This window comes from Sorghum bicolor, chromosome 1 (assembly GCF_000003195.3).
Source record: "Sorghum bicolor cultivar BTx623 chromosome 1, Sorghum_bicolor_NCBIv3, whole genome shotgun sequence".
NCBI lineage: Eukaryota > Viridiplantae > Streptophyta > Magnoliopsida > Poales > Poaceae > Sorghum > Sorghum bicolor.
The window spans coordinates 4,317,261-4,591,386 of record NC_012870.2 but is presented as its reverse complement, the minus strand read 5'-3'; the positions used below and the strand labels follow the sequence as shown (position 1 = coordinate 4,591,386).

The following is a 274,126-nucleotide window of genomic DNA, read 5'->3' as shown; positions in this document are numbered from 1 at the left end:
GCATTGCTCCCGGCGACCGCGTCCAAGAAGACTTTCACGGTCGGCGACGACTCCGGCTGGGACGTCGGCGTCGACTACAACGCCTGGAAAAGCGGCAAGAAGTTCAAGGTCGGCGACACGCTCGGTACGTAACTGTGGTTGGCACCACACTTGCCTTTGCCTGATGCGGCAAAGAAGTTGGCACGACGCCGCCACGATGAGCTATAGCGACGCGGGTCGCGTGGTGAGTGACTAACTTGCCTGGCTCTGGCTGCCTCGCAGTGTTCAGACCCAACAACGCGGGGCAGGACGTGGTGTTGGTGGACGAGCAGAGCTTCCAGGACTGCGTGTCGCCGGACAACGCGCAGGTGCTGAGCACCGGCGGCGCAGTCGCTGTGAAGCTGGGGCAGTCCGGCCAGTTCTTTTTCATCTGCGACGCCGAAGGGCTGTGCGACGCCGGGATGAAGCTCGCCATCAACGTCAAATGATCGGATTGCTCTCCAGCGTCGGCCACGCACCGGCGACCGCATCCGCATGCAATAGTAGCTGTTCGAGAGGGGTTTTTAATTGGTTCCATGGGTCTTCAGTTCAGAGCATGCATGCATTTTCAGTACAGCACCAGCTTATACGAATAAGCAGAGTGATGTATGTATATGCTCTGGTCGTCTGGTCCGGTTCTTCAGTCAAGTTTGCTCTTATTATAATTCCAATTTTCCTAGTTCTACACTTCTACTAGATGTCTGGAGTATACAACCTTTGCTCTTGCGTGAGCTATAATTAATGTTTAAGATATAATATAAGTACTCCTTTTTGCTAGAAAAGGTTCCTGCTTCATCCGTCCAAAAATAAGTATTATTATGATGTTCGTGTCGGTTCATCCATCACTTGCCCGAGTCTCTCTCTCTCTCTCTCTCTCTCTCTCTCTCTCTCTCTCTCTCTCTCTCTCAAGCCACTCGAGATGGCCTAATTAATCTGCATCCCCTGCACATGGAGACTTTTATTGTGTTGGAATCAAGTTTTATCTCCTTTAGCCCCGTGCTCGATCGGCCGGATCGCGCCATGCATGCAGCCCCACCTTGTAACACTTGGATCGATCAAATTCTACTTCCAACAAACGAACCCAGCCTGAGATTCTATATAAGATACTCTATCTAGTAAAAATAAGATTCTTGGAATCGGTCATCAGTCCAGGCGAAGAGACCCCCACGCATCCTGCCAATGAGACAACGAATTCATTTCAGATCCCTGCACTGTGTAGCTGTGGCCTGCTGGGTGGTATGTCACCATTTCCATCGAATACCCCGCAAAACACATCTCTTCTCGCAAACGTTGCCAACGCATGCAGCCGGTGGTCGGCGGTCGCACCAACACAGCAAGCGGCTCCGTCATTCGTTCTCTGAATATAATTGTACACATACGTGCACAATGCGCTCAACATTGATAGCGATACCAAAGCCATATGTATATAAGCGCTACACTCTGCGCCTCTGCGGCATCGATCCGGACATCCAGTGAACGAGTGATCAAACGCCTGCTGCCTGCACTCACTCACTCACACAGCTGTGTTAATTAGTAGCTGCTCTGTGCTATCATCTCTGCAGATCGGAATAATGGCTTCGCGTAAGGTGCTGCTCATCACCGCCGCCATGGCCGCCGTCGTCGTGGGCGCCCTGCTCCCGGCGACCTCTTCGGCGGCGAACTACATGGTCGGGGACGACTCCGGCTGGGACCTCGACGTGGACTACGACGCCTGGGCCAGCGGCAAGCACTTCAAGGTCGGCGACACGCTCGGTACGTGATTGATCACCTGTCGCTACATCTGCAGTCCTGCGTCATCTGCAAAGCATGACGTGCGCTCGCGATTCACCGATCGATGGACCGACCGACGCGTACGGGTCGCGACGATTATTCTTGGCAGAGTTCCTGTACTCTTCGGAGGCCACCCACAACGTGGTGATGGTGGACGCGCAGAACTACAAGGCGTGCACCGTGCCGAGCAACGCGCCGACGCTGACCTCCGGGGACGACCGCGTGGCGCTGGACCAGGCCGGGCGGTGGCTCTTCATCTGCGGCGTCGAAGACCACTGCCAGTCCGGCATGAAGCTCGCCGTCGACGTCCAGTGATGTGATCAGATGGATAGCTAGCCGCGCGCCTCGCTGGTCAGTTGTCACCTCGAGCGCGCTGTATTGCTTGCTCTCAGTTGTCATCTAAGCACATCTGGAAGCCTCGAGAGTCAGTCCAGGACCTTCAGTTTACAGCGTGGATATTCAATTTCGATACGAATAAACGGAGTGTTGTTTTACGATGACCACGACGTCTGCAATATAAGTTAACTTTGAAAATAATAGAATACTGGAGTAATGTTCTACTAAGATTATATCAAAATTAAATATGTTGGGCTCAAAGAAGACTCGGAGGCGGAGGACTCCCGAGCCCCTGGCCCCTCCCCTGCCACCGCCGCCAGCGGCGCCGGCCGCCGTCTCGGCGCCGGTGCCCGCGCTTGCACACCGCTCCACCTCTCTTCCTCTCGCCACCCCTCCCTCCTCTCCACGCCCATGCGCAGAGGCTCACGTGCAGGCCGCTCGGGAGCTGCCGCCGCCCTCGACGTCCGCGGATGCGCCACCGCCGCCGCTGGGCGCATCCTCCGCCGGCGGGCCGCCACCGCCACCGCTCGTGGAGCTGGGATCTGACGCCCCATGGTCGCCGGCCCCTCCTTGCGTTGTTGGAGCGCCCCTCTCGCCGGGTCCGGCCGCGCCCGCCGTGGCGCCCCCGTCACCCCCGCCGCCGTCGGCCGCCGACCACCTCCCATCTCCCTCTGGCGCGGTGCGCTCGCCGGGTGTCGTCACCGACCATGGCAGGCCCCCTACGTCCGCGCAGCTGCCAGCCAGGGGGGCTTCTCGCAAGGATGAGGATTTGGGCACGGACGTGAGCCCCCTCAGTCCGTCCGGTCCCTCTTCGAGCCTGACATCCACCTTGTCCCCAAATGCCGCGCCTTTCCATCCGGGGACGGGTCGGTCTAAGGCCCGTCGTTGGGCGGACGCGGACATTGTTGACACCCCCGACTCAGACACGGCGCCAATCTCCTACCTGGATGCGCTTTGTCGCGCGTCGTTGCCGCCGAGGCTTTCGCCACGGCCCGAGCCGTCCTTGCCACACACCAGGCATTCGTCTTCGGGCTATGCTGGCGTGGTGCCGGGCCGAAGTGGTGGGAGGCGGCGTCGGCACCATCCACAGGTGGTGCACGGCATGCCCATTCAGCCATTGGAGGGCCGTATCCCGGCACGTCAGCGCCTCGGGCGTCGCGGGCGGAGGTGGTGCGATAGGCCGCGTCCGCAGTTAATGGGCATTGGGGTTACCCGATTTTTTCGGGTCGGGTAATTCGGGTAATGAAAATTGTTATCCGATATTAGTTCCGAAAAAACACTACCCGCAATTTCGGATACCCGCTAATTCGGGTTCGGGTTCAGGTATTTCCGATTTACCCGAATTTTCAAAAAACAACACACTATACAAAATTTCAACTTTAATTTATATATAATTTCAGCAGCAATTTGTATAGAATTTCAATAGCATTTTGTAGAGAATAATATATTACTATCACTTGTTCAAACAAAGAGAATTATGTTCTAATAAATTGATAAGTTCTAATATTTAACTATCAACACATGATAAATACAAAGATATAGACAAATATTTGGGTAATTCGGGTACGGGGGATATTACCTGAATTACCCAAACTAATTTCGGGTAATCAAAATCGCTATCCGAATTTAGGATCGGTTACCTCGGGTTCGGGTAATTCGGGTTCGGATCCGGGTAATTCGGGTACGGGTAATGGGTATCGGGTAATTTGCCCAGGCCTATCCGCAGTTGGTGTGTGGCTTATCAGTGCGGCCTGTGGAGGGTCGCACCCCTCGCCAGCGCCGCCGAGGTAGGATCTCCGCCCCTGACGCCGACGGATGATAGGAGGTACTCCAACGACAGCAGACGGGGTCGGCTACCACCTCGATTGTGTCTCGTACCGGCCAGTTGCAGCGCCAACAGCCTCGAAAGATCCCCGTGGAGCTTTTTGGGAGATGCTTCAATTGTCTGTCCGCTACTCACCAAGTAGCGACTTGCCGGTTACCGCGGCGTTGCCTACGTTATCGCGATCTCCACCACCTTGCCAGGGATTGCAAATGCCCTAGACAAGCTGTGGCGCCTCAGCGCGTGTCCCACGGCTCGACTTGCGTGGGGAGGCCTGTGCAGGTCGCCGTGGATGAAGGGTCGCGATGGCGGACTAGAGGGGGGTGAATAGTCTTTTCTAAAAATTATTACGCCGACTAACCGAAACAAATGCGGAATTAAAACTATCGGTCTAGCCAAGACTACACCCCTCTATCTAAGTTCTCTAACACCTTGTAAAAGATCCTAAACAAGCAAACAAGGTGCAACCTTAGCAAGAGCTCGCCTAACCAATTCTAGAAGCAAGGTCACATAAACCTATGCCACTAGTACTTTGCAAACTGGAGAGCTCCTACACAACTAGTAAGCAAAAGCACAAAGCTCCTAAGCTCACTAGCAATGCTCAACAACAAGACAACTAATGCCAAATTAGAGAGCGCAAAATTACTTAGCTACACAAACTAAGCAATGTGACTAACAAGGTTACACAAACCAAATTAGTCACGCAAGGGAACTACTTCTAGCTACATAAGCAAGAAAGTAACTAGCAAGCTACACAAGCTAACTAATTACAAGAGCAACTACACAAGCACAAGTATATGAAAGTAAGAACAAGCTTGTGTTAGGGACATGCAAACCAACGGGAAGAACAAAGTTGACACGATGATTTTCTTCTGAGGTTCACTTGGTTGCCACCAAGCTACGTCCCCGTTGAGACAAGCTCCAAGGTTGCCGCCGGTCCTCTTGCTAGTGGTGACCCGCAAGTCACACTCTCTCACGTGGAGTGCTTACCACAAGCTCTAGCACTTGACTCAGCCGGACCACTTGTTGCTCTTCACGTCTCGCTCAACTAGAGTTGCTCTTCGCGATCCCCGCGGGGTGAGCACCGTACCCCTCACAATCTCTTCTCCGGAGCACCGCACAATCTCCTTGCGTGCTTCGACGGAGTCACAAGCCACCAAGCCGTCTAGGAGGTGGCAACCTTCAAGATTAACAAGCACCACCGGCTTGCAACACGAACACCTAGTGCCACTCGATGCAATCTCTCAATGCAACGCACTAGAATCGCTCACTCACACAATCGGATGATCACTATCAAGCATATGTGAGTTATAGGCTTCACTAGCACTCCCCAAGCATGGACACTAAGTCCTAAGGGTGCTCAGCACCCACCAAGGCCGGCCACCACTTCTATTTATGCCCCAAGGGCTAAACTAGTCGTTGCCCCTTCATTGGGTAAAAAGTCATGAGCACCGGACTCACTGCAAGTAGCACCGGACGTTGGAAGAGTGCGTCCGGTGTTCTAGAAACAGCCACATGTCACTAGCCGTTTGAACTCGACCGTTGCCGCCAACGGCTAGCACACGCACGCGCGTCTGGACAGTAGCACCGGACGCTCTGCACCGGACGTTGGAAGAGTGCGTCCGGTGTTCTAGAAACAGCCACGTGTCACTAGCCGTTTGAACTCGACCGTTGCCGCCAACGGCTAACACACGCACGCGCGTCTGGAACAGTAGCACCGGACGCTCTACTGCTTCACACCGGACGCGTCCTGTGCGCACCGGACGCATACACAGAGAGCAACGCAAACTTGCAGCAGCACCGGACTCTCAGCGTCCTGTGACACCGGACTCGTCCTGTGCACACCAGACTCGTACGCAGAGAGCAACGCAAACTTGCAGCAGTACCGGACTCTCAGCGTCCTGTGCACACCGGACTCTTCCTGTGCGCACCGGACTCACAGCGTCCTGTGCCTACAGTTCAACTTGTTAGGTTGCTAACTTCTAGCTCCGAACTCCGAATTCGACCGGATTCGCCCGCGCCAAGAGGGATACTCGACGCCCTGCGTACTGGAACCTTGTCGTCGAGCGAGGTGGAGGGCCTGGACGCGCTGTTCCCAGCGTTTAACGGGCGCGCGCGCGAGCTCTTCCGGGAGGACTCGTAGGACGCGCCGTTGAGCTTATTATGGTTGATCCATTTATGTAATATCGGCTCACAGAACTCTTTGCTAGGTCGGTCCAGCTAATGATCACCTAGCGCGTTTGTTGCGCGTTGGTTGTATTTAAACTCTTTCTTCTTAATATAATGATACGCAGATCTCATGCGTATTCGAGAAAAAAAATTAAATATGATTTTCATAGATCCTTTCTCTTGTGCAAAAAACACAAAAATATTTACTCATAATATATTATTAACTTTAATTTTCATACTATTATGTGTGGTTACATTTAAACATCTACTTTTGTGACTTTCTTTGATCACGCATAAAAATATATGATTCAAGTCAATAAGAAGTTGGTTGTCGATGTATCAAGTAGTGATTTGTTTGACAATGATTATGATGACAGACCTCTCTTTATTTTCCATATTGGAGAACCACTAAGTGTTAGGGCAGTTCCAATGTTAGAAATTGCATGTAGTTTCTATGCCTATTAATTTCTATAGACTTTATATATAGAAATCATGGTCTCAATGGATTGTTTCTATGAAATATTTTTTTTATCCAATTATATTCATTCTATCTCCATTCTCAGATACAAACGAAAGTGCTATAATAGCTAAAGCCAAAAATTTTCACGAACTAAACAAGGCCTAAACCTTAAACCTTAAAGGGATTCAAGAGAGGTCGAGAGCCGAAGAATACACACGTATATAGGTGCATGAAACGGCATCCATCCGCTGCACTGCAAACGAGCTGTCAAAGAGGCACCACCGGATGATAGTTTATTCTACTACTTTATTACGTGTTTCTTTGAGCTTTATTTAACAGAAAGTATTAAAAAATATCAACATCTATATATACCATCATATAGTCTTATTAAATCAAACATAAAATGAATTTTATAATAGTAAATTTGTTTAATATCATAGAAAATAGTGTGCCTGTCTTACATGCTTGCAAGTAATTTAGACCCAGTGCTTTGTTCCTCTTGAGACTTCAGAAACGAGATTTTTCTTTTTTTTTTTTGACAAGATTCAGAAACGAGATAGGACCGGCCGGGAACAAAGCACTCTGCACCCGCGGCTGCGGGAAACGGGAGCCCGGAGGCATGCGCATCTAGCACTGGATCGCAATGTCTGCTTGGGCTCATGACCATCGCCGCTCCTGTCCAACGGGCTCGGCTCCAATGGGCTGCAGAGGCCCGAGGCCTGCCTGGGCTGGGTGACTCCTGGGCGAGTGCCGAGTGGGTTGTTCTGGAACGGAACCGAATAATCGACGAGACTTGGACCCGCTCAACTGTTACTGTTAGAAATCCACGGAAAAGAAGAAAACCGGGACAAAATTTCTCGTCTCCATGTGGTTCTGGTAATGGTTTATTTGTCGCTTGTTCACTTCACCGGCGTATGGAAGTTAGGACCTCACCTACTTGCAACTTACGACGGGAGAAAAATGTTGTGCATCTACTAGACCATGTGTCCATGTTATGCCGGTGCTGGATCTCGACGCCATGTGACGTGCATCTCCTTGGCATCTCGGGCTTCGATTCAGATCATGTGGACAGCACTAGTATAGAGGTTCGAGACCAAGCAAGCCTGGATCGCCTTCAGCCTTGCGTCGTAAACGGGAATAATTGATAGGCCTTGTTTAGATGCGAAAAGATTTTGGATTTCGCTACTGTAGCACTTTTGTTTGTTTGCGGTAAATATTGTCTAATTATAGACTAACTAAGATCAAAAGATTCGTCTTACGATTTACAGTTAAATTGTGTAATTAGTTTTTATTTTCGTCTATATTTAATGCTTCATGCATATGCCGAAAGATTCGATGTGACGGAAAATCTTGAAAACTTTTTGGTTTTTTGGGTGAACTAAACAAGGCCTAAATGTGACCATGAACCATGATGGGGACATATGGGCATATATGGCACGCATGGAACTGAACGAGCTGCAGTCGCCAGTCATCTGCTGTTGTCGAATACAGTATGAATCTGTCTCTATAATCCTGAACCTGAAGTATACATGTATCTCCAGTACAACACTCTCTCTACCGGTCCAATTATTTCTCACCCAAAGGGAAAAAAAAAACCAACAAACTAATGGAACGTAGCCCAGCCAGCCCAGCCAGGCAGCCAGCTCAAGTGCAGCAGTGCACCAGTCCTACTCCTATCCAATGCCAACCAAACATCATCCCTAATCAATGCAGCAGGAGCAGGAGCAGGTTCAGGACCAGCTGGGCCAGGACGAACAAGGCGACTCCCAGCGGCCGCCGGTGGGCCGCCGAGGTGGTGGCGATTTGTATGGTGAAGTTGCAGGTGGCGGTGGACGGGTCCGTCTGCGTGGGCACGGCGAGGCCCTGGAATCCGCAGGCCTCGTCCTTCTGGTTCTGCACCTGGAAGAAGGCGTTGAACGCGTAGGATGCGTTGCCGTTGCTGTCCATGCCACCGCACGTCGACCCGTATCCCAGCGCGGTGCAGTCGGCGAACGTGCACGCGTAGTTGATGTTGTCGGCGAGCTTCTCCATGGCGTCGCTGCCGGCGTTGGTGTTGACGACGCACCACGTCCGGGGCAGGTACTCCACGCCGCTCGCCGGCACCAGCATCGTGTTCTGCCCTTGCCCGCTCAGGTCCATCGGGTACTTGGGCTGCCCGTCGTACCGGAGGATGCCCCAGTGCCGCTCGAAGTTGCCGGGAGCCACGCTCTTGACGTCCTCGTCCAGGAGACCGAACAGGTACACCTCGATGTACTGGTTCGGCCGCGCCGGGGTGCCGGCGTTCGCCGCCAGACGCTTGAGCAGGCCGTTGTAGAACCGCTGCGCGTACGCGCTGGTGGCGTGCTTGTCGCCGTCGGTGGGCCAGCCGACCTCGCCAACGACGATGGGCATGTCGCCGTGCCCGACCGACTTGAGCGCCGCAACCAGGGTGTCGAAGTTGGCGTCGAACACGTTGGTGTAGGACACGCCGGTGCCCGGGTCCACCAGCGGCGTCGCGTCGCCGTCGAAGAAGGCGAAGTTCACGGGGAAGTCGTCGTTGAGGAACAGGCTGATGAACGGGTAGATGTTCACCGTGAAGGGCGCGCTGTTGTTGCTCAGGAACTGCACCATCTGCGTCATCAGGTCCGTGATGTCGGTGCGCCACCGCCCCGCCGACGGCACCGGGTTGTCCTTCGGGGACATGTACACGTCGGCGTTCAGCGGCACCGTGGCCTTGATGGTGTCCCCGAGCCCGGCCTCGTTCAGTGCGTTCTGAATGTTCTGCAGCGCCGGGAACGTCACCTTGTCGAACGTGCCGTTGTAGGCCGCTAGGAACGGCTCGTTGCCGACGGCAACGTACCTGCACGAACGACGGGCATGACCACGAGCACGGTAAGCAAATCTTCGTTAATGAGCCAACCATCACAGAAGAAACATGAGCGAGCAGCAACTAGAAGAGGAAGAAGAGAGCGCAGAAGCGTCTATCTCACTTGATTGTGACGCCGCCGTCGAAGTTGTAGCGGGAAACGTTCCGGCGCACCCACTCCTTGGCGGTGTCGTAGTCCGTCATGGTGTCGAGCATGACGTTGGGGATGGCGACCATGACCTCGATCCCGGTGCCGGCGAGCGCGCTGAGCGTTTCCTGGTCGGCGTCGAACAGCTTCACCTTCTTGATGCCGTTGTCCCTGAGGAGCTGCGCCACGATCTTGGGCGGCAGCGGGTGCGTGGCCTGCGTGCCCCAGTTCATCCCCAGCGCATCCGCCGGCGACCACGGCGCCGACACGGCCGCCATTGCCGCCAGCAAGCAGAGCCACGGGCGCAGCATCGGCAGAAGATTCGCCATCCGGTTTCCCACGCCGCCGGCCGATCAGAGCCTGCCGAGAGAGATCTCGACTCCCAGCTCCCAGGACAGGAGCCAATCGATCGGAGTACGGGAACGGCCAACGGGGCAGGTAACGCAGGCGGCCGGTGCCTGCTGGATGCAATGGCTTTGGCTTGTGTACCGCCGCAACACAAACAAGGAAGCTCCAAGGTCGAAAAAGGAAAGCTTTAGATTTTTTGGCGGAGAAGCGAGATCAAATAAGAACCGATTGAGACGAGGGCGGGGCTTCTTGAAAGAAGCGGAGGGAAGGAAGATGAATGTGGAGGTGGGAAGGAAAGCTGTACACGAAACGCGGTTTCGTGGTTCCGTCCCACCCGATCCTTGTGACAGAAACAGGGAGGCGGACCGGAAGAGAGAGGTTTCACATGCGAGTGACGGGAAACCACAAGAAGCAGACGAGGAAAGGAAGAGGAGGGGGATCGAGATCGACGGCTGGGCAATTATAAGACGCGGAGGGAGGGAAACGGTGGAAGACAGGGACGGATCCGAAAAGCGTAGGAGCTTTTGAATGGTTGCAGACTTGCAGTGCTCGTAATCCAGAGAGAGATGTGTGGAGGTAGAGGAGGCGGACGGCAAGAACTCCGCGGCCGGGGGAGGGACCGCCAGCAGCAGGAGGAATCGGCGGTGGGAGTTACGGCGACATGAGAGCTGCTGCCACGGGTGGACGGTGCATGGATAGCGCCGCCGCCGTATCGCGAAGCAGAGGCGGAGGAGGAGGGGGAGGTGGAGGTGGGGAGTGGAGTGGACTGGAGTGGGAGTGGTGGAACCGTGGAAGTGGGCGGCGGGGGCGGCGTGCGAGCGTTTCGGTGAGGTGGCACGCGGTTCCCGGGTTGACTCGTGGAGCCCACGTGGGGCGGGGGCCGGGGGCCGGGGCGCGTCTCCTGGACGAGGCAGGCAGCTAGTGGCTGGACTGGGCTGGGCTGGACGATGCACGCGGTTGGGTAGTCACCTCCCAGTCTCAGTCACCACTCACCAGTCCCCGAGAGACACTTGCTGGACGCTGGACGGCTGAAGTACAAAGAAACAAAATGGCACGTATTGCATGCTATGGTTACGAAACATCATCGTGGCAATACCAATATAGAAATTATCAGTATTTTCTATATAATTTCTTTAATCTAAGCAATTTTTATAATCTAGAATATTATAGAAAAAACTATTCTTCTTTATGCAGTTTTTCTATCGAGAGCCTAAATAAAAATCAAATAATCTCACGTATCATATCTTCTGCCATGAACCCGCTGGGAGACACGCAACAATGAGCGGACGGATGGTGAGGAAGACGCACACTCTCGGTGATCGGACAAGTAGGGAGACGCGCATGGCGGGTGTTGGTGTGAGAGGCCACGCTAGGTCAGCAAGGGCGGTGCGCATGGTGGGCAGCCACGCTAGAAGTTTGCAAGGTATGGATGGCGATGCCGGACAACCACGTTGGAGGTCCGCAAGGGTGCCGCGGTCCTCCCCTCCCCGGCTCCCCCTCCCCTCCTGTGATGGAGGATGGACACTAGAAAGAAAACCATGATATCTCCAAACACGGTCCAAACTCGTTTCTTTGGTAGTTTTCTCTCTCTTCATCAATAAATAGTCTTTCACAATGACAAACTGTCTACGTGTGGTGTAATTAATGTGTATAGAAACTACGAAGGTTTCTATGTTGAAAGTGTCTAGTATTGTAGTAGTTCAATCCGCTCGATCGTTTTAGGATTCAGGACTGCTTAGAGTGTAGGAAATTTTATAAGAATCGCTGAGAATTTTATGAAAATCAGCCCAATTTTACAAGAAAAAAAAAACGTACTGGAGTAGGAACGTAGTATAAAATTTTCCACGTTGGTAACAAATGCATTAAATTCTATCAATGCAACTCAATAATTGGAAAACGAGAGGGGACAAGCGTACGAGGGAATAGCCCGAGGCCCCAAGTGGCCGGCGACTTGCCGGATTCGTGATTCCTGATTCGTCCTTCTCGTTCAGGCTCCAGCTCCGACCAATTCGTCCGTTGCGCTACCCGAATTACGGAAACACCCTCCGATTCAAAATCGCGGAGCACGTCCGGACAAAAAGAGTGCCACGGTTTCGAGTCCAGCGAGTGCATGTTGCACGTGCCCTCCACGCCGCCGCATCGTGTCATGCTGCCCCCCACTGGGAGCAGAGCCAGAGCAGACGCTAGGGACCGGCAGCAAATCCATGGCCGATCCAGGCATCACTGTAGCACCCGCTGCTGTGAAGATGCTGGTGCCCACGGGGCTTGTTGATGCGTGGGCGTGGCGTGGCAGCTCCAGCAGCAAAGTTGCAACGCCGGTGGAGTCGTTGGGATCGGGGCCCGACGGCGACGGAGTTGTGCTTTCGGCGGATTGATTTGCACTTCACCGCCGTTGCAGGTTACCAGGTGGAAGTCAATCAGGCATACGCTCCTGGATTGGAAAATGATGTCTCCGTGTGTTTCGTTCCAACGCGATTGCTTTGCTCAGGCACGCTCCTCCCCTGTCTTTTTGCTTCGTCGCGACGTGTCGTCTTCAATTTAACAGAAGCGGCAAAAGCTTTCTTGTCCTTTTACATACATCTGGCCCCATGCTCCCGTCATGTGATGTGATTTGTGACGGACACTACAAATGCTATATTATATCGGTTCGATTTCGAAATTACCAAGCCCCGTTTGTGAGTAGTGAGTTCACCAGCGCGTAGACAAATCTTTCAAAAACGGAAGACAAAAAAATTGCACCAGCCGGGAATCGAACCCGGGTCTGTACCGTGGCAGGGTACTATTCTACCACTAGACCAATGGTGCTTTGCTGATGAGCGCGCCATCTAATTTTTTTTCTTAGACTAGGGTTATTTTGTTTTGCTGCGGTCGCTGATTTGTTGGTCACATCTTGGATCTGCCTTAATGCTGCCGCTAAATTTGCTGTTGGCAAAACGGCAGCAACAGCTTCTGCGCCAGATCGACATTGCTACACACTCACAAAAGGTAGTCCGTACAAAGATGGAGCCTATCCGGCACACAGAGCATTTGTTTGTGCGATTTGTGCGCAAGTATCCCGAGTGCAGCTAAACTGGTTTTAGCTCCAAGTAGGTCATTCTATTATCGCATCATTCATGCGCGCGTTTGTTTAATTTATCGATGGCTCCAACATGCTTGTTCATACACTGCTAATGGCCCCAACTTGAACACCGTTGCCCTGGAGCTAATAAACATCCATGCCATGCCAGGAAGGCTTGAAGCTAAGTTAATTTATGGCCACCATTTACATATCAGTGGCTTACTAAAATTATAGCTAAGACCCTGTTGAATCTATTAGCTGTGAAACTAGTTAGCTAGCGAATTGCTCGTAGCTAATATTAGTCAGTAACTTTTACTAGTTAGCTAGCTAATTGCGCGTAGCTAGTAGTAGTTAGTAACTTTTACTAGTTAGCTCGTACTCCCTCCGTCCATTTTTAATTGTCGCTTGCGTTTTCCGAAAAACAACTACCGGCAATTATATATTAAAAAGTATTAATATTTATAATACATAATTAGTATCATTAGAAAGGTCTTTGAATCTAGTTTTTTTAACAAATTTATTTAGAGATACAAATGTTGCACGTATTTTCTACAAATCGAGACAAACTTGTGGCACGTACACCAACGGCGACAATTAAAAAGGGAAAGAGGGAGTAGCTTATAGTAGTTGTTATTAGCTGGTTTGGCTAAACTAGAAAGATAGTTGTTAGTTAGGTATTAGCTAACAATTATCTAGAATCACTTAGATCTAAAGAAGCTAATTATTAGCAACTAACTTATTAGCTCGGCCTAAGTTGACCAGGTCCCCCATGGCAAACCATATTTGACAAATTTTGATGATCTACATAAGTGCTTATATTCATGACTAATTATTACTCTCTCCAATCTAAACTATGAGACTTTTTGTTTTTTAATACATAATTTTTAATATGCAGTTAGATATACATTATGTCTAGATTAGTAAAAGTAATGTATATAGGAACCAAATCGAATCTGTAACTGAGAGTATTTAAGTAGTAGACGATGTACCATCATTATCAGTGAGGTTAGACATGCCCCGTACAGTTGGAATGTGCGTAACTAAGTGCTTAGGACGAGTGTGCTTGTATATTTATACACGCATCACGTCTTTATCGTGTTTAGAGCATCTCCAAGAGACTTTGTATATTCTTCCTAAATGCTAGGAATAGCAATTTTGGTGGAAAACTATCCTCCAACAGATTCTCTAAATGGTCATCCAAATATTAGACATTGTCTATTCCGGGTTTTTCGCTAGCCAAATATAGAAGACGAGAATGACTCTCTAGAGTGCGCATAAGATTTAGCAAAACTATTGGAAAGTACAAACATATAGAAAGTGATTTTTATGTCTCTCTAAATAATGATTTAGAAAGTGAGATTTAGAAAGACTCTTGGAGATGCTCTTACAGCGAAATAACATTACAAATGAGTAGCCTAAAAAAACATTACAAATCAGTGCATGGCAAGAATACTACAACAGGAACTTGCAAAACTGTTTTTTTTTTCTGAACCAAGCCCACGGCCCACCTCACTTTGTTGGTACGGGCCCGGCATCAGAGTTTACTGACATATGGACCACACCTGTCAGAAAAGATAGCCGAGAAGGCCGCAAAAACCCTGGTCTTCTGTCTTCGCAGCGGCGGAGTGCGCGCCCATCAGTCCCGAGTTCCCGCCACACCCCTCCATTCCCCTCCCAATCCTTTCCCCAAATCTCTTCTCTCTAGGGCGAGGCGAGGCGGGGAAGACGAGCGCGGCGGCGAGGATGTTGTGGGTAGACAAGTACCGGCCAAAAACCCTAGACAAGGTCACCGTCCACGACCAGGTGGCGCAGAACCTCAGGAAGCTCGTAAGTGCCCGCGATCTGCGCTTATTCTGTTAATCTAGGGTTTTCCTTACTTTTTGTGCCGTTCTAATCACGTGTGGTTTTGTTTGGTCAGGTGTCGGAGCAGGATTGCCCGCACCTGCTGTTCTATGGGCCGTCGGGGTCCGGGAAGAAAACCCTAATCCTCGCGCTCATCAAGCAGATGTTTGGCGCTGGTGCGGAGAAGGTACATATTTTTTCTTTATATGTATAAATAAATTTGTTGGTTCTCCTATTTATTGTATTGATTTTTCCATGTTGAGGCCATGCTTCGGTGTTAACATTTTTGTTGGTGTTTTTTTTAACCTCTGCTGCAGGTTAAGCTGGAAAACAAGACATGGAAAATCGATGTAAGTCCACTTATTTGTTCTCTTCCTTATTAGTGACACTAGCAAATTCAGATGATGTGTAATGTGTTGAATACTTACAGAAATGCTATTGTACATTAATACTATTTACTTCTCAGGGAAGGTACTAGTGTCAGGTAGGATGTAGTTGAGAAATCCCCTTTTGTGTAATCTTGACTGTCACAACATCACGATAGAGAAGTACCACAGTTTAGATGTTTCTCTTGCAGTATGTGGTAGTTGTTTCAACATCTTCTGATTTATTGAATTTGGGTTTTCCATGTATTTGTCTGGAGCCTTGAGTTGCTATTTTTGCTCTTCAGACTGGAACAAGGACACTTGAGATAGAATTGGCAATGTTGTCAAGTGCTCACCATGTGGAGATGAACCCCAGTGATGCTGGCTTTCAGGACAGGTATGTTGTCCAGGAGGTCATCAAAGAGATGGCGAAGAACAGGCCAATTGATGCCAAAGGCAAGAGAGCGTTTAAAGGTTAGTGCTTCATCAGTACCTTGTTTGTGTTCCTACAGTTCATTGTTGGCTACTACTACTGCTAGTTGAATGCCCCTCCTGTTGTGGAGGCGCAAAAGCAAATAATTACACGCGTGTGCACAGTTCATTCAAATATGATATATAGATGGTACACAAATAGTATGAATGTTGATAACTAATGTAAAGTGCTGAGGAAGGTTTATATTCAGTGGTATAGGTGGGTAAATAAATCAAACTATAGGGGTAAAATGATGGTGACAGCAGGCACACCATCATCACTAACTAAAATGTTTTAAGTAGTAGAGATTGAAGTGCTGCTACCTTTTTTCTTCATGATACTTGATGTTATGCATGATTTGATAAAGAAATGTCTCACATGATGCTAGTATGTTTACTTATTAGGTATCAACTAATAATTTTCCATAATCTGACAACTGAGACATGAGCATGCATCTTATTTAGGCTGAATGCATACCTCCTGTTGAGAGGAACTTAACATATTCATCTGAATTTTCAGTCCTTGTGTTAAATGAAGTTGACAAGCTCTCACGAGAAGCCCAGCATTCCCTCCGCAGAACTATGGAAAAGTATAGCTCATCGTGCAGGCTGATCCTATGCTGTAACAGCTCCTCAAAAGTGACAGAGGCTGTAAGATCCCGTTGCTTAAATGTGCGAGTAAATGCACCCAGCGAAGATCAGGTTGGTGATTGATGCCCCAAACTTTCATTTAACATTTGATCTTACTTTGCCCCATTGTCTTGGCTGTTGATTGACACCATGCCATGCCATATGGGTGTTGAAAAACACTGTTGACATTTCCTAATGATTTCATTCGTCAAGTCCAAAATATTAATGAGGAATTGGGGACAGACTATGCAAATACTTAAAGTCTGACACCAGATTTCACTTCCCAGATTGTCCAAGTTCTAGAGTTCATTGGGAAGAAAGAAAACCTGCGTCTTCCAGCTGGATTTGCAGCTCGTATCGCAGCACAATCAAACCGTAATCTTAGACGGGCAATACTGTTTTTTGAGACTTGCAAAGTGCAACAGTAAGCTTTTGTGCTTATTTGTTATCCAGTGCTTTAATGATTTGGCACACCTCCACTTACAGTTTCTTTACCTCCGTCCGACACTGACTACTACTGTCATATTCTTTTTTCTTTGGCTTTCAGATATCCATTTACATCAAATCAAGCGGCGCCTCCTCTTGACTGGGAGCAATATGTGTCTGAAATAGCAACTGATATACTGACAGAACAAAGCCCTAAAAGGTTCAGACTCTGTTGTATGAAGTACAGTACTTAAGCCTTGTAATTCTTGTTGCATGCTTTTATTCATCTCAAAGTTTAAACTTGGGTCCAGCTGCAGTATTGCTTTTCTTGTACTAGATTTTCGTATTCCTATGCTTGCTGAAAATAAAAGACATGTCAATGACTGGAATGCAGTGAGTGCATGCCTAGCCTGGCTACAGTGCATGTTTCTCCAAACAGATAGGAAAGCTCGAATTGGTATTTGTTTTTGGCAAATTCTGTTTGGAATTTCTAACTGATATTTCATATAATTCAGTATCAGTGTTAAAAGCACCGAGCTTTTCTATATTTGTTCTATATGTAATCATTTTTGTCTATAGTTTTTTTTTCTTTTCCTTTTTCCCTCTAAAAGGGACCAAACTAAGAGGAACTAGGTGGTTTTATGTTAAGAAGAAACTAGGCACCCAAATTTGTGTCAGTGAGGACATGAACTTGTGTGGTCTAGACATACATCCACACCCTCAACCAACTGAACTAGGTTTAGATCCTTTTTTGGTTTATAGTTTCTTTAGTTACTTCATTAGCTTTCCATGCTTCCTGATTCCTTTCAGTATTTGTCATGTAGCCTGCAACTACATTGGAAGATGTCTGTTTAAAATCTAATCTAGTATTATGATGTTTCTACTACTGATTGAAAGCAGCTGAACATGATTTTTTTACTGGTATTTTATGTTCTTATTTTTACAAATTTGAATGTCTTGTGACACAGAATATAGATTTGAGAAAATTTGTCCTTTCCAATGCGTGCACCTTCAGCTCTGGATTTGTTGAAATTTTGTTTTTGTATCATGATTTATGCAAATGACTTATTGATTTTCTTTGATTTTGGCTCTAAACATTTCAGGCTATTTGCTGTACGTCAGAAATTCTATGAATTACTTGTCAATTGTATCCCGCCTGAAAGTATTTTGAAGGTGACTTGATGCTTCTTCAGTGCTTTATTTCATTCCTTAATTCCCATTCTTGCCATGCATGCTGAACTTTCTCTCTTGACTACTGCAGAAATTGTTGGCAGAATTACTGAGGAAGTTAGATGCTGATCTGAAACATGAAATCTGTCACTGGGCTGCACACTATGTGAGTAAACAAATCAAAACACGGTTTCATTGTTCGGTCGTGAAAAATACTATTTCACTGTTAATTACTTCATTACACCCTGGGATTGTCAATAACAGAGCTCACAGGTGCACTGCATATTTAAGCAGATTAAACGTGCAGTGCTATTCTTTACATCTCATAGTTCTAACTTGCTAGGCCTTATGTTTGCAGGAGCACAAGATGCGCCTTGGATCAAAGGCCATTTTTCATCTAGAAGGTACTTTCCCCGTCTCGTTAATAATGCTTGTTAGTCTGCATGTGTATCCTGTGCAATCTTATCATTGTTTTGGAACAAAATAATTTGGTGCCTGAATATGAATGCGGCACTCTGCTACATAACCAAAGCATGCTTTAATAATTATGGATTGGTTTAGTTTGGTATGACCTCAGCTTGAGATTGTTCTTGTTTCCTTTTATTAGTATGTGTCCGTCACAGATTTGCCTTGCATGGTCTTAGCGTAATGATTATTACTAGTATACAGAAGCCATACTTAGCTTATATATCTGCCCCTTAACTTATGCAGCTTTCGTGGCCAAGTTCATGAGCATTTACAAGGAGTTTCTGGTGGCTACATTTGGTTGAGCAGAACCCCTTAACTTCTGCAGCTTTCGTGGCCAAGTTCATGAGCATTTACAAGTAGTTCCTGGTGGCTACATTTGGTTGGGCAGAACCTCAAGCATAGGGTTGGCTATCACATTGTATCAGGGAGTATCTTTGGCGGTGTAGTCTTGTACTAAACTCGTGAACGACTAGACTAGCTTCATTCTGTCTGTTTAAACCATCGTCAACTCTGGTTACCCTCTTGTGATTCCATCGCGTTGACTGCACGTGGACGTTGGTGAAGTTATTATTACATCCTATGTGCGGCATACTCGGAAGTTAGGCCTTGGTAATTTTTTTGATACTGTAGCATTTTCATTTATATTTGATAAATATTATCTAATCATAAATTAACTAGGTTTAAAAGATTCTTCTCTCTCAAACAATAGTCAAATTGTATAATTAGTTTTTATTTTTCATCTATATTTAATATTTTATGCATGTGTTGATAGGAAATCTTAAAAAGTTTAGGTTTTTGAGAGGAACTAAACAAGGCCTTAGAAACAATAGCATGTCAACAGAACCAAGGAATGTATTTCTATGAACAGCACAAGCATGAGAGCCGTAGCAAAGATCACGAAACAAGCAGATTCATGTTATTGCAATTTGCAAACGTGTTCTCAAATTCAACTTAAAATAGCTGTCCCCATTTACACTACATCAGCTTTTGATTACAAAGGTCAGTGCTTTGCGGGGTTGGAGTCGAGTCTCAGACCCTTGGCCTCACCCTGCGCCCGCTGGTGTCACCGCCGTCAGAGAGCTGCGCCCACACGCTCTGGCTTTTCACACCGCTGCTACATGGCTCCTCACACCCGGCAACTGTCCGTAGTATCTCTGACTGCAGAGATATGCAGTTGTCTTTGAGATAGTCGAACCCCTCGGTCCGGATCACCGCTGCAGATACATAAGGGCATCTGGAATGTTATACAGTTCAACAGACTTGTTTTGGCACCACCAAGCAACAAACGGGCAAAAGGCAGAAAACACTTAAATTCGGAGAGTTATCATCACTCATAATTCAGTAACCATAACCATCAGTACTATTTTGGCACAATACTATTTATCAAGTTTTACAGATGCTAAGAATAACAAAGGAGTCATATCTTATGTGCAACGATGAGAACACACTGCAGACACTTCACCAGCATGCAAGCCCCTTGCCATGCCCAGCCTAGGTAAATCATCCATCAAAGTGGAATTGCCTAATGTCTAACGAGTCTTCTTGGCAACTTGGCCCATGAAAAAAGCAAAACATGTTTATAGAATAAAAACTATGCATCCCAGAGCCTTCTCTTTATTGTCTAATAAAGCTAGTAAGTTATAAATCACAGATCAAAATTATGCCAAAAGATGTCAACCCAGAGGATATCTACAAACGACATGTGAAGGTTAAACAAATTTCATGTCAAGTCCTATTACCTGAAAGGTTTTCAGCAGCAAATTTTAGGCAAACAGATTTAAGCTCCACAGCATGGTGCCGATCAGCCAATGCTAGAGTAGTTGCCACGGAGTTTACAGAAATATGCTTGCACAAGTAAGATTCACACAATAATCTTAGCCTTGGCAACTCATATTTGTCTGCTGCAGCCATTAATTTCCCAGCTAAACTATCAAAGATAGAGCAGTCAGAGCTTGATGCAGACAACTCATCATCATCAACAAGATTGTCCCTGTAGATAAAATGAAGCACAGCCTGCAACATGGAATATTTGCACGGATGAAAATAAAATCCCAAGTTTGTGAACAGGGAAATGGATGATGAGATTGACACCAAAATATACCTTGAACACTACAGGATCCATGTCATCAATGACGATCTCTTTGATTTCATCCTTCGTATCAGTTTCATTCTTCTCTTCACCCGATTCATGATCAAAAAATTCAGATCTAAAAAAGGGAGATCGGGCAGCCAATACCAACTTATGGGCATGAAACTTCTCTCCTGCTACACTAAAAATAACATCTACACCTTCCTGAGTGTCCAAAAGCGTTCCAAAATGATAGCCTATGTCAGACTCTGGAACCTCTATTGAATGTGGCCTTGAATAATCCATAGTTGATACTACAACACCCACAGTGCAGTTTATCTTCAAGCAATCATCTTTAAGAAAATCTGATAGCTCAAGAGCATTACGCCGAAAGAACCTTTTATAGCCCCTGAAAATTTAAATCAGGACAATCAAATATGGGTACTTTTTAGAAACAAACTTGGTCAAATGCAGGGAGTAAAAATCTAAGCAAAATCAAACAGGCAGAAACATTTTATAAAAAAACTAATCAATCTAGAAGAGATATGTATCTGTACTATTTATCAATTACTTGGGCAAATATGAGCTGCCAGAGAGGGAAGATATTAATGTACTTGCACAGCTGCACCTTTGTGAGGGGCTGATGGTCTGATGGACAACTGGTTATCATAGGATGAGAGAACCCAGATAACCAACATAAAGTTATTATTCTAATAGAGAGCAGGCGCACAAAGTTCACACTTTTCAAGCCCACATGTAAGCATATAGGTTACACATTCTCTAGTCCCTACCACCTTCCCATCAATTCATTGGCTCCGAGATACAACGTTTACGTTTAGCTTATCTAGAAATTCTAAGTAATGTGGAAACTGAAACTGATGCACTACTTTAAGAGATCTCATTTCTACACTAATCAACCATCCGAAGCAAATATAGAGAAACAGCTAGATATTTCCAAAAAATTTAGCAAGTACTCCCTTGTAACTAGAAACCTGAAAACTGAACTAAATATCCACACTGGATAAATACTATTTGCATTGAGCAGAAATAAATAAATAACGACAGGTCTGTCAGAAACATGGTACTGTTTCTTCATGTGAACATTAATTTTATTAATACTATCTCTGGTCACATCATTCATTAATGACAGGAAAGAGTATAAGACAAGAATTCAAACAAATGCCACTCCAAAACGGATTTTGAATTCTTGATTGATGCAGTGGTGTCACATGACTAATTTTTGGATGACCTTATGAAGCAGTTACAGCTCAATGGTTTGAGCAAAGGAAATATTAATTATTAATGCCAACAGGGAAGCAACCAAATTAGACTGTAATAAACACATCATCACAGGCATCTGCGTGATCACAGCTGTAGCACAATAGGACCCACAGGCCCACAGCACAACTGAATCACACCTAGGTATTTTAGATCACCGATTTTGTGACGGTGTTTATTGTCAAACTCACAAGCCACATAAAAGGCTGGAGAAATACAAACACATCCAATCCAAATCAACAAAACTCAAATCAGGCACCGAGTTATGATGAAACAAGAACATGCACTACCATGTAGACGAATCACTAAAAATATCTCCCAACAGCCACCAACTACTTTCAAATCAAAGTAATTCTGCAGGTACCCGATAACCAATCTAGCAAACTCTTTCTAAACCTAAACAGAGCCCATTACAAAGGAAGCTACTTAAGGCGGCAAGAGATAAGGAGACAAAGCCCTAGGTCATTACCACATGGATCCGCGGTACTTGAGGGTGTATGGCCCGGACTCAAGGGAGCGGTCGAAGTGCGAGTGCACCTTGTGCTTGCCCTTGCCGCTCTGGTCGAGGAGCGTGAGCTCGAAGAGCGCGCGCACGTCGGTGCCGTCGGACGCGAGCGCGATGAAGACGGAGACGTAGTTGGAGTTGTCCTCGGGGTTCTTCCCGTCGGGGTAGAAGTAGATCGCCCACTGGTATCCGCCCACGGTGAAGGTCTCGCTGGCGATGTGCTTCCCGACGCCCATGCCCTTGGCGAGCGAGTAGCCCTGGATCACGAAGCGGTGGGATCCGTTCACCGTCTGCGTCACGGAGCGCGACCTCGTCGGGGACGCCGCCATGTCCCGCGCCCGGTCGCCCGACGCCGCCGCGGCGTGGTGCGGCGGGGAGGCCTCGCCCCCGCCGCCAGGGCCGGCGTCCTCGTCCTCCATGGGGAGCGGAGCGGAGCGGAAGGGAGGGGCGAGGGGAAGAGAGGCTAGGGTTTGGGAGCGGGAGGCTCCTCGGCGAGGTCGGGGACGGGGAGCGAAGCCGACGGGATTGGGGATTGGGGGTTGTGAGGTGGGTACACGGGCTGCTGTATTGTACAGCCGAGCCGATGGAGGTGGAACGAAGAGAAGTGGAAACGGAGAGACCTGCCAGGGTGGAATGGTATGGAGTCGCGGGAGGTGACAACGCCAGTTTGCAATGGTCTATCTGTCTTGTGGACCCACTTTGTGTTGGCTAGTTTTTAGGTTCGTGTGAATTGTGAAAACCATATATTACTACAATTTACAAAGACCTCAGCATGTCTCAGCGTCCTAGAGTAAACTGGGAAACATTATGTATTGGTTATAAAATTTGATCAAGTGGCACGTCTGATTCAAAATAAACCTACCTAGCCAAATTTAATCCTAGACTTGACATGGCTATTCACATTTTTGTATATTCATATCCTGAGATTCAACATTTTTTTCTTGTGATAGGAGGCAAGACGCTTCTAGTAACTTCGTGCTTGCTTCTACTTTGATGATGCTCATAGAATGCTATATTGTTAAACGTGTAATCGTCAGCGTCTATACTTCGATTCACAACAAAGCCAAAATGGGCTATCTTAGCACAATTTCATTACACTCACATTGTGATATCATTGCTCACCTAATCCGGAAATTCCACATGCCTTTACAACAGCTCCACTATGGGACGCTACCTTCCAATACAAAATTGCGCTACATCACGGCCTAATTCTATCGGTAAGCACCGTATCTGTCTCAGAACGAAGTAACAAGCCCTACACCTAGTTCCTCCGCGAGTTCATCCCATAACGGAATGAGAGTCAAAACAACAAGAAACACTGAAGCTATCAAGGCTGCCCTCCTCCAACTTCCAACATCGCTTACGTCGTTCAAGCATGGTTTCTCAGGTGTTCTCTGACACAAATAAGAAGGCACGAATGAAGTCATTACATTTCTGTAAAAATAATAATAATAATAATTTTTGTCTTAGTGGATATCTGAAGCGTCCATTTGCTGTCCATTTTACCTGACATATTAGCACGTACAAACCCCAAGGAAGAGACAGTGGTCCTCCAAGCTAGAACAACCAAAAAAGGGGGAAAAAGAAAGAACATTAGAGTTAGGTGTAACATTACTGAAGCATAGTCACACAGCAGACAGTGGTAAAGGATAAAAGTGAAATATCATAGATAAAAAAATGGGAAAAGAATTATACTATTAAGAAAGACTCAACTTCCTATATAAGATATAACACAATATTTGAGATAAAAGTAGGTATTCATCAACCATATCATCAAGTTAATATGTGCACGGCATATGGATGGAATCACTTCTGAAAAGGTTAGAAACCAAAGCTGTCTATGACTGCAATAGAAACACAAAGCACAAGATGGAGCAACCTACCACTCCTAGTCCAAGCAACGAATATGTTGTGAGGCCAAATCCAAACAAAGCATCCTTGCCAAAAGCACCCTGTTGAATATGTAAGTGGACTTAAAATACACTGTTTCATGAAAAGTTCAATGTTTTGCTGCTAAATACTCATGGAATTGAGGAGTTATACACAAGCCATGGTTTGGGTAAAAAATTTCAATGGAGGCTGCAAAAATTTAATCCTCACATTGAATATATTTTTACAGAATCAGATGAGATTTTTTACAGCACACTTGTTCTCATGGAACTACAATCCAAATAACTACCAGTGCCTATCATGATACGCTGCAATGGAGTGGCACAGGAAAAGCATCTGCAATACCTTGCTAGTCTAAACATGTCCAGACTCCTGGACCATAGTAATATAATTAAAATGTTTGGTGATAACTAACAATATCCTATGAAAACAATATGTATTCTAGAGAAATAGTAATATTTCAGGTGACAATTTCTTGGATACACAAGCAGTCAAAAGTTACAAAACACATTTTGTGAAAGGTAAATATAATTACTTAATCATCAGGAATTAGTCTAAACTTGTTTATGGGATCACAAGGCATGTTACATAGCATAACAGGTGAAAGAAAAGCATGTCCAGAAAACAGTGTTAGGCGTTGAGGACCATCTCAAGATCTGGTAGCGTAATTGTCTGATATCTTTTAATTACTTAATCATCAGGAATTAGTCTAAACTTGTTTATGGAATCACAAGGCATGTTACATAGCATAACAGGTGAAAGAAAAGCATGTCCAGAAAACAGTGTTAGGCATTGAGGACCATCTTAAGATCTGGTAGCGTGGTTGTCTGATACCCTGACTTTATTAATCAGAACTTAACAGGAATTTTTACCTGTAATGCTCTTCCACCATCAAGACATCCAACAGGAAGCATATTAAATGCAGTAGTAGTTAAACCACACCTAAAAATTTGCAAGAATTAGAAAAGTAACACTTGTTTGGTTGCAAGGGCTTCAGGGTTTAGGGAACGATACTTTACCAGCCTGCAATCACAAGAGGGTGGATCGAAACTGTAGCAGCGTGCATAGCACTGGAAATAAATATAAGTTCATTAGAAACAACCAAGTAGATTATTTCAAATCATGCCACATACCATGGTCGGCTAATGTGCTCAGAAACTATACAAACTGGAGTTGCTATAGAATAAGTGACATTTGTATCTAAGTTGGTGTATAATCCACAATGATGGTCCATAAGCATAAGACGAACAGAACTGGGGGAAAAAATAATTGATTGGTCCAAGTTAAAATGATTGATTGGTTTCCTCCGGTGAGTGCGTTGTGACTGGTAAGGGAAGTGGTGAATATATGACAAACAGAACTGGGGAAAAAATAAAGCCTAATGATTAGTACAGATTCAAAATGAACCGAGTTCGAAATATCAAGTATCAGATACCTGTATCCAAGTGTTGCTCTACTAATAAGTCCAAGCAACAATGAACCCTGGAACAGTTGGCTAGGTACTTCCACTAAATCACTTGCCCCAACAGGATTTGAAGAGAGTAATAAGCCTACAAAGAACATTGAAAAGGAAAGTGCAGCTCCAGCCACAGGACCAGCCATTGATATGTCAAACATTGTCTTTCGATCCGGAAGAATGGACTTGAACTACATGAGTCAATATAAAAAGTAAGAAAATATCCAGGAAAAAAGTATGCATCATGTATCAGTATTTTGTTCAATGCACGGCCAGAAATGTGCACAAACTGGATCTGTTAAGGCCAAAAAATATTGATTGCTATCTTGGCAGTGAAACCACAGAGCATATACCTCTGACAATTGATGACAGTAAGCACCATTCAAATTATTTAATATACGGTGACCTATGTAAAGTCAACCAGAGACATTTTGAAAAAAGAGGTATGCTACCGTTTATGTTGTAGGATGTACGTTCATAGCTTTTAAATCAGCTAATATAGAAGAAAACGTTAAAGTACACGGCCTTATCAAGATGCAATCACAGCATGCTACTGATCAATATCTATCTAGAAATAAGAAGGCAGCAGCAGGTACATTCAAGTCTGGCTGTCCAAGAAACTCCCATAGGTTTGACTTCCTTTAAGAAAATACTAACCTGAGTAATTGCACCAAAAGTTCCAAGGGTGAAGTTCGGAATGAAGAAAGGAATGCCTAGTTTCACATTGTTTGGAAATGCTGCCAAAAAGTGTCCAATTTCCTGCATGCGCAATGGCGACATATTAGGTAGAATAAAACATACCAAAGAAGAGGGCACATAAAAAAGCAGTTATAACAGCCATGGAAATTTTCATAAGATTAAAGGATCCTTGGCCAAAGCACAGTTTGTTTACATGCAGGTTATTGTTTTTATAGTGTGCTTCAAAATAATCCTTCTTAAGACTATAAGCAATACAAAGTCCTTTCGGAAGAAAAACACTATCAAATTTGAGTTTGATATAAAGACCTCCATGAAAGAATGCTTTAAACATTGGAACTAGTTGAAAAATAATTCTGAATAAGGCATTTCACTAGTCCAAGACAAATAAAACCTGTAAAGTCAATTTCACTAAAAACACTGTTGATGGCAAATCGGAGCAAACATGGTACATTGAACTGATAAAAAAGGTCTTATGATTTCACATAACTTCTTTACAGATTAAAAATAACTAATAAACAAATAGAAACAATAGACAAACAGATGCTCAACATATTTAAGGTACAAATTACATGAAATAGTTGGATAGCCAAGACACCATAAGCCACTGGCAAAGCCGATTCCACAAATGGGAGCAGAAGTTGCATATCAGGAGGGGGTCCGGTAGCATTTGGATCAGTGAAATATGAAACAATTTCTGGTGGAAGACTGCTAATCTGCACAAAACTAAAGTGCATAAGCAACTTGATGCTGATGTGTATTAAGATGAACTAACATACAATAGACGAAGAGTAAGATAAGCATACCTTTGACGCAATTCCTAGCTCAACGCAGGAGAACATAGTGAGAAGGAAAAGTAACAGAGAAATGACATACTGCCATAGGGTAGTAGGTCCAGGCTCAGAAACTTCCTTCCTAAGCAAACCAAAACTAACACGTGGTCCCCCACGTGGGTCATCCCCTTCTGAATTAGGTTCCTCCACCATAAAAAGATTGTATTTATCACCAGTAAGTTCACGTACTTGCCGTTGGAGTTTTGCAAAGATTTCCTCCCTCTTCCCACGGAGATTCCCAATGAAAAGAACTCCTTCACCAAGATCACCAAAGGGTTCTTCTTTTGTCAACCAGAATGTCGTATACCCAAAGAGTTTTTCCTTAATTGCCTTGACATCAATTGGATCGACCTTTTCCGGGCCTAGAAGTTCCAACAGCTTAACTGTATCGATATTATCAACACTAAAACTCAATAGTGGTGGCTCGCTTGATACACCAGGAGTCTGGTCAAAGTAAAATGTAGCAGAACAGGTTTAGAGAAAAGGAGGACCCATGTGCATAGTATTAACACAAATATTATCTAAAGATAATAAGGAATGTGTAATTTGAAGACAAAACCAAAGAGACAAAGAGTTAGCCTAATCATTTCAAAAGAAAAAAATGAGCTAAGACAGGTTTATAACTACATAAAAGCACAATTGTACCATGCATCAAGTAAAGGATAAAACACAGGTAGTCATACAGTCATGTCAGATAACAAAGAGACACGGCAAGATCCAATGTTTGGGTACAATTTAATACAACCCAACGTGAAGTGCCAGAACCATTTTCACTAGACACATTAGCACTTTACTGTGATCATTAACCATGGGAACATGCACATTGTGGTTCCTTCCCACCCATATGTCAAAACTGAATGCTAAACATGCAATATCAAGTGAAAGCAACAGAGTGTTGAAACTACAAGGATGCATTGAACTCGGCAGCATACTAGGGCCCAAAATTAACTCAAGACCAACCCCTTGAGGGATGGTGCCTGTGCGCAAGTACACACCTAGCGACTCAGTTTGGGCCATCCCCAGGGGTTAACTTGGATTAACTATGTCTGGAATGTCACATGTTATGGGCACGTTTGGATGCTGTAGCGTGCAGGCCATGCCAAACCATTGGCTGGCCAAAAATTGGTGGAGGAATCCACAACTCTTGGGCTAAAAATTAATGCGGCAAAGGCACGGGAACCAGGGCAAGCCAAATCTCAGCTGCCATCCAAATGATATCCTTGCCTACGGTCAACCACCAAAATGAGGTTGAGTTTCTGCGGGCAACAATTCAAATGTGCCCTATATGCCAGTACTATTATTCACTCTAAATCTCTAATATACAGCTTACCAGCAACTAGTACACAGTATATAAGAATTCTGTTTGAAAATCAACAATGAGGAGATGACCAATAAGTTAGCCACGAGCTCTAGTTATAAAAAATTAGCTCATTCCACAAAAGCTCTGGCCAGTGAATGGTCAAACATACCATTGAGCTCAATAGTCAATACAAAGCTACACCCACACAAAACTCTCTAGGCAACGCCCATAGCTACCCCCCTCACTACATTACTCCATCGATGGAACACTGTCTCACACATGAACAAGCAAAAGGAAGTGACTATTCCTTGATTGCAAAGGTTGATCAATCGTGCATTTGAGTCAATTGAGTGTTACCCCGGACGACGAGGATGAGGACGAAAAGCTCCCCGACCGGCTCCGCTCGGACGCCTGCTCCTCCACGGCGCCCACCTGTGTCTCCGCCGGGGCCGGGGCCGGGGCCGCCGCCGCCGAGGCCTCCTCCTCGCCATGCTTCTCCCCCTCCTCCCCGCCTCCTCCATCGTTGGAGAAGCATCGAAGCCGGTCGCACCGCCTCGCGGGCCTCCACCCAACCGTCAGCCTCCATCCCAGGCACACGCCGCTCGAGCAGCCTGGTCCTGGAGCGGAGTTCGAAGCGGAGGCCCGGGGCCTGGGGAGGCGGAGGCGGGAGGTGGTTAGGTGAACAAGCGGCGAGCTCGCGAGCGCAGCGGCCATCCCCGGCTTGGCGTGCAGCCCCGAGCGGCCCGCCGAGGTTCGCCGGTGCGGTGGTCGGAGGCGGGAGGCGGGGTGAGGGTGGTGGACTGGGGAGGATAGGGTGCGATGCAGAGGTGCGAGACGAGGGGTGCTGGATTTGGGTTGGATCGACGTGGCAGGGGCCAGCGATGGCAGCGAGCCGGCGACGCTTTTCCACTTTCCAAAGCTCCCAGTCCAACGCAGAAATATCCAGAGTTTCAAGTTAGGCCTTATTTACTTCCACCCAAAATCTAAAATTTTTTCAAGATTTCTCGTCACATCGAATCTTTAGACGTATGCATGGAGTATTAAATATAAACAAAATTAAAAACTAATTGCACAGTTTAGTTGAAATTTACGAGACGAATCTTTTGAGTCTAGTTAGTCCATGATTAGACAATAATTATCATAAACAAACGAAAATACTACAGCGTCCCGAAAAAATTTCGGCAAGGAACTAAACAAGGCCTTAGCTGTATTGTGGCAGCGGGCTGTTTGCCGGCCTGGCCCAAGGATTCATATGGCCCAGACCATTTGCTCAAAAAAAAAAAGGCCCAGACCATCAATCCAAAAAAATTGAATGGAAAAAACAATCCTCTGATAAAGCAATGCGTTTGGATTTCGTCTTCTGTTCGTGGGGACATCTGCTACGCTTCGTGTTTGCTTGGTTCGGTGCGACTGGAACGAGCCATGTTCCACGCTATTCAGAACATTTTTCTTTCTGCTAGAGTATTTTTATCCTTAGCCGTGGAACGTTTTTTTCCTCTGAGATGAACAAAATTTGTTGTTCCGTCGAGCTAGGGAAACAAACATAATGGATATATTGTAAGCATAAAGAAGAAAAAGAGCCTGTTTGGATTGTAATGATAGATTGATAGTTAGCTCATCGGCTAGGCGTTTAAAATAAACAACAACTGGTAAGCTATCTGGCTAGGCTATGTTGTTTAGCCACTGGACCAAACAAGCTTGAAGTGCATTCTCTATGAAACTGTTTCGAAACTAGATACACCGTCTCCGTGACACATTTCGAGTTGCATATACAACATATTTTCTGTCTAGATGGTACATTGCTAAAAGAAAGAAATGTCCGCGAACACATGATGAATTCCCACTTTCCCAGAGAAATAGATGAGAAGAACGCTTGCCGCTTTTGAGCATGTCCTGTCATGTCAAGAGAAGCTGTCATGAATATGACTAAAGGTATTTAGTTCCTCTTTCATCTAAAAAAAATTAGATTTTGATCTATTATTTTGTATAATAAAATAAAACTCTATATAAAAGTTTAATGAAAAAAATAGTTATTCTTTATCTCGGATTTTGGCTTTAAGGGACCAAACAAAGTCTAAAAACTCCTAGGACGAGTCCGAGCTTATCCCCACTAGCACCATTTTTTTCATTTTTAGATAAAATTAAACATATCCATAAAAGTTTTAGTATTTTATATTTTATTATTCCAAATACTTATTGTATTTTGTATTCTATGCGAATATCCAACAACGATTAGGGGGAAGCCATTAGCCATGGGCGATGAGAGGTTCGTGAGTCAGAGCCCGTGGACCAGCTGTGGGCTCCACCAGGTACCTTTGGCACCGTCCACGTCCAATTTGCGGTACCCGAGCCCCCACCGGCCCCGGCCGGGCCGACTGCACCGTCATGCGGGCCCAGGGAACCTACTTTCCTCGGTGGCCCACGAGTGCTGGTCAGCTTGCCTCGCGTACGAACAAAGCAGCTTTTGCCGTACACACTGCCAATTTGGCCCCACATACTGGGGTCCAGCTCACCGCTCGGCTCGGGCAGGCACGAAATCGGTGAGCGCAGCAGCGGTGCTGGCGCATACCAATGGCAGGACCCACAGCATCAGTGACTCAGGAGGCGAGGCGCGCGTGGGCTAACGCGGGCTCGGCCGCTCGAGGGGAGGGGGCCACGTCACGTCACGTCACGTCACGCTGCTAGCGCTCCGCGTCGGTTATAGCCTGACGACTCCTTTTCGCACCCGGCTCCTCCCTCCCCCACCTGCCCGCCTCTCGCTCCGAAGCTTCTCTCCTCTCGCGTCTCGTACCAGGAGGAAGGGGGACGGGAGAGACCCAGGGAGCGGAGGCGTGCGAAGCTCGCTTCGCGTGCGCGTGCTGCGGTCTGCGGGGAGCGGGAGATTGGGCCCTGAGCTAGGGTCTGGGACTGGGAGGCGGAGATGTCGACGCCGGCGAGGAAGCGCCTGATGCGGGACTTCAAGCGGCTGCAGCAGGACCCGCCCGCCGGCATCAGCGGCGCGCCGCACGACAACAACATCATGCTCTGGAACGCCGTCATATTCGGGTAATCAGGCCGCCCCCTATTTCTGTGCTGTTATGTTTGCTAGCCTAAAGGATCTAGTGAGGTGTGAGGCCGCGATACATTTGGTGGATTTTGGTGCTGACTGTGCTTTTGCTCTTGTTTTTTGTTGCGATTCTGCAGGCCGGATGACACGCCGTGGGATGGAGGTGAGACCCATCCGATTTAGTTTGCCTCGATCTGTAATTTGCTCAATAGCTGGTGTCTGCACTCTGGGTACTGCCAATTTCGTTAGTTGGTGATTAGTTGACTGAAATACTGAATTCTACGTTATCCCGATTGTTCAATAATTGTGCACGATGGGTTCCATATATCTCGTTTGATTTGGCTCTCGAAGCATAGATGCAAACAATCCGCGATCTGCGGATATTAACCTGCACGAGCTTAAGAACAAGCTGCCTACTTAGGATCCATGCTTAGTTTGCATGCTTTCCTGATGTAGGAATCTTGCAGTTGTGTCATCTCTTACGTACCGTTTAGCAAAAAAGGAAAGAGCTTGATCTGTAACGCCTTTTTCTGTTCTTTAATGCTAATGGTCATCACAAACTACCAAAGGGAAGGCATGTCTGATTGGCATGAATGTTATTAATTGTCCTGAGTATGTGTGTTTTGGCCAAGCATATTGCTACATCCTTATCTTTCTTATACAGCCAATGAAGAGCAAGCATAGTAGCACTTGGGAAGTTGGAATTGTAAACTGAGCCACTCCATCTGGTTCCATAAGTCTTGTCGTTTTCGACATTAACGCGGTCTGTCGGTATTCAATAATTGCATGGAATAGGTGCCATATTTCTCGTTTGATTTGGAATCTCAAGATTGCTTGTTGTCTTATTACTCTTTTTGTTGGCCTTGTGGAGCTTTGGGAAGTGTAGATGCAAACAAATGGAGACGTGTGCGAATATTTACCCCTAAGAACAAGCTGCCTACTTAGGATTTGTGCGTTTATTTGCATGCTTTCCTGATGTAGGAACCTTAGAATTGTGTCATCTCTTGTATATCGTTGACCAAAAAAATAAAGAACTTGATCTGTAACGCCTTTATTTTTCTCTTCAAATGTTAATGGTTGTGACAAGCTACCAAAGGGAAGCGTGTCTGATTGGCATGGAAATTATTTTCTCTCTTGGTATGTGCATTTTAGCCAAGCATATTGGTACATCTCTGTCCTTATTCCTTAATTATACTGCAATAAAAGAACATGCATTATAGCACTTGGGAAGTTGGGATTGTAAATTGAGTCACTGAGCTCCTCCCTCTGGTTCCATAGTTCCTGTTGTTTTGGACAACGACAGTTTTGAATAATTGAGTGTGATAGATTCCATAATTGAGTGTGATAACATGCAAACAAATGTAACTGGAAATATTTACCCCCTTTAAGCTGCCTATTTGGGGTCCGTGCTTCATTTGCATACTTCCCTGATGTTGAAATTCTACAGTCATGTCACCGTACCATTTACCAAAAAAGTAAAGAGATTGATCTTAATGGTTGTGTTTCCTTCTTTATTGGTAAGGGTTGTCACATGCTACTAAAGGGAAGGGCTGTACGATTGGCGTGAAAATTATATAGTCAACATGGATATGTACATTTTGGCCAAGCATATCGGTACAACTTGTGCCCTTAATTATTCAGCCAATGAAAGAACAGGCATCATACCACTTGGAATTATGTATGTCTCTGTCCTTCATTATGTATCCAATAACAGAGCAAGCATCATAGCACTTGGGATTGTAAATTGAATCACTGAGATATTGACTTCCACAATAGCTAATGAGGACAACCTGCACCCTTCAGCCCTGCACCTACTGTAAAAGTGTAAATCATTACTAGCCTAGTCAATAGCAATGGCCCATGGCTTCAGTTTTCCAGTACATAGTACCAGGATGTTCCACATTGGTATTGCATGAGCATGAATGTGTGAAGTGTTAACCTCTATTTGGTCAATATTTCTGTTGATGTTGGAGTAGAAAACAGTTGATTCCACTCATTAGAGTTATGTGATATCACAATGCAAGCAATGTCAGTATAGAAGTTAGATAAACCATTTGCCAGGAATATAAAAGCACCTAAGTGATTGGACCTTTCCCCAGTGGAAGTTTATATGGACCTTTCCCCATCTGTCAGTCTACCGACCTTCCGTTGCCTGAAGGACTAAGACAGTTTTAGGAACTTCTCATAGAGCTAAGCCCCAAGGGTGGGAGCTGGCCAGCCAGGGCTCGATCCCCTGTTCCTACAATGGCCTCCAAAGAAGGCCGGGTCAAGTAGCCTTTTTTCAACAAAAAACAAACAAACTAAGACTCAGTTTTTCTCTTGTGTGATTTGGATTGTCATTTCTTGACTACATCTTTCAGCATATTCCTTCCACTGTACATATATTTTGATCTCGGTTTTATCAAGGCCACAATTGACTGGTTTAGTTCAATCACTTATTTGGGGCTTTTATAGGTGATCATCAATCATAATGTAGTTTGTAGTATGCTATAACAGTAGACATGGTTCACCTCATATCTTTTTTTGGCAGCAGAACAAACTGGCTGCTTTCTGATTTTAACTGCCAGTTCGCTAACATATGTGAACTTTACACTTGTAGGCACGTTCAAGCTGACTCTGCAATTTACAGAAGATTACCCCAACAAACCTCCAACTGTTCGGTTTGTTTCGAGGATGTTTCACCCAAACAGTATGTTCTCTTTAGATGTTATTTTTGGTCCATATTTGTTGCCTTGTAAGAACTAAAATATCCTCATATGTTGAAACCTGAATACATGGCAATAAGTGGTTTAATAGTTAACACCATTTTTTTCCAGTCTACGCGGATGGAAGCATCTGTTTGGACATCCTACAAAATCAGTGGAGCCCTATATATGATGTTGCGGCAATACTGACCTCTATTCAGGTATCGCTCATTTTGTCACTCAACCTATCATGTTGAAGTATTCCCATTTTGTTCTATCACTGCGTATCTGTTGTATTGCTCTAATGGATTATTGTATCCAGTAGAAACTCATGCGTTGGTAACATCTAACTGAATTGACATTGCTATAATTTCAGTCTGTCATATGGTCTTGGAATAAATACTCAGTTCCATAGAAACGTGAAAGATAGAAAATGATTTCCCCCATTACCTGATGTCAGTAGAAAAAGGATGGTCCCAAGCCATGTAGATTTTATTGATTCCGAAGTTAAAATAGTTGACCAAACCACCGTTATATGTCCACATGGGTAACATGTAACATGCCTGCAGTGAGTGCAAGTGCTTTCCATTGCTCGGTTGTGGTATGGAAGTAGGACCTCTTGTCCATTCTATGGCTGTTGTGTGAATTTATATTGGTCACACCGGTTCCATAAGGTGGTTTTGGGCCATGGGTACTCTCCTGAACGTATCAAAATGCTGTACTTATTTCTTATTGTCTTTCCTTTGCAGTCCCTGCTGTGTGACCCAAACCCAAATTCTCCTGCTAACTCTGAAGCAGCCAGAATGTTCAGTGAGAACAAGCGTGAGTACAACCGCAAAGTTCGCGAGGTTGTGGAGCAGAGCTGGACAGCCGACTAAAACTTTATCCGCTCCACCAGATGGTGCAAATAAGCACCTGCCTTTCCTGCTTTGTCAGTCTGTATTATCGTCTTAAACCGTTAAATATCCTCAGCTACTGTTGTGTTCTTGTGGTTCAGTCCCCTGTTGTACTGTTGCCTGCCGGTTTCCTAATGTAGTGAATGGTTTCGTGGACTGGAGTATTGGTGCGTATGTAAAGCCAAGTTGTTGCTAGGTTTGCAGTAATAACCTCATATGCTTCTTTCTCGCTGCACGAACGACCTCTCACGAGGGTGCTCCTGTGGAGGCTGTTCATCCTGTTCCTGTCCTTGTTGTCAGCAGTAGTTACATGATGACCACAAAATTCAGAACGTAGAAGGAAATGCCTATTACATCATTATTGTGCTACCAATTGGAGACAAAATCGAAAAAAGGCACACCATTATTGTACTCTTAGATAGGGATATGATTTGATAAAAAGGAGCCAAAAAAGAACTCTACAGTGGCAGAAAGAAAGAACTTTCAGTTGAGCGGATCCTGCTTCAGCATTCAATCAGAGGCAGATGCTGTAGGCTGGCCAGCGTTTCCATCTTCAGATCATGCGACTGCTTTACTGAAGAACCACCTGATCATCTGCTCAATTGTAGCCGGCTCGACCTGGTGGCCCTGGACGACGACGACACTGGGCTTCCTCCGCTGCTGCTCCAGGCATCCAGCTCCCAGTCGTCCTGCACCTGGGCGGCGAACTGCAGGTTCCATAGCACGTCCTCCACCGACGGCCGCTGCGACGCCTCCTTGGCCAGGCACCTCTGGCAGATCTCCATGACCGTCCTCAGCGATTCGTCTGAGCACCCTTTGCTCACCGCGGGGTCTGCGAAGCTCCTCTTTCTCACCCGGTCCTCGTCGGCAATCGCCCATGCAAGCTGCAGTCGCATTGAGGGAGGGAGGCTCATTCGTGCAAATGTGCAGGTTACTAGGTTACATTGTCAGGTAGAGAGAGAGTGATGGTACCAGCTCTTTCAGGATCTCCACTTCATACATGGACGTGATGGTCTTCCCAGACACAACCTCAAGTAGGATCACCCCGAAGTCAAAGATGTCTGCCTTATCGCTCTTCATCCGACTGTAAAAAGAAAATCATGGTGTGATTAGTCCCATATCACACTGATTGAAACCAGCTGGACGTCGACGGTAGCGTAAGATGTCCATTTTGAGTGCCTATACCTGTCGGTTTGGGACTTGTTTCCAGCTCCTCCCTGCTCGGATTTCATGGCCTCTGCTAGGATCGGGATGTTGTAGCTGCCGATTTTGGCGACATGGTTCTGATCCAGAAGGATGTTCGTGATACTCAGATCGTTTCCAACTAGGCTAGGTATGATCCCTCCGTGCAGGAACTGGATACCCTTGGCGACACCTATGACGGCCGATATCCTCTGTGACCAGGTAAGTCTGCACCCTTCAGTCCCTTCTGTTGAAAGAAATTCAGTTCAGAAAGCAACATAGTAGTAACCTACTATCATTCAGTGATTGCACTGTCTGTCAGAGCAAGTGAAACGAAAGCGAGAGGAGCCGGCAGCTTACGCGAGATCCTGCTCCTCAGGTTCCCATTCTGCACGTACTCGAACACGATGTACAGCTGGGTCACAGTGGACTCATGGAGATCGTACTCAAAGCAGTGTCCCAGAGCGCTGACCAGGTTCTGATGCCTGAGCCTGGAGATCATCTCGATGTGGCGGTTGATGCTCTGGGTAGTCTGGCTCCTCTTCATCTTCAGAGTCCTGATCGTCACTGGCGTGCCATTGCCTAACCTTCCTCGGTACATCTGTCAGTAAAAACAAGAGATGTTTATGTTACATGTGCTTCCATAGTGTTCCAAATAAATCTTTTTGAAAGTTCTTCCAAAGAAAACTTAATGATCACGTTTTCGCTTTAGGTAGCTGATGAACATGATTGGAGCAGGTGACGGTAAACTGGATGCATCAGATGTCCTAGTTTTGAGCTGACAGTGAATTGAGCAACCAAGAAGACGACATCATACCTCGCCGTGAGAGTCTTGTCCCAGCAGGTGAGAGTTTTCAAAGTCATTGGTTGCAGCTTCAAGTTCGACCAAAGAGAATGATCTGTATGACGGGATTCCCAGGGCTCCTAGTTTCACCGTCTGTGATATGTATCCTTTTTTGTTTCAAATTACCAGAGAAAAACTGAAGTTATTAGCGATTGCAGCATCAGAATGAAATGTTAAAGAAGATAACCAATTTTGTGCACAAGAACTCGAGATCATACGTGCATCAGCGAGCAGCTTGGAAGGGTAACCAGTCGAAGAATTTTCCTCCTCCGAAGTTGTGGGAGCCCTCGACTCAGAACCTTTCATGGCTGCCCTCCTCACAGCGAAGAAGACGATGAGACCGACAGCAGAAATGGCGACAAGGATCGCCATCACAATGCCGGCCACGAAGCCTGCCTGGCTTGCGATCTTCTTCCTCTCCTTGCCGCCGGGCACTATCCCCACGGCCAAGGCCTGGTTCTGGCAGAACGGTGACGGGTGTTGCGAACCGTCGCTGTCATCCAGGCAGTTGGTGGACACGAGCACCACCGTGTCAGGCTTCCTGTCCGGTGACCTCAAGCAGGTCGGCACGCTCCCCATGAGGAGGTTCAGCGACAGGTCGACGAACCGGAGGTTGTCTCCGCACGGCGCCTTGTCGGACAGAGTCCCGGTGAACCTGTTGCCGGCGATGTTCAGGTACCGGATGGACGGCAGGGAGAGCAGCGCCGGCGCGAACGGCCCGACGAAGCGGTTCCACGACACGTCCAGATGCTCCAGGAGGTAAAACGAGCCCAGCTCTGGCGGGAGGCCGCCGCCGAACCTGTTCCTGCTCAGGACCACGGTGACCACCTTCCTCCCAAGCCTGGGGAACGCCGGCCCGAGCGAGTTGCCGCCGACGTCGAGCACCTGGAGGTTGCTCTGCCGGCTCATGTCCGGCAGGTTCCCGGACAGGTTGTTGGACGCGAGCACGAGCGACCGCAGCGACGGCGCGGTCCCGAGGGACTCCGGCACGGCGCCCTGGAACGTGTTGTTCCGCAGGCTCAGCACGGCCAGCGACGGCAGCGCGCCGATCCAGGCGGGTACCTCGCCGCCCAGCATGTTGTCGTCGAGGACCAGCGTCTGGAGGCCGACGAGGCGCGACATTCCCCGCGGGACCGCGCCAAAGAGGTAGTTCCCGCTCATGTTGACGATCTCCAGCGAGGCGAGCCGACCGAGCTTGCCCGGCAAGGGCCCCCAGAGGCCGAGCCCGGACAGCGTGAGCACCTTGAGGTCGGGGAACCTGGACAGCGTCGTGACGACGGCCCCGATGGAGAAGTTCCGGGGCAGAGGCGGCGCGCCCGCTGCGCCGGCGATGTGGAGCTGCGTCACAGTGTCCCCGTAGCACAGGACGGCCGCCGTGCCCGCCGGACCCATGGAGCCGCCGGCGCCGCCGCAGAAGTCGGTGCTGTGGCGCCAGTGGCTGACCATTGGAGGGTTGTTCAGGAGCTGCTGGATCTTGATCAGAGTCCATACCTGCGAAGGCTGGAGCTGCGTGGTCTCCGGGATCAATGCAAGAAACGCCGAGAAGAAGATGAGCAGGAGATGGCTCGGCGTCGCCATTGGAGAAGATTTCTCGATCAAGAAAACACTGTGTGGAGTGTGGTTACTGCTTCACTATGCTCTTGATCGAAACACGAAACACTATGCAGTGGAGCACGAAAAGCTTATCGGTGAAGCTAGGCCTGTCTTTGCCTGATCTTGGATTGGTTTCTCCTTCTGTGACCAAGAACAGTGACAGCATCAGCAGAATGAATAGCCAAACTTGGGTAAATAGGAGGAGAATAAAACATCATGTGGAAGCAAAAGTAACGATAACGAGCTCATCTCCCCCTTGGTAAGCAGCAGTAAAATTGTAGAAATGAGAGGAGCTAAAGTTCAGAGGTTTAAAGGTTAAGGAGGCAAAGAAAAAGAGAAGCCGAGCAAAGCTGCTTTGGAAGTTGAGACTTGAGACAGCTATCGGACAGCAGAAAACAGTGAGCTAAGTGGACTTATCAAATCTCTAAGGACAAGAGCACAACTGACTCGCGAGTAAACAAGCAGTTCCTCCAAATGCGTAGAACCCTCTGCTGCTACCCGTTGCAAAGAATCTCACAGAATACTCGCTAGTCGCTACCACTTGGCGCCAAGATCATCAGTAGTACTGTCACAAGAAAACCATGAAACGAAAGTGAATGTCACCTTGCAGTGCAGTCGCCGGAGCAGCGATGAAGGAGCGCCAGCCAGGGAAACCTTCTTCAGAGCTCAAATCAATGGTGAAGGCATCAGAACAACAACGGATAGATGAACCGTTCGAAGAACGGGCTTTGTGCCCCTCCTTGCTGCTGTTTATGCTCGCTTGCCGATGTTATTTGTGCTGTTGTAGACTTGTAGAGCTCGCTCACTCGGCGAGTGTCGCCTAGTAGTGGTGCGGCGCAGAGCATCACGGGGGGTGGCAGAGGAAGAGGCGCCTGGAGCAACGGACAGGTGGTGTCTCCAAAGCCTGAGCTGGACACGGGGAGAGCCGGAGAAGGGAGCAGGCAACGGACAAGGGATGGTATGGCAGTCAGGGAGTCCAGTAGTGATAGTGCTCAGTGCTTTCCCTCTCACAGACACACATGTACTATTTATCACTGTCTTTATGTTGGCAGCGAAAATTTAAGAAGAAAAAAAAAACACAAAGAAGCAGATTGTGTGATGCTTCTCTGCTTTTTTGGGATTAGATTCCCTTCTTTTAATCCCTGCTGCTTTAGCGAGGTTTCAAGTAGTATTATTGTAGCAAACTTTTACTTTGACAATGACACCGATGTCGCCCTTTGCCATGCATGCTCTCAGGAACCAGGATCGCAATGATTTACGTACTGCGTCTCACAACGTGTCCTTTTTTACTTACTGATTACTGATGAATGATGATGATAAGCCAGCTAGCTAGTCCTGAACTCCTTCCTGACTAGTAAGAACTGGGACAGTACTATTAGACGTTTGGACCGACATGACGCCATTATTGCACGGTAAGACACCATACTTTCCTGAGCTGTATGATGAGCATGGCCTGTATTTTTCTCGTGCTTTTCCCCTCTTTTCTTCGTACGCTCCGATTCAATCCGCTTCCTTGGCCGGGCGCTCTTTTTCGTCTTTACACTACACCAGGAGCTGCCGAGCTTCCAGTCTTCGCCGCTTTGCCGAAAGCGAAGAGACCAAAAGCGTGCCCATATTCACGCCGTGGGAGGATGCAGGATGCAAGGGAGAAAACAAGGGTGGGTTCCCCTGCCTCGCCACGCAACGCAGAATGCAATTCAAGAGACCACTGCAAGCACACGGGCAGAATGCAGTTGCATGGGCTGCGCTGAAACATTCATTTGTGGAGGTGAATGTGGAATGAATGCTCGTCATGACAGATGACACCATAGAAACAGAAACTCTAGCTCCTCCTTGGGCAACATAGAAACAGAAACTCTCCTCTTCAGATCAGTTCAGACAGGATGCTGCAGATCAGGAGCGAGTGTTGTTCTTGGAACTGTGGTCATCACGGAACTTGTGGGCCTTGTGGACTTGCGATGGAGCAACGTGCATGTGCACTTGTTAATATACGCCGGGACAAATCAGAGTGAAAATTGTCAGTAGCATTTACCAACATTTTTTTTGTAGCGAATATGATAGCATTATCATTTACTGTACTACGTTCGTTCGTTGTATAAAAATACTTAGCTAGTATTTACTACTAATGTGTACTATACATTTTTATCAGTAGTTCTCAATCAAAGAGTAGTGGAAAGAAAAAGCGAAATGCCAGCCAGATTGACTATCTTTTGCAGAGAAACCTGAATCAACCTTTTTCGCATGCCATGAATGTCTGCCTTTCCCAATTTTAGGAGCACCAAAACCCCAAAGGCAACGGCATCTATGGCCTACAGATACAAAGAAAAAAAGGAAGAGGAAACATCACGAATTCACCATGTACAACTACCGGATGATATAGATCTTTAATCTCAAGCATTACTATCCTGATAAATTCTCATCGACCAGACCAGCCTACCATGCTTTGTTTAATTGCTACTAGCTGCCAACGTTTCTCTCTGTTAAACCTGTTATCACTACTTTACACACATAGTAAAAGACAAGCACAACCAATGGCCTACAGCTCTGCACTACACGTCTACACCACACCACCAAAGTTTGCGATGCAAGCAAAGGCGGCCGGATCGGAGCCCTTCTGTTGTTCCATGCATGTGTGAGTGAGTGAAGACTGGTAGTGTGACTGGTGAGTGAGTGCTGGTTTGTCGAGACGTACAATTACGTGAGTGCCCTGTGCCCACCCGCGCGAGTCCATCGCCATCGGCCTCGGCCCATCCGTCAGTCGGCACACACGTAGTACACGGTACACCGTACGAGCGCCATTACTCTCGCTCGCCGCGCGCGCGCGCGCGGTTGGTGTCGATCCGCCCCCGCGCCATTACTACTCCATCCGCCGGTGATCCATGCATGCCATGGAGCCCCGCCAGGACCCGGAGGCCATGCCATGCATGCCAGCCGACCGTGAGCTAGCTTTCGTTCGTAGCATCCAATCCAAGGTGCCGCCGGCCGGGCCGTGAACGGACGACGACGCCATGCATGACCGACTAATTCCCGGGAGCGCGGAGTAAATTCGGCCGCAGCAACCGCCCTCGTACGCACACGCGCCCCGCGCCCGTGCCGCCCCGACACGGCCATCAAGCCTTCCAGGCCCGCCCCGTCGACCGGCATGCGCCGTCGCTCGCTCGATATGATGCATGGGCCGCGTGTTCCGCTCCAGATCGCCGGCGTACGTACGCTACGTACGGCGGGCGGTCACAATATGGTCGGCCTAACTAAGGGCGGCTCATTTGCCTGATGGGTTTTTAACTCTCGCATCTGTCGTACAGAATGTCGTTGCAGAATTCAGAGTGTCATCTATCTATAGTCTATAGATGTTGATGCTGTTTGGTTCATATATGTTGATGCTGTTTGGTTCGAGCATGCATGCTTCGGTGTGACCTGATCACACCGTGAGCTGATAGCGCTACTTTCTGTTTGTTTCACTTGTGTTAGTGGCGGGAGAAGATAGCCTGTCTCAACGGGGAGTTTCACCTCTCACTTTTTAACACGAGAAAATTTGACACGAAACGAGGTTTTCTTACAATACAAAGTTTCATTGCACGGTTTCATAACTTATTTTACTATTTAATGGATTCTATTTGACCCTATCTTACCTCTCATCCCTCTCTTTCTGCATGAAAGCCGAGCAAGGCGGCCGCCGCTCGAGGCCGCATGAAGGCCGAGTAGGGCGGAGCTCGTGCGGCGACCTGGCAGGGCTCGCGCGGCGTGGCTTTCTAGCAGCGCTCCCGCACGGGGCTCACCCGACAGAGGCGAGGCAAGGGAGGAGCTTCTCGCGGTGGCAAGGCAAGGGAGGAGCCCCACCCGCGGTCGGCGGCCTACTCACGGCGGCGAGGTGAGGGAGGAGCCCTGCACGCGGTCAGCTCACGACTGCAAAGACCCGCCTAATGTCAGCTGAAACATCTGAGCTCCTCAACGCGTGTTTCATTCTCATTTTGTGGTGTTGAAAACGCCGCCCCAGTCGTTTCGTGGCCATAAAACGAATTTCTTCTCTCTCTCTCATCTTCATTTCATGCACTTTGCTGATGTGACACCCTATTAAATGTGTATAAAACCTCACATCATGAAATTCCATTAAAATTGGCCTAGCTAATCTCATGCTTCAATAAATCAATAACGCCCGATTTAGACATTTATAACAATCTTATGGTTCATCGCGCAGTGAACCAAACAAAAAAACATAAGTGCTTGCATCGCATGGTTTCCGGTCCGAGAGCGCCATGCATCTATACTGCCATTGACGTTCAGATCAGGACGCAAATTTTGCTGGAACACGCACATACCGCGGATGGATTGTTTGGTTCGTCGCTGCGCTGTGTCTGCTGTTGGGAAATCACAAAGGAGACTCCTTGCACCAGAACAAATCAAGAGAAAATCGGGCAGAATGTGATGCTGTTGTGGTGCATTTACGACCAGTTTCATTATGCAGTTATATAATGCGACAGATCGAGTTTCAGCAGCATGCAGCTACAGTACACGGTATGCAATGGCTACATTATTGAGTGAAGAAAACGGTACTGTAGTACTCTACAGGCAAAGACGATGCGAAGATTAATCACATTGTAAACGTAGAGGAAACGCCAAATGTAAATAAGGATCTTTAATTAACTTTGGACATTATGGCAATCTGGCCCATGTTGGTGCCTCATCACTTCATCAGTGTAGGCCGGGCTGGCAAATACTACTTCAGCTGCTTATGGTCCATGTCGAAACTCCATATGACGATAACGATGACAACCAGATTAAAGGAGGAATAATGGACCATGCATTGAAAGTTTGAACTTCAGGCAAACATGGGCTTGAAGGCTGTGCTTTTGCCTCATCATAGTGGCATGAACTTTGGATCAAAACTAAGGCCCCACTGCCTCTCCTCATCGTTTCCTGACCAGGCGTGTTGACGCAAATCTAGTCCCATGCTCAAAGGGCTAGCATGTCCAAATCAGTGGAGGATCGCTCGAAGATCAATTTTTGTAGCCAAGCCTTGGAAAGCTAGCATGGACAAAATCCCTAACCGGTTTATCCGGTTTCGGTATATTCACCGTAGAAACCTACAAATGCTCGTCCAAGAGGAACCCCCTATCAGGGCAAGTTCACACTGGTATGGTGTGGCTTAGACTTAGTAGGCTAGTCGAATCTGTCAGACATTTAACAGTGTTTTTCTCTCGTAACAAGTCAGCCAACAATACTTTCTGCTATAACTTATCAGCCAACGAACAAGAGGCATGTTGGAAAACTAAGATAGAAGAATATAAAAAAGATATATATTTGTATTGATAAAGCTAGAACATTTCTTGTGAAACTGGGATGATTCTGGAATGATTTTATTATGAAGACATAATAATACATTCTATAGAACAAATCACGTGTATTTTGAGAATACTTTTCTCATTTAAGGTGGGACATTTTTTTCTTGTGCATTTGGAACCTAAAACATGCTTTTTATTCGGCAGCTTATTTTAAAGACTCAAATATGTATATTGAATTAGCTAAGTTAAATAAAACATTATGATACATTGAGTGTTTTGTTGATTGATTTCATAAATTAATGACATCATTCTTCCAATGTCATATGTGTCAACTACGTCATTCTCAAAATCTATGGGCTTAGTTTTTTTTGGAGGTGCTCATAGAGAGAGAGTATACATGCATGTGTGTTCATAAAGGGTGATCCTATACATATGTATGAACGTTGTGATTTGCCAAAAAAATGTTAGAAGAAATCCTCAATTTTAAATTTTGAGACGTTTTGACTTTCGTAGATACATTGTTTTTATCAAATATCTAGACATAATGTAAATCTAAATGCATAATAAAACCTATGTATTTAGAAAAGTTCAAATCTAAACTACCCCAACTACAAGCGAACTGATCATAAATCAGTTGGTTGAGTTTTTTGTGGTGGAACTTGCCCACTCGGGTTCAAGTCTTCTACTTGATATTGGTGCTCGCATTTTTCCTAGATTTATTCTAGGATTTAACGGCGTCATGCTTTTCAGTGGTAGGTGACATGCTTTCAGTGGTAGGTGACATGCCTGTCGACAACGATGCGCCTGTGGTAACTTCGTCAATCTTGAGGTTTGTCAGTTCAACTTCTTCGGAGGTGCTCATAGAAGTAAGGTGTGTGTGCGTGTGTTCATAGATTTGAGTATACGCTCGTGTTTGTGAGAGGTCTCACCGAAAAAAAACCTACTCCAACCATGAAGATTGTAAAATAACCCTACAAAAATTACACAGAAACCAGAATAAAAGAAAATTGGTTGATTCTTTCCCATGAGCTGGGCTGCTCCATTGCTTCCTGAGCCTATATGGGCCGGTCACTCTCCCGCAGGCTACAGTCCTGCTGTCTGTTGGACCGACATAGATCTCATAGTTCACGTTCACCTCCCCTCTCTTCCCGTTTACCTCCCTCTCGCTCTCTCTTGTAGCCTCTTTCCTACTGGTTATGGCAACGGTTGGGTGAGCAACCGCCTTCTTCGTCGGGCCATTCAACGGCGACGAGCATCCACGTGGTATGCACATCCCTTCCCTTATCTTCCTTGCTGCGGTGCGAAACCGTGCACCTCGATCAGGATCTGATCCGGATTACATGAATATGCGTGCGCTGACTTCAATCTTCTTGCATAAAGTTGTCGGTTGTACGTATACACACATGTCCTATACTGGATCCGCCACTGAGTTCCTAGAGGTGATGGACTATCGTAGTGGTGGAGCCAAAAATTTTTATTAAGTCTGAGCGTAATGTCATACTAATACTAACAAGATAAACATAACGTAAGATTATAAGAGGGGTTAAATGCCAAGCGAGCAGTGACTCTTTAACTAAGTTTAAGCATGCTTAAGCGTTCCTAATTCTTTAAGAGTTTTGTAATGTAGTAGACATTACAATTTTGATCGTAATAAGAGAGTGGAGAGCAATTGAAAAAGAAAAAAAATGAATACATAAGTCTTTGTCTATTTCACCTCTTTACTTTTTATAGGAAAGGTGTGAGGAAAATTTTTCATAATTTCTCCTAATAGGGTTTATATTTTAAAAAAAAATATTTTTAAAGGAATCATTATGTTATGTGATTGGGTCGTAGAGACACTACTATAATCCGTAACATATATTATTTTAAATATATAGATATTAATTATGTAGGTGCTAAATTGTCAAAAGATGTTAGAAAAAAATAGAAGTTGCTAAAAAAAAAGAAATGAAAAAGCAAAGAAAAAAAACTTGTATAGGCTTTTATTTCATCAAACCCACGCACCGCTGGCTCCCTCCAGCGCAGCGCCGCTCAGGCTCGGTCCCTCAACGCAGATCTCCTTCCCCACTCGCGCTCAGGCTCGGTCGCAGGGATTGGATCTTCCGCGCGTCGGCGGCTCCCCCTCGGCGGCGTCCAGCGACGGAGGGGCAGTCCTAGGCTCGGCGGCGCCGTCGGCGGCTCCCCCTCCCGCCTCTCGCCAGTCGCCTCGCGCCCTCGCCTCCGTCCTCCGCGCACCGGCCGGCGACCCTGCGTACGAACCTCCCTCTCCCCTCCCGCCTCTGCTGTACCGTGGGAGCCCGGCCAGCTGCCCAGGGTGGCCGGGCCTTGGCTCCGCCGGTGGGCTATGGATGAATCCCTCCCTTCTCTGCATCGCTAGAGAGGCTGGCGAGGGATGTGCATGGATCCCGATCGCAGTATGATCAATGTTAGGAAAATTGCATCCACTAGTATCGGACAGATTTGATTATGCACACAGTGTGAATCTCTTAGCTCGGAGGATTATGGATCATACTGCTGTGTTTGTCATAAGTAAATATATGATCTGGGAATGAACTGTTTTGGGTACTAAGTGGGGGAAAAAGGGAATGGGTGGTTCTGCGTTTGCATTAGATTGATGTTATCATTGGAGACATTTTGTCTCGGCAGTGAGAAATATTTAGGTGGTATTGCTGAGTCTTTTGAGCACTATGCTACATATATAGGTTGCATTTGTGCAGTTTTTAGGTATATCAGTATATTTTACAGTGACATTCTATGGTAAAAAGGTTTAGGTTCAAACAATGGGTAGTTCTTGTATGTGCAATGTTACCTGTATTATCTGAATGGGCAGTCTGTTTATGAATACAGGAGCACTTAGGATTATAGGTATGGTGTTTTGCAATGAACACATATTACTCAATGACTGTAGCATCTCTTGTAAATGACACAGTAGTTTTTTGGTGGTTTCATGTCTTTTTTTTAGCTATTGCTATTTATGCTGATGGCATGATATTGCTTAAAAATTGGCATGTGATGTGCAGTGGCATAAATAAAGTGGAACTGATTCTGAGCACCCATTTTATGTTTTTCATTGCAGCTCTGTAGGTTTTTTGTACTATACTTTCTAGTGGTTCTGGCCGTCTTGACACAATGGTGAAGCTGACAATGATAGCCCGTGTCACTGATGGCCTTCCACTGGCAGAAGGGTTGGATGATGGGCGAGATTTGAAGGATGCTGATTTCTACAAGCAGCAAGCTAAACTTCTTTTCAAGAACTTGTCAAAAGGGCATCACGAAGCTTCACGGATGTCAATTGAGACAGGGCCCTACTATTTCCAGTATCCTTGTGCCATTTATGGTCCTTTTTTATATATATTTTGAACTAGGCTTGCTTCTGCATGCCCGTGGAAGCCATATGATTTATATATGATGCATTGATGAACATCAAGGCATTGCATATTTCTATTTATATTGTTCTGATGATTGATGACCAATATATTGTATATCAGCATAAATAGAAATGGAGAACTGACTGCAGTTAAACAATAATAAAAGAACTCATGTGTCAAAGGGATTTGCATGATTTCCCTGCAATGGCTTCAGAAATGGCTATATTAACAAGACCATTTACACCATTTTTCTCATTAGTGGTTTATTTTATTATAATTATAAAAATAGTTATAAAAAGACACCAATCGGCACTCATCAATCATGCTTGTGGTTTATCCCCTCCTGTTCTAATCATTTTGTGAAAGTCTTGTTGTGCCTTGATTCAAATGTATAGCTACATCATTGAGGGCCGAGTATGTTATCTGACTATGTGTGACCGCTCTTATCCGAAGAAACTCGCATTCCAGTACCTAGAAGATTTGAAAAATGAATTTGAGAGGGTCAATGGCAACCAAATTGAAACTGCTGCAAGGCCGTATGCTTTTATCAAGTTTGGTATGGTACCTGAGTTCACTTGACAGCATTGTTTTTGTTTATCATTTCAAATTCTACTGCTTTACAACTTATGCCTCTTTCTGTTTAGATACATTCATCCAGAAGACTAAGAAACTGTATTTGGATACAAGAACTCAAAGAAACCTCGCAAAACTGAATGATGAACTCTATGAGGTGCATCAAATTATGACTCGCAATGTTCAAGAGGTTCTGGGTGTTGGTGAAAAGCTAGACCGTAAGATCTCAAATCATTTCCTGCCAGCGTTTCATTATTTGCAAGTTATTAAACTACTATACTTGTTTGTGACATGAATCCAAAGACTAAATTGTTAGTATAATATCCAAGGTGCTTTTTCTTTAAACTGACCTTCTCTTCTTTTCTTTATAAGAAGTATATTCACCCTATTGCCTTTTTCAAGTCTCAGCTTTCTTTTTTGTTTTCTTTGTTAGCCTGAATGCCTGTTGCATTTTCAACTGCCATTTTCTGATGGCCCCCATTTATATTTCATCTTTTCACCGCATTGCAACTCTTGTCTGCATTAATAACAACTTTCATTCTATTCATTTATGCAGAGGTCAGTGAAATGTCAAGTAGGTTGACTTCTGATACAAGAATATATGCAGATAAGGCAAAGGACCTCAACCGGCAGGTACCCACATGCTTAATTGCATAAAATTCATGGTTTACATTTGCCAGATGAGCCGAGTTTAGAATTCTCCCTCAATCTAGATGGAATATCAGATCCATATAGTGCTTGTTGGATAGTAGTATCGTGCTAGCCTTATTTGTAGTTTCATAACTATAGTTGGTTTTATTAGAATCTAACCTTTCAGGTAATTAAATTGTTTGGTTGCATATACTATAACTTTAATGTTGGATTAAGTTACAAGTTGTGACCTCAGTTATCATTGCTACCTGCGTGATAGAACTACAAGTTTAGAATATTTTGAATTTGAGCTAGAACTACAAGTTTCAGAATATTTTGAATTTGAGAACCGTGGGTTTTTTTTATGAATTGCATGTCCTACACGTCCAGCATTACCCTAGCTGTTCTGACCATATCATTTTTGCTGACAAAAAAATTCAAATACCAGGCGTTGATTCGGAAGTATGCTCCCGTCGCCATTGTCATTGGGGTAGTATTGATGCTGTTTTGGCTCAAGAACAAGATATGGTGATTGTACAATATGAAGGAAACTGGGCCCTGTTACAACACCGGAGAAGAACAGATGGAGAAAAAAACCAGTTCGATTCTGGAAAAAAAAGATGCTTTGGTGACTTGTATCCCGTATCTGCCCATTCAAGCGAGTACTTGAGCTGCCCTTTGCTCCTCCCTATAAGCTAGTATATTAAAGTGAATTCGTTGTAGTGCAGACCTTATAAGAAACTCAGATTTTGTGCATCCGTGGAACTCGTAAATACAAGAGCTCTGTAGAGTTGACTTTACGACAGCGGGGTTGTAATTTTTCTGGCTGAACTCAATGTAAGGATTCAGACTGATCTGATGAGTTGACTTCACTTGGGCGCGCTTATCTTGCCCAATGTACCATGTTTTACCCAAGTGTTCGTACAGTGTGTGAGCATGAGCTAGTTGCTAAAGACTTGTGCTGCCTTTACCCTTTGCGCAACTCAGCGCTGACATCTGCAGATTGTTGTTGGTTTGTCACGATGTTTGAAGTCAACAGGCGTAGGCGGTGACGTTTGTGTAAGGCCATGTTTAGTTTTTTGAAAAGTTTTTGGGTAACGTAGCAATCATGTTTAGTTTTTTGAAAAGTTTTTGGGTAACGTAGCAATTTTGTTTGTATTTGGTAACCTTGGATTAATTAGGTTTAAAAGATTTGTTTCGTACATTACAGGTAAATTATATAATTAGTTATATTTTTATCTATAATTGAATATAAATTGTGTAATTAATTATTTTTTATCTATATTGAATACTCTATACATATTGTGATGGAAAATCTTAGAAAAACGGAGAACTTTGAAAAGTTTTTAGATTTGGGTGTAACTAAACAAAGGGTGTGTTTAGTTCCTTGTGGAAAAAATTTTGCGACAATGTAGCGCTTTCGTTTGTTTGTGATAATTATTGCCCAACTATGGACTAACTAGGCTCAAAAGATTCGTTTCGTAAATTTCGACCAAACTGTGACACTGTAGCACTTTCGTTTATTTATATTTAATATTTTATATATGCGTCTAAAGATTCGATATGATAGGAAATCTTGAAAAATTTTAGATGGAAGTAATGGCCAAAGTCAAAGTGAAGATTGTTAGTTGGCTGGCGGCGTCATGGATATTCTTTCCTTGCCATTGAGGGCATGTTGCCTTTCAGCATGACCACGACTACTGTATGCGATTGTTGGACGATGCATGTGCTTTCTCACACTGTTCCGCCCAGCCTCTTTCTTCTCCGAGAGAGATTACTGACCGTGGGGAAATTTTTAGAGAAAGTTAGGATTATGCTGTCGTGACGAAATCAGTCACCAGTCAACACAGCAGGGAACGCAGAGTAGGCTGATCTTATTAATCTGCTGTGGCATTCAGAATGTTTCTAGAAACTAACTCTCAATCCAATTAGCAGCTTTCTGACGCTCTGTAGGTCAGAGACACTCGTATGTGTATATACGAGCACTACAGTACATGTAGCCAAGATGGCAAGCTAATAAGAACAGGCAATGGGGAAGAGGCGAGAAGTAGCAGCTGGCACCACCGATCATCCAACGCCAACTTTCTTGTCCCTGTCTCCCTGAACAAGACAATCGGAGGAAGGGGAAAAGTAAATTGTCAGTAGCCATTACTGTTGGATCATTCAGATGCAAACAGGGGACAAATCGAGAAAAGGAATCGGCCAGCTACTGCCGCTCGATCATCAGAGTCGGGAAGCAGTCAATCACCGCCACGAAGCGCTCATCATCTCAATTCAGTGATTCCCAGCGCGTGATGAGCAAAGCAGCAGGATCGGCAGAGTTGATGATCGATCGAGAGCCGCACGCACCTACGAGGACGAGGACGGAGTGCCGCCCGCGGGGGGCTGCTGCTGCTCCTGCTCGTGCTCCCGATCCCGGTCCTGGTCCTGGTGGTGGCGGAGGCGCGCGCGGATCTCGTGGATCCGGCCTTGGGCCTCCTCGACGAGTCGCCGGCGTTTGCCGTAGGTCTGCTCCAGGCGCCGCTGCAGCTCGGCGGCGCGCGCCCGCGCCCGCTCCAGCTCCGCCAGCGCCTCCGCCAGGCGCGCCCGCGCCGCCGCCAGCTGCGCGTCGGCCGCCGCCTCCCTCCGCCGCAGCTCCGCCGCCGCCGCCCACCTCGCCCGACTCGCGTCCGCCGGCCGCCTCCCCTCGCACATCTCCCTGCGCACGCAGAGCGCCCCCGCCAACTGCCCGCCTCCGGTCGGTCCGGCCCTGCCCTGCCCTGCCCGCGTCGCCTATACGCCTGCGCTGTGGGGGCTTCGGGATTTGGAGTTGTTGGGTTGGGTGGGCGCACGCCGCACGGGCCCGTTTCTCTCCTCTTATCATGGATCGTGATCGCAATCGTAACCGTCCTTGCCTCCTCCTCCCTTTCCTGTCCTCTGCTTTGCTTGATTGCGACGACCGACGAGACGACTCTCCTCGTTGACTCATGTCACTGCAAAATTGCGCTGCGGATCATCATGGGTTCCGGTTTTGGCCTTGGGTTGCTTTGCTGCTGCCTACTACCATGCCATCTATCAATCGCCATAAAAAAAAAAATTCTACCAATCGCAAATTCGACTAGTCTAGTACTACACTAGTACCAGCAGATCGATGGCGTGATTGGTGAAGCATCTCCTTCATATTGCGCGCAATTATTGGTTGATGAAACGATCTTTTCTTTTTCTACCGTACCACTGGCACCCCGCACGTTTTCCTAATCCTAATCATGCAAATGCTCACAGCCGGCCTGCACTTTCTCCCTGCCAAACGCCAAGGATTGGACGGCTATGATTCCCGCAGAACACGAGTCTCCGTGGCAACTGAACACGAGTGAGTGTCACGTCCTGAGACTCGGTCTCGGCGGCGGCACAAGCTAGCGCCGACATCTGGCGATGATATTGAAGCGTGCTTGTTGTTCACGCAGGCTCTGAAGTCGGACAGAGCGTCGGTGTCGTAACATTTGGCGCCACACCGGCAGCTCCATGGATGCCGCCACCGGCCTGCAGCCTGTGCTCAAGCTGCAACGCATGGCATGGCCCCGCTCTCGGAGACGGAGACGAGACGACCCTCTGTCCTGGCCATGCTACTAGTAGTACTGACTGCTTCTTGCTCAGCAGCCCTGCTCCTTGTCTATCTATATATACACACACATGCAGATGCAGCTTTTCTTGCCAGTCCAACCGGAGCCAAGAACCAGAGCACAAGCTAGCAAATTACCCGCATTCTGAAAGCTCAAAATCAAGTGGAAAGACACCTAATAATGGCTTCCAAGCAGATGCTCCTGCTCGCCGTCGCCGTCGCCGTCGCCGTCGCGTTCCTCCCGGCGCTCGACGCCGCCACGGAGCACTGGGTGGGCGACGGCAAGGGCTGGATGCTCGGCTTCAACTACACTGCATGGGCCCAGACAAAGCAGTTCAAGGTCGGCGACACGCTAGGTAACTATAAGCACTCTCAGCTCAGCATGCATCCTCATCGGCATCGATCATACTTTTGTGCCCAAAAAAAAAAAAAACTCGTTCTCCGATTCGGCGATACGAGATACCAGGACCTGAGTTCATGCATAATTGCAGTGTTCAAGTACAACAAACCCAGCCACACCGTGGTGGAGGTCAGCGGCGCCGACTTCGCGGCGTGCAGCCCGCCGGAGACCGCCAAGGTGCTGACCACCGGCCAGGACAAGGTCGCGCTCGACAGCCCCGGCCGGCGGTGGTTCGTCTGCAGCGTCGGCGCGCACTGCCTCAACGGCATGAAGGTCAGGATCGACGTCCTCGCCGCTGACGACAACGCCGTGTCTCCCGCGGCTCCGGCGCCTTCCGGCCCCGCGTCCAACGTCCAGGCGCGCCTCGCGCTGGCCGTGCTCGCCGTCGCGGCGGTCGCGGCCGTGCTCGTGCTCTAGGCTGCCTTCTTATCTTCGTCTTCTATGTATGTCAGATTGTAGGGTCAGAACTGTGTTTGGGGCCGCTCATTGTGTACTTTTCTTAATTTCTCGAGGGAAAACTTCATGTTGTATTTAAAATTTTCCAATATTCTTTTAAACTATGGCAATGATGATTAAACTAATTAAACCCACTTGGGCACTGCACCTACATGTTTAATCTCCCACTATATATGTTTACTTCTTGATGAGATGAGATGGCTCCATCTTGTATATATGTATATGGTGTACCAAATGTGTTTTGCAGTTGTTTGCGCGGCAAGTATAGTTCAAGTTTCAACATGGCAAGTCACACATCTCTGCAACCGTGTAATGTAACACATATTTCAGTTTGTAAAACTCGGTTGGAACTAGATGGTTTTAATCGTGTTTCAAAATAAACAGCGCTCAAATGCCAAAACTAGTAGCTGCAGTGTCTCTGCTCCTTGCAGCAGGGAGGTGCTCTTGCCCACGAGCATGGATGCCACCAGCTGTTTGCATGGGCTCCGTAGTTCAAAGTGAGTATTTCACGTTTAAAAAAAATAAAGTGATTTTTTTTTTGAACTGGTAGCGTCCTAGAGTAAACAGTTTTGGCGAACATATAATGCTGGTTGCAGAGAGCCAAACTTAGGGCGGCAATGAGCTCGTCCAGATTTTGCATATGTTATGTTTTTTTTTAAAAACAAACCAGGCAGATAAGCTGTCAATTACTCCCTCCATCCCAAATTGTAAGTCACTCTAAGGATCTTAAGGAGTCAAATTATCTTAAGTTTAACTAAATTCATATGATAAAATAATAATTATTATAATACCAACTAAGTATTATTAGATTCTTTCTTAATTATATTTTCATAGTATACTCGCTTTTATGTTACAAATCTTAGTATTTCTTTCTATAATTTTAATTAAACTTGAAAATATTTTAACTTTTCAAGATTCTTGAAATAACTTATAATTTGGAGGGAAGGGAGTATATATTAAAAAAATGAATCAAGACTGGGTAAAACAGCAGAAATACAACGGAGCACTGTGACCACGACAACAAAATCAACAATTAGCTAACAATTAAAAACCACAGAGACTACATCAGACGGTTAGGTTAAGACATCAACACAACCCGTACAACAATGAAGCATCACAAAAGCCTCTCTTTCCACATATTCCAAGTAACAAGAAGCACTAAAGAGTCAAATTAAATGCCGGTCGAACATCATCAGGCTATAGTTGGTCGTGTCCATGCAGCCACAAACTTTTGATTTGGCTCGTGACTCCTGCCGCCCTGAGCCTGCTTTGGAGCCCGTCGCAGCAGTGCAGCACTGACCGATTCTCCAACATCCTGGGAACCAAACAAACAAACAAGATCTCGATCGTCCTCTATATATAAGAATGCACTGAATTCGTGCTTCTGAACTGTGAACTCTAGCTCAGGCCATCGCATACGCACAGCCAAGGGGAAAAAAAGAGAGTCCGGCAAGCATCCGTCTCCATGGCTTCCAAGCAAATGCTAGCTGCAGTGGTGGCTGCCTCGATGGCCCTCGTCTTCCTGCCCACGCTCGCCTCCTCCACGGATCACATCGTGGGCGACGACCATGGCTGCACGCTCGGGACCTCGGGTTCGACTACGCCGCCTGGGCCGAGAGCAAGCAGTTCACCGTCGGCGACACACTAGGTGCTCGCAGCTGGATCGATCAAAAGCCTTATACTATATGCGACGTACAGGCCTCGCTCCCTGATCCGGCGACACTTCTACTTTGCAGCGTTCAAGTACGCCTCCAGCTCCCACAACGTGGCGGAGGTGAGCGCGCGGGCCGGACTTCAAGGCGTGCAACAACAACAAGACGGCGGCCACCTGCGTCTGGAACTCCGGCGACGACCGGCTCAGCCTCGACAAGCCGGGCCGGAGGTGGTGGTCCATCTGCACGGTGGGCAGCCACTGCAAGCTTGGCATGAAGCTCAACGTCACCATTCTTCCGGCCACCACGCCGACCCCACTGCCGGCACCGGCGCCGGCGCCGGCGCCGTCTCAGGCTCAGTTGTCTCGGCGCGCGCTCTCCAACTGGTGATCGAATTGGTGATGGTCTGATGGATGCAGGCAATGCAAGCCCTCCATGCCAGAGTAGCTGGCCGTCGTATTTTCAATTCTGCGTCGATCGAGCCCTTTGTACCGGACTCACGTCGATCGGACTTTGGCATGGTGTAATAATAAAATTTGTAGGACCCGTACGTGCGTGTGTTCGACGCATGAATTTCTGATGCTTTTCGTTTTCTCTCATACATGCATACGGATGCGGAACCGAGTCGAATTCGAAAAATCGGAGTCGGACTCGCTGTATATAAAGGCCGCCGCTACCTGGGCATGGCACGCATCCTCATCACCAACTTCCTGCCGCGCCGCGCCTCTCCCCCACCTCCCGCGATCCTGCCCCTGCCACCAGCAAGCAGTCCGCGGAATCATCCACAAGCCCTAATGGCCGCCTGCGTCGAGGCAGCAGCCACCGGCGTCCGCGACCCCGGCGCCGCGCGCAACAACAGGGCCCGGGCGCGCATCGCCGTGGGCACCACCGATGACTACGAGGAGATCTGCTGCCTCGGGATGGGCGCCTTCGGCGCCGTCGTCAAGGCGCGCCACCGCGGCACCGGCCAGACCGTCGCCATCAAGCGCCTCGCCGCCGCCGACATCTGCGGCGAGATGAAGCTGTTGCGGGAGGCGTGCTTACTCGAGGCGAGCGGCCGTGACAACCCGTTCGTCGTCGGCTTCCACGGCGTCGCCCGCAACCCGCCCACCATGGACCTCTGCCTCGTCATGGAGTGTGTCGGTCCGAGCCTCAACGACCTCCTCTACCAAAGCCGCTGCGCTGGGATGCCGCCGCCACCCGAGGCGATCGTGCGCGCCGTCATGTGGCAGCTGCTCACGGGAGCCAAGAAGATGCACGACGCCCACGTCGTCCACCGGGACATCAAGCCCGAAAACATCCTCGTCGGCGGCGAAGGCAGCACCGTCAAGATCTGCGATTTTGGGCTCGCCATACGCATGGACGAGTCGCCGCCGTACGAGCACGTCGGCACGCTCTGGTATATGGCGCCCGAGATGCTGCTGGGGAAGCCCGACTACGACGCCCTCGTCGACACCTGGTCGCTCGGCTGCGTGATGGCGGAGCTCATCAGCGGGTCACCTCTGTTCATGGCCTCCGATGATGCTGGCCAGCTCGCCGCCATCTTCGAAGTCCTCGGCGCGCCAGATCAAACGACGTGGCCATGGTTCTCGTCCACGCCGTTCGCCGCCCTGGTCCAGATGATGCCGGAGCTACACATGAAGCGGAGCAACCTACTGCGGGAGGAGTTTCCCAAGACGAAGCTGTCCGAGGAAGGATTCCAGCTACTCAGCGGTCTGCTTACTTGCAACCCCGACAAGCGGCTCACGGCAGCTGCCGCGCTCAAGCACCCATGGTTCAAGAAGATGAACGCACCGTAGCTGCTGCCAGAGAAAGAAGTGTCATCACCGGTGCTGATCTGTGCATGATTTTGATGTATGCTTCCACCACCGTTGTGTGCATGTAAAACTACCTTGGTCTTCTCAATACAGGTTCTAATGCCTGCTGTATTGTTGTTGTGGAAACTGTGATATATACTGATATAAATTGCATTATTTGAATTGGATCCTTTTTTTCCTGCTCTTTTGAATGAATTTGGTTATTCGTCTTGCCACAAGTAAGGCACTAAACTCTGAACTGATCTGTCTTGCCACAAATAAAGCACTAAACCCTGAAGTGATCTCTCTGAATATTGATATGGCAGCAATTGGAACAGTGTGTATACATGCCAGAATGGAATATGGATACATGGTTCAAAGCCCATGAGTCTCCCAACATTCTTTGTTCAGGCGTATCAAGAATTTCACTACGTGACCATCGACAGATTGCGGGCTATGGAGGAAATTGGCAAAGCAATAGAGAAATAGAAGTAAACCTAAGTCAATGCCAACGCGCTGTAACATGTATGACAGAAAAAGATCGGTGTTTCCCAAATTCAGATAACACCTAGCCCAAAAGATCAAAACCATTACCATTTGCTTCAAAATCCACAAGACCTCATTTCTATTTCCACATGTATTTGAATTGGAGCTCCAATTCAATTCATCTAATCCAATGTCATGAGCCCATGAACCAGGGCCTTCCAAATCTCCACGCCTAGGCACAACTCCAAACCACAAGACAAAGTACAAAACTGGATGGAATAAGAACAGCTAATATCTATCTAACCACCTTAGATGACAACGCAACCAACCACTGCGAAAATGGTACAATCGAACAAACCAACAGGAGTAACCTAGCAGGATACGCCTTAGACTGCACCCTTCTGCAACCAAGCAACATTGCAAAGGAAAAACAGAGGAAAAGAAACATAGCTGGATCTTGAATGACTTGAACACCAGCAGCTTCTGCGGCACAAAAGATGTCTCCCTGGACCGGGCTCGAATAGCTGATGCATGCAGTGAAAATTAATAGCCATTTGCAACAGCTGCCGCTTTATCAGGCTATCACCACTGTGACATTAGGAAATGGAAAATCAACTTCGTTCGGGAATGATGTCTGGGTTGGCGACGACGCATTAGCAGATCGTTTCCCAACCCTCTTTTCTCACTGCACTCAAAAAGAGGCTTCGGTCAGTATTGCAATCACCTCAAATTTTCATAATGCTTTTGTTAACAGAATGACGGTGCAGGCAGCTGCTGAACTCGGTCAGGTGCACATGATCATCCAACAAAAAAGACTAGTTGAAACCAGTGAGGACACGAGGCAGTCACCTTTCAGCTGTGGTCAGGGGAAAACTGACACCTCGGCAATCTATAAGCTACCAAAGGCACGAGGACAAAATTCTTACCCAGCATCAGAGTTTGTTTGGAGGAATGCTTCGCCTCCTCGGGTGCAGTTGTTCATGTAGCTAGTTGTCAAAGGCAGAATTCAGTGCAGAGGCGCAGAGCCAACCTCTTCAGGAAACACATCGTGGACTGCTGTTCTAGTGTGCAAAGGCTGCAGAATTCTGGGAAATTTTAGCTGGCCGGGTTTGCTGCACACGACATTCCCTCTAACATCAAAGATCAGAGCGGTTCCCCAGCAGCAGCATAACATGTTGGTAGCATTATGCTGTTGGCAGCTATGGAAGAGAAGAAATGGAGCTTTGTTCCGAGATGAGATGACTTCCTTAAGACAGCTACTCATCGCCTGTTCAACCGAAGCAAACAGTGGAAAGCAAGGCTGCCGAGGAGGCAAAAACCTATTGCCGACGCTTGGTGTAGTCTGTTTCATGAAGCTATGCAAAGATCTATGTAAACCGCATTGTAAATTCTAATTCCCCAATTTCCCCTCTCCTTAAGCATCCAAATGATGTAGGCTGCCAAAGCCGATTGCAATGAAATGCCAATAAAATCAGGTGGGTAACGCCCCACCCCCCGTTAAAAAAAAAAGAGGAACGCGACTGAGTTCCACGAGACAGGGAAATGTTCTTCGGTCACCAAACACACGCCTCCCTCTCAGCTCTTATACCCCAGTGCCTGGGCTCTTCTCTTACAGCCCCACTACAGCTATCCGACACCGGCACACTAGAGTCCCTAACACTGCCACAGTTGGTAAAACACTCAATTATCTAATACATGAACAAGGAATTCAATATTTATGAAATGAAACTCTGATATGCTACTTTAAAAGGCACTATGGATTTGGTTTTTACTGACAAATGACATGAAAACGGTATAAATATTAGTGGTATCCAAGACCGAAATAATTAGTGGTAATCAAGTTTCTTATTAGCAAAATTAAGCCTGCAGACAACTTGAAGCTAGTTGTGTTGGCAAAGTTGAAATTAGAGAACTGTGAAGAAAAAGTTGACGATAAATTGCAGTAATTTTTTTATTGAACAGCTTGGGGGAACCCCTCCAACTGCTGCAGTGGGTATGTTGACAGCTCTGGGAGACATAGTTCAATCTTCAGCTACATTTTTAATGCTAACATTATTTGCAGTTTCTAAGTGTTATTTTCATATATATGATATTCAGTAGGAGGCTTGCCCCTCCTGTTTGTTAAAGAAAAACACTACTTATAGTTCCAGAGTGGAAACTAAAAATAATTTGATTATGTTGGATTATAACATACTCCAACGCAACAAATAATCACCCTTTTGCAGGATTTCAGGAAATCTTGCTTCTACCGTTATCATCCCTAGTTGTTTAAATAGGTTGAAATTAAATTTTGATCTAAAAGTATTCGTGATATCTTCTTCAGCACATTCTCATACCTTTTACAGAGGCAGTCAAACACCAAGAGACAAGGATAATCTGCATCCATCCTCCTAAGATGTTGGTGACCCTGAAGGCGTGCATGGCCGGTCAATATATGCGATGGCCATGGCATGCTCTGCACTTGGAGCAGGTAGCAATTTGTGGAGTAGTAGACAGCGACAAGCAGCTGCCAACTCTGCTATGATGGTCGAGCCATCTAGTGCGTCAAATGTCTAGCATGTAAACACCTGACTGTCTCCAACAGGGAGTAGGCAAACCCAAAATCCATTCCTTCATTTGAGTCACGTACAGGGAAAGAGTCGGTCACCCAAAATATTTCCTTCTCCAACAGCCAACGGCCCAACGCAAAAAAGAGCCGGCCCCTTCGTCTTCCCCGCGTCCGGCCCCTTCGTCCGCCGACTCGCGAGAGCCGCCAGATGAGAGCTCCCCGCCGCGGGCCTGCCTAGCCGCGCCGGTGGCTCCCCGGACCCCGCGCACGGGCCTACCTAGCCGCGCCGGTGGCTCCCCGGTCCCCGCGCGCGGGCCTGCCTGCCTGTGCCGGCAGCTCCCCGCCGTGGCCTTGCCTGGCCGTGCCGGCGGCTCCCTGCACGCGGGCGGCGGGCCTGTCTGCCCGTGCCGGCGGATCCCCGCCGTGGCCACGCCGCCGGCTCCGAGCGCGTGGGCCTGCCCGTGTTGGCGGCTCCCTGCCATGGTCTTGCTTGGCCGCATCCACTGCCGAGAGGGAGGACAAGGAAGCCACCACGCACCGTCATCGCGAGCGAGGACGGCGACGCCCACAACGCCCGAAGATTTGGGTCGTGCTTACTTCTCTCTCCTCCCACCCAAAATGGGTACTCTGGTTGCCTACTCTGTTGGAGGAGTTTTTTTCACTGTTATGTATTTTGGGTTTAGGTGACCTTTTGCATCTGCTGTTGGAGACAGCGTGTAGTCAGCGGGCTGCACATTTTTCCAAATACCTTGTAGGCAGTGGAGCCAACGCTGGCGAAAGGCATTGCAGCCTTGGAGGATGGCGCCATGGCCTAGGCCGTTCAAGCCGTGGCTGGAGCCTGGAGCTTGCACTTGATCGGAGATAAAAATTATTTGGATGTCAGATCGGATATGTCGGAATGATGTTTGGAGTTATTTTTAGAAACTAATAAAAAACAAATTACATAGTTCGTAAGGAAACGGTAAGACAAATCTATTAAGCATAATTAATCTGTCATTAGCACATGTGAGTTACTGTAGCACTTAAGGCTAATCATGGACCAACTAGGCTTAAAAGATTCGTCTCGCGATTTTCAACCAAACTGTGTAATTAGTTTATTCTTTTATCTACATTTAATGTTCCATGCATGTATCCAAAGATTCGATGGGATGGATGAAAATTTTTTTAGGCCTTGTTTAGTTCCAAAATTTTTTGCAAAATAGGAATAGTAGTATTTTCGTTTATATTTGACAAATATTGTCAAATCATAAACTAACTAGACTTAAAAGATTCGTCTCGTCAATTCCGACCAAACTGTGTAATTAGTTTTTATTTTCGTCTATATTTAATACTCCATGCATACGTCTAAAAATTTGATGTGACGGAGAATTAAAAAATTTTGCAAGGCTTACGTCGGCATCATGTGGACGGTGGACCTGTAGCCACTGCACACCAGCAGCCAGCAGGAGCTAGCAGCCCAGCGGCTGGGGCTGGAAGAGCATAGGCGATCCAGTTTCCAATATATATTTATATTTTGAAAAGAAGAATTTTATTCCTATAAAACTCTTTCTACTCTCATAAAACTCTTATCATCTCTTTTTATTAATATGATGCACATCAACATATTTAGAGGTTGTTTGGTACAGCTCACAACAGCTTTATGAGCTGTTTTTTTTTTACAAACACTTATTTTCAAAACAGCTTCATGGGTGAAGCTGTTTTTCTTCTCCTCTCACAAAAACATGAGTGGTATGAAGCTGAAAAAAGTAGCTTATTGCAGCTCTCTCCCTCATTTCTTTCTCCCATCTATACAAGAAGTAGTTGGCAAACACTTTTTCCAAAATAGCCTAGCTTCATTTAGGAAGTTGCTCATGAAGCTATTCTCTAAAAAACAGCTTTCCTAGTGAAATTGAGCTATGCCAAACTCTATCAAAACTTTATTGAGACTAAGTACTCGAGTGGGTGGGTAACTACGGATCTCCTAGCTTCCTGATTCATGCATACCAAGAATCATGAAAAGAAAGGGGTTTTTTTATATTGTAGCATATTTATAACTATAATAATTAGTGTTTAATTATAAACTATTTAAACTTAAAAAATTTATCTTGTAAAATATATACAAACTGTATAATTAATTAATTTTTGATATATATTTAATGCTCTAACGGCCTAAAATGTGTCACCGTACCATCAACAATTAGTGGAGAAAATTGACAAAGGTGACGGAGAATCTTGAAAAGTTTTTTTTTGAACTAAGGCCTTGTTTAGTTTCAAACATTTTTACAAAATGAGCACTGTAGCATTTTTGTTTATATTTGACAAATATTATTTAATCATGGACTAATTATGCTCAAAAGATTCATTTCACAAATTACAAATAAACTGTGCAATTAGTTATTTCTTTTATCTATATTTAGTGTTTTATGCATATGCTGCAAGATTCAATGTGAGGAAAAATCTGAAAAATTTTGCAAAATTTTTTAGAACTATTACAAGGCCAAAACAAGAGAATTTCGGAGCCTTGGCGCGTACGATCGATTAGCTTCGCCTATACGCTTCCGCGGCTCGCCCAAGTCGGATACGATAATTCGAGTTCAACTCGTCGCTCCCAGTCTATATAATGGCGGAATGGCCGCCGCTCGCATCCTCACCACCGTCTTCCAACTGCCTCTCCCCAACCTCCCGCGATCCTCCTGCCTGCAACAAGCAGTCGCCCTAATGGCCGCCTGCGTACAGGCAGCAGCCACCGCCGTCCGCGACCCGAGCGCCGCGCGATCGACCCGCAACAACAGGGCGCGCATCATCGGCACCACCGATGACTACGAGGAGACGTGCTGCCTCGGGATGGGCTCCTTCGGCGCCGTCGTCAAGGCGCGCCACCGTGCCACCGGCCAGACCGTCGCCATCAAGCGCCTCGCCGCTGCTGCTGACATCTGCAGCGAGATGAAGCTGCTGCGGGAGGCCTGCTTGCTCGAGGTGAGCGGCCGCGACAACCCGTTCGTCGTCGGCTTCCACGGCCTCGCCCGCAACCCGGCCACCATGGACCTCTCCCTTGTCATGGAGTGCGTCGGCCCGAGCCTCCACGACCTCCTCCGCCAGCGCCACTGCGCTGGGATACCGCCGCCACCCGAGGCGATCGTGCGCGCCGTCATGTGGCAGCTGCTCACGGGAGCCAAGAAGATGCACGACGCCCACGTCGTCCACCGGGACATCAAGACGAACAACATCCTCGTCGGCGACGACGACATCACCGTCAAGATCTGCGACTTTGGGCTCGCCATGCGCATGGACGCGTCGCCGCCGCCGTACGAGCCCGTCGGCACGCTGTGGTACATGGCGCCCGAGATGCTGCTGGGGAAGCCCGACTACGACGCCCTCGTTGACACCTGGTCGCTCGGCTGCGTGATGGCGGAGCTCATCAATGGGTCACCTCTGTTCGTGCACAGCAATGCAGCAGGCCAGCTCGCCGCCATCTTCGACGTCCTCGGCGTGCCAGATGAAACGACGTGGCCGTGGTTCTCGTCCACACCGTTCGCCACCCAGGTCCAGGTGGTGACATGCGTGAAGCAACGCAGCCTACTGCGCGAGGTGTTCCCCAAGACGAAGCTGTCCGAGGAAGGATTCCAAGTACTCAGCGGGCTGCTCACATGCAACCCCGACAAGCGGCTCACGGCAGCTGCCGCGCTCAAGCACCCATGGTTCACCAAGATGTAGCTGCCAAAGAAAGAAGTGCCATCACCGTTGCCGGTGCTGTGTGCGTGACTTTGGAGTATACTTCTACCGCTGTGTGCATGTAAAACTGACTTGTTCTTCCAAACACAGGTTGTAAATTGTAATGCCTGCTGTATTCTTGCTGTGAAGTATGTTATACTGATATAAATTGCATTATTTGTATTGGATCCTTTTTGCTGCGCTTTTGAATGGATTTGATTATTCGTCTTTGCCATAAGTAAAGCACTTGGACCTGAAGTGATCTGTCTGAATATTGACATGGCACCAATTGCAACAGCCAGAATCGAATATGGATACTGGTTCGAAGCCTATTTCACTACTTGACCATCAACAGATTGCAGGCTATGGTGGACATTGGCAAAGCAATAGAGAACTGGAAGTAACCTAAACCACGGCCAATGTGCTGTACAGTAACATTTATGACAGAAAAAGATCGGTGTTTCCAAAATTCAGATAACAACTAGCCCAAAAGATCAAAACCATTACCATTCGCTTCAAAATCCACAACTGGACCTCATTTCTATTTCCACATGTGTTTGAATTGGAGCTCCAATTCAGTTCATCTAATCCAATGCCATGAGCCCACGAACCAGGGCCTTTCACATCTCCACGCCTAAGTACAACTCCAAACGACAAGACAAAGGACAGAACTCGATGGAATAAGAACAGCTAATATCCATCTAACCACCTTAAATGACAATGCATCGAGAAACCTAGCAGGATACAGAATTGCCTTAGACTGCACCCTTCTGCAACCAAGCATCATTGCAAAGGAAAAACAAAGAGAGAAAAAAACATAGCAGAATCTTGAATGACTTGAACACCAACGCTTCTGTGGCACAAAAGGTGTCTCCTTGGACCAGGCTCCAATAGCTGATGGCATGCAGTGAAAATTAACAGCCATTTGCAATGGCCGCCTCTTCAGCTGTTGGCTTAATATCTTCTGGGGGCGACACCATTAACAGCTATTGCCTCCACACCATTCTCCACCACGGCGTTTTGTTCCCCTACGGCCTCAGGTTTCTACACACTCTGCTTCCCATCAGTAGCTTGATTTTCAGCAATGTTGGTGGCTGCCAACTTTCTATTCATGACCTGCAGGGTGAAAAATGGCAGTTGAAATAGTTTCTCAACATCCAAATAAGGGAACACTACTGATGGATACCACGAAACGGGTTGAATAGTGCCAAATTGCCAATCCACGTGAGCTTATAATAGGAAAAATGCTCAAACCCATTCTAGAGAACCTCCATGGCTCCATTGCTGCATACTCCCTCCATATAGGATTTAGAAGTCGTTTAGGACAGCGACACGGTATCCAAAATACAACTTTGACCTCTTATTTTTATAAAATATTTAGGAAAAAAATGATATATGTATACTTTTATGAAAGTATTTTTAAAGACAAATCTATTCATATAATTTCCACATTTGTAAACTCAACAATTTAAAAGTTATTGATGATTTATATTCCCAATGTTTGACCGAAACCTTGTCCAAAATGACTTCTAAGGCCATCCTCAATGAGGGTTTCATGACTCAGTTTCCAACACATCTATATTTTGGAAACAGTGCACAAGAGTTTCATGGGATGAAACTCTTATCATCTCTCTCTTTATTAATACAGTGCCACATCAGCATATTTAATGTACATGAAACTCCATTTAGACTGGCCTAAATCCTATACGGAGGGAGTATAACCCACAGCAACAAGGCTATGATCTTGTACATGTTCAAAGGAAATATTAGGGAATAGAAGCTAGATTTTCGTAGTTCTCATGTTAACGAGGGAAACTACAAGTGCTAGCATTCATACAACAGCAGTAGAAGGGGGCTCATTACACAAAGTAGATTGGTAGTCACTCACACACCTCAACTGGATGCTGATGCTTTGATTTCTTCTCCTGCATTATCTTTTCACGGTCATCATAAAAGCTAAAGTCATCCAAGATGGATGTCTTGCTGGCATGATCCTTGAAAATCTTTAAAACCTGAAGGCCTTGGTCAAGCTTAACCTGCAGACACCATGAAAAAAGTATGGGAAAACTTGGCTACCTCGACATTAAAAGAGAACATAAAAATCTGAACAGCAATTTTCGATTTCTCTTAAGAGAGCGTTGGCTTCCTGATTCATGCATACCAAGAATTTCGGCTACAATGTGTTATCATCAACAATCAGTGGAGAGAACTGCCAAAACAAGAGAAAAACTCAAAGCAACTTAACTCACCTCCTGCGTATCTCTGCTGTTTGTAACTGGTTTGTTTTCATTATACTCAAGAATGATGTGCTTCAATGAGCTGTTAGGAATGTCCTTCACAATGTGCCACTTGACAGGAAAGCAACCAGCCCACTTGTCCTGCTGCCAATATTCAACTGTCTTGTTAAAATCAACCTGACCCACCATCTCAGCCAGACCAACAAACTGTCCGCTGGTGTTAACCTGAAAAATCGAGGAAGACAAGTAACATCAACATCCAAACTTACAGGTTCACAAAAGGGGGGGAAATGCTCTTTACTAGAGGATAAGGATCAGACTTACAGAAAACAACAGGAACACAGGACAACTGCTTGATTTTTCCTTAGCCTCTTGATAAGCAGCATCCAGCTTTTTATTTCCACTAGGGGTGCTTGCCCAAACATTGTACTTAATGCTCTTGTGAACATTATCCTCACTGTATGATTTAATAATAAAAAATTTGGCATCTGAGTAGGTTTCACAAAAATCAGCAAGGTTGTACTGTTCCTGCTTAACAGCATTAGAGCCATCACTGTTGGGAGGCTCCTGTCCTTTGGAATCAACAGCTGCTCCAGAACCCTGTTGTTTTTTAAACAGACTACTTCTCGGTCCACGCTTCAACTCATCCAAACTATCCAAGTTTTCATTGCCAAAACCATAAGATCCGTAGGTTTTTCCTCTTGGCCTGTACTTCCCATTCGAAAACGCATTCCACCCACCATACAACCCAGGACCATAGACATGAGAACCATACCAAAAGCTAGGTGCATAAGTGTTTGTGTTGTACATTCCACTACCAGAGTACACTGAACTCGTGAACCCAGCAGATGGTAGCCCCATCGAAGAGTTCTGCCCATGCAAGCCCTGCAAGAATGCCCATGTTCAGAAGCAGTTGGTGCCCATACAGTAAACTAAGAAAGTATGCAGGGTATGTAAATTTCACTTAAAAATGCAACTGAACATAGCTTACATTGTTCCAAAATAACACAAAACCTATCGATAAGTTGATTATAACGCAAAAAATTGTAGTGCTGGTTTATCTATATTTCTTTCCCAGATACTAATCAGAAATTTAAGTGACACATGAAATTTAAATGACACATGGGTCTTGACAGAACAGAAATTTAATAAGGATGTCCTTTGACAGGTCACAACAAACAATACAATTATGTGGTACATGGATCATTATCAACGATCAGTATTCACTATTGAGTAACACAATTTGTGGAGTAAGCTCAATAATAGATGACAAAGTCCACGTACTTTCATATTCTGATTATACCTTATTATTAGAGACCGTCGATGTAGGACTCCCACCTGAGAATTTCAGATACTTTTCTGAAGAGGTACGGCCACCAGACCCTGGGTAAGCTGTTTTGCTACCTTGATTCTGGTAATTACCAAAACAGCCATTTGGTTTCAGAGGCAAAGTTTCCTTCTTCAGACCTTTTACACCATCAATGCTTTTCAGAGTGGTTTTGGAGGAATCCAACAACACAGGCTGCTGATCAGCAGTAGTCACAGTAGAAACATCTTCTTGTATCAAAGGAGATGATTTGCCAGTTTTAGCCTTGTATACTGGTTTGCTGGCAGTAGTCTTTGGCTGGTAGTATGTGGATGGATACTGGCAATGCTGTGATCCATAAATCTGACCATCGGCAATACCATAATGAGGATAGCAGTACATGTCCCCATAAACACCCTGAGGAGAAACAAACAAGAGCAGTTAATCCAAGTACACTTTTTACAGACTAAAATTGTGAGCGTGACTTCCATTTGCTGTGTCCAATGGGTGGACAAGTATTGAACTATGGAGACGAGTGTCTGCAAGCTTAATGAGATGTGAAGAAGGGGATGAGTACTCACAGGGGAAAGTGCATCCCCTCCATCCTGGCTCACGTAGATGGAATAATCACCCCAACCTGCAAAGACAGAGTTAAAGGTAAGTACTCTGAGTTCAGCATCAACATGTAACTACGCAGTTGCAATTTCTACTACTAATCCACTAGAAACAGGCATATTAATATTAAATTATTAATAGACTAATAAACAGCTCTGCTTGACTGCTTCACCTCCACAGTAGTAAGCTCCAGGGTAGGCACCATAGTACATGGCAGCATCCTTGTAATCCTGCTGCGCCCATGGCTCTGTGGAGGACGCTAGAGGGTTCAGAGACACCACCTCACCCTTGGACACACCATTCCGCCCTCCCGACGCCTGCACAAGGGATTCCGACTATGGAGTGCTGCTGTAGCGCCAGAGCCTGATTCACTAGAATTGCACGGGGAGGCAAGCGGAACATACCTTGTCATTCGTCTTTGGGCCCTTGCCGCCTTCGCTCTTGGGATCCACCAGGGAGAGCGTCTGCAGTAAATCCGCAACATCTGGAGCAAATCAAAGTCAAGGGAAAACTCTGATCCAGGAGCTTCCAAATACAGAGACCAGAAGATCACGGATTCAGCAATCAGCAGGGAATTCCAACCCACAGAGCTAAAACTAGGATCGAGGCACAGCAGCGCAGAACAAAATTCATAACAAAAAATAGAACACGACGTACTCCACAGTCGGCACTTGTAAGCCACACGAAACCACCAAAAAAAAGTTCATAATCATGTGCTTTCACCAACAAATCGCCTGCGGCTAAGAAACCAAGCTATTCGCTGGTTTTCGCTGGTCCCAGAAAAACGCACAAAAAAACTTCGGAAAATCGCCCCAAAAAACGCAACCAAAACAGGGGAAGCGCAGAGCTGCAAGGGTTCTCAAGGATACGTACGGCAGCGGGCGCGACGAAGGCCATGGTGTCGATCCGGCGGACGCGGGGAGCGTGGCGGCACGGTCCAAAAACCCAGAGAAACCCTAACGAGGCGGAGCGGGGGCGGATGGTATGGGTGTGAGGGAGAGAACCGGAGAAGTGGAGTCGCCCACGACCGTGGGAAAAAAGAAAGAATGGAAAGAAGAGGTGGAGCCGCCCGCGACGGTAGTGAATCGCGCGGCGAGGGGTTCGGTACCATTTGGATTTTTCTTTTCGGCGACGAGGTTGTGGGCCTGGGCCGGTAGGCTGGATGGGCTTTTGCAGATGGGGGAATTGGAGTTCGAGCCCTGATAACGATCATCGCCTCCTCCGTATTGACATCCACACGACCACACCACATAGGGCGGCCGGCGTCCAGGGAGCAGCCGCAGCTACACCGCTCGATTCCGATGGCCGCGGAGGCGCCTCCTCGCTGCTACCGCCGGCTCCAGAAGGCCTCTGACGTCTCCTCCGTCAGCGCCGTCGCGCCCTCGAAACGAGTACTCCCTCGCCAGTCGCCCCCCTCTTTCTGCCCTCGTCCACGTTTTGGGTGTCTTCAACTATGGCTTTGTTTAGTTTAAAAAATTCAAGATTCTCCGTCACATCAAATCTTACGGCACATATATGGAGTATTAAATTTAAATAAAAATAAAAATTAATTATACAGTTTGTCTGTAAATCGTGAGATGAATCTTTTGATCGATCTATGATTGAATAATATTTACCACAAACAAACAAAAGTGCTACAGTAGCTAAAATCTAAAATTTTTGTCAACTAAACAAGGCCTATGTGTTCGTAGGTCATGCATGATGTTTTAGATTCACGGAATAATAATCAGCCTGCAGGCATGACACTTTTTTATTTTTTATTTCATTACTAGTTTACTACTTTGCTCGTCTGTGAACAGACACAATGTAGCTCGTGTTTATTTTTAGTTTTTTGTTTTATAAAACATTTTCTATTTAACTGCAAAGGTTGCTACTTGCTAGTGTAGTATCACTATGTGTTAAAATTGGTCAATTAGGACATCTGTTGTGCGCGACCTTGATCCTGTTATCGTTGAGAGTTTACCTGGAAACAGGAAAATATGTGACTGATGTATTGATCTGAATTTTGTACCTTGACTTTATTCCATGTTGTTCCTTGTCAAAACAAAATTTCAGGTGCGCATGGGCGACAGATGCACCAGTCATGAGGACAGGATCAGCAGTTTACCTGACGAGTTACTCATCTTGATTATTGAAAAGCTAGACTAGACACACGCACAACAATAACGACCATCATCCTTTCCAAGCGATGGCGTGATCTTCCTCGGCGTTTGCCAACATCGTATAACCTCGTTGTCGATGACATCCTCCCACCACGCTATCATCACTTGAAATGCTTTAACATGGAGGCTAGCGCAGCATGTGTGGCAGAGAAGAACATGCACAAGCTTACCGACATCTATGCCATCAAGGCTCGGCGTGAGCGTTGGATGGCCACGATCAGGCCTCTCACAGCCATCCTTGAACGCTACGAGCGCCTGCCCAAGAGGCGCTACCACGCTATGTCAAGCAGGTGAACGCATTCCTTCTGGCCCCAAAGAATGTGCGTCAGCACCGGCCTGCTGTCCATAAGCTGAGGGCCTGAGGCTACAAAAGCTGGGACATTGGCATGAAAACATTGATGAATGGGTCACTGCAGCCATTGCCAAGTGGGGGTGTTGAGGAGTTTGAGCTTATTATTGATGGCTATTGCGGATGCTATATAACCTCAAGCAGCGGGATCGGTACCAGAACATTCGTCTGGAGCGTCTTGTGCTATCCAACTGCCAGCCTCTTTGTGCATGGAACTGCCTGACAATACAGAGGCTCACCAAACTCACATTGGGTACAGGTTCATATATGGGAATCATCAGTGATATTCTTAGGAACTGCATAGAGCTAAGGGATTTCAGAATCACATCTTCTCGTGTTTGCCAGGCTGCTCTACGATTCTTTGTGCCGGCGTAGAAGATAAAGAGTCTGCAAGTGGATTGGTGCTGCTTTGGGAAAATATATCTGATGTCTCTGCCTTGTCTTGAGACCTTCGTTTGCCGTGGTCGCCCAACCAAGTTATCCTATAGTGAGGTGCCTCGCCTTAGGCATGTGAGCTTGGACTACTTACAGACTGAAGATAACGACATCGACGATGAATCTGGTACTAGCAGGACATATCCACCTAGCAAAGTCTTCAAAAGGATCCCACTGCTAGATTCCCTTGCTCTATAGTTCAAAGGGGCCGGGGTGAGTAATTATCTCTTATCTCTTATACATAAGTAATTGTATAATGACATTGCCGTGTCATGTAAAAACCTTTGTATATTTATGTATACAGATGTGGATCGAACCTTTTGTTGTTCCTAGTGGTCAGCTCAAAAAAACTGTTCATCGCAAATGTCCCAGTGAACGGGGACGTACTGTGGATTCTCCTACTGCTTGGTGCAGCAGCACCAGCCTTGGAATCGTTCCATATTCATGTAGGAGTACGTTTTTTTCTTGACCAAACTTACTGAAAACATGTGCGCATGGATGTTGGAAAATGCTAATTGTAAACCCCAACTGTTCTGAAATCTGACAGATTGACAACAAATCGGAGCAGCGAAGCTCGGGTGATCTTTGTGACAGTCTGGACGCCGATGTGCAGCAGCATCAGAACTGTCGCCTGAAGGAGCTCGTTGTGGCAGGCTTCGAAGGATTTGGGTGGCAAATAGGTTTTGCCAGGCTGATCATGAAGAGGTCGCCGTTGCTGAGGCACGTGCACCTGCTCGATGGCGAGGTCAGGAACGATGAGCAGGAGTTGGGGGCGCTGCAGATCGTCCCACGGCGCCGGGAGTGTGGCACGAGTGTGAGCGAGCTGTGAGGTGCTGGGTTTCGCTTCCCGCCTCGAATAATTCTGGAATGAGCTGCATAGCTTCTTGTTTAAATAACATCATTCCATGCCTTGTTAAACCGGTTTAAATTATTTAAAATAAGAATGTAGAGTTATACGTGTGCCTTGTCACCTTGTTAAATTTGTTTAAATTATGAAAAAATTAATGTAGAGTTGTACTGTGCCTTTTTATTTATAATAATAAGGATTATACGTGTACCTTGTCACCTTGTACTTTGTTTCGCTTGGAGATGCAAAGGATCCTCAGATTCCATGGTTCACGGCTCGGATCGTCGCAGGCTTGGCTTGGTGTGATCATCGATTCGATTATGACTATAGTTGAGTAAGTTGACCGGCCGGTTAAAAACGCTGAACTGTAAATACTCGACAACCCGAACCGAACACATGTCCAGATGTTTGCATGTATATAAATGTTTAGAACTTTAGGTCTTGTAGTCATGAAAAGAAAAGTTTTGGATACTCTAGCACATTACTAACTATAGCAATTAGCATATAATCATAGATTAGCTTTAAAAATTCGTCTCGTAAACTACATGCAAACTGTATAATTAGTTATTTTTTATCTATATTTAATGTTTCATGCATGTGTCTAAATATTCAATACGATGGGGTGAAAAGTTTTTAAGTGTGAAGCCTAGACACTTAGCTTTGACATGGCTTTCTAAGCACCGTCGTTTGTTAGAAATTCTCTTGTATTGGTACGTTATCTGAAGTTTACGCCTCGTTAACATTATTTTCCAGCAAACGAAAAATATTTTTCTCTGATGATAAATTAGCATAAGCCAAATTTTAGATGCTGCTATAGTGCTATGCGTATAGAATTTTGACTTTACTTTTTACTTATGATTTATGAAGTTTGAACAGAGTGTATAAAGCATCAAAAACTCCTGGCGGTCATTTAGAGAGAGAAGTCATTTAGAGTGAGAAAAAAAGCATTTAAAACTTTTCTCACATGCAAGCACGAAGATTTCTGCATGTTTAAAGTATCTCCAAGAGTTTTTTTTTAAATTTACTCTCTATATTATTATTCAGAGAGTTACTTGCATAAAAATCATTTTTTATATCTTTCCACTCTCCAAGATTTTTTTTTTCTATATCTTATTTGCACTTTAGAGTCATTCACGATTTTTTTCTTTGGCTAACAAGAAATCTGAAATATAATATAGATATATTTAGACATCAATTAAAGAGTCCGTTGAAGAGTATTTTTTTCATCAAAATATCTTCCTACAATTAGGAAAGCTTTAAAGATTGCTCTTAACACTTTCCAAAGGCAGAGAAAAATCCGGATCCGGAATTCCATAAAGAGCCTAAACTGTCAACTGGGACACAGAGCTTCGGCCTCATCCGGCACCACACGGTAGCTAAAATGTACTTTCCCCGTTCTATTTTTTTTTTCTTGAAAAAGTTGAAGCAATCACTACTTTTTACTTTCTCCGTTATATATCTAGAAACTACAAAACTTTTAGGCTTTTTTAGATATATTGAGTCTATTATATATCTAGCCTAGAAACGATGTATATCTAAGTATTTATACGACGTTTTGTCTTTTTATAAGACCTTGTGTTTACTTTGCATCTAGAAATACATACCTTGTATTTACTTTGCATCTAGACATAGTAAAATTTATACCTTCTCTATTTGGATCTATTTAGAGTAAAATTTAACCAAAAAAGGCAAAAGATCTTACAATTTGGAGCAAGGGAATACATAGTAAAATGATATATATTTAGAAAGAACCAAACATCTTATAATTTAGACTAGATAGATATGCATGTGTTGCAACGAGGAAAAAAAACTAAAATGTAATATGAACATGTGTTGTATTGTTGCCTAAAAAACAATATTTCAAACATGATGTTCACAACATCACTATTACATAAGTTCATAAAAAATAAACAATTATTATATAATTTAAGTTTTAATAAAAATTTAAATAATATAATCTATACCTTCTTAATAATAAAAAGGCAAAAAAAATTTGACACATGTTTTATATTTTCTTTCTTCTATATTCGTGTTGGGCCCATCTGCCTCTCTTCGTGCGAGAAATCCAGCCCACTCGTAGGCCGCACGCGCACACCGCCGCCCATTGCACGCGCGCAGCCCGTTTGTGCCTTGCTCCAATGCTCCATATTAGCTTGATGGCATCATGCTTATGTCATACCTAAATACTATGTCTGTTTTCCTTTTTTTTAAAAAAAATCAAGATATACCATCTAAATACAAATATAAATAAAGGCTTCCTTACCTATCCATCCTAAGATCTATGGCCACGATTAAAAAAACCCATAACCTTTCGAGATGGACACAATTTGTGGTGTGCGTAGCATGGTGCTTGCCCATTTCTCAATCTAGCCCCTATATTTATTCTATATACCCACGTACTAAGCTATTCTTTGAGCCTGATAGAACTAGTCAACTACCTCTCTCATTTATAGTAGTGAACTATAAATAGACCTTCATCGGATTATAGACTACTTTAAAATAATATTTTAAGTATTTCGTTTTCACAAAAAATACTACTATATTAAAATTACTTTAGATGACAATACAAATCAGTTTTCAGTACAAAAAATTTCCAGAAAGATTTAGTGTCTGATTTTTGTGAGCAGATTCTGATCTATTATGCTTCATTCAACAACAATGCCTTTTCTCTATATTATAGGTTTATCTTAGTGTATCTTTTCGACTGCACAAATGCATCAATTTTAGTTTAAAAATATATAACAAATAATTTAAATTCAAAATTTTGGGTGCATGACTAAATTAGTTTGTTTATACCTTTTTAAGAGGTTTCCTAACATATTTCTCCGGTTGACGTTTAAACACGTCGATTCCTTTGATTTATAGGAAACGAATAACCACACGAAGTTGAATCATTTGTTCTAATTGTGATGGAATTGTTCGGTAGTTGGGCTATATGTGTATGTTCTTGTAATTTGAGCGGACAGACTCACCTCTCTTCTCTATGCATCTCCACCAAACAAACTTGTAATTCGAGAGCAGCGAGTCTTAAAATTTATTTAATTCACTTAAGGTTGGATTAAACCTAATTAATAAATTCGATAAACATAGATAGTGATGTCCAAAAATCATACAATAAAACCATGTATCCCGTTGCAAAGCATGACAATTTTTGCAAGTTTATACATAAGAACCATGTTTATTGTGACTATTTATCATACCACATCCAGCTTTAAGTTAACTTCCCTTTCTCTCTCGTACTATAACCTTATTGCTTCGGTAGACCATGGATTCCTCACCTATTCACCCTATTTTTTCTATTTTAGGGGGCGACTTTTATTTCTTGGACTTGGCATTTTTTTATTTTATGTTCTAGGACCTTCTGAACTTTTCGTTTATTGTCTGATGTTCTAGATTCACTTTAGATATTATGTGGCTAAGGTCAGTCTTAATGCATAGTTTTATGGCACAATTACTAAGACTATAGACTAGGTAACCGAGCCACATGAGTTTTATGGGGATGAAACTCCTTCTTTAATGACCCTGCCAAGTCAACAATTTTGCTTATGTGGCACCCTATTTAATGTGCATGACACTCCGATAAAACATGCATTGAGACTGACCTAAGCAATAAAGGGAATAGTACATTGTATCACTAAAAAACTACGGTAGCGATTTACCTCCAAAGAATGCACACTAGGCCTTTGGATCCGTCATGCTTGTAAATTTCGGCTTATGTACATAAGTTTATGTGAGAATACTTAGGGTCTAGAAAGAACAAAATGTCCTATAATAATACTTGACTTATTGATGTAGCTGCCTCCATACTATGTGAATAAGAAGTCAAAGCTAGATAAAGAAACAAACTCGGAGTAGAAAACTAGTTTGTCTACCATTGACACCTTAAATCCACACATTCTAGCCACTGGAGTATGCCAAAAAATCAAAATATATTTCTATATATCTGAATATGTGACACTGGAGTATGCCAAAAAGTCAAAATAATCTATAATTTTAAAAATATGTTTTAGAACAGAAACTATAAATTTTAGATTTTGTATATCTCAAAAAAAAAAAAAATCAGCAACCGTAGATCTTGAGCCGTGAAGCCGATCCAACGGCCGGACACCTGCGCGCCGTATCTCACCAGTCCACCGTTCCCTTCGCCGGACAAGTTGACCCAACCCTAAGCAGCCCCCCCGCGCTAAACCCATCATCGCCACCATGCGAAGAAGCATCGGCGCTGCCGCCGCCGCCGCCGCCGCCAGGCGGCACACTCCACTCCCGTACTCCTGCGCCCCCGCCTTCTCCTCCTCCTCTGGAAGCGGGGGCGGTGATGGCGGTTTCGGGCACGGGCGCGGGCGCGGCCTGCCGGCCTCAGGGCAGCCGCGCGCTCCCGGGAGGCCCATTTCCGACGACGATGGCGCGGATCCCTTCTCCGCCACAGCATCCGTCGGCCGCGGCCGCGGGGAGCCTGCGGTTCCCTCGTCCCCCAGCATCCCGTCCTTCGCCGTGTTCTCTGGCGTCGGTCGCGGCCGCGGATCCCCACTGCCCCCGCCGCCACCCCCCGAGGACGCCCCCAAGCAGCCGACCTTGACCAAGCGCTTCGACAACGCTCCTCAGCGCCCCGATCCGGAGCCGCCGAGTCTCGATGCTTCCTCCTCCGCGCCGCCGCTGCCCCGCACGCTCCCGTTCTCCGGCGCCGGCCGCGGGGTCCCCAGGATGCAGCAGCCTGCGCCGGATAAGCCTCAGGAAGAGAACCGGTTCATCCGGCGCCGCGAGGCGGCGAAACAGGCTGCCGCAGTGCCGGCGAAACAGGCTCCCGCCGCGCAGCAACCGAAGTTGTCGCAACAGGAAGCCGTGGATCGGGCGGTTGAACTCCTGGGCGGCGGGGACCGCAGCGGCGAAGATGGCGGAGGGCGTGGTGGCAGGGGTCGCGGCTTCCGTGGCCGTGGCCCTGGCCGCGGTCGGTTCAGGGGGCGCGGGCGCAGCGACGACAGGTCCGTTGACGTGGAAGACGACCGGCAAGCGATCTACTTGGGAGACAATGCTGATGGCGATAGGCTAGAGAAGCGGCTTGGCAAGGACAAGATGGAGATTCTGGAGCAGGCGTTCATGGAGGCAGCAGATAATGCGCTGCCAGATCCAGTCGAGGATGGTTACCTCGAGGCTTTTCACACAAATAGCATGGTGTGTACGGAGCCACAGTGGATTTTGTAGTATTTTCCAATCTGGATGTGCTTGTGACTTTCCTGAAAGTTTTTGTTGCTGTGGGTTTGTTCATGCAGATCGAGTTTGAGCCAGAGTACCATGTGAATTTTGGTAATCCTGATATTGATGAGAAACCACCAATGTCCTTGGAGGAGATGCTTCAGAAGGTGAAGCCCTTTATAGTTGCATTTGAGGGCATCCAGAACCAGGAAGAATGGGAGGTAATTTCTTCAATTGGTTGCACAGTTTTATGTTTACCCTCGAAAATGTTTCTGCTCATATCATATGTATACTGTTTCTGTTGTCACTTAAATTAGGTATGTATTACAAAATCCCAAGCCTTCATACCAGTGGTAAAAATCCATTTATGTACAGCTACAATTACAATACAAAATGGGTCGATAGTTGGGTAATATTAGATGATCATTACCTGCTCTAGAAAATCTTGAGAACAGATAGAACATGTGAACAACATAAGCTGCAATCATGACATTACTCTTGTCTACAAATGTCTACATTCTACAATTTTGGTGCCCAATCTAGTCCTGCTGTCATAACTCTGCTGACTACTATACATAAATTTATCCAGATTGGCCTCTTATCTTTAGGTATATTAGTAGTTTTCTGTTCAGATATACTGACATAACTTTACGCACCATAAGCTTACTGACATAACTTTACGCACCATAAGCTTATATACAGATCAATTTTGTTAGATGCTATAATTCAGCTTTTACTGCACTTATGGAACTCCTTACAACATCACATTACATTTTGTGTCAGATCATTAAATTCATATAGCAACTAGTGCATGCATACATTAATGGTTGTATTCTAATACGATATATTTTGTGGCGGAGTATTTTAACTGACTCAATGTATTCTACTGTGTCACTATCAGGAATCTGTGAAAGATGTAATGGCTAGAGCCCCCCATATGAAAGAACTCATAGATATGTGCAGTGGACCTGATGTTGTGACTGCAAAACAACAAGAGGAAGAGCTGCAAAGAGTTGCAAACACTCTGCCAGAAAGCATCCCTTCTTCAGTAAAGCGGTTTACTGACAAAACTCTACTCTCTCTTAAGGTTTGCCTTCTTGTGAGAACTTGTGTTCTGAACATTCCTTAGTTCCATTGGATCGATTTGATATGCTTGCATTTTCAATCATTCAACTTCTGAATCTCCCTTTGGTGATGAGTAACATGATTTGTGGTTAACCTGACATACGGCAACCAGTAGCCAGGTTCCTTTTTTAAAAAATTGAGACGGCTTCTGTTGGCATATTTATTAAACTTATTAAAGTTCAACTGCAATAAACAATTAATCCCCCCGTTCCAAATTGTAAGTTGTTTTGACTTTTCTAGGTACATAGCTTTTGCTATCTTTGAATCTAAAAATGCCAAAACGACTTACAATTTGGAACGGAGGGAGTATTTACTTGGTGTTTTGTTTTGCATATAACATCTCAAATGTTTTGCCTGTTATGAGTATCATTAATGTTCATTAGTCTGGTGTGGTAGTCTTGTATAACCCTTTTCTGGAGCATACCTTATGTGGATAGAGATATTCAAATGACAATGCAAGAGGTGTTCTGTTGTATCTTCAAGTGCTGCCTTTTAGTTTCTTCCTACTTATTGCCACTCCCCTTTTTCTTCCTTTTACAATAGGGTTGCTGATGTCATAATATTATGATTGTTTTTAAAATTTCTGTTCATTGCAGAACAATCCTGGCTGGGGTTTTGACAAGAAATGCCAATTCATGGACAAGTTTACTCGCATAGTTTCAGAGCAATACAAGTAGAAAGGCCTCTTATACTCTGTTGCAGTAACCACCTTATTTATCCTCAAAGGAGATTTGAAGGGTGCTCTTTGTTTTGAGAGAAGATGTGATGCCCATATCTAATCCATGCAATGATTTTTTTTCTTGTTCACTGGGATGCTAGTTTGATAAATAAAATTGCTGATAAACATGGTTTTTTTGCGTGATTTCTCTCCCTGACAATTTGGTTCTGTGAAGCGGGAGCATTGCCGCCATTCTGTCCCATCATATGAAACTCCCATTCTTTACTCACGCTTACTGAAGTGCTTATCGAAATATGTTGTTTTGGGAAGAGCTAATCAACATATATAGATTTGTTAAGAGCTAATCAAATTATCTTTTCTCGTGCTATGGCCTTATGGTTTGGATCGATCATGTTTAATGTGTTCTCTTGTGCTTTGGGCCACATTCCCATTTCTGGACCAGTTATTTTCTGCAGTCACTTTGCAAGCCTGAGTGGACCCTGGAATGCTCTGTTATGGCCTTCTGGTTCTGGGAGTGGAAGTAAGGATACCAGAATCATATGGTGAAACACTCACATACCAGTATGACAGTATGCCAGTATCGAATTGCCCGTGCGGTTTTTCAATACCGTGCAATGTACATGTATAGCAGGCTAGCAGCCTGTGGATGCCATCTCAAAATCCGGTGTGTGTGTGTGTGTGTACTTTAAACGGCTCTTGATCCAAAAGAGAGCCGAAATGGCAACCTGTCTAAGCTCTAGAGCTCAACTCTGTGCTCCTGCTCGGTACAAACCATCATCTTTCTTTGTACGCTGTACGAACGTGAAGCAAATATATATCGTTGAAAACATGAAATCGCAGATGTTTGCTGCCAGGCATGTTCAGGCGAGCCCTTCTGGTGCCTGAAAGGCTGAAATGCATTTCAGTATCAGAATTCAGGGCCATTCGTTCGTTCGTCCTGAACTTAAGCGGCAGGGTCCAAGTTACCTCAGAGCTTCGGATTCGTGCTGCAGCAGCGGCGGCAGAGGCTGGTTCTCGTTGATCTGGCTGCCCAGCGGCACGTACTGGGACATGATCTATTCATCTCCGAGTTCGTGTACGAATACGACTACGAACAACGGCAGAGAATACGGTTCCCAGGTGGACAACCACTGCTGAACCATGTACTATCCTTTTCAGATGGACATGGACATGCTATGAACCAGCCGACTCGGCATACTCCTTACATGTTTATCTGCGTGACAGGTCCAGAAAAAGTCGGTCGCCATCGTCACCGTCGGCTTCAGATGTGCATTGGCAGTCGGGCATGAGCGCAGTGCACGCGGCAGGCCAGCTTCTCCCTGCGCAGTGGAACCACCTCCGCCTGCGTTGGGTTGCTGCGGCTTCCGACACTGCGACACACCCCAAGCGCTGCTCTGCTCCCACCACGCCACGCGACACAGAGCGAGCGAGCGCTCCGTTCCGCGGTTTCTGCCCCCGGTCGCGCCCGCCCCGCTGCACGGCTCCCGAGACTCCTCTCCACCGTCGCCATCGCCATCGCTGCGCTGCTGAGACGCTGCCGGTGATGTACTAATGTAAATCTCTCTTCGGTGCTGCTGCTTGCTGCTCCAGCGCTGCGCGCTCTCCATTTCGCGCCCCCACTGTTTCTCCGGCTGTTTTCTTTTTCCTTTTTGATCCGCGCGCGTGGCGGTGTTGGCGGCGGCGACTCCCTGGTTCCGCACGATCGAATCGTTCGCCGTGCGTCCGCTGGTACGTCGGCGCGATCTGATGGGGTTACCCCCCGGCCTGATTCGGCCTGACGCGGCGGATTCGGGCCGGGAAATGCTTCGGCGCTGATGATAAGATGCCTGTCGCGCGGTGCTTCAATGCGGATTCCGGTTTGGGTGGGATTGGCGCCTTGAGACGGCTTCCATTGACCAGTCTGGAGGTGATTTAGCTCGGGATTGGCGGTAATCTGTCTGGCTCTGTAAAAGGTGGGATTTTCCTCGGTGGACACCCCCGTGGGAGGCGGGCATCGGGTGATGGAGATGTCATCGCCTCATCGCCGGTGGCATTCGATTCCGCTCTAAAGGACCTTGGTGATTGGGAAGCAGGGCGTGTCTTTAAGGCGGTTCGCGATGGCGATGATGAAGGCCCCAGTTTTATTCCTCCGGCCGTCCTCTCCCGCTTTTGTCCACCTGAACTGGTCGTTCTTTTCTTGTCACAACGGGCCGGGCCAAGGGAGGGACACTTCTTGCGCAGTTGAGCTGAAACTCCGATGCTGCTTGCTCATTGGGTTCCTCTCATGGTTTTTCTTTGATCGGTGAATTTATTCTTGTCTGTTGGGTATTCTTGCATTGCATGTGGAGATTGGAAGGATGTAACGCCAGCCTGAGTTGCATGGAGGGATAATGCCACAGTTGCGGAGTGGTGCTCGGAGAGCTTGTCTGAGGTCTAAGAAGGTCGACAAGGCTGCAGACCCAGTTGGGAGCCCTGCAGTGCTGCCTCCTCAGGGCAGGGCTAGAAGGCGTGGAGGTGTTGTGCCTGGTAGTGGTAGAGGTAACAAGGCAGCTGCTAAGGGTAGAGGGAGGTCAGCTTCGAAACACAGAGGAAAGGGGCTCGAGGCTATTGATTTGCAGATTCATCTGCCTTACAACAACCTCCCTGAACCTGTTGTTGCCGGCGAGGCAGTTATTTGCACAGCCCACAAGGACCTTTGTTTGGGCAAGGCAGCTGACCGTGCTGCCATCTTAAGAATGGTGGGTGATATGGATAAATTTGCAGTGGCAGAGGATGATGCCACAACCTCCCCAGTGCCTGAGAGGGTATGATTTCTCTTTTCCTGATGTGTTCCTTTACATGGTGTGCAATTTTGTAGATCGATCGATCAAGTGTTGTCCTTTGACCTGTTATTACAAAGCCTTTCTTGTGCTGTTTTCTCTTTGTTTTGTTTTGTTTGGTTTGGTAGTTCCATCATGTATAGCTTGTGTTATTCATTGAATTTCACACGTGCCCTATTGTGCTTGTGTTAGATACAAAAATTTTCCACTGGGAAGTGGGAACATGCTTACAGTAGGTGTTAATCTTTTTATCGAACACGCAGAAGAGTGTCGTATCTATATATTAAGATTTAATAATGAGAAAGGGCAAAAGAACCCATGCAAGAAACCACACACTCACGCAAACTCACGGACTCAAGTTTAAGATCTTTAGAGAACAGAGATAGCAGATAGATTGTATCCCCCATTTGGGACAAACATTGTGAAGAATTTGCTGGAACGTTTAGTGCACTGCATTTACATTTTTAGGAATGGGCACTAAAGACACATTCACTTGGCAAGATAAAGTCTTTATTGTTTATTTTTTTAAGCAAAACTTTATTGTTTAAATAGGTTTCTATTTTTTTATTATAATCTTAGTTTGCCATTTCTTGCTGATTCATATTGTAACTTGCCTATATGTATAGTTCTGCAGCTATGAATTATAAGTGCCTATACGTTATCCAATCGTTGCAGGTTCAAGTAGGTAATTCCCCAGAATATTTAACTGGTAAAAAGTTAGGCAAAGGTGGCTTTGGCCAGGTTTATGTTGGAAGAAGAGTATCTGGTGGATCTTCTCGTATGGGTCCTGATGCATATGAGGTTCCTTCTTTTATCTCTTTTATTCAATCGAACGCTAAAGTTCTACTTGGTACACCGTTCGAATATCTGGGTGAATTAATGTCCTGTAGGTTGCACTAAAATTTGAGCACCGAAGCAGTAAGGGATGCAACTATGCCCCCCCATGCGAGTGGCATGTTTATCAGTACGAACCTGCATAATCCTCCTCCTGTTATTCAATTATTCTCTGTGGATAATGATCCATTATCTTGTCTGACCAGCACTCTCAATGGTTGTTATGGCATTCCATCAGTCCACTACAAGGGTCGCCAGGGAGACTACTACATTCTTGTGAGTTTAAAGTTAGTTATTAATTGCAAAATGTATCCAAACTTAACTGGATATTTAACTCAACCAGCATTCCAAATTTCAGGTAATGGATATGCTTGGTTCCAGCCTCTGGGATGTTTGGAATTCTGTAGGACAGGCGTAAGCATCTTGGGAAACTGTTTACTTTATCCGTATGCTTTTTTACTCCCTACTGATATCAACGTCTCCAATAGGATGGCTCCTCATATGGCTGCTTGCATTGCTGTTGAAGCCATATCAATTCTTGAGAAACTTCACTCAAAAGGGTAAACCAAAAGGCATTCGATAATTACAGTAATATGAATGAATTTTAGTATAATTTTGATGCTAACAATGACATGGTTTCCTATCGTTGCCAGCTTTGTACATGGTGATGTGAAACCAGAGAACCTTTTGCTTGGTCAGCCTGGTTCACTTGATGAGAAGAAGCTTTTCCTGATTGATCTTGGTTTAGGTATCTTGTTTTTTTTTTTGAGATCGGGGATATAGCCCATTTTTCATTAAGCAGACGAGAATGGTCAATAGACCTACACTACACATAGTTGAGATAAAAGGATTCGCAGGTAATCCATGGATTATCAACGAAGTCCTCAACACCAAAAATGATAAGCAAGAAACATGAGGGGCGGGGGACCCTCCACCTAACAACCCCAGCAAACCGAACCTAATACAAAATTTCAACACTATGGTAGCCAACAGTGAGAGGAGCCATAAAGATAACAGCGGCAAAGCATCCGCTAGAGCTTCAGACGGCAAAGCATCCGTTCAACCAATCTCGGCAACCTCGGCAGCATAGCATCTACCGGAAATGCCAATGACCTCGGCGGTAAACCATCTGCCTGAAACGTCAGCGACCTCAGCGGCAAAGCATCCGTCGGAAACGCGACCTAACACCTCAGCAGCAAAGCATCCGCCGAAAGCCCCTCGGCGGCAAAGCATCGCCGGAAACGCGACCTTGGCGGCAAAGCATCCGTCGGAACACCTCGGCGGCAAAGCATCCACCGGAAAACGACCACAACTGTGGCTGCAACAAACACCGGCTAGAAGCACCAAGGTGAGGAGAAACATGAAGCCCAATTAGGTGCAGCACGGCGACCCGGGAGACCACGCGGGAGAAGCGACGGGCACCAAGACACCACCCACGGTAGAGGGCAAAGGGCTGAGTAGGATTTTCATCCTCAGCCCTGCCGTAGACGAAGAAGCTTCAGCGATGCCTCCAGGAAGGTAGATGACGCGCTCTGCGCCACCGCCGCCGGCCTGGAACAAACGGGCGGGGTTTTCATCCATATTCTCGCCGCGGAAACAGGCCACTCATGGCGACCGAAGCAGCGACGACGAACGGTCAAAGCCGCGGCTCGGGCACCAAAGTTGCAGCCTTCACCACGTCACCCACACCCCGCCACAGCGCTGCCGCGGAAGCGCTGCCTGGCAGCTTAGGGTCCCTCAGGTGCGCCGTCAGTCGCCATGGACAGGGCAGGAGAGGATGGCAGGTGGCCGTGAGCTCGGCGACGGACTGGCCCCGCAGGGGGTCGGCGAGGCCAGTCCAGCGGAGCGCCGCCGAACTCGGATGCCGGCCATGGCGCCGACGGGTCTCCAAGGCGCGGCCGGGTGCCACCAACCGCCAGAGGCAAGATCCGGCCACTAGGGACGTGGATCTGCCCTGCCAGCCAGTTGGCAGGGCCCACCGCCAAGTTGTCGTAGAGTTAGGGTTGGGGAGGGGGGAAGGAGCAGGAGGCGGGCCGCCACCGCCGCCGCGTGCGGGAGGTGGCGACGGCAGCCAGGGAGGCGGCGAGGAGGTGGGGGGAGGCGGGCGGCGCCGGCGAGCCCCCCGAGTCGCTCGAAGGGAGCGCTCAGGGGTCGGGGGTCTCGTTCTGCTTTTCGGCAGAGGTAGACAGTCTTAGGTATCTTGTTCAAAATAACTTAATCTATATGTGAAGATAGTAAGATACTTTGTCTCACATTGTTGAGATACTATGGCCTTCGCTAGTTGGCGTTGGCTTCTAAGGATAAACACATGTGTTTTATGCCCCCACTGACCTTTTATACACTGTTCTGTGAATTTTAAAATTATGCAGCATCCAGGTGGAAAGAAGCAATATCTGATAAGCATGTTGAATACGATCAGAGACCAGATATCTTTAGGTTAGTTACATCTTGTGGTGCATGTTACTGTACTAGCTTCTCAGTATAAAATTGTGTCACCTCTTAACATTAACTATCTCCTCTTTACATTTTGCAGGGGAACAATTAGATATGCTAGTGTCCATGCTCATTTAGGTCGTACTGGTAGTAGGAGGGATGATCTGGAGTCACTAGCATACACCCTTATTTTTTTAATAAGAGGAAGATTGCCTTGGCAAGGCTATCAGGTAGCCTTAGACATTTTTACCTGTTTCTGTGTAACATGTTCTGTTTGGTCTTGGACCTGTTTTTGCTAATAATGACTTAATAATGTAGGGAGATAACAAGAGTTTTCTTGTTTGTAAGAAGAAAATGACCACTTCTCCAGAGATGCTTTGTTCCTCCTGTCCAGCTCCATTCAAATATTTTCTTGAGATGGTCACCAATATGAAATTTGATGAAGAGCCAAATTACTCTAAACTTATTTCTCTTTTTGATGGTTTGATTGAAGAGCCTGCTTCAAGACCCATCAGAATTGATGGAGCTCTAAAGGTCTGATCTTCCATGCACACAACATATTACCATTTCCAAAGTTCCAACTAGTTATTCATTTGGAAAAGTCCAATCGTTAGTTTATTCTGCTTCTTTTAGTTTTGGTCATGAATTTGTTGTGCATACTATAGGTTGGACAGAAACGTGGAAGAGCACATGTAAACCTTGAGGTCAGTGAACAACCGAAGAAGAAAGTTAGATTGGGGAGCCCAGTAACTCAATGGATTTCAGTGTATAATGCTAGGTGGCCCATGAAGCAGAGGTAATTGCATTCAAATATGACAGTCGCATAAATTGCTCTTCTTTTATATTTGTGTATCCAAACACAGTAAGACTCTATTGGCTATGATGTCGTATTTCCCTTGCTCTTTAAAATGACATACTCTAGAGTCAAGACTAAGCGTTTCCTTTTCTCACAGCACACGGTATCACTAGGGTTCTGAATGATGATTTGTTTGTTTGTTTATCTTTATGTGATTTCTTTGAATAGACACTTGGTATCTCATGGGGCTTCCTACCGTTTCAGCAGTATTGAAATTTAGCTACCAAAAAAAAAATCTTGTTACGACCATGGTTCTCTCTCTGAGAAAGAAGTTTTTTTGTGCCCCTGTGGTCCTTCTTTTCACTTTGTCAAATTGTAATTGTAATCAACATGCTTTCTAGACATAACATAAACACATGATAAAACAAGAGCTGGCATTTTCATTCCTGATACTAAGAACTTCTTTAGATGGTACCAAGGATATGACGGGATTCATGGAACTACATCCTTAAGCATTGGATAAATGTAGCCGAATTAAGCAGGATATCTTTTTGGTCATGCTTGGGATAGTGCCAGTGTGAACTCCCCTCTAACAGTCATACATCTTGCATGAACCTAGTTTTGCATAATGCCTTGCAAAAGCAGCAGTCGACCTAATTACGTTCAAAAAAAGGAAGCATTCAACATTGTTTTACAATTCAAAAATAAAGCATTTCATACTATTTCTAGTACTGTGAAATTTAAGCTTATGTAGCTCTGATTTCTCAGCTACTTATTCATAATTGTTTATGCTTCCCCCCTATTTAAGTATAATTTTAAAAAATTCACTGCAAAAGGCATTGCTTCTTTTGTCTTCAGATATCATTATAATGTAGCTGATTCAAGGCTGCACCAGCATATAGAAAAAGGTAATCAAGATGGTTTGTATATAAGTTGTGTGGCTTCTTCAGCAAACTTTTGGGCTGTCATCATGGATGCTGGGACTGGATTTTGTTCTCAAGTTTATGACCTCTCACAAGTGTTTCTGCACAAGGTGCACTATGATCTCTTTTTTTCCCTCTGTCACTCCCTCCATCACCCCATCTCCTGATTCTAGGTTGCGTATATTTGTAGGAGTGGATTACAGAGCAGTGGGAGAAGAATTATTACATAACAGCAATTGCTGGTGCAACCAATGGAAGTTCCTTGATTGTAATGTCTAAAGGTCTGTAGATTAGTTTTTCTCTCTACTAAACAGTTTTCTCATTAGGCCTGGTTTCTTTTGTGGAAAATGGGCAGTTACTATGAAAGAAGTGTTAAGCATAACCTATTGTGCACCAAAGTTATCTGCTTTGCATACTTGATGACTCAGTGATACAACAATGAGGCATCTGTTGTAGCCATTTAGGGGATGTTTAGATGAGGGGTCTTGAATTACATCCCAAGGAGTTCTAAAAAAAAGGGATAAGGTATCGAAGTCTTCGCTATATAAAAGCATGGTCTTGTAGGTACAATAGATCCTGTGTACATGAATCCCCTTTATTATTTTCTGGGATATTGACTGGTATTTCTTGTTAACTATGACATAACTATTTTTGTTTTGTTGCAGCAAGCGCTATGCTGAATGCCATTGATATATTTTAAAGCCATGGCTCTTGGCAAGTAATGTAGTCGTTCTCATTCTATTGTGTGGAATGCAAATAATCAGATATCTTTTCTTGTTTTTTGATGATGTTTAGGCCTAGGCTTCCAAGTAATGCAGGTTCGGGTACACTAAAATCGCTGCATGGACTCTATATTTCCACGATATATATGGTGTCATCAGCCAATGATTGTGTCAGCCAAAGCATGATGAGAAACATAATATGCCCCCATATTATCTACCTGTTCTTACTAACATTTTTATTGTGCCACCGGCCATAGTTCTGATAAACGACTTGCTAATGTTAGTTTTACTATTGGTTATAGTTCTGGTATACTAGTGATAAGTTGATGGTGTGACTCGTGAGCAGTTTTCTGTTGCTGAGCATTGACAGGATGTCTGTGTACTGTGTGTTCCTTGTGAACTGTTAAGCGTCTTTTCAAACATATAAAGTATTGTTCTGACTTTGTATGCATCATCACTACAGGAACTCCTTACACACAGCAGTCATACAAAGTCAGTGAATCATTTCCTTATAAATGGATTAATAAAAAATGGAAAGAAGGTTTTCATGTGACATCTATGGCTACAGCAGGGAATCGTTGGGGAGTGATCGTGTCAAGGAATGCAGGCTATTCTACTCAGGTTACATATCTACTTGTATCTATCAGTTTTTCTTTAGAATACAAGCTGTATTTACCATTTCTTTATTCCTTTTTTTCTGCAATACATCATATGGAACGGTGATCGTGTTTTTCATGAATTATGTGGTTTATCATGTGTCAGGTAGGTTAATTTGTGCTGTATTTTTCGTCTTTATTTACATTTGGAGTTGACTGAGCATCAATTCCTCACGTCTGATCTTTTTTTCCTCTGGAAATTAATTTGATGAGTCTTTTTGTATTATTGTTATTTCTTTTGGTCAGCAATGTCAAGTTGTCAACCTTGTCCGTGAGTCCTCTGAGGCACCTCATGAAACTACATAATAATCTGAAGTGCTTTCCTCTAGATTGTAAGAATAACTTGAACTACAAACCCTGAGTCATTTGTAGGACTAGTTCTTCTTTCAAATTTATTTCTTGTTTTTTTTTAAAAAAAAAATATGCTGCCTGCAATTCAGTTGTGGCCCTTCACACCCAACGCTCCCAAAGTTAGGCTCTGAATTCTGATAGAAATGTATCCTCTATGAAGAGAACTCCCCTTGCTCATCATTCTGAAGAGTTACTTATCCATCAGCAAGAGTTATTTGTCGTAAAAACAATCTATGCTACATTACTGCATATGAATATGCATTTTATTTTAATTCTATAATTCGGATGACAGCAAACTTCTCTTCCATTTTTAGCATTGCATGCAGAACACCCAATCCGTAAACAACGGAGCTGAATCTGCCTTGAAACATACAGGTGGTGGAGCTGGACTTCCTGTATCCTAGTGAAGGTATCCATCGGCGATGGGAGACTGGTTACAGGATAACTTCGATTGCAGCAACACCTGACCAAGCTGCTTTTATCTTGAGCATCCCAAAGAGGAAGCCCATGGACGAGACGCAAGAAATTCTCCGTACTTCCGCCTTCCCCAGCAGCCATGTAAAGGTATGTATCTATATTTGCATCCATTACATTATTCATGCAGTTTATTTAGGAACAGATTTTCTAGTGCCTTGTTTCTATTTAATCTACCAATCTGACACGGGTCAAAACAATTTCAGGAAAAATGGGTGAAGAACCTGTATATTTCCTCGGTCTGCTACGGGCGAACTGTGTGCTGACGTGTATGTTGAAGCTCCAATTAAGGTGCAAGCAATGTGCCAATATCCTACTCTGATTGTAAAGGATGACCTTGTTCATAAGTTAGGGTCATATTTGTTAGTATATATGTGTTTTGTAGAAGTGCTAAACGCTCATTTTGATGAGCTCGATCGACGGACGCCTCAACCGCTGGCGCCACACGGCGATGCTGTAGATTCACCCTTGTGCTCCCGTACGTACGTTGCTTTTGACGACGTTGCTGTAACAGGCTATGCTTTGCTATTGCTACCTCAAAAGCAAACACATTCGTTCATAAATTACACAAAACACAACACAAGTTCAGGGCTTGAGATCGACAGCCCCATGCATATGCATCTGATGGAGACAACTCCAACAATTTGCTAAAACTCACTTAGCAAATGTATAGTTTTGTCAAGTCTCAAAATCAAATGCCAAGTGAAAAAAAAAGCATTTTTCAACAATGTGCTATTTGGACTTGGCAAAAGAGCTTGGCATCCGAGGATTTTTTTTTTCAAAATCACAAAATTGAGTCTCCAACGAGTTGGCAAATTGGGATACACGTGATGTCAAGCGATGGAGGACTTGCATATTTGCCAAGTGAAGGGAGAATTTTGTCAAGCTCACAAAATTGCCAAGTAGTTTTGTCAACTTAGAGCATCTCCAACAGTTTTGCAATTTTCGTTTTGCAAAACAAGGAGTTTTGGGTGTTCTATCCTTGTTCAGTTCCCAAAATTTTTGGCCTTGTTCAGTTTCCAAAATTTTTTGGTTTGGATACTGTAGCACTTTCGTTGTTATTTGGTAATTATTATCCAATCATAGACTAATTAGGCTCAAAAGATTCATCTCGCGATTTACAGGCAAAATGTGTAATTAGTTTTTGTTTTCGTCTATATTTAATGCTCCATGCATTTGCTGCAAGATTCAATATGGCTGGGAATCTTAAAAAGTTTTTAGTTTTTTGGATAAACTAGGCCTCTGTCATCTTGCACATCATCTATTATTCCTCGTCATATTGTTGTTGTCAACGGTAGCCATTTGACGACATCCTGCACTGGCAACTCTATTATTCCCACCACTTCTTCTTCCCTGCGTCTTAATAGTATTTTGATTGTTTCTCAATTGGTGAAGAAACTTATCTCTGTTCGTGCACTAGCCCGTGACAATTCTGTGTATGTTGAATTTGATCCTCGTGGATTCACCATCAAGGATCTACGAACCAGGATGTCTATCTGAAAGGTCCTAATATGGCTAGAGGGGGGTGAATAGCCTATTTAAAAAAAATCCACAAACTCACTAGAGCAAGAGGTTAGTAAGCTCTAGCTCTAAGTGGGTGTTTGCAAGCCACCTACCCAACAATTCTAGTAGCTATGATTACTATGCACACAAGACTTAAGTCTCTACAAGTAACACTAGTGAACTAAACTACACAAGGCAAAGTGAGCAACTAAACTAATTACACTAGTTTGCGGTAAGTAAAGATAGGATGATATATTTATACCGCCGTGTAAGGGATGAACCAATCACCGATATAAACAATCAAGCACCGGAAGAATGCCAATCAAACACAATTGAGACACCAATTTTTCTCCCGAGGTTCACGTGCTTGCCGGCACGCTACGTCCCCGTTGTGTCGACCAACACTTGACTAAGAGGTGTAGCACGAACCTCGGCCTCACTAGGACACCACAAGAACCCACCCACAAGTGAGGTAACTCAATGACACGAGCACTTTACTAAAGTTACCTTTCGGCTCTCCGCCGGGGAAGGTACAAGACCCCTCACAATCACCAGGAGATGGCCACGAACAATCACCAACTCGTGCCAATGCTTCTCCGCTGCTCCAATCCGTCTAGGTGGCGGCAACCACCAAGAGTAACAAGAAAACCGCAGCTAGAACGATCCCCAAGTGCCACTAGATGTAATCACTCAAGCAAATGCACTTGGAATCACACCAATCTCACAAAGATGAATAATCTATGAAGGAGATGAGTGGGAGGTGTTTGCTTAGGCTCACAAGGATGTCAAGTATGTTAGAATGCCAAGAGTCAGTGCCCTAAGCCGGCCAACACGTATTTATAAGCCCCTCAAACAAATAAAGCCGTTGGCTCTCTCACTGGGTCGAACTCGGGGTCACCGGACGCTCTTAAAGGGGCACCGGACGCTCAACATCTGCGTCCGGTGCTCCAAAGTCAGCCACGTGTCAGAGTCTAATGGTAACCTGCAGAGCACCGGACGCTGAGCAAGTTGCCACCGGACGCGTCCGGTGCACACCGGTCTTGAACGCAGAGATGTCTGCAAAACGCGCAGGTCACCGGACGCACACCACCGGACGCTCCCTTAGCGTCCGGTGCTTCTAGACAGCTTTACTCGCAGAAGTCAGATAGCACCGGACGCACGAACAGGAGCTACCCTGCGTCCGGTGCTCACCGTCTGGTGCTTAACCCTAGCACCACAGCACACCGGACGCACAACCTCTGCGTCCGGTGCCTCAACGGCCAGCGTCCGGTGAGTGTTTCTCAGCAAGAAACACTCCCGCGACTTCTCCAAAGTTCTCACCGGTGCAATAGAAAATATGCACTTTATTTTCTCAAAAGCGCCGAATCCGAGAGGAACCCATCCTCTCTCTGCCCTTAAAATTCCACCTTCTCAAAGTGTGCCAACACCACAGTGTGTAAACCAACATGTGCACGTGTGTTAGTATTTTCACAATCATTTTCTTCGAAGAGGTTAAGTTAGCTCATTAGGTTCTAAATGCATGCACATGAACCATGACACCTAGTGTCACTTGATAACCGCTTAGCCAAAGAATTCCTCTCTTTATAGTACGGCTATCTATCCTAAATGTGATCACACCCTCTATGGTGTCTTGATCACCAAAACCAAAACTCTAAGCAATACCTTTGCCTTGATCTCCATATAGTTTTGTTTTTCTCTTTCTTCTTTTCCAAGTTGAGCACTTGATCATCTTGTGGTCATCATCATCATCACCATGATCATCTCTTGCTCCATCACTTGGCATGTACCAACCTCATTAAGTCTACACACTTGGTATAAAGGTTAGTACTGTGGTTCCATCAATTATCCAAAACCAAACTAGGACTTTCACTATCCTCCAATGTGACTCCTGTGGAGAGCTCTACTCCTTGTGCACTGCTCTGCGCACGTCATCTTCGGAATCAGCACAGGCCCTCCTTTCTTCAACAGCTGCTGACCTCTGGCACAGCTAACTAGGTCACCCCGGGGACGTGCTCCAACACCTGTCTCACTTGGCTAATTCAGAGTTGTGCAGATTCCAACTCGGCATCAGCTAGCTGACATCATGACCAAGAGATTGCCAACGCCGCTATTTACAGAGTTCAAGTTCAGCTTGTGTATTTGCACAACCGATGCTCAAACTGCGGGGGATGTAAGCAAACATGTACAGGATAGCTATAGTAGCTCTGTACCTTTCATTCTTGTAATGGTCAGTCCCTCATTTGTAGGATCTACATGTTCCTCCTTTGTAGGCCGGATTTGCATGTATTCTTGAGTGGCTGGCCTGAGCTCTCACTCTTGTACAAGTAGCCCAACGATTGTAATACAAGTTGTGGTCATTCTTCGCAAATTGCTTTCTTACAATGTGCACACGACTTTCCAAACAAGCTAGGCGTGCACACATCAATACGCCCAACAAGGCGCCCAATGACAAGGGAAATTGCACTTGGGGACGTGGTAGCACACGGACGCTCGGCTGACCATATGTATCTCCCCGGTGGCAGAGGCGGCGGCAGCGTGCGTGGCCTCCACCGCCGTCACGACGGCCTTCATGATGAAGCGCTTGTCGTTGTACGTCTCCAAAAACCTGGTCACGCAGAACCTGCCGCTGCCCAGGTACGAGAGGTAGGAGAACTCGGCGTGGTTTCCTCCGTGGGCGCCGTCGACGTTGGCCCAGACGTGACGGCACGCCGGCCGGTTTGCCGGCGGCGTTCAGGTCGGCCGCGCACAGGTCCGACGCTCGTACATCGGTGAAGCCGAATCACATGCCGTAGTCGTCGACGTACTGCGCGCGTCCACTAAAGGGCAGCGCCCATCAGTCGCCTTCCTTGCGCCACGACGCGCGCGCCGCGTCGAACGCGTACGTGCTGTTCCACGCCGAGATCCTGATTGCCGAGGCGTCCCCCGCGCCTGCTTCGCCGGCACCGGCATCCGCGAACGACTCTATGGGCACATTCGTGTACCTCTCGAACGGCGGCGAGGGTAGGAGGCTCCAGAACCAGTCCTCGCGGTGGTGGTCGTAGGTCAGGGCCTCGAAGTCGAGGCACTCCTGCACCTCGTACCCGGGGCCGCGGCCGAGGTGGAAGAGCCTGCCGCCGGCCTCGGCCCACGTGGACCCGTGGTAGTGCCACTTGACGTGCCGCACGTCGGGCCCGGCGCGCACGGCGGCCGTGCGCGTGTCGAAGATGACGGTGTGCCGGTGCCTGTCCACACCCACGATCTTGTCCACGCCGCGACCTAGCGGCAGGAACTGCCGGCCGGCGGAGCATGCAGGCGAAGCGCGCCATCGGGCTCGGCAGGGTAGCTCGCGGCGGCCCCTGTCGTACGGCGCGGTGCACCTGGGGCCGCGGGCGGGCCCGTACCTGCCACGTGGATGACCTACTCCACGCCACGTCAGAAAGAAGGAACCCGATCCATCGGAACAATAATGCAACCAACGCGCGTCGAACCACATCATGAACCACCCTAATGATCTCTAGCCCCAAGCTGGTTGATGGCCATCGAGAAGCTCTCCTGCCCCGCGATGCTTCACTTCAAGGGATCGCGGGGATGTCTCCTCTCTTCCATCCGATAACGCCGCCGGCTGGTCGCGACCTGGGATTGCTTAGATCGGCGCACCGCCGTGGCCGCCGTCTGCAGGACGAGCAAATTAAGCCCGCGACGTTCGCGTCAGCACCGTGTACCAACGACGAGGTGCCACTCCGGTAGTCCGCCAGAGTGTTCCTGCATGCGTCCGTCCAGCTGTCCACCGACGACCTGGTGCTTGTGAATCCCTGCCATCGCTAAATACTCGCGATGCTCGTCTAGAGCATGGATCAAGAAATGGTTACGGAATTCCACTAGACGTGATCCTTTGCACCCAAAATTCACCATTAATTAATTAACACTCCGATCCAATCTGGGATCAAGCAAGCAACTTGCTCCCTCAGTCCTAAAATAGAAGTCATTCTCACTTTCAATGAGAAGTCAACATTTTTTAACTTTGACTAATTACATAGGAGTATAAAAGAATATTAATATTTATAATATTAATTATAAATAGAACGACTAACAATTCGAACTAGATGGAGTAGATGAGTTCTAGCATGTCCTAACACCAGATAAATTTGGTCCAATGTATGCAATCAACTAGGATAGACTGAAATTCTTGAGAAAAAAAGCTTAAAAATCATAAAATTGCAAAAGAGCATATTGCTGCAAGGAAAAGGATCCAAATCACGCTAGGTTCAACTAAAAAATGCCATGTACTAAGTCTGAAATCATAGCTACAAGGTTTTGACTAGATATTGCCCGCCCTCATTCCCTGTAATAAGAAGTGCTCGGCAAAAATTAATGGTCTGAGACCAAGATGGTCATGTACCTTTGAGTTAGCAAAAAAAATGTCAGGCCACACTAAGACCCATCACTTATAAATTACCTAGAAAGACTTATCACTTATGAACCTGATACAAGTGATCGATGGTTTCTTTGCGAACAATAGTTACTTATGAGTCTGATATAAATGGGGGGTTTTCTCCAGAGTTGTTCATTATTAGTGACTGGCCATTGTTAGGTCGTCCCACCCAAAGTAACAGGTCATTCGTCACATTCATCTTTGTGTGTTTTCATGCAGTGAGGGAAGGAGGAACGGAAGTATTTCATTCAATGGTGGATCCATGAGGTCCCTAGGGCAGCGCAAAAAATGGAGCCCCGTCAACCCACCACACACATATAGCACCGCCACATTTCCTATATAAATATGCATGGAAGAAGAAGAAGAAGAAGAAGAAGAAGAAGAAGAAACACAATAGAAGAGGATGAAGAGAAAGAGAGAAAAGAAGAGGGGAAAGAGAAGTAACAACATGGATTTGCCACTGAAATCTATGATCACGATCAATGACTTGTCATATGCTGGAGCATTTCGGATGTGATCAAGCACTTTCGCATGTCTGAACATTTTTTTTTATGATCTGCTATGTATATTTATCTCTTTATGCATAACATTTTTTAAAAAAAATTTCGAGATGCATGATAGATGAGGAACAAATTAAGCATCATCTTCGTTCCTGCATATCAGCACCACGCCGACGATGGATATAAACACCATGCTCTAGTGGCTGATTCTGATTATTATCTGCCATCGTATAAGCCTTAATTAACACAGATCCAGTAGTCGCTTCAGGCTTACTGTATACACTTGTCAGTCAGAGAGTGACTTGCGGGGGGATGTCCTTGTCCTGTCACGAGAAATAATCCAGGCCAGGTGGGTGAACCTTCCTGTGCCTTTCTCCAGATCAGATGTGCCTGAGCATGCATGGGATGGGAATGGGATGGGATGGGATGGGGCGGTCGTGCTGGATCGGGCCGGGCCAGGACGGTGCAAATGCACGGTCCGCGAGGCTGGCCGGCCGGCCAGTGGGCAGTGGCGCTGTCAAGAGAAAGCTAGCGAATCAAGGACCCCCCGGCCTGCTGCTGCCTTTCCCAAAAGCCGTGATGATGATTGGGACGTGCCACTGCTCACTGCTTCGTTAGCAGGATAATCACCCAGCATCAGCTTCCAGCTCCAGCTTTTTTTTTCTGAGCAGATCATGTGGAAGCTAGTGCTCTGCACACGTAAAAAGAGGCTTGTTAATTAAGAACATTAGGCCTTATTTAGTTCGCAAAAATTTTCAAGATTTTCTGTCACATCGAATCTTTGACATAAATATATATTAAAAAATAATTAATTACATAGTTTGTCTGTAATTTATAAGACGAATCTTTTAAACCTAATTAGTTCCCCTTACAAACGAAAATGCTACAATAGCCGAATCTAAAAATTTTCGTGAACTAAACAAGACATTATAGTTCCCCTTCATGAACATTTTGGCATGAGAATACTACAATTCTACTGTACGTAGTACTATAGTAGAGTTCTATGTTATGTTGGTATTTTTATACATCTCGATCCATGGCGTTCTATGTTGGTATTATTATAAATCTTATTAAGGCCCTGTTTAGTTTCCCACACAAAATTTTTTCGTCCGTCCCATCGAATCTTCGAACACATGCATGGAATATTAAATATACATAAAAAAATAAACTAATTATACAGTTTGGTTGAAAATCACGAGACGAATCTTTTTTAAGCCTAGTTACTCCATGATTAGCCTTAAGTGCTACAGTAACCCACATGTGCTAATAATAGATTAATTATGCTTAATAGATTTGTCTTGCAGTTTCCTGACGAGCTATGTAATTTGTTTTTTTATTAGTTTCTAAAAACCTCTCCCGACATCCTTCCGACACATTCGATGTGACATCCAAAAACTTTTCATCTCGAATCTAAACAGGGCCTAATTATACTGGGAAAAAAACAGAAGTGTAGCACAGTATTCTTCAGAGTTCAGAGAGAGCTAGCTTGGTCTTCTTGGCCGGCTCTCTTGCACGACTGCCGATGCCGATGCCACATGGAGTCATGGACCAATGGGCGTCGTCGTTAGCTAGCTCCTCCCTCCCATCTGCAGCAGAGAGAGGAGAAAAAAACAGCAGCAAGCTTCGGGTCAGTTGAGTTGAGTTGAGTAGTTGACGAGAACCATCGGTCGCCTCGCCTCGCCCATGGCATGGCACATTATCTTACTGCTCCGATGCTAGCTCCAAAGCGCCTCAAAGCAATTAAGATCCCTCTACGACTACAGCTAGTGGATGATCATCGTGAGGCTAGCTTAGCTTAGCTAGGCGAGTGTGCATAGCATGCATGGGTTAGAGTAGCTAAACAACTACCGCTAGCTAGTCGCTTTGGGAAGCAGGCAGATAGGGTTATTAACAAAGAAGCAATCTAATTAACCCCCCCCCCCCCCCCCCCCCCCGGCCCACACAAGATTATTATCCGCCGGCCGGCCGGAGCCCACGGGGCCGGGGAGAGGCAGCGGCCATGCATGCCGCGCGTGGCCGAGGCAGGAGTGTCTCGACGACCGTGGCTGTGTCGCGGGGACATCCCTCCGGCCACCGTCTAGTAGGACGCCTCCGAGCACTCATGTGTCCGTGCATGCACGCAGCATGTGTTACTACTCTGTTTATTATACGTGTATATATGTAATTCCTTCTATATATATATAATGTCTAGGAGTATATATATACAATATACTGTCAGTAAGTATATAATAATTGGATTACACCTCTCTATGTATAGCTAGTTACGCTGTTGTGGTTAATTATTACTCTCTCTCTTTATCCCAAATTATAAGTCATTCCAACAATTTTGGATAGTCAAACAATCTAAAGTTTGACTAAATTTATATCATAAGATAGTAACATTTATAATAACAACTAAGTATCATTAGGTTCTATATTAATTATATTTTCATATTACATATATTTAATGTCATAAGTATTTGTAATTTTTTTTATAATTTTGGTCAAACTTAAAATATTTTGACTCTCAAAGATTATTAGAATGACATATAATTTAGAATAATGGAGGGAGTTTAACAAACACAGTGTCCCCGATCTCGATGCCTACGTGCCCTTCTTCTCCTTTGAAGGAATGTGTGTCCAAGTTGTTGCACGCGAAAATGGAAAATAAAAATTATTGGATCGGAGAAGACTAGCACTGCACGCGCGCGGCTAGCCTGAGCACGAATATCTGAGCATATTGAAATGAGAGGACAAGTTGAGACGTCTACTTTTTATGGATGGATCGATATATCATATATATATAGCTTGTTAGCGCAGATCCGTGGAAGTCCAAAATTACATAGATTATTAACTGTACTATAGTTACTAGTTTGGATAGGAGGCCTTTTTTGAAGTATCAGACAAATACCATTATTATTTTATGAAATACTTTATTTTCTCAAAATTGTTCGGTGTTAATTAGAGGCAAAAGTTTTTTTTAAAAAAAAATATTATATTGTCAAACACCTAGTATTTTTGGAGTTTTGGAAAACTCCATTCAAGATCTATATTTTTTCTGTAAACCATATGTTTGGCACACTTTGGTTTGTAAATTAAAGCCACATGTTTTTTTGTGAAGAGTTAGACAAATAATACGTATTGCAAAATATTTTGGTTTTCCAAAATGGTGTGTTTGGTAAAACTTTTATTTTTGTTTGTTTAAAAAAACATGGTGTTGTCAAAACCTTAGTCTTGGATTCGCGTAGTTACTTAAATTGTTTGAATCATCTTCTCACATAGCTTTGGCTCATAAAACCCACCTTTCCACAAAAAGCTAATAGTTTATTAATGACATGTTTTTTGAAATAAATGTGTAACATCTAAAGTACGTACCCTAAGAGCATCTCCAATGGTTTGGTAATTTTGGTTTGGCATTTGTTGTTGTTTGCCAACTCCCAAATATAAATGCAAAAGAAAAAATATAGTCATCTCCAAGGGTTAGGCATTTTTGACTTGGCAATTAGCCAAAGTGAACCCGACCAACTCCTTTCGCGCTTCTTTCTGTCGCGGGCGCGAGTTGGTTCGCGCCCATTCTCATTCGCATGTATGGAGGTGTCGTCGCTCGCAGGTATGTGTACGTCGCCGCCGGTTGTGCCCTCTTCTTCGTGATGCATATCCTTGATGCACCAGATTTCTCTGTTCTCTGTCTCATCTGTCCCATCTTCTCCCACCACGTTTCTCTGCAGCAGTACGGCAAGCAATAGGCAGACAACAGCAGCACACGAGGAGATTTGCCGGCGTGGGAACTATTTGGCACGAGGACTTCCAGCGACGAAGGAAACCGCAACTAAGAGACCTGCTCGCGCGCGGGATGGACGCAGGAATACCGGGCGGACGTGTTTGCCAAACCACAACCCAACTCGCAAATATGCCAAGGGGAGCCTCTCAAATGCCAAGTTTACTAAAATACCAAACCCGTTTACAAAACCATTGGAGGAGTGATTTTTCCTTTTTGGCAAATAACAGAAATGGCAAACTAGATTGTCAAACCGTTGGAGATGCTCTAATGGTAAGCACCACGGGCGGATCTATATTGACTATTGTGTGTGTGGCCAGACCCATGCAAAATCGAAAAGATAATAGAAAAAATCAAATTTTTATCATATTGCACCCTCTCTTGCACCCACAAAGCAAGGTGTATCCTTTCGGATTTACTCTAACTCCGCCCAATTAAGCACCCTAATAAAGAGCACAAATTTAAAATCATTAAGATCGGCTGTGATCGCGAGATTAGTGGACCGACGCCGGAGGTGAATGGTGATCGAGAAGTAGACGGTGCGCCGTGCGTGTGCGTGGAAGCTACAGTGGCCACTGCAAAGCGCCAGCGCGAAGAAGACAGAAACTGACGCTAGCTCCGATCCGACCCGTCCCCCGTTTTTTTTTAAAAAAAAGTCCACTAGAAACAAAATAAAAAAATTGTAGTATATACTACTAGTAGTAATTAATCCACGCCATGGCTGATTTTTCTCCCATGCATGCCTAGCAGGCTACCAGTAGCTACCTAGGCAGTGCCGGATGCATGGGGACCCCATGGACAGGAGAGGGAGAGAGAGAGTGCTGGGATCGCTGGGGTCGGAAGGGAGCAGTTGCACACACATCAACATGTAGGGGGGGTAGGAGTACAGGCACGCACGCACGCACACGCATGCGTGGCTGCTGGCTCGCGCCCGTACGTGCGTGCGTCAAGACAAGCGTGAAAAGACGAAGCGGACCTCTCTCGATCCACGGGAGAAAAGCACGAGGACGGAGCCGTGCATCGGGTGCATGGCATGGCATGGCATCGGTCTCACGCACACCCACAGGCCACAGCCCCCTGGACCCTGGTGAGCTATCGCATTCGAGTCGCATGCATGCGTTGCGTGCAAAGCAGCGACGACGAGCCAACGACGACGACGACGCCCGTTGCCCGACGGGGAAAGAGGCGCGCGTCGTGTGGCTGGCCGCCGGTCCGTCCCTTGCCTCGTTCGTCGTCGTCTCGGTCTCGGCCGGGCGGCCGGGCTAGTTTTTGCACGGGAATGGGACTCTGCGCTGAGCACAGAAGAAAGTGCGTGCTGGTCGCGCGCGCTGCTGCATCTTTCTAAGTTTTCGTGTAACCGTGCATGCAGCAATGTCGTCACGTCGTGGTCGACGACACGACGCGTCGGACTCGAATTAATCTAGTATCTCCCAGCACCACAGGATCGTCGAGCATCCAAGGCAATCGATTTCATTCTCGCCAGTCGCCACGTTTATTTGGCCTGGGACTCTTAATTAAAACCAGTTATTATTGCCCCTAGCGACGAAGTAGCCAACTATAGGTAGGTAAACCAGATCCAGCGTCTACGTACATGGCTCTACTGTGGCAAAAAGAAGAGAGCATTACGTACTGTAGAAAGGCATCGATCTCTATTGATCTACACTGCTACTCATCTGTTTTTTTTAGGTCCTCTTTTCTCGGGGCTTTAAAGTTTAAACCGAATGAGTTTCGCCATACTGATAGTCGTCTGATACAATTTGTGGGACTGTTCACATGTTTTTTTTTCCTTTTTTCCGCCTGAAATGAACTAGTAGAAGTTAGCTTCAACCGCGCGCGACTGTGTTGTACACTTTGTACAGCTAAGCTGCAGCTGCGCTGCGAGTAGTGCAACAGAAAATTCTGAAACTAAAACCGTTTCAAAGCTTCGTCAAAGATGACCTTAGCTAGTTTGTTTCTGTTTTTTTAACTTGTTACCTATTCAACTTACACTTATTCCTGTACACTACGTATGATAAAAAAAAATCGGAAAAGAACAAAATTCATGACCTCGTCCTTCAATTGCTTCAGCTACCGCACACCCTACGACAAGAGTGAAGACTGAAGAACGAAGAGTGACGTCCGGCGTAAAGCTGACCGATGACACGTAGGTCCACCTATACTCGGGCCCCACAGGCAGTGGCGTGACCGTGACACTGGGAGGGCTGCAAGTGGGGCCGGGGTAAAAACGGATAGAAGAAGCGCGGGCTCGACGCGAGCCCACCGCAAGCAGGAGAGGAAACGCGGCAAACTGACAGTTGGCTGAGAGCGGGCCCGGGGAGGAAAGGCCCAACAACCGGTCTCACCTGCACGTGGGGCCCGCTTCCCAGCGAGCTTGTTCCTTCCGCTGGCGCCATCCTCCCAGTCCCAGCCATGGCCGGCCGGCCGGCCAGTTTCTACGGTTACTGGTCTCCGGTTCCGTTTCGCTTCCGTGGCCAACTGTTTCTTACTAAGCTCCATTAATATTGTTTCTATCAGTTTCGCTTTCCAAATTTCTGGACTTGCAAAGGTATTTCTGATGCCGGCTATGGTATTTGGAGGTGACATTATACTTGATGATAGTAGGATCAAGGGAGACAGAGAATTTAAAACAAGGACCATCATACTCATACTCATACTCGTCATACCTTATACAAAAGCTGCATTTCCAGTTCGAAAAGGAATCCATCGCCTAAAAATGTGGCATGTAATTGACACTTGCCATTTTTTCATTCTCGGCGTTGCCATTTTTGTTCGCTGGCTGTGGCTGCTGCTTCACGGTTCACGCACCTTTCCTTGCTCCGAAGACCCACCCTCCCCAGCTCGTGCCATTACTGCCCATTATTAAGCTTAAGCAGCAGCGGCTTGGATTTGAGCGAGCAGGCCGAGAGCGGGGCGTGATTAGATTAGAAAACCCAAAGCACGGAGACAGAGAGATGGGCACGCAGGTTGGGGGATAAAAGAGGCAGGGGAACGGGGAACCAGAGAGAGAGAGAAAGAGAGGGCAGCAGATCAGGGGTGGGCATTGCATCTCGCTTTCGCATTGCACTTGCACGCACCACCATACGCCGCACTGCTGAGCTCTACGCCTACTCCTAGTCCTGTACAAAACCTGCTCCGGCGTCTGGCTGTACCGCTAGCCTTAACCCCTAGAGCGAGACGGAGGCCTACGGAGGAGGAGGGAGGAGGAGAGGGCGTTCAGGATTTCAGGAGCAAAGTGCAGACTGCACAGCGGTGCTGTGCCTTGCCATACCGCTACGGCCGTGCTAGGCTGTGCTGCCGCAGAGGCGCCGAGGCGGGGCATTCGTTCCTCTCCGTTACGAGGAGAGGGCGAGAGGAGGAAGATTTGGTGGGGGGTTTTTCACCGCAAGGAAAGATGGATTCTTGATCCCCGGCGCGGCTGGTTTGTTGCGGCAAGCTGAAGCATTTTGCTCGGCAGTCGATCCGGTCCAGGATTCGCGGCTCCCGGGTCAGAATCTTGCCCTGAGGGGCGAAATTTCTGCGGGATTTGAGGTTTCCTTCCTCCAGCGACGCGCCCTGCCTTGTCAGGAGTCGAGGAGGGACGGTGGGTAGGAGGAGCGCGGGGTTCTTCCATTGCTGTGGTTCGTGGTTTCTGGGAGTTATTATGAGACAATGAGAGAAGAGAGCAACAAGAAGAGCAAGGTACTCCTATTTGTTTGGTTTCAGTTCAGTCTGCGATGTGTCTTGTTGTTCCGTTTGCTGTGTTTTTTTTATTGATCGAGCTTTGTGGGATTTTTGCTTATTCATTCATATGCGCAGCTCTCCTGGTCGAAATCCCTCGTGAGGAAGTGGTTCAACATCAAGAGTAAGGCGCAGGAATTCCATGCGGATTGCGACGCCGCCCAAGGTAACGCTACCTAGGAATGTTTGCTGAATGGAATTTTCGTTACCCTGCGTTTGACGTTTCTCGCATTCTCAGATTTTCCGGTCTAGTTCCTAGGTTTCATTCATAGATAGATGCATTACCATCATCAAACATGTCTCGATCCGACACGGCTACCTTTAGTCTTTGTTCCTGGTATTGGTCCTTAGAATGTCCCAACCAGACACCTTTTCCCCAAGTGATGCAGATGTTTGTCTGTTGCTGCTTGTAATTTTTGTATCCTTCTCGTCTCATGATGTGTTTACCTGTCTTAAGTTTTCACTTTCATTTCCGAGACAGCAGCTCTGCTCAAACGGACTCAAGCAAATGGCTTTTTCCTTTGCATCTGCTGCATTTTGTTTGTTTGGGCTAAATTTGCTTAGTGGTGATTCAGGGAGGGACGGGCATGGCACTGAATGGAGGACCAGCTGCTCAGAGAGGGAGGCAGGCGCGGCCAAGAAAAGCAGAACTGGTCAGTTAAAGCATTTGGACCACGCTTCTCTCCCTTTCTCTGTCTTCAGGCATCAAAGATTGTAGCTACCTTCCTTTTATTTTGCCAGAGCTCCTCTTTTCGATAAACTGATTTCATTGGTCGTTCAAATAGTCTTTGTCTATGTGTTTTTTTTACCAGTTCATCTGATTATTCTTTGTTCTGTTGTTCCTTAATGACTTGTAGACCGGTCGTCGAAGCGGAGTAGTATGGACCGAACCCGAGGAGGAAAAAACGACGTTGTCGATGTGGCATGCCTCACAGAAGTTCAGAATTACAGGTAGAGTTTCTTTTTTTCCCACTATATTTGCTTCTTTGCCTTGTGAGATTAGAAACCAAATGGAAAGCACTGACCGACTGAACTGTTGTGTGCCAGTAGTAGTATGGTAGTGTGCATCCCAGATTTTTAGTTTTGAAAATCAGTGAGTTGTTTGTTGTCATGGAACATATTTGCTTATTGGTAGTTCTCGCAGTTTGACTTTACTGCAATAATCTGACGAAGAAATCTCTTTTGTTTCCCTGCTTTTGTAGAATCTTTGCCTCCACATGGAATGTCGGCGGTAAATCCCCACCAAGGGGATTGAATCTTGACGACTGGCTCCATTCTTCACCTCCAGCTGATATCTATGTGTTAGGGTGTGTAGCGCCCAAGGGCTTCCTTAAATTTAAATGATATTTGACTTCACATATGCTCTTGAGTTGTTCCCTTTTTAACTTCCTTTTCTTGTTGTCAGATTTCAAGAAATTGTTCCTTTGAATGCTGGAAATGTTCTTGGCACTGAAGATAATCTCCCAGCGAAAAAATGGGTATCGCTTGTCAGGAGGACACTGAACAAGAATCCTGGCTCATGCTGTTATGGTGGCTACCGCACACCATCTCCTGTCCCTGATCCAGTTGTAGAACAAGATGCTGATTTTGAGGGATCATCGAGAAGGCAGGACAGTTTATCCTATTTGCATCGTCGGTCATTCAACCTTAGCCGGAGTTTAAGAGTTGAAAGGAACCATATGCTGTCACATCCAAGGTTGGATCGTAGGTTCAGTGTCTGTGACCCAGTTAGCTTGGGAGGGAGGCCAAGTGATTTTGATGGGAACTTCCCATTCATGGGGTCACCAGATGATCATTGTATCGAGGAGGATACAAGCAATGGAGCATATTTTTCACCCTTCCCATATGGCTATGGTGCCTGCGCACCTATGGAAGAAAATGATTATCAGACAAATACATCTAGGTATTTTTTTCTCGACATGTTCCATAAAAGTTTGCACATGTGTGTTCTGGTATACTTTTTTTTAAAAAAATAATCATTTTAGCTTAGTAATGGCTATGGTACTTTGTTTCTGTGTTCCTGAAAATGACTCCAGAAATGTTTATTTATACCAGGTACTGTTTGGTTGCCAGCAAGCAGATGGTTGGTATATTTCTCACCATTTGGGTACGCAGCGAAATAAGAAATGATGTGAGAAACCTGAAAGTTTCTTGTGTGGGTAGGGGACTAATGGGTTATCTTGGAAATAAGGTAAATAATGTACATTCTGCATGGTTTTCATTTTTGTCCTGCGACGCATTTTATTTAGGATTTTGTAGCTAGATTACTAGAAAACGGTCCATTGTTCTTAGATTGATCACCTTGTATGTGGATGGTTATCTTTTGTTACCACAATATAGCCTACTGAGCATGCTTTCATTTTGCTGCAGGGGTCTATATCCATAAGCATGTCTTTGCACCACACAACCTTTTGTTTTGTCTGTTGTCATTTGACCTCCGGTGAAAAGGAGGGAGATGAACTTCGGAGGAATTCTGATGTTATGGAAATTCTAAGGAAGACTAGATTTCCACAGGTCCGTGGTGCTGCTGATGTCAAGTCACCAGAAACAATTCTTGAGCATGAGTACGTATCGATGCTCTTTTTTTCCCCTGAGGCAATGTTTCTTATATGCATAGTGATAGTGATGTAGTAGCATCAGAGAAGTGGCATTAATTGGATATTCCTTCTTTTTCTAATTGCAGTCGTATCATTTGGCTTGGGGATTTGAATTATCGGATTGCTCTTTCGTACTGCTCAGCTAAAGCTCTTGTTGAAATGCATAGTTGGAAACAACTATTGGAGAAAGATCAGGTAATTTCCTACTGCTCTGTTACAGTACATCTTTTTTCTAGTCAATGTGACTGAGGATCATGTTTGAAATTCCTTGTTTGAAAACAGCTACGGATAGAACGAAGATGTGGGCGTGTTTTCCAGGGATGGAAAGAAGGCAGGATTTATTTTCCTCCAACATATAAATACTCATTCAACTCAGATCGTTATTCTGGTGTGCGTCCCAAAGAAAAGCGGAGAACACCTGCTTGGTAATTTCTTCTGCCTTTTATCCACAAGAATTGCATCCTCCATTGAGTTACTCCGAATGAATTCCCTGATGTATCTTTTATTGTAATCTTATTGAAGGTGTGATCGCATTTTGTGGTATGGTAATGGCCTCATGCAATTGTCCTATGTTCGCGGAGAGTCTCGCTTCTCTGACCACAGGCCAGTGTACAGTATTTTCATGGCTGAGGTTGAAAGTATCCGCCACAGAAGAAGAAACGTGGGCTATTTCAGCTCTAGAATTGAGGTGGAAGAGCTTTTGCCATATCCGTACAGCTCTGGAGAAATGAAGTTCTACTAATTTGGCTGACACAGGCATATGGCTGGAGCTTGTTTTCTCTTTCAACTCAAGGTAGGCTTAGTCGATTCTCGATAAAACTGCTTGCTTTTTACATGTATTCCCTTGTATTGACACAGCTGCGCTGATGACACAGGTTGCTGGGTCCTTGAACAATAACTGGGGATGTAGATTGGTTGGATGATCAGGTGTAAACCTGCCTATTTTTTTCATCTGACTTTCATAGCTTCCAGTCAGACGGTTGACATTGCACAAAAACTAACATAAAGGTAACTTCTTTTGCTGGTGATTTGTTGCAAAAATCTAGAACTCCTCAATAGTCCAAAATCCTAATACGGTGTTCTCTGCTGGTTGGCCTGTTTTGCAGGATAGTTGGGCAATTTTGCAAGTAACCATTTGCCTGTGGACAGCCATGTTGAAACAAGGATCGGCCCACATCTGTACATTAACCACACAGCTCAGAAGAAAAAAAAAACCTTTTCCCCCATTTGGTTCTCATTTTTTAGGGATGTTAATGAACATACATTTTTTTTTCTTCTCCCTTTGCCTTCGGGAAATCTGTTAGAATGAGATTTTTGGGTGTATCAGCATGAGCATGACGTGTAAAATCATTGCAAATCGGCAAAAGGTGAAATGATGCTTGAATTGAACTGATCCTTGATCATGATCTCCAGTGCTGAGGGAACAGTTATAGATTGATGTGACTTCAGAGGTTTGCAAAGGTGTAATCATGTGCATACCCTTTTTTTATCTTTGTCCCTGTGGTGTAGTACCTGAGAAGCAAAATGATGCCTGCATTTGCCGTGCTCATTGCTGTGGCAGGGGGAGAAAAAAAATACAGTTCTGTTAAACCTTTTTCTAATTCTACAGGTCAGAGCCCTGTTTCCTGTCTGGAATGCATGGTGTTATAGTTTATCAGCTTGCTTGTCCTCTACATCAGACAAGCTGTCTGCACTGATAGCATTCATTCATGTAGCCTAAGTGTTTGGTTAGTCTTGTGATCTTCCTGATAGAAATAATCTGTGCATAGGATCGACTAGTAGTGGATCTAGACGGGTACAATCTTTAACTGGTAAACAACAAGGTACATATTCTATACAAGATCTAAAATGGAAACAGTAAATACAATTAAATGGGTCGGGATTAATAGGATTAGACCGTCGAGAGAAGGAGCAGCAGAGGCGGCGGAAGACGATCCCGAGGCCATCACGTCGGTGGTGGAGTGGATCTTCGAGGACGTCGATGGTGGCGGTGATGCGGATGTCGAGGTGGCGCAGATCCGGCGTCGGTGAGTTTTCCCGTCGCTGGCTGCGCTTCCCTGATCGGTTAGGGTTTTCTAGGGTTTGTGGATGTCGGTGGGGAGGAGTGGCAACTGTTCAACTCGTGAACAGTGCCGCCGGCCCCCACCTCTTATTTATAGCGCAGTGCGACGGGGGCCCACCAACCATATAGGGTTGGGCGCCCCCGATCAGGGCGCGAGACAAGGCCCAATAAGGCCGTTGGGCCATATTGGTGGGAGATCAAACCAACATTCTCCCCCTTGATCTCACTCTATTCTTTGTCTGTATTCTTTCTTTTCAAACTCTTTTACCTTATTTATTTCATCACAAATTAGTGCATAGAACTGCGTCATCATCACGGTCTATCGCCGATAGACTTGACAGCTACGAATACACTTCTCTGATCTGAAACAAATTCTGTTATTCTTTGGGCCTCTTTGTCCAGGAATCATAGGCTTTCCCTTAAACCCATGCCGGCTACATGTTCTCTAAACACGCTGGGTGGTAAGCCTTTGGTAAGCGGATCCGCAAGCATCTTTTCAGTGCTTATATGCTCAAGCTTTATGACATGATCCCGGATCTTATCTTTCACAACATAGTACTTTATGTCAATGTGTTTGGCAGCACCACTTGACCTATTGTTGTGTGCATATTCTACTGCTGGATTATTATCGCAGTATAACTGTAGTGGTTTAGAGATGTTATCAACCACTCTCAAACCGGGTATGAACTTCTTTAACCAGTTCACCTGCCCCGACGCCTCAAAACATGCTACAAATTCGGCATACATTGTGGACGATGTAGTGACCGTCTGTAATTTACTTTTCCACGATATGGCTCCATTTGCGAGAGTAAATACATAGCCTGACGTGGACTTTCTGTTATCTCCCGCATAATCTGAATCTGAATATCCTACTATCTGTAGGGAATCTGATCTCTTGTATGTAAGCATGAGGCTCTTTGTTCCTTGCAAATAACGCAAGACCTTCTTTACTAATTTCCAGTGTTCCACACCTGGATTACTCTGAAATCTGCCAAGCAACCCGGTAACAAAAGCTAAGTCAGGGCGAGTACATACTTGAGCGTACTGTAAACTTCCAACAGCCGAAGCATATGGAACTGATCTCATCTGGTTGAGCTCATACTCATTCTTGGGACACTGAAAATCCCCATATCTGTCGCCCTTGACTATCGGTGCAGGTGATGCACTACATTTGTGCATATTGTATCTCTCTAGAACTTTTTCTATATATGCTTTCTGTGATAATCCCAATACCCCCTTCTTTCTATCTCGGTGAATCTCTATGCCCAAAACATATGATGCTTCACCAAGATCTTTCATGTCAAATTTCGAGGACAAGAATTTCTTTGTTTCATGCAGTAGACCGACATCGCTACTTGCGAGTAGGATATCATCCACATACAAGATTAGGAAGATGTACTTCCCATTCTTAAACTTTGCATAAACACAGTTGTCCTCTACATTCTGTTTAAACCCAAAACTTCTTATGGTCTCATCAAACTTCAAATACCACTGTCTTGAAGCTTGTTTTAATCCATAAATGGATTTCTTTAGGCGGCATCCCATTCGCTCTTTTCCTTCCACGACAAAACCTTTCGGTTGTGCCATGTAAACATTTTCCTCCAAATCCCCATGTAGGAAAGCCGTCTTAACATCCATCTGATGTAATTCTAAATCATAATGTGCTACTAGAGCCATTATGATCCTGAAGGAATCCTTACATGAGACTGGAGAGAATGTCTCATTGTAATCAATCCCTTCTCTTTGCGTAAAGCCTTTTGCCACAAGTCGCGCTTTAAATCTTTCTACATTCCCTTGGGAGTCATACTTGGTTTTGTAGACCCATTTACAGCCTACTGTTTTGGCTCCTTTAGGAATTTCTTCTAAATCCCAAACTCCATTGGAGTTCATGGATTTCATCTCTTCTATCATAGCTTCTAGCCACTTCTGTGAGTTGGCGCTTCTCATGGCCTCATCATATGAGGTGGGATCACCCTCCATATGAAATTCCTCTATGTTAAAAACTTCATAGTCATCTGGGATGGCTGACCTTCTGATTCTTTGAGATCTTCTCGGTGCCTCCACAGTTGGCACTTGATCTGGTTGGGGCTGTTGTTGCTCCCCCTCGCCTGTGGCAACTGGTTCTTCTATGGGCTCCTGAAGGACAGGTTCCACATTTTCATCTGTTGTTGCCACAGGAGAGTGAGCAATTGTTTCTGGCATCACAGTGTCGGGCACTGTCGGTGCATTCATAATGGGTAATTCAAAAAATGGCTCTTGAATCATCGGAGTGGGCGCATGCACCCGCTTCTCTTCAAGATCAATCTTTCGAGCTACCATGCTCCCCCTGATCAGCTCATCCTCTAGAAATACGGCGTGTCTCGTTTCTACAAACTTTGTATATCTGTCTGGACAGTAGAAACGATAACCCTTTGATTTCTCTGGGTAGCCAATAAAATGGCAACTGACTGTTTTGGGATCTAGCTTTCCAATGTTTGGGTTAAATACTTTAGCCTCAGCTGGGCTCCCCCACACACGCAAGTGGCTTAGCGAGGGTACTCTTCCTGTCCACAACTCATACGGTGTTTTAGGCACCGATTTACTGGGAACTCTGTTTAGAATGTGAATGGCGGTTTTTAATGCCTCCATCCACAAACTTAGCGGTAATGTAGAGTAACTTATCATACTTCGCACCATATCCATCAGGGTACGGTTGCGTCTTTCAGCTACTCCATTCTGCTGAGGCTCGCCCGGTGTAGAATACTGGGCTACTATGCCATGCTCCTGTAAGAACTTTGCAAAAGGTCCAGGAACTTGGCCATAAGGGGTGTGCCGACCATAGTACTCCCCTCCACGGTCGGATCTGACTATCTTAATCTTTAAGTTGTGCTGATTTTCAACTTCAGCCTTAAATATCTTGAACTTATCTAATGCCTCTGTTCTTTCTTTAATTGGATAAATATACCCAAATCGGGAGTAATCATCTGTGAATGTTATGAACGAGTCATAGCCATCCATACTTTTCACAGGAAACGGTCCACAGATGTCCGTGTGGATTATTTCTAAAATCCCAATGCTTCTTTTGGCATTCTTTTTAATTTTCTTTGCAAATTTTCCTTTAATGCAGTCTATGCATTGATCTAATTCTGAGAACTCAAGTGGAGGAAGAATTTCATTCTTTACTAATATCTCTATTCTCCCCCTCGAAATGTGGCCTAAACGACAATGCCATAATTTCGACGATACATCTTGAGTTCGCTTTCTTTTTCTATTCTCACTCTGAGACAAGGACGTGTTTTCTGTAGCATCACATACGGAATTCACTGTTTCACGAAGTGATAATAAATAAAGATCTTGTTGTTGGAATGCAACACCAACACAGTCATTATTACAATAAATCTGGCACTTGCCATCACCAAAATGACAAGCAAAATTATCATCGTCCAATCGTGAAACACTAATCAAATTTCTCTGAAGCGAAGGAACATAAAGGACATCTCTAAGTAAAAGTGTGAAGCCACTAGCAAGCTCCAGGGAGACATCGCCAACAGCTTCAACATCTGCTCTGACTCCATTCGCCACTCTAATGTGTCTTTCTCTTCTTGCTGTCGTCCTTGTCGAACTGAACCCCTGTAAAGAATTAGCAACATGAACAGTTGCACCTGAGTCAACCCACCAAGTGGATTTAGAATAACTTATATACAGAGATTCATTTACAAAGGTAATAATATTCTCACCACATGATCTGAGTTTCATCTGTAGCCAATCAGGGCATCTTTTCTTGTAGTGTCCTTCTTTCTTGCAGTAGAGACATTGGTTTTGGTTCACTACAAACTGGTTCTGTTGAGGGAGATGTTGCATGGTAGGCTGAGACTGGTTCTGGCCCTGGTGCTGGGTGGAAGGCTTGCCCTGTTGCTGCATAGGGCCCTTTCCCTTGTTCTTTGAAGGAGAATGGTAAATCTTTTTCTTGTTGTCCCTCAAATGGTTGATTGAACCACCATTTGAGGCTTTGATTCTCTCTTCTTCTTGAGCACACATAGCAATAGTCTTTTCTAAGTCCCATGTTTCTGGTTGCATGTTGTAGTTAACAACAAAGGTTTCAAATTCTTTTGGCAACGACGCAAAAACCAAATGAACAAGGAAAGCATCAGTGATGGTGAGATCCTTGAACTTTTTGATTTTAGATGCCAAGTGACTCATTCTAAGGATGTGCTCTCTAATACCAGTGCCACCACCAGTATATTTCTGTGAGATCAGTTCTTTGATCATTTCTGTTGCATACGTTTTTGTAGAGCCAGTAAACTGCCTCTTTATAGTATCTAGGTAATCTTTAACGCTGTCTACTACTGGAATGGAATCTGATATGTGAGACTCCATCGTGTTCTGTACAAGCGTTTTACATTTCTTGTTTGCTGATTCCCACTTTTTCTTTTCAAGGTCATAAGACATCTGGATGGGAGCAAACTCTCTTTCTCTTTTCTGCCATGCATCATCTGTCTCATCTGTTGCCCGCACAGGTGGCACGGGCTGGACGGGACGCTCTGTGTCAAGGACCCAGTCCACCTCAGCAAAGGTGAAGGCCATGTCGATCTTTTTCCTCCACTCAACGTAGTTGTCCCCTTTGAGTGGTGGAATGGTGTTGATGAACGTCATCAACGAGTAAGCTCCTGAAACACAAACCTCTGGGTGAGAACATGAATAATCACAATTGTATGCCTTAGTATCAACGTTGGTCAAAATTAAAACATACAACTGTTTATGCAATAAAACTATATCACCGTTGGGCAGAAATAGAATTAATGCATAATAATCTTTTAATTACATCATAATACTGCCATTAATCAACGTTGGTCAGAATAATAACAATATTATAATAATCTGGAAAACATATCTATTTTCAAAATTAAATTCTCCCGTTGGTTCGAATTTAATAGTGAAACAAATATCTGTAAATACGCAGCGGAAACTTTAATAATTTCTTTATCTATTTTCCAGAAACATCTGAATACTTACTGTTCTCTGAATAAAATTATCGTTGGACAAAATTTATACAGAGAAAAGCAATGAAAACTGTGCAAAATTTAATTAAATATGCATAAAACTGCTTCTGGAAAAAGAAAAAGAAAAAAAAACTGTGCTATTTTACTGTGTAAAACCGGCCATTTCGGCCTAGCGTCACTCGCGGCCCACGCGGCCCAGCAGCGGCTGGCGCGCGCGCGGCCCGGCTCTGTGCGGCCCAGCGGCCGGGTTTTTTTTTTGTCATCTGGTCTCGGCCTAGTGGCCAAAACGGCCCAAGAATGGAGCCACGCGTAGGTGTCCCGCGTCCCAGGCCGCAACCTGGGCCTGGGCCGGGAAAGTGGGATGCCGCCTGGGCTCAATCTGGCCCAAGGCCGCGCGGCTGATCTGAGCCGTTGATCTGGATCGGACGGCTCTCCTTCATTCTCGCTGGAATAAAAGGGCGCAACAGCCAGCTTCCCTAAACCCTAATCCATTTCTTTCTCTCATTCTGTCACAGCAAAAGGCACGGCGGCGCCGGCCATGTGGCCAACGGCTCCTGTGCCGCCGCCGGCCGTGGCCAACAGCACCCGCTCACTCCCTTTTTTTTCTTTCTCTGTTACCCAGCCAAAAGCGGCTGCCATGGAGGCACTGGGGCACCGCCGGTGGGAGCCGGCCACCCCCTGTTTCGTCCCTGTCTGTTTCTCCTGCGCGCGCTCCGCATGGGACGCAACTGGTGGCCGGTGCTGAGGATGGCGCCGCCGCGCGCCCGTTCGCCGGTGTGCGCGTTCCCACAAGGTTGAGCGCACCACCGTCGAGAGGTCGCGCGTTGTTGCCCGGTCGCTCAAGGCCGAAGCGTTGTGCTGTTAGGGTTAGAGTTATCTGTTTTCTGATTTTTTTTTTCGAGTCGATTTTCTTTGTTTGATGGCATGCCATCTCTGTTTGCAGTTTCTGTGTGTCGATTCGAAGAAAAAAAACATTCTTTTCCTAATTTGGAAAACCGGATGGATCTAGTGATTCTTGATTTAAAATGGTCTATTTTTCTTTTATACCCCGATCTGGATCTACTAGCTAGGTAGGCGACTGATACCATTGATAGAAATAATCTGTGCATAGGATCGACTAGTAGTGGATCTAGACGGGTACAATCTTTAACTGGTAAACAACAAGGTACATATTCTATACAAGATCTAAAATGGAAACAGTAAATACAATTAAATGGGTCGGGATTAATAGGATTAGACCGTTGAGAGAAGGAGCAGCAGAGGCGGCGGAAGACGATCCCGAGGCCATCACGTCGGTGGTGGAGTGGATCTTCGAGGACGTCGATGGTGGCGGTGATGCGGATGTCGAGGTGGCGCAGATCCGGCGTCGGTGAGTTTTCCCGTCGCTGGCTGCGCTTCCCTGATCGGTTAGGGTTTTCTAGGGTTTGTGGATGTCGGTGGGGAGGAGTGGCAACTGTTCAACTCGTGAACAGTGCCGTCGGCCCCCACCTCTTATTTATAGCGCAGTGCGACGGGGGCCCACCAACCATATAGGGTTGGGCGCCCCCGATCAGGGCGCGAGACAAGGCCCAATAAGGCCGTTGGGCCATATTGGTGGGAGATCAAACCAACACTTCCTTGCTGGTGAATGAATTCTTGGAGACAAGTTGGTTACTTCTTGATGAGATAGCAAGGTTTGACTGGGCTTTTGGGCCCAGAGAGAGGGGGACGACGGAACGGGGGAGTCACGTGCTGTGATCTCATCACTCACCAACCATCTTGGCGACCTGGTACTTGAATGGTCATGGCTCGTGAGATGTGATTGAGAATTTAAGATTGGTGGCTTTGACTTCTGACCGGTTGTTGCCTGCTGATGTTCACATTTACTGGAATCCTAGGTGACGACTGAAGAACGTTGCCCTATCTACTGCTACTAGTATACTACTAGTATCATAAGCTGTCAAAAATGTCAGAGTGAAAGGTGAAATCCAACAAGGATTCAGTTGGATCTGGTCAGGCATGAACATGGATTGTGGTCCAGATTAAGCAATGCGCAGCTGGTAATCTGGCTGGTAAACGTTCCTGGGATTTCCAAGAACGAATAGCAGGAGTGTAGAAAAGCAAAAGGATGAGACGGGGAATCAATAGATGCTTGCTGCTGCTGCGCAAGAAGCAGGGACAGTGAAAGATAAAGCGGCAGTAAAAGAGAAGGGAAATTGTAGTGTACTCCCTCCGTTTCTGAAAGAATCAATTTCTAGAATTGTCCTAAGTCAAACTTTTTAAACTTTGACCAAATTTCTAGAAAAAATGCTAAGATTTATAGTATCAAATTAGTATTATTAGATTCATCATAAAATATATTTTCATATAATGTGTATTTTATATTATAGATGTTGTTACTCTTTTCTATAAAGTTAGTCAAACTTTAAAAAATTTGACTGACACGGATCCTAGAAATCGATTCTTTCAGGACGGAGGGAGTAACTCGACCCGACCCGGTGCATGTGAAGGCGGAAGGATATCTGCCTTGCCTGTTCATGCTTTTGACCGTTAGTCATGAACAATGTCTCTCCTGCAGCATGGTGCATGGATAGTACGGCCCTCTTGGTCTTGGAATCGAGGTGACAAACGCTGGCAGACGACATCTTTATGGGCGTCTTGTACCAGCGGCGCAGGGTCGTCGTCGTCCTTCTCATTAATTCGGCCGACCATATCTTCTCAAATACTGTATCCTCCATCTAACCACTTTTTCCATGGTATAGTATACTGTGATAGTAGTACTATACGCCACCGACGTTAAACGTTTTCCCTTGGCGCCGACTTGTGTGGCCTGTCCGTCCACCTGTGTACAAATACAAACAGCGATGACGACGGCAGCAAAGCGAGAGAGCGAGCGAGGTGGCCGGCCTCTGGTATTGGCTCTGTTCATGCTGCAGCTTTTAGTTACCCCTAACCAACACATTACCCACACTTTGTTGCCTCGTGCTCTGTGCATACTACGAGTACTCTGCGGTGTTCTGCAAATCTGCAGTGCTGGTTGGTTGGTCCTGGTCACCTGTGTGTGTGATTCGATAAAAGAAATACAGTAGGTCGTTACGGAGACTGTTTGGGTAGGAGTCCAAACATCATACACTCACCTAGATAGCTCTAACAACTATTATAGTAGGCTAACAATTAGTCTTAGGTGATCCAAACAGGTCATAGGGCAGGAATCTCACGCACTAAGTACATGTCATCGTTGAACAAAACAGTTTAGGTATTGTCTATAAGAATGTTTTTCTTCTCGTGAATCCAATAAAACTCGTTAAGTACACATGTATACACATCCTATCTCTACGAGCATCTACGAGAATAACGGAACTAGACTGGTAAATTTGAAGTTTGACGAAGTCACTAAAAACGTCTCGTTGTCGACACGCAAGTCATCTACCACTAAGAAAATAACTCCTTTAAATTGTGAAGAAAAATCAAAAAAATACGAGCACCAACCAAGGGAGACTGGTTTATCAATGTAGTTCACTTTGCAAGAGCTTGTTTGGCATGGTTCCTCCTCAAGTGCACATCTAAAGGATCCGGAGCAATTGAGGAGGGCTACAAAGTACATCTCCTCCTACATACTCGAAAACATCCACTCCTTTACTATTCATCAGAAAACAAGTTTTCCTCCTAAAGTGTTTGATATCGCTCCTATGCAGGAGCTAATGCCGAAGCCAGCCCCTAAGAAATGTTTTTTCGAACTAAAAGAGAAACATGAGAATTCATACTGAATGATTTGAAAACCAAACTAGAAACGGTATTAGAATTCTATGAGAATCTACTCTACAAATTAAATGGGTTATACTATTCGCATTTTTAATAACAGTATGTTTTAAAAAAAAGTTAGTTAAATAAAATAAGAAGTGTATCATTGGATTTGGTTGTAAAAGTACTCTAGGCGTATCATATAGTTGTGGCTATCTATTTACATTATACAAATTGCCGAATACCGTAAAACGGGGTTCCTATGGATCAGTCAGAGCTCGTCTTGGGTAAACATTTATTTTGATTGACAGTGGGTTGAGATCCAAACCAAACCCACACCAATCCAAAACATATATATGTGAAAGTCAAATCCAAACCAAATTAGACCATGACTTCAATCATCCACACCAAACCAAACCATTTATACGCTAGACCCATTAAAATATATTTCCAACCCACCATTTCACCGGCACCTCATGCTATTGTTTATATTTAGCCATAAACAAAAGTAAAAAATAAATAGATAGAATAAAAAATCATTATAAACTCTATTATTTACAACCAAACCAGTTCAACCCATTTTAATAGGGCCCAAACCAAACTGGTCCAACAGCCTTTTCAGCCTGTTCAATCCAAACCAATACGGCCCAAAAGTAAAACCAAACTAAAAAATTGGTTTTAACCCAAACTATTGTCAGGTTTAATTTTGAAGTGACCAAGCCCCTACATACCAAATGGATAGTACGAGCTGCAAGAAGATGCGAGGAAATTCACGTGCTAGGTGCCTACTAGTACAGTACTAGGTCACCACTAATGGAGCGGAGCGAATGTGCAAACGTGACAGAGGATGACGACACACGGGTGCGGTCCTTCCGGCGCGGCACATGCCACGGTGCGACCGGCATCCTCATGTCACGTACTCCACCCTTCGAGGAGTACTGGAAAACAAAACTCTGCACTCTGCTCTCTGCAGCCTGCTGCGTACACCCTCGTGCCATTGGCCATTGCCATCCCAGCAGATGCACTGCACGGCGCTGCAGTACGAATCTCGACGCAGCCCTTTCAACCACAAGCCAAAAAGAAAAAAAAAACAGTCGTACTACGACGTACACTGCACGTCAGCTCGTGCCCGTTGTGTGCGGTACTGGACTGGGAGTACTGGTACCGTACGCATCTATGCCACTGAAACCGATGGGTGGGTGGATGGATCTGAAATCATCTCAAAAATATTTTACAAAAATTTTCATATTTCTTATCACATCGAATCTTGTGTCACGTGCATGAATTACTAAATATAGATAAAAGAAATAACTAATTACACAACTTACCTATAATTTGCGAGATGAATCTTTTGAGCCTAGTTAGTCTGTAATCGGACAATATTTGTCAAATGCAAATGAAAATGGTACTGTTCCTATTTTGCAAAAAAAAAAATGGAAGTAAACAAGTCCCTACTAGGCCTGCCTTGTTTAAAGTTTCCAAAAAATTTGCAAAATTTTTCACGTTTCCTATCACATCCAATCTTTAGACACATGTATAGAGCATTAAATATAGACAAAAATAAAACTAATTATACAGTTCACTCGTAATTTGCGAGACGAATTTTTTGAGTATAGTTAGTCCAAGATTAAGCAATATTTGTCGAATACAAACGAAAGTGCTACAGTATCCATTTTGTAAAAATTTTGGAACTAAACAAGGCCAGTTCCAAATTTTTTGCAAAATAGACATTGTAGCACTTTAGTTTGTATTTGACAAATATTATTCAATTATGGATTAACTAGGCTCAAAAGATTTGCAAATTTTTTTGGGAACTAAACAAGGCCCTAGTTATAGTTCATGATTACATAGTTTATCTGTAATTTATGATATAAATCTTTAAGTATAATTAGATAATAATTATCAAATACAATCAAAATGGTTACGATATCCAAAATCAAAAAAAAAAATTCTCAACTAAATTAGGCCTTGTTTAGTTCACTCCGAAATTTAAAAACTTTTCAAGATTTCTCATAACATCGAATCTTGTGGCATATGCATGAAGCATTAAATATAGACAAAAATAAAACTAATTGCATAGTTTGTCTGTAATTTACGAGATGAATTTTTAAGCCTAATTAGTCTATGATTAGACAATATTTACCACAAACAAACGAAATGGCTACAGTAGCAAAATCTAAAATCTTTTCGCAACTAAACAAGACCTTAGACCTATACTGTACTAGTATATACAGTACAGTACAGTACAGTACAGTACAATGAAGAAATGAAGTAGTCCATGGACCATGGGCATGGATGATTGGATGTGAGAGCTCGAGATGGATTGACGGACAGACGACGGACGAGTAGACGGCCGGCTGGGCCGATGATGCGTGTGGTGGTACTACTAGTGGGCTAGTGGCTGCACCGGCCTGCACTGCATCTGCTTTGCATGCAGGCTACAACAACTCTAGCCATTTGCATTGCCTTGTTTAAGACCTCGGACGCGACGGTGGCCGCAGCTGTTTTTGATGCATGCATGCATGTCGCTCGTTCCGCCTCGGCCCGTACCATACTCCGCTTTATTTGCAGCTAACAGAGTGTGTACGTGCATGGACGTTATTAGGTGAGGACATGAATTGCGTTCTGATCGAGTCAAAGTTAGTTTGCGCAATTAGTACTGCGTGCATGCCAAACTAAATGCACACGACAGAGGTCATCAGGTGGCGATGACTGAATTACTGTCACATGAAGCCGTGTCGTGAATTCGTCCTTCACATCACTCCTTACGTACTACTGTTACTGTAGGCCACAAAGGCCGTGTCACCAACCCGTGACCAGGTACCTACTGGTGACAGGATGAGTATAGTAGTAGAAGGCAGAGCAAAGCGTATACGTATGTGTATACGGTAATTTTTATTTTTTTGCGACATGTATGTGTGTATACGGTATGGATGGGCTAGCAACGACTGTGTCTGCAGCACATACAAAAGGGGCCCCAGCGCCCCCAATGCGGCAATGCCCCATGGGCCATGGATAATAGACCTCAGTTGGTACTTGGTACTGTCGCCACACGGCCCACATGTACGTACACCGCGCGGCGCTCTTGGTATTGCATTGCAATCCGTGCCAGTGCCACCAGGGCCTTGTTTACTTCCAAAAAAATTTGCAAAATAGGAATAGTAGCAATTTCGTTTGTATTTGACAAATATTGTTCAATTATGGACTAACAAGGCTTAAAAGATTCGTCTCCTCAATTCCGACCAAACTGGGTAATTAGTTTTTATTTTCATCTATATTTAATACTTCATGCATACGTCTAAAGATTCGATGTGACGGGGAATCTGAAAAATTTTGCAAAATTTTTGAGGAACTAAACAAGGCCCAGAGCACGCTAGGCCCGCCCCGGGACGAAAAATTGCGGTGCAGGGCGACGTCCAGAAACTGCAGATGCCCCGCAGTACCCGCCTGCCTCCTGCCACTGCACTCTTTGCTATGGAGTGTGGAGTCCAAACCAAATGCACATCTCGCGTTAAAAAGTTAAATTTTTTAAATTTAACTAAAAATATATTAAATAATATCAATGTTTATATCTATAAATAAGTATATTCTATATTCTATCTAATAATATATATTATATATGAAAAATATTAGTATATTCCGTATGTATTTAGTTACATTTTTAAAAAAGTTTAATTCTTCGAAAAATGAGACGTGCATTCATCTGTTTGGCGGAGTGAGAGCTGCTCTCTCGTATACGTACTGGTAGCGTGGCGTCGTAGTAGTAGTACTGTACAGTACGTGCAAGCGAGCAGGAGCCCAGACGGGACAGCATTCACATGCATATGCATGTCAGCATGTGTGGCCGACAATGGGGGTGGAGCCGGTGACGGCACGTAGGTACGTGCGTGCGTTTACGCGTGCTGCATGGAACTGTGCCTGTGCGCGTGCGTACTACGTGCACGCGTACGTCGCGCAAAGTTACGTACTATGGTCAAAGTCCACACATGGCAGCGATCCAATGCATGGTTTGCCTCAAGTATACCTACACAGGTCACAAGCAGGTACACGTCGTTCTGATGCATGGCAGTACGTACGTGCGTTCCCGAATTGGGCCGCCGTGCATGCATGCGCGTGCGCTGTGCGCAACAGCACGCACTGCCGGCTCTGCTACAGTGCAAGGCCGTTGCTTGCTACTGCACACACTCTCCGATCCGTTAGGCCATGCATGGGAGCATTGCATGCATGCACACAAGCCCGCCCGCCGAGCGAGAGCATGCATTCACGGAACGCACGCGCCTGCCCCATGGACCGTCGTCAGCCCGGGCTGCATGCCCGGCGCGCGTGTGCGTATCTCGTTCATATATATATGCTCACGTCTTGTACAGTGGACTTTGTCTTCCGTGTGTCCTAGCAGAGTCGTTTTAATTTTTTGCGGATTCGAAAGTACATTATTATTGTTATTATTGGAGAGATGCGATATATTAGTACACATTTTTGTTCATTATTTTAGTATACATAACCACCAAATAAGCGTTTGTATTACTATACAAAAGAATTCTGAAAAAAGGGGCCCCGAATATTATAGATAAAAATGGAATAAAATTTATTTGTTCTGTATCTCTAACCTTCACTTAATCAATTTAACTATTAGGTTAGAAAAAATATAATTATGATAATAATAGGAATAGAGAAGATATACTCCCTCCGTGTCCGAAAAGGACACACAAATAACAACATTAACTAGAATTGGACTATTAAGTACTCCTCTATCCCTAAATGTTCGTCGCCACAACCATTTATAAAAAATATACGTGCGGCATTTTTATCTCCAAATAAATTTATTAAAAAACTAGATTCAAATATCTATCCAACAATATTAATTGTGTATCATAAATATTATTTTTTTAATATATATTTTGTCAAAAAAATTTTCTTGGGAAACGAAAATAACATACATTTAGAGACGGAGGGAGTAGCTAATAGAGAAAGTACAATGTGGGGGTATAAAAAGGCTAAGGGTGTCGGACCCTTCTCAGCCCCCTCTCCGTTCCCTCTTTTCCTAATTGCCCGCTAGAGCCACTGCCTAACACTAATCTCTTGATGTATTCTCCTTCAAGTCTGTTCCTCTCTCCTACCATCGCTACCTCCTTGTTCGGCTCTAGTGGCTCAATATCACCCACGTGATGATCATTTTCATGCTAACCGAGCTATCATCCGATGCTCTTTCTTCTTACCCCTATCCACACACATTCGTCCTCCCCCCTTGCGCGTGTCTCGGGGTGTTCAAAGGTTATTAATATAAAACTTATTGGGTGTTCCTAGCTAGAGTTGCTACGTAGTTAAATATAAAGCAGAAGTATAGTGAAAAATAATGTATATAGAGAAGTGTATAAACATCTTATAATTTGGATTTGAGAGAGTAGTAGCAAAATTTACTCCCTCTTTAGTTCAAATTATGCTAATCTAGTCAGGCTTGTGTGGCTGTTAGATTCACTAACTATGTTTTTTAGCAAAAGATCGGAGTAACTACCTTTTTTAAGGAATCGGGTTATATTTCACATGTGATAGAGTATTACATTGGCTTACTTACAAAGACACCCTTGAGAAAAGCAAAAAATGCATTCAAGTCCTTACAAGGATCTCATTATTGTCTTCTTCATCAGCAATCGGATGAGCAACACGACAGACCAAGACCACCACTGCACAAAGAAGAAGAGGAACTCGTTAAGCTTGTAGGTTGAAACTGACACTCTTATAAACGAAGAAACAATTAATGTAGTTCTTGAACGGCACAACAAAACAGCATATCAAAACTCGATATGCACTTGAAACGTTGAACGAACAGGCCTTTCAACGCCGATGGTGATGGGATCTGACACCTCAAGAGTCGCAGGCATCTTCGACCCATCTGACGAGCAAATAAACCGAAAAGGAGATAGAACCACCGAAGCGGTAACAACAACACCAATCTGATTCCTCATATACTCCCCTCTGTATCTATTTTACTTGACGTTTGCCGCATAGTCAATTACAGACGCGACTGCCCCTGCCCATTGCCTCCCGTTGCAGGGCCAAAACATGCATGCGCACAACAATAAAAAAATACCATAGCTAAGAGGAGTCGAACCGGCAACCAGTAGCCTTAGAGCACAAAGGCCTCACCAATTGAGTTATATCAAATTGTTGTATAGGAAACACCCACAACGCTATTTAATAGGTGTAAAGTAGAAAAACTAACATATAATTAATCATTTCTTGATTAACACAATATTGTTCTACACGTCAACTAATTCGGATATGGAGAAAGTAAGTATTAGACATATCTCACAGGACAGCCACCAGAGATAGTTCTGCTAGAGCAGATGTCATCCGAGATCACCTGAGGGAGAAGAGGATGGACATCTGAGTAGAATGTTAATTATCGGACAACCACTAAAACCTAAAATACTACTACCGTATTAGCTAATCTGCACCAATATATAGCCGCCGTCGAGGACCAAGGCACACCTCTCCTGCGACGTCGGAGGGACGCCGAAGGAGCAGGGGGCCGGCCAGCTCAACGGCGGATCGAGAATCGCATGGAAATAGCCTTGTGCCCTTACTGTAGCGTGGGGAACGAACGAGACTCTGGAGGCTTGACATGCCTGCGTCTTGTACTAGAATAGAGGCCCAAAATCGACGCCTAGGCTACACCCCTCCGTACAGCCCAAAACTAAAGCCCAGCGGAATACCGTGCATAGCCGAGAAGCAGCAAAGACGCACAGGCCGGGCAGCAGTGGGCAGCGGCACAGGCCGGCAGAGGCCGCAGCAACGTGGGCTAAACAATGCGGCCCATAAGCCCAGCGCAATATTTTTCTTCGTCAATCATTGCTGGCTCACGTCCAAGACCCATCTGAAATAGAGCACATTAATGACGTGGAGGCCTGACGCCTCCTCGCATGGCGTTACCTTGAGACCACTAACTTTTACTCAATTCATCTCATGATGTTTGATTTTTTTACACCAAATTTGATCATTGGATTTATTTAAAAATTTGCATAACTTCTTTTATCGTAACCTTGTTTATTAATAAAAGTTTTTCAAAAATAACTTAATTCGACTATGTTTGTATAAACTTTTTTTAATAAGATGAGTGATCAAACTTAGAATAAAAAAAGTTAAACTTTTATAATTTAAGACAGAGGAAGTAGTCATCAAACAAAAAGGGTGATGTTTATTTCTGTATAACTAGATATGTGTAATACATTCCTTTTGTGATAATTTAAAAGTTATATATGTCTATTTATTGTAATTACAAAAAAAATTATTGTATCTATCTTTCTGCTGCAAACAAATATATACGCGGTACACTCTTAGATTCCAAACTAGTGTAGGATTTTTAAGGAAAAAACAAATGTTTTTGTATATTTTATTTATGATATATATAGATTTTCTAGTAACTTAGTCTTTAATTTTCAGTAACACCCGAATCTTCGTAGAAAGTTTTAAAGTTATATCATTTCGAAAAATGTGTTGGAGGCTCTGCCCATAAATCGTACTGCAAGAATACGGTGGGATGTGGAGATAAAAGTTGTGTGGCTTCCACTTCATTCTCACTTCCGTGGGCCTAGTGCGACATTGCCCTGACAACATTGGCAAAGGTGGCGCGCTCTTGGCGGCACCATCATCGCCCGACGTGGAGCCGCCGCGGGTTAGGTTGGACACGGAGGCGCGCGTGGTCCCACAGGGCATAGGCGAAAGCGGGGCCGAGCTTGCGCCATCCCTGACACGGATGCAGCCATGCAGGTGTGAGCGCAGTCGAGCTAGGGAGGTGAGGCGGAGGGCTGCACTGCGTCTGAATAGGAGGAGATGAGCCCGTGGAGGCTTGTGGTTGCAAGACTTTATCACAGAGTTCAAGACAATTAATTACATATTATTTATGGTATTTTGCTGATGTGACAACATATTTATTGAAGAAAGAGGTAAAAAAATAAGACTCTAAGTCTCCACATTGTTCGAGGCAATAAATAACTTTAGACTCTATGATAGAGTCTGCATTGTGAGTGCACTGAGGTGTAGAGAGAAAAAGAAAACGGTAAAATACGTGAGCAAAATCAAGGAGGAAAAGAAAAAAAAGAAGGATATTATCCATATTTTACTGTTTCCGATCACCAAGAAAAGTTTTTTACCAAACTTTTTTTGACCAGAGAAACTAGAGTTAAAAAAAATTATTTCATGTTAAACTTGTTTTAACCGGAGCTAGAGCTTTATCAAAAAAGCTCGTAAATCCTTATTTGAAAGAGGTCTATCAAACGAGCCCGTACATCCATCAGGCAAGGTAACAGGATGGAATGGATGCCAGAATAAGGAGCTACGTGGCGACAGTCCCAATTCCCCAGCAGCAGGCAGCTCCATCTGCTCCGTGTTGTTCCCACCCCATTCACCGCTGTCGCTTCGCCGCAGGCAGCCCAGCTGCCCAGCAGCGCAATCACAGCTAGCATGCATCAACACACGCAAGCACACGGCTGCACGGATGCGGCAGCACAGCAGCGCGCGCGCTCCACATCACCTTCCCCTCGCCACGTACGCGCCCCCGGCCTCCACCTGGCGGCGCGCATGGCTGCGGCCCTCGCCACGCCGCCTCTTCATATACGCCGCAGCCCGCCTCGAACCCTCGCATCGAACGCACGCCCGCACTCGCACACCACAATGCCACACACGGGCGCCATGAAGACGAAGGTCCTGGTGCTCCTGCTCCTGCTCTCCGTGTGCTCCTCGCTGGCGCTCGAATGGCAAACGGACACGGGCTCCGGCTCCGGCTCCGGCTCCGGCCGGCCGTACCACTTCGGCGAGGAGAGCTTCCGGCACTGGACGCGGTCGCGGCAGGGGCGGTTCCGGGTGCTGGAGCAGTTCACCCACGAGCTGCTGGAGGACGCCGTGGGCAACTACCGCGTCGCCGAGCTGGAGGCCGCGCCGCGCGCGTTCCTGCAGCCCAGCCACTACGACGCCGACGAGGTGATGTTCGTCAAGGAAGGCGAGGGCGTCGTCGTGCTGCTCCGCGGCGAGAGGAAGGAGTCGTTCTGCGTCAGGGAGGGCGACGTCTTGGTCATCCCCGCCGGCGCCGTCGTGTACTCGGCCAACACGCACCACTCCGAGTGGTTCCGCGTCGTCATGCTCCTCAGCCCCGTCTCCACATCTGGACACTTCGAGGTTTCATTTGCTTATATATATATATATAGCTTCTCGTACGTGTTTTAATCTGGCATGCAAATAGATCGCTGGAGCTCATGGAAGTTTCTTCGTTCGTGGTCATGCTCATGCTCATCATCTCATCGGCAGGAGTTCTACCCCATCGGAGGCGAGAGCCCGGAGTCGTTCCTCAGCGTCTTCAGCGACGACGTTATCCAGGCGTCGTTCAACGTATATAATATGCCGGGCTTCTTCTTCTCTAAATCGATTTTTCTCTAGCTAGCAAACTAATAACCAGATCTGAAACATGCATGTGTCTAGACTCGCCGGGAAGAGTGGGAGAAAGTGTTCGAGAAGCAGAGCAAGGGCGAGATCACGACGGCGTCCGAGGAGCAGATCCGGGAGCTGAGCAGGTCGTGCTCACGCGGCGGAGGCCGCAGCAGCCGCGAGGAGGGTGGCGACACGGGTTCTCGTTCTTCTTCCAAGTGGGAGATCAAGCCGTCCAGCCTCACGGGCAAGAGGCCGACCCACTCCAACAGCCACGGCAAGCACTACGAGATCACCGGCGACGAGTGCCCGCACCTCCGTGTGCTCGACATGAAAGTTGGCCTGGCAAACATCTCCCGTGTAAGCTAGCTCGCATCTTTTTCAGAATTTCTGCCGAAACTAAACGAAACAGCAACTGATTTGCTTTCTGATATATACTGGCATGCGTCATGCGTGCGTGCAGGGCTCTATGATGGCGCTGAGCTACAGCACCCGTGCCCACAAGATAGCCATCGTCGTGGACGGCGGCGAAGGCTACTTCGAGATGGCGTGCCCGCACGTCTCCGGCGGCCGGTCGTCGTCGCAGCGCCGGGAGCGGGAGCACGGCAGGAGGGAGTGGGGCGGCAGAGAGGAAGAGGAGGAGGAAGGTGGCCGCGGGCACAAGTCAAGAAGCTACAGGCAGGTGAAGTCCCGCGTCAGAGAGGGCTCCGTCATCGTGATCCCGGCGGGGCACCCGACCGCGCTGGTCGCCGGCGAGAACAGCAACCTCGCCGTCCTCTGCTTCGAAGTGAACGCCAACTTCGACGAGAAGGTGTTCCTGGCTGGCAGGAACAGCGCGCTGAAGCAGATGGATGGGCCGGCGAAGCTGCTGGCGTTCGGGGCGGACGAGGAGGAGGTGGTGGACCGTGTCATCGGAGCGCAGAAGGATGCCGTCTTCCTGCGCGGGCCCCAGAGCCGCAGGGTCTCGTCGGCGTAACTGTATGCACGCGATGTAGTTAGCGGCCGCTCGTCGGCGTCGACGGTCGTGGCCACCCCGGTGGTCTGGTGAGGTTAGAGTCGAATAAAGTAGCTGGCTCGCCGGCGTCGCCTCGTGTATGTACGTCTCCAGCGGAGGGTGACGCTCGGGCCCTGTGTGCGCGCGGCGGCGCAGGCATGTCTGTACGGGAAGTCGGGAATATGTAATCGTCTATCTACCTACCTATGCTGCTATGCAGGTGAAATAATGTTGTTTGAGACATGCTATCTGCTCTTGGAAAATGCAGAGGCACTCGAGGTTCTGAAACCCTGCAAACACCCCGCGAAGAATAGGATTATCTCTGGTTTTTTTCAGAAAATATCGTTTTGGACATCGATATGATTTTTAAAAAATAACTTTAACCTAATTAAAAATTAAAATGTTGATTTAAGATAATTTTAAAATAATATTCTTTAGGAATCTCGAGGGAGTACAATTTAACAATGGTCTTTAAAATAGTTTAGAGGTGTCAACTATGGACCAAAAGTGTCCACTGACCTATTCGGTAAGGGTTTTGGTAGTTCTGGCTGCCCCTAACTAGCAGTAATGTAGCTTAGGTCTTGTTTAGTCTATCTTAAAAACTATTTTTTTTAAGATTTCATTTCTTATTACATCGAATCTTACTCTTACTCCATACATACGAAGCATTAAATACAGATAAAAACAAAAATTAATTGTACAATTTACTTATTGCGAGATGAACTTTTAAATCTAATTATTAATAATATTTACCAAATAAAAATAAAAATATTATAGTGTTAAAATAAAAAAAAATTAAAAACTTTTTAATCTAAACAAGGCCTTGCTCCGGCTTCGGCTCCTCCTGGTTAGTTCACTTGCACTTTAAAAAACAAGTGCTGATAATTATATATTAAAAAATTATTTCTTTCGCATAGTCTCAAATGAAGATAATTTTTATATAAAAATTATAAATATCACTTTTGAGTTTTTTTTAAGATCATTAAAATACTCAAAAAAATAATATAAAGTTTCAGCCGTAAATTAATCACATACCAAGATTTATCGCGTTAGAAAATCTTTCTTGTATGGTCTCAAATAAAAATATTTTATATAGAATTTTAGCTTTGAGATATACAACTTTCTAGTTTTAAATTTTATCATTTAAGGTCGTTATTCGTTAAGACCTATGATACTAATATAAAGTTTTCCCTTTGAACTCCAAAATGTTGGGGGTGAACCACTTGAATGACGTTTGGGCATGTGACTCCACCAAGTTCATAGCTGTCTGAGGTCCTGCATGACTTCACTATTTCTTGTCAAGGCACGTAGACAAGATTGAGCATAGTTGGAAGTCGAAGATGGAGAAAACACTTGAATTAAGGTTAAATCAAGGGTATATAATAAGTTACAATCCATGTCAAGAAAGATACACATGGACGATCAAGGTTTTGCCAAAAGTTATAATCAGGACATCCAAAAACGGTGATATGTTGGTCAAGTTCATGTTTGGGCTTTGAGCTTGTCAGATTATCTTACCAACGCGTTGAGAGGGAGGGAAACGTGAGAGAGGATAGGGATGCGAGAGGGTATGCATCAGGGGAGAAGATCTAAAAGTACTATTACATTACACTCTTAAAATTTAATTAGAACCAGTTTCTGACCCATATATTTTTTGTTCAGGCCAACATTTTAAGTTCCTTTATTTATATATTGATTCTTCTTATTTTTTTGACCATTAGATCTGTTTAAATAGATGACTTTTTTTTGCAAGCACTGTAAAATCCTCAAAACGAACAATTTTCTTTCTTCTTTTGACAACCAAATACAAACAATAATACAAATGCGACGCCCAATTCTCTATACTTGACAATGCTCAACCAATACGGTACAGTGACACAACACATCCTGAATGTCTGAATCCCCAAACGCCATCGGCAACAGAACTAAATGAGCCAAGATTGTCACACGGCCGAGATGGCATAGACGGCGACAGCCGCGAATGCTAGCACCAGGCTCACCGTCCCCCGGATGGACGCACCGCCGGACATAAGGTACGGCGCCGTCGGCGTCGTCTTCGATCCAGTGCCGGTTCCTGCATCAGTCCCTGTCATGTGTAAGAAATAAAGAAGAAGCCGTGGACAGCTGAACCGATGAGTGACGGTTGTTTGTCGCCTTACCTGCGGTTGCTGGTACGCCGGACGACGGCGTGGTCGGCGTCGCTGCGCCCGGAGCGCTGCCGCCGCCAGCAGCTGCCAAAGCAACAAATGCGGTCAATTAGCACCGCTTCAACAATAGGAGTATGCAAGAATCATGTCGTTCGGCACCGCCAGCAGCTCTGCTCTGCGGCGGCGGGATTCGGTGGGGGTGGAGCACTTACAGTTGCACTTGCTCGCCGGCGGGGTCTTGACGTTGCACGCCTGGGGGAGCGCCAGCGCGCGCGTCTTGTCGATGGTGACGCCGCCGAGGGACGAGGAGTCGCCGCTGAGCGCGGCGCAGAGGCACTGCGGGTTGGTCTGCACGACGCTGGCGAGCTGCGAGCAGCACGAGGACGGCGGCGCCGACACGTTGCCGCTGATGTAGTTGAGGCACGGGTACAGGCTGATGAGCGTGGTCGTGCACCCGGACGACTGCGCCGACGCCGAGGCCACCAGCGCCGCCACCACGGCGGCCGCCAGGAGCCATGCCACGGCCGACGCGCCTGCTCTTGATGCTGCTCCTGCCGCCATTTCTATCCTAGCTTCGGTAATGCGAGCTTTGAGGTCTTGGATTGGATGCTGAATTGCCGGTTTGTGTTGTTTGTATTTGGGTGCTTGAGTTGTGTTGTTTTGGATTTGTGTTGATGAGGATTTTATAGGACTGGTTCGTTTGGGAAGTTGGATGAGTTGGTTAACTTTGGTGATCTGCCGCTTCCTAATCTGTCAGGAAATCATCTTTTTTCGCGTCGATTCGTGCAGGAGTGGTTACGGAATTGGCAGCACCTAATTCGGGGAATCTGCTGAAAAATTGGTGCTTTGAATTTGAACCTGGCGCTGGCCCTTGACGTGTTAGGTGCTGCAAAGTGCAAACAACGGTAGAAGCAACAATTTTGGTCACTGTGAGCACGACGGGTGACCAGCATTTTGTAAAAAGAACCGTTTTAAATTTTCAGATCGGATCTTACTACTTCCGCTGAAGATAGAAATAAATCATGAGATTTATATTTGATTAAATTTGTAAGGCGGGGGTGCACGTGTACATCACAAAGATCAAACTATTTAACATTTAAATCCCGAGTTGTGTTCAAGCTGCACTTAAAGTAATTGCAAGTATAGAACTGTCTGTAAATATGGGAACGTCCAAATGTGCACTATTAGTCCTCCCTCCAAGACTCGGGTCCTCTCTACTATAGTTGGTAAGCGAGAGGTGACGTTCTACTGGATTATGTGTTCGTTTGTTCTAGGGGGCTGCTAACACTGACGTCTACCATCATTTGTTGTTGTTCAACTACCCTGATGGCTTTACCAAATCGTTACCACTTCATTGTCTTGTTGTTTCCTCTCAGCTAACTGCATGTGTATCGTAGTACTACACTGCAATCTCCCATGACAAACCTAATAACACGTATTTGCTATCATAGATATTAATAATTTTTAACAAACTTAATTAAATTAAAAATAATTTCGACTCGGCACTATGCTAGAATTGTAATTTTTCTAGACGAAGAGAGTATATGATAATATTAAGCTTGAAGCGTCTGCCTCAGTTGTTGTTCAAGCATCTTATCGTAAAACTTTTGGTGTATGTCACGGGCAGTAAAATGAGCTACGAGAATGTCATTCCCTTCGGTGACAAGAACATGTACAATATTTGGTTAAAATTCTAAATGTTACAAAACATTATTAGTGACTTTACAATATTTAGCTCAAAAACATGTTTATGTGTATTAGTCTGTATTCAAGAGGTGGTGAGGTAGTATCATAGGCTGAAAGATGGGCAGGCCAATGGCTTAGACCCTATTTGGATGTTGTACTTTTTGCAAAGAAAAAACATGGTATTAAGAAACTTTAGTTTTAGAATAAGGGAGGTGCAAAAATCAAAGGTTAGAAAAGAGTTTTAGAGTGGAGAATCTGAACTAAAAACTATAGTTTAGCAATAATATGGTTTACAAAACTCGAAAGGTCATTACATCCAAATAGCTTATAGATTTCAAAACGAAGTATTTTACAAAATCATGGTAGTTTTCTTACAAAATATTTTGCATCCAAAAATACCTTAGGGACAGCGAAAATCAAAATTTCATAATTGCCCTTGTGGGAGACGAATATGTGCGAGAAGGCAAGGGCGAGCAAGAGAGCATAGAGCAAGAACCCGTATGGTAGAGATTACGGGACAATTTTCTGAAGCCATTTTTCAGCTTAAACTACCTAACAACTTAACAAGTGTGGGATAAACAACTTCACACATGAATCTTCTAAAAAATCGCTCTCACAGGCCGAGGACCGCTAGTGAAGCTGAAAATAGTAGCTTCATTGAGCTTCTTGTGGTACTAGTGAGCCCAACGTGACCATGGGCACATTTGCCCCTAGGCCAGCGTGGGGAGGGCGATGTCGCCATCGACGTATGAGTGTGTGGAGTAGTGTCATCGGGCCACACAGATGAGCATGAGCGCCGAGTCATCGGAGCATGGTTGCAAGTAAGGGGCGCTCGCCTGACTGCACAAAGGGGTGTCCATAAGTAGATATGGAAGAAGAAATATAAGAGGAGAGAACAAAAAAAGATAAGTATTATGAATATTTAAAAAATCTATTATAAAGAGTTGTTTTGTTAATGGGTCATCAAAACAGTTTTAGCTCCACCGATAAAGGCGTAGAGCTATTCTTGAGTTGTATTGAATGGGTCCTAAATAAAAAGGAGAAATCAGGCGGAAGAGTGGAAGAAGATCATGCCTGCTCTGGCTGGATCGATATGTCCGTTCTAAGGCATAACATTGACTAAGTATTTCGTTTTGATTTCTCATTGTGCTATTTATGATATACTGTACAAAATTATGATCACAAGCCAACTCAAATCCCGGAAATACTAATACCCTTGTAACAGTTCCTTCTCAAACCACACAACACAACGCATGCGGCAGCATGCATCCTACACAACACCACATCCCAATCAGACGAAAATGGTCGCCACTATCGACAGTACAATGGTGACAGCCGCCACGGACGCGTGAGAACTCCTAACTGACGAGCTGGGCAGCACCACTGGCCTCTGGGAGAAGGGCGGCGAGTCCACCGCCGGAGACGTCGCCGTAGGATCCACCGGAGAGTCTGACGATTCCGGTGGAATCGGTGCTGCAAATGTGTCGATTACGTTTGTCAGTAGATTCAGTTTCAGATAAGAAACCTGACGTGACATGAGCAGAGAAGGCCAGGTCCTTACGCAGTGGAGGCAGCGCGGGAGCGAACGCGACAGGTCCTGGAGCTGGGATTTGCGTCGCCGTGTCTGCAAAAAATTACCAAGACGGAACGACAGTTTTCAGCGGTTAATCTTCGTCATTAACGGAGACGGGGTATATAAATAAAGTTTGCGGCGGCGAGCCGGCGACCGACCAACCTCGGCACTGGAGCGGGACGGAGGTGGAGCTGCAGAGCTTGGGGAGGGAGATGGCGAGCGTGCGGTTGATGGGGAGGCTGAAGGGCACGTTGCCGGTGAGGATGAGGCAGGCGCAGTCGGCGCCCGTGCGCACCATCTCAGCCAGCGAGCCGCAGCACTGCTGCGTCGGCGAGCCGCCGCCGTTGGTGCTCCCCGTCACGAAGTTGAGGCACGGCGTGAACGTCGTTATCAGCGACGCCGTGCACGACGTCGCAATCTGCCCCGTCGCCGGCGCGGCGGCCAGAAGCAGAAGCAGCAGCAGCACCGCGGTCACCGCCGGCGGCGGCTGCATCCTGTCACGCCGGCTCATCATCCGGCACGCACCACGGACGCCCTCTGGAGTCAGGAGCGTGAGAAAAAGTGACGCGAGGTTTTTGGAGGGAAACTTTTTTTGAGGCAGCAAAGCAAATCAAACTGCAAGCACTGTGCTCTCGCGGTGTATATATATCGGACAGTGTTTGAAGTGTTAGCTGAAGATTGGGTCAAGTTGGTTGCGCGAAACTGAGCTAAAATGCTGACCCATGCCAGTTGCTCGTGATCAAAATTAATCTGTTCTATTAGGTGAGGTAGGAATGGTTCGTGACCTGACCAACAAACAAAGAGCAGTACGCAACTACGCTGTGCTACCTGCGGAGTTTCTACAAACCAAGTAAGTTTATAAATAAAAACATTTATTAAAACATGAAAAGGTTTTGGCGAGAAGTTGAACAAACACAGGACACACAAAAGCCCAGAAAGCTCGATCGGGTGGCGGTGCTTCCTAACCGGCTTACGTGCAGCTAATAAAATTTCGACGCAAATAATAATGCAAATCAAACCAATCAAGATGCAATAAGAGAAACACGCATAAGCGGTGATGCAAATCAAAACAATCATGTACAAATCTAATTGTAGCGAGTGATTTTTTTCCTTTTATCTTTTAGAGAAAAGAGAAGAAAACAAAGCTTGTTAGCCTCGAAAACTACTTTCATGTCAAACCAAGCGCACGTTGAACAGATCAATTGCAGCCCACAGTCTAAACATTCCCTGTCGGCCCAATACCTGAGGCCCATGTACGTATTTATGTCTTAGGAGCCCACGAGAAGTCGAGAACTCAGCGGGATAGCGCGTTGGTTCGGTTTGGTCTGAGAGTTTAGCACCACCTCGCCAGCGGAAGGCAGACGCGCCGCGAGCTGCAGCTATAAGACGAGCGCCCCGTGCCCCGTTGCTCCATACTTACCTGGACGAGGTCGACGGGTGATCATGAAAGCCCGTGGCCTAGGTCAGTGGCCTGCATTGCACTTTGGCAGGCGCGCTGGCTTACCATCTCCCCAAGCGGGAGAGTGGACGTCATAATTTGTGGTAGAGGGGGTACGCGTTCGCGCGGCCCCTGCCAAATCTAAATTATTAAAATTTGGACTTATGCTATGGTCTCTATTAACAGTATAGAGCATGCGGGATTTTCCCTTGTAGGTCCCTGCCACTCAGAGCACTCTTGCTTTGTGATCAGAGTTGTGACCCGCTTTAGGCCTTGTTTAGATACATCCAAAAATCTAAAACTTTACAAGATTTTCAGTCACATCGAATCTTGAGTATTAAATATAGATAAAAAGAATAACTAATTGTGCAGTTTACTTGTAAATCACGAACGAATCTTTTAAGTCTAGTTACTTCATAATTAGACAATGTTTGTCAAATAAAAACGAAAATGCTACAGTGTCAAAATCCAAAAACTTTTTGCATCTAAACAAGACCTTAGCAAGTGACCTGTCGTAACTTTTTGCATCTAAACAAGACCTTAGCAAGTGACCTGTCGTCGTCAGTAGACGTGCTAGATTTGCGTTACCAATTTTATTTTATTTTTTTGCCCGCTTCTGCTCATCAGTCAACGTGCAAATTTTGTGTTACAATAGTTTTTTTTTACGACATCATCTTTTTTTTTGAAAGATTGTTTGACGCCAACCATCAGATATCAGATATACAAATAAAATGCACTGTTTCATGAAACTTTAGAGCAAAAAAGCGGAAATACAGACCAAAAAGATGCTTAAGTTTTCCTCCTTCAAAAATATGTACTTATCGACATTAACATTTAATAACACATAAAACTATAAAACACATGATACTCTATTGTGTCCATCTGACCATGTGGCATGTAAACCTTTAGATCTTATTCAGTGACACAGCGTAATTTTCCTTCAATATGGAACGTACAATACCGATCCAAATGGGGCTAATGTTAACGCATGTCATTCCATGTCTTTATTGTCCAGGTACTTGTGGATCAATAGGGGCGAGCCAGGATTCAGATATGGGGAAAGTGTTGACAAAACCTTTTTATGGTACAAATGTCAAATGTTAATCAGGTAAAAAAGATGTTGATCTTAATGTTGGCTTAAAGAAGCTATAAATCATCTTTAGTATCTTTCTTTTTCTTAGATAAAAGAGGATATTGTTCATAAAATCAACGGTTCAAATCATATTGATTGTATCTACTGGAATTATAGAATCATGAGATATAATTAACTTGAGAAAAACACAACAGAAAGATTATTTTATTTCTAATTGGACCTTTATTACCTTAGTTGAAGAGATTTTTTTCTCTCTGTAATCTCTAGAATTAGGACAATAATGTCAGGTAGGAATGGATGGAGAGCAATGTGAAACAACAATACAATTGCTTATTTCGACTGTGTAGTTTCTGCTTGTAGACGTGCGCTAAGATTTGGGGAGAAGTTGACCAAACACAACAACCAAAAAGGTCTAACCTGCTCAACTGCCCTGGCACGACAACAGGGCACCCAATTCAACAAGTTTCGACCTGCCAAGAACAGGATCGTCACTAGTACAAATCATAATAGCCACAAAACCACTTTCGATGTGAAGACACGCTCCCACCAGTCGTCAGTCGAAATCGAAGCCAGAGACAATGGTGGCAGCTTATCATCACGTGGCCACGCGCTGCCTTGCCCTGCCCCTGGCCTTCATGGCGGCCGGGGTCCTGGCGTGGCAGTGCGCGGCGCAGTCCGGCCCGGGCTGCATGCCGGAGCTCGTCAGCCTGAACCCGTGCATGGACTACATGTCCGGCAACGAGACAGCGCCAGACGGGCCGTGCTGCTCGGCCGTGTCGGGCATGCTGCGCTCCAGCCCGGGCTGCCTCTGCATGGTGGTCGGCGGCACGGCCGCGTCGCTCGGCGTCGCCGTCGACGCCGACCGCGCGCTCCGGCTGCCCGCGGCGTGCAAGGTCCAGGCCCCGCCTGCCAGCCAGTGCAACGGTAAGCGGGCCTGACAATCGAGACTTTGAGATAACCCGATCTTGGTAGTTTGGCACGGGCACGGCGGAGAATTGAGAATGGAGAACTAAAAATGTTGCGCGCTTTTGCAGCCGTGGGAGTTCCAGTGCCGTCTCCGGCGGCGGGGACGGCGTCGCCCGGGGATCCGGCGGCGGCGACGCCGTCGGACGCCAACGTCACGCCTGCAGGTACAGCACTAGGCGTACATAGTTCATGCTGTCTTGACACTGAAGACTTGAGCTCTGAATTTGTGACACTGCAGGGTCTGGATCGAAGGCTACACCGGCGTCCACCCTTCCATACTCTGACGGAAACGATAGCAAACCAGGAACGTTCTTCGTCTTCGCCGTCGTTGCACTGGCGCTGCTCCATCGTTTCTAAGATGCGACAGCTTCTTGTGTTTATCATGGACGGTCAACTTGTACAGTTGGGGATGTTTGCCTTGCCCAGAGGGACAGAACACTGTCTGTGTTGATGTGCACTTGGGCATTTTCAGTTAGCGATCACTCTAGCTTTTTGTTCACACGTTAAAGCTCGATGGAGGACGTGATTTGTAGTGTCTCAGGAATGATGTCATGGTTATGATGTGTTTGGCGGCTAATCGAACAGGTCAATCGGATTTACGTATTTCCGAGAAGTAAAGAAGTCACAGTCAAGTTGACCGTTTGACTTGCCTGTATCTGTATGCAGCCACGAGCCTCACCTCACACCTTCCTTCTCCCAGCTTCCTCGTTCCTTCCCACAAGAAGGCGATAGGCTCATACCACACGTGCGACACCAATTTGCATAAGCTAATCTAATCTACACCAAGCTTGCCGGTCAAGATTCTCCTTCTCTCTGGTCAAAGACAGACGAAGTTTCATCCACTGGAACTGAAAGTATATGAACAGAGGCGAGTAGTTGCACTGCCGCATCGAGAAATCAGCAGACCTCAAGAAAATAGCTCAGCAATGGACGCCACGGCGACGCCAACAACCCAAGAAGTCACCGGCACGGCGAAGGTAACCGTGGCCGAGGTGACGCTCCGGAAGTTCGAGCTGTCCGACGTGGACGCCATGATGGCGTGGGCGTCGGACCCGCAGGTGGCCGCCCCGTGCCGGTGGGACGCCTACGAGTCGACGGAGCCGCTGCTGGCCTTCATTCGCGACACCGTGCTCCCGCACCCGTGGTTCCGCGCCATCTGCCTCGAGTCCGGCTCCGGCCGCCCCGTCGGCGCGGTGTCCGTGTCGCCGACGGGGGACCCGTGCCGCGCCGAGCTGGGCTACGTGCTGGCGCGCGCGCACTGGGGCCGGGGCGTCGCCACGGCCGCCGTGAAGCGCGCGGTGGCCACGGTGTTCGCCGAGGTGCAGGGACTGGAGCGCGTGGAGGCGCTCGTCGACGTCGCCAACCCGGCGTCGCAGCGCGTGCTGGAGAAGGCCGGGTTCCGCCGCGAGGGCGTGCTGCGGCGGCACTACTGGCACAAGGGACGCGCCAGGGACATGGTCATGTACAGCTTCCTCTCCGACGACACCCTCCCCGAGTGATCCCCTTCGCCCTTTGGCGGGCGAATCGTCCTTGCATGCATCATCTCGATCAGCTCAGCTGCAAATCTCTTTCGCAATCCTTGTTACTACATACGGAAAAAATATGTATCGATGCAATCATGTAAAAGTGGACCGTGCTATCATGTGTTTTGGCTATGTTTGGGACCAAAGATTCGAAGAGTTAGCTGTTTGGTATCACACGTGGTGCTCTGCATCTGCTGCTCCGAGAACACCTGCTTCGCCGCTTGGCGAGTAGCGACACGAGGAAAGCCTTTCGACGCCACGTACGTGTCGATGAGCGTGATGCCATCCCAAATGCGATAGGTGGAAGGGATTGTCCAGAGAACAAACTCTGATCAATCGAACACGTCACTCTGTTCCTAATTCAGATAAACTAAGTGCTGGTGTGGAGCCTACACACTCATGCGATAGTGTGGCTGAAAGAATGAAAGCAGAGACAGGACGCAGAAGCCTCCACTAGTGAGTAGTGACTGAGCATCACCAGTCACCACCAAGCAAAAGCAACGCGCCGGACCGGAGGCTCAGAGATGGAGCAAGAAGCGGCTGCACAACAGGGGTCCGTGGCCGCGGTGACGCTCCGACGGTTCGAGCTCGCCGACGTCGACGCGATGATGGAGTGGGCGTCGGACCACGAGGTCACGGCGTTCATGACGTGGGACGCCTACACGTCCCGGGAGGCTCTCCTCGCGTTCCTGCGCGATGCCGTGCTGCCACACCCGTGGTTCCGCGCCGTCTGCCTCGGCGCCGTCGGCGGCGAGGGACACGGACCACCCCGCGCCGTGGGCGCGGTGTCCGTGACGCCCACCGACGACGCGTGCCGCGCCGAGCTGTGCGTCGTGCTGGCGCGCGCGCACTGGGGGAAGGGCGTGGCCACGGCGGCGGTGAAGCGCGCGGTCGCCGCGGCGTTCGGCGAGCTCCGGGGAGTTGAGCGCGTCGAGGCGCTCGTGGACATCGACAACGCGGCGGCGCGGCGGGTGCTGGAGAAGGCCGGGTTCCAGCGGGAGACCGTGCTGCGGAGCTACTGCGTGGTCAAGGGAAGGCTCCGGGACATGGTCGTCTACAGCTTCATCTCTACCGACCCTCTCGTTGACTGATCAAGATTCGAACTCATGGTTCCGCGCATCACACCGTGCTCCCGCACCCGTGGTTCCGCGCCATGTGCGTCTCCGGCGCGGTGGTGGGCGCGGTGTCCGTGTCCCCGGTGCCAGAGCGCTGCCGCGGGGAGCCTGGCTACGTGCTGGCCCGCGCGTACTGGGAACCGCGGCTGTGCGGCGCGCGCTGCGGGACGTGTTCGCGGACCTGGAGACGAAGGGGCAGCAGCGCGTGGCGGAGAAGGCCGGGTTCGGCCGCGAGGGCGTGCTGCGCCGGCACTACTGGCACAAGGGACGCGCGAGGGACATGCATAATAGTTTAAGTTTGATCGAATTTATAATAAATAATATTAACATTTATATCTCTAAATTAATCTATAATAAATGTATTCTATAACTAATTTAGTGGTGCTTATTTTGTATTAGAAATGTTAGTATTTTATTTTATTTTATATAACTTTAGTTAAAGTTCATATTATTTGATTTCACAATAAGCGAGGATTATATTTTTTTTTTAGATGGAGGAAGTACTTGCAAATATTCGGAACCGACATTTGTTCCGTTCGGGTTGTTCACAAAGGAGTATTTACAGTTCAGCATTTTTAACCGGTCAACTTACTCAACTATAGTAGTCGAATCGATGATCACACCAAGGCACCAAGCCAAGCCTGCAACGAAATCTGAGCAGCAAGCTGCATCCTTTGCATCTCCAAGCGAAGCAAAGTGCAAGGTGTCAAGGCACACGTATAATCCTTATTATAAATTACAAATAAATAAGGCACACGAATAACTCTACATTTTTTTTTATATATAATTTAAACCGATTTAACAAGGTGACAAGGCACACGTATAATCCTTATTACAAATAAAAAAGGCACACTTATAACTCTACATTCTTTTTTTCAATAATATAAACCGGTTTAACAAGGCATAGAATGATGTTATTTAAACAAGAAGCTATGCAGCTCATTCCAGAATTATTCGAGGCGGGAAGCGAAACCCAGCGGTTAGGTCATCTAGCACCTCAGCTCGCTCACACTCGTGCCACACCCTGCGGCGTGGCACAATCTGCAGCGCCCCAAGCTCCTGCTCGTCATCCCTGACCTCGCCGTCGAGCAGATGCACGTGCCTCAGCAACGGCGCCCTCTTCATGATCAGCCTGACAAAGCTTGTTTGCCACCCCAACCCTTCAAAGCCTGCCACAACGAGGTCTTTCAGGCGACAGTTCTGATGCTGATGCGCATTGGCGTCCAGACTGTCACAGAGATCACCTGAGCTTCGCTGCTCCGAGTTGTTGTCAATCTGCATTCAGATTTCAGAACAGTTGGGTTTACGGTTAGTATTTCCAACATCCATGCACACACGATTTCAGTATAAGTTTGGTCAAGAAAAAATGTACATGAACATGGAACGATTCCAAGGCTGGTGCTGCACCAAGCAGTAGGAGAATCCATAGTACGTCCCAGTTCACTGGGACATTTGCGATGAACAGTTTTTTGAGCTGACCACCAGGAACAACAAAAGGTTCGATCCACATCTGTATACATAAATACACAACGGTTTTTACATGACACAGCAATGTCAATACACAATTACTTAAGTATGTATAAGAGGTAAGAGATGATTACTCACCCGGGGGCCTTTGAACTGCAGAACAAGGAAATCTAGTGGTGGGATCCTTTTGAAGAATTTGCTCGGTGGATACGTCCTACTAGTACCAGATCCATCGTCGATGTCATTATCTTCAGTCTGTAAGTAGTCCAAGCTCACATGCCTAAGGCGAGGCACCTCACCATAGGATAACTTGGTTGGGCGACCACGGCAAACAAAAGTCTCAAGACAAGGCAGAGACATCAGATATATTTTCCCGAAGCAACACCTATCCACTTGCAGACTCTTTATCTTCGATGTTGGCACAAAGAAACGTAAAGCAGCCTGGCAAACACGAGAAGATGTGATACTGAAATCCCTTAGCTCTATGCAGTTTCTAAGAATTTCACTGATCATTCCCATATATGAACCTGCACCCAATGTGAGCTTAGTGAGCCTCTGCACCGTCAGGCAGTTCCATGAACAAATAGGCTGGCAGTTGGATAGCGTAAGCCGCTCCAGACGAACGTTCCGGTATCCATCCAGCTGCTTGAGGTTATAGCCCCCACAATCGCCATCAATAACAAGCTCAAAGTCCTCAACGCCCCACTTGGCAATGGCTGCAGTGACCCATTCATCAATGTTTTCATGCCAACGCCCCAGCATTTGTAGCCTGAGCTTGTGGACAGGCCGGCGCTGACGCACATTCTTTGGGGCCAAAAGGAATGCGTTCACCTGCTTGACGTAGCGCCTCATGGCCCGACGCTCGTAGCGTTCCAGGATGGCTGTGAAAGGCCTGATTTTGGCCATCCAACGCTCATGCCGAGCCTTTATGGCATAGATGTCAGTCAGCTTGTGCATGTTCTTCTCTGCCTCGTATGCTGCCATAGCCTCCATGTTAAGGCGTTTCAGGCGGTGATAGCGTGGTGGGAGGATGTCATCAACAGCGATGTTATAGGATGTCGGCAGACGTCGAGGAAGATCACGCCATCGCTTTGAAAGGATGGTGGTTGTCATTGTTGAGCGTGCATCCAGCTTGTCAAGGATCATGAGTAGTATCTCTTCAGGTAAGCTACTGATTCTGTCCTCATAAATGGTGGATTTCTCGGTTGTACGCATCTAGATTTGTTTTGATGAGAAACATGAAATTCTTGTCAGTGATGTGAAGGAAAGATATACTATAGAAACTAAGCATGTGTTTAGTTTGATGAATCACTCCGTTCATCATGAGTCAATTACCCAAATTTGGTGGAAAAAGGTTTTATTACTCTCATACTAGCACTAATTATTAGCAACGATGTATCAAACCCACTCATTCCAAAAACCAAACAAAAAAGTGAGAAGCGAGATTCCTCAAACCAAACACTCTACATAAGTGTACCACATGCAGTCCTGTCGATAATAATAAAACATAGTAGCTGAAACATTGAAGTAATCCCCCCCCCACCCCCCCCCCCCCCCACCCACACACACACATAAAAAGGAAAAACTGACGGTAAATAGTCAAAGTTCAATACTCAATTGCTTGAAGATTACATCAATTAAGGTCTAATATGATAATAAATCGTGAAAAAAAACCTAACATCGAAGAACTGCAGAGTGACGAGGGCGTACCCGTTTGGCTGGTTTGGAGTCCGGGGAGGCAGCGGTGACGGCAGACAGATCGAAGGCCTTCCGAAGCCGGCGATAGCGGCTAGGAGGCCTCTCCGAAGCCATCGGTCTCGGAAGGTGATGGTCGCCGGAGGGAACTGGCAAATCGAGCTAGGGCATAGGCTCATATAGAATAGAGGACGGCAGCGAGGCGTGGTGGTGCTTTCCGATACGGTCGTCCCAATCGAAGTAGGACGGAGAATCTATTCGTGGTCAGGTCGACTGAACGGGAGGGGACGTGGCTGCCGTATTCCTACAGAGGATCAGAGATGGAGCAAGAAGCGCCTGCCCAACAGACAGGGGGTCCGTGCCCGCGGTCACGCTCCGGCGGTTCGAGCTCACCGACGTCGACGCGATGATGGAGTGGGCGTCGGACCCCGAGGTGACGGCGTTCATGACGTCACGGACGCCTGCACATCCCGGGAGGCAGAGGCTGTCCTCGCGTTCCTGCGCGACGCCGTGCTGCGGCACCAGTGGTTCCGCGCCGTCTGCCTCGGCGTCGAACTCGAACCCCGCCCCGTGGGCGCGGTGTCCGTGACGCCCACCGACGACGCGTGCCGCGCCGAGCTCTGCGTGCTGCTGGCGCGCGCGCACTGGGGGCAAGGGCGTGGCCACGGCGGCGGTGAAGCGCGCGGTCGCCGCGGTGTTCGGCGAGTTCCCGGGCGTGGTGCGCGTCGAGGCGCTCGTGGACGTCGACAACCCGGCGGCGCGGCGGGTGCTGGAGAATGCAGGGTTCCAGCGGGAGGCCGTGCTGCGGAGCTACTGCGTGGTCAAGGGAAGCCACCCGCGCTCGTTGAGTGATCAAGCTTCGAGAGGACCGTGCTAATCTATAAGAAATTAGACCGTGCTAATCTCGAAACAAATCCTCTGCGGTACTGCAGAGAAGACTCATGCTATCGTAGGGTTGTGCTACGGGCCGGCAGGCCCATCCACCGACGTAACAAGATTCAAGAGTGTGACGAGACCATTACATATAAGGCTAACAAATGGATTTGCATATACCATATTCCATAACGTGGCTGGATGACCCAAAGTCGTGCAAGAAAACCAAATGGCATTGGCATTGCTGCTTGCAGACCACCAACAAGCATCATCTCAGGCAGCTATGGGCTACAGACTTATTACCCTTCTTCCGCTATTGGTCTCCAAGAAGACGCACTTCCTGGAATTATTAACCGAACTTGTTTTTCCCGGACCTCCGTTGATCGATCGATCGACATATAATAACCAAAGAAAAACAAGGCTCAAGAGGACACGACGCGCAGCAAACGCAGTGGGGCACGGACACGAGACGGTATCATCATCAGGCTTCCCATCCCCTGAGGACGGTGGCGCGCGCGACGCGGTTGACGCCCAGCGTGAAGGCGCCCATGCGGAGGTCGCAGTTGTGGCTCCGGCACATCTCCTTCACGTCCCCGAAGGCGCGCGTCATGTACGTCCGGAGCTCCGCGTTCACCTTCTCCTCGTCCCACATGAACCCCTGGATGTTCTGAACGATCGAAAGCACGTTCCCACGGTTCAGTTTACATCATCAAGTGTTCTGTAGTCTGTCTGTCTGTCTGGCTGGCTGTGAGAAAACACAGGAAGACTGTGCGGTGACAGATCGGCAGCTTAATAACAGAGAAGAACGACGGACCTGAACCCACTCGAAGTAGCTCACTGTGACACCGCCAGAGTTGGCGAGGATGTCGGGGAGGATGATGACGCCTTTCTTTGACAGGATCTGGGGATGAGATGGAATATTCAGTGGGGAGGGATCAGAAAACATTGCAGAGAGCAGTCGGTTTGTTCACTGTCAGTCTATCTGAAACTGTTAATGTATCAACTTGCCTCGTCTGCCTCTGGGTCTGAGGGGTGATTGGCAGCCTCGATGATGTACTTTGCTTTTATGTCGTTAGCATTATCCCTGTCAGAAAACAGTGCAAGCAAACAATTTATTCAGGACAGGCCTCAAGTCGCAGGAACAAATAGAATATAACTGAAAATAATCGGCTTTTCAGCGGGGTGAATCGACTGCAATGAGAAGAATCTTACTTATTTATGACTCCCCCAAGCGCTGCTGGGATGAGGACGTCGCACTCTTCAGTGAGCAATGAGTTTGGATCGATGGCATCTCCCCCGTTGAAGCCCTTGATCCCTCTGTTCTCCGCCGAGTGCTTCACTAGCTGGGCAATGTCAAGGCCATTGACGTTTTTGACAGCGCCTGTGACATCACTGATAGCAATCACCTTGCCACCGGCTTCATTGATCAGCTGAGCTGCCCAGGAACCAACGTTACCGAATCCCTGAAAAGGGTGAGCAAAGCGTCTATTACTTTGCAGCTAAAATGTTTAGGTGTGAGTGACTGATTTTCAATGATAAACTGACAAGGTAGACTTGATCATGAATTGTTCTCGTAATCAGAGCCGAAAGACACATATTATGCAATTGACGGAGTCTGAAAATTTCTCTGATGTGAACTTTTTAAAAGGTAAGGCTTAACCTAGACACCATTTACCTGTATGACGAAACGCTGGCCTGAAATGCCTTTGCCATGCTCTGCAAGCAAAGCTTCAGTAGCAAACAGAACCCCCCTTCCAGTAGCTGCATCTCTTCCCAATGATCCTCCAAGGTCCTGTGTATTGAGCAGGAAATTCACAATATGCAAGATAATGAGAAGGTAAGCCAGGATCCTCTGAAGAGTATACTGTCCAAATAATCATTATGCCTGCTAAACACGAAATCTTGTTGCATCCTAGATAAATTCCAATGGACTGTGCTTGATAAAATTCCTAATTTTTTGAAGAATCTGATAGAATTCCTAATTTGACCACCTTTTTAAAAATCTTCACAGTACTTTACGTTTTTGATCTGGAAACATATTGTTCAGTACATATATGTGTTGAAACCGCAATATAGATAGTTACTTACAACAGGCTTTCCTGTCACAACAGCAGGTGAGTAACCATGGAACTTTGAGTATTCATCAAGTATCCATGCCATTGTCTACATCCATAAAACAAACAAAATTGGCCATATTAAAATAAACATATACGGATAACTAACTCTTATCAAAGTCATTTATGAAATAATATGTTGGTTCAAAAAAAATTACGAAATAATATATAAAGCAAAATAACCTGTGAGTTGGTGCCCATATCTGGAGCTGGAACGTCGGTATGGATGCCAATTAAGTCATGGATTTTCTGAGTAAAAACTCGGGTAAGCCTCTCAAGCTCGGAGATGCTCAGGTCTCCAGGGCTACATCCTATTCCACCTTTAGCTCCTCCATATGGTATGTTAGCCACTGCTGTTTTCCATGTCATCAGTTGTGCCAAGGCATTGACTTCATCAGGGTCAACCTGAATTGTTAAAGGATTTTAAATGTCAGGACCAGATTTCACCAGTGGATTTCCAAGTGTCTTAAATAAAGAGGAAAACTAATTTGAAGGAAATGGATAGAATCATATACCCATGTAACTTGGATATTGTGAGTTGTCCCTAAGTAGATAGTGGAAATCCAATATTTTAGCAATACATGGGATTCCTAAAAACTAAGAATCTATGCTTAAGGACCATTTCATCTCTTTATGCTTAAGGAAATAAAGCCAGAATGTGACCCCATATTTTCTGTTGTTCCCAGTTTTCAACGTACTTATACTTGGTCTCAAGAAACAATCCAATACATTTTGGTTTTTCATTTCTTCAAGGAGATACCTCAAAATTAACATGATCCACTGAGATATGTTGTGTATGGCAGATTTATGCTTAAGGAAATAGAGCCAGAATGCAACCCCATATAGCTCAGATATTGTTTTGTTGTTCCCAGTTCACAAGAAACAATTCGATATACTTTTGTTTTCCATTTTTTTAAAAAAATTCGGCCTCAGTGGGGACCGCCCCACGGTTTTTATACTAAGAAGAAAGTCTCAGTACCGACCAAGAAAATCCTCGAACCCCGGCCTCACTCGGGAAGTAGGCCGTAGCCTGGGCTGGCGACCACTGCCACAACCCCCAGGTTGGGCCGCCACCATTGCCACAGGCCAGGCTGTCCCACACAGGGAGGCACAGCAAGGGGATCTTTTTACCCCCGACCTGAAATTCGCTCCCACGGGGATTCGAACTCAGGACCTGGGGGATGCCGCTGGAAAGATCTAACCAGAAAGTCCTTTGTTTTTCATTTCTTCAGGGAGATATCTCAAAATTAACATGATCCATTGAGATATGCTGCCTATGGCAGATTCCTGAAAAAACTAGAATTTATACTTAAGGATTGTTTGAAGCCTTTATGCTTAAGGACCATTTCAGGTCGGCAAAGGTGAGGAAAGAATCAAATGCTGACTAGTGTTACAGATAACAAAAGAATGGAGCAACATATTGCTTACCTCATGGTGGTATCTGATTCCACCCTTCATAGGTCCCCTAGCGTTGTCATGTTGAACCCTAAATCCAACATAGGATGCCAAAGTCCCATCATCTTTTGGGATTGTGCATTCAACCTGCAACCACAAATTGCTTGTTACTCAAAGGTTGAACATACTGTTTCAGATGGGGGAAATCCCAGAAAAACCTTAAATACTGATCTTGGTTAAGTAAAAAAATGTGTGTGGGGTGCGGGTGGGTTGGGGGGTCATCATCAGGAATACAGGAACCACCCTGAGCAAGTGAAACAGCGGGAAACAGTGGAACCACCCTGAGCAAGTGAAACAGCGGGAAACAGTTTACCAGATCTAAAACAACTGTGGTGGTTTTATCACCTTGATCTCCCTGAATGGAATGAGCAAGCTCTTCTCCAGCTTGGAGTCGAGGCCCAGCAGCTTAGCTGCCTGCTTGAAGTTCCTGCTGGTTGCTGCCAATGCATTCATCCTGTTCGACGAAATCTCCCTTCAGAAACAGACCTGAAATGGAATCTGGAAGCCCAATGGGATGAGCAACAGAGCAAGAACCCAGAAAGCGTAACTACAAGAGCTAGAAGCATAAACAAATCAAACCTGTTCAAGAAAACCAAGAGTATATTTTTCTATCTTCCCAAGGAACGACAAAATATAGTTACTGAGGAGAGGACGTCCAAGCTCTGGAGGAATTTCAAGGTTAGCAGGGCTACTATATATACCCGCTTGGTAAGGTTTGGTTTGGTCAAGAAAGTACAGGCAGGGTGTTAGATGATAATAGTGACAAATCGCGGTTACTTCCCTATAATACAACTTGATTAACTTTATATATACACTTATAAAGCATACGGGTGATTGGGAACTAAAATAACTGCTCGCGCTCTTTTCTGATAGAATAATCTGCTGTCAAGCTATGTGAAGGTACCAATTCTTTACCATTGCTGTGTTGGAGGCTGATCTCTTTCAAGGATCTGGTCATGAATTCGTGATTCAGACAGTCCCAAAAAGGTCAGGCACTCACTGCTTCTTTAGTTCTTTTCGTTTAAAAGGATCCAGCATTTCAGCCGTAAAACCAGTAAAAATGGGTGCTCAAGAAAGTCTCTCTCCACTTCAGCAATAGAAATATGCCTACTCGGTTAGATCTACCAAATTGTACTTGGCCTGGTACATAGGTCTTTACTGATTGTACAGCCAGTGTCACATGCTGAGTATTCAATTGCTGATTTTCAGCCCGTGAAGAAAGCACATAAGGAGATTTTCTTTTAAGTAATAAAACAAATAACTAAGGCTGCCTTTTTATTCTAATGAACTGGAACCAGATGTGCCAATTTCTATTTATAAATGAGAGGAGTTAGGTACAAGAAACCTAAAGAAACTGTACAGGCAAAGCAAAGGGAAACAGTCACAAGGCAAAGAACTACGGTTGCCATAGTATGCCACATAATTCAAAAGGTGTGCAGCTCTTCCACATGTTTGCTAGTGTACAGTTTCACATGGTTGCCATTTAGCTAGACGCAATTATGACTGATGCAGCAAAAAAAAGTTTCATTATGAATGTTACTGACAACATTATCTGTGCAGATTCAGAAATACGGAGGATATATATGCAGTTTTGAAAAGCACATGGCTGACTCAGCAATGACAGCCCGTGGAATTATTTAGGCCTTCAGTGTTGCATCTGTTAGTATAATATACCAACTAAATCACAAATTTGTCATGGATTGGAAGGTTGCTTTTGCCCTCAAATCAAGGCTTATATTCAGAGTTCAGACAATGCATTAAACATGAAATAGCCATCTGTGCTGTGCAGCATGTGTAGCATATGCCAATATAGGCCAAATGATGTGCTGGCAAGTCACATGACATGCCCTGAGTTAAGCAGGGCAGACTCATTTTAATAAACAGGCCTTTATTTGCCTAAAGAATAACATATACCTGTTAGAGTTTGCCCCCCATAATTACAGGATAAGATCATAAGATAGCATTCGTGATTAGGTTTGCCAACCCGACAGACGAGAGCATATTCTGAAAGAACAAAACAAGAAAAAGGAGATATGCTCTGTCCTAAACCACTGCTCTCAATAGTACTGGGCTGGCAGCCAAAATTCAAGCTCCTAACTTTAGGATGCCTGTATTATAATACAATTTTAGTTTTGTTCTTGTAGAGTTCTAAAAGATTATTGAAATAAGCTCTCATAACTCATAAGGCGAATTTGAGAGATATTCTTCCGAATCTTCCGATTCTCTTCTCACTATAAGCTAGGAGGGCATTCTCTTATATATGATAAAGGAAATCATTCAAACGCAAGCATGATCCTGCAGGTGCAGACATCTGAAGAAAGAGAAGGTGATGTCCTATATATTTATTACACAAGTCTATTCAAAACGATATGACAAAGTACTATAAAATCTGAAAATGCAACAAGTGAAGCCAATATATAATATATAATTTAAAGAAAAAGGAGCGACACACGTTGATCACATGATGTACGAATCATGTAAACAGAAACAGACAGTGATCAATCAATAAGAACAAATCCTCATCCTCTTCAATGAGTTGAGAAGACACGCAGCACTCCATCACTTTCGAGAGGGGAAAAAAGACTAGAGTCCCGTTTGTTAAACTAGAACCGGAAGCTTTGTTTCAACCTCTCAAATTAATCTCAGTAGCAAAAATTTTGGTTGACCTAAGTAGTTCAGCCTACCACTGCAATTTTATAATAAATTAAGACCGGAAGCTTTCAGACTGAATCAAAGACGACGACGCAGCCGCGAAACAAGCAGGCAGAGGAGAGAGAGGTCTTACACTCAGCTAGCACCTAGCACTAGCAGCGGAGGCCGGCGGAGGAAGCGGCGCGGGCGAGGAATTCCACCACCGAGTGCGCGGTGCGTCCGTGCCATCCGAGCGGGGGGTTACGCGGGGTTTTATAGGGGAAACCCGCTCCTCCTGCGACGCATCATGCATGGAAAACACTTGTGCTCGGAGGGCAGCCAAGATATGGGGGAATTTGGACCTGGTGCTAAAGCGCAAAAAGGGCTCCTCCTCCGGCAGTCCGGCCGGCGTGGGGAGGAGAACGAAGTAATTGGGAGATGACGCCAGGAGCTTTGCAATTGGCAGAATTGGATCCACCTGGGATTCCAATTCCAACTGCTTTGGGGTTCTCGGTGCGTGCGTGTCTCTCATTCCATTTCCATTTTTTCTCTTCGTCGATCTGATGATGATGAAGGGAGGGCCGCCGCACGCTTTGCTTCCTCCCCCGTTCGTGGATGATCCGACGGCTGCGCTTGACCTATTTTCCCGGCTTTTTCCGGCGCTGGAAAGGCACGCCGCAAGAGGAATGCAGTTTCGTGATGACGCGGCATTCCAATTCCAACTCTTTAATCCGTCGCCGCAACTCCTCCTTCTGTGAAGGGATAAACCATCAGTACGTATGACTATGTACCAGTACTGCTATTATTATCTACTGTCCTGTTTTCGCTGGGTGGCTGGCAATGGTGTCAATATTCAGGTTCTGGCATGATGTATCCCAGGCTTTTCAATATTTGTAGACAACACGACTGGTCTGTGGCTGAATTTCATCATATAGATTGGAGTTTTGAATTTAGAAGAAACCTGCGGCAAGACACACACGGCGATGAGTGGACAAATCTCCATCACCAACGCAAAACGGGAAACACACGGCGAACCGCAGTCGGACTCCAACTTCCTCACTGACTACAACTGTTGATTTAGAAATTTACACACAAGAATATTGTCTCTTTTTTTTAGTAAGTAGATAGAGATTACTACATCTACATCTCTTTTTTTTTTGTCATGGATGAAGCATCACACTGCATCGCACATCCCCCTCCTTTCTTGTGTCATGGATGAAGCATCATGCTGCGTCACATCCCCCTCCCCTCCTCATCAAACAAAAAAAAAGAGGAGTAGGTTCTTCTTTGGGCTAAAATGGTCAGTATCTACAACGGCGGTAAATAAAGGTTGGAACCTTGCTGCATCAACCTGCACTTGAGTCGCGTACACCACACACTGTTCACCGGATAGCAAATGTGCTAGTGCGTTGACCCCATTGTTTACCAAGACCGACCGCTTCGATTTGCTAAGCGCAAATTATTCGGCGGACTGGATGTCCATTAGGACTACACTTGCGTGCAAAAGAAAGCGCCCCCGTCGTTCCTTTCGGTTATGGTCGAGCAATACTTTACAGGGCAGTGGGCTAAAGCCAGAACTAGCCCATCTCGAGCTGCAATGCAATGCCAATCATCGTGTGCGCAGGCCACGGGCAGACGAAAAGGGGGGGCCTAGACGCGGCGAAAGTGAACTGGGGGGTCTTGGGGGACGGACGAACTGGAACTGCCCTGTAGCCAAGAATGGCCCTTCGAGAGTCGAAATTCAGTCCACAATAGCCTAGATATGGAGAGAAGATGAAACATGAATGAAAGGTCGAAAAAAAGCACATATTGTATATTGTGTAGCTGCAACCAACCAAACAATCCATGTATCAACAGAGCCAGACAATCAATCCATGGTCATAGAAAAGCGGAACTCATAGGACCTACTATTTTGCAACCGCGCACCTAAAGTTTGGGATGACGACGGATTGGTTTCGGTTAAAAATGGTATGGGTGAAAATTAAAATCCTGTCGATGTGGATTGAATGCAATGCGTACCTGTATTTGTTTTAGTATTATTACCACTTGTCCATGTTTGCTTGTGGGGCAGTATCAAGAGCTCCTAGCGTACAGAGTTTAAACTGTTTGTGGTTGCAGGTTTTATGATCAAAATCCACAGGCACAACCAGCTTAACGATGTGTTTCATATTACATGTCATGGTGAGTAGCATGACGCGTGTAGGATGACGTGAGATTATTGCATACGAACAATGTGGAAATCTGATTTGGCAAAACATTCATCAATTATATCTGCCACCAGGCAAAGCAATAAATCAGCAGCTTTCGCTGAACCAACACAGCGGAAAACAATGATTAAAAAAAACTATCCGCCACAGGCATGTGAATAACTGATCTGGGATGGTACTTCTCGAGACAATAATGAACAAGGAGCCAATCAGCAGAAGTCTCATTCAAAATAAAATTACTCTTAGAAGTTGGAAAAAACACATTGCAGGATACAATATATTAAGGTTCCATAACTGCAAGATTATCCTAGGGCAAAACATAATTTCAGGAAACTGTCTAAACAGAAACCTTTCATAAGATATGTTGGAAGGTAAGGCTTGTTCACTGCTGCTGTTGCCATAAGCCGCTGCTAGCTTATCGCTTCTTGGAGACACCAACAGTCTTTCCACGCCTGCCAGTAGTCTTAGTGTGCTGGCCACGGACACGGAGGCCCCAGTAGTGACGCAGACCACGGTGGTTCCTGCAAAACAAGTAGATGTAAGTGATGATTCAGGAAACATATATGCATAATGATAAACAGAATTCTGAATTTGCCGGCCTGAGCTACTACAATGATACAACTACATATTATATTAACAAACAAAGGTCGAATGGTCATCAACACTGACACTACAAGAGAATGCAGCTGAATGCACAATGCACAGTTGGGCACAACATGTATGCTGACACTGAAGATTGTATGCCTCGAGATAACAATGCTAAAACTGTTTCAGAAGTGACCAACAAGAAACCCAAGACTCAGGAGTCCAGACTGAGCAGATAATCTGCAATTGCGAGTTGGATACACAGTATCTACTTGGGGAATCAAACATATATACCCAGAGCTACTTCAGTCAAGTCTCAACTAGTTCTATCCGACAGTTCTGAAATCACTGTGAGCCTAACCAAACTTCTGTAACAATGAGCATAAGGCCAACCAACCATCGGATGGAGAAAGCAATTCACAATGTAAAGTAGACCTCGATCATCAATGACAGTTCAAATAACCCAGCATACTTGCTTGTGTGTAGAATGTAGATGGATGCATGATAGCACATCATTGTAGGTAACTAAAGGCACAGACATGCTCAGGGAATCATAGGTATACCGTAAATGACTAGATAGACATTTCCCAACTTCATAAGCTAATACAACTGGCTGTCAGCAACACAAATGAAATCAGCAATTCAGACTAATATAAACACAAACATGAGCTAATATTAGTGCATTATTAGGCCAGTATGACAAGTGTACAAATGTCATCTAGCAGCATCATTTCTCAGCGAATAATGTAGGCATCATTGTTAGCCATTGCATCTAGCAACCAGGGACGCAATATCATAGATGTTATACCTGATCTTCTTGAGCCTCTCAAGGTCGTCCCTGAGCTTCATGTCGAGGGCGTTGGAGACGACCTGCGAGAACCTGCCGTCCTTGTAGTCCTTCTTCCTGTTGAGGAACCAGTCCGGCACCTTGAACTGCCTGGGGTTGGCCACGACCGTCATCAGCCGCTCCAGCTCTTCAGGAGTCAGCTCGCCGGCCCTGCACACCCACCGACACGTCACAACATATCAGCCCCATCGTCACAAGGGAGATCTGATAAAGATCCTCGGAGAGAAAACAAGGCGCTTGCCTCTTGTTCATGTCGATGTCGGCCTTCTTGCAGACGATGTTGGAGAAGCGGCGCCCCACACCCTTGATGGAGGTCATGGCGAACATGATCTTCTGCTTCCCATCCACGTTAGTGTTCAGCAGACGCAGGATATGCTGGAAGTCCTCACCGGCGATCAGCGACTGCGGCCACAGCATCGTCACGGAATCAGGACACGAGACAAAACCATATGCACACCGAGAAGCAGCGGGGAGGAGTGGGAGGGGCAGTTACCATGGTGGCCGCGGCGGTGGATCGGTCGCGCGAGGCGAGGCGGCGACGGCGAGGGGGGCAGGTGCTGGTGGGCGTCGGCGCGGCTAAGGTTTTGGAGGCGGGGTTGTGGGCAGGCTTATATACGGGAGAGTGAAACCCTAGAGCTACATCGGACGGCTGCCATTTGACGGGCTTCGTGGGCCTTGATTTGCCTCACGGGAATTCTGCGCTTCTTTGGGCCCACGTAGACTGTCAACTAGGAGTACTCCCAACCCCTTTTTAACTTGTCGTTCCCAGTTCCGACATGAATGAACACTTGCACACAAAAAAAAATGACAATTAAAATAACAAAGGGATTATAGAACAAAGGGATTATACTAATACTAGTATGCTATCTAGCAGTGGTATATACATGAGAGAATTATTTATTAGTACTGAAGAAAATATCTTTCTTCTGAGGCTCCCGAAATCGAAGTTCCTTATCTAGCACCAAGTCAAAATTTCCTTCTCTATTTGGTATTATCGTCCATTTCCTTCAGCAGCCGCAATTTATGATGAGTGTAGCATCGTCTGGAATGGATTTCAAGAGATCTCTATTGAGCACTTGAGTAGAGAGGCAAACAATGTGGCGCATGCGCTAGCTAGGCAAGCTATGATTTCTAGAACAAATTGTATTTGGGACGATGATCCCCTAGTTTTATTGTCCAACTATTATCATACGATGTAACTATTTTCGATCAATAAAGTTTGCCCAAGGGCTTTATAAAAAAAAGTGACTATTAAAATATCCCTATCTATATCAAAACTATGTGATGTCAAATAAAGAAAACAAGAATGCAGTGGTTGTGAAATAAGGAAAAGATCAGTTTTGGTTTCAAAGGTGGTTTTGATTATACTAGTGCAGCACACGCGACACGCATGTGTCTATGATTATAAAAAGTATTCTCTTTATTCCAAATTACAAGTCGCTTTAAACTTTTTAATACATCCACTTTGTTCAATGGCGAAGCGTGCAAAGAAAACAAACAGGGGTAAAACTTTTTTTCAATGGCGCAGTCATAACTGCTAGCAACCATCTGATGGATTACTACTAGGCTCTCTGTATCATTTTGTATTTTTTCTCTACAGGCTGTAACCTAGGCTTTCTACTTTTCATATGCTTCATAGCTTCACGGAATAACTTTTCACAAATGAATATAGTGAGAATAGTACTATAAGCACTAATAAAACATGCAAGCAAGCGGGTGGGGGTCAAGAGCCCAGATTCGCCTCTACGACGCACCGTTCGTGACTTTGTTATGTATTTAGATATAACAATATATCAATAGATATATAACAAAATCTATGTACCAAAATAGAAAAAAACGACTTATAATTTAGAACGGAGGAGTAATATTTTATTGTTGAGGTTCTATATGAAGCATGATTAAAACTAAACATTATTACATGGCAGAAACCTAGAGTCACCAGATCAAGCACCATCATCTCGGTGAAGATGTAGTGACGCTTTAGCTTGGCTATCTTTTTTAGGGGGTGTCCTGATATCGAAGTTCATGATGTGCTAACTGCAACTCTATATATGATGCACGCATAGGCATGCATACAGCTTCCCCCTTATTAGGTTCGCTCTACTATTTTTCCCATTCAAAAGATCATCGCATGATGGGGAGGGTTCCCTATTTGCTTCGGCCAATCGGCCCAGAAACGCTGCCTGGGCAGACACATTTTTATGTCCACGAAATAAACGAGGCCTGCTACCGCTCTCTCCCACGCGGCCTATCTGAATCCAGCCCAGTCCATGAAAAGTGTCGCACAAGTAAACATATTTGTCAAATATTTAAATTCAGCCTGATTTAAACATTTCCGCTTATACTCCTGATTCAACTGGCCGAATTGAAAGGAGATCAATCCTCTGCGAAAGCCACAGCTCACACGCTACCGATGGCAGAGGAACACATGCAAATGCAAATGTAAATGTAAATGTACAATGCAAAATTGCAAATGCAACAACTGCTAGCTTACGCATAGCGCCTTTCAATATACCATACCCCGGTGCATATGACACACCGTATTACATTACATTACATTACATTAGGACTACAAGCACAACTTTGATATCACGCCTAATCCTACCTTGTTGCACACGCGCCGCTATACTTTATTCTATCTATCACATATATATCGTCTCTGATCGAGACCGGCATAATGAAATTAAAACGTCATCAGTACAACCCAATCGATAACGGTACAAGCAAACACTAGTAGTATGTCACCCTGATCCTGGCAACGTATGCTTACGTTACGTCTCACAACATGCCAGTCACTGGGAGGATCGGAGGTGTCCCTGGAGATCGATGAGCGCGCGGCGGGGCTTGCGCGCCGGGTTGTGCGAGGTCTTGATGGGGAAGGACGCCTCCATGGCGATGCCGCAGAGGCCGCCGTTGCCGGCGCCGCGCTGCATCCTGATGTAGCCGCCCTCGCCCCACGAGGGTCCCCACGAGTTCTTGACGATCCAGTAGGGCGTGCCGTCGACGTCGCTGACGCCGTAGCCGACCACCGCGACGCCGTGGTCCAGGTCCGTGCCGCAGTCGCCCGTGAACACGCCCTCCGAGTAGAACTGGAAGGCCTGGCCCCCCGCGTCGATGGCCACGGACACCGGCTGGCGCGCCACCGCCTTGGCCAGCGCGTCCTCGCTGCCCGTCGGCACCATCTGGTGGCCGTCGATCGACACATGCACCCGCCCGCGCCGGGCTCGCATGCCGTCGCAGGTGCCGTTGGAGGCGCGGTACGGGTACGCGGACTCGGTGGTGATGCCGCCGTAGGACTTGATGAAGTCGAAGGCGTTCTCCATGAGCCCGCCCTGGCAACCGTTCTCGGCCGTGTCGCAGTCGACCAGCTCCTGCTCCGACAGCGACACCAGGCTCCCCGTCCGGATCGCGTTGATGCCTTCCACGGCCACCACCGTGGAGAAGGCCCAGCAGCTGCCGCAGCGGCCCTGGTTCTTGACGGCGGTCACCGCGCCATGCTGACGCCAGTCCACGGACCGCGGCACGTCGGTGGCGTCGTCGTACATGAACCCCGGCACGGCCGTCGCCGCGGGGGAGGACTCTCGGTACCGGCGGAGGTCGTTGATGCGGGAGTCGGCGAACGTGGACCGGAACTCCTCGGGGCCCATGTCGCCGAAGCGGTTCAGGCGGAGGCGGTAGGACGGTCGGTCGCCGCGCTTGTTGTGCGCGTGGATGAAGCGCACGTTCTCCTTGAAGGTCCCGAACCGGCGGCCCTTCTCGCCGTGGTGCCGGTGCACCCGATGGTGCGTCTGCCACCGCTCGTACAGGTCCCACAGCGCCTCGTCCGACGCCAGGTCCCGCTCGTCGAACTCGATGGCGCGGCACAGCTCCACTGCCGAAACGACCGCCAGCAGGGCCACAAGGAGAAGCGTCGTCTTAGTCTTAGCGAGCTGCGCCATCCTGCAAGTGCCTGCAACCTCCTACTAGCGACTGGGGAGCTCGATCACTCGGCTGCTGGAGTGTGAGCTGATGGGTTGGGACGACGAGGGAGGAGCCGTATTTATAGCGGGGAGCCGGAGCGGGCGAGAGAGGCGCCTCGCCGTCGCCGCCGCTTGCTTTTGCGGCGGGAACGATTTGATTTGAATTGATGGCGGTAACGGAAAGCGGGGGGGAGATGGTGTCAGATTCAGCTCGGGAGTTGAGGCTGAGACCGGCCGATGGCTGCGGCCTGCGGCTGGGCGGCGGCAGACTCAGCAAGTTGGGTGGCCTCGGCTGGGCTCTTGGGCTGCTCATTGGGGCGTCGAAGATTCAGGCTAGATTCATCCGCGTCTCCTTCCATGGATCGTTCGCGTCCGCCGTCCGGTGCCTTCGTGGTGGGGGTGTCCGGGCCGGCCGTATTGATATGTGTGCAGCAGTTTTATGGATGCTACTTGGTAGCCATGGTGTGATGGCCGTCGAGGAGATCACTGGCGTTAATGGCGGTGGTCGCTAAGGCCGAGGAGCTACGATTACTAGTATGAATCTATGGTTGTGATAAGGATTCTGGACGTTGTGACTGCGGTACAGGAACAAGATTGTGTCCCCATGCTCCACAGATTCTTCAACATTTCACGTCTTCTACTAGGGCCTTGTTTAGCTCAACCCAAAACCAAAAACTTTTCAAGATGCTCCGTCAAATCAAATCTTGGAAAACATACATGAAGCACTAGATATAGACGAAAATAAAAACTAATTATACAATTTATCTGTAAATCACGAGAATAATTTTTTGAGCTTAGTTAGTTCATGATTGAATAATATTTATCAAATAAAAACGAAAATGCTACAATACTGAAATCTGAAATCTTCTCGGAACGACCCTAGTTACGGTGTAGTGTAGTTAGCCGGAGGCCTACCATGGACAAACGATTGGGAAGAAACCTTCGAGGCCGGCTAAGGGGCTGTTTGGTTGCTAGCCATACTTTGTCACACTTCACCTTAGGCAAGTTTGACCAAGTTGGCAAGTGTTTGGTTGACAACTAAGTTTAGGCATGATTCTTTTGGGCTCCACATGTCATAGAGTTAAAAAGTGTGGCAAGATTCCTTTAGGCATGGCAAAGTGTGGCAACCAATTTGCTAGCCACATTTTTTGTGGCTTGCCACACTTGCCTAAAATTAGTTGTGGTAAACTATGGCTAGCAACCAAACATCCCCTAAGTCGTTGAACTTGAACAGAAAAAAACCAACTCGTCAGAAATGTGTGTGCTGCTTCACCGGCCTCCGTACCAGCTTCCAGGGCTGCTCGGCAGAGCAGATGTTCGTTCTCCAGTGGGATCTCCAGCATGACGCTGACGCACCAGGCGGGCAATTTTAGTTGCAAGCTCAATCAAGCCCTGATAGCAACAAAGCGACGCAACATGCCCAAGCCCCAATCTGGCAGGCGGCCGGCAGCTAACAGCAGAAACAGATCTACGACAGCAAACGGACCCTTGCTATGTTGACGTGGCAACAGATAATCTTAGAATTATTAGCAAAAAAAAAACTCTGGCATCAAACAGAGGAATCTAGGTACATTGAGCTAAAATATAATTAAAGCAACAAATGGAGAAGTCTAGGTACAGAGGAGGGGCTCCCACAAATCTCTAAAGCTCAAGGAAATGTATGCGTGTACCATTGAAGGTTGTTCCATGAGTTTTGGCACAAAACTGGCGCTGTCTCTACATAAAATGAATGATAATATCTACGTTCAAAAAAAAAAAGAGTGAATGATATCTGCCCAGAGAGAAAGGCTGTTGCAGGAAGTTCTTCTCACACCGATGACCGTCCACTGAAATGCCCGTGGGAAGGCTTCAGCATGGCCATTTTTTTTGGACAACTCAGCATGGCGTTCAAGTGTGTGGCCATGGGGAGCCCTTCCCATGTACCTAGATTTCTCCATTTGCTGCTTTACTTCTATTTTAGTTCCCTTCGTACGTGAAGACAGTCGTTGTATAGTGATAGAACATCCCTCAACATCATATGGCTTCTTCATTCTTTTGAGAAGCTGGACTAGGAGCCTTTCACCTTTTCTGCTCTAGTTTCCTTTGTTTTCATCTTCACGTCTACTTTAGTCTTTTGCCTCATAGATCTTACTTTAGTCTCCTTCTTGCTTGTTTTTTTTCTAGCGCTCGGTGCCGGCCATCATTCTCGGTGCTATCTGTGTATGGTTGACGCATAAGAAAGTGTTATCCACCTGTATAAGAAAGTGTTTTTCTTAACTTGAATCCTTATAAATTGACACTTCCTTCATTTTGAATTATAATCTTTCTACTTTCTTCTAGACATACAGAATTTTTTAAGCGTACCTAGACACTAGGTGTATAGAAGAAAGCCATGTTTATAGAAAAAAAACATAACGAGTTATACTTTCAAAATAAAGAAGTGAACCGTTACTTTATTGAACAATAGTAAGATGCATTATGTGGTTATTTCAAAAAAGTGACAGTTTAATTCAACCAGTGACGCAAAAAGTCAATGAATCAGCTTCCAAATTATGGATCAAAAGATATGAAATCTGGAGAACATGGATGAATAAATGAATACATATTTATATAATATATACGTACTATATGATTCCGGTGAATAGTGTAAAAGTGGTTGCCGTTTCCCTCAGAATAAATGTAAAAGATAATGAATGCTTTTCACCCGTGGATGATTTTGTATCAATTTTACCGTGTACGTCAACAACATTGAAAGTGGTTTGATGGCTTAACCATTTCTATTCTGAATGCAAGTCCAACAACCAATCTATTCGGCTTTAATCTATCCGGCTTTAAGCTCCATGATCCAACCTCAACTCTATTGGTGTTTCTATTTCTACGTAATGCCTTTTTCATTAACAGTAGTGTGTAGCAAAACGTATTGCAAAGCCAACAATTAGGCCTTGTTTAGTTCACCCCAAAACAAAAAAACTTTTCAAGATTCTCTGTCACATTGAATATTGCGGTACATGTATGAAGCATTAAATATAGACAAAAACAAAACAATTTACATATAAATCACGAGATGAATCTTTTGAGCCTAGTGAGCCCTTGATTGGACAATAATTATAAAATAAAACAAAAGTGCTACAATATCCAAAAAAACTCAAAAAATGTTGGAACTGAACAAGGCCTTAGGAGTGATCTTTTACCCTGCAACATCGACACTATAGAGCCCTTAATCATGAAAAGTTAGAGGACAACCCTTTAGATTTAAGGTTGATATCAAGTATAATATGTCCCTTTGTCTGCACACTATTAAATTTGGATCTCAAGCTTAAACCCGACATTAATTATCACTATATATATGTGGTAGGTAAACACAACTATGTACATGAATTGCAGATCTGGCTTTGACAGTTGGCACTTCCTAGCCCGTTCGCTTGAGCTTATTTGCTAAATATGTCAGTCATTCAATAATATTTTTATTTCATAACAAATCAACGAACACTGTTTTTAGCCATGGCTTATCAGCCAAGCGAACAAGCTTTAATTACTTTATTTTCCCTTGACATTCTGTCAAACCCATGCAGCCTTTTCTTTCTTTTTTTATTCCTCTAACATCCTTTGCACCCCTCTATCATCTCCTTTGTTACTATCTCGTAGTTCGTTTCTTAATTGTGTCCTTTCTTTTTGAGTATTTTTATATCCTACCACGATCGTACTCCACCATCCCTAGTAGCGAGCTATGACCTTAGCTTTCGCTCACTACCGGCTAGTGCCACTACACTACCTTACATAAACTTTAGTTTTCGCTTACAACTCTATATATATTTGGCATCACTCCGAGTGGTTGGTAACTTGGTATAAAGATTTTGCACTTCATCATCATTTTGTTTAGGCATTTCATTATAGAAATTGTCGAGATTTTGAGAGTGCTTCGTTTAATACCTTTCTCCGACTCTGAGGTCCTGTTTAGTTCTCTTCTCATCCAAAAACTTTTCACTCAATCACATCGAATGTTTAGACACATACATCAAGCATTAAATATAAATTTAAACATAATTAATTATACAGTTTGCATGTATTTTTGCGAGATAGATTTTTTAAGGCTAGTTAATCTATGTTTGGACACTAAGACCCTGTTTTGTTTCTCTTGCTAAAATTATTTTAGCTACTCTTGGGTGACTAGTGGGATTAAACTATTCTAACTCCTTTTTAGTCAATGTATTTAGAACTTTAGCTACTAAATTGATTAAAATTTAGTTGGCTAAAATTTAGCAAGGAAAACCAAACAGAGTCTAATTGTTACAAAACGTGGTACAGTAAAAAATCTTTTTCCGAACTAAACAAGGTTTGAGCATATATTGTTTAAAAGGCGCCACGTTGCGATCCTGACCGTGGAAGATACGCATCGTACGGTCGTACTTCTTCCTCCTCCGTCCAGTCCTCTCTTGCAGATTTTGCAGGTCGTAGTTACTGCAGCCCATCATCAGCCTTCCCGGATCGGGCTAGAAGCCACACAGCTCCCCAGCCGCAGTGGCCGAGACGGAAGCCCAACCCGCCGACCCGCCGCCCGCACGCACGCGCGAGGCCGTCGCGCTCCTCCCCCCGCAGGCCTCACCCTTCCTCCGTTCCCCCAGATCGAACCAAAAAGGAGGCAGCAACCACCGCACGCCACTGCGGCGCTAGGAGCTCGCAGAAGCGCCGCCCCGCGAGAGGGAGGCCAGAGAAAGGAGGAGATCCGGCGGCAGAGCAGGTCAGTCGGAGATGGGAGTCCCCGCGTTCTACCGGTGGCTGGCGGACCGCTACCCGCTGACGGTGTCCGACGCGGAGGAGGAGGAGCCCGTGGAGCTCGAGCCCGGCGCCTTCGTCCCCGTTGACCTCCGCCGCCCCAACCCCAACGGCCTCGAGTTCGACAACCTCTACCTCGATATGAATGGCATCATCCACCCCTGCTTCCACCCCGAGGGCCGGGTACGCATTCGATCCTGCTCGCTCGATTCCGCACCCCCGGAACCCCTACCCAGTGCGTTTGCTTAGCTCTCGATCTCGCGGCCTCGGTTTTCCTCCCTGCAGCCGGCGCCCACCACCTACGACGAGGTGTTCAAGTCGATTTTTTATTACATCGACCACCTCTTCGGCCTCGTCCGCCCCAGGAAGCTCCTCTACATGGCCATTGGTGAGTCGCTGCTACAGTGCCGCTACTTTGTCACGTAGATGGTGTTGCCCTGAGTAACAAGGTCGGTTGATTTTTTTGTCATGTAGACGGTGTTGCTCCAAGGGCAAAGATGAACCAGCAGAGGTCCAGGCGATTCCGGGCTGCTAAGGACGCGGCTGATGCGGTAAGGCTACAATACTAACACAGCTGCTGTGGTTGTTTGGCTTGTGCAGGTGGTGACAGCTGTTTTCTCATGTTGCATTTAATTTGCTCAGGCAGCAGAGGAGGAGAGGCTGAGGAAGGAGTTTGAGGCAGAGGGTAGGACTCTAGCCCAGAAGGAGAAGTCGGAGGCAATCGACTCCAATGTCATTACTCCAGGGACGCAGTTCATGTTTGTACTATCTACGGCGCTTCAGTACTACATACAGTTGAGGCTGAATCACACGCTTGGATGGCAGTCTGTCAAGGTGTTACTACTTACTACTTACTATGTTGGTTTGACATTGTAAAATTGTTTTCAATCCTAGTTAGGTATTAACCAAGATGCACTGTGTGTATTTTTCAAGATAATATTGTCTGATTCCAATGTCCCTGGAGAGGGAGAGCACAAAATTATGTCATACATCCGCCTGCAGCGCAATCTTCCTGGCTTTGATCCCAATACGCGCCATTGCTTATATGGCCTGGTAAGTTTACTTCATTTTTAAACTACTAGTGGTTTCTGTTTAAGCTAAATCTGTTACATGTTATCCACTGTATTCTCCAGGATGCTGATTTGATTATGCTTGCTCTAGCAACTCATGAGGTTCACTTCTCAATTTTAAGAGAGGTAAAACTTCTTAATGTTCTTTGTTGGAAAGTATATATCCATACACATCTAGCTAGAGCCAAGTTCTGGACCCTAATTTTGTCCTCTACATGGTAAATTAGGAGTAATCCCGCAATTACAGAATTCAACTGACTTTACAGGTGATCTCCATGCCAGGGCAACAAGAAAAATGTTTTCTTTGTGGTCAAGCTGGGCATTTGGCTGCTGAATGCAGAGGTCCTAGTCAGCCTGATAATTCTGTGGAGCTACCTCCTATTCATAAAAAGAAGTACCAGGTACTCTGAAACTATATAACCATTTTAATCCAGTAATTTTGCTTCAGATATGTTGTTTGTAATTCATCTTTTACTCTTGTTGACGTTGATTCATTGTGTGAATATTTTCTTCTTGACAGTTTCTTAACATATGGGTGTTGCGTGAATACCTGGCAAAGGATTTGGAAATTGTAGATGCCCCCTTCAAGATAAACTTTGAACGTCTTATTGATGATTTTGTGTTTATGTGTTTCTTTGTTGGCAATGACTTTCTTCCTCACATGCCAACTTTGGAAATTCGTGAGGTGTGTTGATCGAAAGCATCCATTATATTTTTATGCGCTTTATTTTACTTGCAAGATGATTTGTTCATAATTCATAACTGTGATTAATTGCCAACTGTATTCTGTAGGGTGCCATTAATCTTCTCATGAGTATCTACAGGTCGGAGTTCACATCAATGGGTGGTTACCTAACTGATGGGGGTGAGGTAAGGTTTATCAGATGTAAATTCTTGTATCGTATGAACTTTGCCATGCAAGTGCAACATTTTTTTTGTGGCGGCAAATACTTATACTTACAAAATGTAGGAAACTAGTCCTGTAGTCAGCTTTATAGTAAACTATTGGCTTTCTTTAACCATGTGATACACACTATGATGTTTGATATATTAATTGTGTATATAATCATACTACTATTTAGGGAAACCAATTTACATAGGAAATCTCTCTTCATGGTTATCCTGCCATCTGTTTTGTGTCAGAATGTTAACACTACATAAGCTAAATGTTACCAATCCCATCAATTTGCAAATTTGGTATTATGTAACCACATTGGTTTAAAATGCAGCAAAATTGGTATTATGTACATATTGGTTTAAAATGCAATGCGTGGAATATGGTTGGTAGGATCTCAAGATGGCAACGGGGCCCCGATACCCGATACTCGATGGGGATTTCATCCATTAGGGGATGAAAATGGGTTGTTTTTCATCCCCGTGGGGAGCTTAACGGGCGAAATCCATCCCCCGTCGGGTGAGCCGGGTAAGAGAGCGTTCTCTGGGTCCCCGTCCCCGTCACCCGTCGGGGCTCCCCAGCAGGCCTAAAGAAGCCCATAAAAATGAAATGGCCCAACTCATAACAACCATATAAAAAGGATCTCAAACCCTAGCTCCATTCAGTCAGTCCTCAGCCGCCGCCGCTAGTTCCCACGGCTCGAGTCGCGAGTCGCGACCCCCTCCTCCCTCTCCGACTCTCCACCCAGAAGGAGCAAGGCATGACCGGCGGCGCTCCTCCCTCTCTGCTCCACGCTCGCAGTCGCAATCGCAACCCTCTTCCTTCTCCATGCGCAAACCCTGCGCTCCTCACCACCTCTACTATTGCTGCGACCCTTGGCGCCTACGGAACTTCCGATCTCCATGAGTGATGGCCGTGAGGTCGTGAAGCACCTCTTCGGCTCTTCCTCAGTTCCTCCATGAGCAACGGCCGGTACAGAAATCAAGTTATTGACGGATCTAAGAAAGGGATCCAAGGGCGGAGTTGTTGCTGCAGTGTTGTTATGTCCAATTTTTCTTTCTTTTCATGATGTATTGATGTTGGATGCCTTGTGTTTATCGGGGACAGGAACCCCATCGGGGCTGTGATACCCGTGCCGGGACGGGGATGGGGGATAATCTGTCCCCACGAGCGGGGACGGGGACGGAGAGCGGGGGATTTTCCTGCTAACGGGGACCAAAACGTTCTGGCCAAATCCGTCGGGGATAGCCCCGTTGCCATGCATAGTAGGATCCAGTGAATTACAGAAATCACAGTAACATTACTCAAGTTGACTGTAGACCAAATTGAACTTCATACCCATTTTCGCCTGATGAGTTATGGGATTGGGACCTATGGACATTTGGTATTGTACCATTGCCTGTGAAAAATAAACTGTTTCTAGAATGTAGGAAGATGGATGCGATATTTTTACTAAAGTACCTGGTGGCTTTACTGTGTTTGGCAAGTATGTTTGTTACGGTTCGTCATACATCATCTGTGGTTGAATGTTCCTTGTTTAGTCTGCCCCTCTGGATATCATGCTGCTCAATAGCATACATGTATATGATAATTCATTATGCCCACCACTTGACAATTTAAGCCATTTGGAAGAAAGCCCCTCTTCATTCTCTGATGTAATGCTCAGATCAAGTGTCCACAAGTGAAAGTTTGGTTTATGATGACTCATAAAATCATAAGTAAAACCTTTGGTCTCATCATTCAGCAGTAGTCGATGCTCTGCCGAATGCACGGATTTCCATTTTTTTGTCTTTTACATGGGGTCAAGGGAGGTCTGAAATCTTGACATTTTCTCCATTCTATGAAAAGGTTATATTGGACCGAGTGGAACATTTCATCCAGTCTGTTGCGGTCAATGAAGAACAAATTTTCCAGAAACGGGCACGCATTCAACAGGTAATTCCTAGCTGGTCTTCATCCAATGTCTTTATTGATTTCTGTATTCCTACATATACTTTATGCATGCAAATATATGATCATCGTGAAGATTGTGAAATCATTTTATAGTGAGATTATGTTACTTCAGTGATTCTAATAATCGTAGTAGGCCAATCATATTATGCTATAATGATATGTTTATTGTGCAACTTTATTTTTTAACATGATATGAGCATGTCAAGATACCATAGCGTTGATGCCTTTTAAAAAACGACTAATTTCTTTTCAGTGAACTTCTCAATAGGAATGAATTTCAACTTCCACTTGAGTATAGAATTATAGATTTCCAAATAATTTGAAAATTTATGCCATTTGAACCTTACTTTATGTGTTAATACTTAAATGTACAACCACAAAAGCTTTTAGTTAGATCTTTGCATTTGATATTGCTATCTTAGAAGACAAATTAATTTCTGATTGCTAAACTGCAGGCACGCGAGAACAATGAAGAGAAGCATAGAATACAGAGGGAGAATTCTGAGGAGAATCAATATGTGGATAAGGTCTTTTTTTTGTCCTGTGAACTGTCCGAATATGTTTGTTCAGTAATGTCCGATGTCTCTAATAACTGTAAGGAAGTGTTAAAATTGTTGGTTGTCCCTTGTTCTATTTCTTCCTTCAGGTGAAGTTAGGAGAGCCAGGGTACAGGGAGCGTTATTATGCTGAGAAGTTTAAAGAAGAGGCGGAGTCAAAACCCATTGATCAAGTTCGGAGAGATGTTGTGAGTTTTCTTGCCAGGCACCATTTTGATTTGTGTAATCGCAGCAACTTCTAACTCAATGCCTAAATGTTACTGCTGAAAAATTAACAGTGGATATATGAAAAGGTTTGCCAGATAATAAATACCCAACAACCAAGTTCTGAATGTTGCCCCTTGACAACATAAACAGCTAAAACTTACAATTAATAACTAGACTAATATTGATGGTTTTGCGTTGCAAATAGTTATGGACTGGGTCCACCATCGAGATGCCTCTTTTGGCCTGGCAACAATAGTCTACATTTCCTAACACTTCTCAGGCTGGAACAATCTACCAGCTGTTTTGACGTGTTTGTTGCATGATTAATTTGCCCAATATGCTAATAAGGTTGATCTGGCTTTGCTTAGGGCAAAAACTTGACTTGATTTAAATGCTTTTAGTTTGGTTTTGTGAGTTGGTCTCAACCTACCAAAGCGATTTTGGATTTTTTATTTCTATCTATCTTGTTTAAAAATACTGATCCCAAGTTAGGGGAAAGGAGGGTCATGACTCATGAGGCTGGATGAGCCATACTAAAAATCCAGCCACCAGATGGAACCCAAATAAAAGATTGTAGTAGCATGCAAAGTGAATTTACATGTTACAATCCACATACCAGAGCCATGGTCTACTTTTTTTTTTAAAAAAAAACCACAATCCTTTTCTTTGGTTCATGCTGGGTTAATGGGTTTAATTTCTAGCCTACTCCACCTTGTTTGGGATAAAGGCTTTGTTGTTGTTTACTTGTTTTAGTGTTTTCTTTCATTCTGTGGTAGGAATAGGTGGTACACTCATACTGGTTACTGCTATGCGGTTGCCATTTGCTGTCAACATTGGTCTCTTTTGTCTTTATTTGTATATTATCTATGCATATTTCAGGTCCAGAAATACGTGGAAGGTCTCTGTTGGGTTATGAGATACTACTATCAAGGTGTTTGTTCATGGCAGTGGTAGGTAAAGATTGACCGTCTAGTGTGAGAATTTGCTGTCACATTTCCTGTGGAGGATAAAACATCACTTGATTGAATGCTAAAGTATTATTCTCCACTATTTTTGACCTAAAACATTATGCCCACTTTAGGTAGGTCCTCTTAAAGTTTCTTAACTCCACAAACAGATACAAGATATGCATCTAAGATCTAAATTTATGGTAACCAGATGACCCAAATTTGGACCTCTAGATTTCGTCGAAACCATATGCCGTAATTCTGCACAGATCAATTGGTTCTTGTTCCACAACTCATAATTATATAAAAGTGTTAGTCCAGTATGATCATGTCAACATCCTCTTCTATTTATGAATTGCAAACAAAATTTTATGACTGAAGAACAAAAACCTCCGCCATTTGTCTGCCATGCAACAAGCTATGCTGCAGTTGTGGAATCTCCAATAGGCGGTGCAGTTAGATATGGCTCATGTCTTCAGTGACTAGTGCCTGTTCCTGATATTGTTTTCTGTTGCTTATGCCCTGATGGAAATTTACTGACATTTAAGGTTCACTGTTTTACATAAATGTATAATGTGACAAACCATTTTTACCTCTGCTATAACCAACATGCATACCTAGCAATAAGGTTGACATGCTCTTCTCAGCAGCACATGCGCTTTTCTTTAGATCAAACGTTAACTGTGGCTTTTCATCCACATGTCAGGTTCTATCCCTATCATTATGCGCCTTTTGCATCTGATCTAAAAGGCTTGGCTGAATTGGAAATAACCTTTTTCTTGGGTCAACCTTTCAAGCCATTTGATCAATTAATGGGAACGCTACCAGCTGCAAGGTCTGCTACCCCTTATGCAAATGAATCCGTTCCATGTTCAATTGGAAAGAATGTCAATACAATGAGTTCTGAGATGTCCACTATTTATTCTTCTGTAGCTCCAATGCTCTGCCGAAATACTATGGGGATTTGATGACTGATCCAGATTCACCATTGAAGTCTTTCTATCCCAAAGGTACCACCACCTATTGCATAGGGTGATTGTGTATCGATAAAATCATATTTATTCATTGCTTCTAAAGCCTTATATTGCACCTGCAGATTTTGAGATAGACATGAATGGGAAACGTTTTGCATGGCAGGTAATGCAAATGGATAAATCATTCTTCTTTCAGACTACTGATTGTGTTATGTAGAAATATTTATGTTCTCTTTTGCCCAGGGTATTGCAAAATTGCCTTTTATTGATGAAATGCGTCTGCTTGCGGAGACAAGAAAACTTGAAGATTCTTTGACAGTATGTTTATGTTACAATCCTTATTTTTTAACCATCTGGGCTTGTTACTTTCATTTTGGCTGAGCTTTATTTTGCTGTCTTTCACAGGAAGAAGAGAGATTCAGGAACAGGACTATGTTTGACATAATTTATGTTAGAGATACTCACCCATTGTCCTCTCAGATTATGTTCCTGTATCAGAACTACTACCATCTATCAAGAACAGACCCTTATGTTATTCCCATTCAGCCTGCTGTTAGGTTGGTAGAAATGGAAGATACATTGATTTGGATTTTTTTCCCTCAGCATTTGTTTACTGTGTTGCTGTATGCAGTGGTGGAATGAATGGATTCCTATGTTTATCTGAAAGGAACTGGTATATTGTCACTGTAACTTCTCCAGTTAGGGGGTTCAATGGCATTGCTCAGAACAGAGTTTTGTAAGCATCTTATCGTGTAAATGCATATTGTAAACTAAAAGCACCCTTTAAATCTACTAGCACTCTCTATATATAATTTTTTTTCTATTATTTTTCAGGAATGCTACCTATCTTAATCCTCAGTATCACAAACACATCCCAGAGCCTCCAGCGGGGGTCATCATACCTGCGAAGGTATTTTTGTTAGCCCTGCACCCAATGTGCATTTTGGTGCATATAATTCTTGGAGAGATGAAAGTGTGAACAATAATATATTTTTCCTTTTTTTTAAGAATAATGTCCCTTATGTATGTATGGTTCAGCCTTTTTGACATCACCAATACAAAAAGGATATCTTCTTTCCATTTTGGGAAAGAGTAATTGCTGGCTCATAAGTGAAAGTATTATTAGGTGAAGCGTTGTTTAGTATCTTTTTAATGTTTACTCATCTGTTTCTTTTTAACATTTCACGGTTACAAGACACAAATACCCACTGTTTAGTGTATAATGTTATTTTGCCCACTTATGTGAAGAATGCTAATGATTATATATTGATGTGGCCAACTGAACTTCTTTATAAGCTGGACAATTTTCAGTTTAATAGCAATCCAAGCACAAATGCACAATAACCTATAATGCGGAACAACAGAAGCAGTAGCAGGGCTTGACAAAAATCCCAGAGGTGGGCAAGTTTAGAAACTAAGCCCAGAACTTACTCTATTTAGTGTTTTTGTTACCAAGCACAGGGTGTGAAGTTTAGTGTTTTTCTTTTGAACCAAGAAAACAGCAGGGGGCTCCCCCACTGTTAGATTTAGTAAACCACAAAAACAACCACTGTACGAAACAAAAGGAAAACACTTCAGCTAAGCCCGAGCGAGTCTAGAATAAGAAGAAAAACAAAGAACCACTATACACATGAATCAACCCAGAAGAGAAAAACAGATCGCTTGTTTGCAGAAATCGTAAAGTTTAGTGTTCACTTAAGGTAATTTCTAATGGCAGAGGGGCCATGGCCACCTTTGGCCACAACAAAGCTCCGCCTCTGAGCAGAAGCATAATATTTTCTTTTGTGATGATGCTATCTTTTAATTACCTGGCTTTGTTATTATTCATGTTTGCACTGTTATGACCTTTATATGTATGTTATCATTATCAATTAAAGTATATGGTGGTATTTGTTTTTATCGATTTCGATGTTGGTTTGCTATAAGCTGTTTAAAGATAAATTCATGGCCCAACAAGTGTACCATTTTGTAGATACTGAAACCTAGTGATTTCAAACCCTTTCCTGTGTTGTGGCATGAAGATAATAGTCGTCGACAAACAAGAGAAAGGTATGATTGATATGTCATGATGCTTTTGCAGACTACTTCCACTTGCACTAGAGAGTATTCAGGAACTATAGGAGCCTGGGTATCCACTTTAAATGAAATACTATATAAGCTGTGCACTATTTTGCGAATTTAGATCAACACACTTCATCCTGACTAGCTTTTCACCCTGTTTTTGTAGCCTGACCAATCTGGTAATCTCTTTGCACCATCATGATTTGTTTCCATTTACAGGCCTCAGGTTTCTGGAGCCCTGTCTGGTTCTCTCTTAGGAGCAGCTGCACACCGTCTGGTGAAAAACTCCCTCCAGATCAAATCTGGCAATGCTGCTGGGTTAATTGATATGCCATACAGGGGTGCACCCTACAGCCCTGGAAACAGACCAAGGCCTGCTGGACCATTAGGGTATGAGAGGGGTTTTGTGGATAATCCATACCATGCACACATGTCTAGAAGTGTTCCAAACCCTCACCCTCAGTTCTTTGGTGATTCTCAAGCTAACAAACAGCCAATGCGGATACTAGAACGGCCAAACCCCCGAAGTCATGATGCTGGTATCCGTGCATCAATGTCAAAGTTGACAATCCGAGAAGGGCCAAGGCCTCATCAAAATAATAGGATGCAGAATTCTGGGTACTGGCCCAATCAACCACATTCTAATCACTTTGCTGGACCCCCAGCCCAGCGGCCTATGCAGAACATAAGTTTTATACCTCAGCGACCTTTCCAAACTGGAGGATTCCCGCAGCAGAGACCTGTAAATGGGGTTCCACCACCATTACCTCCCAGTAACTGGATTGGGAAGCAACCAAATGGAGGCCACACGGGTGTACCTGCAAAACACGATCCAAGGACAGCTCCAGATAGACAGCCTAAGCAGGATAACCCAAGATCACAACAGGATAAGAGACAGCAGGCTACTACCAAGGTATACCGTGTCAAAACTCAAGCTACTAATGGTAATGGTTTGTCAGAGTCAGGTAAACAGGAAGAATCTGCAGCGTAACTGGGTTGCTTAGTTGCTGGAAATCCACACGCAAAGTTTAATGTGCGTGGGCATCCTGCTATCAGGAGAGAATGCAGGCTCTTGGTGATAGCAGCAGAGGGTTTCCATGTATCCACACTCAATTTATATTCCGTTGTTGAATTGTTTGTTGTATTACTTGGAAAGGAGTTGGCTAAATTTTAGGACGGGGGATTTAGATACATCCTTATTTAGTTGCTAGGACATAGTATGGGCATCCACTGCTGTTGTAAAGCTGTTAGTGGGATAGCTGAAACTGTCTTGTGCTGGCTGACTGCTGAATAATTTCCCTAGACCCGTCGAAGGCTGGCTCACCTGCCCTGCTGTATCTCATGAAAGTTGGGGGCAGATGTGCCTGGTCTTCAACGGACCAAGGTGAATAAACTTACCATAAGTTTCTTTGTGTCAGAGGGAGGAGGAAGCATTCTGACTTCTTCCTCTCGAGCTTAACAAGGGTGAATATTAGGACAACGAATATGATCTTTTTTCTTTTCTGGGATGCAAACATGATATATTCAGTTGTTAACTAGTGATTTGTTGTGATATATTCAGTCTGCAAAACCACCAAGGCACGTGCACGTAGTAATCATACGTACGTGAATGAATTCCGAAACGCAAAAGCATCGAGGTATTTTTTCCCCTTCTTGGCCTTGTTTAGTTTCTAAAAATTTTTTTTTCGCCACATCGAATCTTGTGACACATGTATGGAGCATTAAATATAGATAAAAAATAACTAATTACCTGTAATTTATGAGATAAATCTTTTGAGCCTAGTAAGTCTAGATTGGATAATATTTGTTAAATACAAATGAAAGTATAGTGTTTATTTTGTAATTTTTTTTAGAACTAAACAAGGCCCTACCCAACCGATCCCTAATCCTGAAATCCTCCCGTAGTTCGTGGGCCGTCAGAGGCAGGGCCGCAGGGATCGGCCGTGCCAACGCCATGGACCGGACCCGGACAGCACTCGACGATAGTCAGCCTACCTCTTCATCTCACAATGCTTATCTCTCCGTTTTGATTTTTTTTTTAAAAAACCCTTTACCAGACTGCGCAGGAAATGCCATCTTCAGGAACCTTTCTTTCTTTGTAAACTATAGAGGGTTACAAGCTTGGCTAGACAAAGGACCAGGCCAGAACAACAGATTAATTCGTTCCGTATTTAGTAAACTATAATAACCAATAATCCTGTATTCTGCAGAGCCTCAGATCTCAGTGCCCATCTGCACACGTAGATGGATCCTAATGCAGGCACACATGCTCATGAGCAGCTGATTGCTTTCTGCCATGCAGATTTCGGCGAGGAGACCAGCCAACTTTCCTAGTCCAACATATATAGTTGGCTAGTTGCTCCCAGAGATGGTGAATTGGTGATGGTGTGGCGCACACAAATTTCAGGAAAGCAGCCAACTTCAATGTTCTTATTAGGCATTATTACGTTATCAGTTGCACTGCCAAAGTCAAAAGCAATCTGATGTCCATTTGTTCCGATGATTCTATGCCCTTTCATCTTGTAAAGACGCGTGGAGATATAGAAACATCAATCATTTTCTGTTTGTGCACCATTTGCATTAGGGGATTCATCTGGCAGGAGACCCAGAAGAGGCAGAGGTAGCAGGGAACTGAGATTGCAAACCGCGATCAGCAGGGCAAGGTTTTCAAAGTTGTCTCTGCTGACTCCCAGTAATTGTGTTAGACCCGCGCCCACAAGACCGCCAGCAACACCTCCGGCATTAGAAATGGACATCAAAGTGGCAAATAAAGTTGCTTCCACTCCCGGAGGGCACAACTTTGCAGCCAACACCAGGACAGGCATAAAGGAAGCCTACAACACAAGTTTATGCAAGGTGTCAAAAGCACGGTGCAGGTCCAGATGTGAGATGTCTTCATGGTTAAAATGTTTATGAAATCCACGGAATGTATTGTATCATATTTAAACCTGGACTATAGGAACGAATGCCATAATTAAATCTGGATATTCAACTCTTGTACAACTTTGGTAGCATGTTCATATTCTGCCTCAATTAATTTAGTCTTGATATTTGTGCTTTTACTATTTATTTTTCAATGTTTACACCTTTGCTGTTCTTTTAATATTAATGTCTTTTGTGCCAATCATAGAATGTGTGGTAGGCATATAAAAGAAACTAGGTTGATAGGACGATTTTCATGAACAGGAACAAAAACAGCTCTTTGCAGCATACCATCTTACAGAATTACAGTACAAGACAAAAGAAAAAGTGTAATTTTAGAGTTTGTTCACTCCAATTAGTATATCACTTCAAATACCAAGCATGCAAGCTTATTTCTTGAATCATGTAGTTGCTGAAAGTGTTTCATACCTGACCAAGGACTGTGATAATCAAAGAATCCCCAATGGAGAACCATTCGTCGCTTATGCCAAGCTTCCGATTGAGCCCAGTGACAAGAAGAACCTGAAAAATACACAAGTAAACTTGATTTTACAACATATATTGCAGGTGCAACACTAGAACAAGTAAGCACAGAAGAGGACCTGTGTCATTCCAAGAGCAGAGCCTAAAACTGTTGTCACTAGAAAGATTTTCCTCAATGGAACTTCCTTCAAAAATGAATTATACACTCCGATACCCAGTAAGGATGCAACAGATGTAACAAGCGTAACACGTCCTAGAAATTCTGGAGTAAACCCGAGCTTATTTGTGCTGAAATGCATCAGAAGATAGCAGATGAAGATTCAGACATTTCAAAGAGATGTCAATACAGAGATTTCTAATGTACATACTAGAGCAATACCAATTTTATGGTCAAGTTGTGACTTTATGTACCTAGAGTATAAGCTTCTATCTAGATGCAATATGAAGCAACATACTTAATTAGCACAAAGAAATTTGAGCTTATAGCATATTAATTCATTACAGAGATATTAATATAGAGTGAAATGTGATGAATATGATATTTTATTCACATTGCCAAGAAGCATGCAACAAATCTAATTATTTTCAGATTTTTCTATGCAGTAAACCATAATTTATATAGCCCATATCTCATAGAATTTCAATTGATCACTAATTCTGGTACCAGTAAACCAGCTTAGAATCCCAGCACTAGAGTCCGTAATTTTAGCATGGAAGGAAATAATTTCTGTTCAATCGCTGCTATCAAGATCAACACAAGCTTGATGCAGATCCAGCACTAGATTTGGGAATTTTAACATTTCTGTTCAAATTTCGGATATCCAAGATCAGAGCTAGACGCAGATCCAGCACCAGCAGTTATCAGCAAGAATTCAAACTTTTCCAGCACCAGCAGTTTCAGGTTCAGAATTAATTGCTCTATGCAAGAATTCAAACTTTCTTTTGTCACGTTTTGAATACTCAAAAACAGTTATTAGACTTTACAGATTTCAGAGATAAATCTAACACAACAGTCTAGCAGTTAAGCTGACAAAATGAGTCTGTGAACATACATGAAGAAAAACATGGCAGAGTCTGATTGCGGTGTTGCTTGCCAAAGGAATATGAACAAGGTGGGTAGGAATATGCTGGGTTGCTTTACTGAATTCCAAATCTGCATGACACGATGCTTAGAGCTCTCAATTAATTCTGAACTTGAAACTGAAAGTGAGACTGAACATTCCTCCAAACTTAAGCGATCTTCATTTACAAGAACTGCAACAGTAGATGTCATCAGTGGCAAAAGTGCCGTAACACCGAAAACAAATCTGCATTCATGGGAACACTTTATCAGTGAACTTTAGACGCCAAGAAACTTCATCAGCTGTTATCAGGTCTATTAACAACACAACCTTACGCCATAAGTATCCACTAAAGAACCACTGAAGTATGCACTCAGAACTCCTCCAAAGGCTGAGGATCCCCAACATAGCGACTGGAGAGATCCAGATGTACTCTGTGATTCACCTCGAGCTCTCTCAACCACCATAGAATCAACCACCTGAATTGTTTTTTCAGTTACATTTTGAAAGCAAACCAGAAGTTCAAATATTTGTGTCATGAAATGTGGTGAACACATATATGAATTCAGAAGGCACACATGCAAAACTTTTGGTGTTTTAGATATTAGTTGTCACACATGACACTCATACAGAGTTGAGTTGTTTTAACAAGATAATAATGGAATGAATGATGCATCTCTGATAATGGCATTTATGATGCAGTGTGGCTGACCAACCAGCAGCGTGTTGTATTTTTTTAGCTTTTCCCCTCTGATTATAGCTTCCCAGGGCTAGAATCTTGTGTTCCCCCTACTTTATTAATAGAAACTTGCACTGTCCAGTGCAGTTCATTAAGAAAAGGTTTTAAAACTAGTTGAAAATATAATTAGAACATCATGGTTGCATAATGCTCGTTCTCAGCCTATATGCTGTCTCTGCAGTGTAGCTCCATGGAATGAACAAAGCATAAAGAAAATGTTAGAGAGGTACAATCCAAAAGTTGAACCGAAATAAGCAAGCATTTTCCAACTTACAACATCAGAGACGGCAACTGCAAGCGATCCAAGGACAATAGAGAGTGCTGCACTGTATTTATCATCCACAAGGGTGGCCATCAAACTCCATGAAAGTGCTCCAAGGATGCCTGATAGAAATAGGTATGACCTTCTTCGATATCCAAAGAGAGGGATGGAATCACTGTATAGGGAAATAGCAAGAGTACAACATTGCATTTAAGTGCATATTATATACAGAAAGAAAGGGATCGTAGGAAGGATATTCAGTATTTTGGTGAAACCTGATGAAGCCATAGAGGGGCTTGACCAACCACGGCAAGGCTGAGAACCCAGATATAACTGCAGTCTAGAAAACACAAACTAAGTTAATCTCTGTACCAAGACATGATGCACATTTATTTTTCACACAACAAAAGTTCTAAGGGAATGCACTTGATGTACTCATCCTGCTTATGCTCGAGTGAAACAAACGCACATATGCCTGGAGATTGAAAACTGAAATGGACTAATATCTGGATGAAGCAAACGGAGGACTTTCACCACCATACCTCTGCTGGCTCAAGATGAAGATCGTCTTTTAAGTAGAAGCTGACAGCAAGCCTGGAAAGGCCTAAAACTCCTTGCACGAAATAAACAATAGCAACAGCCACATTATCAGGGGACAGATCAACCCCAAATACTTTGACGTATCTTGACTTGGACATGCTCTTTGAATGGCCTTCTGTACTATATTGCCACCCCTCGTGGCCTGCATTCTGTGTGTCCTCTTCTTTCAAAGTTACTTGATATCTTGGTTTTGCATTTCCTAAAATAGATAACGTGATGAAAATGAAAGCACAACCTACTTGACATCCAAACATTACAGGTAGCTTACTTTAAGGAGCAAAACAGGAAAGAAAAAAAACTAGCCCAATGTTACGGGTCACTATTCTGTGATTATCATTATGCTAGGCTTAGGAATTGCGTTATCTACAAGGCACGTGACAAGTGCCAACTATCCTATCTAAAAGGTTGGTGCCTTGGTGCTATAACTATGCAAACAAAGTAGAGAAATGTCTTCCAAATGTTTTCTGGATGTATAAGAAAGTCCTGCAACTGCAACAAGAGGTCTCGATGCTCCCCCAAACAAATTTATCAAGTTTCCGGAAGTTAGCTGTGGAAAATTGAGTCATAGTACATTAGTACTCCACTGGTGCTTGCTTCCTCAGACAACCGCATCTCTCTCTCTCTCTCTCTCTCTCTCTCTCTCTCTCTCTCTCTCTCTCTCCCGAGCACAATGCAAACCCCCACTCCAAAATTTTCTTATCCGCGGCTCCTTACCAGTTACCACACACACGAATTGCTTTACGATTACGATATAGCTAAAGCCTGCGCGGCTCACCCGTCCGACGGTCCGAGTCCGAGGAGGACCTGCTGCTGCCGTCGAGGCCGAGGGGACCTGGAGCCTCCTCCTCCTCCACCTCGTCACCGTATGAGCCGCGGCGGCCTGAGCTGCCGCCGAGCGCCGTCTCCGGCGGGCGGCCGCAGCGGCAGCCGTGCTCCAGCGGGCGGCGGCGGCGGCGATCGTGGCCGCCGAAGATTAGGTACGAGGCGGCCGTACCGGTGGCGCTCGGGAGCGGAAGGGGCGGCGGGGAGAGCAGGACGCCGAAGGCCATCCCTCTCCGTCGTGGTTGCGAGCTTCGTTCTGCTTCTCTCCTCTCCTCTCCTCTCCTCCCGTCTCCTCGGGCTAAGCAGTCTCGCACTCTCGCCGCGCCGCGCCAACGTCTCCCTCTCTCTCCCCCTCAGTAAAAGGCCCAGCCATATGTTGGGCCTGTCTCAATTGCGGCCCATTCTGTGTAACGTATGAAGCCCAACAGCTCTACGGCCCAAGACATATCAGGCCTATCTTTGAGCCCGTTCTGCCCAATGCAGTTCCAGATCAGCAAGCTGGAAATTACCACACGGTGTCACTGACATAGTGTTCTTCAGTTCCTCACACAAGATGCTGTATTTCCAATTTAGATCTCGAGATGCGATTGAACTAAGCTCTAAGTTTCTCCTAGTAGTATAAAAGCTTTACAAAAAGGTAACATATCCTGTCTGCACTAACCAGTAACCAATGCACCACTCTGAAAACCAGCTACACAAAGACCTGGCAAACTGATACAAACCTACGGCTAGGCTACGAAGCATCTATAGCGGCATGTACTGATGAGACCGGATTACACACAACAACTGATTGGGCATCTTCGGTGGAGCTCGTGGAGGTAACAACAAGACACCCTGGCCCAGTGGCCCTCCACTGGAAAGAACACATCATGGTCGATGCAAACCACCCTTTTTTTTTCCTCATCAGGATTAGCGGGATTCTTCTTGACTCATTGGATAACGCAAACACATGTTGAGATGCCGTCTCCGTCGTCAAGCAAGTCTCCGCATTCGCTGTATCGAATCACAAGAGGCACAGTGTGAGATTAGCCAACCAGCAAGGCTCCAGCAGGAAAGGTTCAGCAGTTTGCCAAGTAAGTCAAGCTAATCCATCCAAATGTGACATAACATGAACAGAAGCGTCTCTAGAGTATGGAGACGTTATTTGAGAGTGATGTGCACATGATATCCCCTGCACTAAAAAGAAGGAAAGCAATGTTCCTCTGTTGTTTGATTTTGATTGCTGCATTCAAGATAGAACTGTTGAATAGCAACATGACATATATTACTATATTAGTGTACCCTTCTATGAAAGTGATTTTGATCCTCTACATTTGTCACTTCGATAACTTTTATAGAGCAGTCAAGTCTTCAAGGTGAAGTCAAATAGCATGGTGATTGGTGGATAGTGATTTTCTTACTGGAAAGCGGTGATGACCAATAGTAATTAGTAAGGGTTTGATTGAAAAAAATTTTATCGGCCTGTCATTATTTATCTTTCTACATTTTTAGATGGCCACTCTTAGTCCTAACTAGAAACCTATGTCAAAAGACCACACCAATCACAGTTTATGCAACTAACCTGCGAGTTACTCCAATGCTTTCAAAGTAGAAATGCTGAACAAAAAAATAACAAGGATATAAAGATCAACACTGACTGACAGCACTATGAAATTATGCAGTAAAATTGAGAAATCAAGTATGCTCAGATGAAACCATGCACTCAGATTGCTTCAATGTAATTTTGCTAGTATATACAAATATGGAGCTGATAGAATATCATAGATGTGAGCATGTAAGAGCAACTCCAAGAGTTTGGCTAAAATTAGTAGCCAAATTCCATTGTTTAGCCATCTTGTAAAATAGAAAACTTCTTAAAAAAGAAGAGGTCCACAACAGTCTTGCTATTTTACAAAATCAAATAGCTAATGTCAGTGGTATGCTATATATGGCCACAAACCAGATAGCACATTTATTGGAGCCTACTTTTTGCTATGCAAATTCTAAAGCCTCCACAATAAGAATAGCTAAGTTGTTGGAGTTGCTCTAAGTGTAATTTCGTATCCGCGTTTTTCCTAAAGAGAGCTAAAAAATTCTATAATAAAACTCAATAAATCCGCAATTGTGATCTACGTACAAAATTGGAATGATCATCTGAACCAAAAAAAAAATGCAAACTTAATCTCTGCTACAAGTGTACAATCATGCACTGATGCACAGATAAATGCAGTGCTATCGACAAATATTATCTCCTTAGTTACTGGGTTTGTGCACCTACTCCTACATGGCTAAATGTTTGACTGAAACACTATAACCAAGTTTCCCAAGTTGTTTAATACAAGTAGACTTGTTCTATCCCTAGAATAGCAAGACAATGCCAGCCATCATCGGACCTAAACAAATGGAAATATCTTTGATCCTATCTGGCTGGCATATAAGCATGGTTTCACACTTACGCTCAAGTCAACACAACACAAACTAATTTAATAAGAACCATGTCTTGCAGAAAATTAGCTCGCCAAAATCCAAGCATGTGGAAAACTCATCTAGGTAGTTTGATCTAAATTCATGAGCAACAGAACAGCAGCAGCGCACGATAGCAATTCAACCATCAAGCGGACGCAACGCTAATCCAAGATCCCAAATTCATGGACAGCTGCCGCAAGTTCACCGAGAAAGATGAGATATACCTTGGCTCGTACTCCTTAATTTCTGTCAGATCTTTCCCGAGCAAATCCAGCCACTTTACATTGCCTTTGTCGGCATACTCGTCATCGCCGCAGCTGGTTTTCTTCAGGCAACTCTTACCCGGCGCCGGCGCCGGCGCCGCCGGCTTCTCACCATCCTCGCGCTTCTCAGCGTCGTCGTCCTTTCCGGCGGCTACTGGCACCTCTATCTTCTGAACCGGAGGCGCCTCCTCCTCGGCGACAGCGGCCGGATGCGGCGCCGGCGGAGAGGCAGCGTCGCGGCTCGCATCTTTGGATTGGGGGAGGCAGGGGATGAAGCGGAAGGGGCCGGCGCAGTGGCTCTCACAATTGGAGAGCCTCATCAAAGTCGGGGATGGGAGCACGGGAAGCTGGTGCCAAATTACAGCCCCTGGCTCCAAGAGCACACCACATCAATCGAAATCTGGCGACTGGCGGGGGAGCAGATCGAGGTGCTGCCGCGGAATGCAACCAGGAATCGAGCCTGCCGACAAGAGGAGCAGCGAATCTCTGTGCAGGAGAACTGCGGAAGCGAGGAGAACTGTAGCAGGTTGAATCTTGCAGAGAGCTGTGCTGCTGCTAGCTTGACAGGGAGGCAGGGAGCAGGGAGCAGGGGAGGAGGAGAGGGTGGTTGTGTGCGAGAGAGAAAGGAGGAACTGAAACTCTACAGATAATAGATGGCTGTTTTTAGTGGCTGCGCCTCCCTTCATTGATTGCCACAGTTATCCACAGACCACGGTCAAATTAAAACCAATAATAAAGTATGTGATATTATAGTATATTGCCAGTTTGTCACTATTATTATTACCTATGCAATGTAAGACCATGTTTAGTTGCTCCTGTTTTTTTAACTTTCATCACATCAAATATTTGGACACAAACATAGAGTACTAAATATAGACTATTTATACAAAACTAAAAACATAGCTAGAGAAGAATTTACGAAACGAATCTTTTGAGTCTAATTAGTCTATGATTCGACACTAATTTCAAAAAAAAATAAAAATGCTACAGTACCTATTAAATTTTAACACCCTGAACCAAATACCCCCTAAATCTGTCATTCAACTAGTACTTATATATCTATATATTCCTTGTTTGCTTGAGATTATCTATTAAATCTACCAGATATTTAGCAGTATTTTTCTCTTGCAATAAATCAACAAACAATAATTTTAGTCATGACTTATCAGCCAAACGAATAGGCTGAATTATATATATTATATTTAGACTAGTGACAATAAGTGGTTAGCTATTTCTATCATATAGTTAAAATGGTTGTTAGGTAAGGGTCTGTTGGTTCCTCTTGCTAAATTCTAACCAGTTAAACTTTCAAACACACTGACTAGTTACTTTAGCCAACTAAACTAGTTCTATCATATAGTTAAAATTGTTGTTAGGTAATTAGGTTAGTCACTTTAGCCGGCTAAACTAGTTCTATCATATAGTTAAAATGGATGTTAGGTAATTAGGTTGACTTTACATAGATAAAATCAATAACTTTTGTCAAAATTTGTCAACAAAAGCTCATGTTCCAGTATTAAAAACTAAAAAGTTCAAACAAGTTAATATATGTTCGAGTGTTTTATCAACTAATGACACTTTGGATTGCAAGTTAAGCCTTTCTATAGATTTGTAAGTCAGAGTCTAGGTCAAGGGAGGCTTATTAATATTTCTACCAAATGTATTGGCTTTATGGAAGAACTATTGATAGACCTGTCTAAAAAGTCATGGTTGAAAGTACTGTTCGCTGATTTGTTGTGAGAGAAAAACGCTACTGAATAGCTAGCAGATTCGGCAGATAAGTTCAAGCGAACAAGCTTACAATGAACCCCAAGTGGATAGGGTCTAGAATAGGTTAGGAGTTAATGATAAAAGAGAAGGCAATGATATTCATCCTAATATCCCATCCATGTCTAACTAGAGGTAGCTATGGTGCTGACAATGACAACTAGTTAAAGAAGATGAAAACTTGTTGTCGCTTGATCTCGCGATTTAGTTGTATCATAAGTCATAAGATTCAAGGGTTTAATGTCTATAATACATAGGGCATAAAAAAATATAGGAGCTCTTGTTGAGTGAACAAGCACCACATTACAAGCATTATGAAAGAGCGTGACTTTATTCAAAGGGGGTATTTTGTCATTCGTTGGTAAAAGAATAAATATGTAAAATACAATACTAATAATAAGACTAAACATGAAAGCCAAAACTATGTGTACAACAATGTAATCCCCTTCTTCAACCATTGCAACACCACATACCAATGAAGAGGAACCCATTGTCCTTGCTACTATACTAATAGGACACTGTGGCAAAAACATGTGAATAAATGTGAATTATCTCTTCGCTTAGGTCCTATTCGACAGAGCTCTAGCGTGTCACTTGTAGCCCTAGAAAATCTTAGATCTAGAGTTGTAGGCGTGTTAAGTACACTTACATGACTCATTTCATTTATATTTAGATTCAATAAAAATATTTAAACCAATTAAATTTAGTCTACAAACTATAAATTCAGCATAGCTCTTCGAACTACAGATGTACCAAACGAGCCATTAGCCTTTCATGTCAATATAGACATACACTAACGCCTTGTTTAGTTCGCAAAAAATTTCAAGATTCCCCGTTACATCGAATTTTTGGTCGCATGTATGGAGCATTAAATATAGATGAAAATAAAAACTAATTACACAGTTTGTCTGTAAATCGTGTGACGAATATTTTAAGCGTAGTTACTATATGATTAGATAATATTTGTCAAATAAAAAGGAAAGTACTACAGTATTGTTTTTCCAAAAAATTTTGGAACTAAACAAGGCCTAGATAGCCGTGGCCGTGAGCTCTGTTGTTTATTTCTCCGGGTTTATGCCCTTGTCGCCCCTCTAAAGCCTCTAGGGGTTCTATATAGTTATAAACTCTTCTTCTATGTGCAATGAATAATTAGCATATTCAAAGAAAAGAAAAAAAACTTGATTTCATCTCATATTAGTATGTTATACAAGGCCTTGTTTAGTTTCGAAATGAAAAAATTTCGGTCACTGTAGCACTTTCGTTTGTTTGTGACAAATATTGTCCAATTATAGACTAACTAGGGTCAAAAGATTCGTCTCGTGATTTACAGGCAAACTGTGTAATTAGTTTTTGTTTTCATCTATATTTAATGCTTCATGCATGTGTCTCAAAATTCGATGTGACGGGGAATCTTGAAAACTTTTTGGTTTTTGGGGTGAACTAAGGGCTTGTTTAGTTCCAAAAAATTTTGCAAAACAGGTACTGTAGCACTTTCGTTTGTTTGTGACAAAAATTGTCCAATCATGGATTAACTAGGCTCAAAAGATTCATCTCATCAATTCCGACCAAACTATGCAATTAGTTTTTATTTTTGTCTATATTTAATACTACATACATGCGTCTAAAGATTCGATGTGACGGGGAATCTGAAAAATTTTGCAAGATTTTTTGGGAAGTAAACAAGGCCTAAACAAGGCACAAGTTAGGCTTTGTTTAGATTCAAAAACTTTTTGGATTTTGACACCGTAGCATTTTCGTTTTTATTTGATAAACATTGTCCAATCATAGAGTAACTAGGCTTAAAAGATTCGTCTCGTGATTTACAAATAAACTGTGCAATTAGTTATCTTTTTTTATCTATATTTAATGTTGCATGCATGTGCCGCAAGATTCGATGTGATGAGGAATCTTGTAAAGTTTTGGGTTTTTGGGTGCATCTAAACAAGGCCTTAGTTTTCAAAAATTTTCAAGATTTTCAGTCACATCGAATCTTGCGACACATACACGAAGCATTAAATGTAGATAAAAAAGATAGCTAATTGCACAGTTTACCTGTAATTTGTGAGACGAATCTTTTGAGCCTAGTTAGTGTATAATTAAATAATAATTACTAAATAAAATAAAAAATGCTACAATAGCAAAATCTAATTTTTTTTTCGAACTCAACAAGGCCTAAAGGCCCTAGCATCCTCCTCAATCTTTTTGTTGAGTATAGAGAAGTCGGTGGAAGTTCGTGTCTATTGAAAATCTCCGCTTAACAAGCGTCACGGCGCGATCTGATCTGATTTCTTCCGAGGAATTGGAGCCACAGCCGAGCACGCACGCATGACCGCACGAGACCACGAGCCGAGCCCCGGTCTCATCATCGACCGTCGCCGACACCGTGGTGTCAGTGCCCGTGGGCCGCGTCCGGCTGGCATGTTCCACTTCCACAAGCAACTGTTGGCAAGTGTGTGTGCGATCAGAAGAAGCCGTGCCGCCGTCGCTTCCTGTTCCTGCATCCTGCCCGCAGCTTCCCATCCATACCACACTGTCCGATCTCACTCCCAGCCCATGTTCTCCTGATGTCGTCAGAGCTGTCCTGGGCGGCCATTGGCTGGTACCGTCGCGTCCTCAGGTCAAACAGGGAACAGGTTCGCTCTTTGTCGGGGCCATGGTCACGGAACCGTGGCGTGGATGCATCTGTACACGGACGCCCTGGCATGGTCACGGAACATACTTTTATTTTGTTTTTTTATATATATTTAATGCTCTATGTATCTATATTTCTATTAATAAATTGTGAAAATTTCAGTCTACCTCAAAAAATTTTTCTGCCCCCGTGTGGATCAGAATCGGTCTCTCCGTCAGTTTAAGACTTGAGAGAAAAAGGAAATATATGCCGTCCGCTCTTAAAAGAGCAAAAAGAAAATAAGTTTCTTTCAGAGGTTCCTAATGCAAAGTCTCCTATATTCTATTAATTTTCTTTTCTTTTATTATTTAATTTGGCTAAAAATTAATAAATGCATAGTAATTTATAGAAAATCTAAAAATTACAAAATAAATTTTGTTCAGCTCAACATATATAGATTCATGCAGTAAACAAAAAATAGGTGCAAAGTGTTTGTCCTATTAATTTATCTTTTCTTTTATTCTTTATATCGGCTGAAAATTAATAAATGCGTAGAAATTCATAAGAAAATCTAAAAATTACAAAACAAAATTTGTTCAGCTCCACATATGTAGATCTATGTAGTAAACAAAAAATATTACAAATTTTAGTATATTTTTTTGCTGGAGATGCATGCCTATGCTTTTTAGTGTAAAATTTAAATTGTACTCCCTCCATCCCAAATTGTAAGTCATTACAAGAATCTTGGAGAGTCAAACTTTTCAAAGTTTGACCAAATTTATATGATAAAATAATTATTATTATGATACCAACTAAATATCATTAGATTCTTCCTTAATTATATTTCCATAGTATACTCACTTTATGTTACAAATCTTAGTATTTCACTCTATAATTTTGGTCAAACGTAAAAATACTTTGACTCTCCAAGATTTTTGGAATGACTTACAATTTGGGATGGAGAGAGTAGTTATCTTGCTCCAATTATTATAAAAAATCTATGGTAGCCTATTTAATATGATGCTTGATTTGTGGTAAAAGTTTTAGCATCATTCCTGCATATCTCACTGATTTACTAATTTACCTAAATTTATGCTTGCTAAATAGTTTAGCATCAATTTAAGTGTGTAAAAATATAAAATAGATACTTCCACTACCTTGGCACGATGTGTTGTTATATCATATGAACACTTCATAATTAAGCCTATGTATTTATAATCTACATACATTTAACTGATATATCATATATTTTATAGGAATCCTAATCTAAATAAAAAATAAAGCTAGCAACAAACTTTTCATGTTTTAATATAATACTATTTTTATTATTAAATAAATATGTCTTCAAGCTACATAATATTGTAAATATTAACTATCTCATACCATAGATGTCATGGTTATCAATAAAATAAATTATGGACTTTAAATTTCATAAAAAAGATAAATATAAATAGATATGTAATATTATGTCATCATTTTTATGACTATTTGATGTTTTTCTCCCGTTGCAACGCATAGACATATTTGCTAGTGTATCTAAAGATTAGATGTAACGAATAATTTTGAAAAAATTTGAAATTTTTTTTAGAGGGCCTCTGTCTGCATTATGCAACGCCGCGCGATCGCACACCCTGTGGTACTTAATAACGGATACGGATAGTGGGTCCATTTTCTTATTATTACTACTAGTTTACTGATGACTGAAAACACCACTTTACATATTGGGCTTTGTTTAGTTCACCCTAAAAATCACAAAATTTTCAAGATTTTTCGTCACATCGAATCTTGCGGCACATGCATAAAGCACCAAATATAGACGAAAATAAAAACTAATTACACAGTTTACCTGTAAATCGCGAGATGAATCTGTTTAGTCTAGTTAGTCCATGATTGAATAACAATTACTAAATAAAAATAAAATGCTACAGTATCGAAAACTAAAAAGTTTTTGGAACTAAATAAGGCCTTGAAACTATTTTCAAATGAAAAGGATTTTCGTGGCCGCTTGTTTGCAGATTATTTGTTCCGATTCATCCTCGTGCTTCCATGGGCTGTCTGAATATTTTAAAAATAAAAATTCTTATATTTAAGAGCAACTCCAACAACTTTGCTATTCTTATTATGAAGGCCTTGTAGAACTTGTATAGCAGAAAAATAGCCTCCAACAAATGTGCTATTTGGTTTTATAAAATAGAAAGTTTGCTATTCTTTGATTTTTGTTGGCCATATATAGCCAACCACTGACACTAGCTATCTGATAACAAGGCTGTTGTGGACCTCTTTTTTTTTTAAGAAGTTTTCTATTTTACAAAATGACTAAACATTAGAATTTTGCTACTAATTTTAGCCAAGCTCTTGGAGATCTCTAGTATTTTTTCTATAAATTCGGAATTACTTATATTGAGCTCTGGCCCGATTTAATCAGATCTCGGCCCAGCCTGATCAGGCCCAGGGGCCCATCTGCAGCTTCTCAGTAGAGAGTAGAGACCCCAAAACCGTCGCTAATCTCTTCTCCGGTGATCCCCTTTGGCTCACGTCCTCCCGACGATAACGGGACGGGTGGGCGGCCATGTCGTCCGCGCCCCTAACCGCCACGCCTGCCCCTCTCCTTCCCGCCAAGCCCAAGAGCCCACCACCGCAGCAGCACCCGGTCCTCTCCCACCTCCCGCACTGCACCAGTCTCCGCACGCTTGCCCAGCTCCACGCCGCCGCCGTCAAGGCCGGCCTCGCCGCGCACCCGGCCTTGGTCACCAGGCTCCTCACGCTCTGCACGGGCCCAGACGCGGGGCCCGCCCACCTCGCATACGCCCGTCAGGTTTTCGACAGGGTGCCCCACCCGGCGGACGCCGTCTGGTACAACACCCTGCTCCGCGGCTACGCGCGCTCCTCCAACCCCTCCTCCTCGGAGGCGGCGGCGGCGGTGCGGGTGTTCGTGCGGATGCTGGAGGAGGGCGTCGCGCCGGACACGTACACGTTCGTGTCGCTGCTCAAGGCGTGCGCCGCGGCGCGCGCGGGGGAGGAAGGGCGGCAGGCGCACGCCCTGGCGGTCAAGCTCGGCGCCGCGGACCACGACTACGTCCGCCCCACGCTCATCAACATGTACGCCGAGTGCGGGGACGCGCGCGCCGCGCGCGTCATGTTTGGCGGGACGGACGGGGGCTGCGTCGTCTCGTACAACGCGATGATCGCCGCTGCTGTCAGGAGCAGCCGGCCTGGGGAGGCGCTGGTGCTGTTCCGGGAGATGCAGGGCAAGGGGCTCAAGCCGACGTCCGTCACGGTGATCAGTGTGCTCTCAGCGTGCGCGTTGCTTGGGGCGCTCGAACTGGGGAGGTGGGTCCATGATTATGTTCGGAAGATAGGGCTCGGTTCCCTCGTCAAGGTCAGCACTGCGCTGATTGACATGTATGCAAAGTGTGGGAGCTTGGAGGACGCCATTGATGTGTTCCAGGGGATGGAGTCAAAAGATAGGCAAGCTTGGTCAGTGATGATCGTGGCATATGCTAACCATGGCTATGGCAGGGAGGCCATTTCGCTGTTTGAAGAGATGAAGAAGGAAGGGATGAAGCCTGATGATATTACATTCCTTGGTGTGCTCTACGCCTGTAGCCACTCTGGTCTGGTGAGTGAAGGGCTTCAGTATTTCGACGATATGAAAGATCATGGAATTGTTCCAGGGATCAAGCACTATGGTTGTGTGACGGATTTACTAGCTCGTTCAGGGCAGCTAGAAAGAGCTTATAAGTTTATTGATGAACTGCCAATAAATCCCACCCCCATCTTATGGAGGACGTTGCTTTCTGCTTGTGGAGGCCATGGAGATTTCGAACTTGGCAAGCGCGTCTTTGAGAGGATTCTTAAGCTGGACGATTCTCATGGTGGTGACTATGTAATATTCTCGAATTTGTGTGCAAACACTGGATACTGGGAAGAGATGAATATGGTAAGAAAACTGATGAGCGAAAAAGGTGTGGTAAAGGTGCCTGGCTGCAGCTCAATCGAGATAGATAACACAGTTCATGAGTTCTTCGCAGGAGATGGAAGGCACCCCAAATCACAAGAAGCACGGAAAATGGTTGATGAAGTGATCGATCAACTAAAACTTGTTGGTTATGTCCCTAATACTTCACATGTGTTTCATGTCGAAATGGGTGAGGAGGAGAAGGCAATAAGCCTAAAATACCATAGTGAGAAGCTGGCAATTGCTTTTGGGCTTCTAAATACTGCCCCAGGAGCTACACTGCGTGTTGTGAAGAATCTCCGCGTATGCCCAGATTGCCACTCAATGGCAAAGCTTGTCTCAATGGTCTTCAATAGGCGAATTATACTCAGAGATCTGAACCGCTTCCATCACTTTGAAGAAGGGATCTGTTCTTGCGGTGACTATTGGTAGATTTTTAGGAACAAAATTCTTGTACCTCAATATCTTGTATTGCAATGCCTTCCACTCAGGTATGGTGAATCTGTATATCCATGGAAAACCTACTGACGACTGATGATTCTTTTTATGAATATTATTGGCACTGAATGATACTAGGTTATGTAACCTTGAATTTTCTGTTGAATATCCAATTATAGCCAAAGCCCATCAACTTCCTAATTTTCTGAATTGAGTGCATATCGATCAGCATTATTCACTGAGTTCTGCCTTGCCTACAGCTATTATGTGTCCCCTATTCCCGTTGGTACAATATTACTGCATAACTTCTGCTTGCTTGAGGAAAAGATCACCGTATTAACCAAGAATTGAATCTTTTTAATAAAAAAGAAGATGTTTTTATTTGAGTTTCATTGATATATGGTTCAGGATTCCCCAAAACTTTCTTTGAATCTTCCCTAAATTAATTGGAATCAGCTCTTCATTAAAGGCATCGTCTTTATGATTCTGTCGTATAACTATCTTAGGAACCAGTTATAAAGCCTAAGGAGTCCTTTTCTTTATTCAATTATGTCTGATGATAGTCATGACGGTTATTCAGAATTCAGGCCATATGTTATACTACTGGCATAGTGTAGTGTACCATATTGGTTCCATAACAGTCATCACTATTTTCTTTCACAGATAGATCAAGAAATCACATTTATTTAGCTACAATCACACAATTAAATGCTGGACGGCTGGAGCATTTGAACAGAGTTAAGTCACAGCATGGGGGCATTACTGAAAAGAGAAATAGTTCAATCAGAAATATCCACCATGTATACACATTGCGATTGTTGACGAATGTTGAAAACTTGAGATTGTATGTTGTTCGTCAGTCCGTGTCCATGAAACTTGGTTGGCCGACCCTGGCTGTGTCTTCTATGCAGCGAGAACATATTAGACCACCTGCTACCTTGCCAGACTTGATTTTCTGATGACCTGGTCCTCAACTCTATGACTTAGGAGTCTCATTAATGAGTGTAAGAATGATGCCATCAGCTTTTTGTCATTTGTTTTAGGGTAAGTAGCCGTATTACACTTGGTATAATACTGATTTAGTCACTGTCATTGTCATATTTTATTCTCCACTTGCACTATGCACCAACTTATCCTACTTTCCCTAGTTAACATCTATTCGTTTGTCATTCAGTTGATCAAACTGTGAAAAAAAGGTCAGCCATCCCATTTAGCCTGATCACTCAGTTTCACAATTGAGATTGCATTCTCCTGTGATACTTACATATGGTCATGTTCCCATCACATCCATCTTTACATAGCTCTATGGTCTCTGTCACCCATCTCCAGAAAATCGTTAGCATGCTTTACTCTTACCAGATATACTTGGATGTTGTACATCATACACTTTTCAGTTATGCAATCTTTTAGTAGGTCGATCTTGTGACAAGGACATGAAGTAGAAGTTATATGGATAAAGGTAAAGGTGTATGTTGAGTACATGCATGAAGAAATCCTGCCTGCCTGGAACCAGCCAAGATGAGAGGTAGGCGAAGTTTCTTGCCCTTTGAGTTGATCAACCATAGAGTAGAAGAAAACGCTCTTTGCAGCTGGAATCCATGAGAGCACCTTTCTATATTCCCCTTTGACCAATCCTTATCAAATGCATTATTCCACTACTGTACATCATTTGGTGTACTGAACTAGATTCTTTTTAATTTATTATCCTCTGTTTTCTTGTTCATCTGTTTTCATAGCTTCAATTCTTGAATAGGTCATATATTGTTGTCAAACATAACTTTTCAACAATGGTTGGCATCTAAATTGCCAAACTAGTATGCTGTAATGTACCAACTCTTATGAACACCCAAAGGTTGCACGATTATCCCAACATTTATATCATTTTTAACCTGTAAAAGGCAATACGATGCGGCTATCCTTATGTCGTTTTTCTTTGTTTCCTCCCACTTTAGCAGTGGTCCTAATTCTGTCTAGACATGGTCCCTCATCTAAACTACAGCTATAACTCTACTATTTATACTGATAAATGTGATGAGAAGTGAAGTATTTGCAGACCGTACTGCTAAGAGAACATTACTTAGCTATGACTTTCAGTACTACAACATTAAAAAACCAGTACAAGAAACAATAAAGGAATACATTGACAAGTCTCTCTCACCAAACTTTCAGTTGAGTTGTGCAGTGCAAATATTTTTCTTTTGAGAATAAGCGAAGCATTCCGTAATGAAAATCTATGAATCCATTATTACTCTTTTGTTGAGAAATAAAAATTACAGTATATACCATGTGTATGCATTTACCCTTCAATTTTCACACGACAAGGCAGGAAGCAATTACATGTTACCACAGATCAGTATACAGGCGGAGGAGGAGCATGCACTGGTGGAGGTGGTGGCGGCGGCGGCGATGGTGGCGCGATGCACCCATGGCCGTCGCAGTGAACCCGTGGTTGGTGTAGGAATGAGATGCACTCCTCGCCTGGCCGCTGGTCGGGGCGCCCAGCAATGCAGTTCTGCCGGTCGTCGATGCGCGGCACCTCGAGGCACCGATGCGGCTCGCCGCAGAAGAAGTTGTACGAGTAGGTGAAGTTCTTGAGGTGCGGCAGCTCGCAGATGCTCTCTGGTATCTCGCCGGCGAGCCGGTTGTGCGCGACGTCGAGCTGCTCCAGCGCGCGCATGTTGCCGATTGTATCCGGCAGCGTGCCGGCGATGTTGTTGAAACTGAGGTCGAGCACGGTGAGCTTGTCCAGCTTGCCGATCTCAGGCGGGATGCAGGAGGAGATGCCGCTGTTGAGGAGAATCAGCTCGTTGAGCGTTCCGGCCATATCGCCGATGCTGCTCGGCAGGCAGCCGCTCACCCGCGGCAGGTTCGCCAGCACGATCACCGACGCCGTCGAGTTGGTGAAGCTGTCCGGCAGCGAGAACTCGAAGTGGTTGTTGTTAATGAAAAGCGCGTCGATCTTCTTGTCGAAGATGGCCGCCGGCACCTCGCCGCAGAAGTTGTTAAACCTTCACAGTTCACACACACATGCAACACAGCACATAATTAAGTTGCACTGATATACAGCTTCTTTCGCAGGTAAACTAATCTGATGCAGTCTGCAGATGCGTGTACTGTATGCTTGCTCACCTGATGTCGACGTACTGGACATTGGGGAGGCAGAGAAGCTGCGACGGGAAGGGGCCGGACAACTGGTTGTTGCTGACATCGATCTCGTGGAGGAGGTGGAGGGAGCGGAGGGACTGGGGGAGGGAGCCGCAGAAGCGGTTGGAGTTGAGGTGGAAGACGGCGAGGTCGGACAGGAGGCCCAGCTCCTCAGGGAGCGTGCCGGCGAGGTCGCCGTGGTTGAGGTCCACGCCAGCCACCGTGCGCTGGCAGGGGTCGTCGGGCGCCGGCGCGCAGTACACGCCGAAGTAGTTGCACACGTCGGGCCCGCACCAGTTCTTGGTCAGCTTCTTGGGGTCGTCCGTGATGGCGCGCTTCAGCGCCTGCAGCGCAACGTACGCCTTCTCCAACCGGGAGTTGTTCGTGGCCGCCGCCGCAGGCGGGGACGGCGGAGGCATGCTCGGCGCTGGCTGCGCCGAGGCCAGCAGCGGCCAGGCGACCGCGAGCACCAAGAACGCCGCCGCCACCGCCCTTGAGCTCACCCTCGTCATCGCCGGGCTGCACTTGTCTGCATGCAACGGTAAGGGCAGTGGAATGTTTGGTTTCTTGCTTGCTGTGTCTACTAGTGATTCGTGTCCACTGTGTGCTGTTGCCGTGTGTTCGATTTGGTATATATAGGCGATTCCTTTGGGGCTTCTCTGACTTGTTTTTTAGGCTCTGTGCGTGCACCATTTGCTCATGGCCTCTATCTTTGTTTAATTTAATGTGCTTATTGTGCTTGGATCATTGGCACGGTTGACCACTTCGTTTTGCAACGATTTTGATCATGTTTGGGGGCATGATAAAATTTGGGCAGCAGTGACTAGATTTTTCCTACCTAATTGACCTGCCTGCTAGTGAATTCGTGATCCTTTCGTTTTCTTGCTGCTCTGTCGAAAATTTTGGCCCCTTTTGTGGCAGTAGACGTGGTAAAAAAAAAAAACCAGGACCAGGGTTTGTTGTTACTTGTTAGTGACAGACATTGTTGTCTCGTGCTACTCGCTTGGTTTAGGATTTGTACTATGTTTCAGGGTTTGTACCAATACGAGCATAGAATCATTTCCCATTTATTGTTGATTGATGAATAGACAGCTAGCTGAGTTCTTCCAGTTCTTGTCTTGAACAGTTGAGCTTGTTTATGTAGCTGCTTATCTCATCCTTTAATAAGATGATCTTGAAATCTCACCCACTCATAAGATGTGTTTACTGTTAGTACCTTTTTCACTGGACTTGATTGCTTATGTTCTTCTTTCTCTGATTTTCAAATCATACACACTAAAAGATGGATTGTATAGTGCTCAATCAAATGATTACATGAGAAAGCCAAGTATCGGTACCTTTGAAAATCGTATCAGACTATCAGTACCGGTACTTTTCATCACAACACGAAAGTAAAAGAGAGAGAAACGCTTTAGGCCTAGTTATTCCCCGTGTTTGTTGGCCGCTTGTGCTGTTCCTTTAGCTTTGTTCATGTAACCTTCTTTAATTAGCCTCTATGCTTATGCTCGCACGACCTAATCAACAGAAACTACCAAAATCATGTCGCCTGCACTGCACGAATTTTTGACAATTTGGCTGCTTCAAGGATGCTTCCTGTTTGGAATAATAGTGGAGGGGCTGCTTTTTCTCTGTATTCACTATTCAGTGTCTCAGTCTCGGTGGTCATCGATTTCAGCTAGTACTATAGTCTACTTTTGTGAGGATTTAGGCGATCAGCCATATCACTTTGCTCTACTAATAGCCTGATTTATTCTTAAAAGAACAACTAAGCCTATTTCCTAGGCCTTTTTGCTCTACTACTACAGAAAGATTCTTTTTAACTCTGGCAGTGGCACACATGACCCCTACCTTCTATTCTACCTATCTACAGAACTTTTTTGGCAAATACTTGCATTTGTTTCTGAGGCATGAACAACTAAACACGGGCTAGAATTTGATGAGTTGATGAACAAGACATATAATTGTTGTACCTTTTTTAGATGAATAGTTGGTGTACTTGAAACCGAGGGAATAGTGGACCAAATGATGAGAATGGTACCGCGTCCAGTCACGTCAGGAGGAGAGGGGCTCCTCCGTAGTTTTCCAATAGGATAAACTGAATCCGGCAGCTTATCAATTTGCCAGTACTTGTCTGACGCCTGATCAAAATCTGAACAAATAGTATTATATGTGATATCTCAAGAAAAGAATATGGACAAAGAAATACATACACTGAGATATAAATAACATCTTGTCTGTTGGTGCAGGAGTATACTAATGATAGGCCTGCACTGCATCTTTTGTTTTCAGATCTCTAATGTCTAATCGCATTCAGATGGTGGTCAATTCATCTCACTATATATTGCCAATGCCATGTAAGGTGGTGGGTCAACCATCCTCCATAATCCCTATCTTAATCCGTCTCTTTTCTCTTGACCAGTGGGATTTGGTTCATAAGCTCGTCATCACCATATGATTTGCACTTCCCAGACTGCAGCGGGAGACCTTCACATCAAGCCCCGGCACAGAACCGTTTGCATCAGATCCTGACGTGACCTGCGACTTGCTGCTGTTCATTGCAGCGGCTGCACAATGCTGGTGGCACGTCAGGTTCGTTGAGTCGCCCATTGGCGCGCGGCCGTTGGTGAGATATTGCTCTCGTTTTCGCCCATCTCATTCATGCATGTGTGTGATCATCCATCCTCTTGTGTCGCTCCGAACATGTAGTTTCAAGTTACTTTAATAAGATAATAACGTGGTTTTAGTGCATCTTTGTCATGGTACAGTAGGGATTTAAGCATCATTTGTTCAAACATCGGTTTCCCTGGTTGTTCAGGCACTATTTCGAAAGCAACACAAATGCCGCTGCAACTTGAACTTGCTGGTGGTACCGTGTCCCTTTTTATTTTCCCCCTATACAAGTTTAATTTGTCCTAACAAAATTCCTCGAAATATATTCTTGTGTTTTATGACCTTTGTACGTCTTTTTTTTTTAACGCAGTGACAGGAGCTCTGACTTTCAATCTTGTATATGTTTCTTGTGCTCCATGGATCATTAGCGTTTGCTAGTTGTTGCCACTGATGGTGATGGCCACGGCTGCTCTTTTCTTTTTATTGAGGAAAATAATGGCGGCTGCTCTAATTCCCAAACGGTTCTTAGTCCTCGGTATGCATGCATGCATACGAAGAGTATTTGACACGATCACTTCATCTAATTGGCCCCTGTTCTTATTGCTTATTACGATGACGTAGCCACGGCTGGCTGTGTCGGCTGCGTGTGTTGACCAAATAATACGTTCTGAGTTATGCAAGGGGATCTATACCATACCATTATACGCTCATTATATTGGAGATAATTTCAACACGAATGTTGGGTTGGGTGATGTGTCATACATACATGCAATAATTAATAATCTGGTTGGCTTCTGTTGCGTTTTTTTAGTAGAGAAATTCGGCAGGCGATTACCGGTCTGAACCTCGATGCCAAGGTCCAAACATACAAGATTTGTGAGCAAGAGAGATAAGAACAAAAGAAGCAAAAAAAAAAAGAAACAACCAATGGTGGCTAAGTTACATTGTCAAACAACACAATCCAATTAGGCTAGTCTCAATATAGGTTTCAAGAGAGAGTTTATTTTTATTTATTGCTACGTTACATCAGTATTTTTGATAACTTGACAGGTACCATTGCCAATACGATGAAGCTGAATGAAACCAGCGTTTAGAGCCTAGAGTCCGTGCGGCAAGAATCCAGTCAGTACTCCAGAGGTCCACAGCAACACCATAATTTCCTATGCGGCGGCTAGATGGATGCCCTGTTTCTTGAACTTGCGGTTCCCTAGCTTTTGTGTGATGGCTCAGTGTGCTTTTTTTTATTTAACATGGCTCAATGCACTTGTTTGGTTGCCTAAGAACAATATGTTACATTTAAAAGAGTTTTAGAAAAAATATTCGAGAACATTCAGCTCACTTTCAGCTTAAGGATTTACTCGAATCATGATTGACTTTGAGATATAAAATGATTGTTGAAGGTTCATGTCGAGCTTTTCTAAGAGCGAAATACAATGTACTACCTTCGTCCTAGAAAGAATATAATTTTCACCAAGAAGTTAGCACACAATAAAGACACGTGTACCCATGCTTTTTTTTCTCCATATGTGTTTTTGACCGAAGTCAGCGAGGGAAACCCAACCTATTTTTTTATTTTTTGATAATGCAGACTTGTTTAAATTCGCTTTCACATGGAGTCGAACCCAGGTCTGCAGGTGCTACTCAGGTGCTCTAACCACTAGGCTAGAGGCCCTTTCGCTGTTCTCCATATGTGTTGATGGGACATAAAGCAAATGATTACACTTATAAACTCTGTATTGCATCACATCTATAGAGCATATATTTTTAGGATACCACATCTACTTATGAAGCTAGAATTGGAATCTTTTTGGACAACACATGAGTCCTAGAATTACATCCTTTCTAGGATAAAGGGACTATATCCTAAACTTTTCTCGTATTCGCATATGGATCCATGAACTAATCATCTAGGTATTTTAGCTTTTAAAGTGGTTCATTCAAATTGTAAATTCAGGCCTATGATTGTATTTAGAGTGGACTTAGAATAAACCACTTGAAAAAGTTGAAGGACTTGGATAATCATTTTAAGAGTTCATGGGTCTAATGCATTTCACTATATTTTTGCAAATCATAGTCTGGACATAGACACTAACATATACATCCTCGCTCCTATCCTATAAAAGTATACATATATCCAATTTTATGAGCACCTCTAAAAAGATTGACAAGCAAATTTTGAGATTGATGAAGTAGTTGTTAGTTACTACAAATGTCTCGTTGATGTCATTGACAATAACTTTTTTGGTAAATGAGAAAGTAAGAACCCAACTTAATGCCACTAGCTAGCTTGAGAGAGTAGAGTTAGTCGCATCTATTCGACCTAACACATATCACTAGTGGAGGAACTTAGGATGTAGAGGACCATGAACATCCCTAAGCTTAACAAGTTCTTAGTAGAGTACTTAATTTCATTGCTTCAAGTGCTATAACAAAATACTAATCCGGCTCCTCTGCTTCCATTTCATATCACATTGGCCCTGTCTTTTCACCACTGTGGGACTAGAAGACCTACAGTCAGGAAGCGACTTTCTTCGGATTCGTCCTGTAAATTACTCTCTAGCTATGTTTTTAGTTTTGTAAATAGTCTATATTTAGATATTCAATGTGACAGGAGTTAAACTTTACCGGAAAAAACCAAACTGACCTTAATTTACCAAGTGTGTACATAGTGCGACATGCAATGTGTGTATATATGTGCAAATAGACAGTGAGACGACAGGCGACGTCTGCTCTGCTCTTGCGTCACCACGAAGACTAACGAATGCCACTTGCGCAAGGATCTCGGCGTGATCATCTTCGTACTGAGCCAAAAAAGCCAACTGGAGTCTAGAGGCGACTATTTCTATCATGGCTATGGTCATGGAGAGAGATTTGCGTGACGCACTGACGTGCGCCTCTGCACAACCACTGCGTGTTTGCGTGCATGCTCACCAACTGCACGATCAGTTACCCTTTGGTCATGCACGCGTACTGTGTCAGCTCATATGCGACGCGGCACACACTACGTACTCTGTTTTGTTTTATTTCTTGCTCACGTCATTACTGGTAACAAACCCTTTTTTTCTGCTCCTGTCAATGATGAAGCCAGCTTTAAGATAGATGAAACAAATGAGGGTCGCCTACAACTGCTGGTAGCAAACGATGGAATCATAATCTTTCTGCTGATCTTATGAAACATGTCGACAGAAGGTTAATATTGATCTGATGCAGGACTTGATATCTTTCTGCAATTAGACTTCCAAGTTGCTACACATATGTAGCCTGATGCACCATATCTTAACATCGTCGGCCAGCAAGTGAGCTATAGTATTAATTTTCCCCGGATTCACTAAACAATTAGACCTAAAGATATCAAGTCCTGCATCAGTGTAGGACGTACCATGCATCCCAGGCATGCAACAGACAGGCAACATCACAAGAAATAATCCTAATTCAGACCTTGTTTAGTTCACAATAAAAACCAAAGATTTTTCAAGATTTCTCGTCATGTCGAATCTGATGGCATATGCATAGAGCATTAAATATAGATGAAAACAAAAATAAATTGCACAATTTGTCTGTAAATCGCGAGACGAATTTTTTAAGCCTAGTTACTCCATGATTGGATAATATTTGTCAAATAAAAATAAAAACGCTACAATGTCAAAATCTAAAAACTTTTTGGATCTAAACAATGCCTATGCACGAGGTCCATGCCCCAGTTGAATACTCTGGGAGGGGGAGCTGATCGACGTGGCAGAACAGAAACATGCATATATTTTACCAGTTCAGAGAATTCTTGGACTGTTGGAGTTTTGCATTGTATGCACTTTCCAGTTCCTCCTGCAAAGTTAAATGGCAGAAAATGATTCAGACTTATGCCCCAGAAAGTGTCAGGATTATGAGATAGAAAAGAGAATGCTCGAGGGCAAGATTAAATGCTTTCAAGCACAAGATCACATGATATCAAGGACTGAAGGACCTGAGAAGAGCTTAGCTGAAAGTAAGCAATAATCCTAACAGAAACAATCGTGTGTGCCTAAGTTTCGGCATGGTTTCAAAGAAAAAAAAAGTTTCTGCTTGGTTTTAAGAAAAGTTTCTCATGTCATTTTTTGCAGGATTCCAATTATTCACATAGAGTCATACTAGATGCATATGGATTGCGGCATTCACACTTTGGCTTTGTTTAGTTTTTTTTTTTTTAGTACTGTAGCATTTTCGTTTGTCCAATCATAGACTAACTAGACTCAAAACATTCATCTCGCGATTTACAGTCAAATTGTATAATTAGTTTTTATTTTTGTCTATATTTAATGCTTTATGCATGTGTCGCAATATTCGATGTGATGGAGAATCTTGAAAAGTTTTTGGTTTTTTAGGTGAACTAAATAAGGCCTTTGCCAGAAATAGGAAAGAGTCCATACCTTGCATGCTTTCAGCAATGGTTCGAGAAAAGATGTTCTGAAGAAACTGGACGTTCTTTCCCAATCTGAAACTCAGAATAGGATTGTGAAAAACATGGCATACTAGCCTATTAGGCAATAGGATTGGGAAAAAAAAAGAGTAAACGCAGTTACAAGAGTTGGACGGAATGACATGTGTTGGATAAAAAAGATAAGTGTTACGGAGTATAATATAGAGGTTCGCTCGAATTTTTTAATGGTATAGGCCTTGTTTAGTTCGCAAAAATTTTCAAGATTTCTCGTCACATCGAATCTTTGATCGTATGCATGGAGCATTAAATATAGATGAAAATAAAAACTAATTGCACAATTTACCTGTAATTTGTGAGATGAATATTTTGAGCCTAGTTACTCCTTGTTTGGACAATGTTTGTCAAATAAAAACAAAATACTACAGTAGCCGAAAACGAAATTTTTTGCGAACTAAACAAGGTCTAGAGGAATGACCAGCTGGCACGACTAGGCATAGCGGATGGGCTCGTTGTGGCCTTGTTGTCTCCTGGTCCTAGGCTAGGCCTCGCCCTTAACGGCGCCAGGCCCAATCGTCAATCGACCCTCCTTGCTTTCGCTCCCCATCCTGTTACCTTGGACTTCGACCCCTACCGGCGGCGCTGGCGAAGGCGAGGCCAGCCAGCCAAATCGACGCCTCTCCGCCGAGCACCCGGGCGGGCTCGCGGCTGCTCTCTCCTTCGGCCGGAGCGCCACTCGGTGCTGCCTCTCCTCCTCGCATCCGTCGGTAAGGAACCCTCCCCAGCTCGACCGGGTAGATGACTCATTTTAATTTGTTCCTCGTTTTCATTTCAGTAACAAGTGGAATGGACACTTGCAGGAGGACGAAGATTCCAAAATTCAGTACAAGCTGACGGACCTATACATTCGAAGCTTGGCATGACGCTGTCACTGTCAGTGTCCATGTAGCTACGTCAATGGCGCTGAAGGTTGTGTCTCGCATACGATTTGCGAGACGGCACCTGTTATCAGGTAGACTCATGTATTGTTCGTGCCCAGATTCACCCTCCGTGCGCGCTTCTGCCGATAGAGCAAGTTCTTCTGAGTTTGATTCTGCAATCCGGTCACTCAAGGACAATCTCCGGCCAGAGAGTCTAGCTCGGGTTCTCGATTCCACATCTGACTCGAGCTTGGCACTTAGGATCTTCAGATGGGTTTTGCATCAGAGATATAACATACACACGGTTGACACCTATAGCTGTATGATCTCCAGGCTTACTGCTGTGGAAAATCGTGATGAGATGGACAGCCTCCTCAGTGAGATGGTCAGGCTGAAGGTGCCTGCGTTGGAGCAGGCCCTTAATAAATTAGTTGAGTGCCTGAGCAGTAAGAACCAATTTGATGAAGGTTTGCTGGTAATACAACGTGCTAGCTCTGCGAAGCTTAAGTTGTCAGTCTCAGCTTGCAATGGAGTGCTGCATGGTATGGTCAAGCAAGGAAGGGGATTGTCGTTGTGCATGCTTGTGTATACGGAGATTGTCAAGGCGGGAGTCCTCCCTGATGTGGATACATTGAATTTGCTGATCGAGGCCCTGTGTGAATCTGGTCGTTTAGACTTGGCACTGATTCAGTTTGGCAGGATGAGCAAGAAGAGGTGTACTCCTAATAGTCATACGTTTGAGGTACTGATCACAGCACTTTGTTCCCACAGCAGAGCAGATGAAGCGGTGAAGCTCTTTGATAAGATGCTGCAACTTAGATGCTCCCCTGATAGCAGCTTCCATGCTCAAGTGATGCCCCTGTTTTGCAAGTTCAGTAAAGTCAAGGAGGCAATCACGTTGCATCGAATGATGAAAGAAGATAACATTCAGTTGAGTATGCAGTTGTACAGTGCCTTGATTAGATGTTTATGTGAGAATCAATTATTGGATGACACTACCATTGTGTTCAAAGAGATGATAGCATCAGGTCATGCTCCAATGGCAAGTACATATGTGGACATGATACATTGCTACTGTACAAAGGGCAAGTTCCACAGCGCTGTGAGATTTCTAGAGGAAAATGATGTCACTGAATCAGAACCATATAATGCGTTGTTGTCATGGTTGTGTAGAAATGACAGGCTGCAGGATTCAGTAAGCTGTCTTGAGAAATTGCACAACAGAGGTTTTGTCGATTGTGAGTCATGGAACATTGTTATAACTCAGTTCTGCAATGAAGGAAACATCAGACGAGCATCTGAGCTCATTGGTAGAATGGTTGTTTCTTCATTTGCACCAGATGGGACTACCTATTCTGCTGTTATATCTTGTTACTGTCGATTAGGACTTTACATTGATGCCTTGAATATGTTCAGAAGGGCAAGTATTAGTAACTTGTCTTTGAATTCAGAATCTTTCTCACAGCTTGTAGAGGTTTTGTGTCATGCAAAGAGGATCGAAGAAGCTATTGAAGTTTTTAAATATCACTATAATAGAGGTTGCAGTCTGACAAACAAGTCACTTGATATGCTAATTCAAGGGAGTTGCATGTCTGGAAAGATCCACGAAGCAGTCAAATTGCGTACTTTGGCTGTTTGCACAGGCACTTCTTGTACATTCTCCACTTATGGCATAATTATCCAAGCACTGCTCCATTTGAAGAAGGGGAAAGATGTATTGACTCTCTTTGCACAAATGCTGATGGAAGGTTGTCCATTGGATGGGTATGCATACAATATTTTGTTGCGCTCTTTCCTCACCAAGGAGACAATTATTGAGGCTGCTATCTTGTTCAACAGAATGGTTAATCATTCCTTTTTTCCTGACCAAGAGACATTTGAATTGATAGTCAACGATATGGCTTTGTTTTCATTTCTTAATATGGTTGCACAAAGTTTACTGAAAGTGATAGATACAAGTGGAACAGTGAGCCCCAGAATATATAACATTATTATTTATGGACTTATTAAAGAAGGCTTCAAGAGTGAGGCATGCAAGTTTCTAGACCAAATGCTGGAAAAGGGGTGGGTGCCTGATTCAAGGACTCATCGTGTCTTGGTCGGCAGCTCTGGTCTGGTGGAGGCTAGAGAGCTTGTTGAAGCCTACCAGACAGTGGATGGTGACAATGTGACCAACATATTGTTGGAAGCACTAGATTGAGGTTTGAAACATGTTTTTGTGTACTATGATAGGGAAATGATATACCGGTGCTGACATTTCAGTGCTACAGTTTTTCCAGGTAAAATTCTCATGAAACACTGTCAATAATGAATACTGGTAGAAGAATCTAGAAAAGTAGAAAAACCTGTAGCAGAAAAGATAAGAGGGTTGTACATAGTTGATAGACCTTCAGCAAAGAAGATGAACACGGCAAATTACTTTCTGGATAACATCGTGTACTTTTCAGACATTATTGTGCCATTTCTGAGAAAAACACATTATTTGCTATTAATAATAGTCTATGTGATGACTTAATGAGTTAAATTGTACTTTAGTTCCTTGCCTGAATTCTGTGCTATTATTTGTGACTATTCTGAACCCAATGTGGAACTAAACCAACACCACAAAACAAATCCACCAGCTAGGCCTCTACTAACAGATTGGGGTGTTTAAAATCTAAAACAGTAATACATGACAACAAATTACTATGAATATTAAATTGTTGTTGTACCTGTTTGAAATGCTGGCTGGTTTGAAAATCAATTTTAATAAAAGTGAAGTTTATATGATCAATGATGAAGCAAATTTGGGAGTAAGATATGCTGAGATTTTTAACTGTCAGATGAGTCTGTTTCCTATTAAATACTTGGGGGTGCCAGTTAGCCCGAGTAGATTGAAAGTTATTGATTGGTTACCTTTAATTGAAAAAGGGTGTAAAAGGCTGGATGTTTGGAAAGGAGGGTCACTGTCGATTGCTGGCAGATCAACGCTTATTACAGCAAGTCTGAATAATTCTCCCATGTATCATATGTCGGTTTACCTTCTACCTAAAACTACTGTGAAGAATCTAGATAAAATAAGAAGAAAGTTCTTTTGGCAAGGAGGTGGGACAAAAAAGAAGTATCATCTTGTTAAATGGGAAATCATTTGTAGGAGTAAAAAGAATGGAGGGCTGGGAATTAAAGATTTGAGAAACATGAATATAAGTTTATTATGCAAATGGTGGTGGAAGTTAGAAAAAGAAGATGGGTTATGGCAGCAGATTGTTAAAATAAAATACATGAAACAGCAAACAATTCATGATGTGAATCATAGGCTGTATGACTCTCCTATGTGGAATGATTTGCTTAAAGTAAAGAACATTTATTTACAGGGGAGGGGTATATCAGTTGAGAATGGATGCTTAACTAGATTTTGGCTTGATCCCTGGTTATATAACGAACCCATTGCTGTGATTGCTCCTGTCTTGTTCGAGCTGTGTGAAAACAAGAATATAAGTGTAGCACAAGCTGTGGGGGGTGGCCAAATTTCTTTCAGAAGATGGTTATTTGGGGAGTTGAGAGTGGCTTGGGAGAATATTTGGAGAGATGCTGCTAATTTCAGGTTAAGTTCTATTGATGATTCTGTTATTTGGACTTTAGGGAAAAGAGGGACTTTTAATGTTAAATCCATATACAATGCTCTGTCTAATTTTTCTAGTGGGATATACTATAAAAAGATTTGGAAGGGAAAAATACCTGAGAAAATTAAGATTTTTCTATGGCTAATTGCTAATGATTCTATTCTGACTAAAGACAATCTAATGAAGAGAAAATGGCAGGGTGATCCCAGTTGTATTTTTTGTAATAATGTTGAGACCATTTCTCACTTGTTTTTTCAATGCCCTGTTGCTAAAATAATTTGGTCAGTTATAGCTAAGTGTTTGAACGCATCAAATGTTCCAACAAATTTTCAACAGTGCTGGTTGTGGTGTGATAAATGGTTCTTTTTTGGTGAGAAGTATCATGCCTGGGGAATAGCTGCCATTTGTTGGGCAATTTGGAAGTGTAGGAATAGAGCTGTTTTTGACAAGAAATTAATCAAAAGTCCTCTTGAGATCATATGTCATGCTTGTGCTTTGATGAAATTTTGGGCAGGATTATTTGCAGAACTGGAACAGGAACAGCTGGTGGAAGGAGCCAATACTTTACTCAGGGTTGCCAAGGAAATCTTAGCTACACAAACCGCAAGACAGGTGAATCAATTGCTGTTACAAGATGATGGAAGACCTGACCATGGTGAAGATGCAAAAACGGAAGACTGAGGAGTGTTCTTGTGTTTTCCCGTTTGTAGGTTTTGAGCTAGGGGGGTCCTTTTGGACTTGTTTTAGTCTTGCTGCAAGGTGATCTGGTGAAGATCGTTTAAAACCGGAATAGTTTTTTTTGGGAGGTCTTTTGGTAGGCTCCACTAAGACTGCTGGCGATGTTCTTTGTTTGGGTGACTTTCGTTAGCGGTCCAGTTCTGGTTTTTTTCTTCGGTTTCTGGTTATCTGCCTTATCTGTAAAACTATGCTACTTGCTTTGTATTTTCGTTCTTCATAATGGAAATGGGTAGTTCCCGTGTTGAAAAAAAAATGACAACAAATTACTCCTGAAATAAAAAGGTACTGTGTTTTCTTGACAGGCTTGATATCAGTTAATACTGAGCTGATAAAAAGGAGATGACATAGAAAAACATAAGATTCAGCAAGGCTGAATGTGAAAATGAAGACTGCCACCATAAGTTGAAACCTCTAAGCTCAACTTAGCCTCCAAGTTTGCACCTTTATACTTATAATTATCCCATCTCATTAATTTATTCTACAATTGTGCATTTTGTTTTTTGTTTGGTTCTGTCTGCATTTGTGCCCTCATATTTTTATAGCTTACATGTTATCTTTCAGTACCTTTTCAGCTCAACACGGGATGCCTGGTTTCATGATATATCGCAGAACCACTCATAATCCTCCCCGTTGGCTGCGGCAACTCTGGATGTTTAAAAAACCCTGGATGTAAGGCTGTCAATCCTCCTTTGTGAAGCCCACAGCAAAGTCATTACTAGAATCTGAGCATCAGACTTCAGTTCTAGTTAGTTGTGCTTGTGGGTTTCCCTTGATTGATGGTGGTGGTTTCAAGTGATGTCGTTCCGTACTCCCGTCTCCATGTAACTGTATGTGGCGTGTCTGTTGGTAAGTTGTACTCCCTCCATTTCAAATTAAGTCGTTTCGACTTTTCGGGTATATCTATTTTGCTATGCATCTAGATATAACATATGTCTAGATACATATCAAATTCTATGTATCAAAAAAGTCAAAACAATTTATAATTTAGAATGGAGGGAGTACATGTTAAGTTGCCATGAGACCTCGAAACTGTTGCCCATCTATGAACTATAACATCAAGATCATTGTCAAACTGTTGGATTTTGATCTATAACATCAGTATCGTTGTAAGCATTCGATTGAATCCATCGACTCTTTTGTCTTGGTATCTGTCGACGAAAGCTGGTCGGCAGTCTACCTTGGGGTATACCCACGGTAGTAGTTTATCGGTAGACGGTGCGCAAACTACGAACTCGATGGTGACGCAAGACTCGGACAAGCTTTTTATCCAGGTTCGGCCGCCGAGTTGGCGTAATACCTACGTCCTGCGTCTGGTTGTATTGATTTGTGTTGAGAGAATCGTATGTATAATCTGTCCTCTAGGGGACCCCTGCCCCTCCTTATATATCGTGAAGGGACAGAGTTACAAGTAAAGTATCCTATTTGGTACAAAATCTTGTAGCCTTGCGGTGCACGCCGACCAGTCGTGCGCCGCACGTCTTCATCCTGTGGGCCGAGCCACCTCTGATGGTGCGGCCCATATAGGCCCATGAGGGTATAGGGGTTTATACCCCCACAGCTAGTCCCCGAGCACCATGTATTGTGATGTAACACGCCGTCTTGAGCTTCTTCGATCAGTGAGGCTTGACGTCTTCAATAAGCAGGAAAGTCGCTCAAACAGTTGCAACGGTATTTTGACCAACTCAAAAGACAGTTGATCAACATTGACATCGAAGAAGCAGGTTGTTCGAAGAATACATGTTGCTCTCAATCAAAAAAGATTTCTTTCCTGGTGAAGTGTGCCCACTTTACTTTTCTGAAAAGTATAGTCTTTCAAAAAGCAAGCATATTCACCGCAAGGTGAAGTGTGCCCACTTAGTCCCCGAGCCTGGTAGTAGGTGACGTAGGCACGTGGTGCCAGGGTCAAAAGAAAAGTCCTCAAAGAAATTCTGAAACTGAGATGCATCGCCAGATGCATCGTACCGATGTAGTCCCCGAGCTTGCTGGAAGGCGAAGTATGAGCCTTGTAGCAAGGTCTAAAAAATTGAATTTACCAGTCCGTCTGCAATTGAATAGACTAATCGACCAGTCCCCGAGCATATAACGCTCGGTGGTCGGTACAGTCCCCGAATTCTCAAATTGGTGGGCTGGTCGACCAGTCCCCGAGCGTATAGTGCTCGGTGGTCGGTACAGTCCCAAAACTCTCAAATTGGTGAGCTGGTCGAACAGTCCCCGAGCGTATAGTGCTCGGTGGTCGGCACAGTCCCCGAGCACGGCGTAGAGACCGGTGGACAAGTCCCTGAGCGTGGTTGGGAACGTAAACGTGCTCGGTGGTCGGCACAATCTTCGAGCACAACATAGAGAGTAGTCGACAAGTCCCCGAGCGTGGTTGGAAACGTAAACGTGCTCGGTGGTCGGAGCAGTCCCCGGACACAGCGTAGGGAATAGTCGACGAGTCTCCAAGCGTAGCTTGTCGACTGGGCCAAACTCCTAAAAAGTAAATATAAAGAATTGGTAGTACATGATGTATAAATAACCTTTAGATAAAAAATCAGTACTAAGATAAGTTTTAGATTTTTTGTTATAAAATTAGCACGAGTAGTTAATTCATCCTAGAGCTTGTACCAGCTCTGGTCTAGCCAACAATCAGCATGAGGTGCGGAACCTAGGCACGCGTAGGATTGTCAGCCACGTCAGAGAGCTACTGCCGACCACCCGGAACGCAGAGGGCGGATCTCGTGCACGTGTAGGGAGGAGTCGGAGACAGTACCGGCTCTGGAAAGCTCGTGTAGGAGAAAAAACTAGTCGGCTAAAAAAGTTGTTTTGAAGAATAATAATCTTAAAAATATTATGCCAAAAATAAATAAAATATTAGAATTGTGCTTATCTTTGGACGAAAGTCTGGTCGGGAGAGTTGCTTGACTTGTTGTCGTGATGGTGGTCGCGGCTGTCGTAGCGCCGTTCTTCGCGGCGATTATTATTGCGACTCGTGGTCAGAGCAAGTAGGCCACACAACTTGGTCGATAGCCTGAGCAGGTCGGTGTCGTCGATCTGCCTCCCTTTGTAGCAGAGAAGCGGGTGACGCGTTGTCGGCGTGGTCGGAGACGTTGCTGGAGTAGTTGGAGTCGTAGCCAGCGTGGTTGAAGCCGCCGCCGACGTCGATGAAGAAGTGATTGGCGCAGATCGGATCTACACCTCCTCCGTGGTCGTGGCGGTGAAGCTGTTGAAGCTGACGGTGAACGTGAAGTCGCCCGCCATGGCCACAAAGTCGGGGATAATGACCATCTCGTTCGTCGGGAAAGTTGCACGCACACCCCCTACCTGGCGCGCCACTGTCGACGAAAGCTGGTCGGCAGTCTACCTTGGGGTATACCCACGGTAGTAGTTTATCGGTAGACGGTGCGCAAACTACGAACTCGATGGTGACGCAAGACTCGGACAAGCTTTTTATCCAGGTTCGGCCGCCGAGTTGGCGTAATACCTACGTCCTGCGTCTGGTTGTATTGATTTGTGTTGAGAGAATCGTATGTATGATCTGTCCTCTAGGGGACCCCTGCCCCTCCTTATATATCGTGAAGGGACAGAGTTACAAGTAAAGTATCCTATTTGGTACAAAATCTTGTAGCCTTACGGTGCACGCCGACCAGTCGTGCGCCGCACGTCTTCATCCTGTGGGCCGAGCCACCTCTGATGGTGCGGCCCATATAGGCCCATGAGGGTATAGGGGTTTATACCCCCACAGTATCAGCCTTAATTGAACATGTTTGGTTATGCTTCAAAAGGTCGGAACCAGGCAGTTTCCCAGGCCGTCAATTTCAAACGTTTGGGACCACGTAGTGTCCCTAGGTCGCCAATTCAAACGGTTGGGATCACTGTCTGGCAGTTCATGAACCAAACATGACAAAAAAAAATTATGGGAATTGCTATAATCCAAATGCCTGAATTTTGGATTTTCCGCTGCCCATCGCCGTGGCTTGCTTCGGCGAGACCCTACCGTGCTCACAGCAGCCTCTCTTTCTCTTCCCCCTCCCTCCTCTCGCTGCTTTCTTCTCCAACTCCAGTGAGAATGATCATAACGCCACTGTCTCGAGCTGACCAAGCTGCCTCTACCACCATCAGGGCTCTAAAAGCCGCTCGGACACCATTCCCACCACCTAGCTTGCCTACCTCCCCAAAACAACCTCTGCCACTTAAAGAATATAACTATGGTATTCATGTCTATTATAGTAGTTTATGTTTGATCAAGTTTAAAATGAATCGTATTCATATATGTATCTCCAAATTGATTTATTACAAAATATATCTTATAATGAATTTAATGATATTTATTTTGTAATATAAATGTCAATGTTTTTCTACTAAATTTGAAAGCATTTAATTTTTTGACAGAACAAGAATTGTATTCTTCAGTGGACCTAGGGAGTAATACAGTTTTAGCATAAGGGAGGGAGTTTTTTTTTTTTGAGTTCAAGGGAGGGAGTATTTTGGGAATAAGGGAGACAAATTTTAGCACACAGTTTTCTTGGAGTTGGAATGTGACACCGACAAGTTTTGCTTTGGACCCCGCCCTGATGTGTTCGGCTCGACCGCACCGCGCGTCATGGAAGATATCTCCCCGCTGCCGCAACTCGAGTAGCAAGTCACCTCACGAGTCACGACTCGGATTCGCTCGTTCACCTCCCGGCACGCGCGCACCGGCGCACGCAAAAGCACCTCTCGAGCCAGGACGCCAGCTCCCCTCCCTCTCCGTCTTATCAGCCTCGCCCTTCTAGAAGCTTCCGGAAGCCAACCCAAGCCATGGCTGCCGACAGCACCGCCGCCGCCGCCGCCGCCGCGGCCACCCCGGCCCCCGCCCCGGCCGCGACCGTGCAGGTGCCGCGCGGGCAGGTGGATCTGATCGACTTCATCGACTGGACCGGCGTCGAGTGCCTCAACCAGGACTCGTCCCATAGCATCGTCAACGCGCTCAAGCAGGTAGGCGCCGCGTCCTCCCGACCCAAACCCTAGCTGGACTAGCCCCCTCCTCCAACGGATTTTAGATTCTGTTCTTCGCGTGATTTTGGTGGGGGCGGATCGTTTGGTTTTCCTTTTTTTTCGGGAACTTTATCTAGGGTTTCGTCGGTGGTGACTTCCTGATCGCTCGTGGCTCTGCTGCGAACTCTAATGGCGATTGCGTTGTGGTGATTGTTTGGTGGTTGCAGAGTTTGCGGGACGACGAGGGGTTGTACCTCGCCAGCGATTCGGACGAGCAGCTGCTGATCTACATCCCCTTCATGCAGGTGATCAAACTGCATTCCGCGCTATTCAAAGGCCCCGAGGAAGAGGGTAAGATTTGCAACTCCCTGTTTGGATTATGTGCGTTGCGAGTAGATTTGGCCCAATTGACAGTTTATATGTTCAAATTAGGTAGGAGTATTGCTTTCATATAAGTTATATGCAATAGTGATAGCTAGATCTCCTGGTTGATGTTAGGTCTGTGAGGGATCCTTGTTGTGATATCATGTAACATCAGTTGTGATTTCATGAATTAAAACATCTGGTCCTGATTGGTGGCCCCTTCACATAATGCATTGTTAGTTTTGCTGCTGAAAATTATCCTTGTGTTCAGACTTACAACAAAGTTGCTTGCTTGTTTAGATTTCTGATACTTGCATTAGTGTTGCCAATGTTAATCTGTCATTTTATTGGAGACAATTTCAATTCCCTATGACACCTAAAGAAAATTCAGCCTCCCTTATTTGACATGTTCCGTGATATACAAAATAAATACATGGACACACAAGGTTTAGATGAATTTCAACAAGTTTACAAGAATGAAAGTTTTGTAGGATGAAAAAGAATGAAATTTGAATAACTTCTAGTTCAGTTCGTATGAGAGGATTTGATTTCAGATGAATAGTATTCCAACAGTCCACCAAGCCTGAGACTCACTCTGCTTTGAGGTATCCCACACGACAGGGGGTGGTGATTTTTTAGACATAGTTCTGCTTTGAGACATCCATGTTGCCACAGCTGAGCGCCTTCGAGTAGCCTCTGCACTGCAGTGCAGGGAGACAAACATGCTGTCTGGACACTCTGGCATGGCCGAGGCTGCCTGCAGCTCCACCAGCTGCTCTGCTCTAGCTCCTTCACAGTGCTGGCTGCTACCTGCTATGTTGCAGGCTAAAAGTGCAATCCCATCTTTTCACATGGCACATATCAGACTCTGGATGGAAAAGTTAACGTTAGTATTATTTAGAATAAAAGTTAGACACAACATCAAATAAGGGAGGCTGTAACTTTCATGGCCATAAAAGGAAGCACTCATATACTACTGTTAAATTGGGAATTCTCTCATTTTATTGCCGCCTTTTTTGACCTAACTGAAAACATAATATGCATTACCAACTCACCACCAAGTCTTCTTTTTGCCTGAAAGTTTGAATTTCCACAAATTATAAGGTTGTTTCTTTTAAAAATGATGTTTTCCATTGCAACACTATTTAGCATGATATTCTGGCAATTTCTTTGTTGAGAACTGCATGATGCTCTGTCACTGCAGTTTTATGGTTGCCCTTCTTTTTCATCAAACAATAATGCCCTTTTTTCATCACAGGCCCCAAAACAATAAAACTCTTCTCCAATAAAGAGCATATGGGTTTCAGGTATTCTACTCCCTGCCTGGAGTTGTTTGCAGTTTGGTCATATCAAAACACATTATCTTTTTCTATTCAGCCTGAGTGCCTGACCATAGATTTATGTATAAATGGCAGCAATGTCAATGACTATCCACCAAGTGACACCCTCGAGCTATCCTCCGATCATTTGATAGAGGTATGACTTATCATCCTACTCTTATATATGGTTGATGACCATCCAATTTTTTGTCACCCCAGCCATTATTGTTTTGCTCACAGCCTTTCTTTCCTGCAGAATAAACCTTTGCCGCTAAAGTATGTCAAGTTCCAAAATGTTCGCAGGTATGCACATTTCCACGATATATATGTGTTTTTCTTCTCACATTTTTGTTTCTTATTATCGCTGTTTTTAATGGCCTTCTGTTTTTTTTTTCAGTCTGACTATATTTATTGAGGACAACCAAAGTGGAAGTGATGTCTCAAAAATTCACAAGATTGCTCTTTATGGAACAACGTTAGTTTCTCTTTCACATGCTTATTATCATAGTGATTGTTCCTGTTTTGGTTGGTTCTACTTCTTTTTTTTAGCAAGGGCTAGAATTATAAAGGTTTGTAGTGTGAAGATAACAAAATGATGATAATGTCTAAAGTAAAAGTCACTGAAGTAGATCCAAGCTGGAATAGTAGTATAGTACTCCCTCCGTCCCAAATTATAAGTCATTCCAAGAATCTTAGAGAGTCAAAGTTTTTCAAGTTTGACCAAATTTATATAGCAAAATAATAACATTTTTGGTACCAACCAAGTATCATTAGATTCTTTGTTAGTTATATTTTCATAGTGTTCCTATTTTATGACATAAATCTTTATATTTCTCTCTATATTTTTGGTCAAACTTGAAAATGCTTTGACTCTCCAAGATTTTTGGAATGACTTATAATTTGGAACGGAGGGAGTACTAATTATTTGGGGGAGGAGAAATTGCAATTTTGGAATGTGAACAAGAATTGGAAACTTTTTTTTTTTAGCTAATAAAGTTAATCAAGTTTGCGAGGATGTCCACTTGTCCATAGAAATTCAAGCTGATCGGTGATACCTGCTTAGTGATTGATAGGATACGTCGTGATATGCAAGTGGAACCTTTTGGTTATAGATCACAGCTATGTATTTTGCTATTTCTCTGTTCATTTGCACAGGTTACGTTTACTACCTGTCTCAGAAAAAGTAGCTGAAACTTCTAGAATTTGGTAGCTGGCTAAGCCAAAATTGAAAGATGAAGGCAATCAATTTACCAAATCATATAGGAACATGCTTAAGGGGAGGGGGATCCATTGACAGGCGTTGAGAAGAAACTCTCAATTTCTCTTCAAAGGTGCATATATGATGGAAGTGTACCATTTTCCTAAATCTAAATTGCTTGGTTTATTTTGCAGTGTGGACACAACAAATATGAAAGATTTGAAGAAGATAGAAGAGCACTGAGACCATTTAAAGGTTGAGCTTATTCCAGTGGGTGTATGGCATACTAGAAACAGTTAGATGGATGTTAAATTGAGCAATTTCTAGTTGACCCTGGCAACTTCTTTTCCCCTATTTTTATACAACGAGGAGTTCAAAGAGTGCAAGTCTGGTGATGCCGAAGCTATTGCCTCATGGCATCTTGTAATCCTGCAATTTATGGCTTTGGGTGTGACAATCAGATGATCCGAATCCATTTCATGAATGAACCAAAATTACTACATGCATCCATGGTCTTGCAAACTTTGCCAGCAGAACTTAGTTCGTTCCTGGGAAGTTTGGTTTGTGTTGAACATTTCTGAGGATGATGAATGCATTGGCCTCAGTTGTGTGTTGCCTGCATGATCATTTTGCTGCCGCTGTGATATAATGAATTGGATTGGCAATATTTCGTTGGTTGTAATGTTCAATCATGGCGGTGCCGCTCGACTCTATCTATGGATTACATTACAGATTGCCCTGCAAGTTGCAGTGGTAGCTTAGATTACATATGGTACGATCCTATGTATATATGCTCAGTCATCAGCCGGCCGTCTTATCAGTCGACGCCTTCGAGTATGGCGAGTATGGCCTGGAAGAGGTTGATGATGTCGAGGTAGAGCTCGATGGCGGCGCTGACGTACTCGTCGTAGGAGTAGCGCTTGATGAGGTTGTCGGTGTCGTAGATGATGAAGCCGGAGAAGACGAGCGCGGCGATGCAGCCGTACACCATGGTCCCCGTCTTCCCCAGCGGGAAGAGGATCCGCACGAGGCCGAAGAGCATGAGGATGAGGACGGCGGCCACCAGGAATGGCCCCAGGAACTCGAAGTCGTAGCCTTGCTTGGCCGCCCAGAAGGTGTAGGCGGTGAGCCCCAGCACCACCACCATGGTGATCACCACCGCCTCCAGTATGACGGGGCCCTTCGCCGACAGGCAGCTGAGCCCCACGGCGAAGCTGATGCCGACGGTGAAGAGCGCCAGGAGCACGAGGTTCACCGGGTGCCGCTTCCGGTAAATGATCATCGGAATCATCACTGCATTTTTTTTAAAAAAAAAAAAATTGCACACCGATCGAGCAACGACGTCGACCGATGATCCATGTGAATGAACATTATGTATAGTATGTGCATACACGTACGAGAGAAAGTCGAGAAAGAAGCACGTGCGGACGTACCGAGGATGGGGAAGATGATGACGGCGATGGTGGCGGCGATGGCGCCAATGGTGCGGGAGAGGAAGAAGTCGGCGATGGGGCCGACGAGGTTGACCGCGGCGGCGACGGCCACCGTGAGCAGCAGCTGCAGGCAGACGATCGCGTACACCTTGCGGATGAAGGCCCACCGAAGCTGCGGGCTCTCCATCATGTACGGGTACATGCCGCCGTCGGCCCCCGGCGGGTAGCACGCCTCGATGTCGTGGCTGCACTTGCCGTGCTTGCCCATGGCTGGCTGCCGGCCCCTGCTGCTGCTGGCCGCCTGACGATCGGCTGGTCTCTGTCTCCCGCGCGCGCGTGCCCCCCGAGCTAGAGAGAGACGGCGAGCAGCCGGTGGTCGTCGGTTCTCGCGCCTCGTCGGCTATTGATAGCCTAGGTGGGCTGCGCTGCGCTGGGGGAGGGATGTTTAGGCGTGTCGGAACCTTTTTTTGGGTGGTGGAGAAAGATGGCGGCAACGGCAGGAGGGCTTCTATTCTTGGTGCGCTCAAACTGTAATAGCTTTTCCCGGCTGGTCATTTTATTTATCATGTGATGTAATGTAATTCAGTAGTCCCGATCTGCAGTCTTAGGCCTTGTTTAGTTCTTAAAAAAATTTGTAAAATTTTTTAATTCCCCGTCACATCGAATCTTTAGACGCATTCATAGAGTATTAAATATAGACGAAAATAAAAACTAATTGCACAGTTTGGTCGGAATTGACGAGACAAATCTTTTGAGCCTAATTAGCCTATGATTGGACAATATTTGTCAAATACAAACGATAGTGCTACAGTGTCGATTTCCTAAAATTTTTTAGAACTAAACGAGGCCTTACTGTTGGGTTACTGTAACTTCCTAATAAGAAACCAAACGTTTATTTTTCTACGGTGCCAAAAGGAAATTCTGATGCGCAAAGCTCAAGCATATATCCCTCAGAAAAGAAGAATTTGCCGGGTTTTACTCGATAACTAAAGGTGCAAGCGCATGATTTGCTAGGATTTCAGGCCTACTTGCTGAGGACACTCTTAATGTTAGAAATTACCATAGTTTTCATAGTTTTAAAACTAAACCACTAGATATCATCCTTCTCAACACAAGTTTTTAGGATCGCAATCATCATAGATCACTTCACACAAATATCATAGAAAGTCAGAGACTTCAGATGCAGTATGTAACATCCCTGATGTTACGAACACTAAAAATGGATCATGTCATCATAAGCATTGCAAAGCATATTTGTTAAGCACATTATTATGCATCAACCTAAAATAAGTTTATTTTGGTTGATTGTGCTTAGGGAATTAAAGTGTGTTTATCTGGTGAAGTGATGCTCATGATGGTTGTTTAATCCCTAGTTAAGGAGGGTGGTAAAAAAAAAAAAACCTAATTTCAAACATAGCTTTTACCCCCTTTTGTGCAATTCAAAAACCAAGCAAAATTTGAGGTTGAGTTCAAAAGAAAAGTTGTAGGTCTTGTCAAGATGTACAACTTTGGTGTTTTGAGTTTTTGGAGTTTCAATACAAAATTTAAAGTAATTTTGAAAATACAATTTTCCAGAAATTGTCCCCTTTTCCGATTTGAATCCCCAATTCAAAATCTATTTGGAATTTTGAAAAGTGGTCAACATGAAAGTTGTAGGGCTCAAAAAGTTGAACAACTTTCATGTTGGGAGTTTTTCAAGTTGTTTGGAAAAATTAAAAGTAATTTTGGAAATTCTAATTTGCTCCAATTCAAAATTTGGAATTTCCCCCAATTTGGGATTTGAAATTCAAACTGTTTTGTCAAATTCGTCATTTTCCACGCAGAATTGGCTCTGGCCACCAAAAGATGTTTTGTAGTTCACAAAATTTTGTACAACTTTTATTTTGGTGAAATTTTGGCTTTAGTTCAAACTTTGGCTGTTTTTGCTAAAGGACAGAATGGGGAGGATATGGACGTCTACAGTAACCGATATGCTCCTCGGCGCTCTGTCCAAGCGCGGCCACCGCTCGCGCAGCGCCGCCTGCGAGCGTGAGGGCACGCAGCTGCTTGCTGCCAGAGTCGCCAAGCGACGTGGACGTCATAGCCTCGCTCCTTTCTCCTTTCTGAGCATCGACGTGGGCGACGTCGTCTGTTTGCTGTCCATGACCGAAAGAAACCCGACGCCCTTCCCCTTCAAATTCGTCGTGCTCAACACCTCTCTCACCAAATTGAGCCTTCCACCACTTTCGCCGCACTCTTGCGAACCCAGAGCGCTCCCTAGCACGCCCTCTAACCCGCCCAATCGCTGGAGCTTCTTCTTCTTCCCCAACTCCGGCCGAAAGCGCCGCCGTGGGCGCTTCACGTGGCCAGCCCTCCTCCGTGCTTCTCCACCAGTTCTGAGCAGCTTGACGAAGTCGTGATGAGCCCCTGATGCTCCCCAACTCGTCCCCTCGCCTTCCCGGCGGCCGGAGCGCCAAGTTTTCCCCTAGCCCCGTCCAGAGCTCCGCCAGTGCCGCTGTTCACGTGGCCATGCCTCCACAGACCACCTCTGGCCAAGTAGAGGGAACCAGAGGGTGTGCGTGAGTCCAAGTGAACTCCCCCGCTGCTCCACTGCCGCCGACGAGCACCCCAACGTCGAAACTGCGATCTCCGGCGAGCTCCTCTGTTTTCAGTTCGTGGCCAGGGACTTCGCGCGACAATTTGATGTTCTCCAGGGGTCTAATTGCAGAGACTGTGACTCAGGTGAATAGTGCTATAAGGACTTGTTTGTAGATGTTTTGCTGAATCTTTGAAAATTCATATCTGGAGTTTGGTAACTTCAATTTTGGTGAACCAAATTTTGTTGTGCTCCTTGAGATGTCTAGTGTTTATTAAAAATATGAAACTGACCATGTTTTGTAGTAAAATAATTAGTTATGATTTATGTCTTTTAATTATGCTTAAAGGGAAGAAATTCATATCTATTGCTGTATAGCTTCTTTTAAGATGAAACTTTTATGGTAGATTAATGATTATGTGTGTGTGCTGTGGTTAAGTTTTTAGATTCATTGGATGATATATGTTGAAGTTATTAATTTATCTTGTTTAGTGCTTATTAAATAGTTTACAATTAAAATAAAAATAAATAAATGTAAAATATGGTTTCTGTACCTTTATATGTGGTTGTTATATCATATAGATACATAATTTAGTTATGTGTTTGTAGAAAATGTCGAGTTTCTTAATTATCTTGCTGTTACATGCTTTCTTGTGATGGCAATTTATCTTTTTCATGGAAATTGCTATACTTATACAAATGGCATGAAATTAATACAGTAGACTTTGGAGAACATATATGAGCTGCTGTAGTTTTCTCAGAATTTACTATATACTTTTGATACATGGTTATTACTTTGTCTATTTACCTAAATAAATTAATAAAAACATGAAAGGAATTTATTTAGGGATGACCATGATGTTTTCTAGTATCTCTTTGATATATTTCAACTATTTGTGAGCTGGGTTTTGCCCAGGTCCAAGTTTGAAACATTAATGAAATGTTATTTGTCTATAATTAAATTATTAGTGATTTCTGGACAGTTTCTGGAACATTATGAATTTCTCTAGGTAAATGATGTTGGATATGAAACTTGTCTATAGCAAAGTTGTATATAATTCATGTATCTACCTGGTGTTAAATTTTGGTGGCATTTGGCCCTATATTTTCTGAGTTATGCCTGTTTAAATTTAAGTTTCAGAAATGGTTCCTCTCTGTCAAATTCTGGATCAGTTTCTGTAGTTGTGCAATTTCAACCTACTAAAATTATGAATCATGCTTTCATGATAAAAGATGAATTGTAGTAATGTTCATAAGCTTTCCAAAATGTTATGGATCATGAATTTTGGTGATCTAGAACTCTGGTTATAGATGTATGAAGCTTAATGTCTGATTCTGTCCAAGGTCTGGACAGAATTGTTTATTCATACTGTTTGGCCATGTTATCTATTAAATCAGTTTTCGAAGATAATAACAAAGTTGTAGAAAATTATCTAAGCTTTCCAGAAAGTCTAATATCACCTTTATTGGATGTTTGGATCTCTAATTATGGTTGAATGAAGTTGTGTATATGCTGCTGTCCCGGTTATGTGTGCAAATAGAGTTGTTTGTTTTTAGCTAGCCTTTAGCTTAATTTCCAAATTAGAATTTGAGTGCTTTTGGGATTGTGTGATGACCTGAGGTCATTATCTTTTATGACCTTTGGCACTTAATTATTGTTTGATGTTAATACTTAGTTACTGCCATTAATATTTAATTAAGAATTTATTTAGATAAATAGAAAACCTAATCATTTTAGGTTTTGATTGATCTTTGGGATTGATTGACAACCAGTGGTTACTTGGCATGATATGCTCCCTGGTTATAGATTATTTCATATAAATAATCTTTGTTGTCTGATAGCTACACAACCTTACTTAATGAAGATGATAAAATTTGCTTAGAAGTAATCTATGTTTTTGGGTAGCTAAGTTAGTTGTTTCTATACCGCGAAGGTAAATTGTACTCGAGGTAGTTATGTTTGTTGTTATCATCCAAGAACTTGTAACCTGTCTTTATCATGTCATGAACATCTCATTGATCATGCATATGCAACTCTACGTGTAGACTACGCTCCGGAGGAATCTAATCCTCAGTGGGTTGCTTCCGAGTTTGTGGATCCATCTGGTTTTGCTGAGTTGTCGGACTTCCCTTCCGGCCAAGGCAAGCCCCGGACATTAAACCCTATCCTTGTATTTTCATAAAGTTATTTATATCACTTGAGTTAATATGATGCATTAGGTGAATAGGAGTTGAGTGAATCCTATTTGCTGCATTATCTACCTTGATGATTTCAATATTAACCTTGGTACTCGCTTTATGAAAATGCTTAGTATGCTTAGCCCTGCTTATGAGATAGGTTTTCAAATGAGAAAGTTTGAAGGGTTGTTGTGGAATACTTTTAAGGTCAATAATGTTCAACTTGAGACCGGTCGGTGGACTTGCTTTAAGAATGGAGTCTTAAAGTAGTGTCTCCAACTGAGTCGATTAAGGACCGTACCGTTGATTGGCCTGTTGTGATTGAGAACTTTGAGTACAGCCCACATGCGGCGGTAAGCCTTACCTATAGCTATTCCGATACTTGAGAACGGCTAACCGCGTACTGGGAGTGGAGAGATGGCGAGAGTAGCGTGTACCCACCTTACGGATCTGAGATGACCGGGAAACATCTAGATTGGCTGTAGGATGGTGGTGTACTGTACTCTCGGGTGACGCTGGACCCGTTCTTGTATGGGAGGATCTATAGAAAAGGTTGACATATGCAAGATTAAGTTCTACATATGTCGTGTGGTACTGAATCCCCAGCTGGGTTTAATCGATTCGAATCGCCGTGTTTCCTCGGATATGGAGCCTCAATCCTCACACCATCATCGTAGTAACAAGTGAATCTTTGGTATGAGAAAGATGTGGTATGCTTATGCAAGTTTGATAATAGTTTTGGTTAGTCATAAATGATAACCTTGAGTTAAAACTTGAAAGTAGGTTTAATCTTAGTAAGCTTTTATGCAAAAGAAATGCTTTATCTTGATAAAGCTTTACCTTGAATCCCTATAGCCTGCATACCTGAGTCTTCACCTCTTTTCTAGTCGGTTAAGTCTTGTTGAGTACTTTTGTACTCAGGGTTTTATAACCCCTGTTGCAGGTGCTGACTTAGTCTGCTAATGGAGGTCATGTCGGTGGGCGCGACATGATTTATCCACCTCTTCTACCTTAGAAGCTTCACCTAAGATGCTTCCGCTACTCTATACACCTTTTGGAAATTTAGTTAAGTTTATACTTCATCATATGTTGTAAATTAAGTTATAAATCTTCCGCACTCTGATGTAAGTTATTTTTGTAACAAATGTTGTAATGTTGTGGTAACTCCATGTTGATCCTGTACGAGTTAAAATGTGGATGATTCGGGGTCCTCCGAGGGCACCCGACAGACTATCCAAGTTATATGACTCTCATGTGCAGTAGTCAGAGGTCTTAAGGACAATGTCAAGTGCATGTGGGCCATATAATTAGGGTGGTTCTGCCACACAGTACAAGTGCCTTCTCCATGCCGTACCCGACAAATGCATTTGTTATATTTGGCATTGCAATTATATCACATTATTTGTCTTTCTTTTCTTCAACGAAGTAGAACTATAGGAGAGTTGTGTATCATTTCATTAAGGCATTAAGAATTTTAGATAGACCAAAAAAAAGAGCAAAGACAAAATCTGTTCCCCAAAACACAAACACAAATGACCAGAACCAGAAAGACTCAAACCAATGTAATGGAGCAATAGAAGGTGTAGCTCCTGGAGAGCAGAAGCTCCTACAAAAGCATCAAAGGGCTCTCATTATTTACCGCTTGCAGGAGAACCATTTGCGCATTTGGGCTTTACACCCTTACGCATGAATTTTAATGCTTCCATAGCTCCCAAACAACCGAGAAGACTAAAGTGTTAAATCATTTCGACATTTCTTTGTATATCCCCTTGACAACAATACACCATCAGCTGCTGAAACGTTTTGCGTTAGTACCAGGTGCAATGGTCCAAAAGTCCAAGCTCCTGCAAAACCAAGACCGAGACATGCCAACGAAAATAAAGAGATTAAAATACGTTGGATGGTTTCTTTGGCCTGGCCACACAATAGACAAGCAATAGGATGGAATAATCCACTTTGGGACAACCGATCTGCCGTCCAGCACTATAGTTGGCCATGCAGCCCGTGGCCCGGCCCGGGCACGGCCCAGCAACTACCGGGCCATGCTTGGGCCACCACCATGGCCCGTGGCATGACTCAGGCACGGCCCGATACTTAATGGCCTAATAAAAAATATAGCTTTTTAATTCTTAAAAAAAATGTAGATGTGTTGACCCATTCATTCATCCTAATTGGCATGTTAAGAAATGTAGCCTGCTAATTCTAAACAAAAAAATAAAATATAGGTCTGCTACTGACCTGACACGACCTTGGCCCGGTGGCCCGCCGTGCCTTCGGGCCGGCCCGACAGCCCGCGGGCCGTGCCTTGGGCCATACCCCTAGCACGAGGCACGGTGATGGCACAGCCCAGCCAGCACGACGGCACGGCGCGGCCCGGGGTAGGCACGGCACGGCCCGATGGGCATCTATATCCAGCACAATAGGCAAGCAAACAGTCTTGGACTATTGGCAGTTGCATGCACAAAATTATTCTTAACCGCTAAGGTAGACATAAATTTGAACTAAGGTAGCACCGATAGAATCTAATTATAAATTGGAGTATCCATGAGCATTACAGAGTTTGTGATATACACAAATGTACGTGAGAACAAGTGAAAGCTTGACGAGCTCAGCTATCAGCTGCCCTCAGCAGCTGCAGCAGAGACAGGAACAGGTTGATGACGTCGAGGTAGAGTGATACAGCAGCCCATATGTATTCATCGTAGGTGTAGCGCTTGATGATATTGTCCGTGTCATAGATGATGTATCCACAGAAGATAAGTGACGCCAATCCACCGTATATCATCACAGATACCTTACCCAGCGGGAAAAAGATCTGCACAGCAAAATCTCTATTAGTATGATGCATAATTCAGCATATAAGCAAATAATTAATTAGATGATGCATTCAAAATCCACCACAAGTTAAAAATATCTTAATAAAGATATAGAAATACTTAATGGGAATGAAGGTAGATCCATCCAACCTGGATTAGTGAAAACACCATGAGCACCATGATAGCAGCAAATAGGAAGGGACCAAGGAAGTTGAAATCATGGCCCCTCTTTGCAGCCCAGAAAGTGTAAGCAGTTAAGCTGATCACCACCACTGCTGTAAGAATGGCAGCCTCCAAAATGATTTTTCCTGCACACATAACAAACAGACAATCAACTCCTTCACAGAGAACAAAATCCTTCTTGATACAAACTTGCTCGAAATGGGAACATCAGCAAAGCACATTGCAATCAAACATGGCAGAATTCCAGTCAGTAGATGAAGTAAATTGCCACAAATGGAACTGATCGCATTGCATACTTCTGCAATATGTCATAGGGCCATTCAAAGTTTAGGACCTTACGCTCATGTGTATTTAAAGAGTTGAAGTGTCCCATGAAATTCATCTAAGCTAGTTTATAGACTGTCAAAAAGTTCGTAACCATGGCCACGTGGAGTTTTGATGCCATGCCCACAAAAGAACTATAGAGGCAGAAACAAATACAGGATATGTAACTCTAATACAAACTTGTAAAAGGGAGAAACCTAATGATGGTTTTGCTCATTGGTTTTCTTGTCACAAAAGGCAAAAAGAATAAAGGCTTCCACTAGGAACAACCTTTCAACAAGAATTACCAGTCATCAAACCCACAGATGGAGCAACGTACCAAATGCCTACGCCTAAAGTTTTCGCTATTGGATGGGCAGATTACAGAGATGCCTATGCCTAAAGTCTGGAGATTAAGCCACAAACACATGAAGGTTAATAGTTTATCATAACAAAAATGGACAGGGCAACAATAATGGACAGGGCAAACTAGTACCGTGTTTGTTCAAAATTTGTGCAGGTTGATCTAAAGCATATATTAAACACATTGGAACCTGTAATCTAAATACAGATCTATGAACTCAGATGAATCACACTTTTTGCAGGTTTTGTTGCACATCATATTATTTCGGCTGAAATCGATGTCGACAAGGTGCTAAAGGACTCCAGCAGCTCAAGACAGTATAATAGAACAGACCTTAATGCTAAGACAGGATTTGTTTACTGTCGATTGGCTTGCCAAAATTTTCTGAATGATCAAGTATACCAAAGTTTAGACCAACAATGTGGTTAAAGGAGCATTAAAAGAAGGGGAATCCTAATGCAAAAAGAAACCCCCATTCACTACAATCACCAATTAACTCAAAAACCGTTTTGAGATGCTCAATTAGACAAACCGTACAAAATCATTCACGCTATCACACCTATTATGACATAGAGCAAGCAAATTACCGCTAGTGAAAGCGCATGTCATGCCAACGGCGAAGCTGATGGCGACGGTGAAGAGGCCGAGCAGCAGAAGATTGACCGGATGCTTCTGGTGGTAGTAGTGCAGAGGGCACAGCACTGCGTCGCAAAAGGTTACCGATTTCAGCTCACGGGGAAAAATAATCCCCCAAAAGGCGGGAGAGCTGGGCTTACCGATGAAGGGCAGGATGATGAGGAAGATGTAGAGCGCGATCCCGGCGTTGGAGGAGACGAAGAAGTTGGAGACGGCGGGCACCTTGACGACGAAGCCGGAGACGGCGGCCGTCATGGCGAGCTGGACGGCGAGGATGACGTAGATCTTGCGGACGAACGCCCACCGCAGCTCGGGGCTCTCCGTCATCCCCGGGTACAGCAGCGAGGCCCCGCCGGCCTCGAGGTCCGGGTCCGCCTTCCTGAACCCGAACATGGCCGCTAGTCTCTCCCTCGCTCGCTTCGCTAGGGTTTCGTAGGCCGGCCGGCGGAGACGCGAACGACAACTGGGCAAACAGAGGACGAAGACGGAAAGCAAACGAACAGTTGGACAGGGAGTACTTGGAGAGATTGGATGGGAAGAAGACAAAACGACCTTCTCGATGCGGGGGTGCCTTCGAAGAGAAGGCAATTGCGACATGGGCCGAATGCAGCGTGTGCACCAGGCCCATCGTGCAGACATGCGGGCCGTGGCTATGGTCCAGACATGCGGTCCGTGCCAGGTGAGTGGACCCAAACAGCCATCGCTGTCTGCCCATTTGAGCCTGACGGGTGTCGCCGCGTCGTCGTCTTCGCTGTGAGCTCTCTCACCCACCAAATCTCGCAGCAGGTGCCAGGTGCGGAGGAATCCATCCCCAATTTGCGTTTCTCACTCCCACCACCGCTTCTTCCCGGATCCCTTGTCCTCCTTGTTTTCCTCTGACCAAAAGCGGGAGCCGCTTCCCGCCACTTGAGCGCGCGGCGAGCTCACCTCGGTCTCAGGCAGTGGCGCCGTGCGGTGCGGGGGGCGCCCGTGCTGCTGGTTTTGCTCCAGGGGAGAAGGGGGCAGAGGGAGCGGAGCAGGTTGGGGACTTGGGGCGTCTGCGTTTTCTTTTGCGGGGCTGTGGGTCAAAAGCGCGGCGCTTTCCGCTCCACCTTCTCACGCCGGAATCAAATCGATGCCCCTCTGATTTGGTTCGTGGTATCGGTGCATGAGCTTGCTCCAAGAGATCTCCCTTTTGGTTCGGCGTCAGGGGTTCTGTGAGGTCACGCGGTGTCTTCCTCTTGGTGCGGCTCACATGTCCGGGCGCTTTGATTTGTGCCTACTGCGCGAGTGATTCTGCTGCTGTAGCAGCTGTTAGGTGCGCGCGCGTCGTGATGGGGTGAACTGAAGCGTTCCTCACAGAGCTGGGTGGGTTTATTTCGCCGCCTGTCTGCTTCCCCGCACCTTGTTCTTGTGCCCATACTTCTTTGCTTTTGTCACGCCTGAACCGTGTCTTCTTGTAGTATCTGAGGCTTGGCAGTTGGCAAGTACATACTGACTAGCAACTTGCTTAGATATAAACCGTGTCTGGTGCAGAGCCCAAAGGGGTTGCAAATATTTGATGCATAGATCTGCTTCCTGTTGAGGCGAGGTTCTAAGTCTGCTCTGTTGATGGGGCTACCATGAACCACGGGAACGGGATGTTGAACTCTGTCAAGGTGGAGAGCCGGCCATCAGTGGTTGCTACCAATGGCCAGCCTAGGCCGATGGATGTGCTCCATGACGGCGGCCCACCACCGTTCCTTACCAAGACGTACGACATGGTTGATGACCCAACCACGGACGCCGTTGTGTCATGGAGCGCCACTAGCAATAGCTTCATAGTTTGGGATCCTCATATCTTTGGGACGGTGCTGCTGCCAAGGTATTTCAAGCACAACAACTTCTCCAGCTTCGTTCGGCAGCTCAATACTTATGTAAGTTGTTAACTCCATCGTTGTTTTGATCCCATGTTCTATGATGCGGTGTGCTGAAATCCTACTTCCTTGTTTGTGGAGTGAATTACAGTTAAGTGTTTGAGAATTGCCAGCATTCCTCAATGGTGATTTTTGAATAACAGGGAAAATTGGATGCTCCCTCTGTTGCACTCATGCAACTTGCCATGAAAAATCCTAATTGTTAGCATGATAGCATGTGTGTCGTCTTTTTCTTTAGATATGTGCTTAAGTTGCAACTTTGTGTGGAAGTAATCAAAGCAAGGTAATCAGGATCCAGTTTAATTTTGATTAAGAACTTAGTATGCCTTGGAGTAGGATGGCACCAGTTAAAAGTTGGTCAAAACCTATGAAACAAAAAATAAACTCTAATAACCAAATTATTGCGAGGGAAAAAAACTGCACAGAAGAGAGTATGTTTGATTAATTTGGTTATCGCCATTGAAGTAAACCATAGACACTGTTGATGCTTAAGAATACTAACAATCTAACCACAGACACTGCTAGTGGTTAAGAATATTAACAATCTAGAAACTACTTTTAAGATCTTCCATGGACTGCATAATAGAAAATAATGCAGAATTGTCCTTCAGGAGCAGCTGTTCACCATAAGCTTGTTGCTCCTCAGTGCATGCTTGTTGGAACACATGTGTTTCTGTAAAATCTAAGGGGTGGCGTAATTTTCCTGGAGCAATGGTCTGGTTTGAATATTGAAACTTCCATTGCCTGGAATTTGTTTTTCCGATCTTCTAAAACTTTTAAAGCTGGCGCCTGGTATAATATATGTACAGCACAATTCCATCCTGTCAGTAGTTGTTGATATAATATATGTACAGCACAGGCACCGTACTGAAGGTCTGATGACATTGATCGACTTTGTTAAAAATGATGCATTATATAAATTTTGCAGGCAGGCAGGTCATCACCTACAATTTCCAAATGAATTCTTGTCCTTCCATATTGTCTTTGATCTTCCTGTATTTTGCCTTGTGATAGTATTTTGATGAGGGATTTGTTTTCTATTCTTCGCGTGAAAATAATATAATAGGTTGAAGAAATATTGGTTCTTCACATGATTCCTCTTAATTTTGGCATTTTATCCAACCTGAAATGATTTCAGCGGTTAATTCTTCCTCAATGAAAAATGGTGATTGATATTTCTGATGACTGGATTATTGCTTTGGCAGGGCTTCAGAAAGGTGGATCCTGACAGATGGGAATTTGCTAATGAAGAGTTTCTGAGAGGTCAGAGGCACCTTCTCAAAAACATTAGGCGGCGGAAACCTCCACACTCATCTCCAAATCAGCAATCTCTTGGCTCTTACCTTGAGGTAGGGCACTTTGGGTATGAAGAAGAGATTGATCAGCTGAAGAGGGACAAACAGCTCTTGATGACTGAAGTAGTGAAGCTAAGGCAGGAGCAGCAAAATACAAAGTCAGACCTACAGGCCATGGAAGAGAAATTACAAGATACTGAGCAGAAGCAACAGCAGATGATGGCATTCATGGCTCGAGTCATGCAGAACCCTGATTTTATGCGTCAACTGATCTCCCAGCGCGAGATGAGGAAGGAGCTTGAGGATGCCATCTCAAAGAAAAGAAGGCGCCGCATTGTTCAGGGACCTGAAGCTGATAGCATGGGCACTGGTTCTAGCCTGGAGCAAGGGTCTCAGGTAGTGTTTGAACCACTGGAGCCGGTGGAATCACTTGCCAATGGTGTGCCATCTGATCTGGGAAGTTCATCTGTGGAGGCAAAGGGTTTCGAGGTCCAACAAGGTGTTTCTTCATGTGGCTCTGAGCGTCTTAATGGCAAGCCAACTGCAGAGTTAAATGATGATTTCTGGGAGGACCTTCTGCATGAGGGGGGACTCGGTGCAGGTAATGCAGTTGGTCAGGATGATATGAAGATGTAGTCTCAGAAGGTAGCCTGCCTCAACTGAAAGAACATGGATCCAGACATTAGCGGTACTTGTTTTATCACAATGGCTCCGAGTATCTTTACCATTATATGCTCGTGTATCACAGTTTTGTACCCGATTCGACCCTTCAGTCAATGAGATGCTATATCAACTGTGGTTGTTAATACAGTCTTCAGCATGCGGATGGAAGTTGGATTAAGATGTTCCTATGGTATCTCTGGATACCATAGTTTGTTTTCTTTTGGCCTACTGCCCGACCCTGTTACCGTGGACAATGTTTGTGCAAACAACATGGTTATGTTGCCTGCAGGCTATCAGTGTATCTGTTCTAACTAATCGCAGCGCTGGTACAGTGCAGTGGCCTGCCAAGCTGCACTATGAGATTGTAGGGAAAGACCAGATAGCTTGTATATATGTAAAGTGATCCTTCTATGTCTGCTGATCTATAGTAACTTATCATGTGCACCTTTGGTCTGTACATAACGTATTTATCGCCGTATTTTTTCCACATCATTGTCTTGATTTACCCACTTATGTCTCATTGCCTTCCTTCTGGTTTTCTCGTTGCTATGGGAAGCTGTGATCATGAGATGCTCTGCTTTGCTACTGATCCGAAGTGGTCGTGCCGCTGGAATTCCTCCCTCCTCCAAAGGTGATTGGAAGACGTTTTGAACTCAATCTTACACTGTTACACATGTACTAGGTTGGTCAGCGCCAGTGCCCGGAGATCTGTTTGCATGCAAAACTTGTTTTCAACTTCTGAAATGTAGAGCGTTTATCTGCCAGACCTTTACATATGGCACCGTAATTTTTTATTCTCACTCCAATTGGTAGCCAAAGGGTTAGCAAAAAGAAATCGAAACTTATTGGATTTCAGTTCTATGCTTCTTTTCTTTTTCTTAGCCAAAGATGATTGGAAGATGTTTGATGCTACTTTTTCTTGAGGGAATTGTTTCATGCTAGTAGTCCCCTGTGGGCTCTGGGCCCTCTTCTTTCATATCTGACGTTGGCCATTCAAAATTCAAACTTCAAAGTAGTACCACTCCTACAATGGGCTCATTCCCTAAATGGGCCTCCACAACTGAACACGTTTCCATCTTTCCCGGCCATCAAACCCTTTATTTTGTTTCTCAAAAAAAAAAACAGATCAAACCCTTTATTCGAGTTCGACATACTAGAGAATAGCAAATGGCATACTCCATTTCCGGTTGGTTCTTTCTTTTCCCGTTGGTGGTTACTTTTTCTAGAAGGAAAAGGGAGGCCTTGTTTAGTTCCGAAAAGTGAAAAGTTTTCGGTATTGTAGCACTTTCGTTTGTTTGTGATAAATATTATCTAATCATAAACTAACTATGATCAAAAGATTCGTCTCGTGATTTACAACTAAACTGTGTAATTAGTTTTTGTTTTTATCTATATTTAATGTTTTATACATGTGCTACAAGATTCGATGTGACGGAAAATCTTGAAAATTTTTTGGTTTTCAGGGTGAACTAAACAAGGGCGGAATTGCTATTTACCTGTTTGTCTTTATCCTCTCCGCGCCCGACGAGTGCGCGGCGGCCGGTGACTGGCCGCGACAGGTGTGCCGTGGGCCCCGCGGCGCCGTGTGGATCAGTCCTGATCCTTCTCCCGCCTTCCCCGCGCACGCACGCACCACCCCAATATAAGCCCGCCACCACTCCGCCCGTCGTCGTCATCATCATCCCCATCGAAACGCTTGTGGCGATCGGCAAGCTCGCGGCGCGTGGCAGCGGGAGCGTATACGAGGTAGAGGAGAGCGAGGGCGACGCGCGGATCGCATCGCAGCTTTGGGCGGGGGGACCTTGCCGCGGAGATGCTGGCGGTGTTCGATCGGTCGGTGGCGCCGAGCCCGGAGGGGCTGCGGCAGCCGGGCGCCGCGGGTGGCGACAGCGCGGCGTGCCTCGCTGATCGGTTCAGAGAGGCGCGCCCCGACGCGGTCACCGTCAACCTTGGCGGGTCCGGCGCCATGGCCTACTCCTCCAGCAAACAGAGCCCCCTCCTCCCCAGGTGAGTCGAGCTTGCCTCTTTTTGTATTGCCTCCGCTGTGCAGAATGTGTGCTCTCTGATCTGATCCTCGTTTTACTGATTTTCTCTCGCGTGACAAACTGGCAATCCTGCGAGATTAACAATCGCTTGTTTATCTCCCAGCATTCATCATCTGCTTCAACTAATTAGTTCCCTTGATAGCATTTTCACTATTTGGTCAGACATTTACGTCTATATATGATTGCATTCTCACGGATTCAGAAAAACTAATCAACAGGCAACAGACCTGCCGATGCTTCATCGATACATCCTCACTAACCAATCATCAGATCAGAGCCGTTTCCTTGTTAGTTTTTGCTGAACTACAGACAGGACACTGCTACGCTACCCACAACGAGCAGTTTTATTATAAACTCTGTCAGGCCCTGACTGAATTGTAGTTGCGTTAGCGGTATTTGTCGTACCTCGTTCTCAAACAAATCGTTTGTGGTTGCAGGTTATTTGGGGCGGTGGATAACATATTCTGCATGTTCCAAGGCACAATTGCGAACTTTGCGGTCCTCAAGCAGCAATATGGATTAAGTAAAGGTACTAATGAGGTCAACATCATCATTGAAGCTTACAGGACCTTGAGGGACAGGGGTCCTTATCCTGCAGATCAAGTTGTGAGAGACATTAGTGGAAAATTTGCATTTGTTCTGTACGATTGCACGACTAAGTCGGTCTTCATGGCTACTGTAAGTGAACTACTCCTATATTGTACTCAGTATATTGTACTAAGTACGTATCTTCTTTCTTTCTTTTTTTTTATCTTGGCATCATTCACATCTTAGGAGCAGACAGTTTATGAATAAATTAGTCAAATGGTGGTATTAAAAAAATGTTTTGTGCCTAGTGTATTCTGGTTGCTCTATGTGGATGAAAACTCAATTCGTCTTGGGATCCATATAGAATCGGCATCATACATATACAGTTAAAAGTTTTGCTTAAGGTTGACGTGGCAATGCCATTTTTTCAGCAGACTATTGGATCATAGCGTTAGTGTAGAATTAACAGCATCAAATCAAATTCCTGCTAATTGGGATTATGACACTTATATGTTGAATGGTGGTGTTACATTTGTTTAAAAAATGATATTTGTACTTCTTGAAAATCTAACCTAGTATTTCGTGATCATGATCATCTACGAGACATTTTATCAATGTTTGAGTTTTCAGCTTTAACAAGAACAACAACATCACTATCTATATTTCCCTAAAATGGATGTTCTTGATGCTTCTGTCTAACATCTTCATGTCAGCATCCTACATTTAAAGAACAGATAGAGCTGTGCATTGTTCATTTATTCTTGGCCTTGTTTAGTTCCGAAAAAATTTCGGATTTCGCTACTATAGCACTTTCGTTTTTATTTGACAAATATTGTCCAAACATAAACTAACTAGGATCAAAAGATTCGTCTTGCGATTTACAGACAAACTGTGTAATTAGTTTTTGTTTTCATCTATATTTAATGCTTCATACATGTGCCACAAGATTTGATGTGACGGGTGATCTTGAAAACTTTTTTGATTTCGGGGTGAACTAAACAAGGCCATGGTCAATTTGATCGTTGGCTACGATGTACAATACTAGTATTGCCGGTATTGATAGGCAACTGACGATGACCTCATCACAGGATCCCGATGGAAACGTTCCATTCTACTGGGGCGCTGATACCGATGGCCGTCTTGTGGTCTCTGACGACATCGATCTCGTGAAGAAGGCCTGTGGAAAATCCTCTGCCCCGTTTCCCAAAGGTAAAAAGAAACCCAAATTGAGCAGAAGTGTTTCTTGTCACTGTGCACCCTGTTCTGGCTGCTGACGCTTGGCTCTCGATGGCTGCACTGCATCAGGCTTCTTCTTCACGACGTCCGGGGGGCTGAAGAGCTACGAGCACCCGATGAACGAGGTTAAGCCGGTGCCGTGGGTGGACAGCAAGGGCGAGGTGTGCGGCACGACGTACACGGTCGATGCAAGCGCCAAGAAGGAGACCAAGACCAGCATTCCAAGGGTCGGCAGCGCCGCCGATTGGTCTTCACAATACTAACAATCTGTTTATGTTGGATCGGAGCAAAGGTAGCAGGCGTGGCTATGTTCATACGGAAGCCAGTCCTAGTGTTTATCTGAATAGACTGTTCTCTATAAATCAACACACGGAGTACTGGTTTGGCCTTTCTAGAGTTGTGTATATTTAACAGAGTTTATTAAAAAGATGTATATATTTTATGACATCAAATATATGTATTATGAGAATATATTTTACAGTACATCTAATGATACTAAATTAATATCATAAAATTTATACATATATAGTAAAAGTTTAAATAAATATTTGATTTAAGATAATTTTAAGAATTAATTTATTCTATTCAATGAAAAACGGAGGAAGTAAGAGTTGTAGCAGGCGGACATGGGCGCAACTGTGCGGAAATAGTGTCGAAAAACTCGGATCACGCAACCGTCTGCCGCTGCGTGTGGACATTCCCCTTGATTGGCAGATGGCACCAATAATTTGCGTGTATGTTCGGTATGGGCTGGGCTGGGCTGGGCTGGGCCACCACTGCCCACTGCCATGGACGGACCGTCGCGAGCGGATTGGTTGCGGCAGACCACCAGCCCATCCTTTTCCTTTCTACGAGACCACCAGCACCAGCACCTGCACGGCTTCTTTCACTGTTCACCGTCTCTGCCCGGGATCGACACGATGGATCACCTGCTACTCTCGCCGCCGGCCGCCGGCGACACGTGGCGTCGGATCGGAGATGGGCGCTCCAGATCTGCGTGCGTGCCGGACTTCCGGCGCGGCTAGCAGAGCAGGCCAGCAGGGAGGGTAGGGGCGACGGAGCCGGACGCCCTAGGCGAGGCGGCGTGCGCGGCGCGGCAGCTTTAGCATGCACGCATGCATGGCAGCGCACGCGGGAAGCACGCATGCGGGGAGGGCACATGCAAGGTGCAGAGACCAGAGAGGCAGCAGGCGCGCGTACCCATGGCCATGCACGATACTCCTTCCAGGTGATAAACTACTACTACTACTGTTTAGTCTGTTACTGCACGTTAGATACTGCAATTTCTAAAGCACTCGTACCTGTACGTACGTACGTAGCAATACTGTGCAAGCTAGCTAGGCGTACGTTACTACATACTCCCTCCGTTCCAAAAAGAAGCACTCTTCAGACATCTTGTTTCATCATTCGTCTTATTTAAAATTTTTACATAAATATTATATATTTTATTAAAATCTATTTTATCATTAGACATATTTTATTAATAATTTAATTATTTTAGAATTTACATAAAAATTTTAAATAAAATGAACGGTCAAACATGATTTCTAAAAGTCTTTTTAGGACAGAAGGAGTACTCCCTTTAGATTTAAACACTGACAATATGACAATATAAATCATGAATAACTTTTAAGTTGTTTTTGAAAATACACGCAAATTATATCTATATGAATATATTTGTCTTGAAAAATACTTTCATAAAAATATATCTATATCACTTTTTTATAAATATTTTTATAAAAACAAGAAGTTAAAGTTAGACTTTGAAGATTTTGTTATTGTCTAAAATGATTTATTTTAAGGTTATGAAGGAAGTACTACAGTACATGGTACTGTACTGCATTGCTTGCATGATGACTGGGCCCTGTTTAGTTCAAAAAAAAATTGTAAAATTTCTTAGATTCTCCGTCAATTGAATTTTTAGATGTATGCATCAAGTATTAAATATAGACGAAAATAAAAACTAATTACACAGTTTGGTCGTAATTGAGGAGACGAATCTTTTGAGCCTAGATAATATTTTTTAAAATACAAACGAAATTGATAATATTTATATTTTGCAAAATATTTTGTAAGTAAACAAGGCCTGGATGATCCCTACTAGTAGTAGAAGAGTTTGCTACGCACTGTACTGCATTGCTTCCATGGTTCGCGGATCATCAGACCCTCTAATAAGCAGCGCAAATTGAACAAATATTTGTTCTTTAGGGCCGGTCGAGGTGACAATTATTTTTTAGAAAAAGGATGCTTTTGTAAAGTCACGTTGTCATGGGAGGATTAAACAATTGTTGAATTATTTAGAAAGGTGACTTTTGGATGGCAAGTGTGATTTTGATCAAGTGGTCCGACAAATCCAAAATCATATAGCTCAAGGTGGTTCAGCTCAAAGCAATAAAGCGTTGAAATCCCTCCAATGGTGGAAATTGAGAAGATTGTGATATACACAACACCAATCAATTGGATTTTATTTTTGTGTATTAGGCAGGTCATGCCATGTCAGGTCATCTGTCTCGCCATCTATAAACTACATGGTTTGTCTATCTAGAGACATGGTACCATCTTGTGGAGCCTATAATTATTCCATTCAGAGAGTTGTATTGAGGTTTTGTTTTAGTTCACCCTAAAAATAAAAAAAATTAAGATTCCTCATCATATTGAATTTTGCGACGCATATATTGAGCATTAAATATAAACGAAAATAAAAATTAATTGTACAGTTTGTTTGTAAATCGTGAGATAAATCTTTTAAACTTAATTAGTCTATTGGACAATATTTACCAAATAAAAATAAAAATATTACAGTACCTAAAACCAAAAAAAAATCGGAACTAAACAAGGCCTATGTAATGTTGGTTTATTTTGTAGATCTTCAACTCCCTGGTTTTCGGATGAAGTGATTTTCGTGCGAGAGCAAGTTAAAAATGATTCTAGTAATGGGGCAGGGTTTTTTTTAGCTTTTTTGTGATCTACCTGTGTCGTCGTCGTGGTGTGATTCTCATAAGAGAATTTGGGTCACTCAAACGGCCAACTAAACATTCCAGTTGATCTAGTCCCCCCCACCTCCATATCACAGCTGTCAATTTATCTTATAATTTTTGAAGACACCAGATATACATGTATCTTTGTATTATATTAATATAAGAGGGATAAAAAAAAGTTTGGTCGAGGGCCGTGTTGCCTCCAGTGCAACTACTGATGCTAGCCAAATTCATTTAGTACTTATCTATATATTTAAGATAAAAGTATAAATTTTTCACTTCTATGTTTTTTAGACGTAGACAATAACCACCTATTTAATAGTCAATCATATCGTCAGATAATTTACATATAAGATGAATCTTTTATTGCGGCCAGCATTTATAATGTGCCATACTATGATTTAATCAAAACAAGGTTTCACGGATTCCAATTAAATCTAATGAGATATTCGCAGCTAGCTAATTATAAGTCTTATGATCATACAACATGATGCACGTCTGTTACAATATGCAGATAATATGTTTGCTAGTATTATACTACCAGTAACAAAAACGATGCACGTCTTATGATCATACAACATGATGCATTTGCGAGTTCCTTCCTCAGCAGTACTCGTATAAGGAGCGTTTGGTTGAGCATGTTAAAATTTTAAAATATTATAGTAATTCCAATTTTAGTAATTAATGTCTAATTATGGACTAACTAGACTAAAAAAATTTATCTTATAAATTACTATTTAACTATTTTTTTAATTTTATAAATAATTTATATTTAATATTTTATATACGTGGATGTGACAAGAGCGAGGAAATCAAACGGGCCTCAAAGGGACAAACACAATACTACAAGATAGTACGGCCCCTGAACTAGAGTGTGTAGTGTAAAATCTGAAGGGTGGCACAGCAGCCCAGCATCAGCATCAGCACCAGGACCAGGGCTGCGCTGCGGCCTGCTGATCTATATGCATCGCTGACACAGGCCATAGCTAGCGATCGGTGCAGGCGTTAATGCGGCCGTAGCATACAGCTGTTCGATTAGTGGTTTACCTTTAATTCTTGTCTTGCTCGCGACACCTCCACCGATCCGTCGTACACATATGCTTACAACGCTGACACCGCATGCCATGCATGCATCATGCACCGTACCATACCATACCAGTGGCATCATGCACATGCCAATTGGGTCTTAATTGGGCCATAATCATATATATATATAGATGCACAGTAAGACTACTAGTATATACATAATAAAACAGATCTCTATGCTTATTTGTGAGCGTATGTTTACTAGTGTTATCTCACGTGGTATTATTACATAAAACAGAGCCTCTACTCTTTTTTTATTTTAGAACCCTAAACTATTTTTAAATAGCTTTAAGCCTTTAATTAACCCTTCCTCAGCTGGAATACTGACACGGCAAGGGTTAGGCCCCCACACAGCTTTGGCATTAACCACGGCTCGGTCCAAGGGAGGCCGAAGAAGAAAGCGCAAGTGTGGAGACAAGATCGAGGCTCGACGGGGAGAGTGATCGGGCGAGAGAAGGCACGGTCGGGTGGGGACTCACTTGGCTTGTTAGGTAAGCGTCGACGTATGTTTTATAAAAGTGTCATACATATTAAATATAGTGTTACATAAATAAAATTATTGATTTGATAGGGTCATTAAATAAAAAAAGTTTTATTAGATGAGATAAGAGTTTCATCTCTATAGAACTTTTGTGGCTTGGTTAACTAGTTTATAGTTTTAATAAATTTGCCATAAAATTATGCATTAAGACTGGCATTTGAGTTCTTCCTCTTTCGTGCAGGATAGTCACGGACTCTTTCGAAACATTCAGATATAGAAAAAGCCAGAGCCAAAGCCAACACGTCAAAGTCAAGGCCTGTTTGCTACAGTTTATAACAACTTCATAAGCTGTTGTAAGCTGTTTTTTTTTGTCAAACACTTATTTCCAAAATAGCTTCATGAGTGAAGCTGTTTTTCTTCCCCCCTACAAAAATATGAGTGGGATGAAGCTGAAAAAAGTAGCTTATTGCAGCTCTCTCCCTCATTTCTTTCTCTCATCTATGCAAAAAAATAGTTGGTGAAGCAATTTTACCAAACACTTTTTTCAAAATAGCTTAGCTTCATTTAGAAAGTTGCTTATGAAGCTATTTTATAAAAAAAACAGTTTTACTAGTGAAGTTGACTTGTGTCAAACAGGACCATAGTCCTTCACTGTGCTCATTTATGTATTTTTTAACGACTTGAGCTAAGGCCAATCTCAGTGCGGTTTCACCAAGATGTCATGTACATTTATTAGAGCGTTATATCAGTAAAACTGTACTTTTTTTGCATAAAACGAAGAGGAAAGATCAAAAAGTAGTTTCACCATGGTGAAGCTCCGCGGGCGTTGTTTCCTACGCGGTGAAACAAGATGAAATCCCCACTGAGGGCCAGATCATTTCACCATCTTGCATGTGATTCAATCATCTTGCAGTAATTAAATGTTTGCTTAGCCTTGAAAACAACAAAGTGAAATGCTTCATTGTCGAGTGGTTTCATTTCAATCTTGATGACGTGTTATAATGTGAAACTGTACTCGAGATAAACATGTTGCTCAATTTACGAGACGAAATTTTTAAGCCTAATTATCTTTAAACCTGTTGCTCAATAGATTGATTAAGCTTAATAAGTTCATCTCATGGATAACTGAATATTTCTGTAATTTATTTTTTAATTATTATTATCTGAATACTCGATATGACACCTCCAAATTTTAACCTGAATTTAAACATCCCCAATGGTTTGTCTTTTTTTCTTGAGAAAATATGACTTATTTTGTACTCTATAATTGGTTGGTAGCTGGGCAACTCAACCCTATAAGGGTCTGTTTATATCAAAAGATTCTCAAAGGGATAAACTCTAAAGAAAAGGATTCACTTTATTGTGTTTGGACCGAAGGAATATTGAGTTCGTTTAAATTTGGAACTAATGAATGTTGAGTTTCAGTTTGGAATGAAGGAACGTTGAGTTCCTTGTTTAGTTCCCAAAAAATTTTACAAAATTTTTCAGATTCCCCGTCACGTCGAATCTTTAGACGCATGTATAGAGTATTAAATATAGACAAAAATAAAAACTAATTACACAGTTTAGTCGAAATTGACGAGACGAATCTTTTAAGCCTAATTAGTCCATAATTAAACAATATTTGTCAAATACAAACGAAAGTGCTACAGTATCAATTTTCCAATTTTTTTTGAAACTAAACAAGGCCGTTGCTAGCTCGTTATACAGCATCGATTTTTCAAACTTTTTTGAAACTAAACAAGGCCAAAATTTTCTTCTCTCTTGCAATGCTTGGTCACTTTCCTCTACCTTTTCTCCTTTCCAAACAAGGCCTTGTTTAGTTCGCAAAAATTTTCAAGATTCCCAATCACATCGAATCTTTGGTCGCATGCATGTAGCATTAAATATAGACGAAAATAAAAACTAACTGCACAGTTTACCTGTAATCTGTGAGATGAATCTTTTGAGCCTAGTTACTCCGTGATTGGACAATGTTTGTCAAATAAAAACGAAATGTTACAGTAGCCAAAAACAAAATTTTTTGCCAACTAAACAAGGCCCAAGTATACATTCCAAACTATTCACTATAATATTTTCTAGTGTTCTTCTCTTTTCTATGTTTTGTATCACTTAGTTCTAAACATGCTCTAAATTTAGGGTTACTACCACTGTACCTTATTGTAAATTTCTATGTATAATCAGTAAAGGATTACAATTGCATTATGCATGATATATGGAGTATAGAACATAGTTGTATAGTTATCACATATTATTTTTTTATATGATGTAAGACTTAAAGATTGATTGCTTATATTATTACTATTGTCACGCTTTAGAAAAATATATATAGTATATTTCGGAAAAAGAAAGATAAATACATAATATAGATTTTATTATGTATTTTTTTATATGAGACTAGCGAGCTAAATGAGTCAAAAAAGCAAGCTAAACTGAGTTATCTTATAGCTAGCTCGTTATACAGCTCCCGTGGGCATGGTGGGGCGCCGATGAAGAAAAGAAACCGCGATGGAAAAACAGAGTTGTATGTAGATTGCTATCAATACCGGCAAGCAAGTAGGCCTCCTGTAGAAAATAGCTAGCTTGTTAAATGTGGCTTCGTGGCCTTGTTTAGTTTCGGAGAAATAATTTTGCAGAATTTTACATTGAATTTTATAATACATAAACATTAAATATAAATAAAAATAACTAATTATACAGTTTACGAAACTTTTGAGTCTAGTTAGTTAACGATTAGACAATATTTGTTAAATACTACTATGTTCATTTTGAAAAAAAAAGCAACTAATCCAGGCCTATATTAGAGTAGACAGCTTTTTTTACAAGTATATTAGATAGCTTGTTTACAAGACATTGGCACACTGGACAGAAAACGGGAACCTCACACAAAGGCAGGAGCATCCGTGAAAAGTCTGAAATGTAGCGGCAGCGAATCCGTCCACTGGTACACCAGAGCGGCTGTCTCCTGCCCAGAAATTGAAGTGCCTGACTACGACTTAATCAGTGCATGCATTCAGACGTTTGGGTCACATCAGCAGCGACATTGTATATTCGCGCCTCCTCGCGTCGGTACAAGTAGTACAGCCTACCATGCTCCCCAAGACTTCACGGTTCATCTCATCACCATTTTTTCCCAACATTTACCTAATTCTTCACAACATATATCTAGACTTAATTAGCTCACCTAGCATAACAAATAATCGGTAATATGTAGATTGCTGCAAGACTTTATCCGATCGACCATGAAAGGAAAAACTGGGATATACAAATAAATGAATGAACTTTAAAGCCGAATTGGAAACAAAAAATCAGCCAGGATCTCCACCATGCGATCATGGCAGCCATGAGCAACATTGAGGTCCTATTAAGGACGAGTTCTCACATTAATATCCACGACATAAAGTTGAATTGAGAAAATAAATAAATGGTAATATTACACATGATAGATGTGAGATGTACTTCTGTTTTCTGCCGATGACTGCAAGTAAGATTAGTGAAGTAGTATAAACGTTGGTGGTAGATGTTGCCGAGGACTGCAAACATTGAAAACTCTCGTTGCGTTCTTTGCACTTGCAGGAAAAGAATATATGTTTTCACAACACAGTTTTCTTTTCTCAAGACACAGTTAGGTTAAGAGGATTTCCCTACCACATAGCATAGTAAGATCCTGCCCCTAGAGGTTGGTAAATTATGGAGATATTTGATATTAGCATTGGCTGGTACCGGTTTTGATAGGCAACTGGATTTATACAAAACAAAATAAAATGGTGTGTGGGCTCTACTAATAAAAAAATGTGCTTTTGCAATCATGGAACAAGTAGTAGAGTGGATAATAATATGCAGCTACATGCCAAAGCTAGTAGCACGTCTGCTTGCAAACAGTCGATCAAGAATCATGCAACAGAGACTGAATGCAACCGAAACAAGCAAATGATTGACCTTATCAGTGATCCACACTAAATGAAGCTTGAGAGGACCACAAGCAGTCAGAATCGATCAGAAACTTGCACAAAGAACAAGCAAGCAGCAGAAATATGGAAGGAAGGTGCATTCAACATTTTAGAATGTTACCACCGTTACCGTAGAGATTGTGTTCGTGTCCGGGCTAGCTACCACAAATCAGCAAGAAAATAGAATGATTGCTAACAGATTTGAATGAACTCCAAAATGCACATACAGCAATCTTAACCATTTAAGCTACAACTACGAACCAATCATTCAGAGCAAACACAGCAGCAACCAACTAATAAACCGATTGAGCAGTGAATCTATCAATCAGAATTAACACCAAATCAAGTGGACCAAAATCAGAAAGGAAAGGAAACTGCTCATATATCAATGAACAGGCAGTGAAGCTATCAGAATACCACTACTCGTCCCAAGAAATGCAGAAAATTAAATTTCAGAAGGTAGGAATTGTTGGTACTACCTGCTTTGCCAAGCCAACACAGCCACCGTTTTGCTATGCCCAACGACGGGAAGAAGTGAGGCTGCCGCAGCATGACCTAGCAAGGCGAGACCACCTCGAACTATTGTTCTTCTCGGGTGATCACTCAGAGCTAGATCATGCTGGCAGCTTCACTCGTTCCCTTGAGCAGTTCCAGGCTAGAGATGTTGCATAAAATACCATGGCTAGGTAGATGGATCCAGCTTCAATCTCAGATCCAGAGATCATAAGATGGGACAATCTCTACGAATCAGAAGATATCAAAGGAAGTGATGGCAGCTAGCAAACTGATTCTTCCTGGGATCTGCAAACTCGAGGAGCCGAACAAGGAATGGCATCTCAAGAACCAATGGTCTATAGAAGGAAACGGATAGATAGATAGAAAGAACATGGCAAGTTTACTAGACCTACAAGAGTGTGAGGTAGATGGGAGAGAAAGAGATACAGAGATGTGTACAACGAGAAGCAGGACAAAGCGCATGATTTATAGAGCGGGTTGTGCCGTTGTGGGGGAGATGTAACAATATTGCAAGTTATGCTCAGAATAGTGGTTGAGTGGGAGTAAAGGGCAGTGAGAAAGAGATTAGAAAGAGAGAGCAGAAGATGCCAAGGGGGCTAGGTGTAGGAGTAGGTCCTAGGGTTCTAGAGGCCTAGGGGACCTAGACAGCCACCGCTGCAGAGCTGGAGGTGAGTAGGGGTGTCAGGGCAGGGGACAGCCTAGTGCAGTAGTGCAGGCAGCAGGAGGCTCGAAAATGATATATAGAAAAAGGAAATTGGACGATGGATCGGGGGATAGGAATCAAGAGTTACAAGACAAACCCGGCCGTACCCATGCGGCCTCGGCCGTTTTAATGGTTGCTTTAGTGATGCAGCTTTTCTAACAGCAATAGTGCTTAAGAATGTGTTCCATGTACTGGTGTCATCGAACTTTCGTTATCTTTATCGACTCCCTGGATATCAGAAAGGATGGAACTCTTCAAATCAAATCAAACTAGTTTAACTTGCAAATGGAATAGATTTAGTACAGATTTAGTATTTTGAATATCAATCATTTCATCATAGACATTATCGATTGTTCAGAAAATGGTTTATTGATAAGCAACAAGGACATCAAATCACATAACTAACCTTAGACTAAACGAAGTCAAACTTCAACACAAAAGTTGATAGTGAACACTAAAATTCATATATTTAATTTTCTAAATGTGAACAGAAAAAAAGAGAGAAAGAGAAAAAAATGAGCTTCAAAGATGAATCTGTGAAACTTTCCGTAACTGAATCAAGTTTCTCAAGGAAACAGCCATCTTGGTTATAAGTTTGACAAAATGGAAAAGTTGAAGACCTAATTAATTGGCGCAGTAGCATCTTCGTCCTTAAAACTTCCAAAAGGGCTATTTCAGTCCCCCCATTTCAGTCTTCAAATTTTGAAATTTAGGCTGAATTTTATTCATGAACTATCAAAGAGTTGATATTCTTGGATGAAACAGAGCCTAAATGGTTATGTTTGAGAATTAAAATGTTTACTTTAATAGTGCTAGGATTAAACTAAAGTCAACAGTAAAGTTTCAGGATTGAGACGGCAATGTTGAAAGTTGAGAGAGAAAATTCACTATCATAAATTCATAACTGAGGGCTCAAAATGACTATTTTACCTAATTAATAAAAACAACTTAAGGGAGATGCATGGTAATAAAAGGCACCTCTCGTGCACGATTATTACGAATTATTAGGCCTTGTTTACTTCCAAAATATTTTTGTAAAATATGAATAGTAGTATATTCGTTTGTATTCGACAAATATTGTTCATCATGGACTAATTAGACTCAAAAGATTTGTCTCGCAAATTACAAGTAAATTATATAATTAGTCATTTCTTTTATGTATATTCAATGCTTCATGTATGTGACGCAAGATTTATTGTGATATAGAATATAAAAAATTTTACAAAATATTTTAGGAACTCAATATAAATTCATATTAAAACCGACTATTGATGAAGAAATGGAATTTGGAACGAATCACTAGTACTGGCAATGATGTCATCAAACTAGTGCACACAGCAACATCAACCAGGGCCTTGTTTAGTTCACCCTGAAAACCAAAAAGTTTTGAAGATTCCCCGTCACATCGAATCTTATGGCACATGCATGAAACATTAAATATAGACGAAAACAAAAACTAATTACACAGTTTAGCTGGAAATCACGAGACAAATCTTTTGATCCTAGTTACTTCATGATTGGATAATATTTGTCATAAATAAACGAAACTGCTACAGTACCAAAATCTTTTTACTTTCCGGAACTAAACAAAGCCCAGCTATACATCACCGGCTTGAGAACTTCTTTGCCCTTTGCAGTCACATGCACATCTTCGTGAATAGTGCCAGGACTGCTGACTGCGGAGCCAGGGCACTGTGTGCCGAGCCTGCAAGCATCCAGCTTGAACCTAGACAGTGTTAACTCTACCATGTTGCAACATATCATTCGAAACTCAATTTTGTTTGAATTTATCTGAGGCTTTGTTTAGTTCCAAAATTTTGCAAAATAGGAATATTATCACTTTCGTTTATATTTGACAAATATTATCTAATCATGTACTAACTAGACTCAAAAGATTCGTCTCTTCAATTCCGACTAAACTGTGCAATTAGTTTTTATTTTCGTTTATATTTAATACTTCATATATGCGTCTAAAGATTTGATGTGACGGAGAATTTGAAAAAATTTGCAAAATTTTTTGGGAACTAAACAAGGCCTGAGAAAAACTCAATTTTGTTTGTACAAGCAACATAAAGGTATGAGAAAACTCAATTTGTTTGAATTTATCTGCGACTTCAAGCATTACGCATTCCCTTCCCCAACCAAGCACTCCAAATTGTTTTAAAGACCAGCGTCACTACAGTAATTTTCATGTCATGTGGTAAAAGCAAGAAAGAGACCGGAGAAGAGTCGTAGCAGGATAAGCTATCAAGCTATCCTAATAGGACAAGCTAGACTCTTGTCTAGGACTTGTCTAGGCCTAGGCACCTAGAAGGCTACTATCCATAGAGGAGACAACAACGGCAGCAAAAGCAGCGTAGGCGCATGACGACTACAGTGCACATATCCGAGTACGCGCCCCCTGCGATGATGACTACAGTGCACGTATCCGAGTACGGGTACGCTACTGTAAGAGCAAAATACGGCCGTTCACGTTTTCTGGCGGCCTTCTCTCGGCCCATTCGGGATCGGCTCATCAGTTTTAATATATGCGGCTATCTTATCGCTATTAATATATAGGCTTTTATTAGTTACTAAAACTTTTAAGTTTTTTTATCACATCAGCATACGGAGCATTAAATATAGATAAAAAATAATTAATTACACAATTTGTGTAATTTATAAAACAAATATTTTAAGACTAGTTAATTCATATTTAGACAACAATTATTAAATTAAAAGTGCTATACTAGCCAAAACCAAAAATTTTAGCGAACTAAACAAGACCATAGTCTACTCTCCTCTCTCACGGATTTTCTTAGTTATTGTGTCTAAGGTGGCTGTAAATTTACAATCTGTTTTTTTTTCTCCACCTCAACATTTAGCCAGCTCAACTTGCTATTATACTTTTCTCTAAAGAAACAATATAGTATCAGATTGGGGTTTTTTTTTCTCTATGATATAATATTCAATTCAAACTTTAAGGTTCCTTTGTGTTTAGTTATGAGATGAGGTGGAATAGATAATCCCATATCAGTTACCTTTGTGTTTGGTTGGTAGATAAAAGAAAGGTCATAATACTGGCTCAAAAAGATAATGTCTTCATATATGATGTTTAGTTACCAAAATTTTCTAAAATTTTTCAAGATTTCTCGTCACATCGAATCTTTAGACATACGCATGAAGCATTAAATATAGATGAAAACAAAATCTAATTACATAGTTGGCCTATAATTTACGAGACAATTTTTTGAGCCTAGTTAGTATATGATTGAATAAAATTTGTAAAATACAAACAAAAAAACTATGATAGCCAAAACCAAATTTTTTCTGGAAATGAACAAAGCCTTAGAATATGGTAAAATTACCTTGACTTGAATTTCGAACAACTCTGTCTTGCATCACTTTGAGAACCAATTTAGAATATGGTAAAATTTTCTTATTCTTACGTTTTCCTGTGATATCAACAAACTCTACCAATAGTTCCAAACAGAGTCCTAGATTTTATTTAGCTGCCCTAATAGTTATCAGCTAAAAATAAGTTGTTCGTATAAAAAATATCTAATTATTAGACTAACTAACAATTATATAGCTGTTCCAACATATCTGATACCAGCTAATTCGTAACATACAGGAAAAAAACAGTTTTACTTTCTTACGTACCTCTAAAGGTTTAGGGTATTATAGACAAAATCACCAATTTATCCATCTTTATGCTCTTGAACCAAAACAGTATCTAACTAATATTAGCTATATATTATTAGACAGCTGACTCTTACTCCCCAGTCTCATAGAGAAAATCATAGTCCTATCCTATAGAATTTGTAGCACAAGGTAAGGATCAAACAAGACTTTAGGCCTTGTTTAGTTTACGAAAAGAAAATTTATGTGTCACATCAGTTATATCGGAAGAATGTAAGCAGAGATTTTCGGATACTGATAAAAAAACAAATTACATAGCTCGTCTGAAAAGTACGAGACAAATATTAATAAGTTTACTTAATCCGTTATTAGCATATGTGGAGCCTAATTAATCCGTCGTAGCATATGTTGGTTATTGTAGCAATTATGACTAGTCATAGACTAATTAAGTTTAAAAGATTTGTCTCACGATTTACAATCAAACTGTGCAATTAATTTTTTTTGTCTACATTTAATATTTAATGTATGTATTCAAAAATTCGATGTGATGGATAAAAAAATTTTGGTATGGAAACTAAAGGGGTGTTTAGTTCCCATTTTTTCCCAAAAAATTTTGGGTTTTGGTCCATCATTTTACAAAATGAAACTAAACACTATGCAAATGTTTTGGCAAAAAGGTAGTTAGTCACCATTTTGGATTTTGGCTTCAAGAGACCAAAAAACGCAAAATGAACGTCAAAAGGCTTCATGACAACAATAAATTCTGCATTTTGGATGAAACTAAACATAACTCTAAAATTTTTGGCATTTTAGATTTTATCACTCCAAAGTAGTTGATATTTTACATTTTGGATTCTACGGAGAACTGGCTGTATAGAGTGTCTGGCTGTATAGAGTGAATATTGTGCTATGATATCTTTACTTATGGGACACACCTTGAATGCTATAAGATTTTTAGGCCTTTTAGTTCGTGAAAATTTTTAGATTTGGCTACTATAACCTTTTTGTTTGTAATTGAAAATTATTGTTCAATCACATACTAAGTGGGCTAAAAAGATTTGTCCAACAAATTATAGATAAACTATAAAATTAATTATTTTTTATTTATGTTTAATACTTCAGGTATATATGTCAAAGATTTGATGTGATATATAATCTTAAAATTTTTTAAGGAGAGAGTAGCTGCGAAGTGGATGGCAGGCTTTAAACTGCAAATAATTCCCATCTGCAAAAAATAGCCGACCAGCACGCAGTCTTGCAATTTGTTTACTGTACTTTGAAACAGTTAAAGTTTAAATTTGTGTTCGTCCTGTGTGGGTGTGGCTGAGGCCTTGTTTAGTTCACCCTGAAAAACCAAAAAGTTTTCAAGATTCTTCGTCACATCGAATCTTGTGGCACATATATGAAACATTAAATATAGACAAAAACAAAAACTAATTATACAGTTTAGTTGGAAATCACGAAACGAATCTTTTGATCTTAGTTAGTCTATGATTAAATAATATTTGTCACAAACAAACGAAAGTGCCACAGTACCGAAAACTTTTCACTTTTCGGAACTAAACAAGGACCGAGGATGTGACGATACTTGGCTACTAGCTAGCTAACCTATAGTACTTGTTAGCTATAGGAGGAGCTAGACACCAGATCCTCCTAGTAAAATCAAATACTGTCGACGACGCCTTTCTTGCAGGGAGCCAGGGAGGAAAAGGAGCACGGCCGCTAGGTCGCTACTGCCTTTTGCATGCATGCGTGTAGAGCGAGGGAGACTACTCATTGCTCATTAGTCAAGCCGAGTCCTTGTTGACTGTACCTCGGCTTAGCAAAAGAGAGCTGGGCCAAAGGGAAAAGCCACAACGATGTGCCTTCACTGTGCGCTAGTTTATTTATGCCTTCCGATGTGGCTGCTTGTTAGTTTGGTAATCGAACTAGATCTTGTCTTTTCTATTCTATGGCATATACATATGCTCCGTACGTAGAGAAGATGCATGATATCACAGTGAAGCAAGCTAGCATTGCTCCTCGCAGCTCTTTACAAGAATCAGGAAAAGATATTCTTGCTGAGCCTTTTTATGATTTTGCATGTACGCTATGGGAGTTGATGGCTGTGAGTAACATACCATGTGAGCTGATGGCTGTGAGTAAGGGGATGTTTGGTTAGAGGTGTTAGAATTTAACAGATACCATAGCTCTTTTGTTTTAGTTGGCAATTAGTGTCTAATTATAGACTAATTAGTCTCAAAAAATCATCTTATAAATACTCTCTAGTTATGTTTTTAATTTCGTAAATAGTTTATATTTAATACCTCATACATATGTCCAACATTCAATGTAACGGTTTACCAACCCAACAAAACGGGGCCTAACATACCTTTGCTCGCAGGCTGGTATTAGCAGCCATAGCCGACGGCTGCCTATGATCTCTAGTCCATTTTTATTTAACATTAGCATTGAAGCATTCCTCACCATAGTTGAATAGGAAACCAGCTGCCAGTAAAAATAGCAGCATGTAAGATTAAGAAGCAATATCACGCAGTAGTAAGAACTTCACAATGCAGCAAGTGCATCCAGTAATAAACCAACTAGAACCCGAGGAGTTTGATTCAGCACAACAATGAACATCGCACTCTTTCATGCTATTGACAGTTTTGTTCGACTCAATGTGTTCATCTTTTCTTTTTTCTGAGGAATTTGATTCAATAATGTTCACCAGACGAGGAGAAATGCCAAGATTGAGAGTTGGATAATGTAGCAATACAATAGGCAATAATGGCATGCATTTACGCTAAGACAGAGGCCATAATATGGGGCATAAAACCACCATAATCGTTGTCCATATGGATCTTTAGATTAACAATGGCAAATGGTAGGTATATATGCAGCAAAGTTTATGTAACTAAAGAAAGTAGGAGATGCAAACAGAATAGGCAGTTCCTGATGCTCACCTTAGCTCAGCGAGGAACTGGTCGGATCACAATTTTGTTGGCGTGTTGTTCTTAAATTCTAATGCTAGTACAATAACAGATAAGAGGAGGCTTGATCCTATGGGCGAGTCCATGCACCCTGCTCAGCGACTTGAACGCCCCAAATTTTATCATCCTGAAAAGATCGAATAACAATATGATTGGCACGCTTGATTAGACATTTCATATTTCCATATACCCTTTGATCTAAATTTATTGTTTAGTTCACCCCAAAATACAAAAGTTTTCAAGATTTCACATTACATTAAATCTTGTGACACATGTATAAAGTATTAAATATAGATAAACAAAATAACTAATTGCATAGTTTATCCATAATTTATGAGATGAATTTTTTTAACCTAATTAATTTATGATTAGACAATGTTTATCACAAACAAAAAAATGGTAAAGTGTCTAAAAAATTTGGCAAGAGAACTGTCTATGTGGTCCACGTACACCACTGTCCATGGTCAGTAGCAATTATATAAAAATTCGGTTTAAAGCACTATACTGTATACGCAGATGGACTACGGTCTCGGATGCAGGCCTAGAGATGCTTAGCAGAGCTTAGGTGGTCGCATGCGTACTTGTGCTCCTCATCTCTCACATCCAAAGGCGCGGCAGTGTACTCTCCACTCCCGGCTCAACCCACGGGAGGTGGTGGTACTCGTACAGTATGTGAGAGCAGTGACAGCAGCTCGAGCAAGACTGTCACTGTTCCCTCAGGACCAAATAATGCAACGCAGTCTGGATCGGCACCAAAATGCACCTTTGGGTACTGTTTGGAGAATGCATTGTTTTGCCAAAATGTAACGTTTCTCTACTGTACTTTGGAGCTTTTGTACAGGCCCAGGTGAATGCTTTTGCACTGCACACATCTGGGAACAGTGCTGCATACTTTCACCAACCAGTAACCAGTTACCACAGTTTACTCGATCTCGCTTCTATGGCCTTGTTTTAGTTCATCTCTAGAATCTAAAATTTTTCAAGATTCTGTCACATTGAATCTTTAAACACATAAATAGAACACTAAATATAAACGAAAACAAAAACTAATTACAAAGTTTGCCTGTAATTTGCAAGACAAATTCTTTAAGCCTAGTTAGTTTATAATTGGATAATATTTGTCACATACAAACAAAAGTGTTACGATACCTATTTTCTAAAAAATTTTAGAACTAAACAAAGCCTATGTTTGTTCATAAAAAAAGAACACGAAGCACATATGCAACTCCAACAGAAGAATTCATGAATACAGAATCATACCCCACTAGCATGTAAGAATGTAAACAAGGCATAAAAGGTCTTGTTTAGTTCACCCAAAATCCAAAAACTTTTCAATATTTTCCGTCACATCGAATCTTGGGGCATGCATGAAGTATTAGATATAAACGAAAACAAAAACTAATTATACAGTTTGCCTGTAAATCACGAGATGAATCTTTTAAGTCTAGTTAATCCATGATTGGATAATATTTGTCAAATAATAACGAAAATACTACAGTACCAAAATCCAAAATCTTTTCGGAACTAAAAAAAAGGCCTAAAAGGTCAAAACAAATAGATTTGTCCACTTTTAGTTCCTGGTACGTTAATAATAACAACAATAATAATAATAATAATAATAATAATAATAATAATAATAATAATAATAATAATAATAATAATAATAATAATAATAATAATAATAATAATAATAATAATAATAATAATAATAATAATAATAATAACAATAATAATAATAACAATAATAACAATAACAATAATAACAATAATAATAATAATAATAATCTAATTAGATTTTTGCAATGAGAATGATTTATCATAATCTAATTTGGAAAATGTATCAAAAAGATACTTCCTCCGTTTTAAAATAAATACTCTTATATAACATTGAGACAAGGTAATCAGTTAAAATAATAAACTAATTAGATTGTCCTAATTTCTAACATTGAGACAAGGTAATCAGTTAAAATAATAAACTAATTAGAATTGTCCTAATTTCGCCAAACTTATTTTATATCGGTGTATGACCAACTGCATTTATCTTTTAACTTCAACTCCAAATCGTCTTGGCAGCCAAGCAAGAATGTACAGAACCGTTTGAGCTTATTTACTTAAGATTATCGGCCGAATTTACAAGTCATTTAACAGTGTTTTTTTCTCACAAGAAATAAGGTAAGTCAATAAATCGGAGATGAGCTTAAGTTTGGAACCTGGGCAAGCTCATATGGTCAACTCGATGCCTGCGGAGGCAAGGATTTGTTGCTGGGCGAACATACCAAGGCCTTATTTAGTTCCCAAAAAATTTTGTAAAATTTTTTAGATTTCTCGTCACATCGAATCTATAGACGAAAATAAAAACTAATTGCACAGTTTGGTCAGAATTGACGAGACAAATCTTTTGAGCCTAGTTAGTCCATGATTGGACAATATTTGTCAAATACAAATGAAAAAGCTACAGTATCCATTTTGCAAAATATTTTGAAACTAAACAAGGCCCAAACGAGGCCGGGTATTTCTACTTCCACTCGCATAGGAGTATGAACGTAGCCAGCAGCCAGCAGGCCATGAAAGTAATGCTAACCAGTCTGCCGGGCGCACTTGCAAAGCAGGAGTCTCGAAAATATCTCCAGCATGGGACACATTAGCCAAGCCAAGGTCAGAATCCTCAAAGATCAGGTTGCAGCTTGGTAGTTACCCCCCCCCCCCCCCCCCCCCCCACCCCCAACAACATCTGGCGGCTAGCAACATGGTGACATGCGTATGCGGCGTGTGCGCGGTGCCTTCCCGGCGGGTGTGCGCGCGTCCTCGCGCGTGCTGTGCCTGTGCGCGAGCGCGCCGACCGCCGGGTGGTGGACTAGTGGTGGTGGTCCTGCGCCTACTACGGTCGCCTGCATCGGCCATCAAGGAGGTGAGCAGCCGGCAGCCCTGTGCGGCGCGCGTTCGTCCATGAATGCGGCTCGTGTACCACAGTCCAAACGGCCTGTGTACGATCGCTCTGCTAACCTTTCCTGTAGCGGTAAACGTTGTTGAACTACTAGCCACGCGATGATTCAAACCCTAGAACAGCGCAAAGGGGCTAGGGCCTTGTTTAGTTCCGAAAAGATTTCGGATTTCGGTACTGTAGCACTTTCGTTTGTTTGTGACAAATATTATCTAATTATGGACTAACTAGGATCAAAAGATTTGTCTCGCGATTTCCAGCTAAACTGTATAATTAGTTTTTGCTTTCGTCTATATTTAATGCTTCATGCATATGCATGGCTAGATTGCTACTACGTAGAGTAGTTGTTTAGACGGAGGATTTATTTCAGCAATCGCACCTGTACTGACGATCACCAGGTAGTAGTAGCGTGCAGCAGCGAGATCGCCGCCGCCTCCGCCGCCGCGCCGCTGCCCCGGCCCCCGGGCGCCAGGGCGCACCAAAATTTCGAACAGCAGCCGCCACCGCCTAGGGGACTGGACAGGACGGCGGCCACGCTTTTCAACCTGCTGCGCCGACTCGCGTCGCTCGCTTGGGCGTCTCTGCCCTCTTTGCTCGGCCTCGCGGGCCTCCCCGCGTCTGGCCCACGGAAACTCCCATGCAACCGCTCGGTTCGGACGCGGGCAGAGTAATAGCCCAAAGCAAATTCTAAGCGATGGAGGCCTATAATGAGCTGCACAGTGCACTGCTGCTAATTCTAAGCCCAGGTCGGATCGGCCGAACTCGGCACAGGCCCAAGGCAAACACGACCACGAATCAAGGGCACATAGGCCTTGTTTTTTCTCTAAAAAAAAAAATTTGATTTCGCGTCGCTCGAATGTTTAGGCGTACACATAATTAATCCGTAATTTAGACATAAATCTTTTTAATCTAGTTAATTAAAATGCTGAATAAAGGCATGTCCTAGTTGAATGAATTCTTGGTCTGCCTCAGGCGCTCAGCGAGCGCCATTACCACGAGCTCATGATCACAGATCAGGCCAAGGTAAGCTACGGCACTGGCCTTATTTCTCGACTTTGGTAGCTCCTTGTTGAAACTGAAAGCAAACTTGTACAACCGTGAACATCATGCTAACTACTTTGTACACTCCTACGTGGCTCCTCCGCATGCCGCCCGCCCTGTCCACCTGCCCCGGCCGGCCGCGCCGTAGACGGACGGCGGAGGAACTACACAAAGGGAGGCAGCACCGTCGCGGCGCCAGGAGGCTGCGGGGGGACGACCTCGGGTGGCGGCCTGGGCGGGTCCACCTCAGGGGGCTGCGGCGGTGGGACGTCGGGGTTGGGCGGCACGGTCGGGATCTCCGGCGCCGGCGGCGACGGCATCGCGGGGCCAGGGAGCTCCGGCCCAGGCACTGGTAGCCCCGGCATCGGCACGTCCACGCCCGGCGGCGCGTTGAACTCCGGTGGCGTGTCGATGCTCGGGAACTCGTCCGGCGGGCGGTTCGTCCCCGGCACCTCGGACGGGGGGCGATCCGTGCCCGGCAGCTCGGCCGGCGTCGTCTGCTGGTCTGGGAACTCCGGCGGCGGCGGAGTCGCGGCGTGGCAGCGCACGCCGCTGCCGAGCCCGGTGGAGGAAGGCGACGGACGGCGCGCGAACGAACGCATGGCGCGCGCCGACGACGACGCGGCGGCGCGGCACGGCGGGAGGAGCGACGTCGTTACGTGGCTGACCGGCATCGTCGCGCCTATCCTTAATTGGCGTACACGAGGACGATAGGCTACCGAAAACAAAAAGGGGACATCGGCTGTAACACTTGCACGATCGGTGAAGAAGCCCTTATACGGCGGGCGACTTGACACGTTCGGCGACGAGCTGGAGTACGTGTCCTGATTACCGAAGGAGATGGCTTCTTGCGACACGTGCGTACGTGTCTGTCGTCCAGGTCCAGGCCCTCTTTGGTGCTTCGCATGGTCCTGCCGTGATGCGTGTTCAGCGTCACTGGACACGAAGTTCCTTTTCTCGCTCCTCTCCTCGGCAACAACTGGAAGCTGGTATTAGCTTTAGCGATGATTTCAACTTCTCCGGTTAGTATATGTAGACGCTGTTTGAATCTTTCGGCTGGTAACAGTTACCTACTGCTTCCGTTTTAAATTATAAGATCATTTTATTTTTTATATTTTTTTACTGACGTAATTTATATTTAAGTGTATATTTTCTCGATCCTAAAATAGATGATGTTAGATACGTGCTAATCATTTTTTTAATTTTAACTAGCTTTGTAGAAAACTACATGTAATATTTATATCAAAACAAATGTATTATAAAAATATATTTAATAATCTATCTAATGATATTAATTATATATTATAAATATTAATATTCTTTAATATATAACTAGTCAAAGCTAAAAAATGTTACTTTTCGAGAAGTGAGAATGACATCTATTTTGGTACGGGGAAGTAGTAAAATTCATAAATCTTGAGAAAAAAAAAGTTATACAATTTGAAACCGACATAGTTCGCTCTTACTAAACACTGCTATTAGTTGGTTTAATCACATTAGTCCCACTATTAAGAAGGTGTTTGGCTAGGGTTGTTAAAGTTTAACAGTTACTGTAGTATTTTCGTCGTATTTGATAATTAATGTTCAATCATGGACTAATTCTGTATTTTTAGTTTTATAAATAGTTCATATTTAGTACTTTATGCACATGTCAAAATATTCGATGTGATATATGATAAACTCTAACAAGGCAAATCAAATGGAGCCTGAGATAGTTGTCAGTTAGATAACAGCTTACAATTATCTACACTATTAGTGGAACCTGCTTGATGCATAGTAGCTAGATATATGTTCAAATTTGGATGAAACTCGACTAGGGAAAAAATAATAAGAGATCCTACACTTCTGACAACCGAAAGAAGCTAAAGTCACACGAAACACTAGCTCTATTCGCTTAAGTTTATCTATCGAATATGTTAATCATTTAATAATGTTTTTCTTTCATAATAAATCAACGAATATTATTTTCAACCATGACTTTTCACACAAGCGAATAGAGCCATTAGTGCTTATATTAAGGGCATGTTTAGTTTCCCGTTTGAGCCAAAAAATTTATGTTTTGTCTTACTATTTTGCAGATTGGTACTAAACATTATTTAAAATTTTTGGTAAAATGATTGTCTTTTTGTATTCTGGATTTTAGCATCAAGGAGAAAAAAAAACCTAAAAAGAGCCTTCACTACCCCTACCAATTCAGAAGATTTGGCATTTTAAATGGAATTAAACATAACTTTGAAAATTTTAATATTTTATATTTCATCATTTCAAAATAGTTGATATTTTGTATTTTTCATTCCTGGGGAACTAAACAGGGCCTAAGTAGGGCTTCCCTAAGTCATACCTTAGCTAGTTTGGGTGGTTGTTTGGTTCTTAACCATACTTTGGGCACAGAAAGTTTGGCACGTGCAACACCCTTGGTACGGAATTCTCATCAAAGATCTGACAAAGCGAATCGATTACCAACTTTGTTTGTTTGGTTGATAAGTCATGACAGAAAGCACTATTGGTTAATTTGTTATGAGAGAAAAACAATATTAAATGGCCGATAGATTCGGCTTATAAGCTCATGCGAATAAAGTCTACGCGACTACCTGTCATTGTGAGCAAAAGTGGTGCACACCAAAGACCTTCACCTTAGCTAAAACATGGTAGACCCTAGTATACTCACGGTTTTTTTATCAGCTTGCTAGCTAGACCTAAATCAATTTAAATTAGTTAAGATTGACTAGTCAGTTGGCTAACTAAGGTAGCTAAGAGCAACTTCAAAAACTTGGCTAAATTTAGTAGATAAATTCTATTGTTTAACTATTTTATAAAATAGAAAACTTCTTAAAAAAGAAGAAGTCTACAACAATCTTGCTATTTTACCAAATCAGATAGCTAGTGTTAGTGGTTGGCTATATATAGCCACCGAAAATCAAGAAATAGCCAACTATTTTACAAAAGCAGATAGCACAACCGTTAGAGTCTACCTTTTACTATATAAATTCTAAAATAACCTACAAAACAAAAATAATCAAGCTGCTGAAGTTGCTCTAAGGCGTTTGGCTTACCAATTAGTCTGCCTATTAAGGGGTAAAAAACTAGGTACTGTTGAAAAGAAAAGCTATGATACTTTTCTCATATTCTAGATGAGTTTTACATTCGCAAGTGTCATAAACTCATGATAAGTGTCTATAGATATTCCACGAACACCATTCACGCTAAACCTTTGTTTCTCTAGACAACTCTCTCATCTCCAAGCCGAACACCTTTTCTCCACAAATCACTCGTACCATAATCAAAGCTTTTACATGGAGGCTAATCCAGCGTGCACTTGCCACTGCTGACAGGTTCTCCAACCACATCGATGAACATTGCTCCACATGTGGAGCTGTGGAGGGCGATGCCCACCTTTTCTTCCACTGCAATCTTCCCCGGGCGGTATGGTTTACTTCTACACCATCTATCATAACTGAAGTTTCGTTTCGCAAAAAAATCTATCAACTGATAATCTTCCTCATGAACAAGATGGAATTCAGTTCACCCTCCAGAGTATTATAAATGACGCCACTCCTGAACCTCTCTTTATAAAAAAACTTATTTACCTTGTGGTACGTATGGAAGGCAAGAAATAACCACCATTTCCATAGGAAAATCTGGACTCCAATGCAGGTACACAATGCAGCGGCAGCCCACATCAACACCCACATTCAAGCAATACCGCCTTTAGCTTAGCCACCTCCACCAGAGCTCAGACACAGCAGTCCATACCTGCTTCCCAAGACCAAGCAAAGGCGTAATGCAACAGGATCCAGGAACCAGGAACCATAGCTATTCTGGGATTCCAATGACATCAGGTATATTACCCGTAATGCAACAGGATCCAGGAACCAGGAACCATAGCTATTCTGGGATTCCAATGACATCAGGTATATTACCCGTAATGCAACAGGATCCAGGAACCATAGCTATCATGTTGCTGTACCTGTACTGCTCCAAGAGACCAAGACTGTAGGTGCTATGTTGATGCTTCCACTGCTCCGGATCAGCCAACCCAGCAACCGAGATTAGCTGGACTTTGTGTTTTTCTCTTGCATTTGCAGGAACAATCCACCCAGGCGTTATACATCAGGGGCTCGACTTCAGGACTGCACTTCAGTCGTCATGGCGGAAGCAGCAGTCCTTGCCCTGGCTTCGGTCATTGCATCCAAGCTTGACCTGACAGGGGTCAACTTTTTGTCGAACAGTGAACAACTAGTTCACTTCCTAAGTAGCCAGGATCTCTTCAACCCTCCTGTTTGGAGAATCAAACCTTTCATTAAAGTCTTCAGCAACAATGCTACAGCCACACTGCCACAGTATCCAGGATCTACAAGGTACACCGAAGTCTTGCTCGGCAGGCACTTCAGGAAGCAGCACATCATGTTCAGATGGTAGAATTTTCTTGCTCCAATCTCAATCATGTAACCCCAATGCCACTGGCTACAACCTCTACATGATGTAGGCTTGCACGATGTAACGATCAGAGCAGCTCGTTGCAGCTGATTTATAAAGTTGTTTGTCGTAAATCTCTACTATAATTGAAATCTTCTCCAAGCAAATCCCACCTACAAGATCAACGACTTACAGCACATGTCATACAGATTAAACGGCTCAGATTAAAAGCATGATCACGACCTTACATCTCTACTCTCCGCCCTACTCTCCGTCCTCAGCCTCGCGCGTCATCTCCGTAACTCCGTATCTGTATCGCAACTCCGTATCGCAGAAAACCGACCCCGACCGTGGAGGACCGCGTCGGGCTGCCCTCCATCGGCGGGGCGGCGATAGAGGTGGGCGACCTACACAAGCTGATGTACCGGTTGGTCGGCTGCCGCGCCGCCCGCGCCCGCCGCAGGAGCGCGTCGCCGCCACCGCCCACCTCCTGCTCCTCCTCGCTCCCCACCGCGCACTGCCCCAGCGTCCCGTCGCACGGCGCCGCCCGCAGCAGCGGCGCCCCGCCGAGGTCCGTCGTCGTCGGCCCGGCGTCGTCGGCCGCCGCGCCGCAGTACAGGAGGCAGGCCGCGACGAGGGCCACGAGCGCCGCGGTGCCGAGGCGACGACGACCCATGGATCGCATGCACGACGAACGCGCAAAGGCGCCGATCGATGTGTGTTTGATGTTTCTTGCTGCCGCGTTTCCAAGGAAAATCTAGGGTTGCTGGAGTGCGTGTAGCCGGAAGGAATGGCACACCACCACCGCGTTTGGTGACCCTGGTTTTTCTAAGTATAGCTCTAAGCAGAACTTTTTTTTCTCTGCAGCATCCAAACTTAATTCAATGGGAACATCTTTGTCTCTATCAACCTATATGATTATTGCCCCACATCTATCGTAGACAGACAACTCTATTATTTTACTTCGTAATGGTTTATACATTCTGGAGATGTTGGGAGTGGAGTGGGGAGAAGAGCTTTACATGTGTTTGCCAAACAATAACGCGAAATGAGGGTATTCAAATCAGAATGGAGATGTAGTGACACTAGACTATATTTGGGGGAAAGTTGTGGCAATTGGCAAGGTCTTTGGAATGAAGTTTTACTTCTGTTGAAATCCTTACAAAAAACAAATGCAAATCCTGTTATGTTTCAGGACCACGGTTTGTATCACTAAATCGATTTTAACTCTGTATTTGGTGACGTGTAAGTTTGAGGTAGCGAAATCTGTAAAAAAAATTTATTGTACTTGAGTGAGCTTTGTTGTATATTTGTACCTTATATTTGGTAACTTTTCTACATAGCATTTGTTAAAACCAAATATATGTTCCCAAATGAAGTACCGTAATTTTTATATAGACTTTTTTTTGTTAGTGGGGTAGGTTTGTTTTTTAGTTTTATGATTTATTTTAGTTTTGTAATTTTTTTCTAAATGTCATCGTAGCGTTAGTACGGGTAATATACTAGTAAATAAAAAAAACTCCCATTTCAAGCCCGAACACCACCACTGCGGCACTGCCCACAGGAGTTGGGGGAACCCTCCCACCTAGCCCCACCGAACAAAAAAACAGACAGTAAATCACAAGTAAATTAAGAACCTGTAAATATGGTCCCTCAAAGAAAAACTTGTAAATATGTTTGCATTTACAAGCAAAGAATATATCAAGGATACACAAGGCATGACAAAGATGCAGGCGTCTCTCTCTGAGTCCCCTGTATACATCCGTATCGGAGTCGACACTGGTAAACATAGGATTCTTTCTACCTGGACTAGACAAAGACGGTGGAGAACCATGTACTGTAATAGCAAGAACAGTAAAAGCAAGAGGCTCGCCGCACAGGACGGCGCTCGGCCGGCGAAGCCGACGTGCATGGCCATGGCCGACGACGCTGGAGACGACGGAGAAGGCCAGGGACCAGAAGGGTGGCTGACAATGCCAAGTGCCAACGATCACGAGGACAGTAGGCGCCTGAGCTGGAGCAGATGCTCCTCGTTGGAGATGTTGAGCGACAGGCGCAGGTTCGTCAGCAGCGCCTCCTGCTCCCACGTCAGTGGCCCCGACGCGTACAGCGCCCGCATCGTCGACCGGTACGCCTCCAGCTCCAGCCCATGCACGCCCGCCGCGGCCTCCTCCTCCTCGTCCCCCTCCCTGGCCCCGGGCGTGCACGGACACGCGGACATGGCGTCGTCAGGGAGGCACCCTGCCGCGGCGGGGCGCCGCTTAGCATTGCCGCCATTGCCTAGGCGGTACAGGTCATTCACGCTGCAGCTGGCCACCGAGCATTCGACGTCTTCTATGGCCTGTGAAGCGCTCTGCAGGTAGCTGTCGGTCATGCCGCCGTTCAGGTTGGAGGCTGCGACGACGTTTCGGGGATGTGCTGCTGCTCTTCTCGGATGGCGAGAGGCATCTTCAGCTGTTTTCCGCTTCTTGCCACTGCTCCCCAGATCGTAGGTTGTTCGATGACCCAATTGTTGCACAGCTCTTGCGCCGGGCAAGGGGCCATCAGCAGGTTGGCGCTTACTGCGTCCGGTGGCCTGAAAGGAAGATGAGCAACGGTAAGACTGTAAGATCATCTGTTTCGACAGGATACGGCAAATGCACAATGGAGGCAAAAGATGGCCCAATGCTTCAAGCTTCAGTCATTTTGTTTAAAAATATTTCATTTTGCAGTCACAAACTGTTAATGAAAAAGCTACTTAAAAGTATCACATCTGACAGCAAACAATCGGATTGTGCAGCCAAGTCGGTGACATGGTGCTATAATCAAAATCTGTGTTTCTACAGGAATACGGCAAAGGCACAATGGTGGTAAAAGATGGCCCAATGCTTCAAGCTTCAGTAATTTTGTTTAAAAATATTTCATTCTGCAGTCACAAACTGTTAATAAAAAGGCTACTTAAAAGTATCACATCTGACAGAAAACAATCAGATTGTGCAGCTCCAGTCAGTGACATGCCGCTATAATTACCATCTGTGTTTCTACGGCTCCCAGATGTAAACATCTAGGATGCTCAAATGATGCAATGAGTTCTGAGGTGCAATGCCTCATATGAACTGCACAAAGACTAACAACTAACTTCACTTCTATTTTCGAAAGCAAGATAACAGCTAACTTAAAAGGAGAGCATGCCATGACACAACTCTGATGTTAGACAAGCTGTGACAGATTTCCTAGTTCCATCTGCTACATTATACTGAAGAAGAAGCATTTATGTGGTCCGAAAAGAGAATAAAAGATAATAAACCATGTAGACAATAGATACATTTACTGGAAACAATCCAAGTCTACAAGGCATTTCCCTTCAACAACATAAGAAATCACTCAAAAACAATATAATGGGACTCCTGACGGTTACCCGCAGTTCAGCACTGATGAAACTAAGAGGACACCAAAAATCACAAAATGCTACTGTTACTTTTTCTTGCAAGCAAAAATGCAAATGTTGCTGTAAGCCAAGCATGATGAATCAAAGATCCTAAGAGCCAATTTTACAAGAATTATGAGCTATTGATCGTGTATGACACATGGACAGGTAAATTTGAAACAGGGCAACTTTGTACTCCCAGGAAGTGACTGTTACCTTATCTGCTGCATGAAAAGGCTTGCTTTGAGGAGCATCCAGACCACGTGGGATTCTCAAGCTAGATATGTGGAACTCTTTCAGTTGGATGCAATCAGCAAGCCTGATAACAAAGTAATTGTTCTTCAGCATCTTTAAGATCTTTCCAAGCTTCCATGTGTTGCGATCCAAGACCTCCGTTACATCTCCAATTATCCATTTGCATCTTGTCTGAACATCTGCTTGGTTTGGACTAGCAACATAGTCTTCTCGCATTTTTTTAGAGTGGAAATTTCCTTCAGAAGTGAAAATCATATTGTTCTCCTTAAAAGTCTCCACTGCACTATTTTTTAGCTTCATGATTCTACCCAGGAGGCTGGCCCAAGATAAATGAAAGAGGTCAGAATATACAGTAGCACCGGAGGAATGAAAAGAAAACAAATGTAGATCACAAAGGCACCATGATAACAAAACTATCAGTTTCTCAATGTAGGATCCAAGTAGAGAAGAATGCGTGCAACTCATTGTGTTCTGGCATATATTCAAACTTATCTGAATGCACCTCCAGTCACACATAAATTTTTGGTAACAACAGGGTACTTTTTTCCAAAAATTCAAGAGAGCTGCGCTTCATTATATTAAGAAGAAAGAAACAATGGGGTACACACAGTTTCCATGTGATGTATAATTGAAACCTACCAAAAGTACTTTTGACACAAATACATGAATTTTTATTCCGTTTATTTGTCTTGACCCAGATGTTTGCACAGTATCACTTTCATATTAAGCTCTCAATGCTGATGTTACCCAAAAAAAAAAGAGCAGCATAATGACATCGATGTTGAGCTGATCCAGTACCATTCCAATGGATGCAAGCACCAACTACCAAGTAACAAACAACACGGTATTGTGCAGACATCTGAATGAAGACAAAAGACACAGAATTAAAAGAAGGCCAGGGATACAAGGGAGAATGCTAGAGTTTAACCATGAGAGTGCCAATAGATCACACCAAGCACTACTGTTTCTCTGTCAGAATCATTGGAAGAAACAAGATTTTCAACGTAGTCAGACATCTGGCGCTCTTGGCTAGAGAGGATGCAAGATCTAATTGGAGAAAATAAGTCATCCTGATGCAGCGATTCATGGCGCAACAAAACAAGCCAACCAAATCGAAAAAGGGTTGCCTCCACATTCTTCTGAAAAAAAAATAGTTTCCTCCGTTGTTCTGTCACCTAACACATTCCTAAATTTAGTCCGTGGTGTAATATCACCTTCTGATTGCGACCAACAACTGAAAAGTTTGATATAGCAGATAAATCCCACATGATACAAAAACTAGAGAGAAATTCAAGCTGGAAGGATCACACGAGATCTAATAAACAACAAAAAGCTCGATCAGCTGCATCCATATACAGTAAAAAAGACGGACTCAACAGAGAAGTCAACTCCAATTCAGAGAAAAAGATTTGAGGGCTAATAACACGGATTCAGAATAGTGGAAGTTTCAACGTAGAAACTACCAAATTAGACACCTTTAAAACAAGTCAAAAAGAAATTTTACATGGCTGGCAGGATGAACCAATCAATTCATCCATGATCCAAGGAAAGTAGGAAACATCACAGTAATGCATTCATAAAAGAGATCCAACTTGGGCCATGGTATCACGCAGGATTTTCAACGAGAGAAAGGAACACGGACGAACTACGTTTCCAAGAAAGGGGATTAGTTTTGGCAAACAAACAACATGTAACACCTACCTACTAGACTTACCTTCAGTCCGGATTCCTCGACGGGGATTTCCAGCTAGAAAACCAAACTTAAATGCAACGACAAGAATCCATCAAAACTATGAACACTCGCAGCCTGTAACAACTAAAACATTGGGCGACAAGGATCGAACAGCACGCGAGGAACGCGTATGAAGACAACACTCTGCAGAGAATCTGATTTGAGATTTCGAACTGGAAACTAAGAGCAGAAGCTCGAATTGGTTTCAGGAACATGAAGTCCAAAAGATCCATTGTTTTTACCGCACAATCTAGAAAACACAGCGGAATCGAACGCGCAAGAACCAATCCAATCCATCCCATTCCAATCAAATAGCTGTGAGTAGTCCTCAGTCCTCACCTGCAGAAACCAGTCGATTTGCCTCGCCAATCCAAGAACACGAGGGACGGGCAGCCGCGGAGTAGCAATCCCAATTAACCCCCAATTGGGTTGCGCTGCAGCCAACCCAATTGGGATTAAGCCGCGAGGTGAAAGCCTGGCTGGGACAGCAGTTCAGGTCAGAGGAAGAAAAAAAAAAGGGAAAAAAAGGAGCTGAAAAAATTTACCACCACCGGACTCCAAGAATAGCAAAGGCAAATTGCATGTGGAGAAAAAAAAAGATAAATTGGAGAGAAATCTGGAGACCAGTCGGAGACTAACCTCGGAGGAGGGACGGATTAATCAAGCGGTTACCAAGCAATCGGGACGCCACTCACCCAGGAGTTTGAGGGGGGGCAGAGCCTTGCAAGTGTTTTGGGTGCAGGGGATGTTCTTTACTTCAGTTCTTGGCTCCTGCTTCCTTTTCTTTTTCTTTTTTTTTAATTTATATTTTAAATATTGCTGCTACCTTAAAATTGGTTTACCTTAATTTATGACTGGATGGAACCCTATTGGTTGCCTCATGGATTCATCCGATGTCACCATCCTACAGATAGTATTCAGTTTGGATGGACGAACCCAGATAGATTCCCAATTCGCCAATGCTAACTCTGACGACCCCTCTGCGTCCATCTATGCCGTCCAGATCGCTCTCTCCGTGTACCAAAAGGAACAGTAGCTTGCAGAGAGTTACTATCATTCTGATGATAACACCTCACGAAATGGAACTTATCTACAGCACTTGTCCCTGTACTGAAAAATGTTTCAAATCTACAATTATATCTTTAGTTTTGAGCACCACAAAATGGTGGTCTCTGTGCTGAGAAACGTTCCACAAAATGGTGTCAGGAACAAGGCATGCTATCCTTTATGTTGCATGTTCACTGGATTCTGCTCTTGTGTTTAATTTATTTTAGAGGAGACAAGAGATGGATCTGATTTACACGGCAGCCCATCCCAAAGACCAATAATATTTTTCGCCCTTCACAAGTGAGCTTTTAGACAGCTGTGAAAATGTTAAGAATTACCAAACTCTTAGTTTAGAGCAACTCCAACACTACCCTAAACTTCACTTGACAAATCTTGGATTTTGCCAAGTGTAAAGCTCAAATACCAAGTGAAAAAAAGAGGCTTCTCCAACAGTTAGCTATTTTTTTTGGCAAATTTGGACTATCTTGTGATTCCTGAAAAAATCAGAGAGACTTTTATGCAAAAGTTACAATCTATTTAAGGCATGCGTGCATGCTGAATGTGTGGGTCCCACCACGTAGGCAGGATGCCAAGCGCTCCCAACGCTCCTAAATTTGAGCCAGTTGGCCCTCTTTTTGCCAAGCATCCTATTTTGCTAAGTGCATATAGGGTAGTGTTGGATGAGCTTTTTCTATATTTTGCCAAAAATTAGAATTTGCCAAGTGCATATAGGGTAGTGTTGGAGTTGCTCTTACGTTTCTGATGAAAGAGTTGAACAGCAAAGGTATCAGAAAAGAGGCAAGTTTGATGGGTGGAATGTGGATTGACAAGTAGCAGGGGTGAAAGTGAGGATGAGGTGAGAGCGAGACGTGCTCAAAAGCTTTCCACTTTCTGAGAGAGAATATGCAGAAAAGTGTAGCTGGATAGCGTTGCAAAGCAGCGAAATAAATTCTGAGAGTTCACTAGTTTATGCAAAGTCACAAATCAACACCTACAGAAGCGGAGGCCAATCAACTTTATTATACTAGATTGCGCGCAAAATAAGTGATGAAACTCTGATGTGCGTTTTTACAGGGGGATTCATCGACCAGTCAGAATAATCGAAATCCAAACAACTTTCAGACATGCAATTCGATCTTACCTATACTACAATCAAATTTAAGATCTTCAATTTTGACAAACTTTGGATTTGAACCGTGGTTAATCCTGCAAAATTACCACAGGCTTTGGATTTAAACCGTGGTTAAAAGGCAAACTTTGGACAAAATTACCAAAAGCTTTGGATTTGAACCGTGGTTAAAATCTTCAATTTTGACAAACTTTGGATTTGAACCGTTGTTTAAAAGGCAGGAACTGAAGAAATAGATGCTTCAAATAATGTCACTCAAATACAGTATCACGCTTCAATGAACGGAACAAGCTACACAGAACCACATCCTTAATCAGAAACCATTCTGTCAAAGCCAAAATAGACGAGAAACCGAAGCATCAAATATATACCATACACCTAAGAAACAAAGGGGCACAGAACAATGCATACGGAAATTATCCCAAATTATAAAACATTTTGGCCTTTTGAGGTACACATAGCTTTTGCTATACACTGCCTAGATACACAGTTAAAGCAATGTACCTAGAAAAGCTAAAACATCTATAATTGAGACATATGCATTCCAATCAGGGCCTTATTTAGTTTCCAGAAAATTTTGCAAAATTTTTCATATTCCTCGTCACATCGAATCTTTAGACGTATGCATGAAGTATTAAATATGGACAAAAATAAAAACTATTTGCACAGTTTGGTCGGAATTGATGAGACGAATCTTTTGAGCCTAGTTAATCTATAATTGAACAATATTTGTCAAATACAAACGAAAGTGCTACAGTGTCGATTTCCCAAAATTTTTCGGAACTAAACAAGGCCCAGATAACCAATACAGCCACAAACAAAGGCGCAGAGAGTATTGAAAATTGCATATACTTTGTTCCAATAATAGGTGTCATAGGTATCTGGAAGTAAAAGTCCAGCGGTAAAAAAACTACCAAAGCCAAAACGAGATATCATGTCTGAAGATACCAATAACAAGCGACATTTGACAATAGAAAACAAAATCATAATTTCTGACTTGACAAACTACAAAGGCTTGACCCAGACAATCACTGTGTAACACCAAGCCACTTGGTGAAGTTCTCATATTCCGTGTAGTCGCTGTCTGAGATCATGGTTTTGTACCACGCCTTTCCAGCAGCCTTAACCTTAGAAGCCTCCTCCTGTAAGGAAATTGCAAAGACATGATCAGCATCACTTGCAAATTATAAGTCTTGTTTGGCCTTTCTAGGTACAAAATTTTTTAAGCACCTAGATATACATTACATCTAGTCAGATTGAATTGGAAGATGGTATTGGAAACGGAATATATAACAGCAAACAATTTAGTGGTGAAATGCAATGCACAGTTCATCTAACCTATGTGAACAGCAATAGGCATACCAAATAACTGACAACTGAGTGTGAACAGCAATAGGCATGCAAAATAACTGACAACGGAGTGTATGTGTCTAGGACCAAGAACATCAGCAGAACGTGAAACAACCATGTGTCATTCAGTTCACATCTTGAAGATAAATCTATGGTGGAAATAATTAAGCTACTGTGAAATGTATAGCTGCTAATGAGCTTAACTGTTGCCTGCTTTAGTTTTGTCCCAAGTTTAACATCAAACTCTGACAAAATTTATACAAGAACTATATTAAAATCTATAGTTCCAGATAAAATACACTGTCAAGAAACATTTCGTGGATTTAATTTATTAGCTAGAGAAACAGTAACTTGAGGTGTTCCATATAGCAGAAAGTTACATGATTCACCGCAAACTAGAGTAAACAACTAATTCATTATCTGAACTAGCAAACTCCCAGGACATTGTGAAATAGGCCTAATCCAGCGATAAGAATTGACAGCTTGAGCAGCACGCCAAAATATGCAGCATCAATGTCAACAGTTCCTCATAAAGGTTCAGTCGCATGCATGTTGGATAACCATATTAACACAATCTAGAAACTAGGAACAAATAGTACCATTCTAAACAATCAACTTAAGCTATAACACAATACAACCTAATTCAAGAAATATACCATACCCAATACCTATAGGCAGCATAGAAAATGTCAAAATACACAATCAATGACGAAGAAATGGTACAGTACTGAAGCCATAAATGTATACAATTCTAAATAACAAACAATGTAGAATACTATGAACAGCTGTATACAGAGAAGATTATCATACTGGGCTGAGTTTGGTCCTCTTGGAGTCAAGCTTCTGCTTCCTGGCATTGACACGCGCTGCCTCTGCTAGGGCTGCCATCTTGCGTGCAGTACCAAGGTACGGGTTCAGCTTGAGCACTGCAGCCATATTCTTCAGTGGATTCTTCCTAGGCTCCCTACGCTTCACCTCCTTGTTGATGGGCTTCACCACTGACTGCACCTCGTCAGAGTTGATGAGCCTGGACAAATCAGCGTTTGCCATCTTGGCCCTCGGGAGCACGAAACCCTTCTTCTTCGCCGATGGCGTGTCGAAGGTACCGTACACCTCATCGAGCTTCTTAAACGCGGACTCAGTCCAGATGACAAACCGGCCAAGGTGGCCACCAGGAGCGAGGTCGAGCAGGTTGAGACGCTCGACATTGGCAACATCAACGCCAGGGAGGTTGCGGAAGGCCTTGACGATCTTAGAGCCCTCCGTGCCGTAGACAACGAGGGGTCCCTTGCGGTTGATGTAGCGGCGGTTGCGCATCTTCCCCTTGCCGGGGCGGATGCCAACGGAGTCCTTGGCCTTCTCAGCATCGGCGTAGGCACCGAGCTGCTTGAGGATCTTGATGGCCTGTGTAGTCTTCTCAATAGACTCGGCAGAGTCGGAAACGACGAGCGGAAGCTCGGGGACGGACTCCACGCGGTGGCCGCGGGCGAGGACGAGGGACGGGACGGTGGTGGCGGAGAGGGCGGAGGCGATGGCGACACGGCGGAGGTGGATGTTGACGCGGCGGTGCCAGCGGCGCCAGATCTTGGTGGGCGCGAACATGCGTCCGCCACGGCACATGTTGCCGAAGGCTGCCTGGCCGGCGCGGTGGGTACCACCGCCAGGAACGCGGGGGATACGGGACACCGCACGCCCCGTGCCCCAGGACTCCGCGGAGGTCTGGTGGCCGGCTCGACGCGACACCGCGTAGGGCTGGCGGCTGTTGCAGGACAGGAGCTTGTGGACGAAGCGCACGATGTCAGGGCGGAGCGGCGCGCGGAGGACGTCCGCCAACGGGATCCCGGCGGAGTCCGTGGCCATGTCGCCCTCCAGGGCCCTCACGGAGACCAGGGGGCGCGCGGCGGCGGCCATTTTTGGCGGCGGCGAGTGGTAGCGGCGCGGTGGATTCGGCGGCGGGATGGAAAGGGTGGAGGCTGGGAGGGAGTGATCGACCTTATATGAGAGCTTTGGCTGTGAGGTCTAGGGTTTGGGAGGTGAGATCTGGGCCGTTGATTTTGACTTGCGCAGGAGTTGATGGTGAGCAATTCAGATTGGGCCGTGCTGATGAGCTGGGCCTTGTAGGTTTTCCGTTTTGAGTAACCATGTTTATTACAGTAGCTAAATTTTCAGCACAATTACGAATTTATATTAAGATTATTAGGCCTATTATTGTATTCTTGGTCAAGAGTATCATCCTAATATAAGAGCATCTCCAAGAGACTAGATAAAATTATATTCTAAAGTACAAGATTTACTCATTGTGTAAAATAAAAAACTCATTCAAAACATAAAATTCCACAGTAGCATTTGTATATGATAGCTAGTGAGGACGATATGCTATATATAACAAGCAAAAGTTTATAGATAACAAACTTGCTATTTTAGCAAACCAGATAGCACACCTGTTAGACTTTAATTTTTTATTTTAAAATTAAAAAAATAGCCTAGATAGCATGGATAACATATCTGTTGGAGTTGCTCTAACCATGTTTCAACTATCTCCCATGTATTGTTTCATTTTCACGTCTAATAGGCCATCCATGGCATTAAAACTGTTGTGCAAGATTGTCATCAAGGCATCAAACGTGTCATATGGATGACACCAACCCGGCAAACCCGCTCCAAGTCCAGTTTTATTTTTAATTGTTTGGGAAATTGCGAACAAGATATTTCATATAAATGAGTACATCTTATTTTTCAAAAACAAGACACATGTTTTTTCCCGTGACAAAAGCGGAAGTCTTTTTTGCAAAAAAAAAATGAACACATCTTTTTTCAAAGCATCTCCAATTGTTCCTAACAAAAATATTCCTCAGTTGGTGATTATTTCAACTTCTAAAAAATTACCATGTTATCAAATATACTTATGTGCCTCTGATAGATCAATTAATAAGAATAAAACTAGTTTTAGAACAACCTTAGTTACAAACAACTATAAATAAAAGTTAGATTTAGTTTGATAAATTTGAATGCTACACAGAGATATTATCTTGTTAACACTCGATATCCAACGTATTTCTAGTGGTTTCCAATGAAACATATCAATTGGTCATTCCCATTTTTCATCTTTCATTTGCATCTACCACTAGTATGTTAATTGGTTCATTTTCTCCTTTGCTTCTTCCACTGACAACCCATTTCACATTCACTTCCTCTTCCAGCAAATATCCATAGATCATATTGACACTTATCCAGTATAACTATATGGATTTCAAGCGCATGTGGGCGCACCTAGGTGAAGCGGTGAACTGAAGTGCCAATATTTATGGATATGTTTATGGACTATGCCGAATATCATATGTCACAAGGTTACGATGAATAGAAAATAAAATTTTCGAAGAGCACAAATCACACAAAAATCTATTAACTATGTAAAACAGTTTCTATGTTCGACAAACTAGCTATGTCACAAACTGTGCTTCATAATCAATCTCGATTCGTGTATGGCTTGTGCGATTAAGGCAAAACAATTATTCCTGATCAAACTTGGTGCATCTATGACTTGCGCTATTAAGACACAAAAACTATCATGTACTAAATTAGTTAATGTTAGGCATGTTTGGATTATATGATCTAAAGTCAACACATGTTCATTAAGGATTTCAAGAGCAAGGCTCCTCTGTTAGTGCATATCTGTCGAGTCTATCCGTCTTGTTTAGTTGGAGAGTAAAATTTTTTAGATATTACATCGGATGTCGGAAAGAGTATCCATATATTAATAAAAAAAGTAATTATATAACTCTAATTAATATATCATTAGCACATGTGTTGCACTTAAGGCTAATTATAAACTAATTAGACTTAAAAGATCAATCTCGTGATTTCTAACTAAACTGTATAATTAATTTATTTTTTTATTTATATTTAATACTCCATCTATATGTCTAAATATTCGATGAGATGGATGAAAAATTTTTAGAGGGAGAACTAGACAAGGCCTAAATACATGTGTATATAGACCATGGACGTTGGATGAACAGTTCTATATAGGCAGTCAAAACGACTCAACGATATTTCCATTTCTTTCAAGGAGTCGTCTTGACAGTGCAAAACTGCACATGGTTTGAAAAGCCTCTTCCTTTTCCTACCTTGGGCCTTGTTTAGTTCCAAAAAATTTTGCAAAATTTTTCAGATTCCCGTCACATCGAATCTTTAGACGCATGCATGGAGTATTAAATATAGACGAAAATAAAAACTAATTACACAGTTTGGTCGAAATTAACGAGACGAATCTTTTGATTCTAATTAGTCCATGATTAGACTATATTTGTTAAATACAAACGAAAGTGCTACAGTGTCGATTTTGCAAAATTTTTTGGAACTAAACAAGGCCTTGGACTATTTTTTTTTATGCGATGAACAGGCAGGACCGTAGTAGCAGCAAAACAGCGTGAAGCCGTAAACTGGAATTGATGATGCTTTCCTTGCTTCGTCAATGCCTACCACGGCAGTACTACGAGTAGATCCGAATCTGACAAAGCGCCGTTGGCACATCCAAGCGTCCTGCTGCACCTCAATTCGTCCATAGCAGTATAGAGCTGCCGCGGGCGACACTCCCAAAGTCAAAGCCACGCCGGCCGGCACACCGCCGCCTCCCCTTGACCAGCCTCGCCGCCGGAGCGGCAGCCATGGCCACCGCTGCCCGCTCCCTCCACCACCAGGGTCCGACGCCCTCTAACCCCTCTCCGCATCGCCTCCCTGTCCCCTCCCACCTCCGTCCCCAACGCCACGGCTGCTGCAGCCGCCGCCTGGCCGCCTCGTCCTCCGACCTCACCTCCTTCCCCGAGCCGGACCCCGCCCCGAACGGCGTCCACGTGCCGTGGGCGGCGGCCTCCTCCGTGGCCACGGCCGCGGCCGCGGCCGCCTTCGACGTAGACGCCGCCACCGAGGCGGAGCTGCGGGAGAACGGGTTCCGGAGCACGCGCCGCACCAAGCTCGTCTGCACCGTGGGCCCCGCCACCTGCGGCGCCGCCGAGCTCGAGGCGCTCGCTGTCGGCGGCATGAACGTCGCGCGGGTCAACATGTGCCACGGCGACCGCGAGTGGCACCGCGGGGTCATCCGCGCCGTCCGGAGGCTCAACGACGAGAAGGGCTTCGCAGTCGCTGTGATGATGGACACCGAGGGCAGCGAGATCCACATGGGTGACCTTGGCGGCGCGTCCTCCGCGAAGGCCGAGGTCAGCGCGCGACCCTGCCTTGGCTTCATCTCGTTCCTTACCCTTCCTAGGCTCATTCCATGCTTAAAACACTGAACGAAGACTGATTCATCATCGTTTAATGTGCGGTTGATATACTGATTCATCGTTCACCATCATTGGATGAGATCTCGTGAGGACGACGGAGGTGATGTTATTCAAAATAAGGCTTAGCATGTAAAATCTGAGGAGAAATTGTCCGATGGCACTCCTGAGTTTCATTTACTGAGACGTGTCCTGAAATTCGGTTTCTCTTCTTAAATGTGTTATACAAATGACTGAAATTTTCATGTTACCTGTGATGAGAAAAAAAAAACTCTGGCTGCATAGGCTGCACTTGTTGAGGCTATATATATGTTATTTGAAAAAGCACCAGAGTTAACTACAATTGGAGTAATCTTGTTGATTAACCCTGTTTCCTCTAATTCATGTCTCCCACTATTGGTTGAGATAGTAGCGTGTAATCTCCTGGGGAACATGAGAGGGCTAATTGAGCTACCAAACTTTTCTGAATTAGAGAGTAGAGACCATATTGTAAACTGTGGAGCAATAGTCTGATGGCACTCCTTAGTTTCGTTTACTAAGATGTGTCCTGAAATTATGTTTTTCTTCTTAAATGTGTTTTACAAATGACCGAAATCATGTTGGAAATCTGAGCTACCCATGATGGTAAGAAACAAATTCAGCTGCATAGGCAGATAGGCTGCACTTGTTATGGCTACACTCCCTCCATACCTATAAGAAAGTTGTTTTGGACAAAGTTTGGGTCAAACATTGGGAATATAAATCATGAATAACTTTTAAGTTGTTGAGTTTGAAAATGTGAAAACCATATGAATAGATTTGTCTTGAAAAATACTTTCATAAAAATATACATATACCACTTTTTGATAAATACTTCTATAAAACAAGGAGTCAAAGTTAGGCTTTGGAGACCGTGTCGCTATCCTAAACGACTTTCTTTATAGGTATGGTGGGAGTATATGTTATTCAAAAGCATGAGGAGTAATCTTGTTCATTAACCCTTAATTCATGTCTCCCACTATAGGTTGAGATAGTAGTGTGTAATCTGTTGGGGAACATGAGAGGGTTGACTTGAGTATTGAACTTTTCTGAATTTGAGAGTACAGACTGTATTGTAAATTGTATTAGCATAAGAAAAAAGTTTGATTTGGAACCATGATAAAAAGTAACCACTAAATTCCGGCAAGAGAAATGACAAATGTGCTATGAGGCCATGCTTTGACAAAGACCTCTGAGTTTAGATCATGCATGCATACTGTGAGTACTTGTGTTGGGGGGGGCGGGGAGGAGGGGATGCCTTAGTGTTTTCCTAAATGCTTTCAGTCGGTCACCTACTGCTTAGCCATTATTCAGGCTAAACTGAAATTTAAACAGACAAAACATCCGTTAAAAAGGTTAAATGGCTATTTATGAGAACAGTGCATCTAGTTTGCAATGTACTGAAGTTTTAGAACCAAATCTTGTCAGTCATCACCTATCAGAATTTACTCTTCTCTTGGATTTTGCAGGATGGAGAAGTTTGGACATTTAGCGTTAGATCTTCTGACACATCGCTCCCAGATCGAATCATTCATGTGAACTATGATGGCTTTGCTGAAGGTTATCCATCAATGCTGATCTTCTTTCTTGAGTCTACTTTTTTTTTTAAAAGATATCTGTATTAAAATGACTCCGATGCATTAATGTGACTGTAATATCCTGCTTTAATAAATAATCAAAACCCTACCCAGATGTCAAAGCTGGCGATGAACTATTTGTGGATGGTGGAATGGCCAGGTTTGAGGTGATTGAAAAGTTAGGGCCAGATGTGAAGTGCCGCTGCACTGATCCTGGTTTGTTGCTGCCACGGGCTAATCTTACTATATGGCGCGATGGCAGTGTAGTGCGAGAGAGGAACGCTATGCTTCCTACAATTTCATCAAAGGTAATTATATAGTGAAAAAAATACTTGCTTTGATTTGGAATTTGCTGCTCATACTTTGTGCTCAATATTCAATGTAGATATTCAGCTCAGACCGGAATGTAAATTTATGTAATTCCATATTGGCCCCTTGGGTTATCTGATCTTTTTCCTAATGGCTAAAGTTAGTTTCAAGAATGTGAAGGGTTGTGATAAAAAAAAAGCATGTGAAGGGTTGGATCACTATGAAGCTTTTATCTTATAGACTTCTAGTCTAGAATAAGATAAGAAGTGCCTGTAAAATTGAGTGAAATATTCTTCTCTTATATAGTGCAATCAATCAGTAGCTAATAAAGGCTTGGGCACTACTTGCAGATAATAATTATACTTATGACCTCATCTTTGCAGGATTGGATTGACATAGATTTTGGAATTGCTGAAGGTGTTGATTTCGTCGCCATATCATTTGTCAAGTCTGCTGAAGTAATTAATCATTTGAAGAGTTACATTTCTGCACGGAGCCGTGGAAGGTAAGTAGCATTATGTTTTGAAAGTTGTCACCTCGTCACATGCACAATTCACATGTAGGATGTAGCTGGGTTTAATAGTAACATATTGAGGCCTTGTTTAGTTGAGGAGGTGAAAAGTTGGGTACTGTAGCACTTTCGTTTTTATTTGGCAATTATTGTCCAACCTTGGATTAACTTGTTATGACCAGAATTTCCTATACCCGCCGCAAGCCCAGCAGCGGCTGAAGGAGGGGTGCTGCGGGCGTTCAGGGGCTATAAGCCCACAGTTATCTTTATTATATAATTTTAGAGGGTGTTAATTGTTATTTGTGAGAGGGATATAAATACTTGTAAAGACTATTGAGATAGGTTTAAGCAGAAACATATTATTGTTTCCGGCTTCCTCAGGAAGTCGGGAGAATCCCTAGCGGCTGCCACAACACCTGTATGAACAGTACCCGCGGATACTGTAGCTCCGCGGGTAAACCCTAGCCACCCACCTCTCCTGCGCCAGCTCCTTCCCTCTCGCAGCGACGGTGCCGCCGCGTCGTCTTCCTCGTTCGCTCAGACCAGACAGCCCCCCTCGCACTCATACAACCTCCGTTCGTCGTCCGGTAGGGCTAGGATTCCTACCATAACTAGGCTCAAACAATTTGTCTCGTAAACTGCAGGAAAAATGTGCAATTAGTTATTTTTTTATCTATATTTAATGTTCTATGCATGTGCCACAAGATTCTATGTGACGGGGAATCTTGTAAATTTTTTGGGTTTTTGGGTGGACTAAACAAGGCCTGATTATACTTTTTTCCAAAACAGAAAGGTAGTGCTTTACTAGTCATGAGCTTGGCTTCTGGATGATAAATTGATAAGTATTGGTGCATGTATTTAACGAATTCTTGAGTTTGATTACAATGTGTAGAGTCTGCCTTTTTTTTGTTTTAAATGGTTTGATTGATAATTTGCATACTAGCAGTTTGGTTGTGGACACTGAAAGCTGTAGCAGGTCTATATGCCCTGGTTTAAATGTGCCGAGTGACCATGACACTTAATGGCTTAGAAGTTAGATACCATACACGTGATGTTTTAATTTCATTTACAAGTTATTACTTGGTTGTCTAAATTGTAATTCTTTCATTGTTGGTCCCAGTGATATAGGGGTCATTGCAAAGATTGAGAGCATTGATGCTCTGAAGAACCTGGAGGAGATTATCCGTGCATCAGATGGAATAATGGTAGCCAGAGGGGACTTGGGGGCACAAATCCCCCTGGAACAGGTCCCTTCCATACAGAAGAAAATAGTTAGAATGTGCAGACAGCTCAACAAGCCAGTCATTGTTGCTTCTCAGCTTCTGGAGTCAATGATTGAGTATCCTACACCTACTAGGGCTGAGGTTGCTGATGTTTCTGAGGCAGTCCGCCAGCGTGCAGATGCTCTCATGCTTTCTGGTGAGTCAGCCATGGGGAGGTATCCAGAGAAGGCTCTCAGCGTGCTTAGGAGTGTTAGCCTGAGGATTGAAAGGTGGTGGAGAGAGGAGAAGCGCCATGAGGCGCTGGAGCTTCAAGATGTCTCGTCTTCATTCTCTGATAAGATATCAGAGCAAATATGCAATTCAGCAGCGAAAATGGGTATACCCTGCACTACACCCCCTATCCACTGTAATTTTGTTATAAAAGCATATAAGTAACTACTGCATTTTGGTGCATCCTATTTGTGCATCTGACTCAGATTAACCTTGAAGCTAGTTTGTGTCTCATATATGCGGAACTAGTTCAGATACTTTGCATCCTGTCTTGTGCATAGTGGTTGCATCTACATAAACATTTGAACCTAACTTTTGTGCTAACTTGTGTGCTTCGCTCGCTTGCAGCCAACAACTTGGGAGTTGATGCTGTTTTCGTTTATACAAAGGATGGCTACATGGCCTCTCTGCTGTCACGATGCCGCCCCGACTGCCCGATCTTCGCGTTCACATCCTCGATGTCTGTCAGGAGACGGCTGAACCTCCAGTGGGGTCTCATCCCATTCCGGCTCAGCGAGTCCGATGACATGGAGAACAACCTCAACCGCACCTTCTCACTGCTGAAGGCCAGGGGTATGGTGCAGTCCGGAGACCTGGTGATCGCGCTCTCAGACATGCTGCAGTCCATCCAAGTGATGAATGTGCCCTAGGAATAGGATCCCATACCCAGCTGGTTCCTTGACCAGAAATGGAACGTACAATAGGAGCTTTTTTGTTTGTATAATTTTAAGTATATCGCGTCGGCAACAGTTTTTAGCATGTTTCTGCCTCATGTCGATACTCTTTGTATGTCGATATTGATTTGCATCGGTGTGGTTCAGGTGTGATTCAGGTTCGGACTTGATTATTTGAAAATTCAAACAGAACAGAGCCTTTTCTGTGTTTGTCAATCTGGATGATTTTCTTAAAGTAAAGCAATAGCTGCAGCAAAATTTGAGATCTTCTGGCGCAAGATGTGCAGAATCTTTTTTTTTCTCATTCAGTCATTCACAGTGTGAAACTTTCTCCTCTCTAACAAAATCATTAATCATGCAAACCAATATCTTTGCCTGGGTCTAGAACAGCTCGGAGCAGAGCTGCAGCGGCTGCAAAAATTGGGAAAGCAGAGTAACATACGCCATGCACAGGCGCAGTGGACAAAACCAGACGAAGGTGTGCCTATTTTTGTACAAGACAACTGCCCGAAGCACAGGCGCAGTGGACAAAACCAGATGGAGTATGTTTTTTTTGATGAAAACCAGATGGAGTATGTTATAGCTTATTTCAGTGAAGTATGATCACTGTGACAAGGTTTGCCTCAACAAAAAAACTGCGACATGACACATCTACAGAATACAAGAAAGGCCGCAAAGGCTCAAACTCCATCGCCTTGTTTAGTTCGCAATAATTTTTAAGATTTTCCGTCACATCGAATCTTTGGTCGCATGTATGGAGCATTAAATATAGACAAAAATAAAAACTAATTGCATAGTTTACCTGTAATTTGTGAGATGAATATTTTGAGCCTAGTTACTTTGTAATTGGACAATGTTTGTTAAATAAAAATAAAAATGTTACAGTAGCCAAAAAGCAAAATTTTTGTCAACTAAACAAAGCCTTAGTAGAATAGCGCTCTTCCAAGGCAGCTGTAGATCTCCGGATTCATCCGTTGCACGCCGTGGTGCCGTGTTCAGCCTGATCATTTCTGCGACTCATACTGATGGTGATTCATTTTGACAGAAAAACATTTATTAATAGTCACAGCCACTTCATGGCCCACCATTATTAACTGTCGGTACATGTAATTGATAAACAGCAGTAGTATCAGGTCATGATTAGCTCAAACCATCCTTCTCCACCAGTCCTGGCCATAAGGGTCCAATGCTAGAAACTACATATAGTTTCTATACCCATTAATTTTTATAGACACTACTATGGTCCCAATAGATAGTTTCTATAGAATATTTTTATATTCAATCACATTCATTCTCTCAATTCTTAGCCAATCATAACACTTTATGTCTTGTATTTTGTGTAGACATGGTTTCTACCTTAGACCCAGTTTCTAGGATTTTTACTCTCTCTCTTCAACAAAACATCAGCAAAATACTTAGGTGGCACTGCAATTAATGTCTATAGAAACCACAATGGTTTCTGCATTGGGAGTGCTCTAACCATGTCAAGTTTCTGTCCTTTTGCATTTGTTTATTATGGTCTATTTTCTCATGTTAAATTTAGATGTACACTTGTGGGGACCTAGCTTATTGGCATCGACATCACTGCTTCAAGTCCTGTTTGGGTTGAAGAAATATCAAAGGAATTTTGTAGGAACCGAGAACAGAGGAAAAGAAATTGAAATGCGCGTTTGGAACAGAGGAATTGCCTCTTCCCTTCCCCTAGAATCCTGTAGCTAGCTAGCCAGCGATTTTAAAGAAATGAAAAAAATCCACTTTAATCTATGATTTTTTTCTTCCTTTATTTACTGAAGCACGAAGAATAGAGGGTAAAAAATAAATAATTTTTGCCATATGAACCTAATTTGTGTGTCCGATGTAAAACCAATTTCCTGTGCTCTTGGTTCATCCACTACACCGTTTCCTTTGTTTTTCTATTCCTCTATTTTGCTAATACTCTTCTATCATATTCCTGTTTCCCCCCCCCCCTCTATTTTCTATTTCTTTGTTCCAAACAAACCTTTCTCATTACTAGTGTACGATCAAGTGCCACTTGCTAAATATTTCTTGCTGCTAATTACAACCTAAGTCACTAAAGTGATGTGTAAGGGCATATCAGTTGAAAGTATTTTTACTCTCGTTTGCAGGTGGTTATTTCGGGTGTTCGGTGTCACTAGCTTTGGGGCAGCATCTAGTGATTTTGGCTTTCCCTTTATTGCAATGAGGATTTTCAAAGTTTCATGCTTCACACATTGCTAAGATCTTACTCCTTCCATCCCAAATTATAAAACGTTTGACTTTTTTATCTCAAGTTTGACCACTTGTCTTATTCAAAAAAATTATGCAAATAGAGTCAAATTTAATTGTAGAACTTTTATTAATAAACTAAGTCATGACAAAAAAAAAGTGTT

General features: G+C 44.1%; 43 protein-coding genes, 3 long non-coding RNA genes, 1 other non-coding gene and 3 pseudogenes across 60 annotated transcripts in view; 27 read left to right on the top strand and 23 right to left on the bottom strand.

The window, feature by feature from the left end:
* Positions 1-467, top strand: part of LOC8084123 (basic blue protein) — a 488-nt gene extending 21 nt beyond the window's left edge. The window contains exons 1-2 of the mRNA XM_002466277.2: positions 1-124; positions 262-467. The exon at positions 1-124 is cut by the window's left edge and continues 21 nt beyond it. Coding sequence (XP_002466322.2) covers positions 1-124; positions 262-467 — 330 coding nt within the window. The remainder of the gene's footprint in view (positions 125-261) is intronic.
* LOC8061188 (basic blue protein) lies at positions 1,510-2,103 on the top strand. The gene is made up of 2 exons (XM_021451368.1): positions 1,510-1,770; positions 1,805-2,103. The coding sequence occupies exons 1-2, from the start codon at positions 1,590-1,592 to the stop codon at positions 2,101-2,103; spliced, it is 480 nt and encodes a 159-aa protein (XP_021307043.1). The 5' UTR covers positions 1,510-1,589.
* LOC110431785 (circumsporozoite protein-like) lies at positions 2,548-3,027 on the bottom strand. Its single transcript, XM_021451365.1, has one exon. It carries the CDS (start codon positions 3,025-3,027, stop codon positions 2,548-2,550), a length of 480 nt encoding a protein of 159 aa, XP_021307040.1.
* LOC8061187 (glucan endo-1,3-beta-glucosidase 8) lies at positions 8,006-10,687 on the bottom strand. The gene is made up of 2 exons (XM_002463713.2): positions 9,545-10,687; positions 8,006-9,414 (listed from the first exon to the last, which is right to left on the bottom strand). The coding sequence occupies exons 1-2, from the start codon at positions 9,895-9,897 to the stop codon at positions 8,280-8,282; spliced, it is 1,488 nt and encodes a 495-aa protein (XP_002463758.1). The 5' UTR covers positions 9,898-10,687; the 3' UTR covers positions 8,006-8,279.
* TRNAG-GCC lies at positions 12,651-12,721 on the bottom strand. The gene has a single exon. It is a non-coding gene; the product is annotated as a tRNA-Gly (tRNA).
* Positions 14,558-18,944, top strand: LOC110434126 (replication factor C subunit 5). The gene is made up of 11 exons (XM_021457900.1): positions 14,558-14,801; positions 14,893-15,003; positions 15,134-15,166; positions 15,487-15,655; positions 16,173-16,354; positions 16,570-16,706; positions 16,830-16,928; positions 17,812-17,881; positions 17,970-18,044; positions 18,237-18,282; positions 18,590-18,944. The coding sequence occupies exons 1-11, from the start codon at positions 14,718-14,720 to the stop codon at positions 18,646-18,648; spliced, it is 1,065 nt and encodes a 354-aa protein (XP_021313575.1). The 5' UTR covers positions 14,558-14,717; the 3' UTR covers positions 18,649-18,944.
* LOC8061186 (BTB/POZ and MATH domain-containing protein 5) lies at positions 19,225-22,793 on the bottom strand. The gene is made up of 4 exons (XM_002463712.2): positions 22,162-22,793; positions 20,448-20,823; positions 20,086-20,359; positions 19,225-19,560 (listed from the first exon to the last, which is right to left on the bottom strand). Exons 1-4 carry the CDS (start codon positions 22,614-22,616, stop codon positions 19,376-19,378), a joined length of 1,290 nt encoding a protein of 429 aa, XP_002463757.1. The 5' UTR covers positions 22,617-22,793; the 3' UTR covers positions 19,225-19,375.
* On the bottom strand, positions 23,216-29,267 carry LOC8061185 (probable zinc metalloprotease EGY1, chloroplastic). The gene is made up of 10 exons (XM_002463711.2): positions 28,730-29,267; positions 27,046-27,516; positions 26,812-26,955; positions 26,201-26,302; positions 25,523-25,734; positions 25,107-25,157; positions 24,960-25,029; positions 24,081-24,149; positions 23,704-23,754; positions 23,216-23,591 (listed from the first exon to the last, which is right to left on the bottom strand). Exons 1-10 carry the CDS (start codon positions 29,084-29,086, stop codon positions 23,433-23,435), a joined length of 1,686 nt encoding a protein of 561 aa, XP_002463756.1. The 5' UTR covers positions 29,087-29,267; the 3' UTR covers positions 23,216-23,432.
* Positions 31,028-35,233, top strand: LOC110436323 (ubiquitin-conjugating enzyme E2 2). Its single transcript, XM_021463074.1, has 5 exons — positions 31,028-31,417; positions 31,556-31,581; positions 34,018-34,107; positions 34,235-34,323; positions 34,852-35,233. Exons 1-5 carry the CDS (start codon positions 31,293-31,295, stop codon positions 34,978-34,980), a joined length of 459 nt encoding a protein of 152 aa, XP_021318749.1. The 5' UTR covers positions 31,028-31,292; the 3' UTR covers positions 34,981-35,233.
* LOC8084122 (probable inactive leucine-rich repeat receptor-like protein kinase At3g03770) lies at positions 35,196-39,797 on the bottom strand. The gene is made up of 7 exons (XM_021463063.1): positions 39,221-39,797; positions 37,243-38,758; positions 36,998-37,131; positions 36,541-36,781; positions 36,184-36,427; positions 35,971-36,082; positions 35,196-35,882 (listed from the first exon to the last, which is right to left on the bottom strand). Exons 2-7 carry the CDS (start codon positions 38,600-38,602, stop codon positions 35,589-35,591), a joined length of 2,385 nt encoding a protein of 794 aa, XP_021318738.1. The 5' UTR covers positions 38,603-38,758; positions 39,221-39,797; the 3' UTR covers positions 35,196-35,588.
* On the top strand, positions 45,913-49,420 carry LOC8061184 (25.3 kDa vesicle transport protein). Its single transcript, XM_002466275.2, has 6 exons — positions 45,913-46,147; positions 46,973-47,213; positions 47,660-47,820; positions 47,909-48,055; positions 48,394-48,470; positions 48,916-49,420. Exons 2-6 carry the CDS (start codon positions 47,026-47,028, stop codon positions 48,997-48,999), a joined length of 657 nt encoding a protein of 218 aa, XP_002466320.1. The 5' UTR covers positions 45,913-46,147; positions 46,973-47,025; the 3' UTR covers positions 49,000-49,420.
* Positions 50,322-51,496, bottom strand: LOC8084121 (kinesin-like protein KIF7). The gene is made up of 2 exons (XM_002463709.2): positions 50,817-51,496; positions 50,322-50,567 (listed from the first exon to the last, which is right to left on the bottom strand). The coding sequence occupies exon 1, from the start codon at positions 51,159-51,161 to the stop codon at positions 50,817-50,819; it is 345 nt and encodes a 114-aa protein (XP_002463754.2). The 5' UTR covers positions 51,162-51,496; the 3' UTR covers positions 50,322-50,567.
* Positions 51,948-53,081, top strand: LOC8084120 (basic blue protein). The gene is made up of 2 exons (XM_002466274.2): positions 51,948-52,421; positions 52,557-53,081. Exons 1-2 carry the CDS (start codon positions 52,247-52,249, stop codon positions 52,880-52,882), a joined length of 501 nt encoding a protein of 166 aa, XP_002466319.1. The 5' UTR covers positions 51,948-52,246; the 3' UTR covers positions 52,883-53,081.
* LOC8084119 lies at positions 54,387-54,963 on the top strand (annotated as a pseudogene).
* Positions 55,257-56,372, top strand: LOC8084118 (putative cyclin-dependent kinase F-2). Its single transcript, XM_002466272.2, has one exon. It carries the CDS (start codon positions 55,257-55,259, stop codon positions 56,370-56,372), a length of 1,116 nt encoding a protein of 371 aa, XP_002466317.2.
* On the top strand, positions 62,434-63,119 carry LOC8061183 (putative cyclin-dependent kinase F-2). The gene has a single exon (XM_021451638.1). It carries the CDS (start codon positions 62,440-62,442, stop codon positions 63,094-63,096), a length of 657 nt encoding a protein of 218 aa, XP_021307313.1. The 5' UTR covers positions 62,434-62,439; the 3' UTR covers positions 63,097-63,119.
* Positions 63,576-68,328, bottom strand: LOC8084117. Of its 3 annotated transcripts, none has more exons than XM_021451637.1 (9): positions 68,125-68,328; positions 67,656-67,735; positions 67,424-67,568; positions 67,218-67,273; positions 66,634-67,053; positions 65,655-66,215; positions 65,343-65,555; positions 64,986-65,129; positions 63,576-64,209 (listed from the first exon to the last, which is right to left on the bottom strand). In XM_021451637.1, exons 3-9 carry the CDS (start codon positions 67,461-67,463, stop codon positions 64,138-64,140), a joined length of 1,506 nt encoding a protein of 501 aa, XP_021307312.1. In that variant the 5' UTR covers positions 67,464-67,568; positions 67,656-67,735; positions 68,125-68,328; the 3' UTR covers positions 63,576-64,137. The 3 variants fall into 3 exon arrangements, with proteins under 3 accessions (XP_021307312.1, XP_021307310.1, XP_021307311.1); XM_021451635.1 differs by having other exon boundaries at positions 68,121-68,303; XM_021451636.1 differs by having other exon boundaries at positions 67,656-67,715; positions 68,125-68,303.
* LOC8083771 lies at positions 68,463-71,259 on the top strand. Of its 2 annotated transcripts, XR_002453704.1 has the most exons (4): positions 68,463-68,642; positions 69,307-70,410; positions 70,502-70,649; positions 70,745-71,259. It is a non-coding gene; the product is annotated as an uncharacterized LOC8083771 (long non-coding RNA). The 2 variants fall into 2 exon arrangements; XR_002453705.1 differs by lacking the exon at positions 68,463-68,642 and having other exon boundaries at positions 68,864-70,410; positions 70,502-70,643; positions 70,745-71,245.
* LOC8081273 lies at positions 75,174-78,277 on the top strand. Its single transcript, XM_002466268.2, has 4 exons — positions 75,174-76,213; positions 76,312-76,455; positions 77,136-77,321; positions 77,956-78,277. Exons 1-4 carry the CDS (start codon positions 75,248-75,250, stop codon positions 78,034-78,036), a joined length of 1,377 nt encoding a protein of 458 aa, XP_002466313.1. The 5' UTR covers positions 75,174-75,247; the 3' UTR covers positions 78,037-78,277.
* LOC8081272 (casein kinase 1-like protein HD16) lies at positions 79,256-88,645 on the top strand. 3 transcript variants are annotated; one of them, XM_002466267.2, is made up of 17 exons: positions 79,292-80,821; positions 81,512-81,637; positions 81,727-81,800; positions 81,877-81,946; positions 82,029-82,084; positions 82,159-82,230; positions 82,324-82,418; positions 84,040-84,106; positions 84,204-84,333; positions 84,422-84,637; positions 84,769-84,899; positions 85,758-85,932; positions 86,013-86,103; positions 87,008-87,165; positions 87,927-88,115; positions 88,232-88,316; positions 88,411-88,645. In XM_002466267.2, exons 1-16 carry the CDS (start codon positions 80,408-80,410, stop codon positions 88,289-88,291), a joined length of 2,124 nt encoding a protein of 707 aa, XP_002466312.1. In that variant the 5' UTR covers positions 79,292-80,407; the 3' UTR covers positions 88,292-88,316; positions 88,411-88,645. The 3 variants fall into 3 exon arrangements, 2 of the variants coding, with proteins under 2 accessions (XP_002466312.1, XP_021320296.1); XR_002454849.1 differs by having other exon boundaries at positions 79,256-80,821; positions 86,488-87,165; positions 88,232-88,639; XM_021464621.1 differs by having other exon boundaries at positions 79,294-80,821; positions 88,232-88,639.
* On the top strand, positions 101,129-106,085 carry LOC8081271 (type I inositol polyphosphate 5-phosphatase 4). Its single transcript, XM_002466266.2, has 13 exons — positions 101,129-101,874; positions 101,992-102,079; positions 102,489-102,566; positions 102,771-102,864; positions 103,116-103,220; positions 103,319-103,816; positions 103,969-104,104; positions 104,284-104,477; positions 104,597-104,705; positions 104,793-104,935; positions 105,033-105,303; positions 105,386-105,518; positions 105,617-106,085. The coding sequence occupies exons 1-11, from the start codon at positions 101,845-101,847 to the stop codon at positions 105,250-105,252; spliced, it is 1,695 nt and encodes a 564-aa protein (XP_002466311.1). The 5' UTR covers positions 101,129-101,844; the 3' UTR covers positions 105,253-105,303; positions 105,386-105,518; positions 105,617-106,085.
* LOC110431934 lies at positions 110,403-111,372 on the top strand. Of its 2 annotated transcripts, XR_002449404.1 has the most exons (3): positions 110,403-110,505; positions 110,636-110,707; positions 111,069-111,372. It is a non-coding gene; the product is annotated as an uncharacterized LOC110431934 (long non-coding RNA). The 2 variants fall into 2 exon arrangements; XR_002449403.1 differs by having other exon boundaries at positions 110,636-111,372.
* Positions 123,906-125,925, top strand: LOC8061182 (cupincin). The gene is made up of 4 exons (XM_002466265.2): positions 123,906-124,442; positions 124,572-124,652; positions 124,743-125,048; positions 125,152-125,925. The coding sequence occupies exons 1-4, from the start codon at positions 123,942-123,944 to the stop codon at positions 125,662-125,664; spliced, it is 1,401 nt and encodes a 466-aa protein (XP_002466310.1). The 5' UTR covers positions 123,906-123,941; the 3' UTR covers positions 125,665-125,925.
* On the bottom strand, positions 127,441-128,568 carry LOC8061181 (non-specific lipid-transfer protein-like protein At2g13820). 2 transcript variants are annotated; one of them, XM_021451287.1, is made up of 3 exons: positions 128,042-128,568; positions 127,842-127,913; positions 127,441-127,768 (listed from the first exon to the last, which is right to left on the bottom strand). In XM_021451287.1, the coding sequence occupies exons 1-3, from the start codon at positions 128,388-128,390 to the stop codon at positions 127,626-127,628; spliced, it is 564 nt and encodes a 187-aa protein (XP_021306962.1). In that variant the 5' UTR covers positions 128,391-128,568; the 3' UTR covers positions 127,441-127,625. The 2 variants fall into 2 exon arrangements, with proteins under 2 accessions (XP_021306962.1, XP_002463752.2); XM_002463707.2 differs by having other exon boundaries at positions 127,441-127,756; positions 128,042-128,552.
* Positions 130,610-131,715, bottom strand: LOC8081270 (non-specific lipid-transfer protein-like protein At2g13820). The gene is made up of 3 exons (XM_002463706.2): positions 131,251-131,715; positions 131,077-131,139; positions 130,610-130,988 (listed from the first exon to the last, which is right to left on the bottom strand). Exons 1-3 carry the CDS (start codon positions 131,600-131,602, stop codon positions 130,807-130,809), a joined length of 597 nt encoding a protein of 198 aa, XP_002463751.1. The 5' UTR covers positions 131,603-131,715; the 3' UTR covers positions 130,610-130,806.
* LOC8081269 (non-specific lipid transfer protein GPI-anchored 2) lies at positions 133,984-135,198 on the top strand. The gene is made up of 3 exons (XM_002466264.2): positions 133,984-134,543; positions 134,654-134,749; positions 134,824-135,198. Exons 1-3 carry the CDS (start codon positions 134,198-134,200, stop codon positions 134,940-134,942), a joined length of 561 nt encoding a protein of 186 aa, XP_002466309.1. The 5' UTR covers positions 133,984-134,197; the 3' UTR covers positions 134,943-135,198.
* On the top strand, positions 135,368-136,256 carry LOC8081268 (uncharacterized N-acetyltransferase p20). The gene has a single exon (XM_002466263.2). The coding sequence runs from the start codon at positions 135,512-135,514 to the stop codon at positions 136,082-136,084; it is 573 nt and encodes a 190-aa protein (XP_002466308.2). The 5' UTR covers positions 135,368-135,511; the 3' UTR covers positions 136,085-136,256.
* Positions 136,412-137,616, top strand: LOC8081267 (uncharacterized N-acetyltransferase p20). Its single transcript, XM_002466262.2, has one exon. The coding sequence runs from the start codon at positions 136,633-136,635 to the stop codon at positions 137,197-137,199; it is 567 nt and encodes a 188-aa protein (XP_002466307.1). The 5' UTR covers positions 136,412-136,632; the 3' UTR covers positions 137,200-137,616.
* Positions 137,984-140,801, bottom strand: LOC110433757. 2 transcript variants are annotated; one of them, XM_021456329.1, is made up of 5 exons: positions 140,401-140,801; positions 138,829-139,905; positions 138,596-138,733; positions 138,468-138,498; positions 137,984-138,392 (listed from the first exon to the last, which is right to left on the bottom strand). In XM_021456329.1, the coding sequence occupies exons 1-5, from the start codon at positions 140,500-140,502 to the stop codon at positions 138,163-138,165; spliced, it is 1,578 nt and encodes a 525-aa protein (XP_021312004.1). In that variant the 5' UTR covers positions 140,503-140,801; the 3' UTR covers positions 137,984-138,162. The 2 variants fall into 2 exon arrangements, with proteins under 2 accessions (XP_021312004.1, XP_021312002.1); XM_021456327.1 differs by having other exon boundaries at positions 137,984-138,498.
* Positions 140,706-141,307, top strand: LOC8061180 (annotated as a pseudogene).
* On the bottom strand, positions 141,409-147,984 carry LOC110433762 (glutamate dehydrogenase). Of its 2 annotated transcripts, none has more exons than XM_021456333.1 (10): positions 145,407-145,569; positions 145,173-145,325; positions 144,801-144,914; positions 143,556-143,777; positions 143,347-143,421; positions 142,934-143,050; positions 142,471-142,721; positions 142,267-142,342; positions 142,073-142,159; positions 141,409-141,925 (listed from the first exon to the last, which is right to left on the bottom strand). In XM_021456333.1, exons 2-10 carry the CDS (start codon positions 145,278-145,280, stop codon positions 141,740-141,742), a joined length of 1,236 nt encoding a protein of 411 aa, XP_021312008.1. In that variant the 5' UTR covers positions 145,281-145,325; positions 145,407-145,569; the 3' UTR covers positions 141,409-141,739. The 2 variants fall into 2 exon arrangements, with proteins under 2 accessions (XP_021312008.1, XP_021312011.1); XM_021456336.1 differs by lacking the exon at positions 145,407-145,569 and adding an exon at positions 147,613-147,984 and having other exon boundaries at positions 141,417-141,925.
* LOC8061179 (40S ribosomal protein S18) lies at positions 149,821-151,696 on the bottom strand. Its single transcript, XM_002463705.2, has 4 exons — positions 151,591-151,696; positions 151,339-151,499; positions 151,059-151,247; positions 149,821-150,186 (listed from the first exon to the last, which is right to left on the bottom strand). The coding sequence occupies exons 1-4, from the start codon at positions 151,591-151,593 to the stop codon at positions 150,081-150,083; spliced, it is 459 nt and encodes a 152-aa protein (XP_002463750.1). The 5' UTR covers positions 151,594-151,696; the 3' UTR covers positions 149,821-150,080.
* LOC8081265 (cysteine proteinase EP-B 2) lies at positions 153,573-155,035 on the bottom strand. The gene has a single exon (XM_002463704.2). The coding sequence runs from the start codon at positions 155,033-155,035 to the stop codon at positions 153,890-153,892; it is 1,146 nt and encodes a 381-aa protein (XP_002463749.1). The 3' UTR covers positions 153,573-153,889.
* LOC8061178 (5'-3' exoribonuclease 4) lies at positions 159,547-169,986 on the top strand. The gene is made up of 22 exons (XM_002466259.2): positions 159,547-159,991; positions 160,094-160,196; positions 160,283-160,359; positions 160,451-160,642; positions 160,742-160,861; positions 160,942-161,004; positions 161,145-161,279; positions 161,399-161,563; positions 161,671-161,748; positions 163,622-163,708; positions 164,182-164,253; positions 164,373-164,471; positions 165,370-165,440; positions 166,144-166,272; positions 166,371-166,447; positions 166,534-166,574; positions 166,655-166,729; positions 166,817-166,968; positions 167,043-167,147; positions 167,246-167,321; positions 168,384-168,460; positions 168,692-169,986. The coding sequence occupies exons 1-22, from the start codon at positions 159,785-159,787 to the stop codon at positions 169,461-169,463; spliced, it is 2,973 nt and encodes a 990-aa protein (XP_002466304.1). The 5' UTR covers positions 159,547-159,784; the 3' UTR covers positions 169,464-169,986.
* On the bottom strand, positions 170,543-178,165 carry LOC8061177 (folate-biopterin transporter 1, chloroplastic). The gene is made up of 11 exons (XM_002463703.2): positions 178,031-178,165; positions 176,923-176,957; positions 175,315-176,354; positions 174,482-174,738; positions 174,215-174,279; positions 173,952-174,114; positions 173,269-173,417; positions 172,930-173,184; positions 171,997-172,165; positions 171,824-171,916; positions 170,543-171,306 (listed from the first exon to the last, which is right to left on the bottom strand). The coding sequence occupies exons 3-11, from the start codon at positions 175,586-175,588 to the stop codon at positions 171,022-171,024; spliced, it is 1,710 nt and encodes a 569-aa protein (XP_002463748.1). The 5' UTR covers positions 175,589-176,354; positions 176,923-176,957; positions 178,031-178,165; the 3' UTR covers positions 170,543-171,021.
* LOC110431774 lies at positions 175,776-178,719 on the top strand (annotated as a pseudogene).
* On the top strand, positions 184,975-187,053 carry LOC8061176 (pentatricopeptide repeat-containing protein At2g02980, chloroplastic). The gene has a single exon (XM_002466258.2). It carries the CDS (start codon positions 185,017-185,019, stop codon positions 186,835-186,837), a length of 1,821 nt encoding a protein of 606 aa, XP_002466303.1. The 5' UTR covers positions 184,975-185,016; the 3' UTR covers positions 186,838-187,053.
* LOC8081263 (leucine-rich repeat extensin-like protein 6) lies at positions 188,998-190,609 on the bottom strand. The gene is made up of 2 exons (XM_002463701.2): positions 189,973-190,609; positions 188,998-189,851 (listed from the first exon to the last, which is right to left on the bottom strand). Exons 1-2 carry the CDS (start codon positions 190,497-190,499, stop codon positions 189,194-189,196), a joined length of 1,185 nt encoding a protein of 394 aa, XP_002463746.1. The 5' UTR covers positions 190,500-190,609; the 3' UTR covers positions 188,998-189,193.
* Positions 197,565-202,521, top strand: LOC8081262 (pentatricopeptide repeat-containing protein At1g63130, mitochondrial). 3 transcript variants are annotated; one of them, XR_002449149.1, is made up of 3 exons: positions 197,566-197,775; positions 197,869-200,207; positions 202,045-202,521. XR_002449149.1 is itself a non-coding variant. In XM_021451088.1 (2 exons), the coding sequence occupies exon 2, from the start codon at positions 197,966-197,968 to the stop codon at positions 200,126-200,128; it is 2,163 nt and encodes a 720-aa protein (XP_021306763.1). In that variant the 5' UTR covers positions 197,565-197,775; positions 197,869-197,965; the 3' UTR covers positions 200,129-202,521. The 3 variants fall into 3 exon arrangements, 1 of the variants encoding a protein (XP_021306763.1); XR_002449150.1 differs by having other exon boundaries at positions 197,844-200,207; XM_021451088.1 differs by having other exon boundaries at positions 197,565-197,775; positions 197,869-202,521.
* On the top strand, positions 206,862-210,623 carry LOC8061175 (PITH domain-containing protein At3g04780). The gene is made up of 7 exons (XM_002466256.2): positions 206,862-207,221; positions 207,449-207,572; positions 208,843-208,891; positions 209,000-209,060; positions 209,160-209,206; positions 209,301-209,378; positions 210,296-210,623. Exons 1-7 carry the CDS (start codon positions 207,045-207,047, stop codon positions 210,342-210,344), a joined length of 585 nt encoding a protein of 194 aa, XP_002466301.1. The 5' UTR covers positions 206,862-207,044; the 3' UTR covers positions 210,345-210,623.
* On the bottom strand, positions 210,748-211,952 carry LOC8061174 (BI1-like protein). Its single transcript, XM_002463700.2, has 2 exons — positions 211,535-211,952; positions 210,748-211,394 (listed from the first exon to the last, which is right to left on the bottom strand). Exons 1-2 carry the CDS (start codon positions 211,800-211,802, stop codon positions 210,919-210,921), a joined length of 744 nt encoding a protein of 247 aa, XP_002463745.1. The 5' UTR covers positions 211,803-211,952; the 3' UTR covers positions 210,748-210,918.
* Positions 218,733-221,552, bottom strand: LOC8081261 (BI1-like protein). The gene is made up of 4 exons (XM_002463699.2): positions 220,730-221,552; positions 220,541-220,654; positions 219,254-219,411; positions 218,733-219,102 (listed from the first exon to the last, which is right to left on the bottom strand). Exons 1-4 carry the CDS (start codon positions 221,226-221,228, stop codon positions 218,896-218,898), a joined length of 978 nt encoding a protein of 325 aa, XP_002463744.2. The 5' UTR covers positions 221,229-221,552; the 3' UTR covers positions 218,733-218,895.
* Positions 221,342-224,934, top strand: LOC8081260 (heat stress transcription factor A-2e). Its single transcript, XM_002466255.2, has 2 exons — positions 221,342-222,484; positions 223,690-224,934. Exons 1-2 carry the CDS (start codon positions 222,191-222,193, stop codon positions 224,413-224,415), a joined length of 1,020 nt encoding a protein of 339 aa, XP_002466300.1. The 5' UTR covers positions 221,342-222,190; the 3' UTR covers positions 224,416-224,934.
* On the top strand, positions 226,115-228,734 carry LOC8061173 (stem-specific protein TSJT1). The gene is made up of 4 exons (XM_002466254.2): positions 226,115-226,449; positions 226,925-227,165; positions 228,104-228,224; positions 228,321-228,734. Exons 1-4 carry the CDS (start codon positions 226,256-226,258, stop codon positions 228,512-228,514), a joined length of 750 nt encoding a protein of 249 aa, XP_002466299.1. The 5' UTR covers positions 226,115-226,255; the 3' UTR covers positions 228,515-228,734.
* LOC110431854 lies at positions 235,597-237,683 on the bottom strand. The gene is made up of 2 exons (XR_002449319.1): positions 237,226-237,683; positions 235,597-235,946 (listed from the first exon to the last, which is right to left on the bottom strand). It is a non-coding gene; the product is annotated as an uncharacterized LOC110431854 (long non-coding RNA).
* LOC8061172 (vegetative cell wall protein gp1) lies at positions 248,387-249,721 on the bottom strand. Its single transcript, XM_002463698.2, has one exon. It carries the CDS (start codon positions 249,212-249,214, stop codon positions 248,705-248,707), a length of 510 nt encoding a protein of 169 aa, XP_002463743.1. The 5' UTR covers positions 249,215-249,721; the 3' UTR covers positions 248,387-248,704.
* Positions 252,844-253,870, bottom strand: LOC110432935. Its single transcript, XM_021454208.1, has one exon. The coding sequence runs from the start codon at positions 253,639-253,641 to the stop codon at positions 253,234-253,236; it is 408 nt and encodes a 135-aa protein (XP_021309883.1). The 5' UTR covers positions 253,642-253,870; the 3' UTR covers positions 252,844-253,233.
* LOC8061171 lies at positions 254,566-259,412 on the bottom strand. Of its 3 annotated transcripts, none has more exons than XM_021456116.1 (4): positions 258,989-259,412; positions 258,689-258,828; positions 256,579-256,933; positions 254,566-255,531 (listed from the first exon to the last, which is right to left on the bottom strand). In XM_021456116.1, the coding sequence occupies exons 3-4, from the start codon at positions 256,915-256,917 to the stop codon at positions 254,947-254,949; spliced, it is 924 nt and encodes a 307-aa protein (XP_021311791.1). In that variant the 5' UTR covers positions 256,918-256,933; positions 258,689-258,828; positions 258,989-259,412; the 3' UTR covers positions 254,566-254,946. The 3 variants fall into 3 exon arrangements, with proteins under 3 accessions (XP_021311791.1, XP_002463742.1, XP_021311803.1); XM_002463697.2 differs by having other exon boundaries at positions 258,689-258,824; XM_021456128.1 differs by lacking the exons at positions 258,689-258,828; positions 258,989-259,412 and adding an exon at positions 257,416-258,665.
* LOC8081259 (60S ribosomal protein L4-1) lies at positions 261,354-263,854 on the bottom strand. The gene is made up of 2 exons (XM_002463696.2): positions 262,686-263,854; positions 261,354-261,667 (listed from the first exon to the last, which is right to left on the bottom strand). The coding sequence occupies exons 1-2, from the start codon at positions 263,784-263,786 to the stop codon at positions 261,554-261,556; spliced, it is 1,215 nt and encodes a 404-aa protein (XP_002463741.1). The 5' UTR covers positions 263,787-263,854; the 3' UTR covers positions 261,354-261,553.
* On the top strand, positions 266,306-271,999 carry LOC8081258 (pyruvate kinase isozyme A, chloroplastic). The gene is made up of 6 exons (XM_021451510.1): positions 266,306-267,091; positions 268,642-268,732; positions 268,864-269,057; positions 269,442-269,563; positions 270,690-271,168; positions 271,411-271,999. Exons 1-6 carry the CDS (start codon positions 266,543-266,545, stop codon positions 271,710-271,712), a joined length of 1,737 nt encoding a protein of 578 aa, XP_021307185.1. The 5' UTR covers positions 266,306-266,542; the 3' UTR covers positions 271,713-271,999.

Bases quoted from the DNA above. Each gene is read 5' to 3' on its own strand.
- LOC8061174 (XM_002463700.2), bottom strand. From the start codon at position 211,802: ATGGGCAAGCACGGCAAGTGCAGCCACGACATCGAGGCGTGCTACCCG. The intron at 211,395-211,534 runs GTACGTCCGCAC...AAAAAAATGCAG, and splicing joins CATCATCTTCCCCATCCTCG to TGATGATTCCGATGATCATT.
- LOC8061183 (XM_021451638.1), top strand. From the start codon at position 62,440: ATGGAGTGCGTCGGCCCGAGCCTCCACGACCTCCTCCGCCAGCGCCAC.
- LOC8081261 (XM_002463699.2), bottom strand. From the start codon at position 221,228: ATGTCTGCACGATGGGCCTGGTGCACACGCTGCATTCGGCCCATGTCG. The intron at 219,412-220,540 runs GTAATTTGCTTG...TTATGTGTGCAG, and splicing joins GACATGCGCTTTCACTAGCG to GAAAAATCATTTTGGAGGCT. The intron at 219,103-219,253 runs GTTGGATGGATC...TTTGCTGTGCAG, and splicing joins TGGTGTTTTCACTAATCCAG to ATCTTTTTCCCGCTGGGTAA.
- LOC8061171 (XM_021456116.1), bottom strand. From the start codon at position 256,917: ATGAAGCTAAAAAATAGTGCAGTGGAGACTTTTAAGGAGAACAATATG. The intron at 255,532-256,578 runs GTAACAGTCACT...TCTTCCTTTCAG, and splicing joins CTTTTCATGCAGCAGATAAG to GCCACCGGACGCAGTAAGCG.
- LOC8081268 (XM_002466263.2), top strand. From the start codon at position 135,512: ATGGACGCCACGGCGACGCCAACAACCCAAGAAGTCACCGGCACGGCG.
- LOC110431785 (XM_021451365.1), bottom strand. From the start codon at position 3,027: ATGTCCGCGTCCGCCCAACGACGGGCCTTAGACCGACCCGTCCCCGGA.
- LOC8081260 (XM_002466255.2), top strand. From the start codon at position 222,191: ATGAACCACGGGAACGGGATGTTGAACTCTGTCAAGGTGGAGAGCCGG. The intron at 222,485-223,689 runs GTAAGTTGTTAA...TTGCTTTGGCAG, and splicing joins TTCGGCAGCTCAATACTTAT to GGCTTCAGAAAGGTGGATCC.
- LOC110434126 (XM_021457900.1), top strand. From the start codon at position 14,718: ATGTTGTGGGTAGACAAGTACCGGCCAAAAACCCTAGACAAGGTCACC. The intron at 14,802-14,892 runs GTAAGTGCCCGC...TTGTTTGGTCAG, and splicing joins CGCAGAACCTCAGGAAGCTC to GTGTCGGAGCAGGATTGCCC. The intron at 16,929-17,811 runs GTTCAGACTCTG...TAAACATTTCAG, and splicing joins ACAGAACAAAGCCCTAAAAG to GCTATTTGCTGTACGTCAGA.
- LOC110433757 (XM_021456327.1), bottom strand. From the start codon at position 140,502: ATGGCTTCGGAGAGGCCTCCTAGCCGCTATCGCCGGCTTCGGAAGGCC. The intron at 139,906-140,400 runs GTACGCCCTCGT...AAACAAATCTAG, and splicing joins ACTCCAAACCAGCCAAACGG to ATGCGTACAACCGAGAAATC. The intron at 138,499-138,595 runs GTACATTTTTTC...ATCTGAATGCAG, and splicing joins TGGAATCGTTCCATGTTCAT to ATTGACAACAACTCGGAGCA.
- LOC110436323 (XM_021463074.1), top strand. From the start codon at position 31,293: ATGTCGACGCCGGCGAGGAAGCGCCTGATGCGGGACTTCAAGCGGCTG. The intron at 31,418-31,555 runs GTAATCAGGCCG...GCGATTCTGCAG, and splicing joins TGGAACGCCGTCATATTCGG to GCCGGATGACACGCCGTGGG. The intron at 34,108-34,234 runs GTATGTTCTCTT...ATTTTTTTCCAG, and splicing joins GAGGATGTTTCACCCAAACA to TCTACGCGGATGGAAGCATC.
- LOC8084122 (XM_021463063.1), bottom strand. From the start codon at position 38,602: ATGGCGACGCCGAGCCATCTCCTGCTCATCTTCTTCTCGGCGTTTCTT. The intron at 37,132-37,242 runs GTATGATCTCGA...GAAACAAAAAAG, and splicing joins CAAGCTGCTCGCTGATGCAC to GATACATATCACAGACGGTG. The intron at 36,782-36,997 runs GTATGATGTCGT...TTTTACTGACAG, and splicing joins GACAAGACTCTCACGGCGAG to ATGTACCGAGGAAGGTTAGG.
- LOC8061185 (XM_002463711.2), bottom strand. From the start codon at position 29,086: ATGGCCGCTGCGCTCGCGAGCTCGCCGCTTGTTCACCTAACCACCTCC. The intron at 25,735-26,200 runs GTTAGTATTTTC...TGACTCATGTAG, and splicing joins CTTTTGGTGCAATTACTCAG to TTCAAGTCCATTCTTCCGGA. The intron at 23,592-23,703 runs GTAAAATGGACA...TATTTGTGTCAG, and splicing joins TGTACGTGCTAATATGTCAG to AGAACACCTGAGAAACCATG.
- LOC8081270 (XM_002463706.2), bottom strand. From the start codon at position 131,602: ATGATGAGCCGGCGTGACAGGATGCAGCCGCCGCCGGCGGTGACCGCG. The intron at 131,140-131,250 runs GTTGGTCGGTCG...AATTTTTTGCAG, and splicing joins CGTCCCGCTCCAGTGCCGAG to ACACGGCGACGCAAATCCCA. The intron at 130,989-131,076 runs GTAAGGACCTGG...ACACATTTGCAG, and splicing joins TCCCGCGCTGCCTCCACTGC to CACCGATTCCACCGGAATCG.
- LOC8084121 (XM_002463709.2), bottom strand. From the start codon at position 51,161: ATGTGCGAGGGGAGGCGGCCGGCGGACGCGAGTCGGGCGAGGTGGGCG.
- LOC8081273 (XM_002466268.2), top strand. From the start codon at position 75,248: ATGCGAAGAAGCATCGGCGCTGCCGCCGCCGCCGCCGCCGCCAGGCGG. The intron at 76,214-76,311 runs GTGTGTACGGAG...TTGTTCATGCAG, and splicing joins CTTTTCACACAAATAGCATG to ATCGAGTTTGAGCCAGAGTA. The intron at 77,322-77,955 runs GTTTGCCTTCTT...TGTTCATTGCAG, and splicing joins AAACTCTACTCTCTCTTAAG to AACAATCCTGGCTGGGGTTT.
- LOC8081259 (XM_002463696.2), bottom strand. From the start codon at position 263,786: ATGGCCGCCGCCGCGCGCCCCCTGGTCTCCGTGAGGGCCCTGGAGGGC. The intron at 261,668-262,685 runs GTATGATAATCT...ATTTCCTTACAG, and splicing joins AGAGGACCAAACTCAGCCCA to GAGGAGGCTTCTAAGGTTAA.
- LOC8084117 (XM_021451635.1), bottom strand. From the start codon at position 68,148: ATGGCCTTCGTCGCGCCCGCTGCCGTAC. The intron at 67,736-68,120 runs GTATCCTTGAGA...GATTTGCTCCAG, and splicing joins CGTCGCGCCCGCTGCCGTAC to ATGTTGCGGATTTACTGCAG. The intron at 65,556-65,654 runs GTAAGTCTGATC...TCGATTTTTCAG, and splicing joins CTGTGTTCCTGTTGTTTTCT to GTTAACACCAGCGGACAGTT.
- LOC8081258 (XM_021451510.1), top strand. From the start codon at position 266,543: ATGGCCACCGCTGCCCGCTCCCTCCACCACCAGGGTCCGACGCCCTCT. The intron at 267,092-268,641 runs GTCAGCGCGCGA...TGGATTTTGCAG, and splicing joins CGTCCTCCGCGAAGGCCGAG to GATGGAGAAGTTTGGACATT. The intron at 269,564-270,689 runs GTAAGTAGCATT...TGTTGGTCCCAG, and splicing joins TCTGCACGGAGCCGTGGAAG to TGATATAGGGGTCATTGCAA.
- LOC110433762 (XM_021456336.1), bottom strand. From the start codon at position 145,280: ATGAATGCATTGGCAGCAACCAGCAGGAACTTCAAGCAGGCAGCTAAG. The intron at 143,778-144,800 runs GTAAGCAATATG...TTAACAATTCAG, and splicing joins GAATCAGATACCACCATGAG to GTTGACCCTGATGAAGTCAA. The intron at 142,722-142,933 runs GTAAATGGTGTC...CACCCTTTTCAG, and splicing joins GCCAGCGTTTCGTCATACAG to GGATTCGGTAACGTTGGTTC.
- LOC8081263 (XM_002463701.2), bottom strand. From the start codon at position 190,499: ATGACGAGGGTGAGCTCAAGGGCGGTGGCGGCGGCGTTCTTGGTGCTC. The intron at 189,852-189,972 runs GTGAGCAAGCAT...TGAACTGTGAAG, and splicing joins GTCCAGTACGTCGACATCAG to GTTTAACAACTTCTGCGGCG.
- LOC8061184 (XM_002466275.2), top strand. From the start codon at position 47,026: ATGGTGAAGCTGACAATGATAGCCCGTGTCACTGATGGCCTTCCACTG. The intron at 47,821-47,908 runs GTATGGTACCTG...CTTTCTGTTTAG, and splicing joins GTATGCTTTTATCAAGTTTG to ATACATTCATCCAGAAGACT. The intron at 48,056-48,393 runs GTAAGATCTCAA...TCATTTATGCAG, and splicing joins TGTTGGTGAAAAGCTAGACC to AGGTCAGTGAAATGTCAAGT.
- LOC8061178 (XM_002466259.2), top strand. From the start codon at position 159,785: ATGGGAGTCCCCGCGTTCTACCGGTGGCTGGCGGACCGCTACCCGCTG. The intron at 160,197-160,282 runs GTGAGTCGCTGC...TTTGTCATGTAG, and splicing joins GCTCCTCTACATGGCCATTG to ACGGTGTTGCTCCAAGGGCA. The intron at 167,322-168,383 runs GTATTTTTGTTA...ACCATTTTGTAG, and splicing joins GGGTCATCATACCTGCGAAG to ATACTGAAACCTAGTGATTT.
- LOC8081265 (XM_002463704.2), bottom strand. From the start codon at position 155,035: ATGGCGCAGCTCGCTAAGACTAAGACGACGCTTCTCCTTGTGGCCCTG.
- LOC8061182 (XM_002466265.2), top strand. From the start codon at position 123,942: ATGCCACACACGGGCGCCATGAAGACGAAGGTCCTGGTGCTCCTGCTC. The intron at 124,653-124,742 runs GTATATAATATG...GCATGTGTCTAG, and splicing joins TTATCCAGGCGTCGTTCAAC to ACTCGCCGGGAAGAGTGGGA. The intron at 125,049-125,151 runs GTAAGCTAGCTC...GCGTGCGTGCAG, and splicing joins GCCTGGCAAACATCTCCCGT to GGCTCTATGATGGCGCTGAG.
- LOC8061188 (XM_021451368.1), top strand. From the start codon at position 1,590: ATGGCTTCGCGTAAGGTGCTGCTCATCACCGCCGCCATGGCCGCCGTC. The intron at 1,771-1,804 runs GTACGTGATTGA...CTACATCTGCAG, and splicing joins CAAGGTCGGCGACACGCTCG to TCCTGCGTCATCTGCAAAGC.
- LOC8061186 (XM_002463712.2), bottom strand. From the start codon at position 22,616: ATGGAGGACGAGGACGCCGGCCCTGGCGGCGGGGGCGAGGCCTCCCCG. The intron at 20,824-22,161 runs GTAATGACCTAG...TTAAATTTTCAG, and splicing joins AAGTACCGCGGATCCATGTG to GGGCTATAAAAGGTTCTTTC. The intron at 20,360-20,447 runs GTATATTTTGGT...TCCATGTTGCAG, and splicing joins TGGATCCTGTAGTGTTCAAG to GCTGTGCTTCATTTTATCTA.
- LOC8081269 (XM_002466264.2), top strand. From the start codon at position 134,198: ATGGTGGCAGCTTATCATCACGTGGCCACGCGCTGCCTTGCCCTGCCC. The intron at 134,544-134,653 runs GTAAGCGGGCCT...GCGCTTTTGCAG, and splicing joins GCCTGCCAGCCAGTGCAACG to CCGTGGGAGTTCCAGTGCCG. The intron at 134,750-134,823 runs GTACAGCACTAG...GTGACACTGCAG, and splicing joins CGCCAACGTCACGCCTGCAG to GGTCTGGATCGAAGGCTACA.
- LOC8061173 (XM_002466254.2), top strand. From the start codon at position 226,256: ATGCTGGCGGTGTTCGATCGGTCGGTGGCGCCGAGCCCGGAGGGGCTG. The intron at 226,450-226,924 runs GTGAGTCGAGCT...TTGTGGTTGCAG, and splicing joins CAGAGCCCCCTCCTCCCCAG to GTTATTTGGGGCGGTGGATA. The intron at 227,166-228,103 runs GTAAGTGAACTA...ACCTCATCACAG, and splicing joins AGTCGGTCTTCATGGCTACT to GATCCCGATGGAAACGTTCC.
- LOC8061179 (XM_002463705.2), bottom strand. The intron at 151,248-151,338 runs GCAAGCGCCTTG...GTGGGTGTGCAG, and splicing joins GACATCGACATGAACAAGAG to GGCCGGCGAGCTGACTCCTG. The intron at 150,187-151,058 runs GTATAACATCTA...CTTGTTTTGCAG, and splicing joins GAGAGGCTCAAGAAGATCAG to GAACCACCGTGGTCTGCGTC.
- LOC8084120 (XM_002466274.2), top strand. From the start codon at position 52,247: ATGGCTTCCAAGCAGATGCTCCTGCTCGCCGTCGCCGTCGCCGTCGCC. The intron at 52,422-52,556 runs GTAACTATAAGC...GCATAATTGCAG, and splicing joins CAAGGTCGGCGACACGCTAG to TGTTCAAGTACAACAAACCC.
- LOC8061175 (XM_002466256.2), top strand. From the start codon at position 207,045: ATGGCTGCCGACAGCACCGCCGCCGCCGCCGCCGCCGCGGCCACCCCG. The intron at 208,892-208,999 runs GTATTCTACTCC...TATAAATGGCAG, and splicing joins AAAGAGCATATGGGTTTCAG to CAATGTCAATGACTATCCAC. The intron at 209,061-209,159 runs GTATGACTTATC...TCTTTCCTGCAG, and splicing joins CCTCCGATCATTTGATAGAG to AATAAACCTTTGCCGCTAAA.
- LOC8081272 (XM_002466267.2), top strand. From the start codon at position 80,408: ATGCCACAGTTGCGGAGTGGTGCTCGGAGAGCTTGTCTGAGGTCTAAG. The intron at 80,822-81,511 runs GTATGATTTCTC...CAATCGTTGCAG, and splicing joins CCTCCCCAGTGCCTGAGAGG to GTTCAAGTAGGTAATTCCCC. The intron at 87,166-87,926 runs GTTACATATCTA...TGAAACATACAG, and splicing joins ATGCAGGCTATTCTACTCAG to GTGGTGGAGCTGGACTTCCT.
- LOC8061177 (XM_002463703.2), bottom strand. From the start codon at position 175,588: ATGGCCTTCGGCGTCCTGCTCTCCCCGCCGCCCCTTCCGCTCCCGAGC. The intron at 174,739-175,314 runs GTGAGCCGCGCA...TATCTATTTTAG, and splicing joins GGACTCGGACCGTCGGACGG to GAAATGCAAAACCAAGATAT. The intron at 171,307-171,823 runs GTATGAAACACT...CTTGTGTTGTAG, and splicing joins TTATCACAGTCCTTGGTCAG to GCTTCCTTTATGCCTGTCCT.
- LOC8084118 (XM_002466272.2), top strand. From the start codon at position 55,257: ATGGCACGCATCCTCATCACCAACTTCCTGCCGCGCCGCGCCTCTCCC.
- LOC8081262 (XM_021451088.1), top strand. From the start codon at position 197,966: ATGGCGCTGAAGGTTGTGTCTCGCATACGATTTGCGAGACGGCACCTG.
- LOC8061181 (XM_021451287.1), bottom strand. From the start codon at position 128,390: ATGGCGGCAGGAGCAGCATCAAGAGCAGGCGCGTCGGCCGTGGCATGG. The intron at 127,914-128,041 runs GTAAGTGCTCCA...TTGCTTTGGCAG, and splicing joins GCCGGCGAGCAAGTGCAACT to CTGCTGGCGGCGGCAGCGCT. The intron at 127,769-127,841 runs GTAAGGCGACAA...TACACATGACAG, and splicing joins CGGCGTACCAGCAACCGCAG to GGACTGATGCAGGAACCGGC.
- LOC8061172 (XM_002463698.2), bottom strand. From the start codon at position 249,214: ATGCCGGTCAGCCACGTAACGACGTCGCTCCTCCCGCCGTGCCGCGCC.
- LOC8061176 (XM_002466258.2), top strand. From the start codon at position 185,017: ATGTCGTCCGCGCCCCTAACCGCCACGCCTGCCCCTCTCCTTCCCGCC.
- LOC8081267 (XM_002466262.2), top strand. From the start codon at position 136,633: ATGGAGCAAGAAGCGGCTGCACAACAGGGGTCCGTGGCCGCGGTGACG.
- LOC8061187 (XM_002463713.2), bottom strand. From the start codon at position 9,897: ATGGCGAATCTTCTGCCGATGCTGCGCCCGTGGCTCTGCTTGCTGGCG. The intron at 9,415-9,544 runs GTGAGATAGACG...TCGTTCGTGCAG, and splicing joins GACGGCGGCGTCACAATCAA to GTACGTTGCCGTCGGCAACG.
- LOC110432935 (XM_021454208.1), bottom strand. From the start codon at position 253,641: ATGCGATCCATGGGTCGTCGTCGCCTCGGCACCGCGGCGCTCGTGGCC.
- LOC8081271 (XM_002466266.2), top strand. From the start codon at position 101,845: ATGAGAGAAGAGAGCAACAAGAAGAGCAAG. The intron at 102,567-102,770 runs GTCAGTTAAAGC...AATGACTTGTAG, and splicing joins GGCCAAGAAAAGCAGAACTG to ACCGGTCGTCGAAGCGGAGT. The intron at 104,706-104,792 runs GTAATTTCCTAC...GTTTGAAAACAG, and splicing joins AACTATTGGAGAAAGATCAG to CTACGGATAGAACGAAGATG.